The sequence below is a fragment of the Nilaparvata lugens genome, chromosome 1, assembly GCF_014356525.2.
Source record: "Nilaparvata lugens isolate BPH chromosome 1, ASM1435652v1, whole genome shotgun sequence".
In the NCBI taxonomy this organism is placed as follows: Eukaryota; Metazoa; Arthropoda; class Insecta; order Hemiptera; family Delphacidae; genus Nilaparvata; species Nilaparvata lugens.
Genome location: NC_052504.1, coordinates 27,626,659 through 27,889,793, shown reverse-complemented (window position 1 = coordinate 27,889,793; position 263,135 = coordinate 27,626,659). Strand labels below are relative to the sequence as shown.

Below are 263,135 nucleotides of genomic sequence, written 5' to 3'. Positions count from 1 at the left end.
ATTAAAAATGGTGAACCATGGAAAATGTCATGGCTCCGACAATCAACCACCTACCTCTATATTTTGGATTGTGTTCTAGCTTTTGTGTGAGAACCAATCGCGCAGAGGATAATGCTTTCTGTTACCGAGAAGTAAGAAAACTTAGAGCGGTTAGAAAGGGAACAAGGCGAATAAGGGGGATGAATAAAGCGATGAAAACCCCATGAATTATGAATGAATTGGCGGCACTCGCAGCACAATGCTTTGTGACATTTACAAATAGAATTTTATTATTTGATTCACGCACGGCTTTTCTTTTCCTCCATCTCCACAAAAGAACGCTCGACTTTGCTTCTCCGGCGAAACTTTTCAGGAAATAAGCTTGCAGCTACGACGAATAAATTAGAAGCCTGCAGTGATCTTTGCATTCGAAATGTGATCGGTAATGGCAGAGTAGACAGAGTGAGAAGTAAAGATCACGTTTCTCTTCTCCTGATAAAAGTGAATAAGGATATCGAAATTGGTATTCGAAAATTGGCTAAAGATGCAACTGTCTTCGAAGATACAATTCCTTTAAAATTTTATGGGGCTTACTTCCTCTCTCAACGTGCAGGGGAGAAGTAAGCAATGAGGATGAATCATTACAACTGACAGGCACATGATTGACAAGTGAGATGAGAACAACACTTACTCCAGAAAAGTAATTTCCACTTTCGCCTTGCTGCAAGCTCGTAGTTCCTACTATCTACTTCTTTCAAAAACACTCAAAATCAACTCAATTGAATATTTCAATTAACCTGGAGAGGTTAACCATACTCCTGCTATGAACTTCATGGACCATCCCCACTTGGCCTTTGCTCATGCATGAGTAATTCCAATCTACGACCACGTCCATCCAGAGAGTATAGCATGTAATACACTGACTTTACCACAGATTTACTTGAACATTCTAAAAAATCATCATTCATGTGCAGTAATACTGTATTTGTTCCTTAATGTGATTTTTCAACATTTTAGAATTTTTATTGCCAACTTCATAATTTGAATGCAAACGCTGTGAGCAGGGTCGAGGCGTGACTTTTTGTCATCTCCAGGAACAATTCACTTCAAAGATAGGATGGAAGCTGCACCCCTTCCCTCACTAATTGAAAGATAATCATTTTCCATTTTAGATGATTATTTATCGAGCAATATGACATCTAGTATAAGATAGGTTTACTATTTAAAATCTTAGAATTGAAAAGTCTAGAACTTGGCTAAATCTCAAGCTCGGAAACTGGCCTTAATAATTAAAATAAATTAAAAAAATCTGGTGTGGCGCACTCACACAACTTTCCTTGCCGTTATGAAAATTGATCAACTGACGCTAGTGTTCCCGCGCATATCAAATCTACTATTCTAAGATCTGAGACAGCTGGTGACAGGACAATAGCGCTGCAGATACACAAAGTCTGCTATCTCTTCGTAGTGAATGATTTAATAGAATCAACAGTTGCCAACACTTTGCAAATGAATAATCTCACTTTCTCGCATTTCGAGCTTATTTTCAATTCCAGGTGAAAATGTTACTAAACATAAATTGTAGAGATTTTCATGCTGAATCTTTTTGTGTATGTGTGTGTGTGTGTGTGTGTGTGTGTGTGTGTGTGTGTGTGTGTGTGTGTGTGTGTGTGTGTGTGTGTGTGTGTGTGTGTATGAGTGTATGTGCGTCTGTGTACAGGATATCTCCTCTCCCAATTAACGGAATGACTTGAAATTTGGCACTTAAGGTCCTTCCCCTATAAGGATCCGACACGAACAATTTCGATCAAATGCAATTCAAGATGGCGGCTGAAATGGCGAAAATGTTGTCAAAAACAGGGTTTTTCGCGATTTTCTCAAAAACGGCTCCAACGATTTCGATTAAATTTATACCAAAAATAGTAATTGATAAGTGTTTAGCAAGCTGATTCCTCAATAGTTGTCACAGGAACTTCGTCCAGTCAATATAGACATAAAAAGGGGTGTGCTTGCAATTTATATTGTAGTTCTGATTTTTTTAATAGGTTATCTGGTTGAATGGGTTATCTGGTCTTATAGGAATCTGGATACAAGAGAGAAGTCCAGAGCAAATTTCTTCATGCAAAATTTCCTTGTGCTAGATACAGAGTGGCCCAAAAACCTCGTATTTTTCAGTTCATTTTTCAGTTTTCAGGTATTTCTACTAAATACAGTATTCGGACAGAAAAATTTGCTTTCGCCTTTGTTTCAGATTAAAGATTAAATAATTACTGAGTTATAATTTTTCAAAAATTAGTAAAATTGAAAACAAAAATCAATTCTAATGAATTTTGGTTTTTGATGAACCAAATCTTTCGATTGCTACTATTCAGATGTATAATTCAAAGTCCCTCTGGGCATATTTTTGTGCTCTACAATCTATAAAATCAGGTAGAGCACTCTATCTCATAGATTTCCAGGTACACCTGACAACAATGCTCCTTGTATTGTGAACAACACCCAATTTTCAGCTTCAAAAATCATCACCAACCACATTGTCCTCACATTGGTATTTCGCATAATGACATAAGTTCATGAGATTATGTTCTATGAGAATCACCCGTTAGATGCATTTCATTTCAGTATTTCCTAATGAAGAGGCGCGCATAAGGACACCTCAAGGGTCAAAATTTCAAACACTTATCTAATCGGGGCACCTTGAAACGTATAGAAATTTAGAAATTGGGGTGCCTTAATTTTTTTCGGAAAGCAATACTTTCCTTACCTATGGTAATTGGGCAAGGAAAGTAAAAATTGAAATGAAATTAGAATAATTATCAATATAATAACAAATTGCAAACAAAATAATAATTATCGTACAGTTCGCAACACTGGCGCGGAACAGTGGACTCACAGAAAATAGCGATATCTTTGAGCTTTTACTCCACCCATCGTTTACGGTGACAGGGAGAGTGATGATGCAAAAGAATGGTAATGAGAAATGCTACATAGCATTAGTGGAATCGCATGTTTTTGAGAATCACATTGAACAGATGGAACTGATGATGCAGTAGTCTACTTTATTCAAAGTTGGCGCGCTTGCATAAAAATGATTGTCTTTTGGTTTCTTCACCTTTTTTTATATTTATTTTAAATATTAATAATATACGATTATTTATTTTCAATTCAATAATATACACATTACATATCAATTTCTGTCCAGTCATCGTCGAAAGATTGATGACTGGACGCCTCGCCTCTGGCTGTGAGAGTTTAAAATGCTTCTTACCGAAAATTCTCCCAGAGATCGATCAATTTTTAACGTCAGGAAGCTATGATAAAGCTTTACACAGTTTTAAAAGGAATAGGATTCTCAAGCCCTTACAGGTTTATTAGGTGAACTAAGCAAAACTGAAAATTTAAACTTTTTAGATTCATACAATAAGTACTTCATCAAAATGATAGGGAGAGAAAAATAAGGTAACCTAGTGCTATTCCTCTCCAAAATTTAGATAAGGTTACACATAGTCCGAAATAGGTAAATACCTATCATGTTACCTGATCATGCATTCTGCCTCATTTTTAACTGACAATAATTATTACAATCTGATATTCCACTTGAATCCGAAAACAACATACAGAAAGTTTTTCAGCAATTTAAAATTCGATTTTTTTTCTCTGACAAAACCATAATATGGATTATTCATAAGTGAATTATTACATATTTGGTTCAGTATAAAGCTGAAGGTTCAGAGCCCTCCCGAGCAGAGCACTCTGCAGCAGTCGAAGGTTTTACGCCCTTTTGAGGGCGATGTTATCGACCGCAGCCTTAGGCAGTCATTGTCGGCTGGCAAGACAGCTTCACACCTTCGCATCCATTAGTCATCCGCGCAGACCCCAATCCGTCAAAACCAACACTGCATTGTTCTCGTGTCCTGTACACTTTGAAAGATTGATGCTATCCTCAACTTATCGATAACAACAATGGATAGTCTGCGTCAAGGTCAATTCATACTACTTCCCCTTTCAACAAAGTTGCGACATAATGCAATTTACAATCCACTTCCAAGCAGTGCTTGAATGCTGGAGTCATGCCATGCCATCTTCTTATTGAATTCAACTTCTTATCGACGTTGAAGTCTCTGTTTATTTGCTTATTCTTGTTCTCAATGACGTATTGGAAAAAGTCTACCCTTCCTAACTGATAATAGTAAATGGATCGAATGCAAGTCTCATTTGTGGGTTAGGAATCGTTCAGGCCCATTATAGGATTTAAAATGAATGAATGCAGTACCTGCTGAACTGACTACTGGCTACTACATTATCACATTTCTTGTCGATTGAATCTCTGACCTCTTTGATGACAGTATATATATATATATATATATATATATATATATATATATATTATATATATATATATATATATATTCGGTCAAGTTAAGCGATTACATTCTCATATCAAAGTCAGGGTAAAACCAGATTTCATTGAAGAATACTAAAATCATCTTACTCACATCAAACACAAATAATTTTTTCCTATCATGAGTTCTAATGAAAAGATAGTGAGTTTTTCTAAATAAACTATCATGATTACATCTAATGTTACAATAGAAGTTAAATACCAGAAATAGCATGGAAAGTTCATTGAATATGATTGAATAAGCAGTAAGGCTCAAATAGGAAATGAACCTTAGGATCCAGTAGACATCACATCTTGTTGAACGCAGGTCATGTTTTGTGGATCTATAAAATTGTCAGTTCATTTTCACGGTAGTGCTGTGCGGGTGAGAAATCCCGAAATGGTCCAAATCTAAAAGCCTACCCTGGAGAGGAATGATGAAATAATCATCATGAACAAATTAAACACTGCTCTTCACCGCTTTTATTATTTTCTGGCTACCAGAGAAATCTTCTACCTGATTATCCTTTGCGAAGGATGTTGAAATTGTGAATATTTTAATGAATTTCAATACCAATGATACATATAATATGGTAGATGGGATTAGTTCACTGCAATAGTTTTATTAGTTTGAGGAGAAAAAAAAATATCTGCAATGAAGCCCTCTCCAATCGTGAACCTTTTTCATATGAAGTGAACTTTTGTAAAAAGGTCGCAACTGGCTTCCATCCTTGCGAATGTCAGATCAGTGCCCAACAGTGACATTTACTGAGCAACAAGTTCAATATGGAGAGCAGGAAAATATGATAAAATTGATCGTTGACCTTTCATGATTCAAAACGTTTCTGTATGAAACGTTTTCAAACTAATTGGGACTATTTTTTTCATAGATACATTTTTCCACCAGAACCTCTTGGGAGAAGTGTTTTCCCTATAACAAATTAGAGTGGGCAACTCTGAAATAATATTAGGGCAATCTCTAACAATTTCTTTTATCATATTGGTTCATAATGAGTATCAATTGAAAATGACATAACAAAACTGCGCTCTTTAGTTTTTAACATCCACTGTCAATGCAATCTTATCTGTTGCAGTGATCTATATGCTGCAGTGACCGAGCGTAGTGAGGTCTAGTTACGATTTAACTGGACAGGATTTGTTTCCGTCTGTATTTATGTATGTATGTTTGTATGTCTCTATAAGTCTAATGTAACACATTTTCGGCCATTCGCTGCGACAGATTTTCATGAATTTGACATGAATATTCCATCTTGAAATGCGCATGGATGTTTTTTTTTCAATTTTTAATTTGAGGATGATAAGAAAGGAAAAGGAAATGTTCAATACTGTGATATCACTCAATACATAACCTTTTGGTAAACATAGGAGACACGTTTATTTATCAAGATTGAATTCATCAATGAGAATGTGATTCTAGTAAGCTATCTATGTGAAATTCGAATTTTATCTTGATTTCTTCTTGATCTAATTAGCCTAAATTATTTTAAACGTAGGCCAATTATAATTTGAGTGAGGGCAAAAATTTGGAATCATAAATTTTTAATGGAAGAAACTAATTCCATTGGCCGTTTTGGCCAACACCCATTGCTTTCTGACACGACACAACACGTCAGGACATAATGTTTTCTGATTAGCTGATCAAGTTGGCGTATCAACAACAATCATACCTCATAAGTGTGCGAGGTCCACTGTTCACAGAACTACCACAGTATTTTATTGTTTGGGAAGGATTTCCCAGGCTTAGATCCTAAGCTATGACAGTTATAAGTAAGAAGTCTGCTATTGTATAGGTTATTTTCTATTTCAAAATTGATTACAATATTCAAATTATTTTGTCTTCTACTTTTCTACTGTTTCATTTTTCTATAATATAAAGTTTTAAAATTTCGAAAGGAGTCAACTCCTATTATCACTTACAGTTGAAAAGATCATTCGCCCGCTCTCAATCTCATCCATGAATACATGTTTATTGATTGTAGTCCATGAGTAAAATAAAAAGAGACTGATTAATATACAAATTTATCAATAAATTATCGTTTCATATACTTGACTGGCTGACAGTTTTCTTAACAATCCATCAATTCTTGGAAGGGGCTGAATAATGGGAATTTATTAGGCTAGAATATTGGGGAGATGATGTGAAGATGTCGATATCTTATTGATTTTGCTAAGTGCCTCTACCCTTGGTGGAGTAATTCGACTGCGGTGCCTTTAAATAAACTTTGTTCGTTAGCTAACACGGTTCAGGTGGCCTTCTACTAAAAGCCTTCAGTGGCAAACAATGCCGACAATCTATTAGAGAGGTGAGGTACACTACCCTTGGCTTCACTCCAAGCTCCTAGCGCCGCCAATAAGGTGTTGTGTGAACCTCAATCGATACTGTAGAAAAGACCTCAAAACTAGACTTGCTTTTAGACAAATAGAATACAATGAACCCAGTCACGTTGATGCATTTGCAAATCGATTTTGTGTAGTGGTCTACCTTGGAAATTTTAATCAGAAACTCTATACATTGATAGATGGGCTACATCTGTTTCAAACTATCAAAAAGAATACAATCTTAATTGATTCCATTTGAGAAATCTTATTGAGATCTCAGCAATCCTTGTACATGTAGGGAGTTCATGTGCCTATAGTTAGGTCCACGTAATAATGACAGTGGAGAGAGAGAGATAGGGGACAGCGTTGCTGATTCTCCACCTTGCCACTACCTTCTGTAGGGGATAGCTGGTCCCGGTATGCCTGATGTAGTATAAACTGTTCATTCTTGTTCAAAATAATCAATTATGTTCTATTCGACAAGGAAATTTGATTGGGATCAAATATTTTGTTAATTAATTATATTTCTACATTCTAAAAAACGATCTGACAACGTTGCAAGGCTAGAAGAGAATAGCGCTATATCTGCTTTGTCGAGTGATAAACTTGAATAGCACACCAACATAAAATACTGCCATTATAACGTGGACCTCACTATATCAAGAAAAACATCTAATATGAATGAATGTATGCTGTTATGTTGTATCCTCCCATTCTTTCATTTCGTACATCCTAAGATTCTAAGGAATCTCTAATTGAAGTGTTAGATCACCATTCAATGACCATGTGCGGTTGAAGGGTACATCAAAGTATGGAACTTATACTAGGTGGAATGTCTCTTCATGAATCTTCTCTTTTTTCTTGTTTTTCTTCTCTCTCGCATGCCTCCCTCCTCTTGTACACGTTTGCTTCTCTCTTATTCTTTCTCATTCGAAAGACACACTCAATGGTAAATGAACAGAGTTCGTAGCCAATAAATTTATATTAGCGAGAGTAGTCTGCCATGGGAATCCATCTATCTATAGTAAAGGTGTTGGTCTCTAAAACAGGAAACGATCAATTACCAAAATTAATTCAGCGAGTTTGTAATTGCCCATCTGCGTTTTTGTGATGAAAAATATAAATAATACTGTTGTGTGTGTGTGATAATGGAGATTTTCAATATTGTTGTTGACGTGCTCAAATACATCTCATCACTATTATCATGATAACTTTGAAAAATATCAGATGATATTCAGGTTACGAGGCAGATGACAGGCCTGGCAAACAAAAATGTCAATTTGATAAGCCGAGGCTAATAGGAGGAAATTGCAGACTTATAGTGGTACACAGAGGAAAGGAGTACGCTTACTTTACTAGCAAACAAACAGGACGTATATTATTAGTAGCTGAGGATTGGGAGGGAGGGGTAGTTTTCGGTTGACGGATGCTATGAATAGTCGGCGTCGCGGTGCCTCCCCCTTGTCCCACACTCGCTCTCTCTCGCTCTCACCAGCAAATCTGCAGCGTCGTGAAACGATGACGTAGGCAAATAGTGACGTCGTCAATGACGTCATCCAGGAGCGGGAAAATCAATACACCTCGTTGTGGAGCAAGTGCGAGTGAGAGCGTCTCGGTGAGGATTTGGGAAATCTGTGATGAAGCAGAAGGAATGGCCTCGAGGAAAGCTTGCATTTTCCTCTCCGCTTGCTAAAGACAGAACAGGAGCGAGCTGGCTACAGTTACGGCTCAATGAAACAACACTAAAGATTAAAACCGTAATTTCACTTTTCCTCTTCAATATCCTCTCTTCATAAATTTCCAAGTGACATCCGTTCTCTCACAATCTTCATTCAATGAATTTTTCATAAACATCAACAAAGTCAATATTCACACAGATGTGGAATATTCTTGAAGCCGCCGCTCTTGGGTTTACCAGGAACACTTCAAATTTAGTGGCAGCAATTCAATATTTATTTACTTAAGTTAAGATGTCAAAATTTTGCTGCGAAGTGAAGGAATTTTACAAGCTAACAAATATGATTTATTATCGAATACTTTCCTACTTTTATAAAATACAGTAATTTTGATAACAAATAATAGATTTTTTTTGCCAACCAATACAAACACTGGAGTGGAAGATGATGAAGTGAAAAAGACCAAAAATAATAGATTTATATGATAAAGAAAAAAATAGCATAAGTATCTTCTGAAATCTTCTCTTTATAGTTATATTAAGTGAATTCGAATGTTAGGCAGGATGCACACCGGAGAAACGCATTTCGTGAAGCCCTCTTTCATGAAACTTGTTTCATGCAATCCGTTCCACTTGCGCATGCATAAAAAAGAAACGTTCCCTGCTTTATCTTATCAGTCGATTGCAAGCAACTTTCGTTTCACTTTTCCTGAAACTTTTTTCACGAAACGCGTTTCTCCGGTGTGCATCCCGCCTAAGTTGTAGATACTGAGTAGCCTAGCTTAAACGAAGAGGAATAACTAGGTTTTTTAAGAGAATTTCTGCTTCTCAGATGATTGAATTATGTCACTTGGGAAAAATAATTGACCGAGCGAAGTGAGGTCTAAGATTCAAGTCGACGGTTTGGCATTTCTCTTAATGTTTAAATGTTTAAATGTTTAAATGTTTAATTGTTTAAATGTTTAAATGTTTAAATGTTTAAATGTTTAAATGTTTAAATGTTTAAATGTTTAAATGTTTAAATGTTTAAATGTTTAAATGTTTAAATGTTAAATGTTTAATGTTTAAATGTTTAAATGTTTAAATGTTTAAATGTAAATGTTTAAATGTTTAAATGTTTAAATGTTTAATGTTTAAATGTTTAAATGTTTAAATGTTTAAATGTTTAAATGTTTAAATGTTTAAATTTTAAATGTTTAAATGTTTAAATGTTTAATGTTTAAATGTTTAAATGTTTAATGTTTAAATGTTTAAATGTTTAAATGTTTAAATGTTTAAATGTTTAAATGTTTAAATGTTTAAATGTTTAAATGTTTAAATGTTTAAATGTTTAAATGTTTAAATGTTTAAATGTTTAATGTTTAAATGTTTAAGTTTAAATGTTTAAATGTTAAATGTTTAAATGTTTAAATGTTTAAATGTTTAAATGTTTAAATGTTTAAATGTTTAATGTTAAATGTTTAAATGTTAAATGTTAAATGTTTAAATGTTTAAATGTTAAATGTTTAAATGTTTAAATGTTTAAATGTTTAAATGTTTAAATGTTTAAATGTTTAATGTTTAAATGTTTAAATGTTTAAATGTTTAATTGTTTAAATGTTTAAATGTTTAAATGTTTAAATGTAAATGTTTAAATGTTTAAATGTTTAAATGTTAAATGTTTAAATGTTAAATGTTTAATGTTTAAATGTTTAAATGTTTAAATTTTAAATGTTTAAATGTTTAAATGTTTAAATGTTTAAATGTTTAAATGTTTAAATGTTTAAATGTTTAAATGTTTAAATGTTTTAAATGCTTAAATGTTTAAAATGTTTGAATGTTTAAATGTTTAAATTTTAAATGTTTGAATGTTCAAATGTTTAAATGTTCAAATGTTTAAATGTTTAAATGTTTTAATGTTTAAATGCTTAAATGTTTAAATGTTCAAATGTTTAAGAGAAGAGTAGTCTAATTGCAGCGAATTTTGTAGAATATTGGGCGGGGCTTAAAAGAGTCGACCTCGATCTTATTCATTGGTAATTAATATTTAAAATATTAAACAGTGATCATGTTATTTTTGTTTCTGCTTGATGCAATTGAACATTAAATTCCAATTTAAGTTGATTCGGAATTTGATGACTCTGGTAGCCTATCCATGGATCTCTTGCTTATTCTGGAATTTTTGGCATAGCTTGTCGCTTACTTTTCGTTTCACTCATCCAAAAGTGTAAAAGCCAATCCACTGATTCTTTCTTTCATGGAAGTCCATTCATAAATGAGATTTCATTCATAACAGTAAGTATAACTATAATAAATATTAAAGTGGGATCATTTTAATGTGAATTTGCATAAATCTGAAAAGAGTGTATTCAATCACTTTGATTATTGACTACCATTATATGATTTCTCTCTTTGATCTTAGCTTAAAACCGAAAGCTTAGGGATAAAAATTTGGATGTGAACTAACATGTAACTCAATATTTCATTTCTATCTAAATTGACAACTTTAGTAAGTTATTTACTTGTCTATATCTATCAATATCAATAGGCTTGTCTTGTGCCATGCAATGACATCACGAATGGAAATAAGAGCAGCTGATGAAATATTATGTTTTTTTTCGATTTAGTTTTTAAGCTGCGTTTACACCGGAGTTAATAACACAAGTTTTTAACATTTTTGTCATCAACTGATGTTAATTTAAAAAGTTTTATAACATCATGTTGAGTTGCGTTTACACCGGAGTTTATAACATGAGTTATTAATGAAAAGCTGTCAACTTGACTGAGTCGGCAAAAATTATCTTGAAAAAAGTTGATAACTCGTGTTTTCAACAGAAAATTCCTTGTTATTAAAAAGATTTATGTTATCCATCAAGAGTCGGTAACTTTAATAACAGGTTACCATCTTCCCCGCAATCCCCTCGCACAGCATCCCCACCCTACAACTACAGCTGTTCCCTAATAACTACAGCTGCAGACAAAACACGTGACAAAGTTATTTACTTTTGTTGATAACAAAACTAGCAGCGAAAAGAAAATGTTATTAACTCTTTCCTGCATAGGGCTACTTGTAATATAAATATAAAGAAAATAAATAAAAATTAATTTTTATTTATTTTCTTTATCTATATTTAATGTTATTAACTTACGTTGAACACTTTTGTTTTAAACTCTGGTGTAAACGCATTATAATTTATTTATATTAGATCAGATGAAGATCATTATTAATGATCACACACATGTTTCAATTCAAATTTGAAGAAATTTTTTTGCTTTTTATTCCGGCTGTTATATTATATGAACAGTCTCGTTAAATGAAATCATATGGAAGTCAATAATATTGATAACAAGATCTTGTTAATAACAAGGAATATTTTCTGTTAGAAACATGAGTTATTAACTTTTGTCAAGAGAAATTTTTGACGATTCAGTCAAGTTAATAACTTTTTGTTAATAACTCGTGTTATTAACTCCGGTGTAAACGCAGCTTTAGCTGATTTTGAAACATGAATATATCAGGCCCAGTGGTAGCACAAAAGCCTGTTCAATCAGGATTTAAATTTCATGAGAATTAATCAGAGTAGAGTTCTTTTTAATAGAATGCTTCTCTGATTGGTTCGCGTGGTATTCAGTCCGGATTATGAATAACAGACGGTGCAACTGGCTCTCTCAAGGCCATGGCTGCGTACAAACATAGAGCAACATAGGAACCAATACAATAGAAGCTGAAGAAATTAGTCGCATTTTTATCACTTCACAATGAACATCACATTCAACTACCATTATGTTTGAAGAGACCGATTTTTAATTTCTTTTACTATCATCCGGTCACTTTCTGAATATATTCTTCCAGATGTTCCATGAATACTGCATTGTTTTAAAATAAGGTCGCCAAAATTGGTAACTCAACTACAGCTATTATAATCTTTTTCATTTTCTCACACTCTCTTACGTTTTCAACATACTATGGAAAACTTTTTTCTGATCAGCTGATACTTGAGGGACCAATAAAGTCCTTCTCAAGGAACTCCAGCGAATTTTCCCAGAGTTGAGACATGTTCCAAAATAATGTTTTTTGTCGCAAATCCACTATATTCTTGATTTAATCAAAATCGTTAGAGCCATTTTCGAGATCCGTCCGACATACATACATATCCACAAACACACATATCCAAACAGAAATTGCTTTCTTAGTATAATTGACTTCAATGATTATGATTTCATTGAAGGAGAGCTTATTTCACATAATAATAACAACAGCTGATGGCATCAAAAGCAAAAATGTCAAACATGATTGAAATTGAAACAGTAGCGATCATTAAAATTATTATCTTCATGTGATCTAAAGTAACCAGATTATAGTAAGATTCACATCAATTTGTCAGAATTGTTTGAATGGGGAGCATTGGTGCTATTAATGAGGAATACTGACAGTCAACGAACTGTTAAGCATCTTCTCCAATATTTTTATCGAAAGCTACCTTCATCTATTTTCTTTTGTAAAACAATCAATGTTTGAGAATAATTGATTCATGGGGAAGGCGCCTTACTTCTATGGAACATATTTTCACATTGGGAAAAGCAACAACAGCTATTTGACCGTTTTAAAAAATAACCCCTTTCTTTCGCCCAAGTTGAATTTTGGCCGAATTTCTTCATTCTATGCCAACAGATTCCACAACGGACACTTCTGAAGTTTTAAAAATACCCTCCATATAATATCATACTGAGTTATTAAAATTTAATCGAAATTGTTCAAGTAGTTTCCGTGATCTGTCGGATATACAAACAAAATTAGTCTTGATAGAATAGGATCAATTGATAGTAGCAACTTCCGTCACAAAAGTTTGTTTTATGAAAAATAAAAATCATCTACACTCCCAGGAATAGGTCTGATTGAAGCAGCAGTGCCCAATTAATTTCTCGAATAATTAATGTTCTCGATAAATGCATTAATTTCAATCAGTTCTTCAACTTGGTGCCAACCTAATTAAGTCATCTCAACTTAATGCCAACCTGACAAAAATATTAATTTAGTTGCCAGTTAACAACTGTTTCGAAGAGGTACTCTCTCTAGATTATAGTTCCATAGTAACATATGATATGGAAATTTCAATTATAATTATTAAGATATTAGGAGAAGAAGAATATACATACTAAAAGACGAACTTTGAACCCTTAAAAACCACCCTTAGAGTTGGGATAATTATCGCCAAAATATTTCTTAGTGAGCACCTAGGACGTTAAAATTGAATTCCATTTTTCTGAAACTTGGTGAAAAATATTTTCTCATTCATCATGTTTTTCTCTGAAACTTGTAAATCAATAAGGAATCTAAATTCCAATTTTTGTTACAATCCATCCAGTAGTTTCCCAGAAATCGTGATCAGTGAGTGAGTGAGAGAGTCAGTGAGATAATAATTTTATCCAATATTTTTATCGAAAGCTACCTTCATCTATTTTCTTTTGTAAAACAATCAATGTTTGAGAATAATTGATTCATGGGAAAGGCGCCTTACTTCTATGGAACATATTTTCACATTGGGAAAAGCAACAACAGCTATTTGACCGTTTTAAAAAATAACCCCTTTCTTTCGCCCAAGTTGAATTTTGGCCGAATTTCTTCATTCTATGCCAACAGATTCCACAACGGACACTTCTGAAGTTTTAAAAATACCCTCCATATAATATCATACTGAATTATTAAAATTTAATCGAAATTGTTCAAGTAGTTTCCGTGATCTGTCGGATATACAACAAAATTAGTCTTGATAGAATAGGATCAATTGATAGTAGCAACTTCCGTCACAAAAGTTTGTTTTATGAAAAATAAAAATCATCTACACTCCCAGGAATAGGTCTGATTGAAGCAGCAGTGCCCAATTAATTTCTCGAATAATTAATGTTCTCGATAAATGCATTAATTTCAATCAGTTCTTCAACTTGGTGCCAACCTAATTAAGTCATCTCAACTTAATGCCAACCTGACAAAAATATTAATTTAGTTGCCAGTTAACAACTGTTTCGAAGAGGTACTCTCTCTAGATTATAGTTCCATAGTAACATATGATATGGAAATTTCAATTATAATTATTAAGATATTAGGAGAAGAAGAATATACATACTAAAAGACGAACTTTGAACCCTTAAAAACCACCCTTAGAGTTGGGATAATTATCGCCAAAATATTTCTTAGTGAGCACCTAGGACGTTAAAATTGAATTCCATTTTTCTGAAACTTGGTGAAAAATATTTTCTCATTCATCAGGTTTTTCTCTGAAACTTGTAAATCAATAAGGAATCTAAATTCCAATTTTTGTTACAATCCATCCAGTAGTTTCCCAGAAATCGTGATCAGTGAGTGAGTGAGTGAGTCAGTGAGATAATAATTTTATAAGTATAGATTAAATAGGACTTATAACAGCTACTGGGCACCTAGATGTCTTCTGGTTTTCCCGCGCTAATAACGGAAAGCGTTATTTATGATAATATTAAATTTGGTGTAAGCATGATCTGATCAAATAAATAGGTATATCAGTGTGGATGTGCATATGGTTTGGAACGTCGTTCAGTTATAAATGTTATTTATTCTATTGCTAAAATTTTCGTTCATTATTTGTTATTATATTCTTTATTTTTTTATAAGTTTTGGAACTTTGGATTCTCAATTTATTTCATTTTTACTTTTTTCATAAGTCTTGAAATCTTTGTATTTTTCATAAGTCTTAAAATCTTTGTATTTTCCATTTTTTAAATAGGTGGTATTTTTGTTGTTTGTATTATTTATTATTGCATAAGTTGGTATTATTTTTATCATTATTCTCTTTTTTCATTTGTATCTGTACAATTTTTATTGTTAATGAGACATATTTGGGGAAGCCCATTGTCTCCATTGTGAATAAATAAACAAATAAATGAACTATTGATTGCGTGCAATAACGCATGCAATTAATAACTAAAATAACATAGCATTGTCTCTCGAACTTTCTCTGCTTTGAACTCGGGCTGTCCTGTTGACAGTATGTCTTGAAGGAGATTAGCTTTTGATGTTAGCATTTTTGATACACCAACCTTAACAGCCATTAGCCGTTTTCACACCGATATCTCGCCGACGCGACATACAGACAGGATTTACTCTGATGAACAGTATAAGAGGAGGCTGTGGTTTATAACTGTGCGAGGTCTACTGTTCACAGAACTACTAGTTACTGTACTTTTGATTTCACACACTTCAAATTGTGAGACCAAATAATTTGCGTTGAAGGAAACATTCTCCGAATATCAATTTGAGTTTTTTATCAAAGTTTTTCTACATCTTGCTCATAGCCAATAAAAAAATTTCAACATTGATCACCTTAAAAAGAGGTGCATTGCAGATGAGATGCTGTTTGTTGCTCAAGTTGACTATTGAAATTTCAATGAGTAAGGCCAACATTTTCATTACTGCAATGAGTTGGCAAGGTGATTTGTGATGAGTGTTTTAAGGTGCACCAATATTGGATTATACAGCAGAAGAGAAACCACAAATGTAATAATATGTAATAATATGTTTAGTCTGTGAAAAAGAGTTCCACAATTTTCACAAGACTTATGATATCGGTGAGTACATATTATTTTGCCCTTTTTATTATATTTCAATATTGGTATATCTATAATTGAACTGGTTAAGGTTCTGTTACTAGTTAAATACAGCGAGGTCATCTACAGGTTAAATTCGGGGTGACTTTGTCCGGGTATAAACATTGTGATATTATGCAGGATATAATGCGAATAACTTACAATTCAAAATATGATACATATCTGATTAATATTATGTATTCTACCTTATTAAACAAAATATTCACCTTGCTTGACATTAATACGATATAATTATTCATTTTAGCTGATTCTGCAGCTGGAGCCATCATGCCTCGACGCTAAAAAAGATCTTTAGGCAGCAGAAACTGAAATATTTTTCAAAAAATAATTTGTGATTTTTTGAAGTTGATTTTATTTGTTTACAATGCCATTATTTATTTTAAAGGTTGATAGTTAATTGGTTTCACTTTAAAATTAACTTTTTCCATATATTTTTCCAAGTGAGACAAAGTCACCCAACCCCTGGTTGACATTGTCTCTTAATTTCGAAAAATATATCTTTGTTAAAGTGGAGAAGAATATAAACTTTTTATAATGAAAAACACTCTTCAAACATTGCAGAATACAATAAAAAATATTGCAAGAGATTTTGTTGCTACTCAAGTATTGATTGCAAGCGGTTTAAAATCTCAACTCCCCAGAATTAGGACAGTAACCCCGGTTTACCGGTATTTATATCAAATTTCATTCATTTCTAGTATAAAGCTCTGATCGAACTATATTGTTTTATAATACGTAAATTTATGACTTGTGCTTGAATATGAGACAAGAAATCACACAATAAATTGCTGACGACCGATCCAGATTGCATGCTAAAGTTGTGATGCTTCAACCCTCTGTGTTACACGGTTCGTCGAATTAATTTAATATGATCTATTACAGTATCTCAATGGATTCAATGCATCGGCATAATAATGCCTGATCTGTCACCCACTGATCCATCGTAAATCTTTTTAAAATGTATTCGAACATCAAGTGAGAGTTCATGTACCGTACTCTCTCCTAATTTATAAGCTATCGGACAGTACATGAACATAAACGGATATTTTTTTCACTAAAAGCAACTCACACTCATGATTATTCTTCAACATACTTTCCGTGAAGGTTGTAGTATTTTTCATACCAGAAGACCAGCCAGCTAAAATCCTATTCATAAATTGCTGCCGCCAAATGATTGTAAGTGGGCTACGATGTTTTTTTGGAGATCCTTCTTTATATTTGAAAACTCTGCCCTCAAAGTCATGTCTTGCGTTTGGTGGTAAGGTATAAGTTACTAGTGACCAAGTCAAGTTTGTATGGTTAGCAAGTCAGCTTCCTGAGTTGGAGGTTCTAGGCTCGAATCCAAGGGGTTAAGGTAAGTATTAAAGGTCAGTATCAACAGAACCAGAGGATTTATTTTTAAGATAAAGAAAGGAAAAAGAAAAAAGGATTTATTTTTTGTATGTAGTGGGTAGACTGGCCCACCACTGCCAGTCACCCCGCCCAGCCGCCGCCGGTCGCCCGGCCGCTGCCGGTCGGCCGCCGCCGGTTGTCCGGCCGCCACCGTCACCCGGCCACCGGTCCCCCCGCTGGTCGCCTCGCCGGTCGTCCGACCGCCACCAACAGTCAACCTGCTGCGGCTGGCAATTGTCCCGCCAGCTGAGCATGAGCATTCTCAATGACCCTAGCTCCTCCTGCCACATGGACCATGCTCACCAGTATTCAGCATGTCTGTGGCAGGACAGTAGGGTCATCCACTCAGTGGTCAGTCAGTCAGTTCAATTACTGATCAGTCACTGATCAGTCTGATCAGTAACTGATCATATAGGTAAGAAATCACCTTGCTATGCTTTCAACGAAGGCTGTTTCAACGACCCCCACTCCACCTCACCCAGTCATATGACCAATTGCCACCAGTCTTTATCAGCATCCACTTCCTGTTCCAAGTATGTATGACGTCATCTCTCAACTATGCCTATACATCTCAATAATGTTCTCACTGTAGGGCTGAGAGTGAGAGAGTGACAGATAGGTAGTGAGAGAGAAAGAGAGTGAACAGTGAGTGATCAGTGGGTGAGGGAGTGAGACAGTGAGTGAGAGAGAGAGAGTGAGAGTCACACAAAACAATCACTATACAATCCTCATACCAATTGCATAATGTTTTGCAATCAATTATTTACAATTTTCCTTGTTTGATAAGTCATCTCACAATGCCTAATGTAGGCAGTCTGACATCTATAATTAAACTTGAGTGCAAAGTGTAAAGCTGAGTTACACATACCTCTATTGTAGGCATTCTTGTGAGTTGACTAAAAATGTGAAAGTGAGGTTCACATCCACTATTATCTGTTTGCATTGTAACCAATGCTGAGTGCATTACTAAATAAATAATACTTGACTTTCAGAATTGAGTCTCAATTCCATCTTATTGGAAATTTGAATCTTTGGATAGGATAGAATAGGAAACAAAAGATAACACATAAGGTTACAATAATTTTCTTTATTTTTTTTTAATTATTATACAAACATCAAGGCATATCTATGTCAATCAGATACAGAAAATAACTCTTTCCTTATTCCTACGAAATATGTTTCACCACTCTTAATATAACACTTTGTGAGAAACTGATATTATTTTTGTTCGATGGATCCTCAAAAATCTCTACATAATTTATAGGTAGTAAATTGAAGCTGAATGCAGAAATAACATAAGAAATTATTTTATTTCTATGTTGTGGGTCAGTGGGGAGCTTTACTTGTACTCCAGTCAATTGGAGCATTTTGGAAATAATTTCTACTATCATTCAAGAGTGACAAGCTATCTTGAATAGGGTCAAAGATTTTGCTATTGTCTCTATTTGTTAAACTATAGTTATAGATTGTAGCTTCCAAACGTGTAATACCATGCATTTTAGCTGCATCAGAGGTAAAGGATTCCCGTAATCTTGTATCTGGACAGGCAATAAAGTCTATAATATGGTTACCTAACTGCTTATTTACACCAGGGCTTGTGATTTGACATACAAACTTATTATAAATTTTTACCCTCACATTACTATTAACCCAAGTCAAGCAATCAATCCCAACAGTTTTATTGTTATCTACTATCACATTATAGTCTTCTTTATATTCTCCTTGAAAGCAGAAACAATGATTTGTAGTTAGAAAGTCATACATTCCATTCTTGTTGAATATTCCAGCAAAGTCCTGTGTCATGTCCAAGTCTAGTAGATAGAAGTGCTCCTTCCTCAGCTGCTCCAATAATCTCGGTAGTTCTTCTATCAATGTAGCAATTGGGACATCTGCAAGCTCCACTTTGTAAGGTATCCCCACTGGTTCCTCATATTTCTGTTTCACTTCGTTGTAATCATCTTTGCCAAGTACTTGTAGAATCTTTTGAGACATATCACTTCCACTGTCCAATAGGTAAGGTAGCTTTGCTTTGACTCCATGTTTAGCTGACACCATATTAGAGAATTTTCCTCTAAAATATAAGTTGAATGCACCACATATATCCTTTTTTAGAACAAAACGTCTCTTATCCATCTCCTCCTTTGGACGATCAAAGCACAGATTTTCACAAGCATTATATTGTCACAGAAATGTTCTGTAATAGGCACAAGATTTGAGTCATCCTGCACCAACAGTTCTTCTCCAGCAGTGTAATCAATATTTCCATGTCTGTCACAAGGTTGTCATTGCACAGGTTCTCTGTTAGCAGCCACAAACCAAACCGCTCATTGGTAGGCTTGATTTTATAACCACAGAGCGTAGGCCCATTAAACACCTTAGAAGTATCCATGTTTACTGCACCGTTGACATTAACAAACTGAACGAATGCAGATCAATGCTGCGGTATTTATAGTAAGATAGTTGAGGGATGACGTCATACAGACTTGTTGGAACAGGATGCTGATAAAGACTGGTGGGCGTGGCCATTAGTCATTTGACAGGGGAGGTGGAGTGGGGGTCGTTGAAACAGCCTTCGTTGAAAGCATAGCAAGGTGATTTCTTACCTATATGAACAGTGACTGATCAGTTACTGATCAGACTGATCAGTGACTGAACAGTGACTGATCAGTGACTGAACAGTGACTGATCAGTTACTGATCAGACTGATCAGTGACTGTTCAGTCACTGTTCAGTTATTGATCAGTCACTGAACAGTCACTGATCAGTCTGATCAATAACTGAACAGTGACTGATCAGTAACTGAACAGTGACTGATCAGTGACTGAACAGACTGATCAGTGACTGTTCAGTGACTGATCAATAACTGAACAGTGACTGAACAGTGACTGAACAGTGACTGATCAGTGACTGATCAGTGACTGATCAGTAATTGAACTGACTGACTGACCACTGAGTGGATGACCCTACTGTCCTGCCACAGACATGCTGGATACTGGTGAGCATGGTCCATGTGGCAGGAGGAGCTAGGGTCATTGAGAATGCTCATGCTCAGCCGGCGGGACAATTGCCAGCCGCAGCAGGTCGACTGTTGGTGGTGGTCGGACGACCGGTGAGGCGACCGGCGAGGCGACCGGTGGCCGGGCGACCGGTGGCGGCCGGACGACCGGTGGCGGGCAACCGGTGGGGTGACCGGTGGTGGTGGGGTGACCGACGGGGTGACCGACGGGGCGATCGGTGGCAGCCGGGCGACCGGCAGGGGCAACCGGCAGGGCAGTTCAAGATCAGTAGGGAAATTTTTTTTCCCTTTTTTCCCTTTTTTCCCATTATTCCCAATTTTATGTGTTTTTAATTTTTTTTTTTTGACCTTGAGGTTAGGTTTGGTTGGTTTGGATGACCTTGAGGTTTGGTTGGTTTGGATGACCTTGAGGTTAGGTTTGGTTGACCTAGATGACCTTGAGGTTAGGTTTGGTTGACCTAGATGACCTTGAGGGTGGGTGTGGTTGACCTGGATGACCTTGAGGGTGGGTGGGGTTGACCTGGATGACCTTGAGGGTGGGTGTGGTTGACCTGGATGACCTTGAGGGTGGGTGTGGTTGACCTGGATGATCTTGAGGGTGGGTGTGGTTGACCTGGATGACCTTGAGGTTAGGGGTGGTCGACCTGGATGACCTTGAGGTTAGGGTGGTTGACCTGGATGACCTTGAGGGTGGGTGTGGTTGACCTGGATGACCTTGAGGTTAGGGTGGTTGACCTGGATGACCTTGAGGTTAGGGTGGTTGACCTGGATGACCTTGATGTTAGGGTGGTTGACCTGGATGACCTTGAGGTAAATGGGGAGTCTGGGACACTTGTGTCCCAGACTCCCCCTTTTCATCCTACTTATTCTACCTTATTAAACAAAATATTCACCTTGCTTGACATTAATACGATATAATTATTCATTTTAGCTGATTCTGCAGCTGGAGCCATCATGCCTCAACGCTAAAAAAGATCTTTAGGCAGAAGAAACTGAAATATTTTTCAAAAAATAATTTGTGATTTTTTGAAGTTGATTTTATTTGTTTACAATGCCATTATTTATTTTAAAGGTTGATAGTTAATTGGTTTCACTTTAAAATATTTTATCTATTCAAATACCAGCCACAATGTTTTTCATCTGCAATTCAATCTGAACGTTGATCTGGAGTCAGCCATTTTTGATAGCCGCTAGCTGATAATTGTTACAACTTTTGCCGATAATAGCGCAATCGGCAGTGCCTATCAGCGACCGGTGTTTAGTCAAGTCAAGTCAAAAATAAGTTTATTTCCAAATCTTTCTAAGATTATAAATGTTACATACATAGCTTTAAATTGAACAATATACAAATCAAATATTATACAAAACGTGTTCATTATACTATCATACCTAATGATTTACTAACAGTTATAATTATATTATAATTTCAGTTGTAATTTCACATGGAAATGTGCCTACATAGGTGTAAAACCTGTGCGTAGACACGAGTTGCTGTTTTGAGCAAAATATATAATTAATAAGGAGCGAATGATTCAATGTAATTCGGCTAACTTACTACACAAGATAATAATAATCATCAAGAAACTTAATATGATAAAGAAAATTATACAGAGTGGAAAGATGATACAAATTAATTATGCAATGAAAGAAAATGTTCAAAGGTAACATATAATGTACAATTCCAACGGCTATGACTTCAGATTCCCAGCACCGCGATAGTAGACAGAGCAGCAGCACTACAGTGAGTACGGTATTATTAGTAATAGTCAGTCAGTCTATAATTCGATGTAGTCAGTTGAATAGTTGTTTATATTATTAAGGTGTTAACATCTATAATTAGATGTTATGATCGCCTCTGACATGTCTCTTCCCAGATATACCAACCACTCGGAAACCTTTCTCTTGAGTACTGCGCAGCTCTGTATGTTTTTCAAGTGAGGAGGAATATTTCTGTAAAGGATTTGTGATATGTAGGATGAATTCGTGACGGAAAAGGTTCTTACTAGTCTGTCTGTCAATATTCTCGATGTATTTGAACTGCGGGTACCATAATTATGAATGTGATGCACAAAGATGTTTTCTGAATTCTTAAGAGAGTAGATCAATAATGTTTTTAAATAGAGTTGTCTCAAGTTGAATACATTGAATTCATTGAAAAGCGCGTGTGTTGGATATCTACGACCCTTACCAAGAGCTGCTTTGATGATGGAATTCTGGATTACATTGAGTGGTTCCAAAACAGATCTATAACCTCCACCCCAAGCTATTATACCTCCCATAAGCAATGATTGGCAGTATGCAAAGTAACAGAGCCTCAATTCAGCAGGGAATAGAATGTCATGGAGTTGCCTGAAAACAAATATGAATTTCCTTAATTTATTTTTCATGTAATCCACATGAGCAGCCCAGTTCATAGAGCTATTGAAAACGATTCCCAAGTATTTGTGTGAGTCGACTTTTGAAATACTCTCACATTGACAGTCATTTGCATTGAGATTCCCGCAAGCATGCAGCTTTATACTTTCGATGTTGATGCTCAAGTTGGACCTCAAAGCTATGGGTAAGAATTTTGTTTTAGAAACATTCACTGTGAGTGAGTTCTGATCAAACCATTTTTTAACCAGACAAAGATCCCTTGTTGACGATGCAGTAACTTCTTCCCAGTCTGAACCATCAAACAAAATAGCTGCATCATCAGCAAATAAAAACATTTTACCAGTTATATTAATTCTTGACAAATTATTGATATAAATTAGAAATAGAATCGGGCCCAAATTACTTCCCTGCACCACCCCATAGTCTATTGGTAGCGTAGCACTCTCAATATTGTTGATTGTAACAAACTGCTTCCGCTCCCTCAAATAGCTGGAAAACCATTCTAATGCTTTCCCTCTTATGCCAACCTGTTCTAATTTGTGAATTAATTTATGCCTATCCAAGGAGTCAAAAGCTTTAGCCAAATCAATGAAAGCTAATAGACCACGCTTATTGTTATTTATTATACTATTTATATCCTTATTTATATTGAAGAGGGCATCGTTTATATTTCTTTCTTTCCTAAATCCGTACTGAAAATCTGTAAGAATTGAGTTGTCTTCTAAGTAAGAACTAAGTTGTTCTTTAACAACTTTCTCGATAATTTTAGAGAAGACACTTAGGAGCGAAATTGGTCTATAGTTAGATTTGTTGGTTGCATCAGATGACTTATAGAGCGGAATAACTTTAGCTGTTTTAAAATTGGAAGGGAAAATGCCAGAGACAATACTGCAATTCACTATATGTAAGATGGGCTTTGTAAATAATTGAGAATTTTCTTTTACTAGGGAAGCAGGAATTCCATCACACCCAGGTGCAGAGCCACCTCGTAAATCGTTGATATGTCTAAGAATATCATCTTCGTTTACTCTACCAAGAAGAAATGTTGTATCTTCTGCATAATCCCGATCATCTACTACCAATGGTCCACTAGGGGCAATACATTCAGCAAGATTTTGACCAACTGTAGAGAAGTATTGGTTGAACTCATCAGCCACATCCCTTGCAACGCCCTCATTAACTTCTGATGAATTCTTCTTTGTAAATTTTCCAATTGGGAACTTATCTTTTGATATGCTTTTTCCAGCTATTTCGTTCAAGACCCCCCAAAACTTCCGTGGGTTATCTTTACACTCATTTATTTTTTGTCTATAATACTGCTGTTTTTGAAATTTTATTAGACTAGTTAGTCTGTTTCTGTATGCTTTAAAATGATTTTTTAATTCTACATTGTAGGGCTGTTTTTTGACCAATTTACTGAGCTTATCTCTTCTCCTAATACATTTAATCAGACCAGTTGAAATCCAAGGTTTGATTTTATTTAATCTATTACGATGCCTGTGTGGTTTATGAGATCTGTTCAGTATTGATTGTAGGATTCTCTCAAAGTTTAATGCGCTTTCATTGACGTCATTAGTATGTAGAACAGCCTGCCAGTCTTGACTTCTTAGAAGTGATGTGAAGGCAGATCTGTCCAAGTAAGTAGTGTGAGTGGGAGGCAATTCAGGTCCAGCGTCTAGTTCGATTTGTAAGGCAGTACAGTAGTGGTCGGTAATGTGGCTATGGATAACTGCTGCCCGTACTTGGTCGTAATTGGGATGTTTTATAAAGCAGTGGTCAATGCAGGTCATACTGTCAACAGTCACCCGAGTAGGCTTATCAATGCAGCTAACAAATCCACCTTCCGCTAGGATGTTCAAATAACGCTCACCTCTATTGTCTGTATCCAATATATTTATATTTAAATCTCCCACAATTATGTTGGTGGAGTTTTTCGAAAGTGTACTACAGTATTGTTCTAGGCTGTCAAGAAAGGTGTCAATGTCACTATCATGAGTTCTGTATAAAGCAAGTAATTTAAATTGTCTACCGTCACACGTCCAGTCCAACATTTTCATTACTGCAATGAGTTGGCAAGGTGATTTGTGATGAGTGTTTTAAGGTGCACCAATATTGGATTATACAGCAGAAGAGAAACCACAAATGTAATAATATGTAATAATATGTTTAGTCTGTGAAAAAGAGTTCCACAATTTTCACAAGACTTATGATATCGGTGAGTACATATTATTTTGCCCTTTTTATTATATTTCAATATTGGTATATCTATAATTGAACTGGTTAAGGTTCTGTTACTAGTTAAATACAGCGAGGTCATCTACAGGTTAAATTCGGGGTGACTTTGTCCGGGTATAAACATTGTGATATTATGCAGGATATAATGCGAATAACTTACAATTCAAAATATGATACATATCTGATTAATATTATGTATTCTACCTTATTAAACAAAATATTCACCTTGCTTGACATTAATACGATATAATTATTCATTTTAGCTGATTCTGCAGCTGGAGCCATCATGCCTCGACGCTAAAAAAGATCTTTAGGCAGCAGAAACTGAAATATTTTTCAAAAAATAATTTGTGATTTTTTGAAGTTGATTTTATTTGTTTACAATGCCATTATTTATTTTAAAGGTTGATAGTTAATTGGTTTCACTTTAAAATTAACTTTTTTCCATATATTTTTCCAAGTGAGACAAAGTCACCCAACCCCTGGTTGACATTGTCTCTTAATTTCAAAAAATATATCTTTGTTAAAGTGGAGAAGAATATAAACTTTTTATAATGAAAAACACTCTTCAAACATTGCAGAATACAATAAAAAATATTGCAAGAGATTTTGTTGCTACTCAAGTATTGATTGCAAGCGGTTTAAAATCTCAACTCCCCAGAATTAGGACAGTAACCCCGGTTTACCGGTATTTATATCAAATTTCATTCATTTCTAGTATAAAGCTCTGATCGAACTATATTGTTTTATAATACGTAAATTTATGACTTGTGCTTGAATATGAGACAAGAAATCACACAATAAATTGCTGACGACCGATCCAGATTGCATGCTAAAGTTGTGATGCTTCAACCCTCTGTGATACACGGTTCGTCGAATTAATTTAATATGATCTATTACAGTATCTCAATGGATTCAATGCATCGGCATAATAATGCCTGATCTGTCACCCACTGATCCATCGTAAATCTTTTTAAAATGTATTCGAACATCAAGTGAGAGTTCATGTACCGTACTCTCTCCTAATTTATAAGCTATCGGACAGTACATGAACATAAACGGATATTTTTTTCACTAAAAGCAACTCACACTCATGATTATTCTTCAACATACTTTCCGTGAAGGTTGTAGTATTTTTCATACCAGAAGACCAGCCAGCTAAAATCCTATTCATAAATTGCTGCCGCCAAATGATTGTAAGTGGGCTACGATGTTTTTTTTGGAGATCCTTCTTTATATTTGAAAACTCTGCCCTCAAAGTCATGTCTTGCGTTTGGTGGTAAGGTATAAGTTACTAGTGACCAAGTCAAGTTTGTATGGTGGATGATCGAAATTATCCAATTCGATTCGCTGTAGAAGCCGTTTGGTTGCATCAGCACTATGATCACGTCGATTACGGAAGTCCTTTCAACTGACGTCTTTAATTTTTGGACATCATTCATGCATAAACTCATAAGGTTTCTTGCGTCAACTTGAATCATTAGATTCGTTAGATTTATGCTGAACTGTTGCCGTTTGCATGGAAAAATGAGTAATGCTACGCAACTAGCACTTGGCGGTAGACTAAAGTTAGGCGGCCATGTTTCTGGGTCTATAAATCGACAACTTAACGATCTTGCCACACCGATTACAGGGCGTTTGATGGGGACGATGGGCTGTTCAGCTCTTTGGAAATCACCCTATATCGCTTTTCTGTGTCTCATCATATTTATGCGATCGGAGGTTGAAAAAATGACCCACGTAGTAGATGTTATTGGCATCTTCAATAGGTTTCATAACTTATTAGTTTGAGTGCGAATCTACAGATTGTGATTGAATTCTTTGAACTATTGAATTCTTCGACAACGATACGATCGATATGATCTTTTAAAAGGTGAGAAAACGCAGAAAAACGCCGGTTTCGGGCGTATCTTTGGAAATTTTTTCCAAAATCTTACTGTTCCCTTAGCAACTTAACATACAACATACATGCTAAATTTGAACATAGTCCAGTCGATTATTATTTTGTTGATTATGAATGAGTGAGTGAATGAATCAGTGCAATTTCGCTTTTATTATGAAGGACAATACATAAAAATATTTGCCAAGTATTTCCGTACTCCGTTTAAATAGATACCGGTTCCGTAATTGAATGGGTTTCTATTCTTTCAACTGTTTAATGAATGAGATTTAGAGCTGTTCGGTATTTTGCTATTTTCTACAACAACTAGGCCTATTCTCAGCTATTCTACTGCTGGTGAACTGAACTAGGCAACTCCGCCATTCTCTGGAGAAGGATCTCAGTCGTTCTTCGTCATTGTCAGTACGTGCTGCACTCTATGTGTCAAGTTATGAAGCCTTTGTAGTCAACTATTCACATTTCCAAGTACAGTACAGTACAAAATAACTTCTCAAGTCTAAAGTACGCTCATATAAGTTCGCTCATATTTTTCGATTCCATATATTTTGATGAATGCCTTCTGAAACACGACAATACTATGTACCATAAAAGCAAGATAAACTCTTGCATTACAAGTTTAATAGCGTGTTACTGTGTAGTTTAGTGTTGAGAGTTAAATTTCAACAGAGATGAGATATAAAGACTTCCGAAATTTTTTTTGTGAGAAATCAATATTTGTAGCCTATTGCAATTCTCAGAGGTGATCAAAAACCTCATCCCCCTAAAAGAAAAAATTCAGCTGCTAACCCCCGTTGAATTGGAGAATTAAAAAAAAATTTGTGCAGACATAATGTAGTAAAATAAACGGAACAATATTAAACATTATGCATTATTATACATTATTATACATGAAACGTTAGGGGTTATCAATTAATAATTTTTCATCCCTAACCAGATTTAAAAATATCTAAGATTGGATGAAATTTGAAATCATATATACCGGTACCAGATTTCACTCAAATATGTTGAAAAATAGTTTTTATAGAGGGTAATTTTACTAGATATTCCGAAGGAGTTCAATATAGCACTGATCTACAAGTTAAATTTTCCAATATCATATCACTCAACAAAACATAATGAGTATCAAAACTATGCATGTGAAATGTAATTAACAATGTAAATAAAAATGTTAAATGGAATTCAGTGATTGAACTGCTTGAAATAGAAACGCGTAGAATACAAACAGAATGCGTGCTGTACAGCTAAAACAAACGACATCACAACAAAAATCGTATTGAGACCCATACAAGCTCCCAATTCGATTTTTGCCAGTAATGGTCAATTTTTAGCATCAAGTTAAATTTAGATAATTTGATATTATTCCAATTCCACGAAGAGGTATCTTTTACAGATGTGTAGTTTTCCTTTTTTGGCATTCCTGCATCTTGGAAACTAACCATGTTGTTGACTTATCACTTATATACGGCTATCTTTGATGCTATTTTCAGTCCATTCAATATCTGACTACTCTGGTTTATTGTATTTCTATCAGTGGCGCCAGCGAAGTTTACTCAATTGATAAATAATTTTGTATTGGCTTGTTATGCAGGCAGTGTTGCTTGACTCCGTCTGTCAATAAGTCAAGCTGATATCTTCCCAATTAGTTACTTTCTGATTTATTACTCAAATATATCACTGGTCAGCTAATTTCAAAATATTATTATTGTCGAAATTATGACACTTGAAGATGATTTTTCTATTTCAATGTTGAATTGAAAATATCGTGAAATCGTATTCATCTCCATTCACTCATTACACAATCATGATCAAGATTGAGTTCAACTATCGTTTTTTTTCATTTAATCGTACTTGAATGTACGTAATTGGGTCTTAGATATTCAATGATGGTTTATTGTTTATTGTTTTTGAAGGGACGGAATCAAGAATCCAAAGGTTCGAAGAACCCCACACGTCAACCGAATCTTAGTGTGCTCCCAAGTAGTATTTAAGTTAGGAAAACCAATACCTGTGTTCTTTACAAGAACCAGGAGTTTTCACTATACCAACATCCCATTCATCACCCGGTTGCTTGTTACAATCCAGTGTGATATGCTTGGCAGTCTCTTCAGACTGATTAGTCCTCGTGACCAACGTGACTTCCACTTCTGGCTTCTTTGTAGGTCCTTCCGCTGAACGAGGGGTCGCCAAATTGCCTCTAGGGCACCTGGCCACCCTCGACGTAGCCTCTTGACCTACATTTGTGCCTGGAATTTCACCCATCTCTGGTCTCTTGGGTTTTTCTTTTTGCCCCTCTGAAACTGCCCTGATGGGGCAGATCCCTTGGGCTTGAAGGAAAGGCAACTTCTGGAGTTGCCTTGAGGTTTAGTTGTATGCATAGCATTGTACTCATGGTTGGATTCATATAATATCAACGAACAAGTAAAGAAGAATACCAATGATACTCTCACAATAACAATTTTAATCTTAAAAAACTTTCAAAATTCCCGAACTAATTAGACTACCGGCCATTTCAATATGTTCTTTTATGGGATTATATTCTATGTTATTCAAAAGAGCAGCTCATATACACATATACATCAAGGCAGTCACGCTACGCTCGCTTTGTCTGACTAGCTAGGGGGCTCCGCACTTCCGTCTGAATCATTGAGAAATGTGACTAGCATTAGGATCGCTTATCTCGTCTCTATTTTTCATTTGAGCTTGTACTTCCTTTTGTCAAATAATCAATAGAAATCCGAATATTCATCGATTCAATGTGGAGTTAATTTGAATTATGTAACACAAGGTTTCAAAGTGATCTTTCCCGTCAAAATAAATGTGAATATACAGTTATTTCCCACATGATATGATAGTTTTGTATTTAATTCTAGCTCTTTGAAATTTGATACTCACCGTATAGACAATACAAATTATGTAGAGAACTAACAAGATATAGCCTAAATTCCTTAACCTTTCAAGATTTAATTTGCTACTTTGGAAATTTAGGAAAATGCAATGAAAATCTGAAATCAGAAAACGTTGGGAAGCCCTTAAGCTGATTTGTTGCGTAATTTTAAAGTACTTTGAACACAACATTCGTATAGCTCAGCTGTAAATGTGTGTTCTAAATTTGAGCATTTTCTGTCGATTAATTCTTGAAAAGCTAAGAAAACTCAGAAATTACATGAAATTATCTTCAATTTTGGACGTATTTTTGACGTTATTTCAAAACCCTTCTGATCACCCTTCTTCATCATTTGTACACCTCAGCAGAACGACTAGTTACAAAATTGAACATTTTCGGTTAATTCGATTTTTAGAATACTGACAGAAGGCAGAAAAATGCTGAGTAACGCTGAAAACTGCCTATCTTGAGCGTATTCCAGGCATAATTGTGAAGATCTTTCAAGATAAATCTTCTAGACCCTAGTTGAAAATCTGTACAGAATTTGATCATTATCTTGTTTTGAAAAGGCTAAGAGAACGCTTATATCGCAAGGAAAACGCCAAGTTTGGGTATATCTGAAGCGTGATTCCAGAGCTCAGAGCTCTCTCAGCATCGTTGCTGAATCTGTGTACAAAATATGAACTTTTTCTTTCAATTCGTTTTTGAAGAAGGTGAGAAAACGCTGGGAAACGCTTGCAGAAAGCTAGTAACCGCTTATTTTAAGCGTTCCTCTAGCGTGAATTTTAAGTCCTCCTTTCTAGACTCTAGAAAACAAAATTGCTGGACTTTTGCTGAATTTTCTATCAAATTTAAACATTTTCTGTCAATTTTTTTGAAAAAGCTTAGAAAACGCTGAGAAACCGCCTGTTCTGGGTGTTTCTTTGCGAAGTTTTGAAGCTCTCTCAAGACAGAAGATTTTAAGTTCTGTTGATGAGTGACTGCTATTTCACATATACCTATATATTATAAATTCAGATATCGGAGCATAACTTATATCAAAATCTTTCATGACAGGAGTATGTTTTTTTCGATAAGCAGCTTCTCCAATCTGCATAAACTTGAACAAATTCACATACTATTGTTTTTTTGACACTGGTTTCTTACAAATAATGGGATATCATGCTCTGTTAACAACATAAACATCGAACTTTATCAGTACCCGGTACAGTATAGGTACTCGAAAAAAGAATTTCTAGAACTATTGAAATCCAAATACGACAAGAAGGCACGGGTGATATGTTGATTCTTCTATATATGAGTGTGATTTGAAAATGTTTAAATGATACAATAAATTTTTCATATTAAAGTCGACTTGCTAATTGCCGATTTCCTAGTGCAGTGCAGTGAATAAGAGTCCAGTGGACAGTGCTGTGCTGAAATAAGAGTGGAAAGATGAATGAAAATATAATATTGGGATATTCATTCTTCTGAATAAAATGAATACAGAATGTCTGAAATGTCACGCATTTTCTACTCTACTATTATTTTATTTCACGAAAGTAGTTGCATATGGATTCTATTCAAGTCGAAACTCATTCGAAATAAGACGAGTGGAATAGGAACATCTGATACCGACCCACGAGCACCAGACTGATGCCGATGGATTAATAGAGTGAAATCCAAAGTGAAATTAAAATTAGAAAAAAATATATAATTCATGGACGCGAATCTCAACTGTTTGTTGAATTACACTTGGAATAGAGGCCCAAATATATTTATTTATATATCTTGTATTAAGTCGTAATTATGACGAAGAAATTTCACATTCAATATTATTTTACTATCTATTGAAGAAATAAAAGTCGTGTAAAATCCCACTGGTGCATGAACTTCTGGACAATGCAGTTTTTCGATAATCGTGAAGTTTTTTCCAGGTAAAAGTCTTTAGACAAAACAGTAGACTACGGCCGTATATGCACTTATGAGAAGTATAATACAGGTTTCAACTTCAGTAAATTAAAAGAAGGATGGTCTTGCTATTTGCCTTGTAGGGTACACTCAATAATATATTATGGTTATAGAAAAATAGAACTGATTCATAAAATCAGAGTCAAATTCAAAAAATAAAACGTTTTTCTCCATAAATAGTAGCCGTTAAAGGTTTTCCAACAAAAAATTGTTCTGGAATGTCAAAGCGTTGATCAAATTATAAATCGATAGAGATTTTAAATATTTGCGACTGTTTTATGAACGGCATCAATGATTTCATGAACTATAAAAAAAATATTTCGCATGAAAAAGACCTAATTTGGTTTCCAGTTGTAATTTATATTGGCCCTGCCGATATAGCCCAGCACTCAGCACTTAGTCACCGAAGGGCGTTGCCTCAAATGACTAATGGAGTAATTTCCGTCTGCTGGCTGGAGAGTGCTAGTTGCCAGTTCTCCAACTCCATCAACTCATTTCTGGATCAAAACCCATAAACAAAATTCTCTCTTGTCCTACATATCTAAGGGTTTATTTACAGTATACTGAGAATATTTTAACCTGAATTCATATACTGTAATAACAAGAACAGAGTAATAGACCGTATTGAAAGACTAACATTTTCACGATCCAATATACGTATTGATGAATGACGAATTCCACTAGAAAAACATTCAAATAAAATTGTAGGCTACATGATGTGGACTGTGGAGTATGGGTAGTATAATAGATATCATTAGAAAAATGAGCCCTGTAAAGAGTCCTGTCATTATTGTATTTTTACTATTTAGGCTACAATCACTGATCCAACCATTTATGTTTTATACCTAAATATGATGTTTAAGTTCTAACCATTCATGTTTACTTAGTGTATGGCTACAATGTAAAAAACTTTGATAACAAAATTGAGCCATCCAACAATCTAAGTGAAGAATGAGAGAATGGTGAAGAGTTTCTCCATTCTTGTATTTTATAATAATTAATCAGAAACCACAAATAATAATAGTATATTGTTGTTTATCCCATACCTGCTTTAAATTATCATCAGAGTCTTCAAACTCTTGTAAAATTCGTTTTTTTTTGTCATTCAAATGATTGTTTTCAACCCCAGTATTTACTGTTCTACACTATTCACGAGAAGATTGTCACGGGGAAAGCAGAATATCGTCATGAGCTTCCATGTATAGAATCATACTCCAACTCCAACCCACCAGTGACAGTGATAGTATTATTCAAAGTGAACAAAACAAAAATTGAAAAATAAAGTCTACTGTGAGGAACTGCATATCTGAGTATTACTCTCTATATCATTGTTGATCATTACTTGATTGAAAAGTAGTCCATGTCCTACAGTGTTCACTATTCAGCCAAATTCTGTTGTATAGGGATAGGCTAATGTACCTAGAATACATTGTATTCCAGGTACATTGAGATAGGCCCACTAACAACAATCACATTCAGTCATTTGCAAAATAACTAACTCCAATACCAATATCAATAATAATATCATCAGCCTTCTCCTCCAAAAGTCAGTTTTCTTCGTAGACCTACTTTTTTAACCATCATATTATGTCCAATCACAGGAAACATTTAAATCGAATTAAAATTCACTATCCTATTCTATAGATCACAGGTGCCCTTACCCTCATCAAGCAACCTCACTAAATACTTTTCGGAAAAACCTTTCTTGGGATCGCACCCAAGATTTGTTTTTGAATAACCCCACGAGAATTTAAATTTCAATGACAGTATGCGTCTTCCCCCCCTCCTGTGGGCACCCCTGAAACCGGAATACATACTATTTATTGAGAGATTGTATCAAAATGCTATTTATGATGAATTATTTTATCTGATAACCTTATGATGGTACGGCCATGTAGCTCGGATGAGTGTTGAATGAAAGGCAAGGCTTGTTATGAAGGCAAGATCAGTTGGAAGACAAGTCAGGGGACGACCATCACTGAAATGGAATCAGTATGTAGAGAGTATAGCTGCTGGGAAAGGAAAGACAGAGATTAGAGTAAAAAGAATCACACAGGATTGAATAAAGTTTAGAGACTGGTTGAAGGAACCCGACGCTTAACGGCAAAAGGGATATGAAAAAGGAGAAAAACTTATTGAAAAATTGATATTGGATTATGTTCATTGCCTTATTGTCCATTATCACTCCCTGATTCATATCTAACACTCTATCTCATGTTCTCAATACCCATGTTTAAGATTTATATTCGGAAGAATTTTTTGTTATATTAATTATTTTGAGAAACAGTCCAACTGTCTTCATCAACAATTATTATTATTTTGCTCTAATGGACTTCAAAATCGAAATTCCTCATTGGTCTGCTTTTTTGAATTCAATAGAAAAATATTTCATGTTACGACTATCTACTTTTATTCCTGGATATTCTTTTCTGTCTGGGGGGTTGCGCCTCCTCCCATTATTCAGTATTTGGTAGAGATATAAGCCAGAGACAGATAAATAAATAGGAATACAGTATATTATCTTAGACTGTACCTATCCTTTAATCCATGTTATAGCCTACCCGGCCTATTGGGAGATCTAGTCCTGAGAGGCTACTGATATGAATCACGTTTTTTTCGTACATTATTTTCTATTGAGTTTCCTATTTCCATTCCATTCCATCCGAATCATAACAATGTCATTGGTGTGAAATCCTCTGTATCAAGTGAGCTTCCTTTGTACAAGACTGAGTTGGCTGCTATCAGGGGAGAGTAGTGTCTGATAGTGAGCCAGTCGCGTGCCGCCGGCCAACCCAAGGCTTGGTTAGGATGTGCTCTGCTAATCGAAAGTAGCTTGAATTTTGGCGGGTGACGAGATAGTATGGTGGTGGCCATGACACACGTGGTCGACGTAAAACCGCGAGTGATATCGGCCGAAGTGAAACGCAGGAATGTACTCGACGTGACTTCCGTTGGACACTGCTGGGAACCCAGGATTGCAGGTGGGCAATAATAATAATACAGTATTATTAAATTTATGATTGTTCAAGGAATCTGAGAATGGATTTGTATTTGGGTTAGAATCATATAAAACACAAAACATCACCACAGACTTTCCCATATCAATAAAACATTAATATTATGTACCGGTAGGCCTATTCAGAAACCAAGATCAATGAACATTGTCTATAGTATATTATTTTATATTCTATGATAATATGATCGATATACAAATTAGGAGTTGTACATTCCAAGACATGAAACATTTCAATGTAGGCAATCACATTTTCATGCATCGAACAATTGAATTACGGTAGGCTGTATGGAAGGATGTCAATTGAAATGTTAATTCAATTACCCTACAAATATTGTAGTACAATATCAATATTAGTACAATATAGTAGTATATACTACAATAATTATTGTAGTTCCACCTTTATATAAATTAATAAAAACAATATAGAAATCTATCACCTATATATAGTACGCCAGTTACCAGTACCCTAGTATTGCCATGATTAACTTGAGTTTTAGATAAGGTGAAATTGAATAAGTAAGTAAATGATTGTCTAAGTGTTAGCTTCATCATCGGCAGATTGACATGTACATGTAACATCCTGCGATTCACAGTATTGTAAAAAACAATTTCATTAATTGAAGATTACAATTTGATGAATAATAATAATTTTATATCCAAACTACGAATAACTAACTTCATTTTTCTACAATTACTTCTAATTTGAAAGAATCTTCAGACGAGATCCTATCTGCAACACTATTTTGTTATCTATTGTGGAATACCTTGTTTATTGTTTTTGAAGGGACGGATTCAAGGATCCAAAGGTTCAAAAGACCCCACACGTCAACCGAAGCTTATTGTGTTCCCAAGTAGTATGTTAGTTGGGCAATCCAATACCTGTGTTCTTTACAAAAACCAGGAGTTTTCCCTATACCAACATCCCATTCATCACCCGGTTGCTTGTTACAATCCAGTGTGATATGCTTGGCAGTCTTTTCAGACTGATTAGTCCTCGTGACCTACGTGAGGTCCACTCCTGGCCTACTTTGAAGGCCCTACCGCTGAGGAAGGTGTGGCCAAGTTGCCTCTAGGGCGCCCGGCCACCCTTGACTCAGCCTCTTGACCCACATTTGTGCCTGGAGTTTCACCCATCTCTGGTCTCTTGGTTTTCTCTTATTACCCCTCCGAAACTTTGCAGGGTCTCGCCTCTGCCAGAAAGTTGAGGAGTTTTACCTAAATGACCGTCCTCCTTTGAGCAGTGGTGATGTTTGGTCACTCGACTCAAAACTCGTGACCTACGTGAGTTCCACTCCTGGTCTTTATGTAGGTCCTTCGGCTGAGAGAGGAGACGCCAAACTGACTCTAGGGCGCCCGGCCACCCTTGACTCTGCCTCTTGACCCACATTTGTGCCTGGAGTTTCACCCATCTCTGGTCTCTTGGTTTTCTCTTTTTGCCCCTCCGAAACTTCGCATGGTCTCACCTCTGCCAGAAAGTTAAGGAGTTTTGCCTAAATGGCCGTCTTTCTTTGAGCAGTGGTGAGGTTTGGTCACTCGACTCAAAACTCGTGACCTACGTGAGTTCCACTCCTGGTCTTTATGTAGGTCCTTCCGCTGAGAGAGGAGACGCCAAACTGACTCTAGGGCGCCCGGCAACCCTCGACTCAGCCTCTTGACCCTTATTTGTGCCTTGAGTTTCACCCATCTCTGGTCTCTTGGGTTTTTTCCCACCCGAAACTCTGCATGGCCAGAAGCCTCACCTCTCCCAAGAAGTTTTGCCTGGATGGCCGCCCTTCTCTGAGCAGTGGTGAGTTTTGGTTTCTCAACCCACAAACTCGTGACCAACGTGAGTTCCACTCCTGGCTTTTTTGTAGGTCCTTCCGCTGAAGGAGGGGTCGCCAAATTGCCTCTAGGGCACCTGGTCACCCTCGACTTAGCCTCTTGACCTAGATTTATGCCTAGATTAGTCCTCGTGACCTATGTGAGTTCCACTCCTGGCCTACTTTGAAGGTCCTACCGCTGAGTAAGGGGTGGCCAAGTTGCCTCTGGGGCGCCCGGCCACCCTTGACTCAGCTTCTTGACCCACATTTGGGCCTAGAGTTTCACCCATCTCTGGTCTCAATCAATCAATCTGTACTCAATCAATCAATCAGTCTCGTGTGTTTTTCTTTTTGTCCCTCCGAAACTGCCCTAATGGGGCAGATCCCGTGGGTTTGAAGGCAAGGCAACTTCTTGAGTTGCCTTGAGGTTCATTTCAGTCGCCTCCTAACGACAAGCATGGATACTGTGGGTGAATTCTGGTTTTCAACACATTCTTGAGTACGATGATCGACTCAAAGCCCCCCTAACCCACAGGGGGCGTGAACTACATTAGTTCTTGAGCAAAATATTTGTTGCAATTGGAAAATATTTTTAATATTTGGAAATATTTGTTGTAATTGTGGACCACATTATAATATGAAGTAAGGCCAACATATTCTCCATGGGCTGAAGTTAGACCAAACGAACGAATACTTGATCTGAACAAAGAATAAAAATCTGCTTGAAGCCAGTTAAAAAGCTTTAAAGCGATGAGAACTATAACATTTTAGGCTATTTATGCACTTTTGTAGACATAATCTATCATGCTTCTCATATGTCGGGTCGAGTTGTTTCTATGTACTTTATGCTCCAGAATTTGTGTTATAGCTCCATGCTCGCTCGAGAAAAAATTAATCCATGAAATTCTAATAGATAGAAATCACCTCAATTAATTTTTCAACGTCACTTATTGCTACCAATTAATCATTGAACTAATCCATTATTACTCTTCCTCTATTCCCTTACTCATTCCATTAAGTAACTGGATAACAGCTTCTGAGACGATATCAATTAATTAGCAAGCTTTCTTTTTGCATTCGATGGCCATTAATTAATGATGAACTCATTGCTGACGAATAAAATCGTTATTCTCTTTTCATTCTATGCTGCCTCCAAACATCGACTAGTTGTTTTCGACTAGCAGCTAGTTGAGAAACTATCGACATTTTCTAGTATTAGTAATGTAGCTTCATCTACTATCATTTTCCTTTACATCAAGTTTGGCAATATTGTGTCTTCATCCTCTGAATGAACATAGTAGCATCAATAAATTATTGCTGGAATGATAAGAATAGGTTTCAAGGATACTAGGAGTCTAAAGAGTCTTGTAAGAACTGCATTATGTCACATTATGTGTGTGCATTACTGCTCTTTTCAATCCAAACACAATTTGTCCTTCGCCTGGATTGATAACACGATAACATTGCCACTGCACTCAGCACTTCCAATTCAAAGTGCTTTTCCTTGATATCAGACTGTTCTATCCAATTTATTGGTATCTCTTTTTGCAAGCTAACAATCCAGTTGAATTTTCACTTCAACAAATTTTATTTCAAACCCATCTTCATTACTACAGTGCATGAGAATATCTGAAGACCAATTAACAAAGATCGGACGTCGGGCAGAGAAGAGACGCGGGCAAGGCACGGACATGGTGGAAGCGTGGCATATGCAATACCCACGAGACGAGCGAGATATTGTTAATAAAGTGGTATTTAAATATTCTATTCAGGTTGTCCTCTATTCCACTCAAAAGGTTTTTGTCAGTTTTTATTTAAAAGAATTGGCGAGTGACGTGGCGGGGGTTGGAAAGCAACCGCCCGATCCACTTCTCTTTTATGAATAATAATCCATTATTTGTTTACATAGGAGTGTCGCGGAAGAGACAAAAGTCCGCGACACGTCTCAGCCCAACGTTCGTTCTGTGTTAATTGCGCCTAAGGATATTGATCCAAAATATCCTTATACTCGAATTAGTAATATGTATGTACTGAGTAGCGTTATTCTCATTAAAATCTTGAGGAATCCCTTCTGTCACTTCGGTCCAACAATTCCCAATCACTCTCCTTTATAAAACCCTACAATAACTGGAGTACAATTGGAGTATATTCTGTTGATTTTTGGATCATCTGTTGAATAATTTCTTGGATATATAACGAAGACTACTTCAGGTTATTGACCTGAGGAATGACTATTAAAACTTCAACTTCAACCAGAGTAAAATTATATCCTAATCTTGAAAAATGTATAAGATTGATTTATTCTATGCTTGGACATATTACATATTTCTATTATTTATGGATTGAATGTTTTCTTTTGAAGCTCTAAAAAATACAGAGTCGATCGATTGATAGAATTCATAGTCATAATACCTAGACTATCGTTTACTTTTGAAACAGTAAAATTTTCCTCTGGTTTTCATTCTTGTTAACCGACCAATTCCCTGCCCCTGTTCAAACGCTCCTGTATTCTAATCTTATTCGACCAGGACGATCTAGAAAATTATTATAACTCATTATTTATATAAATTTTCAAAATTCATGAAATTGATGTTTACTGAATCTCAAACCTCCATTTCCCGATCTATGTTGCCTCTGAATGTGGAGTTGAATCATAACCCGGCAGCTGCGCACTGAGAAGGAGATGAAGTCTTTCAGTTGGAATTCAAAGTACATAATAACGTTGTTCCGACGGTTCTGTGATGATGACACCACATGTCTGGCATAGAACAAGCCTTCATTCCAGCCGGCAATATAATTCAATTGAAATTTATTCGAGAACAGACATCCACTGTTATGTTGTCCACTAACCAAATTACTCTTGGAATAGTGAGATACACTGGCGAGAGATTCACTCTCTAGTGTCTTCTCTTTTCAATCTAGGAGTGAAGTTGTTTGATTAATTTTGTAGGCAAAAGAAATGAAGGAATTGATCTAATTGAATGACTTTACCGACTCTTACATGACTTACCGATACCGATACCGATGTAATAGATCCGATTATTGATAAAGTACTGTTACTGGTAGAAGAGTTATATTTTTTCTATCTAGACAAATTCATGTTTGGTGAAACTCAAAATATAAGAAATTCCATACAGAAGTCTACAATATAGCATGATCATTGGAAATTCAGCTGTTCCAATTCTGATTACTAGTTCATTGAATTTTGCATAATTAAAATAATATGAATTTTACTTGAATAATAAATGTTTTGTAAGTGTCACTTATTATACTGAAATCGTGGCTGAAAATGGATGTAATATTATTTGAACAGTTTTAAATGTTAATGATCTAAGGAAAACTTTTTACTCGCTTTTAATAGTGAACTGTATAAAAAGCTTTGTATTTCATGATTATATTCACATCTTAGGCATTGGTCGTTACAGTAGAAAATGAATTTAGTTTCGAAAGCATAAGGAATGCATTGAACAATAGCAAAAGTAAATTTGAACTTTTATTGAAACGAAGTGTATACAATGAAATATGGATCTTTCATGCTGGCATAAAAATTCAATGAATATATTGAACGATTCCGAATGACAAAAATCTTGAATACATTTCCCAACGTGTAGTTTTTCAGAATAATATATTTGAGACAATAACCTGATCTACACCAGACACCACGACCACTGACCACAGTAATCTATAAAAGCCAGCAACATGCTGCATACCTGCTCGCCCCAATTAATATGAAACCATTGTACCGAAACTGATAATTCCTTAAGGTTGGACCTGTAACGTTATGCATTATCTACCTCTACGATAAGAGAACATTCTCTTCTTAACCTAGATGCTCATGAGATCAAGAGTACAAACATAAATATTACGTTCTCTCATCCCACTACAAATCAGATTGCATTGCAATGTGTTATTTCGTTACTTAGTTTCATTACAACTTTCAATTCAGCGAGTCATTCAATCTGATCAACGGAGAATGTCTTCATTTGATCCACACATAATCCTAAATTATCGGGTCTGGAGATCCGAGTTGGATATTTTCACTGACTACGATGATAAAGTAAAAGGTGGTAACCAGATTGATTGAGAGAGACATTCAGCAAAAGATCAGGCTCGATTTCAGTTCAGTTCTCTTTTAAATTTGCAATTATTGCTCTTTGTCTCTGTTCAGTGTTGCAGAATGATCATCAGAAACTATGCAACTAACTACTCTCAAACATATTTCAAAATATGAAATGAAGTTTCTTCAATCTAATTTTTTGACCAACAAAATATTATGAGCTATTTACAAGTATTGAATTGTTTCTTACCTACTAACTTAGATTAAATTTAACTTGTATTGAAACATCTTCAAAATTTGAATCAAAATATTAATTTTCAGTATGAATGGAACATGTAAATCGTCGAATTCGACTTTTTCTCAGAACAGGTGAGTTCCTACAATACGAAGATTCGTATCTTCGCCTGTTGAAGTTCTTCGCCTGTTGAAGTTCACTTGTTCAGTAGACAGGTGTCAGTGGGCAATAATAGCATAAGGACAATAATTATCATTCAAAGTAAATACTGTTTGACTTTGAATTTGGCACGAATTCGCCTTCTTTATAAAACAAGCAACTCGCTCCTACAATTAGTGGAGCGTAATTATCAGAGCTGTTTGTTTGCAAACATCTTAATCTCTGTTTCCAAGGAAAGAAGGACGAAGGAGCGACCATTTCCTGTACGAATAGTGATGAGCCGGATTGGAGGAAATTAATGTGTGGAAGGACTATATTTTTCTTGCAATTTTGCAGAATACTTATCATGGGATCGAGACTACAAATAACAAGCGAGTTAGCTAAATAAGCACGAGGTCGTGGATTTTTAGATGAACAAGGCTCTGTCTAGAACAGAGGATACGCAGAACGTCCTTCACCTCTTCGGGGGCGTGTGAGAACTTCCAGTGAACAATACAGAGTTTTCAAGTCAAGTCGATGCCACTGCTATCACAGCAATAATGCAGCCTAATCTGAATCTACTCGACCTAGCACTTCTTATCGCCTACGCCTAACATTATGAGATTGGGATAGTGAAGCAGACACTTTCAAAACGAAACGCCTAATCCATTCATGACCATGATGAGACATATATCACTTCAGACGATATTAATTTGAGTTTTGAACAAACTAAAAATTCGTAATGGATTGATCATAAAGAATTCTAAATAACAAAGATGAGGATCAGTCTCTCAACGAACATACACTTCATAGTGAACTATAGAACACGTATTTAATGCTCTGCTCCTCTATAATTCAGCTCATCTCGTTGGAAGTAGAATATTATCAATATCTTTTTTTGGTTTATTACTGTGTGTGAAAAGTTCTCATTTCATTCAAAGGACTAAAGGAAGTAGCTGTACTACTGTGAGCGTACATGAGAGAAGATTTGAAAGTGACGAGTTCATTGCAATCCTAGCTTCATTTTCACCTAGCTTCTGTAAACCTATAATATAACATATTTCAAAATTATTGTATTATGATGTTATGTTTTATTTCTACTTATCTTTCATGGAGTCACTACATAATACAGTTTATCTTGAGATACTAGTAGCTGGTGTTTGTTTCGATCAAGGTCAATTATTGCAGGTATTATCTATGAACTATTAATATTCACAGTTACTCAGTAATAATTTTCACATAAACATGTAATTCAGCATTAGATCACCGTATCAATGTTGAGAAAATAAATAAAACATAATTTTTTGTGAGTATTAATGTATTCTGAAAAGATATCCTGAAGAATAATTCTTCCTTGAGTCGTTTACTTATTTGATCAGTTTCCGAAAAGTGAATCATCATAATTCATTGACTGGAACAGTATTCAGACCGTCTAATGGACTGTGGTTTCCACAAGGCCCTTTTGATTTGCATCATAGAACCACAAAGCTATTCTATTATTCTGTGGTCCAATAGTGCAGTAATTGAGAAATCACGAGTATGATGTAACGTTGTAACCTTTCTTAAGTTTTTTTGAATTGAGCGTTATGAACAGCGAATGTTTTTTGAGGTAATGAATTCATAACAAGGAATTAAGCTGGAAAATGTTACTATTTCTATCAACTATAATACAAATCAGCTAGTATTAGTATAATTAGTATTATCATGTTTTATATAGTACAATTGAAGCACAAATAATTATAGTTTCTGAATAGTGATTGAAATGTAATAGTCATAACATTGAGATAAGAGAAACGTTTATACATTTAAAAAAAATTGATGTAATTAGTTAATTACAGTTACATTTGATAATTCTCCAACCATAGTAGAATTTAAGAAGACTTATTTTGAGTCATGGAAGATGAACTAGTGTGTTGCCTCATTTGAACAGATGCCCCAAGCAGATCAAGAGAAATATGAGTCACTAATGGCTTTTAATTTTACTCAGTTTCATATTGTCAGGATAAAAATATTAACACTGGCCCTTTTCCAATAATAATTCATTCAGATCATCTCTCATTCTCAGCTGGATTCTAAAAATAATTACAAACGTGTGACTTTATAATGGATTAAATTGTCACTATGTACAAGGATAAATGAAGGTGAATCACGAATTTAGACTCGCTCTTATCTTCTCGTTTCACGTCAATCCATTTCCAAAACTGTGTCCTTGGAAAAATTATTTTTATATATCCTTCCGCTTCCTGTTCAAGAAACACCATGAGGTTCACTGGAATGAATTTAATCATGCAACTGGAAATAGAAATAGTAGGTAATCAATATTTTTCCCTAGTATCATAAGGGAATATATTATACATTATTATTTGCAGTTATGGGTGGACAATGGCAGATTTTTCAGCTAGGGACTAGAGTAATAATAATTATTGGGTGTCAAGAATTCAGTTCACTTATGAATTATTGTACAGTAGTTGAGCACACGCTCTGAAGCCCATACGACGGTGTGGCCTTAATACTTATCTTGGACGCATATTACTTCTCCATTCTTCATCCGTATCCAGCTTATGCCTGAATCCTACACTGTTGTCTACCTTCAGTTTCCTTCTTCAGTATTTCTTCCTCTCTCGGAGATGTCTTGATTGACTGCTTGACGTGGAACTCGTGACCATTACCAGTCCTGATGGCCCTCAAACATTTTCGAATGTCCTAACTTGAACAAATTACAACTCAATCAATTGTTGTTTGTAGGCTTATCGATGTGATCTACTTTGCAATACTTTGGATTCATTGCATTATTGTCTGTACGTGACAGGGAAACTAGTAGAATCGTTTGTTCACTCCCTATATACTATGCATACATGTACTACATATAAGCGTCCATTATCATAATAATGTACGCGTTCATCATATTATTATGCTTTTGAAAAAATCAAGAAATAAAAACGTTTTCTCTGGAGTTAAAATGAATAAAACAGGTTTTCCACTGCAAAATTGATGATAAATAATATCTTGCATGAAATTATAATCTAATATTATAAAATGATGGTATGATTTGACAAAAGTATTTGTGATAGAACAGATTCATATTAAATAAACCTTGTTCAACTTGATTTAATTGTCCACAATCAATTCACTAGTATTTTTGATGAGAAAAAACTCTAGTGAATGTAAATCTCCAATTCTTATTAGAAAAGTGGAAAACTCGAGTGGAAGGCATTTCAAAAAAAAAACAAATGTACAATTTATAGTGTGCAATTTTCGCTGTTAAGTTCAAATCTTTATATGAAAGCATGCACTCAATAAACGTCTCCAATTTGTTGTGAGAGGAACAAATTTATCATATATTCCGATAACTACAGCTCCTTCAAAAACTGTTGAAATTGAGAAAAATGAGCAGATTAAATCTATGATCATCACCATTGTTGAGATAATGCATACTTCTGCAATATCAGTTATTAGTAATGAAAATTTTAAAATTTATGCCATTGTATCCTCCTGTTGATACATTTGTTACACTAATTTGAATAGCGAATGCGTTTTGAACAATGGAGTTCATCGCTGTGACCAAATCACCAATAATAATCAATCAGGTGTAGGCCTACCGTATTCGGAACTTATCCGCGATTCAAGTTAAGTGATTTTTTGCAAACCATGATCGATTGAAAATTTCCTCATGAAAATCGCAGCAAGATGATTACATTAAGGACAGGAAATGTAGCAACAATGTCATTAAACCGACATAGTTTCAATTTTATTGCATTAGTTTTCAATTGGCTATTGGCTATTTGAAAGAATAATTAGAAACCTTATCTTGTTTCCAAGTTATGAGAACCTGAACCGACTGAATTATGACTGATTGCTATTTGATGCGTTTACAGGGCCCTAGAAAGAGGATTAACTTGGGCATTCAAGCATGATCTGTTGCCTTCACACTTATAATAATCAAATCTATCCTGTTGATTTTCACCTCTGCAGAGGTCGATTGTATTATTCAAATGTTATTGCGCTGGTTGTTTACTGTTCAGAGCCTGAGGGATTTAGAATTATCAAAGGCTTCAACGTTTTTAAAAATATCTCTATTTCTTGATAACTTGATGACTCTATCTTTCCAAGTCTATTATTTTATGGATAATATAATTAATTGAATTTAGGAAAACATGGAGGAACAATTGATTTTGAAAATTATCACGATAAAATTTAATTATCATCACATCGAACTAGTGTTATTAGCAAATGAGAATAAATGGAAATTAGTCTCACCACACTCAAAAGTTTATTCCTCACTACACTATTTATTTTCAGAAACCTGTCAATAGGATGAAAATAGAATGAACTAGATTCTCAAATCTAAGGCTTATCTAAGGCTTTTGACACTATCCCACACAAATTACTACTAGATAAGCTGAATAAATCTGGAATTAGAGGGCCCGTAAACAATTTATTTGCAAGCTACTTATCAAATAGAAAACAATATCTAACTTTAAATAGCCGAACTGACATTAAATTCACATCCGATTTTGGACTGCCTCAAGGATCAGTTCTATCACCGATTTTATTTCTAATCTATGTTAATGATATGCTCAACCTAAACCTTGGAAATTGTACTACATTGTCATTTGCTGATGATACAACACTCATTTTTAGTGGGAGTAGCTGGGAGGAAACGTTCAGTTACGCAAACAATAATTTAAAAATAGTTCAGAAATGGCTTAAAAATACATAACCTTTTCACCTAATATTACCGGACAACCACCAATAACTATGAATTTGAATATGAATGCAAACTGTATAAACATGGTAAATGAGGGACAGGAGATAAAAACACTGGAAAGAGTACAAACTATGAAATACTTAGGAATAGTAGTTGACCAGCACCTTAAGTGGAACAAACACATAGAATATTTATGCTCGAAGTTAAAGTATTTGATCCATATCTTCTACAAAATAAATAGAATAAGAAATATAGATATCACTAGGAAAATTTATTTCGCATATGCACATTCATTATTCCAATATATTATAGAGGTGTGGGGTGCTGCTTTCGATTCTCATGTAAAAAAGCTTTCTATCTTACAAAAGCACATGATTAGAGCGGCCCTGGGAAGACCTCGAATTTACTCAAGTAGAGAAATTTTCCTAGAATTAAAGGTTCCAACTCTAAGACAGACTTACATTATAAAAGTGTAATTCTGTACTTGAATAAACATAACCATTTATTTACCACTCACACAACTCCCTACAAAATTCGAACAAATAACACAAATAGATTTAATATACACTTCACAAAACTCACTATATGCAGACATCAACTTCCGTACTATTGTAATTACTTAATCAACAAAATACCAATAGGCTTTGTTTACAGAAATATAACCAAATCATTACTCTCAGATATACAGAGTTGGGTTGATAGGAACATTTTCTTTAGGCTGACTTAGACCTGAAAACTAAGTTTTGTTTCAGTTGGACGACCGTTACCATGTCTCTGATTTTGCTTTTTTGTCATATTCATAATGATCGAATAACTTGGATCTTTATCATCTCTTTTGTTGCCTTTCTCAGTACCGAGAAATCTTTTGTCACCATTTATTTCCATCTAACAATTTCACATCTGCATCTATTGCTGATTTTCTTCCTTTTTATTTTTTCTTCTTTCGTTCGCCTTTTCTTTTAATCTACATGGAAAGTTATAGTTTTCTTTCTCTTCAATATCTTTCTTCTCTGACCTTGCTTACTGATAGGATTTTTCTTTCGTATTATTATTATTATCATCTTTCATATATATAAATAGATATATTATACTTATTATTATTTTATTTTAGGCTACTTCTTGTACTGTTACTCATTCCCCACACACAGATCCGTCTATGTGGGGAAAATATTCACAAATCTGTTTTTAGATATGTTGTCGATGTATCTTGTGCTTTGTATTGTGAATTGAAATTGAATAAATTGAATTGAATAAAAATCAAACTCTTGCATTCTACATGTTACGTTTTTGATATTATTTCAAGTCTATTCATTCATAAATGAATGATACAAGTATTATTCATCCTGGATTTACCCACAATAAATCTAGGAGTCGGTCAAAATATCCTTTTAGCAATAATTTATATCAAAATTATTATTATTTCAAAAACTTGTGATTTGTTCCAACGTTCCAAGGAAATTAATAAGGCTATGCCGTTATGGTACAGGTAACGCATAACAAAAACAAAATTCCTATAGTATCTCACCTACTTTCGAAGCGCAACATTCTTAATTATATGTGCGGCAATTACTTGTTACCGCGTATTATTTAACGGGAATAATGCCGAACCACTTCCACCTTATCAGCACTCCTGTCGCTCTCCATCGTTTTGTCTTCCTCCTCGACTATCTTCGTCTTTTTTGGTTGGCTACCTTCACGGTCAAGAAAGCTGATAAAGAGTGGTAATATTGTCGAGCAATTACAATTGAGTCAAAACATTAATATTCCATGTGTTCTAATTTCCTGTTCAGCACAAACATGGCCTACTTCGAAATGCTTCTCCTAGCTCTAGCCTGTTCATTGACCAAATCCGAAAAAGATTTTTGAAATAACGGTATTCCCATTCGAAATCAGTACTGACTGTTGATGTTTGCATGGACTCATCTCTCATGACAACTGCAAGTAAATTCCTATTCTTCAAGGTCGGTTCCGCTCTTGTTGACGTTACGGTGTGGATATTTTGCATCTTCTCACATTACAATGCTTGTATCCTTCCAACTTATTTTTCTACTATTGTTATTGCTAGATCTGGAATTACTTTCTCTCAGTAGTCTTGAACCAGAATTTTTAGAGTTGATGACAATGCGGCACACTGAGATTAAAGTGAGGACACTATATGAATATTAGTTAGTCATCATATTATATTATGATTTCAATAAGACCATAGGAGTTACATTGCGATTGTGATTATCAACAAAGTATCTTTATCGATCTAGAATTTAAAAACTAGATTAGTGTATTTTGATAAATGATAAGCCTTTTCATTAACGAACAGATCATGTCCTGGAGCATTATAATCATCTCAATCTACAACTGTAATCGTCATGAATCATCGTCAACTGTAATTGAAAAAACAACATTTTTTTTTAATTAAAAAACAAACAATTATGTGATGTATGTGTTTTAGGTGTACAACACAAAATTCAGGAAGCTCGAATACTTGTGCCACATAATGCGCAATAAGGGCAGATACGAGCTATTGCAAAATAACAATGCAAGGCAAAATAGAAGGAAGAAGAGCCTCACGTCGAGGATTTATTTATCTATAAATGAGATGGATATCCTGGCTGGCCAACCTGAGAGCCTGGTTTGGAAAATCATCCTCTTTAATGTTCCGGGGCGCATTTAACAAGGTTATCATAGCCAATATGATCACCAACGTTCAAAACAAACAGACACCCTAAAGATGAATGAAATGTATTTGTAAGTTCTACAACTTCAAAAAAGAAGAAATACATGAACGCTTTCCAAAATCTTACAGGTATCACTCATTCTATACGGTGAAATAAAGTTTCAACTTTCAAGACTGGGGATCGACCAAACGAGCATAAAGCTAAAAATCCAATTCTGGACAATCTGAAGCATAAAATACATAGAAGCAACCCTACATTTGAGAAGCATGGTAAATTATGTCTCCAAAAGCGTATAAATCAAAAGTTAGTTCTCGTGGCTTTAGTTAGAGCTTGTGATGAAGTTGATCATGGTTGTGATGAAGTTGGTTAGTCGATTGGTTGAAGTTGGTCTCGATCCATCATCATTATTCACACTATTCTGTAAAAATTACATCATTATATGTAACATTGTTTCAAGAGTCACCGATTGTAAAGCTTCAATCAGCCGAGACTGGAGACTCGAGTTATAATGAAAGCTGGAAAGTTAACTTGATGCTCCAACAATGAATCAAATTACTGTCTTCAAGATTGGTCTCTCCCACGAAAACTAACAGTAAAAGGTTGTAACAAGTGAAGAAAGGAAATGAAGTTCAAGAACAATAATATATTACACTGTTTCCTATTGAAACATTCTGCTATTCGACGGAAATGATACTTAGCTAGTAGCTCCCTCCTCCCAGTACCCGTAAATAATTATTTCCTCGAATGTTATATTCCAGAAGCGTTTTATTTGAATACGCTTCTATAAGAGCATCTAGCAACCGTTATTCACATTAAAGTTATCCAGGTATGTATTACAAAAAAGATTGCTGCAGAAAATAATGTTATACATGATTATGGTCATGATCATAATCATTACTTTGTAACTGGAATATGAGTATTATTAAATTTCATATCTCTATCACTGCGAATTATTCGATTGGTGTACTCATAGTTAGAACTCAGGTAGCATGCCCACATTATTTGGCATACAGATGCAATTTTCTACTCCACTTCTACAGGATGTATTCATCTCCAATAAAATAATAATGAGTTGAACAGCAGAAGTTGCAACAAAAGGCTGAATGATTCATCATCATCATCAAATATGTTGGGAATGGATTGATTGATTAGAATTTCACTGGAATGCTTGAACAAAAAAATTAAGTGTTCAACTAGAAATGATGCAATCCTCATTAATGATCATTTACCCTTGTATTATCATTTTGAGACTGTGGGGAGTTCAGTCCAAAATTATGTCAAATTTAGCAAATTTTTCAACTGAGGAATCTATAAGTTGACAACCAGACTTCAGCTTAAGAGAAGATCCAAATAATATCAGCTTGAGAAATTTTTGTTGTTACATGAACGTGAACTTTTTGCGCTCTTGAATGCGAGAATTTTAGATTTCGCTTTCAAAGAACTAACAACACTTTTACTCTTTTATTATTCGAAACTGATAAGAAGCTTATTTATCCTAATAAATTTAATATTTCAAACCATTAATATGATGTATACATTTATTTTTTGTAGCTTGAATGTAATACTCTGTAACAAAATAATTCAAATTCGACTTTGGACAAGTTGGTGGACATATTATCAGTATCGGGAGACATCAACCCCGGTTAAATAAATAGACTCCCCAAACATTTAGGTTCACTAGATGTCGAATATCAGCAACTCAATAATAACCAATCTAGGGGAAAATAATAAACGTTATGAGATGAATGCCTAAATGACATCCGCTAGTACATTGCGCTCTCCAAAGTCAAAAACAAATCCAGTTTAGAACAAAGAGTGCATTGGGCTCACAATTCGACGGAAGCTCTTATCATTTCACTCTTATTTTTCCAATTATGATCAGACGGAAAATAAGGAAATGTCAAGTCGCTTCCGTTGTCTTACGAGCTTCCTTCATTATCCTATCCTTCCAAGCTCTCAGGGTGTGCTGATCATAATAATCATTCTATGACAATTAGAATGTGACTATTTGCATGCAAACGCATAATTATTTGCGAAATCGGCGAAAGAACAGAAGCGCTCCTGGATGATGTGCTGAGAAATAACCAATGCTAACGGTGAATGTTATTGTTGTTTTAATGTCGGGTGTAACAGGAATATTTTAAATTGCTGGGCACTGATCAACGAATATTCCCATCGCTTTTCCAACTGTTGTCCACTGAACATTCACTATTTCAAACGTCAAATTATTCATTGCTACTGTCCTTTCCAGAAACATTAGATCAAATGTTAATATGTAAATTTATGTGAATAGGAAATTCGAATTACACATTTTATGAATAAGAAACAAACTCAGAAATGTTCTATTGTTTGCGAATATTTTTATTAAATCGAAGAATAGAAAACGCATTCCATATATTTCTTTGTTCCATGAGTATTGGTCTAGACTCTAGATGAAGCTGTAGAATTAGGTTCGTATGAAAACTTATTACATCTTAGACTCTCAAGATATTTTTTTCAGCTCTTACTCTGAACCAATTTGTAGCGCAGTTCATTGACTAATGATATGAAGTATCTCAACTTCCCGAATCTTAAATCAATTCCGCATTGAACATATTATTTTATTCATATTATTATTCAATATTATTACCAGTTTCGTGGAAAGAATAATTCAATTTATACATTAATTCGTAACCAAACTATACATGTGGAACGTGAAAGAATAAAACTAATTTGAAGTTGGGTACTCTATTTTGTTATATGCAAGGCGGAGTTAACAGAGACTCATCCAAGTGCAATGATTGCCATTATTATGTTTATTATTGTTAGTACAGAGAACAGAGTCCTTGGCATTATTCTTCTTTATAAAAAATATTATCAAAGGATCTATGAGAATAAAACTATTGAGCGAATCGTCTTCACAGAGTGATTCATGTTACTGGATGCAATTCAAGTCAACACCAGTCTGAAACCCTCAATAATCTTGATTGTAGGTCCGGTAATCCATGGAGGATTACGTCATCGAGATAGACCAACGCTGTTTCTGTCTTCAATTCATGCTCATATCCATTGGCGTAACAATTGTTCTACCAGACAACTCGAGATGTATTTCTCACGGATTAAGACTTATATTGATATATTTAATATTTATAATTATTTATTAACAACCTGTGTTGGGATAACTTGATGACTCATTAGTCCCAACACACTCTTAAATAAATCCGAATCAGGAACTTTCATAATTTATTCATTTTTTTAGTGAAGGACGAATCATACAAAATTCTGTAAATATAAATCAAAGCTCAGATCGTGACCTCTTTTTGTAGTACAGCAGTTTTCTTGATCCTTTCCAAGTATTTCTTTTTTTTTTTCAAAATAGGATGGAGATATTTATCTTCCCCTATTTTTTTGTCCTTGAGGTAATGGGCGAAAAATAGGCCCACTGGTAGACTTCCGGTGTTTGGAATGCTGGAACATAAAACAAAAAGGAAGTATTGAAACTAGGAAACTAAAGAGAAAAAGTAAGGAATTTCCATTATAATTCAATAAATTTTCAATTATATGTTTATAAATTTTGATGTTGATGGTAATCTCTTGACATAAAACAGCAATAGCAAAATGGTAACGATTGATTTCCAGCTTTTAGATGATAAAGCAGAATTAAGGAACTATAATCATAAAAATGATCACAGTCCGACAGAGGAAAAGAGGACATGAACCGATAAGTAACCCTTTCCAACATTATTAAAAACCAGGAGAGCTCAAAAGATATTTAACAACGCAAAATCGACTAGTTCTTAAAAATGGGCTAGTAGGCCCATCACTGTTGAAATGCGTACAATCAAGACTAATCATCAAGGGAGGAGGAATTGGTAAACTATCTATTCTATGTTGAGGAGAGTAGGAACAAATGCTTAGGGGATTCGTAAAAAAGATTACATCGTTCAAGACTGAACCAAATCACTTAAGATGACTGACGACTTTTTTGAACAGTGAGATATTGTATCAAAAAGGCCGAAAAATGTACTATTCGGATTCATTATGATCCAGTGTTCTAGTAAATTGTAGCACTATCAGTTCTCAAAGTGGATATGTTAGTGTAGGAGAATGGTCGATGTTTCAAGTATGTTGCCCATAGGTTGGGCTCCATTTCTGATAAAAGATAATATTATGTTCTAATAGTTCATAATAGTTGGCTGTTATCAAGCGCACCCATTTTCACCCACTTCCTTGTAATCAGAAAACAAAACAAAGGTTCTCAGGGTTTCACTTTCAATCTCATCCGCTTTGCTTTTCAACGACTTTCGATAATAACCGATGCAAGATAGCCTGGCTGACGCCAAAACTCTCAGAATAAGAAAGTTATGTTCAATTTGAAGTTATCCATTCTATACTCCAAATAATTCAGTCTATCATCCATCAGTGGTTTTGAAAACGACATTCTTCTGATTCTCATTTAAAATATGCCTAGGAATAATATGTTTACTGCTATAGAATGATCATTACAATATCAATAATAATATAATAAAATTACAATATTGATTATGCATGATAGGGAAAGATAGATAGAACATGATATGAAAGATAGGAAAAGTTCAATCAATTTTTATAATTAATATTATAATGTGTTTGTTTGTTTGTTTGTTTTTAAAGCTTCCCAGAGACTCTAATCAGAGTATAGGAATTGTCAAAAATTTATAATACATACAGTATTACAAAAAAGAAGAAAAAAATCACACAAAGGAACCCTCTCTACACACAAACTCTTCTGTGGTATAGAATACTCCAAGCATCAAAAAACTTTTTAATTCCTTCTCAAAAACATTGACATCTTCACAATTTTTCAAGTGAGTAGGAAGCTTTCTAATAAATTTAAGGCCCATATATGTAGGTTTTTTCTCAAAAAGAGCTGTTCTGTGATACAGTGAAGCATAGTCTCCTCTATTTCTAGTATTGTATCCATGCGAATCAGCATTTCTAGTCATTGTCTTTCTTCTGACATGCATAATCACCTCATAGATATAAATAGAGGGAACGGTTAGTATGCCTAATTCTTTAAAGTGGTTCCTACAGGACTCTAAAGGCATAATACCTTTGATCGCTCTAACAGCTTTTTTTTTGGAGCTTGAACACCCTCTCCAAATTCTGGCACGACCCACCCCACACAATAATGGCATAGCGGATGTGTGACATTATGAGTGAGTGGTAGACTGCCATTGTGAGTTTGGTATCATTCAATCTTCTTATTTGTCGGAGTGCAAAGACTCCAGATGCAATCCTCAAATTGTTTCAATTGGACAATCTAATAGTTTAAACTATAATATTAGTTCAACTTCTGGAGGTGTAATATTAATTTTGCAGTCGGATTTTTTTTCTGTTGAGAAATTGATTAGAATAGAAAATTTGTTGTATTTGATGAGAGGAACTTTATTGGATGAGGACAATTATACTGGAGCATTATTCTTGTGAGAATAAATAAATTGAAACTTTGAATGGTACAAATGAACATACATGTAGTCTTTCACTGTATATCACTCTTATTTGTATTTCAATTTCGAGATATCAAAACTAACTACTTTTACTTTTTCGAGTCCGGACATTCTCAAAATTTTCCAGCCCAGAAGTGGGCTAGGTCTTCCGCAGGTACATTCCCCCTCAAGAGGTCGTCAGCTGTGCAGTGAACAGGGCACTGTGTGAGGTGGTCGATGTCCTGTGCCTCTCCACAGTCGCAGTAGATGTCTTCCTCTGCTATGTAGCCCCACCTCACTAGGTTGGTCTTTACAGGGGCCACTCCGGTTCGTATCCTATTCAGCGCCCTCCAGGATCTCCATGGCAGACTGGTTCCAGTGGTCTCAGGTTCCCAGAGTGGGTAACAGTTTAGAGGTTCTGGCTGTGTGAACCTCATGAAACTTCTCCTGGACTTGAGTCGGCTGCGCGATGGCTCCAGCTGACTGTTTATCATGTGTCTCTCGTCGAAAGTCTGTTTGAACCTCTCCAAGTATTCGTGGTTGGCGAGTCTGATCTTGGAAGTGTTCATTCCTGCAGCCCTGTAGAGTTTGTCGATGGGAGCTGGTTTCATGCAACCAGTTGCAATGCAACATGTCTCATTAAGGGAGTATCAACCTTCTTTGTGTGGACTGATAAAGTCTAAACTCTAAACTACTGAAGATGACATGAGAACATGAGAAAACTACTGGAGAGAACATGTTGAGAGAAAGGAAAACGGAAGAATTCCCAAAGCTGTCATTGCTTACAAGCCAGGAGGGAGGAGAAGTATTGGCAGATCAAGAAAAAGGTGGGAGAATGTTTCAAGGCGGAACAGGTATCAATGCCTACTCCTGTAACAAGACGACGACAAAACTACTGAATTGAGCAGTAAATGATGAAATGTACGTGACACTAATGAATTGAAATATAACTATGATAAATAGAGTTTTCTGAAGAGATGCTGTCACCATCTCCACTATCATTTTGATTATTGTGATTCTGCAATTGTAGGGATTGATGAAACTGTAAAGATAATATATAATGTCAGAGCGCAGAACTAATGGAAAGAGATAAAGGATGTACGCTAGCGGTAATGACGAAAAGATTATATATCTTAGCAAGAGAATGTTGGTTATGAGAGGTGTCTTGTAATTTGACATCGACCTTGTTTGTCAAGATTTATTGTTTATTAAATCACACCGCGTGGATTTGTCCATCGATGCTACTGAAGACGATTAAACATCATGGACATCTTGAACAGTTACGTAATTACCAATGCTTGGAACTAAGAGAAACAAATGAAAGTTATTGGAGAAATGGATTAGGTTTGTAGACGAATGATGCTCATCAATGTTAAATTATCACCATAAAGTTTCAATGTGAACAAAAAAGATGAAATTCTTGAATTCTGAATTGTGATATTGCATGTATACAAATGACATAAAATAGGATTTAAAATGAGTTTTTGAAAATATTTTACCAATATACCAATATATTATATTTTACCAATATAAGTATATATTATACTTACATATATATAAGATTTTTCTCTATAATTTCTTCTACTGTTAACTTCCAAGTAGTATTCAATAAATTTAACCTCTCCTATTGCTACTACTATTAGAGATTTCTAGTTCGCTATTATTTATGCTATATTAATTTACCTAAAATATGTATTCTAGGTACGTTGATGCTATACCGATATATATTATGTTACTTTTTCCAGCAGTGATGGTAATTTTTCCTATAAGTAACTTGTGAGGGTCTGCCCAACATGTAAATATACAGTAATAGCTGAGTTATCTGATTCAATATCCTATGCATTCTACTTTAATGTTGATGTCCAACCCGATCACCTGAAGTATCGTAATAGGTGTTTACTACGTGCAATGTTCAGGTCAATCGTCTATCGACTGGACCGTTTCTTTTATGCTTGAAATATTGCAGTGCAGCCGTCTCTATATAGCTGGAATTAACAAACAGTAATTCAGTTGAGGCCTACCAAACGCGATTGTCCAGTTCAAAACAAATTACTCCCACTTATTGCTATCAACAGCAACATGAAATTTGATAAACCGCACTTCAAATGGTTGGCTCACTTCTCAAGGTGAGAGTGTTTACTGGATCATGACTTTCAAACTGCAGGATACGACCTTCAAGTCCATCGACATATATGGACCAGTGGTGGTCTTATCTGGATTTTGAAAATGTGGGCCAAACCGGAAAGTAGGCCTAATTACTGTGTTGGATTGGAAATGTCAAAATCCAAGTGCAAAAATAGAAAATGGAGTTGACTTTTAAGTTTGCAGTTTGCACCATGCCAATAATTGATCATTATTAACAAATTACTTTGCTAATAATTAGATTATTAACGCTGAAAGGCATTTCAACGTATCAATACCATTTCTTACAGTATCGCACTATATTTTTATTGTTTCAGTCAGAGATAAAATGTAATATGTCAATACGAGATGTAATATGTCATATTATGATATAGCCTACCATAGTACCCTTTTGTTTTTAAAAACTTTTTTACATTAAAACCAACAAGGTACAATGGAATTATTCTCAGCCAACAAATCAAGTAGCTGTAGCCCTAATGAAATACAGTAGCGAATATAATATATAATTTACTTATAGTATAATATATTATAATTGACCGAGCGAAGTGAGGTCTTAGATTCAAGTCTTAGCATTTCTTTTTATATTTATATTTCTTTATGTTCCGCATTTATAGCGAAACGCAGCAATAGATTCTCATGAAATTTGACAGGTATGTTCCTTTTTGAATTTCGCGTCGACGTATACGTACGGTTTATTGAAATTTGGCATTCTAAGGATGATACAAAAGGAAAAGGAGTCACTTTTGAAAGCCATTATTATCGTAAAAATCAGACTTTTACGAATTATTCATCATACGTCAGCTGTCTAGTGGACTATAATTGATACTACCCATTCAAAAACATCGAACATCTTGAAAATGTATCTTCCCATCAACGTTAAGACAGTTTGTCTACTAACTTTGTCTTTCCATAAGCTGAGGCCATGATTATAGTTTGGAGTTATGATAGAAAACATTTTTTTTACTTTTTTCTTTTTTAATCTGATGATTAAAATTGCAACAAATATTATTGAAAAGAAATTGATTTCTAAAATCATGAAAAGTGAGAAATGAAGTTTGTAGGAAATCAGCATTATGGTATGGTAGTTTATTTTGTTAATTCTAACACACCGATTTTTCGCCAACACGACAACAAAGAATGTTCTCTGATGGGTTGATTGGATTGGCGTATCGACGGCAGCCAGACCTGATAACTGCGCTCACACTGACATTCCGGGACGACACGTCACGGTACGATAGGACAGAAAGCTCTATGTTTATTTGGGATTTTTTCTAGACATTTTAAATTGATAAATTATTTATTAATTCTTGAGAAAATATAACAACAGGTCAATGTAACTTACTGAGCGCGAGGTCTACAGTTCACAGAACTACTAGTATAATATAAAATAATTATAATTTTTCCCGTGTTTCGGATGGACACGTTAAGCCGTCGGTCCCGGCTGCCTAGCAAGCAGTCGTTAGGTCATGTCAGAGGCCCTGAAATTGATCAGTTGCGACCTGAAAACTCTGACACCAGACCTGAGCCAGCCAGGTCACTCGATATTATTATAATTTTTATTTCAATGAGATAACTTCTAAGGACATCCAAACTCGTTGGGCAAAATATATTATACCCTATAGTGTCTCTTTTTATATCTCTTATATCTTCTCTCTGATTGAGAGAAGACTAATGATCAGAAAGTAATAATATATAAGAACCATAGCCGTAATTGTAATTTATTAATAATATTTGAGAATAAATAGCAGTAACATTTTATAATATTAACCGATATAATAATAATAATATATTAATAGCTGAAAACCTTTGTATTAATCACACATAAAATAAAATCTTCGTATGGCTTTTGAGAATAATTAAAATTGGATAATGTTATTAAAAAAAAAACATTCTCAAGCCTTATCCAGCTTCTACACAGTTTATTCCATCCTAGCTACTAGGATTTTTTTTTGGGATTTCACAATAATTACTATTGAAACTCGCATTGTGAAGTGACCCTTTTTTCTCATGCATTTTCAATATTAGGTATGTTACCTAAGGATGGGATAACATACCTGAGGTATGTTATCCTCATTAAGGACAGAGTGTTCAACAAACTTGATCTGTAGGTTGGATCGAATGGTCGAAGCACTCTTTAATTTTCGTAAAATATGAAATACGAAAGAAATTCAAATCAATTGACTTCGCTCGATCAATCAATTTATGCTCTGTTATTTATTATAATTCTTCTTGTGGGCCTAATCCTCGCAGAAATCACTATCAGGAAAACAAAGTAAGCATGTAAGTATTGCTTTGAAGAATTATATGATTTGACATAATGTAATTTGTATTCTGAGTTTCTAGAATTATTATTATAGTAATAATGTTTCTTTTGAGCAACTCGAATATTCAACGTCAATAATTTAACTATAATTAAAGTTTGTGAAAAAATGCAGATGATACGTCATCAAGTCCATGAGTTTTATATCTTACGATCAATTTAAGTTTTCAGTGTAGCTGTACAGGAAGCTTTGTTATTGAACAAATATAAAGATAAGGGTTCATTGAATCATGTTTACCGACAACGAATTTACTGAGTCGGAAAAATTTTCCAATGATTTCCACATTCAGCGAAAAATTTATAACAAGAATATCCACTTTTCCGCATTCAACTGGAATATAAAAAGTTGCCTGTGCGTCAAAATCTATTTCAAGATCATTTGGTGCGTAGTTATTTGTCCCACTCTTTCCACATGATTGTATGTAAACTTTGAACATAAGCATCATTCAGACACACGGTATAAGTTTGAATTTTTATTTGAACTTCATGAATATGAAATAGTGTTGTTATTCTATTATGGTATCCATTTTTAATTTTTGAAGTGGAAGCTTTCTCGAGGTTTGTGCAGTACTCTGGTTCGTGAGTGTCAAATGTAGAGCAATGAACCAATTTTGCACCACTGCAATTAAATGTTGTAATGGTGAATCAATTACAAACAGCAAATAATAAAATATTAGCGCTCTACACTGCTGGTAATAGGAATTATAGATTGGCTATCAAACCAAGGCTCTGTTGGAAAGATAAATAAATATTAACGCGGAAACGATGAAACTGAAATATGACAAATTTCACAAATAAGTGGACTGTGTTGTCCGAGTTCTACAACTATTTCGGTAGCAAGGCTATTAATTAGTTGACATACAATTCCGTTATTTTCTCGGCGTTCCGTTTAGAACAGGTATAAACTAAACTTGCGGCCCAAACAAACGATTGTGGCACGAAAGATTATTCGATTGTGTCACGAAAGATTCGCTTACAACTAGACTAATAAGCCGAGTTAATTGCTAGACCGTCAAAACTGCGATACGTGCACGAATCAACCTTCAAAAATACCACTCATCTCTGACGAGTGAGATGAACAGCTTCCAGTGGAGTTATATCTCGTTTACTATTAATTTGAAGTTAATCTTCAATTTTCATAGATAGACAGTTATGTTGAAGAATTAACAGGACATTTAGAAATTCTAAAGTTTTCAAGTTTTGGTCAGATATTCACTATCTAATATCTGAAGATACTGGATATTATTTATTTTAGCTGTAGCCTAATTTTAAAAATATCGGGGCACCGAGCTTTGCTCGTTATTTTAATTTATTTATAAACAGAACACAATTCTTCAAAATGATCTTGTTTATATTCTACAGCTGGCTATACGTCAGCTTATGAATTTCGGAGATGAGATATTTTGATTTTCCACAGACCGAGTGCGTCTCACTCACTTTTTTATTATTCACAGACGACGGAAGTCTCAGCTGTTTTTCCAAGGATGAATTATCCTTTTAATGTCGTTCAGCGAGTTTTCCCAGAGATAAGACCTAGTGCAATCGAATTTTTATATCATAAACCTACTATGTTCCAAATTTCGTGAAAATCGTTAGAGCCGTTTTCGAGATCCGTTGGACATAAATAAATATAAATAGGTAACGAAATGTAAAAATATAAATATAGATAGCCAAATATAGAAATATATACAGAAATTTCTCGCTTAATATAATAGGATATTTTAAATTTTCTCTGCCTTCCTTACTCATAAATAATACTATCTCAAATCCACAAACTCACTGTTCCATTCACTCACCAATCCAATATATCAATTTAATTACGATTAGCTCTAAGTCTACAATACCTAAGATGAGTATCATCCATCTAGAATAAATAAGGTTTATGTATGTTGAACATAATCTATCCAGTTCTTAATCGATTGGAAAAAGAGTACCTAGCCTATAAAAGTGAAAGAGATCAAAAACTACATAATTATAAAGTTTGGTGTAATTTCATATTCTACTGTAAAGGATCAATGAAATGTTACTGAGTGGACTTTGAAAATAGCAAACAATAGTATGGTGGAGAGATCGGTTCGATTATCTTGCCCATTAATAGACACCCCATTATTCAAATACTGTACTATATTTGCCCATCATTCAATTATTCTGACTAGTTTTCACAACAAGCTATCAATTTTCACACTATTTTCGACACAGCATACTTATCTACATGTTTACATTCGCCAAAGTAAACTTCCTTGAGTTCGATTTTGCTTTCAAGTCTAGCCTCTTCATGTTGGCTTCCACCAGCTTCCTACTTTTGTTTATCAAACAAAAACACAAAGATTACCCATATTTTTCTCTTGAATGAATTACTTCTCAAATAAGAACTTTAAATATTCAAAACGAGTGATAAAAGACGCAAATAAGCAAATATCATAACAAGTTATCAGAATGTTACACTCTATTCACTCTGGTTACCATATCTGGTTATCATTCAAAATTAATCTCTCTCTGTTAAAAGAAATGGCTATTCATTATTTATCTTCAAATATGGAATACAAGTATTTTATCCTTGCAATTTAACTTACTTTCTTCTGATAAGAGATATATCTTTTGAAACGAAGATGAGGATTTAAATCCTCCTAGGAAGTACAATTTAAATCCTTTCATTTTAAACATTTGATCAACTCGTTGGCTGAAGAAAGCAACTGTCACAAAATTATACTGTACGAAGATCAATGCTCTTTTACTGTTCTTTCTACTATCAGAGACAAAGCATACAAAGCGTAATCATAAGCTTATACATTATTCTTTGTCCATGATTCTATGTCCTTTATTCCTATGAATTCTTATGCATGTTATATTTCAACTGCAATTGAAATTTCAACAAAGAGCCTTAGCTAAAGTTTGTATTTGTATTTTCTTTTTGAAGTCTTCTCATTCGTTGTATTGATTGATAATACTTGTGACTGAAACTGTAGCACCAACTATGTATATCATTTGTGATTATGAGGTGCTTTCAAGAATGTCGGACTCCAGAATCCAAAGGTTCTTTCTTATCCACTGATGATTGTATTATCTTTCCCAACAATCTTCTGACGACCCGAAAAAGCTGTCGCAATTTTCTTGATTATAACATCCGTCATACCAGCGAGAACAAATCAGAGTATGCGGAGAATTGTTGACATATGAAGACAAGGAAATTGTGGTATTTCAGTAGCTATGAAGAAATAACTTGAATTTGTGTTCACACAAATAGTAATTGAAGCAGCAAAACAACGGCAGTAGCATAGGGCATCATATCTGGGCTCAGTAATGACTGGAAGATGAGATGAGTGTAATGAACACGGGCATTCTTCCTTTCACTTTCGGCTTTGGAGAAATAACGCAGCCTAATATTTTAAGGATGATTGCGTAAGTATTTGGAATACCATTAGAGTTCATGTCATAAGTTGCAACACGTCGTTGATTACTCACAACATTCGAGCCTCTTTTTTCATACATTCCCAACTGATTGTCTAAATTGATTACGGTACTGGTTGACTTTTTACCAACCGATTCTTTCATGAAATTGTTCAGTGATGATAGAGAAGAGAGGATTTGGGGTTGGATCAATGATATTGAAAGTAAACCAAACTGAAAATCATATTTACTTCGACCACATTATAACTGCATTCATAGGGTTGACAACAAATTTTCAAGTAAATTTTTAAATTCTACTCACGCACACGCGGACTGCAGAATTTAAAAATCAAAATGTCAATAAAGTAATTTTCTGTTTAATAAGTTCAACTATAGAAAAAATATACCGTTAATCCTCTTATTGCATTATTTATCCCTGGTTCAACTCAACTCTGATTCATATTTAATCTAAAGCCTTTTTGACTTCTCTTTAAATCCATTTTGAGTTTGTTAGTCTGTACATCCCTAGAATCAAATCGATATTAAACAATATTCTAGTGTCTTTAAAGAAGTAGAGGTTTGAAGTTCTCAGTTTTTTGTAAGCTCAGGATTTTTGTAAGCTTATATTAGTTTGTACCTTTGAGCTCACATTAGTTAGTTTTTCATCTTATTCTCAAGATTTGCTTAACGAAACCATCCCGCAAGCTACTTTATCATCATCATACTTCGAGTTCAAATGGTATCAGATTGTCACATGAAGGCTATTCAAGGAATGCTTATTGTTGACTGTAGCCAGTCTAGCTGGGAACCGAATCGATTTGAAAATTCTCTTTGACATTTGGAGTAAAGAGGCTACTGGGAGAGCAAGCTGAGAGCTGAATGGTGTTGAGCTGAATTGGGACGCAAAGCGGGTCATCTTCTTCTAGTTAGGTCGGTTATTCGGCAACAACAAATTTAGTTAGCGGATGTTGTAGAATTAGCAAATAGTTGTTCGCCAAGTAAACGAGCGCAACCTTTGCAGATCTGTTGTAGTGAGATTCACTTCAAATTGTCACATTTCCTTACGAATAACATCAGTGCTTCTCATTCTACCAATGCTGCCAGTTTAAAGTGAATCTCACTACAGCTGTCAACCACCTCTGACGCCTCTCTTCCTCTCAATCTTCAGTCAGCAGTCACCACACAACATCTAGCAAATTTGTTTTACAGATTGCTGCAAACTTCACATTCAGTAGAACGCGTGTATAGTTGATATATATTAACCTTCTCTCAGCCTAGTCTGTAAACAAACTTACGTAATTAATGTTGACTTACCGATCACCTTTACGGGAAATGTTGCAACAGACCAATCATCAGTTTCCTGTCAAAAGAATTTTTTTTAGTTGCACGCTATGCAACTGAAAGACTTGTTGAAGGATGTAGAATAATTTGTTCGTACAAGAGGGGAATTTTCCTTTATGAGGTTGTATCAAGAATCAAGAATTTTATTATCCATAAAACAACATTACAAAAATTTAAGCAATAGGCTTCGTCAATAATAAGTAAAATATCACAAGTTGGACTATAGAAACGAACAAATTTACACATACACATTGAGATATTCCAGGTACTCATTTACAGAATAGAAAGCTTCAGACTTGAGCCATTTATCAACAGCAATACAAAACGTTTTAAATGGTAACTGCTTAACATTATCTGGTAGTAAATTAAACATGCGAATTTGTAGGTACTTATGACTTTTTAGAGTTTTAGTCAATCTAACTGTAGGTCTAGTTATATCATCCCTATGTCTAGTGTAATGTGAATGTATAGAAATATTTTTATTAAAATTAGACAGATTTTTCTTTACGGAGATTAAATTATAATATATATATATATATATAATATATATATATATATATATATATATATATATATATATATATATACAGACAAGGTAAGGTCATAATTTTGTGTTCAACAAAAATTCCTCTACAAGATTCATTGTATTTCATACCAAAAAAACTCTAAGTGCTTTCTTTTGCCATATAAATGCTTTTTAAGCTGAAGATGAGTTGCCCCACAGTTTTACTCCTAGTATCTAAGTTATCATATTAATGTTATTGCATTGCCTCATGAAGGCTATTGTCACAGAATAAGGAAACCAGTTCTCTATCAATCAATCAATCAATCAATCAATTTATTTAGCCTGGCGATACAGTAGTACATAAGGCTAAGTCACAAAATATTTTATAAAATTACGATACATAATAAAATCATAATTAGGTCGAAATACATAATAAAATCATAATTAGGTCAAAATACATAATAAAAAATCCTTAAAATGAATAAAGACAACAATATCAATTACAGTAATAGCATTCAATAGTTCACCCATAATAGGGCTACGTTATAATTAACTATTTCATTTAATAGTTGACATTAATCATTTAATCTACCTACCACTGTCCTGAATTCCTCTAAAGAGTAGAATGGATTTTCTATGAGCCATTTTCTTAAATGTCTGAGGAATACAGGCAGGGGAAGGGTACGGAAGGAGGCTGGTAAAAGGTTGAAAAATTTTATCCCCACTATTGGAAAACTCGAAAGAGATTTGCTGAGTCTGCACCTAGGTACATGCAGATCTCCACTGGCCCTAGTCGGATAATTGTGAATATCACTGGCAACCGTCAGTACATTTTCCCTCAATTTTATCTCTTTCAAGCACTGATACAGAAATTCATTGAAAACTGTTAATATTGAATTTTCCTTGAATAGAGGTTTACAATGATCTAGGTATTGCTTATTGCTTATTATCTGCATTGCTTATCATTCTGACTGCTTTCTTCTGTAAAACTAATATTTTTTTACACCTGAGGAATGGCCCCATAACCTGATACCATAAGACAGGATTGAATGGAAAAAAGCATAATAAGCTTGTTCAACATAATTATCAGGCAACTCACATTTTAGTCTCCTCAATAGAAATATATTTCTGCTTAGCTTAGAGCAAATCATTTCAACATGATGTTCCCATAATAGTTTAGAATCCAGCATGAAACCCAGTAGTCTAACTGGGTTGTCTGTCCCGCTAGCATTGTTTAATGAAAATGTGATTTCCTGTGTTTTAGTTTCATTTAAAACAAGTTTGTTAATAGAGAACCATTTTTTAGCTTTATTGTAATGATCAAGAACTGAGTTTCTTGCAAGGTCTACTGTGGAACTGGATGCATAAATAGTGGTATCGTCGGCAAACATCAAAGCCCTACCAGATAAACAATAGAACAGATCGTTTATTGAAACAATGAAAAGTGAAGGCCCCAAAACTGAACCCTGTGGAACTCCCCTTCTAACAGGCAGTGGAGGAGAGTCAACACCATTCCAGCTCACTATCTGTTGTCTATCTGCCAAATAGGATTCAGTCAACCTGAGCGCATCATCTTTAAGACCATAATACTTTAACTTCAAGAGGAGAATATCATGTGGAATGCACTCAAATGCACGCGATAAGTCACATAGTAAGGCGCAGGTAGATTCCCTGGTTTCAAAACGATTTAAAATATGCTGGACAAGGGATTCAACAGCCAACACCGTTGACTTATTTTTCCTGAAACCAAACTGAGCTGATACCAAATGATGATGCTTTTCAAGGTAGTTGTACAATTGGTGAAATAAAATGTACTCGAATATTTTGGCAATCATAGGAATGATAGAAATGGGCCTATAGCTAGAAGTATTATTTCGTACACCCTTTTTGAAAATTGGTACTGTTCTAGAGACTTTCAGCTGGTCAGGAAAAATGCCTTCTGATATGCATGTATTAAACAAGAATGCCAGCAAGGGAGCGAGAATCGGCATTATTTGTTTCATAAAATTAGGTGTCATTCCATATATATCTCTTGTGTTACCTTTTTTCAAATTTTTGGTTGCATCTATTACATCCTGATCACTTACTGGACTCCAACTAAATGAAGAGACAACACGAGGCAACAGAGTATGGTTTATAGGAGTATCATCTAAATTCAATTGTATTTCATTAACAAGTTTTTCCACTGATTTAACAAAGAAATTGTTGAATTCGTCAGCTGATGCAAAAGAATCATCTTTCATTTCTGAGGGAGATCTATGCTAATTTATTAGACTCCATGCAGCTTTGCTTGGGTTAGATGATTCAATAATAAACTCGGCATTGGCATTTAGTTTGGCAATTTTTATTTTTGAGCGATATTCGCGCCTAAGGTTACGCAACAGGCTCATCAAGTTGGGATTGATCTTGGCCAAGTCACTTACAATCATTATAAAATCTCAGAGTCTGGCCATCTCGGGACTGTACCAGTCAACTTTTGGTCTGCCAGGTCTACCTAATTTCATTGGAGCTCTACTATATTTTATGTTCACATTTTTTGACTTGAGTGGGAAAAAAGAGTTGAATAATTCATTAAACTTTAAAAAGAAAATATTAAACATTTCCTTGCCTGGTAATTCTCTTACAATATTAAACCATACCCCAATGTTGGACTGCAATGCAGCACCAAATAATATAGTAGTCTACTCAGTGCTATTGTGGATATATTGTGTAAAATCAGATATATGAAACAGAACAACTCTCGAAATTGGCAAATCCAGCCAAAAAGTGTGCTAATATGATTATGAAAAAAGACTAAGACTAATCTTTTTTGAAAAAAGACTTCAATGTCTGTCCCCAAAACTCACAAAAATCCAAGTTAATCTTGCTGTATTTTGTAAAAATGAAAGAATAATACTTTTTATATATTTTTAGAACCTTAAAAGCTGCTGAAACATTTTTCAGAGAGAATGAAAATCTGTTCCGTATGAAATGCTCAATGACAATACATCATGTGATTAAGAATGATGCTACAAAAATGGCGTCAATAAAGATAATAGAAAGCTTGCAAAATCAAATACTTCAGATCAACACACAGTGAACTGTTTGAAGATAAAACTATATTATGCGAGACAGAATTTAGTAGGATACTACTAAATCTCGGAAATACTACGCGCTAAATACTATTTATATCGGGGAAATCAGAAGTTAATGAAGAATACTATCAACTTGCTAATATTATAATTATTCAAAAATCAAGCTTGAAAAGAGCTTCACGCGTAGGCCTACTTTGATGGAGTGTATAATGCACTATGATACAGAACGCACTTTGATATTTATTGAATTATGTCCCTGTTTAATTATGTTTTGAATTATGTCTCTGTTCTATCTTATGTTAAGTCTCTGTTGGGTTATTACAACATTTAGGCTACATAACGCATAGCAGGTTATTACTTCGATCTTTAAAGGTTGATTATTATATGCTATAAATTTAATATAATTTGTAGTCTACGTTTACTGTGGGTCATTGTTCAAATATCATATAACATTAATCGTTTTGTGGAGAACTTGAATGTCTTTTAAATTTTGTCCATTTGACACTCTTCCATGAGTGGAAGTGCAATCCAAGTATATGAATGCACCATCTCCACTCATCAGAACGTCGAGAATTTCGAAAGCTTCTAATGAGTGTCAGTGTCCATCGACGCTTGTTCCGGACGGACATATCTGATAAATGTTGGAGTGGATGGCGCCAATTTTGATGTCGAGTCATTTCCTGAATGAGACTTAATAAGCTGCTATGATGCTTTCTCGAGTGTGATATATGGCTAGTTTATTGGAGACAATATCAGCTGTCGTGAGATTGGGTAAAGAGTCATTCCACACACTTCACAGTGAAGGATTGTCAAGTGAGTGGGTGTGGACAATGTGAGTGGAAGATAAAATGAGAATTATCCCATGGCATAGCCTCTATCTTGAATTATTGATCCCGACGCCTGCCACTGTATAGTCACTGTGGTCATGATTGTTAGTAATCAGACCACGAAAAATAATATCACCACATCAAATACTGCTCCACTACAGAGCATGAATGCATCACTTTTCTTCTACTCTACTTTTGATGGAATGGCCTATTTAATAACATTGCTGTGCGTTGTAGTCTATCAAAAACTCGAGTCTTCTCAACAAACGAGGCATGTGTTTTTAGAACTTAACATTATTCCAAAATAATTATATAGGAGCTCAACAAGAACTATGCATCATATTCTTGTATTTGGTTGAAGATCTGATATTTTCCTATATAATTTTTGTTTTTTCTACTACAGTAGTTCTTTTAAATGATGTATGATTTAATTTCTCATCGATAAAAAAAGTTTTATTGACATTTCTTGATACATCATGAAACACCATTCGACTGCATTCCGTAATTATCCAGCTTCTATGATAATTTGTTAAGTTTTACTGCGTTTGAAAAATGTTTTGCATTGTTTCATTGCATAATATAGTAACTTATTGAATGACACATGACAGGAAAATATTCTCAAAGTAGGCCTACACTCAATCAATTCCAGTGTTGAAGGTCGATGAGTAGAAGTTGAGTTGGCTACAACACAATAAAAATCATCTTCAAACTCAATTGAAATGCTAGACTTGTAGGCCTAGGTGTGAATTTATTAAGCTATTGTCTGTCCCTTGAGGATTGAGCGACGCGTAGATTAGTCCAATAAAAACATGGTAAACATGAATTGTCATCTAACGTTAGGGAAAAAATCCAGCACCTGTGTGCTCACATTTTTTTATTCATCCAATAATAGAATTTAAATGAATCCTTGATGAATTTTCAACGTTGTAGTGTCTTCTGCGAAACTGCGATCATGATCAAGATATTCTCTTTCCGTACTGACTTGTCATTCACATTCTTCAATAGACTCATACAATCTATGTCTCTTCATTGTTGATGGTGTTTCCTTCTCGTTTTCCTCCTTTTATCCTCAATCTCGTTTAAAAACTTTTATTTGACGAATTCAATATTTTTCCTGCCTCCAACATCGTCAGTTAAGGAAAACACATTTTAACCTTGTGACATTGTAAGCACTACATGTAACATGTACAACACGTAAAGTGACATGAACTTAACACTTCGAGCAATTTCAATTATTGATTCTTTATTGTAAAAATAGACTAGTATTTTTAATCTAGAATATCAGCTCAAAGCTGCTAGTTAAGAAGCCTTTAATTCTGTTTATTCATTCATTCATTGAATTTCAATGCCTAACAGCCATGATCCAGAAGCGTATTGGGGCTGTGTAAATAGTTGGTCTACAATGAATAATACGGCAGAGCCACCAAGAAAATATGGAAACACAAAAAGTGAGTTCATTCGTGAATAGTAATGTCAATTTTCATTTAAGATATCAAGACTTTCAAATTATCATTTAGAGTAGAATTTCATTTTCCTCACTGATATCACAAAAAAGCAAGTAAAGTCTCACAAACAATCTCAAAAATAAGAGAAGCATCAAATCTTGAGTAATGACCTTCGGAGGCAACTGCAAATACTCGAATTTGCATAACAATATCTGAAATCGATTATTCGTGATCAGTCAATACTCATTATTTATTATTGTATCTTCATCCAGCCAGCACGAAATATTCATTGCGTCTGGAGTGCTGTCAGTGTCAGTAGCAGAAGAGATGCACGACACTCGATACCCTGTCAAGGATCCACCATTCCACTTTCATCCAGTTCAATGATCGTTGAAGCTCTTCCATGTCAGAGAACTCGCACCTCAACAAAATTGCAAAATTAATTCTGAAGGTCGATAATTATTTTGACTATTTATGAAGGATAAACAGAGATTTTTTATTTATTTTGTTACACATCCGTTTGAGACCCACACATCCATTCTGAGGAAAAGTTCATTATTGATCCAACATCATGTCACTATAAATATATTTTCTAGAACTGAAATCCGTCCTGAATGTTTCAACGGTTCGTTCTAACTTAATTGACATACTGCAATATCAGAAGCCTTGATTGTTCCATCTTTCAGTAATTCAACCAAGTGGAAAAGTCTATTGGTGTAGTTTGCTTGTACAAACTTAATTCATGTCATTTTAACAATTTTTCAATTACTGAGAGCTGTTTACAGGTCAATCCGTATTGAAACCCCACCCCCTCCTTCCAACTAACTCTGAAACAAGTCTTGAGGTTTCAAAGAAATTATTGTGTCGTTGAAGGGTAAACTCAAGACTGTACTTACTAGCTATGTACTATTCTTGGGGTGAACTCACCTTGTATTTCCTGATCATTACCAGGCACAGGATTATCATTCACTTCGTACATCGAATACAACATAAGAGCAAAGTCTATTCCGTGGTAACAACTTCATTCATAGCTCTTTTGCCTGTGTATGATGTACTAATGATCAATTGGCTAATGATCAGCTCTGCTTCCATTGAATGTAATAATACTTTCCTCATTAATAGGCATATCAAGAAAAGGTTTTATTGATCATGACAACCAAGATAAATAATAGCTTAAGCTATATTATCTTAATGAGTTGTATTCTTGAGAAATACTTGGGATATTTTAGCTGCGCCTACTTTAGTAGAATTAATTAGTTTTTAGTGAATGGGATTAATAAACTCGGAGTTAATAAATATCGAAAGGGACTAGCAAACTTCAATCGACCGGATGAATAGACTGAATGAATCAAGTGTTGTTATCGATAAATTTAAGTTCAAGATTTGATTCATGCTTTCATCATGAAAACAAACATACCAACTGTTTGTTCCATAGCAAGTAATAATTATTGTGTGGACATCTTATCATAGCAGGATTCTCAAAAATTAAGACCTTCTTTGCAAGTAGGCTATATCACTGAACAGGGAATACTCGATTTTATAAGAATAGAAAATGAGAATGAGATTGCAAATGCCAATCATCTAAAAATTATATGTTTTATGTTCATAAAATACAATCGAATGAATAATGATATTAAATGGATGTAGAAAGCAAAAGCTCTCACTTTCTTTTTTGATTTTTTCACAAGTATTTATCTTTTCGTTTGGCTTCGTCGTTCGCGTCGCGTTGCTATCTTGGCAGTTTTCTTTCAATTATAATTCATTTTCTCAAAAGGAACGGTTTATAAGCATCTGAAGCTATTAGCATCGTGTCGTGCGTACAGCAAGCACACCTCCATGGAAAGGAGATCTGCAGCCAATTAAAGTGATGAGTGATCGAATGTATGGGATGAAGGTCAAGTTGATACAATAGCTTAATGATTAGTGAAGCCCATTGGCGGTGGACTCTCCCTTTATTATCGACATCGCATCCGTGAGGAAAGATATTTTTTCGGGCTATATTGAGCCCGGTTAATCTTGAATTAACCTGGACTACCTGCCGGATTAACACGGGTGTCTTCTCTTTTCCGATCAGCAAATAGGCTGAAAGAGAGTTGGTGGAGCTTCTCTTTAAACATTCCAGCGAGTGCCGGACGTCCCATTGTTGGCGTAACAAAGGCGGCCGCTTGACCCTATTGCGGCACAAGTCTTGTTTATTTTCATTGAATGATCACCAATAAATATATGTCACTCGGTCGCCGCGACGCACCCATTGTTTCAATAGCAAGCGAAACACTCTCATTACTTTCGGTTGTTTGTGGAACCTCGGGCGTCCAACAACAGTATGAGAGAATCCTCAATCCGGATAGAAAATATAGTCATTGTCCTGCAAGTTCTTGCTTGTAATGATGGCATTATACTTCGAAACCCAGATTAGTGAAACCTGTGAAGCAAGATCGATGTGCAACAATTAAATTAAACATGAATTCAACAATGTTTATTTCTTTATGATTGTTGAATTTTGTACCTTTCGTGCAAGAAGTGACCAATGATTACTGGAAATAATAGCTTTGACGGTGGGACTTGTCCTCAAGACAAATGGGATAAAATTGAGTCAAAGAAATAGGCCTACTATAAACCAGAAATAGCAGGGTATTCCATTGCTGAAAGCTGGAATGTTAGACACATCTATACTCAATTCAAATATCCATCTAAATCTCACCTCAGCAACATTTCAAATCCAGATTCATTTATCAATTCTCAATTCTGGAGATCACCTTCGCAAACTGCAGCTTGTGGACAAGTCAAATGCTTTTTTATAATATTATGAGTAAAATATCATTTATTGTGAATTGTGCGTTGAGTACTGCAACTTTGTAACTTTGGGGAACACAAAGTCTTCGTTTCATTGAAAAGTGAAATGTAATCATTCATCAATTTCTATAGTTTCAACTTGTCCAAGTAACCAAGTGATTATTTTGTACTCAGTGAAGCAGTAGCATGATATTCTCATTGAAAATAGTAGTTTTACTGTGGTAATTGATAAGTTAGTTGACTCTCGATTGAAATTATAGTTCAGCTCCTAGCCGAACTCACGAATGTCGTGTTCAATATGAAATCACTTTCTTTCTTATTCGCAGGAATCATGGCACACGCAACATAGACAACAGTCTCTTTAATGATGGCATGTGCTGCTAATTAAATAATAATTGAAGAGATCGCTCGCTTTCATTTGTTCTGATTTCAAATACAGTATCTCCTCAACCGGCATGCTCTCGTAGAGCTATCTATTGCACTGCTGGTGCTTGTGGTTAACAAGCATTTGTGAAACTCTTTTCGTCGTTCTAATTAGAGACTCACAGGAGCAGAGTCGTCTATCTAAGCTACCGACAAATTGTAGCGGCAAAACAACATAGAGCTGATCAGTATATGTTTCATATTAACTGAAAATGCACAATTTTATTGCTATTTCACGCTATCTTCGAAACTGACAGTCATAATTCCAACTGAGACCATGTAACACTCCATTGGATAAGGGTAATGATATTGATCAGAAGGTGGTCTTCTCAGGCCTGTAAAATGATATTTTCTTACAATACCTGTCCTCAATTCAAAATTTATACTGTTTGAGTGAAATAGTTTTTGTACCAAGATGACGATTTGCAGTCTAGAGTAAATGTGAAAAATATGAAATATTTACTCACTGACTGGAGCATGTTGAGAATCAGTGACTGTTGATAATGAATCCCATGAAATTCGAATGCATGCTCACGTCAGTGAGTATATTGCATACTTTTCACAATTATTCTAGTCTGCAAGTCGTCATTTAAGAATAATAAAAACTTGATGAGACATAGCAGTTCGTGATGGATCAAGGAATTCAAGAAGTATATAATTCAACCGTATTGCATATTCCAATTTATACGTGATTGTCAACTTTATTTTGAACTTGGAATGAGAATTACTATTGTTGAAATTCCTTCGATGATCGCAAATTTGAATTATTTTTGCATTTATTATTCAATTTAAATAATATACTGATACCTATTTTCTTCTAGTAGAAACTCTTTCCTGTTCAATAGGTAAATACAAGATAGTACTCAACAAACTCAAGTTTTATAGTTCACTAAACCCTATAAATGCCGAAATGCAAGGATAGAATTTATTGTTGAATTGAATTGTTCATCCAGTTTGAAGATGACTCAACAAGTTCACCTGATACATCTTCGTGAGCATCTGTCCTAGATTTATAACTCACAAGTCATTATTCGCACTAAAAACATTGAATGAGACAATACAAACAATTTTCACTGTTTCTCCCATCGATGACAATGCAGACGAGCTTCGATCGTCAGTTGAGAAAATAGCCACTCCACATCTTCAGTCTCTACAATACTGAATATTTTGAGGAGACATTTAAATCACTTATACAGTAAGTTCTATCAAACTTCAGGTCTTCAGGTGATAGACCCAACTGCGTTCATCACTAGATAATATTCCAAGAATAGGAAGTTGTTTAGAAGCTAGTCGAAAGAAATATTCAGAAGAGAAGTTGAAAGATGCAAGGATTTACATTATTTTTAAAACATTGGCTATTTATTATTTCCAATTAAATTACAATTTCCAGTGTGAATTGAATGGATCCGAGAATATAATAGTCTTAGCAATGCAGTCAAGCATTTGCACGCTCGTCTCTGACATGTGACATAACCTCTATTTTCGCGAGGCCATTCTCTGAAGCGTGTCACCAGACCACAGTGAAGGAAAATGTTGTTTTCCATGTAATGCACAACAGAGAATCAATTCAATAGACATTGTAATAGCTCTCTATAGGTATAATCAAAGTATGTAGGTCTTGTGAATTAGACAGTATGTGTGTGGGACCACATGAGTCTTTTGTGACAGGAAAATTGGGGAGAGAATGTTATCGGCTACGAAGAAAATATCCAATATCTAGAATTTAGTTATCATTCTCATTCTATATTATGTAACGCCATTGGTCATTCAATGAGTTTATCAAAATCGTATGTTGCACAGAAGCAGGAATGTGGAGGTTCTCTCTAAGAGAGGGTTTCATCAAAATCATCAGTAGGGAGAAATCTTTCAATTCATAAATTACAGTCATTCATCGATTACTAATTATTATTTATTCACCCTTGCTGGGTGAGACGCCATATGAAACATATTATTGAATTTTTCATAAATTAGACGCGCACGCGCAAACTTGCAAAACATTGGCAAAACACTGTTTTGTCCAATGAAAATAACAATGCCATAAGCTATGAAAAAATATTCAGTGTTTGGTCCAGTTAAAAAATGTACATTCACATAAATACTTGATAATTATGGTCTACTCTGTTCTGTATGATAAAAAGGCATCCAAATTCAATTCTTTACAAATAAATTCGCAACTTCACACATACCTTTTTACCATTACAACATATACCTAGATATTGAAATATTGATATAAAATGTAATTTGAAGACCCCGAGAAGAAAACGATGCACTTTGTGCAATGGTGATATTTCATGCATTTGTTGATATTGTATGACAAAAATATGACAAGCATTTCTAATGTAAAGTGTTTTTTTCAGAGATAGGAAAATTTATCAAATTATTGTTTGTCAAATTGATGACAATACCATACCCCATTCGATTACCAACAATCATGTATTCTAAACTCTTGTTTGGAAAATTTGAGTAATTTTCAGTTTGTACTGTATCAAGAAGATATTTACACAATCATGTAACTGATATTCTGTAATTTTATCCTTAAAATATACCAACAATGATAATCATCGACATGTATTGTATTTCATTAGAATAACAATTAATTCGCAATTTATCTTGAAATTTGCGAACTCGCTAGCAAACTTGTAATAGCACATTTTTATTTTTACACTAATTGTGAACAATAATAGGTTTCTATCCACAATTATAAAATACAATTTATAATTTAATTAAAATACAGTAGACGATTGGAATTCTATCACACAATTTACTATACACTCAATTTCCATAATGGAATGTTGAAGACCTGAGTGTCCGCTGCGACCTAATCTTGGAAGGTGACCCAGAGATCAAGAAGCAACGAGTCGATCTCGTCCAGCGTCTAGAACGGAGCAGGCGAAAGCACTTTCTCCCACACTGTGCTTGTCGGCGCGTAACCGTCTGCCGTGTCGTATCATGCGAGCACCTAGCCTTTTCTATAAGGACTTCAATACAAGAGTAGTCTATGTAAGCGAATTACTGATACGTGTACACCCACCCACAATAGGCTTCCCGTTTTTGTAAGGCGACTTCTATCACGCAGCAGGAAGAAAGGCTGGCTGTTGTCATAGTGGAGAATTTGCATCAGGGCTTCCTAGGCTAACTTGAACATTGTCATTGCTCTTCTGTCTCTATTGCCACTTAACTATCAAGTTACACTCATTGCATTGTCTTTGCAACGGTGCACTTCCCCCTTTTGCTATGGACTTACTACCAAGCACCGGTTTAAAATGCGTTCCAAGCCCTGCTGAGTCGGGTGACACCAAAACTATAATACATGAAATTCTAGCTGCAATGCATGGAAAGTTGAGTGCAGAGAGCTTTGATCGTGCCCTTTTTGAATGAACATCTCAAAACAGAAAATTGATGACAGTAGATTTAGATATGGATATAATAACAGTAGATAATCGATTAAAATAGTTACTGTCTCAGAAAAATAAAAATATCCCAATACTTTACAAAAAACAAAGTTCAAATTAATTTTCTCCATGTGCGATCCAATTAACTTCTTTATTACACTGAACCTTCAAGTTATTCATCTTGGAAGATTAAGAAAAGGTAAAATTTATGAAAGAGGAAATACTCTCCAAACTCTTGGGTGATGATCGTTTGAAATTCTTGGCACCTTCAAAGAAGATCACCTATTCATCATATTATTGAATCGTGAAATGAAAAATAATCATGGATATATTATACATTTGAGCAAAATTATTAAATTCTCCATTCACGGAAAAAGTTTTTTCTTTTAAAGTATATTTACTAGAAATATTGGATGAAATTGATGGAAAGATAATATCCTTCTTATAAGATGAAATATTTAATAGTTACTGACTCAGCAACTGAATAAAATTGGAGGACAGAAACATTACATTCCACTAATCATTCATTCTGAGTAGGACAGAATGACCACTTTCTCCCTTCTGTCTTGAGGCACTATTATCATTGATTTGAGAGAATTTCATAGTTATTCATAACAATAGTATCAGGAAGTTTTCTCGAAACAACAAGTTAGTGACTACGAATTGGAAATACAGTACATCAACAGTATTATTTATCTTTAATAGTTTTTGACAAATCAAATTTATTTCTTGATATGAAATGAGTCAGTCACTCATTTCCAAGTCAACCTGAATATTCGTTTTAGAAAAACATCTATAAAAAACAATGAATCGATGAACAATCATTTTTTCATTCTTCTGAACTTCTACGTTTTAATAGTTTCTTTTACAATAAGAGTTTGAACTGAAGTCTATCTATTTTATCTACAGTAGAAGTTACAAAGAATCTCAACACAATCAAAACAGTGTGATACTGCCCGCACTACCCACATTCCGTAGATATCATTCATAAGCTAGAACTCAATCTCTTCAGCTTTAATCATAGATGTTTCACTTTGGATTTAATGATGACTAATAGATTGGTGAAACTATTTTTAAGCAGTGTGATGAAATCGAATACCTGTCGCTAACGTAACAACTCCTTAAATGGCATTGCCTACTGCCTAGCTGCCTACTATATTGTATTTTGGTTGTTTCCATAGCTCTTCTAATTGATCACATGTTCATAGTAGCCTCCAAGTATAATCCACTGCTGTAATATTAGCCTACCGTATAAGATTGGAGTTTCATTTTTTCCATAAATTATGTTATTGGATGACAACTTCAATGAACTGTTCTTGTGTTTTGCAGGCGAATTGGACTTGGTGGGAGAGACTACAAGCGAACCGCACTATGTGGAAGTGCGAGATGGGAACTTATTGCTGTACCCAGGGGTTGACGCCATGGCGGCACCTGTTTGGAGGCTGCCCCTGCGAAGGTTGAACCTGCAACCCGCCGCGTCGGGACGGCTTCGAGCATTTTGTCTCTCTAGGCGCGGTGATCAAGCTCCTCTGGCCACATTCCAGGTATAGGATGAATGTTTAATCAGAGATGAACGAATATCCCATCTTAGTACTTATAGCACTATTATACTATCTTAGTACTTGTTATTTATAATATCCTAGTACTTCTCTTGTCTCTGGTTAATCCTCTCTCAAGAAGTAGAATCAGTATTCAATTTAACCGGGAGGTTTGTGGGTCCCGTGAATCTGTGAATTATAAATAAATATTCAAAATTATAGTATATGTTGGATTTATCAAATGAGCTCTCAAATGGATAATTTTCATGTACCGTAAATAATTCTCTCCACAAAAAGCATATGAAATTAAACTTTATAATCTTGATATTCAACTCAATGGAGGGTATTTTCAATGTGCTTCTATTCAATATGCAGACTGCATATGTGTTCAGAATGCAGACAAAAAATTTTAAATTGTTAGGCTATACCCTCAGAAACTGTTTCCGATGAAGAATGCATTTGAGAATGAACTGGCTGAGAAAGATTATCAATAAGGAGAAAATTGTCATAGAATAAAATTTAAAAATATAATGTAATGTTATTAAACGTAATTCCAAATTGCTATAAACTACAATGAAAACTTACCTACACTATATTTTATTTATGTATTTTTATATTTAGGGTTTATATTTCTTTTATTAAGTTTATAATAGAGACATTTGAATGAATACAATATTTTTCTTCTATGAGGAATAATTATATTAATTTCATGTTAGGAAAACTTTCTCTTAGTTGTAATGCTTCAATAAGTTTCAACAAATAATATGTTTTCTTCATTGAACTCTGATCTGCATCCTGTATTTTTTCAAAAATTTGAGAAACTAATTTTTAATCGAACAATGCTGAAAAACTTGGAGAATAAAATAAAATTATTATTCTATCAAGTGAAAGAAATAAATGCTTGCAAAAAAATTTTGCATCGACCGGGAATCGAACCCGGGCCGCCCGCGTGGCAGGCGAGCATTCTACCACTGAACCATCGATGCATCTTATGTATTGACCAAGAACTGTTGTTGATTAAATACTATTACTTCCTTGTAGACACTTGAAAAACAAGCACGAAAATTTGAATTGAAATATCATTGCTGCATCTAATACAAGGTTTCAGGTAACAGATAATAATTATTGAAAGTATTATTAATTATTAACAGATAATTATTGAAAGTATTACTGAGAGCTACATTGTAGCCAATTCATATAAGCTAAGTTATATAATATTAGTTAGTTAATATGGTAGGTACCGTACTGTACTTCTTGAACTTCATTATTTTTAGAAATTGAAAAATAAGCAATCTACTATTTTTGAAAGAATGTGAAAGTTCAATGAAAGTTCACACTTCACATTTATGTAGGAATAATTTTTTCCAAACACATCATGAGGAGGGAAACGAGGTAGGCTATGAGTTCATAAAAACACTTCAATAAGATATTCACCATCCAAAAAGCATTATTCGGGCAAACCTAAACGATTTCCAAAAGTGACAGTATTTTTAATGAATTAAATGTATTGACGGTTGAGCAGCTGTATATAAAGAATTTATTTATTTACATTAATAAACATAGAGAACTTTTCAACCTCCGTTTATAGCCTTATCGGCTCCGTCCCTCAACCATTACCTTCAAACCACACAATGCAGTTCTATTCATTGGTAGAAGACAGTTTAATTATATAGTGCAGAAGCTTATAAATGTGATATCTGATCTTTTTATAACAGATAATTTGAATGGAAGACTTCTGAGAGAAATAGATTTATGGATTGCTTCTTCACATCCTTAGGATGAGTGATTTCTATAATTTTGTAAACTAGGATATAAGTTTACAATCATTCAAGAATGTCTGCTTTTTTATTTTATTTTTATTTTCTCATCTCGTATTTTCTTACTTTTTTTTACTTTCCTTCTTTGTAAATTTCTTCAAATTGAGATGTTAATAGGAATCCACCAATTTTATTTATTTTAGAAGATAAACCCGCGCTCAGGTTTTCAACCTTTTCAGGAACTTTCCGTACCGTATTTAATAATAATAATACTATTTCACTTTTAACTTATTTTGTCAATTGTATTTATGTAATTATAGACATTCATGTATGCATTGCATGAAGGAAAAATTAACTATTGATTGATTGATAGAAAACAAACAATATTCAAAATGAATAGGGTACCAGACTTTATAGTTATTCACTACTGATAAATAATTTAATTATGATAGTTCCTATCTTCCTATCACCATTCTAATGGCTTTAGAGCTATATTCCCTAAAATTAATACAGGTATTTTATGTACGGTAAGGAATTCAATTAAGTAACTCAATACAAATAAATCACAAATGCATCTCTGAAAAATTCTACCTATCTTTATAGGCTACCGTAAATAAGTTAGAATACATTAGTCCAGTCACTATACCGTACATTGGTGCATGTATTATATTGTGGTTATAATTTTCTAATGTATAATTTGGATACTGAGAGAAGTCGAAAACCAATTTCTTCATACAAAATTTCCTTGTGCTAGATACAGGAGTGGCCCAAAAACCTCTTATTTTCGGTCCATTTTCCAACTTTCAGCTATTTCCGCCAAATCCAGTAATCGGACAGAAAAATTTGCTCTTGCTTTTTTTTAGATTATAAAATTCTGAATAAAATGCGATCATCCGGAACTGTCTATCTCTAATTTATTAGTATGGAGTTATGATTTTTCAAATATGAGTAAAATTTAAAGAAAAAACAACTGATGAATTTTAGTTCTTGATCAACAATATCTTCCGATTGTTACCATTCAAGGTGCATTTTCGTTTATGAGTAAATTATTTCCGCAGTCGACGACGGCAAGAATTGTTGACATTCATATTGTCCAAATTTCAAGTGTGTAAAACAGCTGATCAAATAACTTCCATTATTTGTGTTTATTATTCAAGAAAAAACATTTCTAATAATATCAACATTTTTCATCTGAAACTTTCAAAAAGTATAAACTCAAGATCCCCCTTTAAATCATAATTGAACATAGTCTTTTAGGCTATTTAGACAAATTGAGATCTACCCAATGTGAGATCATCACCCTGTTGTGGTCGACGACGGCATTTAGGCCTACGCACAAACGAAAACCCACCTTCAGATAAATAATTCAAAATATCTCTGGTCGTAATTTTGTGCTATACAATCTGAGACCAGTTAGAGCGCTCTATCTCATATAGATTTCCAGGTACACCTGACAACAATAATGCTCCTTGCATTGTGAAAAACACCTAAATTTTAGCTTCAACTAAATTTTCCTCACAGTGATATTTCGCACGATGATATAAGTTCATGAGATTATGTTCTCTGAGAATCACCCGTTAGATGCACTCTTCAATTCAGTATTTCCTATTTCCTAGTGGAGAGGCGCGCATAAAGACACCTCAAGGATCAAAATTTCAATCACTAATACCTTTTGACACAATGCTTGGATATCATCATACTACACTTAATTCTTCTCGTCTCGTCAAGGCGGTTCAAAATCATAATTTGTAATAGAATACTAAACGTATAAAAAAATACTAAAATGAAAAAAATATAAAAATTTTCATAAATAATTAATCAACCATTAAATTACCATAGCCTACGGTATTTTTTCGCATGCCATTTCGTATTTTTTTAACAGTTTATTAATGGATATTAGTCTACTTACCGTATGTTTCTCATATTATGCATAGGCCTATCGCAAAATTATTGGTTCTTAATAATAAAATCATTAAATTCATTGCTCGAGATTAAAGTTGAAAAATTCTACAGAATGTAATTAATTTTTGATAGATTAAATTTTATATAGTGACCATATACTTATAACTATTTACCCCCGCTTAATTCACTTAAAGTTCTTAGAGTATAATTCATTAAAAAACAAAAACATATACCCTATAATTATTATGTAACAGAGAAATTTAGGAAATTCATTTTTAATTTCTTCATCTGTGTGAAATCGTATAATATGATGATACAAGAATTACGCTACGGTAATGTGAAAATGTGCAGTACAACACACTGCAATCTTCAGTATGTAGGCTACAATAACAAGTATTAACTACACTACAACTTTCAGAATACCATATTAACTCAATTCATTCTATTACGTTCGACTTTATTATACAGCTTCAATTTCGCAAGTTCATTCTCTATTTTTGAATAGAATCTGTTAATAAAAATTATGTGTTGAGTTGGTAAATTTTGTTAATCATAGTAAAAACTTTTATTCCTGAAATAATTTGATAAATATAGAATTTAGTAATAGGTAAAAATGCCATTCTCATTCTATTCTGAAAGGCTCAATATGGCTTCTAAAACAAATGACTTATAAAAATATCAAGCAGGATGACAAAACCAACCGGATGAGATAAGACTTCAGACACTCTAAATTGCAAATTGTGATAAAAATACCACATACCCTGACTCTATAATTAAATTACTGTGGTACTCGTTTTCATGATTATTTTTCCATAAAGATAGTTATTGTGACTTATTTCTAAAGCGCAAATTCAGTTGATAAAATGCACTATAGTACAAGAAAGTTCAAATTTGTCAACAAAAACTCTATTACTATAATAACGATATGCCTTTTTTGTAAATCTTTTTGTATTCTTAAGAATTCAATTTCTTATCCTGGAAAGCTTTTCGAAAGTTATGATTTCAGTATATTTTTATTACGTTTTGTAAACAAGTTTCGATTTGAATAGGTGATAGGATCCAAATAGATACATTTTTCAAAACCCCAACTTAATCTGTAATAATTTCTATTATGTAGAATAGCTTTATTTTTTCTTAAAATCTGTGTGTAATGGGATCGGGATGTGTACAGGATTTGAAGGCATTTTTGTATTATGATATTCTATTTTAAAATGCAAAGTAGCTGAAAGTACAAAATTCAAATGCTAATGCTACAACGATTCTCAACTTACAAATTTAAAAATTAATAACAAAGTACCAACTCACTATTCACCCGTATCTAAATATAGCCTACTAATTGAAATTCCAATGTTTCTATCCTAATTCAATCATGGCCGGTAGATATTATAAGGATTTAAATGATAATCTTCACGTATTTCATTATATAATTATAAAAAAATGTACAATTCTTTTGACGTTTTTTTCTGTTGAATATTTAGGGTATTTTTAATTTGTGGAGTGTCTCTACAAGTGGTCTATCATTACATCATTAGCAAGGTGGCTCGTTCAAACTGACATTAAGTGATGAATCTAGTGCAGTTATATATTATGCACTGATAGGATTAGAAATTCCTGTATCAATCGAATTTCGTGTAGTCCGACCGGCAGCAGTGAGGGGCCTCGGCGTGACGGAAATGATCGTGCTATGTATGGGGGACTCGGTCAATTTTGCCAGTCGATCGCGCCTTCGTTCAACCATTTTATTTACTTAATGGATCCGTCTCGGTCGCTCTGTCATTTGAATAGTAAAATACGGCCTTAATAAAGCTTGGTCATTGCCTGCTAGTAGGCTACTACTGTTTTAAAGGCGACCTTCAACTTTGAATACCCTTTCACACTGTTGAACCAAATAATTATCATAGATCTCCTTTTCAAAAGTAGGAAAATTAAGTTTCACGCGAATCTAGGTGAGGAAATCTGATGATCATTGAATGTTGAAAGCTCTTGGGAGAGATCATTTGAATCGAATTATTAACGCGGATTCAAGGGCTCTATTTGATTGAAACAATCATTATGAGAGCTTGACTCCTGTTGATTACTCGCTAGGTACTGCTAGTGTTCTGTTGAAACTGAAGAGCATGTTGAACTAATTATTTTTTAGTTATTTCTGATTGTAGTGAGAGAAACCCCTATGCTACGAAGCTAATCCGATTGCACTAAGATAATTGGAAGATAAAAAAAATATTGCAACAAGCTGTAATATTGGATTATATTAATATTATATATTTAATATATATGATCTGGTGATTGATAAATTATTATGAAACATGATTCTCTTGTGATTTCCTGTTGTTTTCCAATCCAGCTCATTCCATAGGCTAATCTACCTATAGGAGGCTACCTAAACACATATAAAAAGAATCATGAATTGAAATAATTATATTATAATTGTACCTATATATAAAATTATAAACATGATTCTCTTGTGGTTTCCTCTTGTTTTTCACTCCTGTTCATTTCATAATCTAGCTGTAGGAGGCTACCTAAAAACATATAAAATAGAATCATATTGAAATTATCTTCTCATCTCATATTATTTTTTTAGATCAGACTGGACTATCAAATCAATTTAATAAGAGTATGAGCTATCATGGAATACTGAATTTAATTATTTGATTTTACAATAATTTATTATTGTTGAGCTATCCCATCTTCTTTGATGATAGTATAAAACTTTTCTCATCATACTAAATTATACCGATCCAAAATATATTACCAAGCAAATAATATTTGTATATGCAATACTTCTAATTAAGAAGTAATTCCACTATAGAATGATGCTTTTATCAATGATAATATTACAAGTGATGGAAAAGCCACCATAATTTGGAATCACTTTTTTCAAGGGAACCAACTGTTGAAACTTGGTGAGAACACCCATCATAGGTGAGAATCATAAGAGCAGTGTTCAAATAAGAAACTGCCATCCAGTCAAAACTTGAAGCCACTAATTTGGATATTAAAATTTGTTGCCAGGTGGGCAGTGACTACGAGTACGAGCGATGGGTGAAGATACTGGTGGTTGAACTGATGCGTCAGACGCCTCTGGACGCGGTGCGATTCCTGGACATTCTAGGCATCACGGCCACGTTGCCAAGTCTCTCTCCCAGCAGTTCACCTCTTCCTCTGCGCAGAACGCACAGCGCAGACAGCGTCCATCTTGACTCGTCAAGGCGCCAAGTGTGGGCCGCCGCGTCACCATGCACCTCCATCAAGGAAGAAGATGTCGCCGATCAAAAACATTCACAGTACATTGAGTGTAACAATAATAATGATACAAGTAGGAATTTGTGGTGGACAGATCAGTGTAAGAAAAATGTTAGTTGTGATGAGAGTATGAGGACAGTTGAAGACCAAAGAAGTGTAGATGAAACAGATAGTTGTGAGTCGCCTCAACCTCGTCTGTCTCCTCCCCTACCAGACGTGGTGAGAGACCTGCCGCCCTGTGAGAGACGTTCGCGAGCGCGCACCAGGGCGGCCTCCCTGCGGGGACCAGCGAACCCCCGCGGAGCAAGCGCTGAGCCTCTCAGTTGGGCCGGACAAGAGGCAGTGGCGAGGCTGATGGCTCGCTGCCAACAGGCCGACCACTACGTTCCCGTCAAAGACAAGAAGCTGCTGTTCGAGTCGCTGTGCCGAAAACGGCTCGTGTGCAGCTCGGACAACATTGACACGTTCTCCGCGCCGTGCGGCGTGCCTCTCGGCGTGCAACCGCGCGCTCACTCGCTGCACGACTTGAGTCGCTGTCACAGCGCGCTGCCCGTCAAGCAGCTGTGCAGGTATTTTGAGCGCGACTTCGGCAGCAAAGCCCGCCAAACTTCCAGCGCCGCCGATCACAGACTACCCAAAGCCAAGCAGCTTCTTCAGAACTGCCAAGAGACAGTTCTTTCGAGATTTCAGCGATCGAGGTAGGCTATGTCAGTTGGTATTAATGAAGCTCTTGATTTAAGTTTGTGTATGTGATTTTATTTGTTTGAAATCAAAATTAGGCCTGATTTAAGAGTTTAAAGAAGTAGGCCTACGATCAAATTTGAATGATAAATTTTTCGATCATGATTTTTAAGTTCGTGATATGCCAAAAGAAAAACATCGATGGGGCATGATGCATATCAGATCCCCTCTCTGTTAATGTGGTGAGGAGGAAAACATGAACCACATCATTACGGAGTGTTCATTGTCAAGATTCTAGGGAGGGCTACAGAAATAATTGCATGTAGCAGATGACGTGGCTCAAAAACGTGAAAATACATGTATAAATTGTTTAATTGTTTTTATCCCTCTCTTTTATTTTTTTCTGCCACTGTTTATCCATACGACATATTTAGTTTGTTATATACGAATCATAATCTAATAAGATAAAGAATATAATGATTTATATTTATGAATTTCGCACTTTACTTTGTTAGTAATATTCATTTAATATATTATATATCTATATTTGTTTATATATTGCAGCCTAGTAAATTAGAATTTATTTTTTCTAATATCCCTCGAATAGCTAATAGCCAGAGGGATTAAAATATATGCAAACTGTTTTTATTGAAATTATATTTTGAAATAAATAAATTGAGATTGAAAAAATACCGTACTTAAAATAAGTGAATTGTATAAGATATTTGAAAATTATTACTCAATTCCAATGAGAACTTGAGAACTATTACGGTACCAAATAAAAGTATCGGATATAGAGAATAAACAATTTTTCAAACATCTAATGTGAGCTCATTGGTTATTAAGTTGAAACATGATTGCTTGATGAGTAATAATTAAATAATTTGAATAGGTAACTTATAATTTTATTGTCTTTAATCAGTCGATAAGGTAAGGGTCTGTTAGTACCGTTGCCTGAAATTGATCAACTTCACGTTATTCATTCATCTATATAATACTAGTAGGTAACCCGTGCTTCGCAAGGGTCTATTTGAAAACTATGCAAAATGAAAACTTGACGTAATAAAAAATTCGAAATTTGAAAATAGGCCTATAACCATCCTCGGTTAATGAAGAATCTTTATGCAAAATTTCAAATCAATCAGTCCAGTAGTTCAGACGTGATGATGCGTCAAACATAATTTTCCTACATCAGCACGTACGTGTGGGAGCCAGCTCTTTCCATTATTATAGCAAAGATGATGGATAGATGGATGATTTATCAGTATCTTTCAATGAGAATAACTTTTGAACTGTTTGAGAAATCGGTGCGGTTTTGATGCGACAGAAAATCATTTATTTTTATTCGAATAGGATCCCCAATCATACCTATCATCTATCCCTTTTAAAAGAAATGTTCAGCTGCTTCTATACAATAACTGGAAGCATGACAAATTGAAAACTTGACGTAATGAAATCTTGAAGAACTGAAAATAGGCATATAATCATCCTTGGTTGATTAAGAATCTATATGCAAAATTTCAAATTAATTAGTTGAGTATTTCAGACGTGATGATGCGTCAAACATAATTCCCTATCCCTTACGTTTATAAGCCAGTTCTTTCCTTTATTATAGTATAGAAAACTGAAGAAGACCACAGAGAAGAGGATCAGTGAAGAATGTTCTCCTACTTTGTGAGAAGACATAATACTTGAAAAACTCACAGAATCATATTGACTTTTTCAATACATCAATAAATTTTAGTATCGATTAGATCATCCTCAATTTGAATCAGGCAGCCTTTTGTTTTCCCAATTCCAAGCAAAATACCTAAAATACTTGTTTCACTGCGAATTTGTGTCTGATAGTACATTATAAACTGAAGAATATAAATTATTACTTATTTTATTGTGATCTATTCATGTTTTTCTTATGAAATTCAATGATAGGCCTACAGCATGAAGACTATGTCCATTTCATTTGTACTGGTGGCAAAATTTTACATTAAAAATAATTATTTGATAAAATCCAAGTTCAATTGTAATGAAAACAAATTCCATCAAAAAATAATTGATAATAATACGTTTCGAGGGAGAAAATTAAGAACAAAAAAATTGGGAAGAATCGGGATTCGGACCGAGGAACCATCGCTCCGAAAGCGAGCGTTTTACCATTACGCTACACGGCCTTTCGAAAATGTTGTCTTGTAACAGCATTATAACCTCCTCATAAAAAACACACTTCTGGGCTACAACAATGTAGACTATGGAACTTCATGTACGGTAGGGTAGCATAGATGAAATTTAAAGATTAATTCTGAAAAATCTAGAAGGAAAATTGAAATTTGGGCTTCCAGGTGCACGAGATTGATATTTTTAGAATCTATTCTATGTGCAAAATTGGGAGATCCAAATCATTCCCGTTTTTCCGGTATGCAATCCACAAGTTGACATGTTCTGATGCGAACAAAGTTGATATGTTTTGATGCAAATAAACGAACACACCAACAAACACAACCCTACTCTCTCTTATTACTTAGAAGAGAGAGTAGAGTTGTGTTTGTTCGTGTGTTCGTTTGTTTGCATCAAAACATATCAACTTGTGGATTGCATAGGCTACCGGGAAAACGGGAATGATTTAGATCTCCCAATTTTGCACATAGAATAGATTCTAAAAATATCAATCTCGTGCACCTGGAAGCCCAAATTTCAATTTTCCTCCTAGATTTTTCAGAATAAATGATCAAATTTCATTAATGGTACATACGATTTCATAGAAAAATAAAAAAATCACCAAATCATATGGTCAAAATTAAAAAAGGAACATCTGTTTCTGTTATTGCTTTCTACCTGATACCACTTAACCTCAATAATATTGTTTTCATAATTGATAGATATTTTTAATAATAATGATAAGATTTTCATTATAAATAGGCTATGATAATAGTATTGTTTTGATAAATAATAAATATTTTCATTTTCACAAACTCTGTATAATAATTATGGTGAATGTGAAACAGCTGCATCAAAGAAATTATCTCAAAAACATAGTTTAGAAACTTCGTTTTCCTGATGCAATGTTTAGGCCTACAAGTGGCATGGATTATTAATTTTTCAGCTAGAACAATTTTTTGAGACAAACTGCTAAATAAACGTCTACAGTTTCATCAATGTTGTATCGGCAATATGAAAACGCATGCAGTTTATATGTCCTTGAATAAAGGTGTTGATATTTACATACAGTAATTATACTCATCCATTTTTTTTTTAAATTAAAATTCCAAAATTATTCGAGCCCTGATAGAATGACTGACTCACTGTACAGTCAGTCGAAAATTTTAATATTGGAATGAGGGGTATTTTGGCAAGCCGAGCAAAAAAATAAGGTCATATGCACCTTTTCATTATATTTTTAGATGAAAAATGAGTTTTGTGGGTTGTCAAAACTCCCTCTGGAAGGGAAACTACTCAACTTATTCTATCTTTTAGTAAAATAACAAATGATCATCCATCCATCTATCATCTTCCATCTATCTTCTATCTATATATATAAAAGCGAAATGTCACTCACTCACTCACTGACTGACTCACTCACTCGCAGAACTAAAAATCTACCGGACCAAAAACGTTCAAATTTGGTAGGTATGTTCAGTTGGCCCTTTAGAGGCGCACTAAGAAATTTTTTGGCAATATTTTAACTCTAAGGGTGGTTTTTAAGGGTTTAAAGTTCGTCTTTTAGCATGTATATTCTTCTTATTCTCTTAATTATAATTGAAAAATGTCCATACCATATGTTAATATAGAACTATAATCTAGAGAGAGTACCTCATCGAAACAGTTGTTAACTGGTAACTAAATTAATACTTTTGTCAGGTTGGCATTAAGTTGAGTTGACTTTGTTAGGTTGGCACAAAGTTGAAGATTGAAATGCATTTATCGCGGAAAAATTGATTGGGCACTGCTACTTCAATCAGAGCTATTCCTGGGAATATTATATTACTAGCCGTCAGGCTCGCTTTGCTCGCCATATCCGTTTAGCCAGACGTTTAGTCTGGACCCCCGACTGGATCGCCCTAACATATATGATCGTCCTATAAATGAAAAATGCAGGCGAGCGAAGCGAGCCTGCTGATTTCATTCTTGGACGATCCAGTCGGGGGTCCAGGGGGCGGAGCTCCCTGGCTAGACGGATATGGTGAGCGAAGCGAGCCTGACGGCTAGTACTATATAAAGGAAAGAACTGGATTATAAACGTATACAGGTGTAGAGTATAGGAAGATTATGTTTGATGCATCATCACGTCTGAACTACTGGACTGATTAACTTTAAATTTTGCATATAAATTCTTGCTTAACCGAGGATGGTTATAGACCTATTTTACATTCTTCAAGATTTGATTACATGAAGTTTTCTGTTTGTCATGCTTCCAGTTGTTGTATGGAAGCAGCAGGACATTTCTCTTAAAAGTGAAATTAGAAGATGGGTATGATTGGGGATCCTTTTCGAATGATAAAAACAGATTTTCCGTCGCACCCAAATTTTTTCCGCCATTTTGAATCTAACTTCTTTTTTTAATTGAAGGTGGTCATGATACAGGTGATACATGATTCGGATACAGGATTTCCAGAGAAAAGGTATGGTGAAAACCGCACATCGATATCTCAAACCTTTCAAAATTTATTCTCATTCATTTCCTTTATTATAGTACAGAAGGAAACTATTAATAAAGGAAAGAACTGGCTTAAACACGTATACACGTGTAAAGGATAGGAACATTACGGTACCGTATGTTTGACGCATCATCACGTTTGAACTACTGGACTGATTTACTTGAAATGCTGCATATAAATTCTTAATCAACCGAGGATTCTAATAGGCATATTTTCAATTCTTCTAGATTTCATTACGTCAAGTTTTAAAATAGACCCTTGCGAAGCACGGGTTACCTGCTAGTCAAATTATAAAAATAGCCGTCCAAAATTTAGGCTATTAATTTTTTATAGTTTTTATATGACAAAATTATTATCATTTTATTAATAATGAATAATTGAGGAAATTAATTAGGAAGTTCGATTTCTTTTAATTTTTAATAATGAAGGCACCTGTAACGATATTTCTGATGTGTTTCAAGTTATAAACAATCTATGTTGAAGTATGAAGTACCCTACAGCCATTAAAGTAGGTAGAGAATTCCATATACAGTAATAGATTCATAACCCAATTACAATAATCTATTTAAATTGTAGTACCTACTCTACAGAATATAGCAGGAGAAAGTGCAATAGCCATCTTCTTTAGAAGTGATTTTCTTGTGGAATATGGTAGCAAGAAAAGTGAAATTCAAGTAAAATAGGAAGTACAAGAGATTAATAATTTTAATACTGTCTAATCAATCCAGTTCTATATTATTTTCATTGTCAATTCCAATTATTGAATGAATTGTGCTAAAGGCATAAACCCAAGTAGGAACTAAATACTTGTATTCTGTGTGTCAAAGTTGAGGGTTTGATGATAAGATTTTGAAGTCTTCACGTAATGGAGGGTAATTTCATTTAATCTCAAACCATGAAGACTAATATGTGGTTTTAATTTCAGCTGCTGGTAGTTGTTTATGCACTTCTAAATGTCCAAGTCCATACACAGACAGAAGAGTCTCTTTCATCAATTTAGGCTCCATTTGACTTGGTCATGGCTAATTGACTGCATGTAACTGTCATTTGTATTGACAATTTATTGCTTATTAGCATTCACATGTAAGGTGTGACATATCAACGCCGCATACCGACGATAGTATTAATGACATTCCTTACATTAGGAGCAAAATTCATTAATGACACCATCCATGGGTACAATCGTCAGTTTGAACTAGATGGATCCGTTTCATTTCCTCCTCAAATAAATCACTGTTTTGACGAAACGTCAACAGACTGAAGGTCATTCGACACTAGTTCCATCTTGCTGCTACCGCGCCATTTCATAAACATCATTAACAAAGAATAACAGCCAATACTGATAACCGGACTATATTGGCATCTCTTACCGAGATGGTAACATATAACGCTTACAAAAGCAGGAGGCGTTATAGAGTAAGCTAAGGCATCCTAGTAAATGGATATATACCTACCTAATCATAGTTGCAGTCATAAAGAGAGAGTGAAACATAGAGGCCTGGTTGCACAAAAGCCGGTTAAATTTTAACAGTGATTAACTCCACGAGAACCAATTAGACAGGGCGTTTTTGAAAAGACGGCTTCCCTGATTGGTTCTCGTGGAATTAATCACGGTTAAAATTTAACCGGCTTTTGTGCAACAAGCACAGAGAAAGATACCTGATTATTTGTCTATGGTTTAGTTTACTTTCCTTTTTTCCACAATTTGTCTTGTATCAAGCCTCTTTCCTCTTTCATTTTTATCAGTTTCACTCAATATTGAATTGTACCGGATATGTTTTTCGTTTATTGTGTGCACCTTTTGTCTGTGCTTGAAACTGAAATAAAAAGGATGATTGTTTGTTGTAGAAGTGATGAAACTCAGGCAAGCATTGAACATAGATTGGCGGATGAAGAGAACTTTCGTGATCGTAGCAGCGAAGAAACTGAAAAGCGGCAGCTTCAGCTTAATAATTTAGCAGTGAACCGGTTTGGAGTGACGTCGATGGCGACCCCCAAGCGACACCACAGCGATGTTCGCTGACCACCAATCACAATCGCCTTTTTGGCTACTATTTTACACCAAAGCATACCTTAATTCAAAACTATTTATTATTACACCATGGTTGGCGATAGGGCAGCCCTGAAAATATTACAAAAATTCCAATTTAGGACACTTGCATGGTTTATTTAGAAGGTTACATGAAACTTCACAAATATTAGTTTTCTTATCAATATTAAGGGTAAAACCTATTTGAATGGGGGCATGGAACGGTCAAGAGAAACCATACAAACGTGAGACCCTTCGGCATGTAAGGGTGAGGGCACATATGCAACGTTTTCGTTCAACTTATTTGGTGAGGAATAGAGCAGAAGTGCAGAAGCGTTTCCTATCTACCTGGCACAAGTTCAACCTGTCATTATTCTTTTTTGTTGGGTGAGTGCAAAAACATGAATTATCAAAGTATTTGTCCCATTCAGGTTATTTGAGAATAAAAATAGGATATGAACATTGAATTTCGAAGTGGAAAAAAATCAAATTTCTTAAGATTTAGTAAAACAAGTAGTCAAGTAGAATTGATAGCATTTTTAATTTCTCACATCTCATGTTCTAAATGTTTTGTGTCGAAAAGGTTTGCCCCATCATTATTCTATGCTCTCAAACTTTGTCCAGATGTATTGTCTACTAGGGGTAGAACCGTGGTAATGAGGTAAACAAAATAGAACTATCAATTCAATTCAATTTCCTTCAAAATTCAACAGTTATAAAGCTTGTTGCAGTATTTACCTTGATCTAGTATAAATAACTTCTATCAACACTAACAAAAACAACTAAGGTACAAGTAGTGAAAATAAAACAACTGACATAAGGCATAAGTGAAAATCACTTGAACACGTCGACACAGGTTGAGGCAGATAGGAAACGCTTGTCGCTTGTGTTCTATTCCTCACCCGAAAAGTTGCTAATGTGTCCGCCCGCGCCCTTCACCTGCCGAAAAGTCCATTCAGATAGGGTCCATCCTATCCTATTGATAATCCAAGATCGATCCTAATCCACTTTCCAGCTATTAGCAAAAAAATGACAGATGTTCTCAAACAACCTTATAATTATTGGTACTTCAAGCTTATTCATTTTTCATAGAAAATTGAAACAATCTATCATATATTTAGAGTAGTAGACGTTTCATAGCATGGAATGAATTGTAATTTTAGAGTCTGACCTCATATTCAAAATACTTGAAAATGTTTAATTGTTTGCTAGATCATTGAGTAAAATGTAGGCCTATTGCTCAGAGGTGCCCGGGCTTCTCTATCATCAAACATTGTACATTGTACTAGAACTGTACCTTTTTCAACAACTTACGATAGATTTTATAAAATTGCTATACATTTAAATGGCATTAAATTTCTTAAAAAACAGTCTATTAGTTTTATTGACTTTCCTGGCTTACCTTCTGATGTATATAGGTTAAAGAATATCGTCCAATACTTCTACCTGGAATACTGTCCAAGCTGATAAAAGGTAGCATGTGTCTGCTAAGAGCAGTAAGTTTGACAATAGAAAACAGAATCTTAGATAAGTGTAATCTCTTTGGTTCAATAAATGTATTTTTCCTCAACTGATTATTAGTTTATCGGTTATTTATTCACTGAACTCAGCGAAGACTCAAATGCTCTATTCTATTTCATGACATTATGTATCAGGTTAGAGTTCAGAAATCATAATGAATTGTCCTATAGATTTATAAAGTATTTTATTATCAACCTTTCAACAATATACAAAAAATAGCATAAAAATCTCATTACATATTCATAAAACTTTATTGTTTGTGAACCTATTATGATAGGATCTAATAAAAAATGATACTTCAATAAAATAATAAAGCTGTGATAGTTCTCCCATGAACATCAATCTTCAGCAAAACCTTCCCATTTATTTTCCTCTTTAGAGTATTCTGTAAAACATTTATAAATCAAAAAAATTGCGCTAGCCTGTTATACTTATATTATTTATATATAATTCATCATTTATTTACAAAAGCTACATAATCACAAAGAATGGGTATTGATGAAGCTATTTCATAGCCCTTACATAAAAATTAAATTTTCATGGAAAAGGCAAGTAGACGTTTTTTAATAAACAAAATACATCAACATTAACAACAGAATAATATATCAACCCTGTGGTTTGTAAACAATGATAACATTTCCAATCGATGTGTAAATTCATTAAACAATAATACTGTAAAAAGAAGAATCTAAAATATGAGTTTACTTTTTTTGAAATAAATTATTCGCATTCGCATGTCTCCCTGCCATACGTAATAATGAAACAAAAATTGCAATCAAAGTGAAAAATCAACTCTTTAAAAAGGATTCCATTTTCAATTTAATAATTATTATTTCCAATAAAATCGTATTATTCAACTTTATAGAGTATATGTACATTTATGCTATCAAACCACCATAAAATAGTACAATATGAAGGAATGATAAATCATGAAAATATGATCAAATTTGTTTATATTCATAGGAATTCTAGTAACAGTTGGGGATTTTAATGAGTTAAATGGAGTTATTAAATAACTATTATTTTTACACTCATAACAATGAATCTAATCTAGGATTTTCGAACTATACACATTAATAGATGTGTGCATTGTATTAATATGAATAACACCTTAAGAATATAATTACTTACTTCTTCTAAGTACATTGTAAAATATTCCTTGTCATTCTGGCAGTTTCATAAGGAGATAATTTAGCTTACGAGTGTTGGTCAATTACATGAGATACATCAGTAAAAGTTTATACTGTAGTTAAGATCCTAAAAGTGTGTAAAAACATAATCAGAGAATTCAAAATTATGTTACACAAATATTTAAACTAGCAGGGGTTTCCCTCGATTGAACAGAAGAAATTATACAACATTGATGTTTCGTGAACCATTATGGCTCAAATAAATAATATAAAAAACAACAATTAATTGTAAAGTGAATTCAAAGTATACTTTTCAATTTAATGTGGTAGAATTGAAAATTTACTTCCAAGAAGTTTGTAGTTCAAGTGAGCATATTATGGATTTAATTTTTCTATATAATAATAAAGAAATTAGAGATATTTTATTAGATTTGAAAACAATATCTGAGCAATATTAGATATTTTGAGAAAACATAAATTAAACTCAACTCCTAAGGGATAGACAAGAGATTGAAATTGAACCCACTTGATCAAGGATGAATTACTCCGAAGAGGAGGATGAACTTGCACTTATTAGAACATAAAATTATATAAATTGTAAAACTGTAACTTAACTAAATTAGAAATTATCACATGCGTAGAATTATGTCTAGTTTGTGGAGAGTTGTGAGCACATGTTAGTTGTGGATGTGCAAAGAGGTGGCGTGGACCTGGACAGAGCTGGAACAGTTGAGAGAGCGTAACGGTGCAATCGATTTTTCTGCATCTCTGGCACTAACGAACGAATTTCTCTCCAATACTTTCTCCCAACTGACATTTCATGTCATCTTCCAGCCTCTACGTTTCACTAAAACATAAAAATTAGGTTATAATTCAATAATTTTAGCATTGGAAAGTTCTAAAACAAAATAATGTAGCTAATAATAAGTTCACATTCAGGTACAGTATCATAATTCAGGTGAATTTCTTATTTTGGTTGTCACGTTCCTTCTATGAAAATGAAATGAATAGTATTTTACTATACATCTTTCTAATTCAATCTCTATTTAATCAATACCAACTAATTCAAATAATACAGAGTGCTTTTTAGTCTTGTTACCCAGTTTTTAATAAATTCATTAAACTGAAATTAATTTGTAATGAAAATGTATAGTTGTTATATACAACAGAAATGTAAATAAAAATATACATTTCAGTACCCTTTTAAATTATTTTGTCACTCCATGTTTCGGCTACTAATACCATTTTTAAAAGAAATGTAATATTTTATTACCAATTCCTTAGTTACTAAAGATTATTAAAGAAAATGCTCAAAATATCCACCCACTGAAGTTACACACGCTTTGACTCTTTTCACCATAGCATTCATGTTCTATGATAAGAGAAATTCTATTCATAAAACGACTGGATTCCACACAGAATGTTACACGACTCAAGGATAATCAACTCGCACTGCGGTGTGTAGGGCCGGCCACCAACTTCATGCGACAAACCAACCTTTAAACTAAAACAAACTTTTAAAATATGGAAACAAGACTAAACAATCACTCTGTAGTTCATTGTTGATTAGAGAAAATAACATTTATCATGGTATAATTCTCCTCAACATAACAAATCTAAAAGAAAATGTACCTGAGAAAATAGGTACGTATTTATGTGGGTGGATTGATTTTGAAAGTAGTGAAAAACCATTTTATTACGAGATTTATTTTTGTAACAAATTATGCTAAATGTTAATAATTTGATATGATACAGATGGATGTTCAATATTAATTTGAAATGAATTATTCCAACACAAGGGGACAAATAATTATACTTTTTTCAGTCACTAGTTTTGAAGCGATGGCTGCTATTAAGAAGGTGGACTAATCTGATTTAAGAGGAGATTACAGTGTTTATCCTTATTTCGTAAATTGGAATCAATAGTAATTTCACTAGAAAATAGAAAATTTGTCCCATTTTAGTAACTTGAGAGTATCCAAATCAAATTACTTTGAAAAATGTAACCTATAGAAAGTTTCCAAATGGGTGATGCACAACCTCAAGTATCTACTCATTGCTGTCATTGCAAGTCACATGACGCACTGGCGATGAACGAGTCGGCAGGGCAGGAAGCTCTCCCCGGTTGACTGATTATTAGCTGATTCCCGAAAGCCAACCCAAACAGCTGGAAATCAGCCAACCGGGGAGAGCTTCCTGCCCTGCCGATTCGTCTGCCACCAGTGCAAAAACGCTTGATGTGGCTTGGTCCTAAGAGAGGACCAGCTGCACCCTAACTTCACTCTTCTGGGCAAAACAAAAAGGAAGCTTATACTTTGAGCGATGGATTATGAACTAGAACTATTCTCAATCAAACAGAAAATCAACGTTCTCTTGATTCTCCCTTTAGGAGCTTGACACCAAATCCTCTGGCAGACACTTCGAAATTGCTTATCATAGGCCTACACCTCTCAGCATGAAGCAAAATCAAAATAACTCCAAAATCACTTCCTGGTGGTTCGGGGCCCACCTAAACGGTAGATCCATACTTATTTCATCGCCAACATTCATCCCAAAGCTTAAGCACAAGCCTAGAGCGCATTTACTTTTCAAAATTATACAAAATATCAACTGCAAATTCGCCGATGAAGAATAAATAGAAGAGGTAAACTCAATTGAAGTGTACTTGCAAAGGTAATCAGACTGTACTTTTCAGTTTAATTGGTTGATGAAGGCGACACAGATGTAAAAATATTGACTTTACTATTGAGTTACGGATTGATAATTTGACATCATGTGGAACCGTGGGCAGAACTCCTACGGGGAGTCCGTTCCCACATATTCAGGAAATAGCCTATCCTGAATTTGTAGGTTTCTTGGTTTTCTCCTATTTATGAAAAGTTTTAGGTTAGGTTACATATTTCCTATTATAGTGTATTCTATTATGTTCTACCACAGAATTACAGTAGTTTTCTCTGGTTCTACTCAAACAGGGTTGGTGAAAATTATGGAAACAGTTTAATATACCTTTAAACTACAAGGATAATTTGACAGTAGGTAACATTAGGATCTTATTTGATTGCAAAACTATTTTTCTATCGCATCAAAATTTTGGTCCGCCATCTTGGAACCGACGTTTTGAATCCAACATTTTTTTAAATGGGGGAAGGTCAAGAATAACAAGAGAAAATAAATAACTAAAACCGCATATTGATATCTCAAACGGTTTTAATGTTATTCACATTTGAACATACTAATAAATTATACAAAAATGAAATAAATGAATACATAGAAAATCAAAACTATCGAATTTCATTTAGTAACATTTACTCACATATTTAACACTTTGAACAGGAAAATATGATCTGTCAGATTTTCTATTAACTAATTTATTTTATTTTTGTATGATTTATTAATATCTTTCAATGTGAATAGCTTTGAAACGGTTTGAGATATGGATATGCTTTTTTGCCATTTATTTTCTCTTGAAACTCTGTATTGATCATGTATTTACCTTCCCATTACAAAAAAATTAAGTTAGATACAAAATGGCGGTTCCGAGGTGACGGACTAAAATTTTGAAGCGACAGAAGAGTAGTTTTTTAATTCGAATAGGATTCTCAATGACACACAGTCTCAAAAATTATCCTTGTAGGAGAAATACTAAGCTGTTTCCATAATTCTCAACCCTTGATATACTAATACTAGAGAATACTTTGTGCAAAGCTTTGAAGCAAATCGGACAATGATGAGACTACCTGATCCCTAGCTGTCGAGTTGTTCAGTGTGCTCGAGCGAGTCGAGCGTGTCGTTGGAGCTGGAATGCGTGAGGTCGCTCAACTCGTCGAGGTGCTTCTGTCGCTTCCTCACGTTCCAGTGCAGACACTCGGCCAGCGAGTCGAACCAGTCGGAGATCTGGTCCTGCGAGCAGATTGACGGCACCGGGTAGATCGATGTCGTCACTCTCAAACTGCAACCCCAAACACAACCATTCTTAATAGAGAACTTACAACAGAACACAATAGTGAATAGAGAGAATCAACTGAATATTGGAAAGCCTATTATGGCTTGAAAGACTTATTAAAGAAAACATTCTTTATCACACGGAATAGTTTCTGCTTAGATCCATGAATAAATGCAAAAATAAAGGACCCAAATGTAATTTGAAATCCTCTCTAGTACTCTAACTTGACTAGGTGAATTGCAATCAAGGAATACGTGAATACAAGCACTACCTCCGTAAACAAAGCCGTAGTGCATTCGTGTGACGTCAGCAGATGTAGGGCTCCTACACCCATAAAAATTCGTTGATTTCGTCTATTGGTGTAGGAGCCCTACCTGTGCTGACGTCACACGAATGCACTACGGCTCTGTTTACGGAGGAAGTGATACAAGGTGGGACAGTAAAAATGCACTATTTCAGGTATTAAAAGAGTATTTACAGAATTCGAGTAATATATTACAACAAATCGTAAGAACAAAAATGAAAATTTTTGTTTTGTATGGAAAAATTGTTACTTTTCGAATATTACTCCAGTAAGGTGTTGATCATCATTTTGCACACATTGCTAAGTCTCACACTGAAATTCCCACTAACACGTAGACAATATTTTCGGTATTGGGCTGTTCGAAATGCTCAAGAAATTTTATGAAAGGCCACTCCATTCTGCCAAAGTGCCTGTCTGGTTTGCGATGTATTCGAATGGAATAATTGGTTCATATTTCTTTGAAGATGACAACATCAGCTCGCTATGTTCAAATGCTGAACAACTTCCTCATTCCGGAACTTCGACGATTTCATGTGAGTGAGAAGAAGCAGCTAGCCATATGGCCAGCGTATCAATTGACCTAATGAGAAATCTTTTTCCGAACCACGTGATCAGTAGGAATGGGGGGGGATAGTCAGTGCCCATCTAAGCTCCTTATTTTCATTGGTGATAAGTCAAAGGTTCTTGAGACTCGTCCAGCAGCAATATAGGACTTGGAAATGCGGATAAAACAAGAAATTCGTGCAATACACCAGAGAAGTTACGGCGTGTTAGTGAGACTTTCAGTGTGAGACTTGAACAATGTGTGCAAAATGATTTTCGCCGTCTTACTGGAGTAATATTCCAAAAATAACAATTATTCTGTAAAAACCCAAAATTTCCATTTCTGATCTTACGATTTGTTGGAATATATGACTTGTATGTTCTTTGAATTCTATTTTAATACCTGAAATAGTGCAGTTTGACGGCCCCACCTTCTTCAAGTGAGTGGATTGAAAATGATAATTACTACAGTTCCTAGTATTTTTGTTGAATTGAAGTCAACATGTTAGATATTCACTGTGGTTAAACTATTTCGGACTTTCATTTATCTATCGATTTCACTAATCATCATTAACAACTAGTTTCATAAAGTTGTAGTGATCAGAGTATGCAAATAGCTGCAAATACATCGGAGTATATACCAAGCTGCAAATAGCTTCTAGTCTAAAAACTCACAAAGTATGTATAAAACCAAGTCGATTACATTATTGAGAATCATTAGTGATTACACATAGTTCATTCAATTTTGTCTCTGACATTCAAGAAATGTGATTCTGTAATAATTGCAGAGTTAATCTTTTTTACAAGAAAATATATGTTCTTGGAATATGAAGAATTAGTTTCACTAAATATTGTAGAAACAGCAGTAACATTTTACAAGATCCACCAAAATCCAGTGTTGATTTATTCTAAAAAAATGATCTTATAATTTTTATATAAGAAGAACAAGTACTTCAAGGCACTCAAATTATAGTAAGAATTACACAATTAATACCTTAATAGAAATGTTTACAAGCATTAGTTTTTTCAGAAAATGTAAGTATGAAATGCACAAGAATCAATGATCCTTTTAAAAATATTAAGTAGACAAATTAAAAAAGATATTTAAATAAGATTAGATTAGCATATTTCAGTAAAATTCATATTCCCAACTGGTTTACTTGACCATTTTACCAGGAGATACAAACATTTGTTTGTAATGTACAAGTTCCATGTATGAGATAGCATGTGATATAACACAGAATATGATGACAAGCATTGGTACACTAGAAGTACAGGAATTTTCTTGTTAGTGTGAGTAAAATGTTCAGAATTCATGCTGACATGCTTGAAAATTTGATAATTATTTGCATGGAGTTAGTAAAGAATCGTCAAGATTTTCTTTCTGAATTGATAAGCATGATCAAAAATTAAAGCATTCATCAATGTAAAAATTCAATCAAAACTTCTGCAATACCAAGTATGTATTGTGTTGAATTGAAGCAATCAATGTTATTTGATAATGAATGTTTTTATAGGAAGGAAGTCAGCCATTTTCTCAATTTCTTTTAATGCATGCAAATACACCTGCAATTTTAAGGATATTGAATGGAATGATAGAATTAAAATGCATGATATGTACGAACTAAACCAAAACACCAACAAACTACGAGGCGAATGAAATGTTGTCTGGTTGACAGTGAAAGTATGAGAGAGAAAGAGGTAGGTTGTTTCTAATCTGGGATTATTGAATTGAGATAAACTACAACTTCAATTTACGAATCGGTTGTGAGATTTTGAATAGGATATTAGGCAATGAGACATTTTAAAATACATTATGATAATGAGATAATTACAGCAATTAGGCATTTTTGGAAATTCTGTAGACATATACACCAGACTGTGGGGCTGATGAAGGTCTAAGCTTCACAGTAACTAGATTTCTTCAAAGGTCTAATCTATGTACCTTCAAAATCAAATCATGTACAAATAAGTACAGTGGGCAAATTCAAATTTTCAATTCCTAGAAATAAAAAATAAAACAATTCTGTCTTGAATGTTCAAGATTACACAGGCAGCTTTATGGCTTATGGGTGATCGCCGGTTGCTATAATATTCCATAATCCGATCTATTGTTACTCCAAGTGGTTTGAAGCCGCTAGGTTTCGATATGAATCCCACTGAATGAAAATATAATTCTTCCTTGCTTGAATAGAAGACTACAGCATGATGATAGCCGTAGATAGGACATTTTCTCTAGTTTTAAAATCACGGTTTACATAAATACTGGTTCAGTGTCGTGAAACAACCTGTTATTCATAAATAATTTTGAAATAAAAGAGAAATATCATACTTAACTGCTCTAAAATCTTAGCATATACTCCATCATTATTGAAGGTCTGCACTTGATATTAAAGGAACCTAAGGAGCACAAGGTATACAAGCTAACGAGGTATTTAGAAAATCGCAAATGGAAATCACAAGATCAGACAGCAATGTGAGAGTGTAACCAGAACTGACGCAATAAAAATTTATACTACTGAAAAAAGTGGAACAACAAAGGTAATTACTGTAAAAAAATTGATTAGTAGGATTGAAAGTAAAGAGAGCAACAAGAATAAAGCAAACCTCGGCCGAGATTCTAATAATAAAGTTGAATGAAGCTATTTTTCCACATTTGCCAGGCCCAGGCCCATTTGAAAAAACACAGAAAGTTGTTTGTAAGCCAACTTGCACAACAGAGAAATGTTGTTTTTAGCAATGGCGTGAGGAGTGAGAGTGAGCAGCACCAACCTATCGCCTACTCGCAGTTCTTGCTGGTTGCGCCCATCAAAGGAGACCCAAGCGGTTTGACGGGCATCCGAGTTCAACATAACCTGTAACATTACCACCCGGTCAAATCGGTTGCCTTTTGTCTCTATCGCTCTCTGACACAAGGCCAAGTTTTCTAATTGAATCATCCGTGCGGTAGGGTGGAGCCTATAAGTACGGGAATGGGAATTTTGGGTGATTTTGAGGGATGCCTGGTAAGATTTGTTTAATACGAGAGACCACATTTCCTCCACACATGTGTGAATATATCTTCAAACTAATATTAACTCATATATGATCTCGCTTGTTTCTCAGTCTCGAACCCCAAAGATGCTTGCTTTTCAAACTGGAGTTGGGTACCCATGACGGATCAGATTAGAACTTTTACTACTGTATTTCCAGTTACAGTTTTGTGTTTGGAAGAGTATTTGAGATGAACGCATAATTTGAGCTCAAATTTTGATACTAATTAAGGTTTTTTTATAGAATATTTTTATACATTATAGAGGGTATTTAAACTGTTGTCATTTTTTAATATTAGGTGCAACCGTTGAATACCAATAATTATAAATATTTTCCTACTTCAACACATATCACGAAGACGAGGATTAGACAGATTTTTTCTTCAGTTGTGAATTTAAAAAATGTTTGAGTGGATTCGAACAAGTTTCATTATATATTTGTGACAACAATCTTTATTGAAATATTTGTGCCAACAATTTTTATTTGGCATTGGAATCTCTTCAAGAACTATATTCATTTCAAATTTATCATCCCCTTAACCACAAATTGTCCAGTTTTAATTGAGAGAGCTAGCTTTTTTAAAGGGAAAATTCAAAGTCAACAAACTTTTACTACCTCATCTCTCTTACTCTCTCATAATTTCACGCAAAATATTCAGAATCACAATAATGAGCATACCATAAGTTAATGGTAATTACAAGAAAGTGGATTATGGAAACCGATTTTTCAAATAACAATAAGCAATGATATGATAATATGAAAATCAAAATTTCAAATGAGTTTTTCAAACGCATACATTACGGGAATAATTTGTCACTAAATTATGAAAGTTAGATGTAAGATGCTTCCTAAAATGTAGAAAAAATGTCAAATGAACGACTTCGAAAAAGCGGCGAATGGCGTAATGGGATTGAAGCAGGTGACAAACATAACGATAACCATGCTGATTTGTACAGAGCGGTGATTGGTTGGTGTTGGGCGGATGGTGGGTGGCGAGCAGACAGACCTACCTATCACCATGGAACAGTTCTTGGCGATTTCGTCCATCGAACGAGACCCACGCAGTATTTCGACTGTCAGGTGATACTGATATCTATAAAAAATCACAACTCACCTGAAATATTAACAAGTTAACAACTTTCTTTGCTTACATAATCAATGCGCCACAGACAGATTATCATTTCGAATCGCTTGAGGAAAGTAAACCTACAGTTCATAAACGAGTATAAGTAGTATTCAATTATTCAATATGAAATAAATTAAATGAATACTATAATAAGTACTACTGCAATGTTGTTCTACACAGTTACTGTAAATGATTCATCATTCAAGAATTATTATATCTTCCAATACCGCTAATCAATACTAGGCTAAACAATGGAATTATTGACTTTCACAGTTGAACAAATATTCAACATTTTTAGACACTGAGAAACAATAGATTGATAAAAACTGTTTTAAAAAACTATAAAAATCATGACTATAAAGTAATATTGTTAGCAGATCAATTTCAATTGGATTAGTGATTATCAATAATTATTATGAATCCCAAGCATTTCGGATATGACACACAAAATGTATTCAATTATTATCCATGTGACAACGATTTTACAGTAAAATCGACGAAGAATTATTAGCTAATTTTTTAGCTAATTATTGAAAATTAGCTGTAAGAAAAGCTATAACAATGAAATTGGCCATAACACTGACTTGGAGAAAAGCGTGGCTGAGTCTGAAATTACTTTCGAAAGTCAGAGATTTCTGACTGGCAGCAGAGGAAGAAATTATATTCTTACTCATTTTGTCTCAGAAGCAAACTAATCTAGATGGCAGATTAATCTAAAATAATTAGAAATACTGAATTTTTTATAAGATCTAAATTATTCTGAATAAATTCCATAGATTTCAACTGATTTACCTGTTATTTCACTATTGAATGAAGTATGTTTATTAAAAATTAGAAAAACACAAACCAAACACGAATTTGGTTTTGCTTACTTTGAGCTCGACGCCAGCCGGCACCACGATGGGCCTGAAGGAGAGCGAGTGCGGACAGATGGGCGTGACCATGATGGCTGGCACACTCGGGTGGATCATCGACGCACCGGCTGCCACCGCATATGCTGTGCTCCCTGTCGGCGTCGACACTATCAAACCTGTCACACAACACCCAACAATCACTACTAATACATTACACAATGTGCACTCCATAAATAAGGTTAGGTACATTGGAAGTGGAAATATGCACTCCATAAATGAGCTTAGGTGCATGAAAAGTAGAAAGATAAGGGCATGAGATGAAATTATTGAAATCTCATCAGACGAAAACTTGAAGTCTGAATGAAAAGAGAGTATGGACCAAATAAAGCAGTTGTTCAATACTGTACAGTCTACGAGCATTCTGGTTTTACATTGTACGAAGTGCGCCAGAAAAGTTTCTTATTTGAAAGGTCAATAAAAACAAAAGTACTTTAGTTATTGTTTTAAGCCACCTGTGGGTTGGGGGAGCATTGAGTCGATCATCGTACTCAAGAATGTGTTGAAAACCAGAATTCACCCACAGTATCCATGCTTGTCGTAGGAGGCGACTAAAATGGACCTCAAGGCAACTCCAGAAGTTGCCTTGCCTTCAAACCCACGGGATCTGCCCCATCAGGGAGGTTTCGGAGGGGCAAAAAGAAAAACCCAAGAGACCAGAGATGAGTGAAACTCTAGGCACAAATGTGGGTCAAGAGGCTGAGTCAAGAGTGGCCGGGCGCCCTAGAGGCAGCTTGGCCGTCCCTTCCTGAGCTTTCTGACCTACAAAGAAGGCCAGAAGTGGAACTCATGTAGGTCACGAAGACTAATCAGTCTGAAGAGACTGCCAAGCATATCACACTGGATTGCGACAAGGATTGCTACCAGTTGATGAATGAAATGTTACTATAGGGAAAAACTCCTGGTTCTTGTAAAGGACATAGGTATTGGTTTGCCTAACTAGCTTACTACTTGGGAACACAATAAGCTTCGGTTGACGTGTGGGGTTCTTTGGATCCTTGAATCCGTCCCTTCAAAAACAATATTGTTTTAATATTTTTTTATATGAGAATACAATATCGCTATTTTTTTTCATGCAGTCTAGTAAATGACATCAGATCAATGGCGACTCCCATTGCGCATACACTGATGACGTCAATTTTTGAAATTTTATCCACTCGTGGCAGTAGCCTATATCAATCAGTATGTTGACAATGGCGTCGCAGATGTTGTTCTTGAGGTGTGCTATGGTCCGTGGTTGATCGACATATACCAGGGATTTCAAATAACCCCATAGAAAAAATCGCATTGAGGAAACGCATGTGAGCCTCGTCACTGAAAAAAATTTCCGCGAGTACAGGCAGGTTGTCAATCAGCATATCACATGCATTTTGACGGGCAGCAAAATCAGAACCGAATTACAGCCAGGAACGAGTCTGTGAGGAGGAATTTCAAATCGAGCGGGGAAGGCACATTGCGTGGCAACAACAAGTGATCGAACATTAGAAAAGAAGCTCTCAAGTGCGAAAGCCCGCTGCTCTCTAGACCAGAGCATGATGGCTACTTACTTGAGAGAGGATGAACTTGGGAACTCCCCCCTCTAGATGCGCCTCCTCCTGCCCCTCTACACGACCAATTCAGCGCGCGGGATGTTTTTTAAATAAGTAAGTTTCTCTGGCGCACCTTGTACTTATGCTTTTTGATACAATCAGTACCGTACAAAAATATTAAACCTTGAACACTTGATAGATAGATGAATTTGTTGGTAAGAAAGTGGATACCATTGATTATGGACTCAATAGTGAGTTGTAAGAGAGGAGGCCAGGGCTCGTTTTGGGCTGTAGCGCCATCGAAAAAGAAGAAGTGTGTTGTAAGATTTCAGAGATATTAATGATTACGAAATATGACAGATTGTGTAGTTCCAATGTATGGAATAAACTTTGTAAGTGGTAAAATTCACAAATACAGAAAATGCCAATGATATTAATATTTCATGTCCATAGACCTATTTATTTATTTATAATTTTTACAAAGAAGCAGTGAGAGAAGAAATAAGGATACTCCTTGTAATATTTCTCACCCAAATTTAGAAAATATTTTAAAACTGAAATTATTTAGAACAATGATCGATAAGAAAATGTGTCTCTTGAGAGACTGAAATATTTTAGTCGAATTTATTTTGTTGCCTTACGGGAATCTTCAAAGAGATTCCTAGACAGCTTTGTTACAGAATTGATGATTGCAACTCTTCATATATAAAATAACTGAATCAAAATGTGTATGATCTTCTTTCTTTCCAGATCTATCTATTGTTCACTCAATGCAAATAAATTTCAGTAATCAAAATGAAAGTAGATCTCAACAAACGCAAATATCCACGGAAAACAAGTAATAGAATGAGCCCCACACTCACAATCTCTATAAATACAGAGTGAGGCGAAGCCGATTGACGAGTTTGGAAGGGTTTTAAGTAATGAGCCGTTCAACTTGAAAAAAATTCTTTAATGGGTTTAATTCAGTTTGAAATATAGTTTCTAATGATAACTTTTTTGAAATTATATCAGTTGAATGGCGGCCATAAGCAGCAATATACTAATGTAGCGTATTTTCGAAGTTTTAAAACGCATTTTGGCACACTGTGATTGGTAAGGCTCTTCTGTGATTCGCTCCTTTAGTTCTCCCAAGGTGTATGGGCGATCTTTGAAAACTTTATTTTTGAGGTAACGCCATAGAAAAAATCTCATTTGCTTAAATTGGGTGAGCGTGCCGGCCACCTCAAGTCCACCCTTAGTGAGATAAGCCGCCCTGGGAACATTTGTCTCAACACATTCATTGAAATGCGCCCTGTGTGGACTGCAGCTTCATCCTGCTAAACCATATTTCTCCCAAGTCATGTTCCTCAGCAAGTTCTTCCAATTTGGGGCGCAGAAACGTTTGTAGCATTGTCACATAACGCTGGGAGGTGACATTGGGAGGTGATGTTACCATTCTCAAAGAACTATGGCCAGCACGCTCACCCGATTCAAGCATATTTTTTCTATGAGATTAACTAAAAAAGTTTTTAAAGATCACTCACACACCTTGGAAGAACTAAAGGAGTGAATCAGAGAAGAGCCTCACTAATCACAGTGTACAAAAATGCGTTTTAAAACTTCAAAAATACGCTACATCAGTGCTTATGTCCACCATTCAACTGATATAATTTTTAAATAATTAACAATAAAAACTATATTTCAAACTGAATTGAACCCATTAAAGAATTTTTTCCAAGTTGAATGGTTCATTACTTATAACCCTTCCAAACTCGTCAATCGGCTCTGCCCCACCCTGTACCTCCATCTGTGTATGATGTTTACATATTTCAGACTACCAGCGAACAGAATATTTCATTCTTAGGAATCTATTCAAGGTTAATACGTATGAATAACAAACAGGAGCAAAACCTCAAAAGTTTTAAGCACTAGTTTACAAAGCGTACTATGATAGACCACAGAATTCTGTGGTCTATCAATCAATCTTCAATCTCAAGTTTTGAGTCACATTTATTATCCTTACAAAATTGAGACTACTTTTCTTCAATCCTGTTCTTAAGACTCAAGCAAGATGACAGAGTTGAATGTCCAATCCAACCCACAGAACTTGGAAACGTGGGGTTTCAAATATTTCGCGAAATATCTCAATAAATACCATAGTTTGAAATTGCACTGACCATCTCCTTGTACAGATGTGATGTGCTTTCCATCCAGATAGAGATCGATGTTGGAGAGGTAGGGCGAGGGCCCCCTATCGATGACCACTTCGTTCAGAACGAGCAGATTCGTTGGCTTCGTGTTTTTCGTTACTTCCTCGTTCTTCCTCATGATGATGCATCGGAGCCTGCTGCGTAGTGTCAGTGCTGCGTGGCCTAGAATCATACAATATAAATCATGATTGGAACAAATATATTGCAATGAATGGAACTGTAGAAAGGAAAATATTGATCAGAGAATACACACTGGTCATTTATGGTGCAAAGCCCCCTGTGAGTTGGGGGAGCTTTGAGTCAATCATCGTACTCAAGAATGTGTTGAAAGCCAGAATTCACCCACAGTATCCTGCTTGTCGTAGGAGGCGACTAAAATGGACCTCAAGGCAACTCCAGAAGTTGCCTTGCCTTCAAACCCACGGGATCTGCCCCATCAGAGCAGTTTCGGAGGGGCAAAAAGAAAAACCCAAGAGACCAGAGATGGGTGAAACTCCAGGCACAAATGTAGGTCAAGAGGCTAAGTCGAAGGTGGCCAGGTGCCAATTTGGCGACCCCTACTTCAGCGGAAGAACCTATAAAAAAGCCAGGAGTGAGACTCACGTTGGTCACGAGTTTGTGGTTGGAGAGACCAAAACTCACCACTGCTCAGAGAAGGGCGGCCATTCAGGCAAAATTTCTTGGGAGAGTTGAGGCTTCTGACCCTTCAGAGTTTCGGAGGGGCAAAAAGAAAAACTCAAGAGACTAGAGATGGGTGAAACTCCAGGCACAAATGTGGGACAAGAGGCTGAGTCGAGGGTGGCCAGGCGCCGGGCGCCCTAGAGGCAGTTTGGCGTCCCCTCTCTCAGCGGAAGGACCTACATAAAGACCACGTAGGTCACGAGATTTGGGTGGAGTGACCAAACCTCACCACTGCTCAAAGAAGGACGGCCATTTAGGCAAAACTTCTTGGGAGAGGTGAGGCTTCTGACCCTGCAGAGTTTTGGAGGGATAAAAACAAAAACCCAAGAGACCAGAGATGGGTGTAACTCCAGGCACAAAAAATGTTGGTCAATAGGCTGAGTCGAGGGTGGCCGGGCGCCCTAGACGCAACTTGGCCAACCCTTCCTCAGCGGTAGGACCTTTAAAGTAGGCCAGGAGTGGAACTCACGTAGGTCTCGAGGACTAATCAGTCTGAAGAGACTGCCAAGCATATCACACTGGATTGCAACAAGCAACCGGGTGATGAATGGGATGTTAGTATAGGGAAAACTCCTGGTTCTTGTAAAGAACACAGGTATTGGTTTACCTAATAAACAAAAGACTTGTTGCAATGTTCACCATACACAGTTATCTACTTAGTCTTGGACCTCAATTACATTAGCTAACTTATACAGGGACCGGCATATTAATCTGACGATTTTGTAGTAATTGTCATTGACACCACTGTCATTGAAAAGGCGGAAATGTTGTACATCGAGGGGTCCATTCTTGCCATTTCAGTAGCCAGTATGTCGTGGTCAAGTGAACATCAAGCGTTTGTGATTGAAGCTTATTTTAAAAATAATGACTCAGTTATTTTAACACATCGTTCATTTCGCAGACTTTCAATAATTTAAATCGACACGCGCCTGTTCCCAGTGGGAATACGATCTTGTTGTGGGTAAAGAATTTTAGGAACACGACGTCTGCTTTAAAAACGAAACCAACAGGACGAAAAAGGACTTTGAGAACGCCTGAAAACATTAACGCGGTAAGAGTAGCTGTTACACGACGTTCAGCAGAGAAACATACTGTTGCGCTAGCCATTTCTGATCGAAGTGTACGACGAATTCTTCATTTCGACCTGAAATTCCATCCGCATAAGATAATGTTAGTGAAACAACTTAATGCAAATGATTGGGCACATCGCAAAGCCGCTTGAGAGATCATTCTCGAAAACGTCCACCAGGATGACGTTATTCTTTCAAGTGACGAGGAACATTTTCATTCGTCGGGATTTGTAAATAAACAAAATCAACGTTATGGGGCAGTCAATAATCCACAGAACTGAAGGAAGTCATCCAACGAGAAATCGAAGCAATTCTACAAGTGATGATTGAGCGAGCAATTGCAAAATTTAGAATTAGGTTGAGTGTGTGAAAAGTAACGGAAATCATTTGGATAACATAATCTTCAAATAAAAAACATTTTGAGTAATCTATGTGATTCACTGTAAATTGCACAATTTGATCTTTGAATTGATATATTACAAGTTTTAATTGTACGAAACACACTTTAATTATTATCCCTAAAAAATCGTCAGGTTTTAATGCCGGACCCGATATTAGCAATTAAAAATAAGCTTACATGAATATCATATTCCCATGAGAGTCTAAATTACATACATCATCTTGATTATAGTTGAGGATAAATTACATTTCTACACAGTCTTATAGAAAAACTACAAAGATACCCCTGAATCGATTATCCCTTTATTATGCAATTGTAATAATTTCCAATAGAGAACTGCACAATAAAGTAATTTACATAGTTATGGGTTAGTAAACAAGAATAATCAATATAGGTGAGCATAAAAAATGTAATTATAACTGAAAATGATTTACCTTCAAGTACATTTGTAACTTGCTCTTGAAAGTTCTCGAACTCGAAGGGTGTTAGGAAACCCAATGAGCCCAGGTGGAACGCCATGACGGGTGGCACGGATTGCTGAAATTAACAACAACCAATTAATTATGGGTTATAATTATAACTACATTTCATTAGCACTACTTGACTTTTTCGGCCATTATCAAGTGCCCAAAATTATTAAATTAATATTATATAAATTATTAAATATAATAATATATAATGATATTAAAATTAATTATATTGTGTTATTTGGAAATACTAATACAAATCATTTTTATAAGCCCCATGTTTAAATGCCTCATTACACCTGCATATAATATAGTGAGTATAAATGCCAATAATATGTAGCGGCTCTAGATAGTTGATCGCGCATATATAAGGGCTAGTCTTCCAGACAAACTTCTAACCTCCTTTGTCTATCTAGTTAAAAATTGAAGTAATGTATTTTGGGTTATGCTTTTGATTTGAGGTTATGGTTGTTTTGTTGCTCATTTGGAGTTATTCAGGTTTAGTTGTTTCGAAGGGTTTATCACAGAAACACATAGAATATACAGTTTTGTAAAAGGTTTTTTCGACTACATGTATGCAAGTGTACAACCAGTCCACATAAGATAAGTAGTCACTATACAGTCATCATCTAATTAAAATCTCAATTGACTACATATTTCAACTCCATTATAAGGAATTTGCAGGTGTAGTTCAAGAGACACTAATATTTTGAGGATCAAGCACTTTCAGATGCAAAAGCTGTAGTCTACTTTTCAATCAAGCATATGAGAAACAATATTGATGAAATTTTATGCAATGCTATGCTGTAGAGTTTCAATGAAAATTCTCTCAAGTAATCGAGATAATGAATAATGTTTACCTGGAATAACAGACTTGCGTAGAGTAGTGTACCATCTCCTCCGAGGCAAATTATGAAATCGATTTTATCAGTTAAATCATCTTTGCCATCTCGGAAGGTCATGAGTTTATCTTTGACTCCAGTGAACTCGGAATTGGTCAGGAGAAGAGAGTCGTCCATTACAGACTGCTCTACAAACACCACCATACGCTTCTCCTGCAAACAAAACAATACATGACCAGATGCGAATAATTCTAAGTCAAGTTTGATAAAAAAATTAAGGAACTGAACCAAAAGAGCACTATGAAAATATCAGTATTTCTTTTGAAAATATACTTATTTCAACTTTCAACATTCAACATACAGCATATAATAATTATCAATAACTAATCTTGAACCATCTCACTAGTCTTCACGCTTATGACTTTGAAACCTCCTCAGTTCAATATTAGCAAGCATCCTCGTCCTAACACACAGAATCCGCTGGATCAAAATCATAACATATTATGTGATAATTGGCAATCTTTTCCTGTCAATTACACAAGAGTCGAACACATTGAATGAATGACATTCACATTCAGATAAAAAACCGAACGTTTGAAACATTCGAGTTTGTTTGGATGATTCATAGCCTACATCAAATTCAATTTCCATTTCCTTTTTCTCAGTCAGTGAAAATCTCTTATCTATTGTTGATTTATTCAATATATCTTTCACCAGATTATGAACGCTGTTCATTAAATTAACTGAAAATTTCCTTTCATAAAGAGCGTAATTTTGAGATAAGAATCTATTGTTTATCAATAAATAGAAAATATAATGTTATAGGAAAAATGAACATAAACACATGAAAGGGTGATTTGTATCCATAAATTGACAGTTTCAAACAATGTGATTCAAATCCTACTTTTCGAAGAATTTGGAAAGTATAATGTACCACTATAATGCGAAGTTATGCATGTTGTAAGCCTCCCATTACACCTGCATATTTTTTATAAGGTTAGTGAAATATTTATTCCGTTAAGTTATCGATCAAGATATGCGGAATTGCATATAAATATAAGAATATCATTATATGAAAAAACCTCATACGAAATTCAACTTGACGCCTTTTCCTGATAAACCTTCAAAACAATTGCAATTTATATTTTAATTTGATTGATAGTTTGTTATTTATGAGTTGTTTGGATAAAATCAATGGAATAGTTTATATGAGGATTAACATACCCTCTAATCCTTCAATTTCCACCACATATAGATACATATTATCTTGATTGAAAAGCTAGCCACAGATATGTGCGATCTTAAGAGCTGACTCATTATTGGAAACCTTAAAATATGCTGTTCTAATTGATCCCTTACACACGCATAGTTGAGAGATGATGTGGGCATCATTCTCATCCACAAAAAGAAAAAATCGTGAGCCTACTGAAAAAATACTGTATAATATGAAGAAGGGTTGCTTTGCCAAAGTAAAAACTTAGATTCAAGACAGAGCAGTAAAATTGTACCGAAATATACTAATAAGATTTCAACGTGGATAACGAAGATATTACATCGTGGATAACTTATTATTGTAATGAAAGATGATGTGTGCAGCTTACCTCTATCAACCATCGCACCAGTTGGACGAACGGCGACAGAACGGACACATCTCGCACCTTTTTGATGACCAGCACTGTGAGTGGAGGCTTGTACCATGTCAGCCTTTGGCTTGCGGGGTCTTGAATTGTCCTGTAATGTTCAAACACCATTTTAATCTTCGATGATAAACCAATCTAAACACAAAAACAAACAACATGAGACTTGAGAGATCGATTCCTAACACATTCCACTCGAGAGGTACTGATACAACTGAAATGTAAACAACAAACTTGTCATACTATATATCAGGTTAAGTGTCTCGAAACTGAAGCGTCGATGCACTGGAAACTCCGAGTCTGCTGGCTGATTAGTATGCAGCTATTCATTATAATTCGTTTCCCAAGACCGCTGCCGACAATTTCCATTACAATGGATGAAGAAGAACGATGATTAACAATTACTAACGACACATGAACAAGCTGTCTGTTTAGAGGATGATGTGCACTTTCCGTTGTGAGTTATGTTCATAGCTCATCTTCCCCAATCGTTTATTAAAACTCATTCATTATTTTTTGCTTCCTTTCGCCGGCTTATAATTCAATTCCAGGGCACATGGAAAACCCAATATCAACATTACTATTAACATTTAACATTATAAGCAGGAAATTCCTTTAATAATGGAAATGATTGTGTTAAGGTACTACGTTTTCGTAGCTGCGACTACAACACGACCGACGACTGCCAGAAGTCAAATTAGGTAGTAGCTTTTTGAAACAATGATCAGAAAAAAATGTACAAAAAAATAGAAACCATTTAGAACCAAATAATATTAAAAAGTTATTGTGATAATGTGAAGTATTAATATTCAGTTTATAAGAACGAGTAGGTTCGATTTCCGGTTGCAAATAGTTGCTATTTTCAAACTAAGACACCTATCTATACTGCTATGCAAGCGTAATGGAAATGGAAAATAGGCTACTTGAATACTAAATTCAAAATTATATACTTGTATCATTATATTATTTATAATTATCACACTCCATAATCAAATGAATAAATGTATGAATGTACAATTTTATTTTATTTATCATTATGAAGTTCTTTCTGTAATATTATACATAAGGTAAATTATGTAAACAAACAATTATTTTTTGTCATAATTTTTGTATTGATGTGCAAAATAAATAAATTTTTAATTGAATTTTTGAATATCTTTAGAACGTTTCAAAGCGGTTTTCATTGTAATGTATATGGGAAATAAATTAAATATTTTTATACAGAAAAATGCAATCGCTATCAATCACATCATCAGAAATTCGTACAATAAGTTTACTCTCTAATGTTTCAGGTAACCTCCATGTCTACTAGTAGGATTGAAGTGTAGACATGGAGTGACAAAATATAATCCTTCAAGTGGGATCGCAAAGCTGAAATTTCTGATAGCCAATGGATCAAAAAATGTAAATACCTCTGATAATATGCATTCAACTCAAACAAGTAGAGACAGCAATTACAGTACGTCTAACAAATCATGAATGATCATTATTATTATTAGCACCACAATGTTTATAGTTCCAACAAATTGGTAATAAACAATTACAGTCACAGGTTTGCTTTCTTCAATTATTACAACACCATTCAACAGGGTGGCGCGGGGGAGCGAGAAATATTTAATGTATAAAACTAATGGAATGGCATGTATTCATTATGCCATTTATTTTCCTACGGTCAGAATGTCGAAAAGTACCTCTTCGATTTTAGAAATGGTATTGGAAAGACGTGTTCACATTAGACGTGCACGGCTAATAGGTGGATTGAAAACAGGAAATTTTGAAATTCCTTTTCCGCGAATAAATTCATAAAACTATGGAATCACGAACAAAACAGCACGTATTTATAATTTCGTGATCATAATAATCAGAATTACAAAACTGTCTTACAAAACTCATCTTTCATGAGAAAGATGTCTCATTCGACGTTTGCAGCCTGATTTATGGAAACTGTGCACTGTGCACCTTACTCCAGATATCTCCTTATACATTCATGATACGTTCATATACGTTCATGACGTCAATGTGGTAATGCCGCCAAAATATCAATAGTGCGGCAGTTTCTAGATATTTTTTATGAAATGCTCTCATCTTTATTGCACGTTTCAAACCGGTCCAATGGCCCTTGATTACAAACTGGCTATGTGTTCACTTGAATTGTGCGAAATTTCTAATCCATTGACTCCCAGCTGCAAACTGTAATATTTGAAATTTCTCGTTCCTCTGCGTCACTCTGTATTAGCGTGGTGACCAATTATTATTACACTATAAGACCTATAAAATTGAAATAAAAAATAGCATCAATAACCCTTTTCACATTTTATTGATGCAATACACAAAAATGTATTAGTTGGTAATGTATTAGTAAAGTACACCGGTAAAATATAAAAAAAGCACTTGATGCTATTCTATTCCAATAAAAGTGGTATCCCGAGAGCAAATTGAATATTTAGTACAAATTCTATAGAATGACTGAACTATCCATAGAATTAACTTTCAATTAATTAAATATTGAAGGATATTAAAGTTAAATGGAGCTGTAGTAATATTATTTTTATGTCATCAGTTCAATGTATTATATCAGTTCATTCTACATAGTTATCAATATATAGTAGTTATAGTAATAGTGATTATATTTTTCAACTTTATGACAAAATTGAATCATTTCAAAGTGAAAAATCCATTAGGATTGACCAAAATTGATGAGTTTTAGAAATTTCGACAAAAAATGCTCACTTCGGAAAAATTCTAACAGAAAAAAATAAATTCAAGTAACCATGTCTTTATTTGTATTAAAAGACAGATTTAATTTATTGTAGTTGTATTATGAGATGTATCGAAATGTACAAACGCATAGGTTATCAAACGTCTCATATGCAGAGCAAATAATATAGAGTTAATGAAAAAGACAATAGAACATTGCAATAAACAAGTAACAGAGTTGTTAAAGTAACGTAATACTTTTCTTATGATGAAAAAAATCTTGATACTTTTACTGTATTGTCATAAAGTAATGTTACGTTTTTTCTAATAATGCTCGAAGAGCTTGTTGGACAAGGATCAAATTGGTTACTAAATACCTGATTTTTGAAGAATTAGCAGCTTCCTTCTTATGGGAGAGCTCACAAATTCACAGAATTGAATTTGTGAGCTTTCCCTTAAACTCAATTATATTTTTGTCCACACTGAAGAGCAAAAACTCATTGGAAATCAGCACTTTACACTGAAGTATTTGACGTTATAATATTATCAAAATATATATTTATATAATTCAACTTATAAGACAAAATTTGATTACTTACATGACCATTGCAGAATTTTTCATTATACGCCCACAGGGGCCAAACTGCTGAATGGGACTAGGTGCATTGAGAGACCTTGTTCTCCTGTAAAAACAAAAATTTAATTACTATCAATTTTACCAATCAAGTGAAGAATTACTGACAATAACTCAGGATAGAAGCAATTAACCAACAGAAAAAAAGAAACATCAGTTACAAAATAAACTTTAATCAATATAAGGTCTAGATGACCTACACAAAAAAATATTTCCTAAACAAACCGTATTTCTCATGTAACTAGACCATCATTTCTTTAGATTGAATAAATAATCAAGTTGGGACAGACACAAATCTTCACAAATCAATGATACTGCACTCTTGCCAGGTCTACGAACAGATTAAGGGCGATAAATTCTGACTCGACAACAGTGCAAGACGGTAATGCGCCTACAAGAAAATTGAGGGGGACCTTGCGCCAAATCGGACACTTCCCATAAATATTTAATTGAATTGGTGGTGCTGGAAAATCAACTGCCGTCTCAACAAAAACTATCTCGCAAATATTGAGTCTAATAAGTTTTAATAAAATGTAAGCAAAAACACAGTTTGGCAATTGATGTTTTTTTTAATATTAAGTATTTATTTCTGCCTTGAATAAATTCAATACATTAAGTCTACATTCTTTCAAGTGAAAATTATTATGAAGCATAAATTACTAGCCTCATTATTAAAAAAAATCTACAAATAATCACCAATAATATTCTTCACAATGATAAATCTTAGTATAGCCAATTAGAAAGAAACCGTTCACTTATTATAAACTATAAACTTAAATATTACGGCCATATCTTATAAAATAGTGTTAGCTTAATCAATCTAGCAAAGATCCAAGCCAAGCTTTCAGATTAATAAGATATTGTTACATAATGTACAGGCTTAAAATATTAAATAGCCTACATGACTTATATAACAAAGAGTTACTTATAACCAGTTCCTTTAACCTATTAAATGAAATGAGGGTATAATTCGGTTAGTATGGTTGATAGTAGCAAATCATAAGCAAAGTTACATTCATAGTCTCTAATCAAAATCCTATATTATTACCATAAATCACACATAACATTTAAAACTTACAACGCTGGCTTCTTTTTCTTTGCATTACCATGGGCTCTCAACATTGCTCAAAATTATATAAAGAACTCAATTACGTACATTGATTCAAAGAATAGAGCTTTTTGAATGTAAAACAATATAATTTATTAAGATTTGCAATAAACTATTGATTTATCATAAATCTCTGAATCATAACCTAGCCATAAAGTAATACAATACTGACGGTTCACAAGATGCCTCTCCCATAGGCTAAACTTTGGAAAATCGACTAGGATAATATAATATCAGAACTATTGTAATGTATTCATTGTAATATGGATAGTAAACAGTGTAATTTGCTAAAACTAGAATAATAAACAATCGACTACCGTACAAAAGTAGCAGACGGCCGATTTGATAGAAAGTGTGGTTAGGTTATCTTCAAGATAACTCTTGATCAGCTGATTTGAAGGAGATGCCGATCATGGTAGCCAACTTTAATGAGAACAAAGAAATGAACCGGACCAACGTTGGTTGTTGGATGATATAAATTTATAATACGTCTATTAGAGAGTACTAGTTATACATTTCATAATATTATTATCTGTTGAATAACTATAAATAACGAAAGATATGAGAAAAGCCAAATGTTAAGTGATGTTTTGTTCAACAGCCTGGGAGCCCGGGAAAATCAAATGCAAGGCAAGTTTAAATTTTAATAAATCGTTACTATTAAAATCTGAAACCTTAAAAATATGTCAACAGTTCAAAGTTTGCAAAAACCACCAAAGAGATTTTTAGTATTTTTTCAATAAGTGAAAAATATGATATAATATAGATAAATGAGACATTAGGTATTAGTCTTTGATAAGAAGAAGGGGATTGCAACTAATTTATTCTTTCTAATAGAATGATATGCAGTATGCAGTAGTTTTTTGTTTTATTAATAGCTAACATGAGATTCCATAACACAACAGAAGAGGCTATATTCAGGAGTGCCCACCCCTCAAACCAATAAACGCACCCAACCCCCCTAAATTAAAAAAACCCTGTTTTCTTCCCCCCCCCACTAACAATTTCAAGGACGTAGTCTGCGTCCAACCCCCTCCTTGTGGGTCCCCATGCTATATTTTTGAACAATGGTCAGATATTATATAGGTTATTCTTGGACAGCTTTGCATACAGAGCAAAGGTCATGAGGTTTTTAATGTGTATCATTCACCATTCGGATCACTCTATATTATCTCTATCATTCCATATTCATATTGCCTTTGACAACAGGAGATGTTTACAAGCAGGAAACAAATCATAAATCTCAGATCTAACAAAAGTGAATAGCGTGGGCGTGCAAGTTGGAAAGGAAAGGTTGACATTGTGCGGCGGCGAGGAGCAGGAGCTTCCATATCAAGGAAGAGCACGATAAAAGTTCTGTACACAGGAGACTGTGTGTATCCACAAGGCATCTCAAGGTAAACGTCAAGGTGATGGCCTCAATAGGCGGTGCTGTGAATGCGACATTTCAAAGTGAAAGTGACAAAGCGATGAGTTCAACTGATAGCATTGGTCTGGTCGCTGTCTTGGACTCGCGAATGGTCAGCGGAGCGAAAGGGCGCACACCACACTATTCAGCAGGAGTAAGCAGTCACTAGTACACTAGTAATCAGTCTATTTGCACCTAGTTCAAACAAAACACATTAAATTCATTGACAGACATGTTCAGTGGAAGGTCAAGTACTCAACGACTGTGGCAATGAGAAGATCTGAAGGCAATAAAGAAATTATTTATTCAGTATAGCACATAATGCAGGTCATTTTGCTAAATAATAACTCATAGATCCTCTGATGCTTTGGTAAGGTATAATTTAAATATATAATTGAAAATATTTATCTACAATCAGATTCGTTTAACATCTCTGTAGATATGTATGATGTACTTTGGTGAATAAATAAAATAACTGAATATGAGTAGTTTTGAATCGTTTTTCGAAACTTGAATAAGTTTTTCAATAATTGATATTTGCAGGAAAAAATTCTCAATTACCAATACCGTGAGAAATAATATTTATTCTAAAAATTCCATTTATTTATCTGTTAACTAAAGTAATCTGTTTGGAAAGTTTCAACTTTTTTCGCTCATATCTCCAAAAGTATTAACAAACATTTTTTCTCCTGGAAATCATTTAAATTTTAATAAATCGATACTATTAAAATCTGAAACCTTTAAAATATGTCAACAGTTCAAAGTTTGCAAAAACCTTACGCACAGCCTTAATTCATGCCAGCTCGAGTAGTGAGTAGTGCAATATTTAATGCAATGTTTTATTGTGGAAGTTTTGTTTTTGAACTAAGATAAGAAGGCATTCTTTTGATAAGAAGGCATTTGAATAGAGATTGAAAAGCTAAAGAAAACCCCGTTCAATGGAATTGGAAAGAAAAATTAATTTTTGTGAAGGCCTCAACTCAACCAAAGCATGAATAATTCAAGACAATAGAAAGCTTGATAATGAATGAGCCACATCATTAATGGTTCTCGTTCGCGTTCATCATACCCTTTCAATCATTTAATGTTTTAAATTTTATTAATGTTGAAAATATTCCAATTGAATAGAATTTCATGTATATTAAACTTTCACACATACGCATTTGTTCAATATAAAATTTTGTGTGAATAAAATTTCTTCAATGGATCCAAGCTGTAACAAATAGATTTGAATCTTCAGTTTAATATTTGATACGATTTCAAGTAATTCAGTGGACTTGAAATGAATTGTTCAAGTTTATTCTATTAAGGAATAATGAAACATGAACACTACATAAATTTAAAGCATTGAAAAATTAACTAACATTAAGAGTTCCGATCTATCCATTTCAATCTCTTCGAATAATTTCCTCAAAAGTCAAAGCTTTTGGAGACGTTGTTTGAAGTATTTCCAAATATTAAATAATGTTCAAAGACTAAAGAATATTAGCAATATTAATATTGGTCTGAGTGTAATTATAATAATATTCCAATGTCATTATGTACTTAATAGGGATTGTCACTGGCAATGGACAATGAAATCTTCAAGAATAATAATTCAATCATGATGCATGATTTAAAATGATGACTGATTCTCTAAGAACCTTGAGCTGATTAACAGAGAACTGGAGATCTGATTGTTCGTAATTTACTTAGCCTATATATAAAATATGTGATGAAATTGTTCAGATCTACTATTTACCTAAATATAAGCAAGAGTTCACTATTGTTCTCATTGGACAGAGAGCATTAATTAGAAAAGAAACACTGAACTATAAATATTAGTAAAAGACTTCTCCAAACCAAATATTCGATCACTCTAACAACTCTGGTGGCAATTTCAGGAAGTGTAGTTGAAGAATAATTTTAAGTTTTTATGGATGTTATCATTATCAAGAGTTAGGAATACACAAACTCATGAGCATTACTTTCAAATTTGTGGGATTCGAAACGAATTAATTGAGAATAGTCTATTTTAGAGCTGATAAAAGTAGGGCATCGTTCGAATTTTCAGACAAGGCTATCATATTAAGAAATTGATGATTCGGCATGAAGGAGAGAATTGTTAAGTGGATAAATAGAACAAAATAATATATTTTTTCTCATATCCCTCTTCATTTCCCCTTCAACACAAAGAATACAACTCTACTGGATCAGAAAAGTGGGATGATGAAGGTTGGAGGATAATATTTGTCAATTATTTAGTTTTCAAAACTATCATCCAGAAGTCCTGGATGAGGTTTAATTGTTCGGCAGCTACATGAGATATTCGATACAGCCTCATTTCAAATTAGGTTTCTAGATCAAAGTATATATTATAGTATATTTATTGTCCATTGATTTTTTGGAAGTTGAATCTCTATTTTCATAGATTTTTAGAAGATGGCCGTATATTAAAACAGTGCTATAGTAGAATTGACAAACTCAACCACGTTGATTTGAAATTTTGAAAATATGACATGCTGAGTTGTGTGATCAATCAAATTTGATTATTCGAGTTCTGCATATTTCCTATTCAACACTTGTATGGTATTATATTGCATTAATTGCTCGTGTTTTACAAGCTTTCAACCGATTCAAAATAGCTTCAGCATTATTTCATTCCACTTGAGAGTGTATAAAATTACTGGGAAGCACACAAAAAGATTGCACAACCTAGGATGTACAGTAAAAATTTGCAAGATAAATATGCAAATCGACATTATATGAAGATGTTGTACAGAAGAAATAAAATCATAAAAACTGCATGCACAGTTTCCAGATTGGAGAGAGATCCCATTTTTATCCACATATTGATAAACACGAAAGATTCTTCCGCATATGAGTGCTCAAATTGTGAACCAGCTTTGAATATCGATGGAGTTTAAGAGAGTAATTTATTTGATGAAAAACGATTTGACCGACCGGTATCTGAGGTCCTGTTCATCAACAAGGCTGTGGCACCTCCAGAGCGGTGGGTTGTTGTTGCCTTCATGCTGCATTGTGATGCTGTAACTTCCACCACGTCCGGGTCTCCACAGCTGATTCAGCTGATCAACTAACACTGCAACTGATGACCACCTCTGGCGCTCCAAACACCTACTGTGACACTGTCTGAGAGCGCCACAGATGACACACACAAACCAGAGACTTGATACGCCATCACCCACCACTTGATACGCAAGAAGAATAATTACGACGACGTCTCCTTTCACTTTCCTACAACGAAGACGACCTATCTGTTTACGTTCTCACCTAGCGCTGGCTGCCAAGGACATGCCCTAAAGCGGATCATGCCAACTGTAATATTTCACAGATTGAAATCTGAAGAGACATTCTATAGTGAGATTCGCAACAAACTGTCAGCATTGTTTGAATGAAAAATGTTGCAGTTATTGACAAAGAATGCTGTTCAAAGTGAATATTACAGTATAAAGTGTGAATTTACTATGAATTTATTATTCGTTTCCGGAGTGATTTCTATGCAGTGAGAATCAGTGTCCAGGAAATAGAAATAATGAGAGTTAAAAAAATTGGTGAAGTGCATAAGGACAGGGATTAGCTTATAAAATATGAGAAAATGAGAGGTATTTGCTTAAACTTACATTAGCAAGAAGATGGAGATGGGGCAATTGGACATTTGCGACCAGCTCGAAAAAATGACACTACTTGGTACCAACTGTGCTGTTTCTATCTGCAAGGTAGCCGTATAGTCGGGCCTTCCGACACCTTCCTCCCTAATCCCTGATCCTAGCAGAAGAATGACTGACGCTATGCAATTATTTCTATCCAAGATGAGATCTAAACGAATATGAAACATTCACTGATATTTCAAGATGTAAGAGCTGAAAATTTGAATTGCTATCATAAGAAGGATGACTACAATTGAGAATTTTTAGCAAAATCTCACATGAATAATATTTCTATTGTATAGAAAAATCACGACTGAAGGATAGCTTCCGAAAAATCTTCTGATCGGATAGAATAGATGATTAGATGCTGTTTAATTCCCTAGCTTTCGAAAGTAGCATTGATTAGAGTGTGAATAATATCAGTATACCCTGGATTGGAATCATAATTTAGAATTCCTCGGTATATAAATTAATTGCTTGTATTATACCAAGAGTATTGTATCTATTCTTTGTAACAGGAGTTTCCTCTTCATAAATACATTTTCAAAGAGCGTTCTTCAGACATTATCGCAGAAAAGAGAACAGTTTATTTACTCCGTGACATTATAAAGGAGAAAACCAGATACTCATTATCTCAGCACACTGCATGCTGCATCTTCAGTGGTTTGTGATTGGGAAGATCAAGTTGATCCATTTGCTTATTTGCATAATCATTTTCGCGGTATTTTTTAAAAAGATATAATTCTCTCGTTCATGCATGAGAGAATGATGAAAAGTTCAAGCATCAAGAAGATGGATGAGTGCTGATACTCTTGTAGCAGACAAATAGCTTTCAGAAATAGGGAGAATGATCACACAAAATAAGATTAAATCTATTCATGAAGTTTGAAATGGACGAATACGTTTTCAAATATACCACCCTAAAACTGCGAATGCCAATAAAGTTTTGCAGTATGCATCATCCCTGTCCATTCCTCTTTCCAGTCAGAGATTTTTCAATTTGTTGATAATAATTACAAATTAAATTTCACTTTTTTTATCAAGTCATCTACATTCTACATCGTCTGATGATGCAACATTTTTAGGAATAAGTCAATCAATGTCAATAGCGTGTGAATTGCTGGCTAAGAACTGATGCCACATGCCGAGGTTCTCAGGTCGCACCTGATCAATTTTCAGGACCTCTGACATTACCTAGCGACATTTCTTAGGCAGCTGGGACCCATGATAAACGTTCAACTGGAGATAATCTTTTGCTAAACACTTTTATAACTGATTTGATAGAATACAATAGAGCAATGAAATTGGGAATCAGTGAATAATAATGAGTAGTATCAAATTCAGAAGACAATATTAAGATAGAATCCATCCAAACAAGTTTAACGAACTTGGAGTTAACATACTAAGCTCTTCACGAATACGATAATTATTATTTATCCATGCTTCATTTATTCTGTATTTCAGACTTTCAAGTTTAAATCGAATGTGTAATACTCGAAAAATGTCGAGAGTCATCTTGCAAAAGCATTGAAGAGCTTGCACTGAGCAATGAGCAAGCGAGTGCGTGCGACCGGTAACCTTGTGTTGTCGGCTTTATCCTTATTATTTTACCTGTCGCGCCTGAATTATAAGAGACAGAAGCGCCGTGAGATTGCGATCTCTTTCTGAGAGAGATCACTTGCTTCCGTATAATCCCCTCCATCATCATATAACCTGCAGCAAGGCCATCACTACTCACCTTAAGTATATACAGTACATTATACTCTTAGCTGTACTATGTGCATTTCTTTATCTAAATTGACTGGCTTTTGAGTAAACAGAAAAGAGGGCTAAATGAATGACCTACTTTTATAGACTGACATGACAAACGAAACGCAACAGAAGTTATACTTCTTTTTAGACATTCTTCAAACCCATGAAGAATTTACAGACTCCCACAGACTTTTAAAAATTGATATAAAATGTAGGGTGTTCATGTTTTTGGGACATTTTTAGAGGATGATATCATCGGTTTCAGGAAATCCTATAAATTCAAGTTGAGAAGGTAGATTACATGAATATTCCTTGATCATTTCTAGGTATTTGGTAAACTGTGGTTAGCTTATGCTAAGAAGTATTACTTTGAAATTGATTATTCATTCGACATTTATTACTTTGAAATTTATTATTCATTCGACATTTTCTAGGAGAAACATTATTCCATAATGTTTGTGGTTCTGAATTAACTTACTGAGAATTGGAGAATTATGATACGTTGCAGAAGTCAAGGATTAATCGAATTCCTTTTACATGTGACACGGGCTGGTTGGTGTTTGGGGATGTGCTATTATAACTTGCAACCTTGCCATACCTAACAACAAATTGACAGACTTTCCATTACATTTTGGAGAATTATTTTCCATTATATTTTGATTGAATGACGTTTTTGGAACATCATCTCGGCTCAAGATGTAGGCCTACATGATTTGTTAAACTTATAACAGCTAGTTCAAGATATTAGAGTCACTATAACAAAAAGAATGTTTCAGATATTCGTATTAAATTGTCTCCAGTTTATTACAAAAATAAAGTAGTATAGTGAACTCATTACTGCACATCATATAATCAGTATCTACATGTAGTAATTGGGTGAGGGACAATTCAAATACTGAGCGTTTCCTTGGTCCTCGAGACAGAATGCAAAATATAACATCAAAAAGATGAAGAATGATGGCAAAATGCAATGGCCTCATATTTCATTGTTGTGGATGACCTAGTTTGAGGCGCCACCTGAACCCGATACGTACTTTCAAACATCCAATTTGTTTACTGCAGACTTTCAATAAACGGTGCGAGCTCTCACATGGAACACTTTGTTCCCCATTATCACGGTTCCCATAAAAAATTCCTAAGGAGAAGGCCAGAAGGTCAAAGGGCTCTTGGATAAAAGAACGTTTAGCACGTAATAAGAAATAAATGCGAATGAAAGAAATATTATTTGCTGCTAAGGGTGATTATTAGTAACGAGAAATACTGTCGTTTTCAATCAAATATTAAAAACCCTTCATTCTGCAAATTTTTCAATTTTCAATAAAGTAAATACCACCATTTCCCAAAATCAATATAATTTCTCCCGAGATCTAAACATTCTTTTCTTATTAAATCGCTTAAAAATAATCGATATTAATCTGATAATGAGTTGAGAAAAATGAATTGCACTAGAAAACCGCGATAAAGTCAGACTTTTGATGAAAAATTGTAATGTATCAATTTGAATTTCAGTTTTTAGGACTTCACCGCGGTCAATAGACTGCGGAATTGTCAAATAGCACTCTAGAGATGAATAGGCTACATAGTTTTATCTATATGATAAGATACTGGAAATTAAAAATAATTATCAAGTTCCTCACCAACATATGGAACCAATTTTTGATGGCAATAGAGCTCGCAACTGATGGAAACTGTATGAAATACTCTTCGCTTGTAACAGGAAAAAGCACAGACCTGAGCGAGCTCTGGCCGAAATGGCAGTGCAGCACCGCCGTGCACTAAGTACTGATAACTAGCGAAGGCGAGCAATTCGAAGTAGCACTAGGCTAACGCCGGCGCACTTATAACACTGGACACTGACGACCAAACATCAAACAGTCACTGACACCACAATCAAGTGCGACTCAAATACGAATCGATCTCCAATACTGGAAGAAAATGTGCCACAACACCTCCACCGTGGTTATCTGTTGATTAATTAATCAATGTGTTAAGAATACAACACAGAGGAAAACCTCCCTTTGCTGGATTCGCTCACATTTTTTGGTGGCCGAATCATAGACTACTTATTGTTTCTTGGGAAAGCGACTGTTCAAAACGACTGTCTTTTTTTCTTGAGAAAGCGACAAATGAAAATCACTCAATCAATTAAGAGCGAATGCAGTTTGATTATTGTAACCAATTTTGTGAAATAAGGATACAATATTGAAAAAGAACTATAAACAATTGGAGCACAGTTTGCAATATATTTATCGGACTCATGTAGGAGTCGCTTATTAAAATGTTGGAAGGCTTAAAAATCTGTAACATTGGACTTTATTTGAATACTTATGTGTAATTCGTCTTCACTTCATGTGTAATTGTATTTAAACATTAACGAATCGATCAATTTTCAAATTGGAGTTATTCTAATTGGCATGGTACTTTTCATGCACTTTCATAGTACTCACAAAAATCTTCCTCCATAATGTAAATTAATACATCAGTAATCTATGAAGGGACTGATTGAATAAAACTAGAATAAATAGGGCATGATAGTGACACATAAAAAGATCCATAAGTTTCAAAAAGAGTGAATGCAATCGTCAATTTATACTTTTATATTAAGGGGAAAATACTGTAATGACGAAGTACAACACAAAATAATATTATTTTTCCCATTTCATCTCATTACATCTTGATAAAATTACATCACAATTTCATTACTTTTCAGGTTGACTTGTGAATCATACTATTTATCATTAGATGCCTTCATTAGTACCTTATGCATTAATCATTATGCTTGAGATGTTTCAAACCTGTATAATCATAATGTAAAACAAATAAAATGTAACTGGTTGTATTATTATTTTCAGTGGGGATATAATCATTAGTGAGATGAGCGTGCAATTATTAAAACATACAACATGTGCACGAAATTGCCTTCTCTAATGAAATGGGAAAAGAGAGATGGATGCTACGGTATATCATTAGTAAAATGATTGTTGGTTGTAATGTTGATAAAATGATACTTCATGCAACTATGTAACCTTGACAATGAACAATGTCAAGGGCAGAAAGTTATCGATCCAATTACTCTAACAATCTTACTAGTAACAAACCCTATTATTTCAGAAGCTGACCAAAATTACACCTTGTGTACATAATATAAGTGTAACGAGTTGAGTTAGGAATTCAATTTCAACTTTCTGTTAATAGATGTTTAATTAACTTGATAGTTTTATTTTCCACTACATTGATTTCGCAATATTTCTAGAATATATACTATGATGAATATGATTTTCATTCGTTGAAAAATGATGATAGAGTACTTCTCGATAAACAGCAGCAGTTCACAAGTATTGCCTTCTTTTCTAGATCGGCAACACACTCATCAGAAGTGTATTGCGAATTGCCACAAACGTGAACGAAGGCGCTATGTTAGCTTTCTAAATGAAGTACTGTACTATTATGCCTTGGTTTAGTCGAGTTATGAGTTGGTCAGTTCGACGTGGTGCAATGGAACTTATTGCTCTTATCGTTTTACACTTCATTCACATGGAATTCATGTCTATTTGAACTGTTTTTAAATGCCTATCATACATTATGATAGAGACAATATTGTATAATCAATATTTATTGATTTATCATTGTATAATCAGTCAATGTTCAAGATAAATGATTTTTTTTGTTCTAGATGCTTGAAACACAAAAAAATGTCAATTTTCTAGATTAGACGAGAAAATACAAAGTTCCGAATCATCACCTGACTTAAAACGTTTTCTTCTCCACATTTTGTTACAGTATCAACAATTTGAATATATGTCCACACAAATACGTATTCACAAAAATAAAATAACACTCACTATAATATTCAAGTTGAGGCAATGCTATTTTATGACACAACACTCATGTTTGGTTTCACCAAGCTCGGTCAAGACATTGGAACATGGTCAAGCAAGCTTCATAATTATTATTGTGCACTGGAATTATTGATAGGAACTATCACCACAAAAATCATAAGTTCCAGTACACTCGTTATAAACCGAACGTGATTTTACCATGTTCAAATGTCTTGACCGAGTTTGGTGAGAACCGTCATCAATTTATTGTGCAATATTGTTTTCAGTTTGTCAAAATTATTTGAAAATAACATCTTTGCTTCCAATTCAACTAATGTTGACAGTTTGAAGTGAAACTTATTCTCATTGCAGTAAATTTAGAGTAACCTAATTGTAATGAAACGATTGCTTACGGCCATGTTCCGCAACGTCGGAGTCGAACTGGTGGAGGGGGAGGGGAGCAGTCGGCGTCCGAGGATGACTCATTCCAGCAGAAGACGCCGCTGTCGTCGTCCTCACACCACCCGTCTAAACATTCACACACCAACACTCACCACTCATCTCTCACTCCTCGTAACCTCCACTATCTTGCTGACAGATAAATAAATATGATAGCATGGCTAATAAAGGGGCCTACCCTATTGTTGATTTCGTTAATCTCGATCGATATGCGAAGTGATTGATGTTTTATTGGCCAGATTTTTCAAGAAACATTATGAACCATATCGATGAACATTACTGGTTGGTTACTTGACTGAAGTGACACATAAAAAGTGTAGAAAATTATAATATGATTTGATATTTAAACTGTTTCCATTAAAAGCAGAGATACATCAGATCTACACCTCTCTTTGGGAAATGAGTTTTTGGAGACCTTTGTGAACCACTATGTACTCCATTTATGCTTCCAATCTAGTACTTGATATAATACTGCAGCTACTACTTGATAGCACAGCAGCCACATACCTTTCAAATGCCGACTTCAACAAAATCAATTCGAAATTCTCAAGCAATTGTAATGAAATTCCATTAGAATTCTCATTTATCAATCTAATATTATGATGAGAAATCACCAGTAGGCCTACTGAAGTAGGCCGAATCATTGACATGTGATTTGACAATGCACATTTCACATCCGCATAATTGGAGAACAATGATCGAATGAAGTCGGACAATTAATTAATCTTGTTTCTACATTAAGCTTGTATATGGAATCAGTTACAGGGTCAGGTCTATTTCCTTAATGCAAAATACTATTGTAGTCATTGATCTCAACAAGTTAACCTCATATCATGACTTGATTAATAGATTTAGGCTAGCCATAATTCAGCGTTATTGAGAAGAGATGGAATTAAATGAAAATATCCTTTATAAGGTAAAGAGTTAAGAAAAATAGAATAAAAGAAAATTGGAAGTTTGAAGACAGTTTTCTCAAAGTTTCTTTAATTTGCCGTACTCTTACAATCAAACGGAAATAAGATTTGTTGAATGTTCATTTGAATGAACGGATGAATAATCTGTGGGAGGATGAACGATGATCTATGCTTTTCTTCAAAGATAAACCTCTTGAAAGAATCTTTCCAAATTTTTCATCTGGCTGTGGATGAAGATATCGAGTTTTAGCAGTCTATTCAGAATATTGGTCACTTTATAAATTAAGAATCTGTCAGCAGGATAGTGAATTCACGATGTGGTAGATTCAACTTCAGTCCGATAATCAAGACATTCAGTGGTTGTAAACAAACCCTATCTTGAACTTCTTTGGGAAAGATATTTCACGTTCATTTTGACTATTTGGATGCTTTCTCACTGTAACTTTAATGGAAATTTTGGAAAGTGGATAGTTTTCAGTTGTTTTGTCAGGTTTTGCCATTAAAACGTTTTAAATTTATAACATCACGCAAGAATGATCCTCAAGTAAACTTGATCAATAAGTACAGTTGATTACTGCAAGTATAAAATTAAGTAAACAACTGAAAAAATAAGTAGCCTGGGTACTAATGAGAGTGCTGAGAAAGTGAGGAAGCACTTCAAGTGTTCTAGTGGTCATGCAAGTACTTATTGCCACTGTTTGACATTTGAAAAACTCATTAATCATTTCAAATCAGCTCAACAGTAGATTTAACATTGCTTTTGAAAGGGAAATTCAGGTGCCATTCAACTGAGTCTTCAGGCTCTGATGAAATTCAAATGTACCAATGCATCAACAGCATAAACTTGAAAATGATCTCAAATTACTTCATTTTTCAATAGCTGTTTTTTTCTCAAATTGTACATTTCGAATAGTATCTTTTAAAAAATTAAATTTCCTGAAATTGAAATTCGAACTATATTCTATCTAGAATATATGGCCAATATCTAAATTATGGCCATAATATCTTCCATCATCAATATTTCAGTCTTAATGCGGAGTAAATTTTTTTTTTAATAATTCATCCTCTCAAAATTTTTAAATATAGTGATGAATTTTACAATTTCTGTCAAATTACTTCAAACCATTCAGTCCAGCCCAAGTATAAATTCATTGATTCATTCCAGCCCAATCTATTTGAAGTCAATCTAATCCTACGAGGAAATAGAAGGAATAAGAGCTCCAAATTGTCGTCTTTCACTTCAAACTCCCGCATTTATAAAAGCTATGAAAATAGGCTATTTATTAGCAACCAAAATAAAAAAACGCACCTAAATTTGAAATCCCAACTGGAAAGATAAAGAGTGTAACAATTTACACAAGGGCTGGATCAAAACACAGGGTTTGTTTACAAACATTCTCTTGAGAGGCTTGACGAAAGAACTGATGGATGATTGAAGTGAGAGGGAGGGAGCACTCACCTCTGCGTCGCCAACGTGACTGTCTCAGGCGACCGCCCTCACTGCACATCGCGCACTATTATTTCAATCACTTTAACACAGTAGCACACAGTATGCAAATATCGTGACCAAACTAGGAAGCGCCGCAAAATGTAGCCTGAGGTCAGTACACTCCAATTAGCGGGATAGTATTCGCGAAACAGCCGAATCGCGTGCAGCCGCAGCAAAAGAGGCCGAGAGAAAACGCGCGCGGATGTGTGTGTGTGCGTGAGTCACATTCACATTGATTTGCGCGTTCGCCAACGCCGCGACGGCGATCTGCTCTCTCACTCTGTCACTCGGCAGTGGCGTCTGGCGTCCCAGCAATGACTGACGCGCCACTCAAATCTCAAACACAGTCCGGCCACTCTACAAGTTTCCCACTCCACTCGTGTTTACCTGCTGGCTGTGTAACGTCCCCCATTCACACGTTCTTGACATACGATACACCAGTGTACAGTAGTTATGTAGACAGTACATTGTACAAATAGTACAGAGTACATCATCGTTGGTGAGCTACCCTGAACAGCAATATTGTGTCATAATAATAATAATGAGTAGTATCTATTGATAAGGTGATTATCCAAGAGAAATTCAAGATCACGGTATGTTGTAGGAGATTCAATTTATTTCAAATAGAACTGTATTTATTTCCTCTTACAATGGTTTGATGCTCAGCGAAGAAAAATTAATGGAATTAAATCCTCGAAATTTCCAAGTAAAATTAGCCAAACACTGTATCTTGTAGCTATAAATGATTGAGTTTTTATTGTTTAATGCAGCTAGGAACTAAACAGTTCTGAAATATATTCTGTTACTAAATGTAGCAATTTGGATTATCATCATTTGCTAATGGGTAAAGAGCTTACATATGATTCATCCTGAAAAACTACCCTAGTTCATGCTATCGAGTCTTAAATCCTGTTTCTGAAATCCTGGGTCAACCTCGAACCAATGAGATCCAACACAATGAGAGATCCTACTACTTATTATGGTGGAATATTTTTTAAATTATAGTATTCTGGTAAAAGTGACTTTGAATGATTGATCAGTGAGTTGAAATATGTATTGACGCAAGTTGGACCAACATCCTATTGCTCCCCTCCCTTGATCGCCCGGCCCGGCTAGGCCAGAAGACTTCATCCAATGCGAGACAGTTCAACTACCAATCGGCATTCAACACAAGTTGTTGGTATTCCGTAATGCGTGTCCCAACGAAATGGAATCGACCGATTTCTCAACCAATTCACTAACAGGTGCAATTCATGGCCTCGATTACAGAACAACGCAAGAAGCAACAGCATGCTCGTACTGCAACGGCTAATACCACTAAGTTTTCTGTTCATTCGCTGTCAGTCATTCTCATGGGTGGAATCAATTTACTAATTACTGTGCTTTCTCATTATTTATAGTAGAGTAGAGAAAAAACGTGAAGGCGTATCATCAAACTGTATGATAGAGTAATATTGTGAAGCCAAGTTATATCTAAACTTCAATAACTAAGATACATCAAATTGTAAAAATCAACCTGGATTTCGGATCTATCAAGAAAATAATCCTGAACTATCAGATTGAGATTAGAAGGATAAGATGTTTAGTAAAGCTTGTTTTGTATCTTAGAACAGGAGTGTTCGAATACATCCTATTCAACAGGTCGAATCTGGGGGTCAAATGTTTATATTTTCATGATAAAGATTGAAAAAAAGAAAAAGAACAAATTTAGAAACCAAAATATCCGTTTTGAGAGGGAAAAAATGTTCCCCTCAATTTAAATGTAACTTTTACGTACTATCCGTACTCTTGAGAAAGGCTGGAATAAAAAGAGTTCAGTATATCCTATTATATTAAGCGAGCAATTTCTGTATATCTGTTTATATTTTTATAAGTGGTTATTTTTATATCTTGTTATTTATGTTCTACGGATCTCGAAAACGACTCTAACGAATTTCACGAAATTTGGAACATAGTAGGTTTATGGTATAAAATCCGATTGGACTAAGTCTCATCCTTGGGAAAACTGGCTGAACTACATTAAAAGGATAATTCATCCTTGGCTGAAACAGCTGAGACTTTCGTCGTCTGTGGATGGTAAAAAGTGAGCGAGTGATTCTGTGGAAAATCAAAATATCGCATCCTCAAAATTCATAAGCTGACGTATAGCCAGCTGTAAAATATGAACAAGATCATTTGAGAGAATTGTGTTCTGTCATGGCTTACTCTATGGCTTTACTCTAGTGGGCTATGGTTCTGTTTATCAATAAATAAATAACGAGCAAAGCTCGGTGGCCCGATATTTGCTTATAAAAACGATAGTAAATGGAAGGTTTCGGCTGCTAACAAATGCTAATGACTAAGTACATCAGCCATAATTAGCCATGGCACAAAACACCAAGTATCTATTCTGGAAGGAAACTCTGGTTTCCGTTGTTTGAATCAGCTGACCTCGATGCAGTGCAAAAAGCGCAACTACTATCAAGGCCTGGATATGCATCCAAAGTGGCACAGACTTCTATATAAGTATTGTTAAAAAGCATTGTTTTCACTGAATGAGCAACACGCTTGCATGCTCGATGCCATCAGAAACATTAATTTTGCATTACTGACATCATCCTCTATAAATGCTAACTTAGAGAGCAATGCCATATTACTACACTACGATATTATAAACAATTTTCATCAACGATTGCAATTGTTATTAAAATTAATTATTAACAGTGAAATTGTGAGATCAACATCATGATTTTAATATATTTGTGATAGAGCTCGATTCAGTCTGGGACTTGAGTGAAATTAATGAAAATCTGATAAGCAAGTCATGGTAACCAACCAATTTTTCAATGAAATAATTAATTTTAAATCGAGTTAGCCGACATTCTTCATCATTATGAATTAGGTTTTTGCAATTTTGCGAATCCCAAAACTTCAACTGATGCAAGGAATGTTTCTCGTGGGGAAATTATAATTTTTCCCTCCAAAGTCGAATGCAGACCAAACGAAACATTCTAAATTGTGATTTATAATGGAGCAGTTTATAGAGGAATTCTGTGTCAGCTCAAGTTTGTCCTCAAACAAGAATCTTCATTATTACAAAAGAGATAACAAAAATCCTTATTATTGGACAAACAAATATACAGATAAGCTCTGAATAAGTCTAAACAAAAATTTCTTTACTTCATAATCTAATTCTTATTCATTGGATCTACAAGATGATTATTTCAAATCTTCTTTGTACAAAATGGAACCAAAAAGAGTAATAACAAGATCATAAGTCGATCCTGACTCCATTTACTACAACTAAAAATGAACAAGATTTTCTCATGCTTGAAACTTTTTCAGTTTGTCAGTAGAAGGGCCTAGACTACTTGAATACCTACTGTAATTCTCTAAAAATTAGATTTGGGTTAATTCGACGAAGAAATAGATGACCAGCAACAGGTCGGAACGATCGTCACTATACAAAAGTAAGTGCATTTTCACTTCAAAAGTTTTTTAAAATTCAAGTTTGAAGAAATAGAGTTTCTCGTAGTTTCATCCAAGGTGAAAACAATTTTCTAAAGTTATCGTGAGTGACGCAGAGCATAAAGTAGAGTAAGTTACACGATAGAGAATCGAATGATGTTACCAATTGATTCAATTACTTTTCAATTTAACGCGAAACGAAAGCATCATACCATGAAAAAGGCTAGACAAAATCGAAAAACAAATCTATGTATTTCCAATGTGTACTGATCAAATTGAATTGATAAATAAATTACTAACTGCAAAAGAACATAGAACATGATCTTTTATATGATATAACTTCTCAATACTTATATTCGTAATAAATTAAGTTTCATGATGTTTATGATGAACAAACACATCTGATGGAAATGATGGAATCTGTGGCAAGTTTTATCAAGCTCGGTGAAGTCATTTTCATGATCAAATCGAGTACGGTTTACAACGAGTGCACTAAAACATATCATAACATAATTTCATAAACATAATTTCTACGGCGATAGATAATAATCCAGTGCACACTTGTAAAAAGTACCCGGCTTGACCATGTTTAAATTAAATGTCTTGACCGAGCTTGGTGGAACCAGGCATTAAAGTCGAGGAATTTCATATTGTACTTCATACGTGCATTTTACCCTATAATATGAAATCATCAAATAATTCATACTACCTATTGTCAAATTCTCGCTCATAACGATGCACAAAATGTAAAAGGGTTGGTTAGGAATTTGAATTTTGAAAATATATTATTCAGTATTTTAGTGGCTTTAGCGAATTAAAAAAGCTCACCCAGAAGACGTAGTCACTCATTCACAAATGAAGAGTTCATTTACCTGCAACAAAACATATAAAAAATTAATACAATATTGCAGATATTAATACTTGATGGAAGAGGAAAGAGATGTGAGGCAGCAACATGGAAAACGAGTCTCCGTCAGTTAAATATTTGAAAGATTTTCATGAACTACATTATATTTATTAGTATAACCGAGAAACGTCTATCATGTACATTTAATTAGGTTTAGTTTTATAATGTGAAGAGTAAAATATAAGATCAGTTTCCCAGAATCGCAATTGAATTTGGTATCATTCGAGCACTATTTGTATAGACGTCTTTCCTTTTTCCATCACCTTCAATATTTCTTTACATTGTACAAATGATTATCCGAATAATTATCAATGAAATAATAATAATCGTGATAAGTAACAGAGCAAAGCCTACAAAAAAGATTGCACCGCCCGGGAATCGAACCCGAGTCGCAAGAATGGGAATCTTGCATGATACCACTACACCAGCGGTGCCCTTGAATCGATTAGAGATAAGTCCGGGATATAAATGGTGCTTAAAACCAAGTACCCTTGCAATTGAGCATAACAGCCCCTTCAGCTCAGCTCGCCATGCGAGACCACCCTACACCCTACTTTGGATTGTAGGACTACAATACACGCTCCAGTGTAGGCAGGGCTACGATCTAATGATTTGAATAAGATTCCACAGTTGCATTACACATTATAGCATTGAGCATGTTATTGTAAAAATATTAGTGTACATTATTAGTGAACATAATAGACGATATTGCTTGGAAATATTTCAATAGACACGGTGCAGACCTTTTTTTGACGAGGATGTTGCCCACATTAGCTTTAGGCTTGTGCGTGGGTAATAAGGCGTATTATGATGAGATGAATGGACCTCCATTTTTAGGTGGGTTTCGAACCACCGGCAAGCGATTTTACAACTCATGAATCATATTCAGAGGAGTTGGCTCAAGCGATCACCCTTCCAATTTTTTCCAAGGCGCATGATTCTCAACATATCTAAGCGATAGCTTATCAGCGCGACCACTTAGTCAAACTGATCCTATAAAACTTTACTTTTATTATTTGAATCAAACATGAAAAATGCTAACTTCACCAATAGTTCTCAGGCTTATATTATTATTTTTCCTGTTTGCAATATACAGAGTGGGTGAAAATTCCGAGAACAGCTCAATATCTCATACACAAAGGTACCTAATTTTACGGTGGGTGTGATTGGGGATCCTACTCAAATTGGAAAAACTACTTTACAATGACTTTAAACATCTGGTCCGCCATCTTGGATCCGCCATATTGAATGCAACTTCATTTTTTTTATTAGGGAGGTGGTCGTGCAATGCATGATTTCGATAAGGAATTTCAAGAGAAAATGGATGGAGAAAACCGCATATCGATATCTCAAACCGTTTCGAAGATATTCACATTATTAATCAATACCACTCATGTATTTCATTTCTGATTTGCATGGTACTGAATATATAATGTGAATATCTTCTGAACGGTTTGAGATATCGATATGCGGTGTTCGCCATTCATTTTTCCTTGAAATTCCGTATCGAAATCATGTATCGCATGACCACCTTCCTATTTAAAAAAATAAAGTTGCATTGAAAATGGCGGATCCAAGATGGCGGACCAAATTTTTAAAGTCATAGTAAAGTAGTATTTTCAATTCGAGTAACATCCCCAATCACACCCACCTTGGAATCACTTCTTTTTATGAGATACTAAGCCGTTCTCAGACTTTTTTCTCTCTTTTCTGCTTTGAATAGTATTGATTAATAATGTGAATATCTTCGAAACGGTTTGAGATATCGATATGCGGTTTTCGCCATTCATTTTCTCTTGAAATTCCCTATCGAAATCATGTATTGCACGACCACCTTCCTATTTAAAAAAATGAAGTTGCTTTCAATATGGCGGACCGGATTTTCAAAGTCATTGTAAAGTAGTTTTTTCAATTTGAGTAGGATCCCCAATCACACCCCCCGTAAAATTACCTTTTTGTATGAGATGTTAAGCCGTTCTCGGACTTTTCACCCACCCTGTATAATTTATAAGAATACGATTGAGAAGTTACCAATTATATGTAAGATTTGATGAAGTTAGTATGTCTAGGAACCGTATTGCAATATAAAAACCCGGTAACAAAATTTTGTTCACATCATTTTCAAGATATTGAGGGATAGTCGAGTAGAATTCAAATTTCCTACAGTTCATTTCAATGGATAATGTAGAGCAATGAATTTTCATAGACATGAATTTGAGTCTTCTGTACAACCAAAAATAAATTAGAATTGTACTGAAAAATTTCAATAATTGCTTCTATGTTCCTGAAAAATAGAGACTTGTACTGATGAAAAATGGATATGAATCATAATACAGTAGTCTTGAGTTTGAATTTGAAGAGCACTCGTAAGTTCATTTACGGTAGGGTTCACGTAAAAAGCACTCGCAAGTGAAACTAATAAAGCTCTAAAGATCGAAATATTTCCTCCATAATATAAAATTTTCAACTTGATTACGGTATCAAATTAATGTATCATTTATATAATGCAGGGATACCAAGGATAACTACAACAATTAATTTTCATTGAAGTGTCTGAAGCTTGAAAACACTAGCACACTTGCGAGTTAGAGGATTCATGAATAATTTGTCGGATATTGTTTTAGTAAGTGAACACTAAATCATGAATGATTACTGCTTCCAATCAATCTATCGATTCTCGAATAGAGAATAATTTTTCGACCTAGTTGAACATTAACAAAGCGAGGTCGACTGAGACAGCCTTGAACTTATTTTTATACAAAGTGTAAGTTGAAACAATTCTTCTCTGTACTTGAAATTCGAGATGAAAATGTTATTGTTTCACTATAAATAGATATCAGAAATTAGTATTTTGTTCGACGCATTAATAAAGTTATCATGACTTTGAATTGGAGAGTTTCATGTAGCGAGTACAATAGCAGAGGTAGGGAAAGGTCTATCGAACTGATAACCAAGTTTACTCTTACATAATAGGTTTATCAGTATTCCTCAACTTTATCAATAATTCACAATGCTCGAGAGAATGGAAAACTATTCAATATGTTCTATTCGTTTCATTATTCTACTCTCTACAGTTTATTACATTGAAATTAATAATCATATTTCACAACAAGACTCCAAAAATTCTATATTAGAATTTATTTCAGACTACACGATTGCAGACTGATAGCATCACTTTGTAAAGATTTCTCGCAATTTATTTAAAAAAAGGAGTGTTGTAATTAAATTTCTCACGAGGTCGTTTCAAACTACAAGAAATGGGAGATCCTCAAATTTTATGAATAAAAAAAAAGTTGAATATAGACTACAAAATTTAGAAAATACAAATAGTTTTAACATAGAATGATTCACGTTCTTGGATTAGATTATTGAATCTTGGACAAGTTTGAATATGAGAAATTGGAGATTAGGTAACAGTTTCAATATTAAACACATTACAATATTCTGCTGAATTGCAGTAACTATATAACCAGCTATATGGTTATACAGTAGCCTATAGTTAATGTAGGCTGAATATCCTATTTGAAAAAAGTTGCATTATTAAGTGAATTAATTCATTTGAATAAGCTTCATATCATGATTTTTCAGTTATACTACCTGAATACAGTACTATATTATATCATATACCACATAATAATACTATACCGAATAAGACGAACACAGTATTATAAAATATTAAAAGGAATGAGTTCACAAAATTCAAATCAAGAGGTGAGTCTAGCGTTATTCATTTTCAAGATAGAGCTGGGTTTTAAGCTAGAAGTTGGTTTGTTGCCTAGCAACTACAGTAATAACATGGACCAATCAGAACAATAATTCTATTACTTATTGGTACTTGACTCAGTTACTATATTATCAAAGTTTGTTTGGAATCTTTATGGCGCATTTGTATCACGTGATCGTGCTAGCCAATCAAAAACGTGACAGTCAATGGCCATATTGTGTTTATATAGTAACTGTAGTACTTGGTTCTAGGCAGCCAAACAGAACTTGGCTAAGACCAATGTACCTAGAATACCTGTATTCTAGGATCCTTATCTAAGACTAATTAGACCTGCATTATTTTAGAACCCTCGACTACTGAGGAAAAAACGAGCTTCCTCCTTTTTATATACCTCGACCAAGTGATCATAGATGGATATATATTACGTCTGGTTGGCCTCAACGGCGTCAGACAAGTCAAAGTGCTAGCAAAAGCGCAAGACACCAATAATCTTCGAAAATTCAGCCGGAAAGAAGAACCCTTCATGCAGATTGGTTGTATTATTTATCCCATGCAATCTGAGAAAATATATGAAATGATGAACCTGGTTAGAGAGCGACGCGTGTGCCAGGACCATGTGCGCAGAGAGCGGCTGAATAGGTTTGGTTTGGTGACGCTGGTGCGACCGTCGCGCAGTGGAGCGGCGACTGCATGGTGTGTCACAGCAGCGACGCACGAGCAACATGCACGAAGACCCCGCTGACCCATGCTACACCATTTGACAACATCTCACAACACTATCAACTATCCACTATCATTTCACATCACTTCCACAGTTATCAGTAATGACACTTATAATTTTATTCTATTATTAGACTCGGAGAAGAAAACTTGCTAAACTGTTTCAACCAGAAACAAATTGAGAAAAACTACGACAAAAGAATATATCTGTGGCACCAGTTGACTATATTTCGCAGTTTGAATAACATTGGAAGATCAAAAGTTGGTTTTCATAATGAATAAGATAAAAATTTCGAAGTAGGAATTTTTACGAAAATAATTTAATCACACTTGAAAGATCTATTTAGAACCTAGATCTTAGTTGCGGGTCGTCGAACGATTGGTGAATGTGTAGTATTTTTAAAAGCCTAATAAGAAGCTTCACTGTTTTCTAAAAATGTGTATTCTTAATATTTTGTTTGCGTATAATTCTGCATCAAATTACAGGAAAATTGGAAATATTATCAATAGAATTGATTCAATCTAGGAACAATCACCAATACTAGTTTCTCATGATGGGGTTTTCTGTGTTGGTCATAGTTTAGAAGCAAGTATAGTAGTAGTATTCTTATGTTACAAATCACTGACTCAAGTCACCAACGTTTTTATCATTTTATCGTTTGTAATCTCTGTGTAGATATAATAAACGCAGGACGTAACGCTGTTGATACGCTCCGTTTGATGCAAATAGCGACAAAACAGACAAAGCATGTCACTCACTTTGAAGTTCCTCAAATTTTTTTTCATCTACCCTAAATTCACATATCAAAGATTACTAACACGCTTCTCCATTCACACGTGAGCCGGCATGAGAGAGCATGCAACAACACAAATACTGCGTAGAGCACTGTCCTACAAAATTCATTGGACTTCAAAATGAATGAATATTATAAAGCTGACGACACGAGTTCAAATGGAGCATTTACCGTGCGTTAATCTACTGATGAGAAGTCAGTCAGAGACCAGTGAAATCACTCCCCTCCTCTTCTGTTTCACCACTCACCCATGCCTAGGCCTGATAACGCAATCTTCACCAGTCACAAAGTCCACCCCACACATGCGTCGTGATAGGCTCAATTACTATTGACAGTCTTGCAAGTGAATTGAGCATAATAGAAGAGTGGTTGTAGTGGTCTTTATTGAATGCGTTTCTGCCTGAATAGGATAATATTGATTTGTATATAATACGTATTCTTGAACTGTTAGAATATCAGAATTCCCTAGGTATTAAGTAAGGGAGGACGATAAAATGTCTTACTGAAAGAGCCAGATAAATAAGGAAATGGAGGAATAGAGCCCTTAAAATTCGAGAGTGACAAATATATCGATGAAAAATTACTTGAAAATCTTATTCATTTTAATTTAATAAAATTAGTTACAAATGAGAATATTCTAGAATGAATGTTCCAATACTGTAATTCAGTTCGGAACTAGTATTTGTTTTATGCAATAACTTTCTACCAAAAAGAATATTCCAAATAAGATGACGAAGTTTGGATAAGATATAATAATGCAACATCCAGCAGTGGAAGGAGGATAAATCTAGTCTCTTTCATCAGATGCAACATGCAAAAGATGACTCGGTCACTATTAAATCAATAAATAAATAGCCAACTGTGAAAATAGGTGTAAAAATTAGTATTTTTCGAAAAAAATGTTGATCCATGAACTCCGAATTCAATTTGTTTAGATGGAAAAATAAGTTTTTGACGCAACAATTCTTGACCTACTCACAGTGGATATGTAGGTCAAGAATTGTACACAACAAATAAGCACATTTTATGCTAATTGCTGCAGCAAAGCAACTAGATAATCATCGTCAGGTAATTTCCTGTAAATGACTTGGAAATTCATGATGCAAGGTGATAGTCACTGACATGCTATGCATTTTTCAAGAATTATTGATTATTTTGAACAAAATATACAGCAGGTATATTTTTGAAGATGACAAAAATTTGGTACCAAGTTTTTGTCATTTCGAAAACCTTGAGTGAAGGTGAATTTATAATTAATATTATAATAATAATAATAATAGATTATTAATTACTATTATTACTTTAATAATTTATAATTTATAATAATTATCATTTTCAATTTTGTTACAAGACACAAGAATCTGATGTCATTAGAGTGTACTCTTCCTTTATTGTGACGATACACAATTGTTAGGAGAAACAATGCTTCATAAAAATAACATAATTGATCTATTCCATCATAGAAAAATAACTGGAGTATTTCAATGGCCTCGATTGTTTTCCGCATGTGAAAAGAAAATCATGCAATATTATATAAACTACGTTAAAACTAAACAGGATCTATTAGCACAAGTTCTGTAAATTGGAGCGATTGCGTAATATCTGCAAAAAAGGAAGAATACTATTGTTAAAGTTTTAGCAGAATATCACAATGAATGAGCTGCTTTTCTTGTATTGAAAAAATGTTCACAGAATTTCTACAATGAAGGGTAGGCTACTTCATACAAGATTGTTAATGACTGAATCGAGGAGGAAAATCATAAGAAAAGGGGAAAGGTAACTTGAGGTCATATGCAAAATAATAACCAGGAAATGATTTAGATTACAGTATTGCATTCTGAAATAAGATCATGCATCGTCAAGTGGTAGAACTCATCAGGAATCGAAAGAAAAACGAAGTGAAAAAACTGGTTAAATTTGGATTGGAGATGCAGAGTGGGACGTGAGTGAGTTCCAGTGAGTCACTTTATAATTGCACTTCTTTCAAAGGAAGAAGCTCCATTAGTCAAGAAACCTGTAATTGATTTGCAAGTAGAATTGAGTGCCTTGAGTGGAATTGGAAATAAGAAAGGTGACAGACAGTTGAAGATTTCATTATAAATTTTCGTTTTTTTTCTTGTTGGTTTAAATTCCTTAAATCCCTGTAGCAATCTTCTGTAAACATCCATGCCATCACTCCCTCGTCTCTCTCATCTCACCATTTGCCTTCGTGTTCATTTTTAGTGAATGAATAAATTTCCTATTGCAATTCCAACATATTTGACTATTATTTTGATCTTGCTAAATATTTGAATTTTTTCAAGTTGATTTTCAAGGTAGAGAGAAGTTTTAGTTGAGTAGAGAGGAGAATGCAGGGTATATAGGATTCCAAAAAATATATCATAGGTATTCCACATAACAATATAGAATTAATATGCTCCGGTATCATAAAATGTATACCGTATCTAATATTTGATCTTTTTGACGAATAACATTTTATGAATAAATCAGAATTAAAGAAATAACGATATCATTACAAAGCAAAATCAATAATAATACCACGTATCTATAGAATTTTAATTTAAATTAGAAGTTGGATGATCATTTTTGTTTAGTGATACTGAGAGTTTTCAGCTTGGGAACCAGTTGAAATTGACTTGAGTATGAACGAGTAATGTACCAAATTGCGACACCATGTGAAAATTGTTTTGTAACTATTATGATTATTGTATAGATATTATTATATTTTTTTTTTTTATTCACAATACAAACAGTTGAGGGTCCTGCCAAACCCAAAGGTTTTTCGGCGGGTGCCCAGTTACAGGGAAAAAATGAGTTACAAAAGATAAATAAACTTAGACAAAATAAATATTACACTTCAAAGATTTTAAGTAAAAAATGAAAGAAAACTAATGCAAAATGAAAAAAATATGGATATTCAATATACAATATGGATATGGTTAATTAATTATTGAATATGACTATTAATAAATAAATTGTCAACTATTTGAAAAATTAATCAGATTATCCTACGTTTATGATATATTTATAATATGATTTTTGTTACAGTTGAAAAATGAAATTTAACTGAATCAGAGTTTTTTGGGTGGAATGGAAGACAGAAGCAAATAGTTAATTTTCCAATATAAACGCTTAAACCTGTATAGCACTGACCAGTTTCGTTTGAAACCGGTTGGATAAGGCGTTAACCCATGTTTAAAGTGTTAGGTAACACACTAAGAAGGCTCTTACACGCGTAGAGTTAGGCTTCATCCATACTAATCTCACATTTATACAAGGCTGGAATAGTTTTTTCAAAAACAAACTATCAAACTTTGAGATAAAGCGTTCGTCATGTTTACCATTTTATCAATATTTGAAAAAAATGTGAACCTTGATCGCATACTGAAAAGCTTTTTCTATAAATTGGTATTGTATAAATCAATGCTCGGTCTTTGAGGAAAATCAACAATATCAAGTGAGGAAAAATAATAATCTCCCACCTTGGAAGGATTTCAAAAACCATCATGGGAATATCACATTTCTACATGTACAAAAGATGTCTGCTTCAAATTCCTTCCAATGAATGAATAATATGGATATTATTAATACTTATTCAAATATCTATCAATTAATTAGGTCAATATTATTGGGTTATCAATAAACATTTGTTTATTTTTTCCAAAAAAATTGGACACTGAAAAAAGTGGTAATTTCTCACTTATTCTCACTACATACATCTCTTTATCACAATATCTTTAATTAAATAAAAATAGCAAGAGATCAATAATGTTCAAGTATGAGAGATAAAATGAGAACCAAAGAATTATTTCAAGTTTGAAATTTCTACTCTACTTCATTGTTGAATATTAAATTACCACAACACTATATTTCCAAATTGATAAATAGTTTCTATACTCTACTATTTAGAGTTTGGAGAGCCAAGATGATGCAACTTTTAGACATGCAACATGTACAGACTATCAGATACTTTGAATAGTAATTAAGTTAAGCCCAAAATAGAAGAAAAAATGAGAGAAGAAATTTTGAAACTGTATATAATTGTTATATAATATTTCACTATTGGATTGTGGAATGAGATTAGTAGTTTCTAATTACCTAAGAATTAAATAACAGAACATCACCAAACAAACTCATTTTTTGTTCTTATAGAAGAAATCATATTTGAACAAATAAATAGTTAAAAATAGGATTACCGTATAAGTAGTACGCAATGCTTTTTGATCCACTTGAGCATTGGTCTCTATTGATAATTATATAAGCTTATAGTGAACGTTTGAAAACATTTATCAACGATCAAAATAGAACAAATGCGAGAAAAACTTATATGAACTTTAAAACTGTCCTTGTTCTATAAGCTTAAATAACTTACCATACTTCTACATTTTGCATTATACAAGAGTTTGAAGAAACTTCTAGATTTAAATTCTAATTCTCAATAGATTATATTATTCCAACATAATCACAAACAATGATGAATTGACTAGCATCGTTAAGCCATGTTTAGGCCTACACCAGAGTTGTCAACAAAATGTTGTACACAAACAGTTTTCTTCAAAAAATTTGTAAATTTTCTCTGTAGAATACAAGTAAAATGATATTGTGTTTTTTTAAAGAAATTGGCAAAAAATTATGGAAATTTGTTGAAATCTCAGTTGACAAAACTGTGGTGTAAACGTTGCTTTATCATCATGATCGTCATCATTCATTATTGACAATGAATTTTTCAACTGCACGGTTACATAAATCGAATTTCCAAAAAAGAAATAATTTCCATGATAGGATGCATGATTCTAGATGATGAAATCAATCCAGACTCGTTTTGATAAGGAATATGAAAAAGGCTTTTCATTCAGATGACAGTTTATTTGAATGTAGTTTGGACACACTTCCATGATGAACTCTCGTGATAACGAAATTCACGTTAAGAATCGGTAGATATAAACATTATTCAGGAGTTGAATGATAAATAATTTATTTTGTTCCATATTCTGATATGTTTACGGCAGTTCAACCGCTAGATTAATTCCTGTCTATTCGGACTCACAGATAGGGAAATAAGGTACATTACTCAATCATAAATGGGGTACAGTTAACGGGAATTGGATTAACGAATTGCATAAAAAATAAAAATAAAAGAACAACATATTGATGTGTTGTATTATATTATGTGTGGCTTTATGTTAAAGGCTGGATGGAAAATAAGTACCTCTTTATCTTGCAACAACATCATTAGCCATTAAAACAGCTAATAAAATATTGAGCAAAACGAATTTTATTGTTAAATTTTAAACTGGCGTTTGGTTATACATCAATCCTACCATCAATCAACATTATTATTTCAATCAATATACGTGTTTTTTCTATATTCAATACACTGCAAATTTATTTATCGTCATCATCAACATCATTATAATCATCAACATGTTCAAGCGACATTACTTGAATCACATTCACACACAACAGTTAAGCCCGCCCCGCACACACACATCGATTTCTGCCCATACGATATTTTGCCGTTATTAAATTCCATCAGATTAAACGGAACTTGACTTGAAAGTTCTTGTGAAGTGAAATATATAATTATTAAGCAATTAGTATTTTTATTTTGGCAGGAATTGACTGTATATATAAATTTATACTTTCAATTCACTGTTGAAAATAGTATTGCTTCAAATGTTATTGTCTTTTTATCAGAAAAAAAATTTATTGAGTAATGACTATGAGTAGCCTAATATTTGCATATTTATGGTGTCTGAATTATGGTTCATTGACGGCACCACAATTTCAACATGACAGAGTTAACTAACAATAGCGTCATACCGCACCTTCAAAACTACAACCGAACAGGTGTATGATTAGCAGACAGAACCGAATCCATTCATCAGCATGGAAAACATTCCTAACGGCATGAACCTCCACTTTCACCTTGATCAAGCAGCTATCAGCTAGTTAGCTCCATTGAATTACGTATGCAGACATCATGTTCTAACCAGGGAAGCAGAGCACAAAATAGAATAAAAAATATTTCAGTTTTTTGGAATCATCCAAGTCAGTTTGAAGTTTCTAAGAATACCGTATTTAGAAGAAGCCAACAGTTAATGATTGGAAATGAATGTAAACCTAATGCATTGCCTTTCTGCTGAAGGTAAGCATGATTATTGATATTGGAATGAAAGCTAGATGAAATTCTTATGTTTTTACAATATTAAACTATAATCAATAATTGTTACATCTGCTTTCGACATTACCATATTTTTCATTACATTTATGTATTTTGTATTCATGTACCATCTATCTAATTATATTCATCAATATTTTGATTATTGTAATCAAATATCATAATAGAAAATAATATATCACATTTTGAGTATTTACAATATATGGCTAGAAGACAAGAATATCTTTTTACATCACAAATGAGCGACAAAGAACGTTTTAAATATTTTATAGATTGGACTGAAAGAATAGCATTTGGAATAATATATTTTAATTTGTAATAATTGAAAAATAATAGATATTGAAAGCTCTTGCACTACTCTTATCATTTTTTCATATAATTGATATTAAGGGCTATCAAAAAAGTTTTACTCTCATGTTATTTTCTTATGAGTATCACATCAAAGTCGAATCAAGGACATTTCATGATACTTGCCAAAGATTACAAAACATCTACAACTATTGAAGAAATATTTCAATTGATTGATCTATTGTAGCTCATACAAAAGCTTAAGGCTTTTGGAGGTTGAAGTTCATATTTTATCAGAAAAGCTGATTGGAAGATAGCCTTTGTTTATCAAAACAATTTTTTAATAAGTTTTTTATCATTGTAAATCATAGGTAGGTAGTTTAGTTCGATTTTTTCTACAAAATTGTCAGAAAATGGATTAATTAAATTTACTAGTTTCAATTTTTTGTAAATCAGCAATGTTGATACCAATTTCTTCAAAAATATCTAAAATGATAAAATTTCAATAGTGTTGAATGCAATTAGTCAACTAAAGGAATAAACATTTGTAAATAAAACCCACGTTTACAAAGAATTTGGCTACATGTCGTACAATAATACATTCTTTATCATTTTACATATCATTAGACATTCAAACTTTTTGGGATGAATGATAAGATGTCAGAAACGCTATACTGCAGGATTAATTGATAGATTGGATTAAATTCTATATCTCTATTTATTCAAACAGATACACTGAATGATTCGGTTGCATCATTTGTAATGAGTAGCAATTTATTTCTACAGGAGAATGCCCATAGGGATGATTATTACCATAGCTATAACGTTCCATTAATAACTATTCAAGTGTATCAGCCTGATTATGACGAATAAGTGACTTATCCCCCTTATGAGGTTGACAGGTTGAGGGTTATTTATTTATTGCATTTATTGACAATCACAAATCTTTATAGTATAGAACAATATGATTGGGAGAAGACAACAGGCATAGCCCAAAACTGTCTTCCTCACAAACTTTGACAAATAGAAGTTCATGAATAGAAGAATGAAGACTGTCAAATTTTAACTCTGTTAAGACTAGAATAAAGAATACTTCATAATGGAATTTACTTTGAAGTATCCTTCAGACCCCTGAATAAAGTGAACTCAAATTTCAAAAACCTATTAAGTTCGTAGGTTCGAACTCTATTCTAGAGTATGACGACATACCATAAGGAAAGCATGCCCTCTAGAGACCATCGACGCTCGAGGTGCTCCTCAAGGCAGATTCCGCTCTCAGGTGAAGACGACATGACGACACACGTGTGCTCCTCGAGTCACTCACACTCGCACGCGAACACTCGCGAGCGCGACGCACGGAGACAGCGGGCAGCGACTCAAACTGGCAACAACTGAAAACTGAACTCGGCGGCCGCAAGAGAAAGCCAAGTCATAATCACCGTCATCATCATCATCCGACGTTGCGGCTTTCACAAAGCAATCCCTTCTCAGCACCCCCCTCCTCCCACTCTTCATCTTATCACACTGCCTCCTCGATGGTGTTCGTAGCTTCGACGGTCACAGAAATGATGTTCTGGCAACATGCGATGATATCAAGCGCTAATGTTGAAGAGTACGTTGAGAACTATGGACATGATATCTTGCTGGATTGTAAAAAGGAATGTTGGAGGTGTCAAGGATGGACGCAAGGTTATTGAACCAAGACTCGAAATGATAGGCATACTTGTATATTTCGATTCTTGGATTCAGGTGAAATACTGGTTAGTGGTAGAAATGCAGGACGCCATCCCATCAACAGCGAACAAAAGTTCCTCAAAATGTGACATGCATTTGCATTACCATTCAATAACTTGTTTTTGATAAGAAATAATTTGAAATAATTTTTCAGTTCCCTGGGATATTTGAATATTTGGTAAGGTAGAATAGTCTCTATAATCTTATTGAGAAGCAGTTTGTTATAGAATAAGTTTTTCAATTACTGATTTTATAATGGAATTAAATTTCAACTCAACAGATACAATATTCTATTGTTGCTGTTGACACTTGATCTCTTAGTGTTTCATGGAAATGATTGTATTAGGAGGCATATAATAATAATTTTAGAAGTGTAGAGAACATTTCCTAGACTCAAATACTGATTAAACTATTTCAGTTCAAAACTTGACTAAAGCATTATGTTTCCAAAGACGACAACAACGGATTAATATATCGCTTATATATTATTTATACAAGTTATGTCATTGAGAAATCGACCATGTGATGTAAATGTGAATGATTGACGGAGATCCATTATTTAGGCAACATTAATTCTTTATAATATTTATGGCCAGTGCCGTTCAACTGTAGGATATTCTATCTGAAGCAACAAGAATTAACACCTACAATAAAATAATACAACTAAATAACTAAATACATATGTTTATTGCTTCGGATAATGCCAAAGTTGTATCTCCAACAGTAGGTGGAAAGCATATTTGAAATGTTGACTAGGACGATGTGAAATACTAAGACAAAGGCCTATAAACTGGAACCGAATTAAGGTATCATACGAGTCCGTAGTATGAAGAACGATAGAAATGCCGTTGGCACACATGTGTGTTGTGCAGGAAGCCATTCAGCCCCTGCGGAAACTTTCTCAATGAATTATGCAGATTGTACAGGTGGCTCAACTCACAAATCTCTGACTTCCATAGATTACGAACTTAGAAGTTTTTTTCAATGGATTCAACAACCTACTGTTTTGGAACTGGTTTACTTGTATTAGAAGTAATTTCAATAATTGAATAGTGACAGGAATATTTCTAAATGAAATAAATTATATAAATAAAATACAGGTCTAAAAACAAAATATATATAAACTTGTAAAAATTTCATTTAGTTTTGAGTTTGATGAACTATCACGAGAAAACAATTTATTGGCACGATAAAAGCCACGAAACGTAACTATTTCCAAGGAATATTATGATAATATGGTTTGAGTAATAATTTCAACAATACTGCTGAATTTAATTTATTATTGGAATTATTAAAACAAATTTGAGTCTCTTGAAAAATATGTTAAAGCAAGAAATCACAGAGTTATTATTTTTAAGAGAAATCAAAGTATTTGCTATGGCTTTATTGTGCGTAGTTCAGTAACGAAATTTTCTATTAGTTGACGTCATACACGGCTTAAAAACGAACAATAGTATATTCTTTTCATTCGTTTTATTGTTATCAATCAGATTGGCGGCATGAAACAATAGAGAAGTTCATTCAATAAACGGAGCAAAAAACTTGTGAATTTAATTCATAGTGAAAATCTCAGTTCAACGTCAACCTCACTGGCCTTGACATTGCACAAAACGCTCGCCATTCGGCATTAGATATGCAGTGTTTCAAATTGCAAATATAAATAGTAAAATAGACAGATAAATTATTTCGTTATAGGCAACGGAGTCTTCAGAATAACTACAAACTATGCAAAGATGGAGTACATAATTAATTATGAAAACTCATTTGATTTGTGAATTTTGGTTGTAGAATATAATATAATATCTCGTTTCATTTTTATCGATTGTCAGTTCTTCCTTATACAATAAATAAATATTATTATAATACAATTAGTATTGTAAATTAAATTTATTCCACAATAATGATTAATTATGAATTAAATATTATCAGATTAGTCTTCTTCAAGTGATGTCTAGGAAACTTGGAAAATTATAATATCTATAGACCCATGCTATAACAATACATTATACATTACTGGGGTATAGTTTATCAAAGGCAAAAATCTCAAGGTTGAATCAGTTTCCTGAGAAGACTCAATACAAGAGCTGTACAATTCAGCAAGGAATGAAGAGGAAACATGTGAAGAGCATTGAGTGCATGTAGTATAAATATAATTTTGTTTGTTTTCGTGCTAGTTTTGAATGTAGATCTTTTTTATAGGTTTTTGAACACAATTTGAGTTACGAATTCAATCCAACATTACAAGTTACATTTAATCCAACTACAGTAACTATATTACCCACAGTATGGCCATTGGAATTTTTTTCCCGCCGCCGCCATGAAGATTCCAAATATTTGAATTTTACAATGGAGCTTATTTATGGGATTATAAGTAAAATCGCTTGCTTTTACTTATTAAAGTATATTTTTGTGATTATTAACTTCGATATAATTTCTTTCATGTTTTTTCTATATTCTCAATATAGTTTTGGAACTTGAAATAGTAAATCGTAGATAATAGCGAGTAAAAATGAAAGATAGGTAACGTAACCTGAAAGCTGAATTTCCAAAAAAATACCATAAAACTTTTGAAATGTGTCATGATATTGTAATACATTTTGTTCCATTGACAAATAATAAAGTTCTCATATCTATTTCTAGAAGCATGGTGGAATTCTCATCACAATAGATTCCATTTAAATAGTTTGTTTCATTCAGCCAATAAGTCTGACGAAAATATTGTAAAGCACAACATTGAATATAAACTCTGGAAGAGCCAATTATTCTAGCCATAGTACTACTTGATGAATTTAATAAACATGTAAGAAATTGAAAAATATTAACCATTATTGTTTATATTAAGTGATATTTCTAATCTTAACCACTGCTCGTGGTAATGCAACTCGAAAATCATATCAATAGCTATTGTATCAACATGTTATGGGTAGGGTACTCAGTACTGAAGAGAATCAATCAGGGAAGTCAAGACTTCTTTAATCAGCACTTAATCATGGTTGAATATTTTATAAAATGTTATATTCAATTGAGCCACAAAAATTATTTTGAAATTGGATTATTTGAAGTTCGATCCAATAAATGGGATGAGGAAATACACAAAATTGAAATTTATCTTTCTACATATTTATATAGACCACTGGTTCCCAATAAGTTGTCCGCGAAAGCTCCAGAAGTGATCCGCGAGGAGTCCGAGGGCAGGAATATTGATGTTTTAAGCTTTATTAGTGTTTTTTTAAAGTTATCTTTTTTGTCTATATTAAAGTATAATCAATTTCTCTTCGAAAATGATACATCAAACTCATCTTAAGTTCATATGTTTCCAATCAGTATAAGTCATAAGTTCCAAATGTCTAATGCTATAAGATGCTATAGGACTTAAAAGTCTAATGCTAATAGTGTGTGTCTAATGCTAAAATGTGTCTAATGCTATAGGACTTGAAAGTTTGTTTGGAATCTTAATGGCGGATTTGTACCATGTGACCGAGCTAACCAATCAGAAGCGTGACAGTCAATGGCCATACTGTGGGTAATATAGTTACTGTAAATCCAACTAGTGCGATGCACAGCGGCATGATAATTCTTTCGTATGGAAATTGACAAAATGGATGAACATTTAGTAACACAGGAGAATTTGAAATCTCGCCGAGTAAAAAAATCAAGGTTGATACTCACAGATATTTGATAATACAAGCGCCATTTAGTTGAGACGACGGCAGAGAGGTGGAAACCCTGAGCTGAGCAAGACACTGAACGCGCACATCTAATCGAAAAGAACATCCAACCAGCAACAGACGTACGCAATCATAATTTGTGCGCCGGGTAAGACGACTTGCCTGGCCCTGGGACCTGGGTCAACATTCCTTGTCCAATAGCTTCTTTTCCTCATCATCGTCGTCGTCATCAACATCATCAAAAACAACTAAGACACTAAAACACAATCTTCTCTGATATCAGGACCATCAATTCATTCATTTTCTTTTTTCAACTTGTAAACTTTCAACTTGTTGTCTTGGAGCTTATACAGTCTCCTTTGAAAATATTGCATTCGATATTTCCGAGCTGAAGCTAGCCTGTTAGCCATCGACCTTGAACTGGTATGTCTGCCATGTCATTATCACACTTTTACTACGTTCAGGCAACCATATTGTGTAATTCAGGAAAAATCACATGTATCAACCGGTGTAAAGGGAAGCTCTGTAGTCGAAATGAATGAAGATCAACAATAACTCTATTGATGTATTGTCATCGAGAAAAGTATTTATAAGAGTGTAGGGGTGAATTGAATACAAAGTGCTGGTTATTTCTTCATTTATCAATCAAGGCAATTAAATAGAAACTGAAAAAATACAAAAGCTCCAAAAGAAAAAAGTTTAAAAATGCTCATTCTCTAAAAATAGTTGGCAGAAAACTTATCCCATTACTTCAAGTAACCAATCATCAATACTATAAATAAATCGAAGCTATATCAATCAAAACAATCGTTGAAAAGCAAACTCATTCAAAATTGACAATGAATTACTGTAATTTGAATAAAAATTTGGGTCTAGATTTTACCAAACCATTTAAATTTATTCTGGTAATCCTATACTATTAAACGAGCAATTTCTGTTTATCCTACACTATTAAACAAGCAACTTCTGTTTATATGCTTAGATGTTTAGATGTTTATATGTTTGTATTTCACCGGATCTCGAAAACGGCTCTAACGATACTCACGAAATTCAGAACATAGTAGGCTTATAATATAAAGATACGATTGTACTAGGTCTCATCCCTGGGAAAGCTCGCTGAAGGACATTAAAAGGATAATTATTATTGATCCTTGGAAAAGCAGCTGATAATAATTATTTCGTTGTCTGTTGGTGATGGAAGTGAGTGAGCGAGTTCATGTGTGTGGGACTGTGTCAAAATTATGACTCAGCTGTTGTACTTTTGTAATCATTCAATCAGGTACTTAGTGCCGGTTGCAAAAAAGCCGGGTTATTTTCAATCCTGATTAATTCCACTACATTCATCTTTTTGAAATGGTCTTCTCTGATTTGGTTCACGTGAAGCTAATCAGGATTAAAATTTAACTGGCTTTTGTGCAACTGGACCTTTGTGAGGGAAATGTTGCATTCCTCTGGGAATTAATCTCAATTTACTGTGATTGGATAGAACATTTCTGTATGAATGTAATTATAATTTCTTCTTTCGTAATAAATGTTTTATGCTTTTGTACTCCAGAGCGAAGCTCGGTCCCCGATATTATGTTTAGATGCTTTTATGTTTACATATATATCTGTATGTGACCGGATCTCGAAAACGGCTCTAACGATTCTCACGAAATCTGGTAGAAAGTATGTTTATGATATGAAGATTCGATTGCACTAGGTCTCAACCCTGAGATAACTCGCTGAAGGACATTAAAAGGATAAATACGTCCTTGGAAAAACAGCTGGAAATTTTGTCGTCTGTCGACACCGTAATGGAAGAGAGTGAACGAGTGCATGTGTGGGATCATCCAGCTGATCTCACGAGAAGAAAAATTCAGCAAGAGAAAATTATTTTAGTTTATTTCTCTTTTTTTTAGAAAACATGTTTACTTCAGAAAGTTCAAAATAGTAACTAGATGCTGTTAGTGTAGAATAGTACAATATTAACAAATATCTTAGCAAACATAGTACATAATTCTAAATCGAATCCATAGTATATCTATTTGTAATATTGATGATGTGTTTGTTTTTTGAAGTGTGAATAAATTGTTATTTTAATGAGTGATAGTAGCTTAACCTAGATTTTGTTTTGGACTATAGTATAAATTTAAAAAGGGACAGTTTTGGGCGTAAGCCTGTTGTGCCTCCTCATATAACTGTGAAAATAATTGAACAACTGAGAACATGAATAAATAAATATAAACTATAAATTCAATCTTTGGTTACAAATTTTCTATGCTTTTACACTCCAGAGCAAAGCTCGATCCCCCAATATTGATAATTTATGAGTAAGTAAGATAAGCAAGTCAGTGAATACATGCAAAAACCAAACTCTAAAGTTATGACATGAATATATTCAATAGAAATATATTACATTCTAGAGCTAAAGAGCTTTTTCAGAATCTTAGTCATCAAGAGCATTATTTATTTTCCATGATCTTGAAAATTTGCAAGAAATCCAGTTGTCGTAGTATTAATGCAAACCCCTTTTCCAAGAACAGGAAAATTAAGTGGCAAATTTCGTATATCGAATGCAGCATGTCTCCTGTGACCGCCCCTGATTTGTGTCAAGTTCTCGTATCATCATTGAGATTTGTATCCTGACCTGACTCGTTTTAGTTGCTTCAAAGACGTCATTCCCACAGGTTGTGGCAGTTTTCCGCATTACAAACTTGCAAGTATTCAAAACAGCTGAGTTTGTGACGTAGTAGAGATTGATTACAACGGTCAATCAAGAACTCCTTTTGAAAAAGAATGCAGCCCCTGACATTGAACTGTTGAACAATATGCATCAACACTTATTTCTAATTGGAATTATTTTAATTGAATAGAGTTTAATAGTTATTTGTATATCTAGAGTGAAAAATACCGCTTTTTCTCCCAGAGGAGAAACATTGATAACAATTATTTATCAGAGGGTGAAAAAGCATTTTTCACTCGTGATGTACACAAAATTTTTCCTCCAACTACATTTTTATAAAGACTGCAAATAAAATAGCTTAAAAAACGTTCGTGACTAGTAACAATGTGTTACGACATAACCTAAGAAGTGAACAGCTGGCTTGTAATCACAGTTCACCGCCGACAGCGCTATGCGCTATCTGTCGGCAAAAGTTGTAACAACTCATAACTACAACTATGATGAAGTTCCAGTTTCAAATTTGATTAGTTTATGGGAGATATTCGTTGGCTAATATTTAGAATAACATGATTAAAGATTTTTCATGTGATCTTTTCAATAGTTGTGAACCAAAGTTGTTTTCACAGAGAAAGATACGGTATTCAGGGATAGTTCACAAAAATATTTGAATTTATTATACTTGTGAGTTATAATAATAATACTTTTTGTGTAGTTGAGAAGTTGATATTGTGGTAATTATTCATATTGAATGAAAAATACTAAGAAATTGTCAAAAAACCACTGAGTTTATCAGAGATTGACAATGGTGTAGTAACCGAAACCGGTCTTTCTAATAATCAATAATTCAGTGTTTTTTTGACAATTTCTTAGTCTTTTTCATTCAATAATAATAATTTATATTCTAGGTGTGACATGACATGCACTATTGGATATATAATTATTTGGTCAATTGATTTTCCAATGAAATCTTAAATAGGAAAGAAATATCAATTTTAAACTCTGTGTTTTTTCAATCAAAACGTTTAGACATGGATCTTTTAACAGAAAAATGAAAGACTTTCAAGTCTAATAAATTTTAAAAGCATGAGAAACAGAAAGATAGCTTTTTCTTTGAAAAATTTACATTTCCAACTAATCGTGAATAGCCCTGGTAAGACAGTTCACAATAATTGTTCAGCTACGTGCAATTCTGGCTTACAACGCCACATTACTTTATCCTATTCTATTAAACGAGCAATTTCTGTTTATATGTTAGTATTTTACCGGATCTAGAAACGGCTCTAACGATTCTCACCAAATTCAGAACATAGTAGGTTTATAATATGAAAATTCGATTGCACTAGGTCTCATCCCTGGGAAAACTCGCTGAAGGACGTTAAAAGGATAATTATTATTCATCCTTGGAAAAGCAGCTGATAATATATTTCGTCGTCCGTTGGTGATGGGAGTGAGTGAGCGAGTTCATGTGTGTGGGACTTTGTCAAAATTATGACTCAGCTGTTGAATTTTTGTAATCATTCAATCAGGTACTTAGTGCTGGTTGAAAAAAGCCGGGTTATTTTTAATCCTAATCAATTCCAGTAGTACCATCTTTTTGAAATGATCTTCTCTGATTTGGTTCACGTGAAATTATTCATGATTGAAATTTAACCGTATTTTGTGCAACCGGGCCTTTGTGAGAGAAATTTTCGCATTCCTCTGGGAATTAAACTCAATTCATTGTGATTAGATAGAACATTTATGAATGAACTATGCATATTATTATAATTTCTTATAATAAATTAATCGTAATAAATTTTTTTATGCTTTTGTACTCCAGAGCGAAGCTCTGTCCCAGATATTTTGTATAAAAAGCTTAACCTTTTTAAGATCATATGCACCATCTACGTTCAACGCTAAACCACGTTTACTTGTTGATATGGTTGCATTCATCATAATGTGTTCCATTCGGGGTTAAATCGAACAGCTGACATTCCTCCGTTTAAACGGAGTATCTGCATACGGGTCTTAAGATATTATTTCATCTCGTCAAACTTTCAGGAAAGGGAAGGTGAGAAGATAAACAGACTTATAAAGATATTAGATTTGATAGAAATTGACACTTATTTTCGTGTTTAATCAGTAACCTCAAAATATTATTATCAAATTTGGAAGCGCTAAAATTGCGATCACTGAACTCCTTCAGCCTGCACGTCTCAAGATAACAGCTCTAAATGATTATTATAATTATGCATAAGATAATACACACATTTTCTGTGCTATCGCTAAAATAATTCTGAATTTCCTACCAATGTTGGAGAAATATTATGATGTTATTTATTTATTTATAAATTATAATTATGTGGTTTAGGAAGACAGAATATAGATATCAATCACACATTGAATATTTTCCTAGCACTGATACCTAGTAATTATATTAACAAATATTCTATTTTTTTGATCACAATTTCCAGGTGGAGTAGATGAATTTTCAAAATACAATAATTATTATTGCATGATACTTGACATTATTCCACTAGGCCTATTCATATTTTTTTTTTAATGCTGTACAGTAAGTTGAAAACTATCAACATTTTAGAGAATTGTGACAATATTAACAGGAATCTCAAAAAACTAGATAAGACACTTGAATGAAATTTTATAACAAAATAACTATTCACAGTGAACTATTCATTATTCAACTCTCCATTATGAAATTGAAAATTGGATTCACACTAGAAGAGTTTTTTTAGCAATTAGCAGAATTCAAGCTGCAGAAATGAGGTTTCTGAGGAGTGTGTTTGGTTGCACCAGGACGGACAGAATCACAAATTAGGAAATACAAAGAGTTTCATCTGTTACCCCTCTACATCATAGGATAATAATAAATGGAGTAAACTGGTGTAACCATTTTAGAAGAAAGCCTTCCGGAAGAATTTCTCTAGAGGCTTAATATTATAAACCTACAGGGGAAAATACGTGGGGAGGCCGAGGAAGAAATTGGTAGGTACTGGGACAGGTTACTCACTAAATCCATTCCCTGAAGTGTAGATGATGAAGTTAAAAATGTTCAGCATGTCAGAGATATGTATTGTCAAATTCTAAATAAATTATACTGGAAATTATGATGAATCGTCATGATATAGAAAGATAAGTTGTAATCTCAAGTCTATTCGAAGGTGTTTCATTACATTTCAAATTTCATATTACAGTAAAAACTGTGAGGAGGTTCTTTGAGTGAAAGAGCATTCAGTAGAAAAAATAGGGTCTCACGTACTCTCTTTCTCAGCAATAAATGCAGATAAAACTCACTTGTATCAAGTTTTATAATTTTAAATTATTCACAAATATTCTGTTATTTCTTTTCAATTTCTATCACGATTAATGAGAGGATATCAATATGAGGGATATTTTAAGGATTATTTGCTCTAATAATTCAGTAGGAACTAGAGAAAACTTAAGATTGTTCTATTCTATGGTAGGAACTCTTCAACTTCCTAACACATGAAACCATCATACCTTGACGATATTGTACTTTGCACTACAAAAGAAGTTCACAGCGTATTCATTCACTCAATGTAATGCATCAACGCAAGTCCATTTGAGCTTCTAAGGTCTGAATATTACAACAAAACACGCTAAAAATCTTCAAAGATAATGAGACAGATGACAATACTGACAAGGCCAAACTATAAGCTATTCTAAAACCAGGAGTCAAGAACTCTAAATGCAATTTTTCCATCCACAAAGTGCTAATCATCGCCAAATTACGTTTGCGACACAAATGCCTTGAGAGCAGAAGCATTAACCTCTAAAAACGTGAACAAAATCGGTAGATGAAATTAGAATGTTCTTAAAATTTAAAAGGAACATGAAAGAATGAAGAAGCTCCACATTACTGTTCATAATCATGAAAGGCTCATTATTTTCAATAACAAAAGTGATTGAATAACCTGATCTCATATAATTGGAGTGGCTTTAGAATTGCCTTTCCAATTACAGTTTAATTGTATTTCTAGACAAGTTCCTTTTTTGAATGGTTAAATTGGTGATACGCAATCAGAAGTATGTAGATTACATGGGCCGTCTTGCTTTGCTGAATTGACAGATATGGATTGCAATTTCTAACGCAATGATTACAATATTACAAGGTTGGTGTTATTTCATTATTATTATTGTCCATAGACAATAGATACTAAATTTGAAATACTAATATTTTTGGACAGAAAGTTTTGATGTGGAGTGAAAAGTGAAAATGACAACCTGATTTCGAACTGATATTAATCTAAATTTGGAAGAGGAATATTAAAGGGATCGCCTGTTTTCTTCTCTTTCAATTTGATTTTAATTAAATTTTCTTCCTGGAGACTGTGCCTGGCCTTTTAAAAGATAATTTTGAAGAAAATTTTTAGAATTTTAAAAGTAGGCCGACACATCTAGAAAATACCTGAGTCTATACCGTACTTAATTCATGCAGGTGAACGGGCTCAAGAATACTTCAATTAATCTTGCCATGCCTGATTTAATAGGTTTCTACTATAAACTAACACTACACTTTGAAATAATTGAAAAATACAAACAACTTCAATAAACAATGGCAACAAAAATCGGACAAAGGAAACAACAATTCCATGTTACTTTGACATTCTTCATCTGATTTGGGGGCGCATTACCATCCCTCGTTTGGATAGAAATACGTCACAAAACCAAACAATATCAGTCATAAAATAACAATTTAATTTAAATGCAAAAACTCGAGAAAGAAAACCCCGTTGAACCCAATTTTCGTCGATAATAACCCATTTCATAAATTTCAAATCCCCACTTTTGATTGACATTCTTGAATGAACCTTTTGTTTCACTACACTGCACTTTCGTTGGTCTGTACGTTGCTTTATCGTCGAGGTTATGGTACCTTGTTTTTGGCGGTGAACTTTTACCGGTTGAATTTGGCTTGATGGTGACGTCATCTTACGTTCCAAGACCTGTCATCTGAACGGGTGTCTTGAAGCGTTGTTTCATAAGGTTGCGGAACCAAAGGGGTGGTACATGAAGTTGGTTTGGTGTCACACATGAACCTCTTAGCGGTTATTTGAAGGAACAATTATTCGTACATGATGAAGAAACACAATTAAACTTTTCAGGACATGGCACTACTAGAAAATTTAAACTTTAATGAAAATAAAACTAGCTCCTACATTAACTAATGATATAAACTTACCCAAAAAGGGCGAAACAAAATGACTACATCTTCACTCTCGTAGTGCTCCTAGCAAAATGTCCTCCGAAACTTAATCTGGTCTCTCGGCTGGGGAATTGCCCCACTACTGTATTTAGAAACAGGTCTCCTATTGGGCGAAGGGAATCAATTTGACCAATCGTCGCGTGGCTTCTAGAGCCTTAGGACCAAATAGTAACTGCAAAATCATTATCTTGTTAAAATTTTAATATATTGCTGTTTTACTCCTTATCGCACTCTATGTCGCGACAGGAAGGCTATGTTTGAGAAATAATTCCATAATCTACATTCCTCGACGACTCGGAGCCACAATTTTTAAATATCTATCCTGGGAAACTCGAAGTCATGGCTGTTCATAATAGAGAGAGAAAATAATTTATTTCGCTAACCCACTTACAATAATGGCTCTAGCCTTTGCGTTTTGAATTTACTTTTATAACTTGGGAAAAGGCCTGAATTAAAAACAGTGCTCGGCACAAGACTCTTGACAGAGTATAGAAAATCGTCAAGAAGGGCTATTTGTCCAAAAAATAAAAGAATACAAATAAACATATATACATCACATCCTACAATGTACTTTACAAAATTTAACCCTACCAAAAGCTTCATTCTCAATCCCTAAATTCTTGAATACTAAGGTATTCCCCTTTTGCTAGATATTTTTTCAATAGCTTATTGAAAATATCCTTATTCTCATTTTCTCTCAAAGCTGACGGCAGTTTACTCATTAATTTAATACCCATATAAGAAGGCTCTTTCTCATACTGAGCTGTCCTGTGGTATTGTGTAGAAAATTTACTCTTATTTCTTGTGTCATAATTATGTATATCATAGTTTCTTATAAACTTTTCATCTCTTATATACATAATCACTTCGAAAATATACAGAGGAGGCACTGTTAGTAATCCTAGATCTTTAAAATACTCTCTAATGGCTCAAGACCTTTTATTGCTCTCACAGTTCTCTTTTGAATTCAAAAAAATCTATCTAAATTTTGGAGACTGGAGCCGCCCCATACCAATATTGCATACCGAATATGCGACATTATGATGTACATGTCGAGAGAGTTTTTCCAGTACTTAATCTTGAAATCTGCCTGAGTGCAAATAAAATAAATATCATTTTAAAGATAACTATTTTGTACATATGGATAAGTATATATCGGTATTTTTGTAAAGCAGGAATTTTATAAAGTTTGAGAGGCGCCCACCCTTCCAATCCTAAGGACGCAATCCCCCTGAAATTTAAAAAATGCAGCTCCTACCCCCCTAAAAATCTCGTCAGTAGTCAACACTGTGACCTCCCCCTGTGGTCACCTCCCCCTGTCATCAACTTCTCACAACTTCTACAGGAAACAAAAAATGGACGCCATTTTAATGATGCAATTTTCAGTAAATAACCAATTTGACTACAAGTCTTTCCTCTCTGATTATGAAAATGGTATTATTAGAGGTAGGCTACCCAATAAAAGGAACAAATGAGTTTCGTTAAAAATATATAACAGATATTCCATATATACATATAACAGATGTTACATATATAAATATGTAACAGATATTCCAAATCCTTCATACTTCATTGCCCAACGCTGTACATATAGGAAATTAATGATAAATTGCATTTATTCAAATAATGAAGTTGATTTAATTTGAATTTTCGTTTAATATAATCAAATCAAATCAAATCATTTTTTATTTTGACAAAAAACACAACTCAGTGAAATAAAGATATAAACTTCTTTACAGATATAAACTTACAGTTACTTCCTGTTAAAATAAAAATATTACTTGCTAAATTATTCTCAATTTGTATGCAAGTAGGAGGTCAGTGAAAAAAAGTTTTTAATGCTACGCTACATTCACACACACACTCACACATCTTTCTCTTCCAAGTTGATATGTGCGAAAAAGGTAAAAGAAGTATTATAATAGAATGGGAATCAGATAATTACAGAAAAATAACTCTCAATAGTTTCAGGCAGACATCCAGTAAGCCATTTTGATATTTGTTTTTTCAAAAGTACTTTGTTCTCAATATTTCTTATATAATCAGGTAGATAGTTGGAAAATTTTGGCCCCAAAAAGACAAAGGATTTCTGAAGAAAAGTGTTATACACCCTGGGGTGTCTAGCTAAATTTTCTACTACTCTTCTAGTTCTGTATACATTATCATTCTCGAACATTTGCCGACTTCGATTGCCTGATAACATGTAAAAGGATGTTAAGACTTTGAAAACATATTTATAGCGCAATGGCAAACAATTGAAAAATTGAAAGATAGGTAAAGAGTGTTCGATCCTTTAATAATAATTATTCTTATACATATTATTTACACAGAAATTCAGTGTACAGCAGTTGAGCACCACATCATGCAATAGCATGTGAAAACTCATAATTTCTGCATGAAATGACTGTGTAATGTATGATAAGCATTATAAGATTCTAAAATCAATTGAACCGGTAAGGATTTATCTCGTCACATCCGCATTTCTTCATGATTAATCAAGTTGCAGTATTCTAGTTACTATTCAGTATTTGAAGTATATACTAGTTCTCATTCGACTCTACCTCATGTAGACTGATATGGAGTTCCACAAACAAGCATTCGTAGACCTAAAAAGCTAAAACCCAAATACAGATAGCCGTTGGAGGCCAGTAATGACTGGATGCAACTAAACGGAGGACTTTCCATGTACACGCAAACACCCATGAGTTTGTCCTATAGAAGGCTAATCAATCAACAAGGAAGAGAAATCTATAAGCCTATCCTTCGTAGAATACATCCACCAAACTAAATTAGTTATAAAAATAGTCAGTCCAGATGATAATGGAAATTAAATTAATTATTGCGAATACTGTTTTAATATTCACTTGATAGCTATATTTGGACTGCTGTATAAATTAGAATTGGAACCGTTTTTGGCGTAAGCCTGAGGTACTCTTCTGAAAGTTGTGTAATTCTGAATGATTAAATAGATAAATAGTTGTGGTTTTTATAGGAACTATTATTTTCAGCGTTTGAACGATAAAAGACTTTTTGTGCTTTACTTTCAAAATGTTTTTTTCAGTCACCTCCCAGAAACTTATCAAGATCACTTGAACAATGCCAAAACTTATTAGTTTGCTTTTAATTGATTAATATTTACTACTGTACTGAAAGTTATCCTTTTCATAGTTGCATTTTCAAATAGAAAACTCACTTATAATATTGTATTCTTCCCATTTTTTTCAAAAGAGCTACGATAGATTTAATGATATTATTTATTTGTAGTAGGCTTATCATAATCATACATTCAGAATGAAAATCATGTTCCACTATTTTACATACTATCCCTAAGAATGACTTGTTTGGATCTTGAATTTAAAAGGAAGATGCAGTGCAAGTTGAAGTGTCTATAAATACAGTGTATGAGTTAACAATACAGAAGTGATTAAGTACTTACGATTGTTAGTGATAGCTCGCCATAGCTTTGAGAACCTAAAACTGGTTTAATGTAGACTGCTACCGATTGGGAGTCATATTGAGTATTTATAATTACCTGAAACAGTAAAATAATAAATTAGATTCGAATTCATACTATTACTATCTCTCGACAAGAACTTGACAATTTTTGTCGGCATAACCGAAATTTTCAGAATTTTCTTGTTACTTGGCAATTTTCTACATTTTTATCCTAAAATAATTGAACCAAACATAGTTATTAATGTATCAGAGGAGAGTCTCAAGGAGATACTCAACTGAAATTTGAAAAATGCCCTTCTTATCCTATTTTTTAAGGAATCTCAGTTTGTGTTGTAATAAGACATTACGTTTTATTAATGGGTGATGAATTATCCCAGTAATTAGATCTAATCTTATTATTTGGATTTCACTCTCATTGAAGGATATCCAAACAATGAAGATATGATTATTACATTTATGTGCTACTTGAAAATTTTACAGTTTTCACATAATCGAATAAGTAAGATATTGTAAAATAGTTAAAACAAAGTAAAAAAAAATACATCGAACAAAGAAACTTTTGTCCCGTATTGTAAATCAATTTTACATTCATGCAAACAGTTTTGAATCTTCCAAAAACTCACATCAGGGCTTCTTAATTTTTTATTTGTAAAACCTTAGTATACCTTAAAACTTGTGTACCTTAGTACCCTTTTGAGAACGTTTGTTCCAAGTTCCAAGGGAACAAGTTCCAAGTTCTCAAAAGGGTACTATGGTGTTAGTTTTGAATTTATATAAAATATAAACAATTTACAACAACTTTCTATGAATAAGTAGCTATTTTCATACGTATATTCACAAGGAAACATACAAATACAACGAACTTAATTTTGAAAATGAGACTTGATCAAATAAACCTAATCATAAAAAATTAGAAACATGTAAATTGTTTAGAATAATAATCATTCATATGAAAAAAATTCAGGGTTTGGTGAGTGATTAATGTAACATCTTTACAGGTTATTGTGAAAATAGTATTCAGATTTCTTGAATTTTCCAGGATTAGGCTATTAAACACTTCCTTAAGCACTTTGTCCACTAATTACTGATTCTTTGATCGTCCCACTAAGATTAGAGCATGCAGTATTTATATTTACAGAATGTTATATGTGTCATAAAACGATGTTACCTCCAATGCATCATTTTAATCCCAGACAATCGTACAAAATAATAAAAGTTATAATGTAAAAGATGCACGAATATCCTAAAATATTCACAAATCAATTATTATTAGTATTGATGGGTGTTAGCAAATTGATTAATATTTCTGATTATGATGATTCCGAGTAAGTTTCTTTACAGTCGATGATTGGTTTATTAATCGATATCAACATGATCTCGTTTGACCAACTTGAATGAGATCTGAAATCACTTCAATTTTCACAGATATTCTCAAATCTTCAAAGACAAGGAAGTAGTTTTAAATGTATGTATGTGGGCCACATATCTCATCTAAAATGGATTAAATCTTGAGCTGATGATTGACTGCCAAAAATGAGTAGGAATTTCAAGTGAGAATTGAGTGGAGAAATAATTCAATCAGCACCATGTCGACGAATATTGATGTTGCCTTTACTCCTATATCAATTTCTACATTTGAACAATCACAACTGACTCTTAAAGGCCAATAATTGACATAGGTGTAGGTGTTGATGTAATCATAAGGTACGAGTAGTTGAAGCTATCCAATCAGGCCGCAAGTGACACGATACACCAGAAACGAGGCCATTGTTCGAGACTGAGCTCCACCTCACAAAATCACCTCTTATCCAAAATGCTTCCTGTAAGACAGACAGTGGCACTCTAGGTCGTTCAGTCACCATTGTTTTATGACTCACTGATGTTCCTCAATCCCTTCTACTACAGTTTTTACACTTTTATAAGTTAATAAGTTTTATAAGTCTCATATGATGTAATTTAAGTTTGAATTGTTTCAATTATCTTGATTCTTATATCGTTACAAGTTGCAAATCTTATTTTCTGATTTGAACTTCAATTACCAATAATCCCTGTTTAAAAGTTTCACATTCTTATATTGCTACAAGTTAAATTTATTTAACACATTCCACATTCAAATATTTAAAAAAGCGTTGACAAAGATCGTTGATCCACTTTTTAAAAGAGTTGATTTCCCCTTATAGGGAATTGGAAATTAATCTTAATAGGGAATCGAAACTTATGAGTCCAATTGGACTATCATAATAATATATTCTATAAAAGATGACCTATTTCTCCATCAACGATTTTTTATAAAATATTTGAGATACTGTGATGAAATCCTTAATCCACTCTCAGAGAATATGAAAATAGGCGACATAGTTGCCAACTTGAAATAATAACAAATGGTTTTAAGCTATATCAACAGCTAACCATGTCAGTAAAAAAAATAATTATACTTATATAAAAGCCTAAGCATGATATAAAAAATGGAACAATTATAAATATGGACAATATAGATATTATACAAAGTAAATGAATAAATTTCCAATTTTCATTGGGTTTACCACGGCCATCGTTTTAACCAACGTTTTGTGAAATTTCAATGCTATGTGATTTTGTAGAAGATCCTAACTTGGATCTATTTTGGAAAGAATGATTTGAGAAAAATTGGTGATATCAGGTATTAAACTTTTCATGAGACCATGAAACAGTTGAATAGCTTTTGAAAACGAATAAAGGTAGTAATATACAAACTAATAATAATAGCATAAATGAAAATTCAATTAAGTTCTCCAATGTAAAAAATTCACATCCACTAATATAGCACTAGAAATAATATTAGCCTATTGTTTTTTGAGATGTTAACTATAATATTTTTCACAAGCTAAGCTTATCATAGACATAGGTATTGGAGGAACACAAACATATCTGTGTTTTTTTATTTAAGGCTTTGTTATTAATCCAATTTCTTGATATAGAGTTTTAGATGAAAGCAATATGTTTCATATTTGCAGTAAAAATTAAATTACTGAAGTTTTCTGAACATGATATACGGTAAACAGTTCAATAAGATACATCTTTCAATATTGTTCAGTTGCAGATGGTACAAAAGTAGCTCGATGCAGAAAATTCAAAATAAATGCATTATAGTGAGGTCTAAGTTAGGCTATAATGGCAGTATTTGATTATATTATAAATGGTGTTGTTTTCCTTGTCTATCATTCGACAAAGCAGATAGCGCTATCCTTTCTTTCCCCATAACATTTCAAAATCGTTTTAAACAATGCAGAAATATAATGAATTGGCAAAATATTTATTTGATCTCAATTATAAATATGTATTAATTAATCACTAGAAAAAACGGTATATGTTCTTGATGAATGAAATATAATTGATTATTTGAAACTTGAATAATAATAGGCCTACATCAGAAATACCAGTATCACCTATCTTCTTAAGAAGGCAATGACAAGGCAGAAAATCGGCAACGCAGTTCAATCTTTCTCCACTGCCATTATAACGTGGACATCACTATAAATGTAGCTATAGTGAGGTCCACGTTATAATGGCAGTAGATAAAGATAGAAGAATAGCGATACCGATTCTCTGCATTAATTAATTATATTTCTACACTGTCAAAAACATAATTGGCATCGTTGTGGACCTAGAAAAGGATAGTACCACCGGCTTTGTCGAATGATAAACTAGGACAGCAAAATCAAAGTTGAACAAATACTGTCATTATAACGTGGACCGCTCTATATATAACTCTATTCAATTGTTTTTCTGTTTGGAACAGAACTGCCATCTAGCAACGACTAAGCAAATTAAACTTCTCATGCCTACAATCACTGAAGTAAGTCGTTACAAGCAAGCGCAGCCTAGGAGAGAAATCAGAAACTACTAGCAGAAATGGAAGTTCCTGCAAAGGAAAGCTTGAAGCGCGCGCTTCGGTTTTTATATTTGTACTTTTCTTCTATTATAATTCTCTCAGTAGAACAACCGTAATAATAGTATTTGATTTGATACAGGTAGTATTGTTATAATCACGATACCAAAATAAATGCCTGTAAAATAAATAACTTTCACTTCAACTACAAAGAAACATTTACATAATTCACAATTCATCTAATCTCAATTCATTAAATTTACGATTTATGAACAATTATATTTGTGAAAATTCACTTCATTCACTTGACTCCAGATAATTTCATTATGAAAAATTCTACAATACAATGAATTGTTATAGGTGGGTGAAATAATAAAACAATCAAATAATAAAGTTATCACATAGTCATCATGCCATGTTATAGACCACATGCATTATGTGAAATGAACAATCTTCTTTACTTTTTGATGCCCTCATTTTACTTACAATCCACAATACGAACAACAATTAAAACATTCACATCAGATGATAACCAACATAATGTAACATAACATACATGAGAATAAATTTGACACAATTAACCTACGTGTAGTTAATTACTACAAGCAACTGTTAGATACCTAATGGTTGAGTAGTATTGCTGTTTTATAATACTCCTAGTTCCTTGTGCAATACTAATATAAGTTATAATTGTATAACAAAACAAACACAGTAATAATACACAGTACTTTTATTATAATAATAGAATACCCAGTTACATGCTAACAAAATATTGGAATAATTCTAGCAAAGTTATCATTGTCAAATTAGAGTTGCTAAACCAAAACTGTGCAGGTAGAGAGTGACATGATTGTGTATCCGATGTTATCTACAGAGCTTCAGTTTCAAATCTGTTGTGTGTTCTTTGACTTCAAATAATTTGGTGAGAATATTGAAATAGGTGTTTCAAAACCAACTGTAGGCCTAAATATTTAGACAAAGTAAGTTGAGTAATGGTTATTGAATACTTCATCTTGGGATGGTTTAGAGTATGTTTATACTAAAGATAAAGAAAACGGCACATGGAGAATGGTTCGGGTTCTATGATAAAAATCATATTATTTAGGATCATTTTCACTGCTTAGAATTTTAGTAGACCCATTAATAGTTTTTATTAAATGATTGGATGTAATGCAACATAAATAGTGATATAACGAATGTTTTAAACAAAGAATATTTATAACATTCATATTACTCTTATTGGTGGGGAGTCCTTGACGGAAGTCCATCTTGCCTGAATATATGATAATTTAGTATATCAATGAACATCACGACTGTTATATATCAGCCAGGACCGACACAATTTGAAAAGTAATATTGATTTTTGATATAGGATTTGAATAGCAATAAAATAATGCTATGTTCCACTAACACGACATTCGTCATTGAAATTATTCAAAGAGACAACTGTCTGTTCACACATAAAGTGATCCTGATGTCTCGGGTGCACACAGGGGATTGCAGACTGCGCCCTTGAAATTCTTGGAGGGAGGACTCAAAATCAAAACTTGAGGAGTTCCCAAATAAGGTCAGCAGTGTTTAAAATGATTATTGACATTTTTCGGATTTCCAATTCAAGGAGGGTAGCATCTAATTTTTTCAAATTTCAGGGGAGGGTGCGGCCTTGATCTAAGGGGGAGCACCCCTGCTGCAATTGTTGTGTTTTGAAATGTAGGTTGACTAATTCAAATTAGATAAGTAGGCTGTATTATAATGGATTAATATGTACATTGAATAATGATCGGACAGAAGATTCATAATATCCAAGTTAGATAATTGGAAGACGAAAGCATTTCTTTTTGTTTTACTATGATAGAACAGATGAATAATAATTCAACGTTAGAGCTTTATTTTACTAATTATCATTTCTAGCTCATAACTTAACAGAAAAGGTCAATATGAATATAATGTTGAGGGTAGGAAAAAAGTATGAACTTTAATTTGGTAATAGACTATTGTGTTTCATCATACCATTAAATACAGAAGCCCTGTAATGAGTGCTAACAATTAACGTATAACGAGATTTCGCAACAAAAATTGCGAAATTGGAAATTTGGGGATGTCTAAAAGATGGGGAAATAGATTTGAAATAATGTTTCTAATTCATTATTTCTAATCATACTATTTTGAAAACTTGGGTGGTATGAATGGTTCGATGCAATTTCATTGATCAATTCAACAATTGAGTTCTCAATCAATGAACTGGTGAAGTAGCTTTAACTAATATGTTTGATAGTGGTGAGTGCGGTCTAAGTCATTTCACGAATGCTCTAATAATAGAGTTAACGAACTTATAAGGGTGCATTAAACTTTCTATGGACCTATAAGTTTTGAAGAATCGGCTATTTACAGGTGTGAGAAAAAAGGAGAACATTATATAATTAGACATTTACTACTATATCAAGGCTACAGTGACAAAACATTGCATACAAACATTACATCCATACTATTATTTACAAGTGAAAATGCCTGTGCTTCAAATGTCTTTATTGAATCACTACTGCACACTACTGTTGATTGAAATAATTGTTATAAATTAACAAAATAAAGCTGATTGTGCAATATCAAAAAATATTTCACTACTGGTGATCATAACTATAACTATTGCAAGTGGAGAATTTAAATGGAAAGTGCATGAATTAAACAAAAGAACACATAACAGAAATGTATTTGGAAATCTACTGCAGACAAACGAACACACAAACACCAACTTTTTGTACCTTCTCAGACAGGCTTCATAGTGGGTTTCCTTAAATCCTTCTTCGTGTGATGCCACCAGTAAACTAGAAAACATAACAAATCAGATCAATTTAAGTTCTATATGTATGGAGTTTCAAATATGTAGCTCGTTTACTTTTATTGACGTCGCCAATAGCCTACGTTATCTGAATGAGAATGCTGATACAAATTTTCTCACTCTAACAGTCAGTCATGTAACCAAAGACAATAGGAACTGTACCATACATTTGTTTGATTGAATTTATTTATATGCCAGTATAATTTCACATGGAGGCAGAAACGTTCCAACTGAAGGTGTGTAAAACGATACTTTCATTTCTACCTCCACCTCAAATATAATCCTTCCTCACAAAATTTGTGTCTCGTTATATAACTAATATTACATACTGATAACGTTTTCAAGCAACTTTCAAACAATATAATAGAAGAACAAATTTCTCATTAAATATCCGCAATACAACCCAGAAATATGACAAAATATTATAAGAAATTTTATTCATTTAATTTCTGATTGGATAAAACTCATCAATATAACAATATTGAAGTTGGCTATATGGGAATGCCACAGCGGGGTTTGATATAAGCATACTCCGTCCCTTATTGTTATTTATCTAATCAATCAATATCACTTCAACTTATTTAAATTACTTCTGCCTACTCCTCCTCCAAACTTCTCTCCCCGGTATTATAAAGTTCGTAGAATTTCAAGATCCAAATGGAAATAGCATTTCCAAGAACACACAGGTATCAAACGTATACATTTCAATAGAGTAAACGCACCAATTTAGTGCTTCCATCATATAAAGATCCTTTTCGCGTTTTTATATAAGACTTACTTATACCATACTCAATGCTGGTACTCAAAATAGGAGATCAAAATAGTATTTAATTTCTTATGTCAGATTACAAATACAAATAAACCTTTGACCAATAAAATTTGATAAGCTTTTATTTGTAAAATCTCCAAGAAAATTACATTTCTGAAATACTTTCAATTTCAATGAAATAAAATCCACATGAATATCTGATTGAAAATACTTTCAATTTCTTAATTGATTATTATAATTTATTACAATTTTACAACATCCACAATATGCATATGCAATATTATTTAAACTGAACAAAATTTTAGATACCGGTACACAAATTACTGATGTGTTGTTACGAGTGCATATCATGAATGATTGGAAATCATTAAATAAGGCAGTGAGGAAATAACAAGCTGAACCCAGTTCCTCTCCCGAATTTCAAAATATAGGTCACCCTAGAAAATTATCACTAAAATTTCAGTTCAAAGAACAAAACTATAAACATTGTACTCAGAATTTAGAATTGGAAGTTTGAATAATTGCAAAAATGAAAAAAAATCTGTTAATAATGAATAAAAACTTTTTTAACATTGTATTAATCTATAAACGTTGAGCCTGAAAGGCATGAAATAGATCATTGAAATCTTTTTCAAGAGTACTCTTTGAACTCCAAAGAACTTATTGTATTATAAATTGTAAGACACAAGGACCACCGTCCCTGTTGTGATAATGGATGTATGGATGGGAAAAGCAGTTCAATGAGTTTTCAATTTAATATCTTAGTTTGACGTTGAATAAGATGAAAAATTCCGGAATCTAGTTAGTCTGAATAAGACAAAGTGCGCAGAGGAGGGGGTGCAGCAATGCAGCAGCAGCAGCAGCCCATAGGTCAAGGATCGGGCGAGCGAAATGGGTTATTGCCGTACTTTCATTAGCACCGCCATGCTCTATTCGGCAACTATCCAGGTTGTGAGCCAAGTCCAGCTCCAGCTCCAGAGAGATACAAGGATCAAGGACAATCATGAGCCAGACAAGGAGAGTGTTGGGACTTGGGAGTTGGCTCAGCTTACTTCCAGCAGAGAGAAAAGGAGAGAGTGAAAGGACATTCGTTTGTCTCTGCTTCCAGCAAAGACTGCCGAACAACTAAATATTGCCAGCAGGTGTCAAGACGGGCAATGACAAACTGCTCAATTAGGCAGACGCCCGCCCGTCCAACTTACCACACTAATTATTCATAGCTGTGATTTTTTATTGCGTAACTATATTTCAAACTTGTCAAGTACCGTACTGTTCCACAGCACCTCACACCTTAAATTTTATAATTTAAAGTGTCGTGCATCTGAAAATTGAACTTTGTAGAGTGAAAAGAAGAATGGAATTCTCATTTGAAAATTACTTTTTCAAATTGGAGTCAATGAACTCAAAGCACAGAGTTGTTACTTATGTCTAGTTAAATGGAGCCCGTTACATTTAGAAATCACCAATTTCTACTTTTGGTAAATTAGTTGGCAGCAAGTTTTTGAGTACAGCAGGAATCATAAACAAAATAAGTTACACTGAACATTCTTGACTTAATTAGGCAATAATTTTGTGAGAGATTTTGTTTTCAAAATAGCCAGGTGCCAAGTGTGTTACTGAAATGATGGAGAATTAAATATTTAAACTCGACTTTCTTTTTTTATTCACATTCAAAATTTATATTCTTCTGATAATTTTATGATAGGCGACTTGATGTAATCCAATTATAAAGAGCCATAATGAATATTTTTCATATATTATATCGGTAATCAACACCTCCTCCTCAAGTTTATTCACTTTATTATTGTTTATTGGTTTGAAAAAATCATAAAAATAAAAATTTGATTCATGACAAGTAGGAGATGTCGGATGACAAACTTTCAATTATTATTCATCAAAAGACTTCTTTATAATAGAAATAGGCTACAACGTACAATGGATGAAAAGATCAATTATTTGTTGAGTTTGCATTTAATGTACGACTGCACAGAGGTTAGGTTTATACTAAGAAGAAAAAATCAACAAATAGGCTAGTATTTATAACCAAGTGTAATCAATTCTAGTTTAAAGGCAAATTATCTTCAGGATATAGCAGACACAAATGAATCGTCTTGTAGAACCGGTTCATTTGATAATGACATTGCAAAACTCGAACCGATTGTACAGGAATTGAAAATAGCAGCCTTACATCATTTAAAATACACAGCTTTCAGTTCTGTAAACGTTATAATTTGCAAGTTGGAATTTGGTAATGATAATTGTATGCTGTAAGAGCTCAGTCCAAAACTAGAAAATTTCAGAGAAATGCAAGACACAGTTCTAGTATAGCCTAATATAACTTTTACCCATTCAAGATTTTGATGCAGTAGAACCGTCAGTTACAAAGAGAGCTTTTGCATCTACAGTATTCAGGATACTGTAGATGCAACACTTCTTTGTAACTGACTGTTCTACTGCATCAAAGATCAAACTCTTGCATGGGTTTTCAACAACCGCTTAGTGATTCTTATGGAAATGTATTGTTCTTGTGATGGATGTTATTGTGAAAATACATATTGTATAAGGCCTATTCAAAGATCCATTTTTGATATTTCATAATAAATTACATCTAGGGGACAACCGTTCCAGTATTCAAAACTGAGTCAAATCAACCCTGTTAGACAAGTTTATTCTATGCTTCAAATCATAAATATTGATATATTCAATATTGATTGAATAACTTACTCACTAAATTTGATTCATCCTGCATTTTGCATTTATATGATAATTATTAATATATTTCACAAAAAGTGTTTTTTATATCTCACTACTTGGTGACTGGTGAAAAATCCAACCTCTCATAGGTCTATCTGTTCATTTTATCTGTAGCTATTCACGTAAGTCACTAGAGCAAGCACTATATTTTTAAAACCAGTATTTTTATTTCAGCTAGACTAGAATTATTATTGTTACTGAAAGCATATACTTCATAAATACAGAACAATATGTATGGGCTTTAAAGATATACATTTGCCTCTGTATTACAAGGTATAGCATATCAGATACCGTACAACAGAAAAATTGCAAAATCATGAGAATAGAATAGCATAATCAAAGAACTAAGTATTGAGTGACTGAACACTTATTTATTTATTAAAACCAGTTATGGTCTTAAAGACTCGATTTATTATTCATATTTATTCATTGAAACCAGTTAAGCCCTATTCTTGTGACTGAGCAGTGAGCAGGCGGCGCATATTTAGTCAATGTTGAATGTGATCAGCGTACTGTATTTGAGAAAGGCCTCGTGTCTGCAATGCAAAAGGATTATAAGCGTAGAGCAAGAGAAAGGACAAAGACAAACGCAAATCGCTTGAAACGTGGAACGCTGCGGTATGAGGCTGTGATAATTAATTCGCGCAACTATAATGCTGCAACATTAGCACAATCTGTCAGCGACTTAGTAGTGATAAATCGTGATTTATCCGACTGTGTTAACGTATCGGGCTTGATAAGCTAGGTCTTAATGGTGGGCGACATAATAATAATTCTCTACCTCGCTATGACATTCGATTGTCAACAATATTGATACTGTTAGCTCCTTTGCTCAATTCTCGCATTGTCTCTACTTTCTCTACAAGTAGGACTACAAGGTTCATGTATAAGAGTTCACACACTTCTATTGTCTCAGTCCAAGGTACTGGAAGATATTTTTCCTCAATCATATCCATCGAATTTGATTTGGACTGCAATAATAATTGGATGAATAATATAAAGTATAATAAAACAGTGAGCTACAAGTTTTGATTGAAGCATCTTTGGTGCTTAGTCATTTTACAAAACCCCAATGATTCAATTTTATTATTATTTAAATTAATAGTATCATTATGAATTTTAAAAATTTAATCAGCTTTATGCGATGTTATAATGTCATTATTGAATCTGAATCCAGTTTTTCAACTTGAGCGTTTGATTTGCGTTAGTCTTTGTCTTTTACAAGATAACACAAAAATGTATGAATATAAGATATTGTAATAAGTTTATGTAGAAATAATTTGATTTGGTGTCTCTTGAATTTTCCAATAAGAAATTTAATTCGAGTGTCATTGAGTTTTTAGCCAACAACACATAAGTGGAACCTTTCTGATATGGTATTTTGATATTTTTATGCAAAAAGTAACTTAATATTATTTTATAATGATGGTGATGCATTTTATTTAATTGATTTTTTTCAACAGATCAGTTTATATTTTTCAAGTAACATTGAACCAGGCAAAACCAAGCCAGTTGAAGAATGCAGGCCATTGCAGGAGGGATGGAGGGTAGCAGAGGTTACAGAGAACGGCTAGCTGTGACCTGAAACGTATGAACAAACCAACTAATCCACTGCAAGTCTGCAAGCTTCCCGACTACTCTATTAGTCATTCTGTCTCTCTCGCGGTCTACGTGTATCTACCCACTAGTACATCTCTCTTGTTATGTGCCCTTTAAATTGGTCCCGTATTTTCATGTCAAATCAGAGCGCAGTGGGTAGGAGTGGGAGGAGTAGAAGCAGAGCCTAGGGCCAGACGCTACAAGTACGTAGGTACTTGGAATAAGTAGTCGTGTGATGTCTAGCGGTGTAGTGGCTGCGGCTGCGGCTGCGGCATCATGCATCAGACATCAGGGTCCTAGAACTGGATTCAGGTGTTTGGTGCCCCCCCTCCCCATCAAATAATCTCCCCGAGGCCTCCGAACGAGTTCATTCAACCGGCTGTTTGTCTTTTCGCGTGTACTGCAAATCTGAATATTCTGGGGGGTTCCTTTGTGCCCAAATACATTATCAAGTAAATTTGATACTGAATACCCACATACATAATACTTAAGGCTAAATGTTTGAATAGAGACTTGAAGTTCCCTTGCATTCGATTCACTTCCACATATGATTGAAAGATGAGTTTTGGTATTCTCTTAACTAATATTAATTCAGATTTTTTGTAAGTATTCTTAATCTTATTTCATGTCTATATGTATATATGACATATACCTTGCTTTCAAATGACACTCTCTGTAAACTCTAGTAAATCTTCTTTTCTTGCCTTTGGATAGAAACAAATATGTCAATTTACAGTATTTAATTGATAAATTTACCATCATGGAAAGCAATTTGTTTTGGATTGGCTTTAGCTGTTTACAAATAATACATAATGTTGATCTACTCCCCATTCTTAATTTACTCGTAGCATTAGAATTTCAAGTTACTTTTTTGAGTTTAAGAGGTGCCGTACATAATCTTATTTCTCAGTTACACTAAGAATCTCAACCTAAATAAGTATGACTCATTAATTTGATTCAAAATAGATATCTATTCAATTAATTCTCATTTCAATCATTCCAATAACTTGGAAAGCTAGTTCATTTCTAGAATTTTACAGTAGAGAATTGGCAAACATGAGAGAATGAAAGGTTTAAGATGATATACTTCATTTATTTACTTACTAATAATTACATACCGCATTAATTTATTTAGATACTTCATTGTATTTTGTACTTATATTGAATTTTGAATTAGTAGGCTACTCAGTGCAATTATTTAAACAGTTGTTGAGTAACTTTTCTATTAATCATGGAGGCTACATTGAACTGAGAGTATGTAGCCAGATATCAGCCTTTTTCCGGTTCCAGGAAGTTTCTGAGGAAGTCAAAAGCACCAAATGGGGCAAATTATCCTGCTTCCTTTTTGTCAAATGGAATGTCAGAAGGAACGCATCAATTGCAAGTTCACAGCATGAGAGAAGATGAGAGGCCAGGCAGCTCAGAAGCCTGTATGCGCCCACTGGCTCTCAAACCACTTTTCCACAGCATCCATTTCATTCGGAGCAAGCCACAAGAATTTCCTAACCAAAACTATATCACTGATTGGTTTTTGTTTACCGGCATCAAGGTCAATGCCCTCAGTTCGGCAAACTCGATCTACAAATTACATTCATCTAGATACAAAGTAGATAATTGAATTATTTTCCAAATTAATGCGACACAAAATTTGTGTACTGTGATAAATCAGTCGGAAAGATAGCTATCACAGATTTAAGCCTATGTTTATTAGCCTTAAGTTTTTCAAGTATGTGCTATCAACCGCTGCTGGAAGAGTTATGGGTTCGAATCCCTCTAGCGCCTGGTTGTTTGCTCATGTCCTCTTGGGAAAAACTTATTGAAGGCGAACTTGGAAAAAAAACTTTTCCCAAGAACTTGTTCTAGTTTATAGTATTTGAATTCACTAAAATTGATTTAGTTTATCTCTGTTTGAACTGAGAATAACAATAGAAGCATACTGCCTGTTTTCTCTATAAAGTTCAATGAATTGTATTGAGTGAAAGTGTATTGAATGAATATTAAGTATCAACGAATTAATTTTGTGAATCTTATTCCCTTGGATGCATCATTCCAACTTCATTTCCTATCAATGAAAACAGAGAAAACATCGTGTCATACGTGGCAGAAAGCTACTTGAATTTGAATGTTCAAACACAGATATTGAAATTATCTATAACAAGTATGATTAAGCTGTGTTTACACCAAAGTTATTAACAAAATTTTAATAACTTAATCCTTATAGATTCTATTAGATTGAACATAACTTATCATACACATGATGATCATATGTGTTAGTCAAGTTTCGTTCAGTCTAATAGAATCTATTTGGATTAAGTTATCAACATTTTGTTAATAACTTTGGTGTAAACGCGGCTTAAAGCTAACGATGCATTCACTAAAAAGATTACAAACAAAATTGTCTTGAAAATTTATTTTTGATAAAGTACAGTATAAAGTATGAAGACGTGACCAAATGTAAAAACAAATGTCCAACTTATTTGTGTTCACAAGACACGAAATATTTCAAAAATATTGTCAATTCTCAATCAAAGGAACATCATTAACACGTTCTCATATTAATAAATACGAGTACATATTCCCATTAGTATAGAAACATTTTTTTATTTTGTTTTAATTCTTTCTAAAAATTAATGTCCAAGTTATCAGTAAAACGTACAAAGAATTTCAAATAACTTTCTGTATGTCTCTTTAAAAAAATAAATAATGTTATTTTGTGAATTTTATGTTTAAAACAAATGACTAATTCGTCTGATTTCAATATCATTCTATAATATTATGTACTGAAATGAATATTAAATTAATAATATAGCCTACTTATGTTCACTTCGAAGTAAGCTATACGTCTTACAATGTTAATATCATTCTGTCATTAGAGCAAACTTAAAATTTTCGTATATCATGATTTTCGATATGGGCTATTTATTGTCAATAATTACATTATGTTTATTATTATAAATTAATAATTATTAAATTATTTTATTTGCTAATTCAATAAGTCATTCATTCTTGGAGTCAAATATAGTCAGTAAAGAAATATTATATAAAAATAAAGTTAATCTTGAAGACAAGAAGTAAAATATAATAATTTATTTCTCACTTCATTCGATTACAAAACCAGTACATCCAGATCAAAAAGGATGATTATTTTGATGAAGGAAGTCGATCCTACTTAGCGAGAATTTAATTACATGGAAATTTATTATTGAGATTGCAGATATCTCAGACTGAATTAGTTGTGTTCGGAATAAGTTTCAAGTTCGAAACAAAAAAAATCGTTTAAACTTAAAAGCAATCAGTGATAAAGCTGAGTGCGTCATATCATTGCCAATGATCAATGTGAATGCATTGTTTATACAGGTTCTCTTCCCACAATTTATTTGCAACTGATTCGGTTAATTTCTCACGAAAAACAATAATCTGATAAACAATCTTCCCTTCACAGAAGAACATGGTCAAGAGCCAAGCAAAGTGAATCTGATTACTTGGTTTGAAAATACTAATCAGAGTTTAATTTATGCTGGAAGTTTACTCCCTGGATTTCGAGGGTGCTCAAGGACTCTTGCATGAGTCTCATTACATAATAACCCAAGAACTTAAAAAAAAACAGAACAATTTGCTTGATTTAAAAGCATGTCTTAGCAGACGACTTGGATTCTGAAATTGTAACTTAATCATCAATTTTAAAAACTGAAATGGTTTTTATTTTTATATTCGGTTATATTATTTTATATATGGTTTTATAGTTTGATATTCACATGTCATCGAATATATAGGTACTTAAAAATTAAATTTTGTTTATTTGCATTGTTCAATATGAGACCTATAACACAGATCATCAGCGAAAGCACCCGAAAAAATATCAATATCTAAATACTTTAATTCTACTGCTATCAATAGGTATCAATAGGTCGCAACCGACTCCACAGAAAAAGTAACTGTAACAGTACTAGTACCGTAGGTCCATAGCAGGATTTAAATTTCACTCACTTTAAGTACAATGCTCTTATTAAACAGATCTCTTTCATTTGGACACTTGATAATGGGATGAACACTCAAAACTTTGAACAGTCTTAAAAGAAAATAAAAGGATTCCAGTGATTCAATTCCTATATAATAAAACCATTAAGTAGCCCAGTCAAAATAAATGATAAATATGCTATAATTCAAAGTATTTAATTTTCTCTTATTATTTTCTCTATATACTTTTTATCCTGTATACTAATTTCCATGACGTTAAGAAGTGAAGATATAGTATAATTGGCACCAACAAATCATCTCTATGCAACAACAGGCCAATGTTGATGTGCATTGCAAGATTGCATCACTAGGTACTACAAAATGTATCACTCGGTGCTATTCCAAAGCCGATTTTGAAATGAATTATATTACTGCAATACGTTTTAATATATTTTCCCAACTAATATGCTTAGAACAGAGCATAGAAGTCTCCAATTTTCTTCTCCTTAATGATATCGAATTAAAGTAAAAATTGTAATACCCTTGTCCTTGAGAAGAAGAATCCTGAGATTGAGCATCAACTCCTTTTTTAAGAGCATCATCTCTTCTCACACTGGATGGGCGGAATTAATCTGATGCAAGCAATTGTACAACTCCACCTTACCATAACGTTGTTACTTCTCTAATTCACAATTTGTATCCGGTGATTACGCCTCAAATATTCACAACAGACACTTATTTCTAACAACAGCGTCTTCCCACCTTAGGAGATTATATATATAGCACTTGGAACGGCAGTTGGAGTGCAAAAGCACTGACAAAAGCATTTATTTGAAGGATCTTTTGAATAGGAATGTAGGTGGGCGCTGGCCCTGGCTGACACATTTGTCCAAGATAATGCGAGTTTGTTAGTTAACGAGACAAGCTCACACAACTTGCAAGTTCCAACCCTTACTCATTTGAATACGTTTTGTAGACGTTTGTCTCTCTGCATTACCGTGCTCTGAACTTAAATTCATAGTATACTTTCCACTTCCAGTGTTCAATACCATTATCACTCCAATTCTAAAAACATTTTCAACTGTATTTCATGAAATTGTCTTTTATTAATAATTATTAATATTATGTCTATTGATACTATGCTATACATTCATTGATATTAATGCCAGTGAACTGAATGAAGTGTTCCAATTTTTTGTTTAATCCTATAGATTCTCTCACAATCATTGAATTTATTTTGTGACTGAGTAAATAAATGGAATAGATAATTATTTTACAATTCCAGAAATTATATTTGAAACATAACAGTAATCTTTGAAAAAATCAAATTCGAAAACACGAGCATTTCTCTAATGGAATTCCGCGGGTACTATTTGAAGCCAAAAGGAGATACTACATAAGAGAGCGTCTGTGTTATGATCAAACTTTTACTATGGGACTCAAAATTTTACTATAGGACCACACTACGATGATACAAAGTAGATGTAGCTTCATTAAACATTTCTTTGATGAACCGGGCCCTTCATGTTTGTAAATACTCCAATCCAATGAGTGTGAAAACAGATCTGAGATCATATCTTGAGCATCCTATCCAGTAATCTATTAGCGGTGGTCACTGCGGAAGAGCAATATGTAGTTGGGATATTTAATTGGATGAAAATGTTGCAATGCGTCACGACACAGTGATTCTTGTAGACTTGATGGCGCTGAAAGGTCAAGAGTGTCTGCCAAAACCGGTTAAATATCATCTTTCTGGATCGGCCGCTGAGGAACCCGATGAACTCTGTTGAGAGCAGAGCACAGCGGCCACCGGCCAACCATCAGCCATGAGTCTTGCACTAATTTCACACAACTCTACAGACCACATTGCTAGTCCTGTGCGATCAAAGCAGCACTTGCAATACATTTCAATTTCTACCAAATTGTAGAAGGGTTCATCAATATCAAGCCACACATTATAATAAATGCGACTATACCTAGACGTAATTGTAGATAAGCGTTAAACGTAGATGGGGCATATATTATGACTCTTGGACAAATAATAGATTCTCAAAATTTTGAAAAAAATCAATGTTCAAGAACAATGGTTCATTAAAAGAATAGAAAATTGAGTGAACGAAAAAGGCCGGCTATGCCGCATGCACCAGACCGACGTTCTGACAAATATTGTAAAGAGAGAAATTGGAAAAAACCTTTGGATATCGGAACAAGTTCCAGAAATTGAAGCCATGAAATGATGAATAACCCAATCAAAATAAGTTTCATGCATCCAATTCATATGAACTCTTTTGATAAGAATAATCGATATTACACGCTCCACGACTATTTCAGCGAGTTCACAAAACCAAAGTGTGCTACTCACTGGAACAACAAATAATCATGGTTTTGTTCCCTCTATGTTGGCAATATATTATCATCCCTCAACTGCTTACTTAGTCACAGACTTACATAGACAACATCAGATCGAAGATAAATTATAGTTATGTTGTAACTGAAAAATATATATTTTCATCAACAGCAGAGGGGAGATCAAGAATGATACCTACCTGAATGATAAATGAATTGATACGAAATTATTAGAAAATGACGATTTAATAATCAGATAATATATAAAAAAATAAAATTGATAATACACTGCACATTTCTCACAAACTACTAAGTTTAACAGAAGATAAGTATTTAGTTTTTTCGACTCATGAACAAACCGAGTGAAAGCATTGCATATTGTTCCAGTACTTGTGAAAATCATATCAATAAACAAATAATGATCATTTATATTATGTTGCTGAATAAAAACACGACTGAAAGACAAGTTTCTGACTCTATCAATAATTATTGTAATACCTACAAAAAATCTGACATAATCGCGTATTTGGTGCTGAGTGACGTGGCACTACTGGGCACTACATAACATAGAGCCATATGCATCTGGCAAATCGGTTGTCCTGCTCAAAACGTAAAGTGAGATTCACGTCGAACTGTCAGTATCGGTTGAATGGTAGCTGAGATGTTATTTATGAGGAATGCCGACAGTAGGCCTATAGAGTGAATGTCAGCACAGACGCCGTTGGAGCACTTTCAAAGACTACTCAAAACCAGTGACTCAGCACTCAGCACAATCATCCTCACTTGATGTTTTCCACCAATATTTATTGATGTCTACCAGTTGACAAATGCATTTTTCAACACAAAGTAATAATATTTTCAAGATAATGGTTTTCTAGAGACTTGATAGAAGTCCAAGGAGTAAAACAGTACACTGTATTAGTAGAAAAAATACGGCGATACAATATTAATTTAAGGTGATAGTTTTCTAAGGTGATAGAAAGAATACTCGATACTGTAATACACTAGCAAAATTGATAATAAATGTGTCAATGTTTGGGATTGATAAAAGTTATTTAATGAAGCTTTCCTCAAAAGATTCTTCTAATTCATTGTATCAGAGTAAGAAACTTTTCTAACAGTTCCCAGCTCATTATTTATTATCTCTCTTTCAATTTTCCATTATAAATACTGAAATATTAATTAATATTATTTATCCATACAAAATTTATTTGTACACAATATTCATGATTAGAGTTAAAATTTAGTCTCACTTTCCATTACACTTGACCTTGGGCATTTTCATAATAGCCTACTGTACAATCAAATTTTGAAAGATCTGTAAATATAGCGTTTGAAAATTAATTGATAATTATTGATTGTTATGATTTTCATTGAAGAAGACATCATAAAAAATAAGTTACTCATGTGAAAATTATTGTTTTAAAGGATAAATACCAGCAACAGATTGCAAATTCGATGAAACCATAAATTAAATTCGGTGAAGACCGGAATTGGCTGTAACTTTACAGAGTGGTTCCATCAAACTGCTGACCTCCTTGCTCCAAGCTCTACTTTCGTCAACCTGATGGAATTTTGTCCCTTTTGTACCTTTCGATAACAATTCTCAACAACATCATCATCATCATCATCCAATGAACTTTGCACATACTTTGTTCACAAGTCACGTTCTTATAACGATTAAAGAGTGCAAAACAGCTTAATAGGACGTCTTAGAGAATTTTGAAGCCTTCTCTTGAAAAAACGAATCTTTTAAAAGTCGTCTCTTCAAGGCTTTCATTGTAAGATGAGCTAAGACATGTATAAAATGTATCGATAGCTATGAATTATTATGGCCAGTCTAGTGTCCTTATGATAGCAAAGGAGTAGGTTTTCGTTTAAACCGGTGTTCACGGCTAATATCTACAGTAAGAGCCATGTTATATTGCTGATATTATCATTGTATTATTTTTGAATCATACAGGAGAAAGTTTGCCTGCATTTGATGTGAAACGTGTTCTCTGAGGCAAGACAAGTGATGGATGCTCGGTACTAGCAATGCAAGAATAACCTCTTGAGGCAAACTTCACTAATTAAAGTATGTAATGCACTTGAGAATCACTTCTTGTTAGTTTGCAACCACTAAATACCATAAGTTCTAGGGCTAATGTGAACATAATCTAGAAGGGGAAATAACTTTTCTACTTCTAGTTTGAAGTAAACACTGTAGAAAATGATATAATCTTAGTTTTTAACTAATTACTCTATTGTTAAAAGTTATCACATGAATAATTGTTAGATATCATCAGTGAATGAACAGAGAATTCATGGAATCAGTTTACTTAATGCATCCGCTTTTCTAAACCTGAGTAATAAAAACATTGAAATTATTCACTTTTGGTAATTGCTCGATTTTTCACCAGGAAAGGATGCTGTCCATTTGAATGTATCAACTCTGAATGTTCCCACTTTGAAAAAGTTTACAAACCAAGTTGAATAGCTGTAGGAAAAGTGCAGACGCCGGACATGGGCAGGGCAAGTTGCGGACCCCGAAGAATGCGCTGCTCGCTTGTCCGTAATTGTCCGTTTTCCGGGAACGGTCACGGTTGCCCGGCCCGGTGTGTGTGCGTGCGTGCGTGTGAGCCGCATGTCCATGTAGTTGCTTGTTGCGTTTTCGATAATCTCCACTGAGACCGTGACATGCGGCAATTATTTGGAAACGTGCGTTGCGATCTGCAAGATGATCGGATCGTGTGATAGTGGCTCTTGCCCCAAGTCCCAACAGCCTCCTTCCAGCACATTCCCACGCTTCATTACACTTCTCATCACTTTTCCGACATCTCCCTCTAAAACTATCGACTCCTCCTCAATACATATTCATTCATTCATTTCTCCATAATCAGCTGCTTCCTTACTTTACTCATTCTCAAATGTGTTAAAATTTATAATATTGTATAAAACACTTTTGTAATGTAATTTTTTGGTAAGATTAATGTGCATGGTTATTTGATTTTTTTGTTCTTGATAACACCTACATGAGTTATATAATTTTAGATGAGGTGAAATGATGAACGATGCGCTTGGCGTAATTCGAAGCCACAACTGTTCTGGCAGCTTCGATCGAGACTTGATAAGGCACATTATCCAACTGAGAACTGAGCTACCACCACAGTCATCAATATCATTTCAAACCATAAAAATTAATTAGAAAAGAAAAAAGTTTCAAGAAGAAAGCCTGTTGTTCCTATGAATACATAGGTTTTAACAGATTCATTATCGAATAAGAATTTCATAATACAAAAGAACTTCCAATAGAGCTTGGAATAAATATTGAAGTTGATAATTGAAAAACAAGTTCATAAATTTAATCAAGCAAATCAATAATTTTGAAATTATCATGAATATTCGGCAATGAGAGAGGTGAACTATATCAGCGACGATATATGTAACTAGACGGAATGTGACTCATATTCTGGGTAATTATGAAAAGCACCTAATTTATGGTTTTAGAATAAACATCAATGGTTTTAGTACCTCAAAGAGATGATTGATAATTAATCAATCAGTAATTGACAGTATGATAGCATATAAATTGACGAATTAACAGCATCTTAACACAAGTTTAGTGCAGCCACTGTATTGAAAAAAAAGAAATAAAGTTGAATTACTTCAAACAAGAATCTGCTCGATAACCATTCATTACTGTCCGCTTTTTACGTTCCATCTTCGATCGAAGCACCGGTTCAAACACAAAAACACATAAATCAAGTTCATCTTCTGCTCTGTTATTCAGCTTCTTAGGAACGGTTCGTAATTTTAAGGTTGAAAGCTTCATAAATTTCACTCCAATAAACAGCTAAATTCGATAATAATGCCGAATGATCAATTTGCATGGTAAATTTGACATTCGCTTTCTATAAATCACTGCCTCTATTCCTTTCAGTGCTTTTACAGACATATTGCTAGATACTAGCCATCTAGAACTTGGAAGGGATTGAATTTTCAAAACAGCTAAGAATGTATAGTTTAAGTTGAATGATTTATGAGATAATATAAGAGTATTTTTTAAAGTAGTTTTGAAAACAGAAAAACCCTCCAAGATATTATTTACCGTATACCGTACGTATCTGTTCAATAGTATACTTTAGTAATATCACAAAACAATAAACTTATAGAATCAGTTGGTACCGTAGTTAACGATATCTTTTTGTTACATAGTATTGCTCAAGGTTCAACAAAGTGCGAATAGCGGACTCCGCTGACACTTTCATCTTCCGCTTTATACTATCAGATCAAATTAGGAAAATGTATTATCAGATCATGGAAAAATATATTTTCTTGACGAATAAAATATAGTTGCCTATTATTAACTTATAATATAATACTATATCAACGAATAAGATATATACCGGGATGACTTGCTATCAAATAGCATGACTTGAATTATTGATTATTGATTGAATCATGCTACCTAACTAATATCGAAGGCGGTGGGGATATGAAACTTGACAGCTCTGTCGTCCTATCATTTCCACTATAACTTAGCACTTATAACGTGAGTCTCACTATAGCTATTAGGTGATCATTAATAAACATATAAGATGCTACAGACGAAGAAAACTTGTGTTTATCAGTTGACGAAGGCAAAGTAGAAACCGGCAAGCGGCATTGATCTTGAAATTACAGCTACTTCCACCTGAACAGTATCCTTACAGCTCCGATGTTGGAGAAATGTGACAAGAACAGCTAAGGAGCTGAGCTGGTAGCTGAGCGGGCATCGGTTACAAAACTCAACCAGTTCACTAAAAGGCGATTCACTTCAATCTGTCAGCTTTGATTGAATGGAAACATTAATGTTATTTATAAGGAGGCCTGACAGTTTAAAATGAATCTCACTATAGATACAGTACAGGCCTACAACAAATTGGATTTTGGGCTCGATCTTCCTGGTTGTGGGTTTCCTTCACCAACCAACTTCGCATCTCAGAGCATCTTCATTCTTCTACCATGAAAAAATTGCTCAACTTATCAAACTCATTAATTGAAGACTTTCACAATTTTAAATGTTTCATGTCGCATCTACATGTTGGCCCAATCACACTGCGCCAGCGACTAGACCAACATGTGGGCAACGCCAAAAAATGATACATTATTGTGGCGAACAACACATAACAAATTATTCATCATTCATTTATATAATCCATTTTCCTCATTTGATCTCCAAAAAATCACTTTTATCATGTATTATGCTTTGAGATATTGTATACGGTATATGCTATATTTATTATGATGCATAGAATCGAAAATATTTTGTTAGTTTTCCTGCGCTCAGGCTTATGCCTTAGCAGGTTTTTTCCTAATTTCTGTAAAATGTTCTGTTTCTTTTTGGTTTTCTTCAATTATAATAGCCTTACTTCATGTAGTGGTAAGTTAATTTCCAAAAAGTGTTTGTGAAATTTCTTTGTTTGTTATGGTGAAAATAAAATACATAAAAAATTCAGGCATCAGACATGAAATCTCACATTAACCATTTCTCATCGTTCTTGTTCATTAAAACTTGATTTCTTCCTCTTAATTTTATTTTTTTAAATCAATACCGTATCTATTTCATTGAAAGTTATGATGATGATTCCAGTCGTTGAAAGCACAGAATATTATAATTGTACTCTGCAATTTACAAAGAAATCTCCTTCACCAAAAAAGCAGTTGGTTGTTGAGCCCATCGGCCAACTCACCTGAAGTTCTGCTGTTTCTCTTGCAGTTTTGCAATCACAGTCTTTCGCGGTGTTTTGGGGCTGTCATGCAGGTCCATTTCTACAATGGCTTTTGCAAGATGCAAGTCTTCTTCATTCATCTTCAACTGCAGTGATTAACGTAACTGGAAAAAGTTTTTTATTCAAATTAATTATAATATACTTGTAATATTGGAGAACAATGCTAGCAATAATAATCTGCAGTAGGCTACCTATAGCAGAAAACATAACCTTAGTGGAATGTATTACTGTACTTGAATGAAGCAACCAAATCTTAATTTTTGGTATTGTGAGAAATATGATTATAATGATTATTATACGATAATTATATAATTATTATAATATTATATACCTCTCGCCTTGATAGAAAGGCAAGAATTTAACCAATCCAAAGTGTTAAAAGGGAATTTGAATAACTTTTCTATACAAAGATTATTAGCTAGCCCGGGAATCGAACCCGGTACCTCATAATTGCTGGTCAGGCATGCTTTAATCAAAAACACCAAACCATGATAAAATGATTATAAACCTACATCCCATTCTCTTTGACCAAACTGACAATCTCTGAATAGTAGCGATCATTTTATAGGTACAAGCTATAGCGGCCAGCCAGTCTACAGATGGAAATTAATGAGAAATTGCACTTGTTCAAACTCTAATAGATAAATAATAAAGTATTATTAAACGAAAATCCTGGCAATTGGGAGGTACCTTGATAGATTCCTGGGCTGGCAAAGTGGCAAATCATTTTTTAATTGCTGAATTTCCTTCTAACCATTCACCCTGTGGTTGATATTTTCAGTGGCAGGAGTCTAATTCGAAGTGGTGCGATAGCACCATTATTAATTCTCACTAACTGGTCTGTTATTCACACGTAGCCTATATCAAATTTTTGAAACAATTGAATAACAAATATACGAGGGCTATCAGAAAGTAGAAAAAACCAAGTACAGAAAAAAGATTTATTATATACATTTGAAAGAGGAACTAAAATACTATTTTTAGACATAATCGCCAAACAAATTTAGACATTTGTCATATCGGTGAACTAGCTTTGAAATTCCCGTGTCGTAGAGTTCCGCCGCCTGTGACGCCAGCCAGTCAGTCACGCCCGCGCGGAGATCTGCGTCGTCATCGAAGCGCTGTGTTGCAAGCCAAGTCTTCATCTTCGGGAATAAGTGGAAATCACTAGGTGCCAGGTCCGGACTGTAGGGTGGATGAGGGAAAATCTACCAATTTTTTCATTGACATTTGCAACCAGCTCATCACTCACAATGCTCGGTCTGCCACTCTTCTCTTCGTCATGAACATTACTTCGTCCATTTTTAAATCTAATGCACCATTGGCGAACTCCACCTTCACTGATAACGTTGTTTCCGTAAACTTCACAAACTTGCAGATAAATTTCAATCGGTTTATGGTTTTTTGCTAACAAAAACCTTATAACTGAACGCACCTCACAACTGGCGGGATTTTCGATTGCAGCGAACATTTCAAAAGGCTATTGAGACGATACGAGCAGCGCGGCCGACCTCTCTCTAGGACACCTGGATGCCGACTGACCTGCGGAACGCCCAGACACCAAAATGGCCGCACTCGCCCCATCCACCGCTACATATAAAAACGTAATCTACTTTCTGAATAGCCCTCGTATAATATAAATCAGCACCTAGCTTAAAGTGCGGCTAACATTATTTTGAGTGAAATCAGATTTGATTTGGCCCAATATAATGTCAACAGTGACTGCCTTTAGTTTTGCAAAATATATTCTATTCCTGAGAGCAAATTACGTTATTAATTTGTTGGCATAACATTCAAATTTAACACAAAGGTAAATGTTTAATATTATAATGAATTTAATGGATTGATTGAATAACTGTTACTTTCATATCTATACACTTCCTGTTGATCCTTCAGTCTAATTTGAACGATAGTTTTTACTTTTATGAGATGGGCCTTATAGTGTTTTTATCCAACTGAATTCAAAATTTCCAGCTTATAGGCCTATATATTTTTGAACAAAAATTAAACTTTAACGTTCAACAGTAAAAACATAACCTATTTTTCAAAAATGTATTCATTATCAAAATTTGGGGATAGGATAGTTTTGGGCCAAGCCTGTTGTTTTTATCCAATCATATTCATATGATCTTTAATAGCCTACATAACAAATAAATTAATTAAATAATTGAGGTTGTGCACCACGCTTTTAAAAATGTTTCGCTGGTAGAATTCAAATTTAAATAGGTTGTAACTTTATCTTTTAGCTTAGATTGTCAGTACGTTCTAACTAGTAAATCTTGCGTCGCCCCGTCATGTCAAAAACTTTTAGATACTGTATAAGCACAAAGCTCAACTTAACAGGTTACTCAATAAACATGACTATAACAGATATATTTATAAATTATCATTTGAAAATCAAACAAAAAGCTGTTTAACTTTTATGAGTTGATATTAAATGTTAGCTTTTATTTGACTGTCCATGAATAAATCGTTTGCATGAAAATTTGTTATCTTATTAATTATCATTTTGGTATAAGATTGATAAGCTCCCTTCTTTTCTTCAACAAATTTGAATTATATTTTTCAACATTGTCAATCTTAAATTTCTGGATTAACTACTTACCTTCATATCAAATTTAATATTATTAAATCAAACATTACAAGCAAAGAAAATTCAAATAAATAAACAACTAACATGTACTAAGAAAAATAAACTAGCTGATTGAGTATCATTTTACTTTTTTTAAATCAAAACTCTTATAACAAAAAACTAGGAAAAACTGTTTATAATAATTTGAAGGTTATAGATTGTACTGTAAATGACTCCAAATTTTCAGCTTTTATGAATAAGTGAATAGGTCATAATCCTTAGAATATATTATGTAAATATGGCATTATATTTTTAAACCTATTAATTTCTGAACATTAACTTACTGTATAAAAATGGTAAAAACCAACACAAACACTAACACCTGACACCGAAAACACACCGTAGCAGACTACAAACAACAGAAAAATTTGCCGTGTTTTGTCTTCAGCTGAGAAAGAACATGTTTGCCAACTGAAAGTAGAAAATAGGAGTAATTGAATTTTCAATTTAGATGTTTTTATTAAAATTAATTATAATTCTCCAAATATTTAATATTTCCGAATATTATTGATTCTTACTAATATTAGTGAGAAGCAAAAGTGTCGTGTATCATCACAAAGGGTTTACAACAAAAGCGCGCCAACTGGCAGGATTCAAATAAACTAACTGAAGTGTGAATTCCTCTTTTATTATGACTGTGATTTTGAAAATAGAAAAGCTATGTGAGTAAATTTCAATTACTGAAATCCGTGATAAATTCTATCCTCTTCCCAAACTAAAATAAAAGATACCTATAAATTATTTTTCCATAACGTATGCTGGAAGAATATTACTAAAATAAATTTAACGAAACTGAAAACTTACGGTATGAAAATAATAACAATTATGATAATAACAAAGAGGTGGACTCATTGGTTTAAAAGCCTTTCTCATAATATTAAATTAAAAATTATAAAGAGCTTTCCACTACAGAGGTTAAGCTGAATAAAAAAAGGAACTATTTAAACCTTTGATAGAGCATTTTAATAAAAGCTCGATAATTGAATTCAAATCCTATAAAAAATTATTGAATAATCTCATTACCAACACTAATATCCTTATTCTAGAAATGAAATTGATGAATGTGACAAAGATGCAAAAAAATGGACTTACATTAATAAGCTGCTAAATAATGGATGAAATGAGAGTAGGAAACAACTGAATGAGTGTTTTGTGAATATGCGTAGGGCTTATGCTGATAAAATAACAAAATATAAAACTGATTATTGATTTGATTGTAAAAAAAATAATTCGTCGAAACTGGTAAAGTCATTCTTTTTTAAATATTGTTTAATTCTTTAGAAGATGAACTAAAAATTAATTGTCTAAAAAACATATGGTACCTACTAGTCCAAGCATTGATGGATTTGATAGTAAGATTTTGCAAAAATAGCTTCTTCTATATAGTTGGCTTCTTGGCTGTTAACTTTCATAATGAATAAATATGCTTTGGAAGAGGATTTTTTTTAACTTCATTCAAGATTGCCAAGAAATAAGATTAAACCATTCTTCAAATCAAGTGATAGGAAAGCTTGCAGAAAATTATAGACCAATAATAAAGTTTATTGAGTTCACTCACTCAAATAATGAGAATTCAATATAAAAAACAAATTATTGAATTTTTGAACAAACAGAAGATTGGGTTTAAGAGTAAAAATAGTACAAATGGAACTCTGAACAAATTCTTAACCGAGATGGTGGATCATTTTTGAACAAAGGAAAAGTACTATAGCTATCTTTCTGCCTGGACCTATCAAAAGCTTAATATGACACTGATTCTCACGAGTCTCTCAATTGGATAAATTAGAGTAGGCTGGAATAAGAGGATTACCACTGAAATTATTTAAGTGCTACATTTCAAATAGATCTCTCAATAGATTCTAACTATCATTAATTCGCAGTAAGTGAGATCAGTGGCGCACTCAGAAAATAATTATGGGACTGGGGTCCCTGGGCCAACCAATGGAGAACTTTCTTAAAATTCCTTAGAAACACCAGTATTTTACGGCATTTTGAGATTATCTAAGCTCTTTGAATGCAAATTTTGAGTAGGAACTGTAGGAGTGAATGATAAAGCCAAGCACATAAAATAAGATTTTAGGTTTTATTTCGGCAATATCTTTTATATCAGCTGTCTTACAACACAATATTGAATCTTCTTCGGGTCTTCTTCAGTATGGATAATACACTGTCTGTGTCAACTGGAATTTCCCTGTGGGTATTGAGTTTAGCTAAGCCATTTACCCTACTCTCAGTCATTGTGTTTCTTAAGTATGACTTGATTCTCCGAAGAGTGGATAAGGACCGCTACTGCTGTGCTGGTTGATAAGGGTATAGTGATGAAAATCTTGAGTAGGATATGGATGTTTGGAAAGATTGTTTTATCACAAATATTTAGGAAATCAATTGCATTGACGTGGTGTGCCTTGTTTTGTTGGAGAGAAGCTTGCCAAACTTCCATTTCTGCCATCAACACGTTAAAGTTGTTGTTTTCCAAATCTTCTTCATAATTGAATCTCAATCAACTTCAAAAACCCCTCTTTCATCTCTTTACTTTCTTGACTATTCTTTGGATAAGTATGTAGCAAGCAGTGAAACGCTTTCAAAATGTTTTTGTGCTTTGAGAGACTTTCTTCAATGCAGGAAATAAAACTTTCAATCCAGGGGATGAATACGTTAATTCTATAAAATTGTTCTGTGCTTTCGGCTGAGACATTGCTTCTGTGTGTCTGCCTCCCAACAATCCTTGGAATACTAATTGTAGTTTCATTCAATTCGGCAATTTTCTGTGCCTTTTGAAACATCACTGAAAATTCTTCATCAACTTTTTCTCTTAGTGACTTCAGACTCTGAAGTTCATAGTCAGCATATACTTCAAAGCAGCCCAAAGATCCGCATCACTTGACTGTAGCTTTTGACACAATATCAAAGTGTAGCTGAGTAGCTTTTCAGCTGATAATAGAGCTACAATTTACTCTGACTGACATATATAGCTGTCAAAAGGACATTGGCCCCTGAAGATGTGTCCTTATCATCCCAACACTTGATTTCTTCTAAGGATGAAATGATAGGGTTGTACAGCTCTTTCATGACAAGAACAGCATCATGCCTTTGAATCCAACTGGTTGGGTATTGACGGATTTAAAAATGGAATGTAATTTTTTTCTTTTTTCTTGAGGAGGGGGGATACAGCCCCTTTAGCCCCCCCGTGGGTGCGCACATGAGTGAAATGCCTCTTTCATGCTATGGCCCTTCTCAAGGCACTGTCTTATCGCCTATTTTCTATCTGTTATACCGTATGTGAATGAATTACTAAGATTAGAGTTGAATGGAGGGGAAGTAAAATCATTTGCAGATGGCACAGTGTTGGGATTAAATATGGAATGAGACCTATGAGAGAGAGAGAGAGGAGTTTCCAAACTAAAAATATAGCTGGATTTCAACTCTCTTGGTTTGAATATTGAAAAGACAAAGTATATTTCTCTCTCAAGAAGTATTGCTGGAAGATAAGATAACTGTGAATTTAAACTACACCTCAATTGTAAAATTCTTTACAATAATCTAGTTGCATGAACTGCCAAAAATAGAAACTGCCACATCAAAAAACTAGGATTCATCAATAATGATGAAGGATTTAAATGGTGAAGACATTGATTATTTGTGAGGCCGTTCAAAGTTTGTATCCTATAACTTCTATAAATTTCGGTCCATACTTCAGATACCAACATTGAGAATGATTTACTTTGCAATTGCACATTCCTTACTGAAAAGTGAATTAGTGGTTTAGGGGAGCATTCAACTCTCAATCTATTAACTCTACTGTATTTGAAATGCAAAAAATATTATTAAAATAATACTAAATAGACCATAATAATATCCTTCTATTCAAGCCTCTAATTAAATTTATTGAAGTAATGACAATCTGTCAGCTGTTTATTATAAAAAACGTTTTTTAATACGTTAACAAAAAATATTTAAAAAATCTGGTGTGGCGCACTGGGCGCACTCACACAACTTTCCTTGCCGTTATGAAAATCGATCACCTGACGCTAGTGTACCCGCGCATCTCAAGTCTACTATTCTAAGATCTGAGCCAGCTGGTGACAGGACAATAACGCTTGAGACACACGAGATCTGTTATCTCTTCATAGTGAATAGAATCAACAGTTTGCAATTGAATAATCACATTTTCTAGAATTTCGAGTTTTTTTTCAACTTTAGGTGGAAATGTTACTGAACATTGATTGTAGTGATTTTCATGCTCACTCTTTTCCACTTGAAATTTTTTGTTTTAATTGTATCTGAAGCCTGATAATTGGGAATATAAAATGAAACTTTGCATAGATGGGGCGGAGCTCCTGAAATTCTTACAGATATGGGACTTGTGGCAGTTGATAGAGCTTATCAATGACTATTCTAGGTTTAAAATTGATCAAAATCGTTGGAGCCTGAACTCTTTCCACCGTCGGTCTTTGTTTAGAGTGGGTTTCGAACTCCCTCACTCTATACGGTATTTTGCCCGGCGCCAATCAATTACTATGAATTGATAAAATTAAACTAATAAAATTGAATTGATTTGAATTGATAAAATTAATTACTTTACTGTAACTTCACTCACTGAACTAATAATAGTATTGAAGAAAAAGATAAAGATAGATAGATCAGGGTCGTGTGTAAGGGAATGTACGAAGTGAAAGGCAAAACAAAGGTTAATTATGAATTTATTATTGAACTTTAAATTTATATGAATTTATAAAAAATTGATCAAAAATATAGTAATGATTAGATATAAATACAAGATGATTAAGTTTTCGAAAATACAACAGTTCAAGTTTAATTTTAAACAACAAAATTTAACAAACAGTTCTTATTACTTTTATCAGGTTACTTGAACAATAAGATATAAAATCAAAGTATTGAACAACTCTAGTAAAAAATATGATTATAGTCAAAAATAAGAGAATTGATAAAGTTTGAAGAATGAATATGATTAGGGGAGCCTTGCTTTAAGAAACTATTATTTGTGCTTAGAAGAAAATTTCAACTGTAAGCTTCAAGAAGTTAATTAAAACTGTATCTACAGATTTGTATTTAGAAGAGCTAAATAATTAAATTTGCTGTTTACTTTGATGCTATGTAATTTGATATAGTTATTTGGGCTTTTTAGGGTGGGGTGGTGTGGATTTGAAATGAGAAAAATTGAAAATTCTAAATACAATCTTTACCTGGCTCAGTCAATTCCCTATAGGATAATTGAAGTCTGAAACCAAAAACTCACTCCTACACTGAACACTGTCCAAAATCCAAGAGACTCACAGCAACTAACAGCAACTCAACTGCCACTAACTGCCACTAACTGCCACTAACTGCCACTAACTTTCAAGGCATGGTCTGCCTGTTTATATACTAGAACCACGATTTTCCACCCCTCATCACCCTTCGCCCTCTAGCTCCGCCTACACTCAAACTCTTCAGCTAATATTCTGCTTACAAATTGAATTCAAATATCAATTTAAATTTACTATAATGTTTATTATGTTATATCATTTTAAACTATGGCTCCCCTTCATTATTAAAACAAATGATATCATACATTTTACCAATATTTAAACTCTAAAGTTTGGATACTGACAATTGAATGCATTGATTTGATTAATACATTAATCAATCTTATAAATCTAATATGGCAAATACTTTAAAAATAAATACTTGAAATGAACAGAATACAATGTCATACAGTACATCATTACAATTGAGTTGAATAAATCAAATTAATGAGATACCAATTAATTACTAATCAATTGATTAAGCAGGTTTCTTATACTCATGGTCAACATGTTTTAATCAAATATACCTAATTTATTCTATTTACAAATTTGTCCTTGGCCTATGAATTCGGATTCAACTAACTTAATTAGCTTATAATAATTATTAAATTATAATTTATTGTACAACATTATTTGTTGAATACTTTATACATGTAGCCTAATCTACTTCATGACCTAATTTATAAATACATCTACTCATATATCATGTTTATCGTTTTATGTGATCACCATTCAAATAACTGATCATCAAATAATTGCTTCAATAATATCCATGTGCTGACCACGTGGTAAAATTGTAGCATATGCTGACCACGTGGTTACATTTAAAATTACATATCTATATTTACTTCTCTCCTAACTATATATCTATATCGCTATTCACAATCTTCATTCACCTGCCATCAACTTATGCTATAGATATATACAAGGGTTGACACAAAGCACAGTGGGCCATGTGGTTTCTATAGTAACGTGTCTGTGACTGACATTTGAATACTGTTACGTTTCTAGGAAAGAATGATTTTGTCTCAAACTATTTTGAAAAGAATAATGACCCCAGCGTCTGTCTAGCTAGGCTATTCAAATGGATTCTCAATAGTTTCGAGAAACGGTTCTTTTTATTATTCTAGCTCTTCGAGCGTTCATATTCTTAAATACAATATGTTCAGAGCACGTGTTGCAACAAATAACATATATCTACAATTTTTAAATTTTAGGAGAGCACATGATCGCCATTTGTGGCTCAAGTCGTTTTCGAGAAAATCGCTAAAAATCGTGTTTTTGACAACATTTTTGCCAATTCAGCCGCCATCTTGAATCACATTTGATCGAAATTATTCGTGTCGGATCCTTATAGTGTAAGGACTTTAAGTTCCAAATGTCAAGTCATTCCGTTAATTGGGAGATGAGATATCGTGTACACAGACGCACATACACACACACATGCCGACCAATACCCAAAAACCATTTTTTTTTTGGACTCAGGGGACCTTGAAACATATAGAAATTTAGAAATTGGGGTACCTTAATTTTTTCGGAAAGCAATACTTTTCTTACCTATGGTAATAGGGCAATGAAAGTAAAAATACATTATATAATGAGTATCAACGAACCATCTGATACAATATAAAAAATATACATGTTATGACTCAGATCTGACAAATATTCTTAAGCAGCTCACTTTTTGACCGAGCGAAATGAGGTCTAAGATTCAAGTCGACGGTTTGGCATTTCTCTTAATGTTTAAATGTTTATATGTTGCGCATTTACGGCGAAACGCGGTAATTGATTTTCATGAAATTTGACAGGTATGTTCCTTTTTAAATTGCGCGTCGACGTATATACAAGGTTTTTGGAAATTTTGCATTTCAAGGATAATATAAAAGGAAAAAGGAGCCTCCTTCATACACCAATATTAGAGTAAAAATCAGACTATTGAATTATTAATTATAAATTAGCTGACAAGTGATTACACAGATGTGTGGGGAAGCCAGTCTATTGCTGTATTTCCATAAGGTCTATAGTTTCAATCAGGTACTTGTGGATGAGAATACTGCGTGAGGTCTACTGTTCACAGAACTAGTAGTTATGTTGCGCCAAGAATAATTGATAAATTCTCTACAGATCTCAGATATCATTGGAATTCCATAAACCAAAACTGTCCCAAATAGTATATAAAAGATTGCATTTGCCGGAATTTTATTTCAATTTGAATATTTTGTAATTTTTCCCTTGGTTCGTAAAGGAATAACGATTCTCACTTACTATATTTATCATTTAATTGGTGGGTTCGAATATGGGATCGAAGAGGAGGAAGAGGAGGAAGAAGTGGAGGAGTGGGGAAAGGATGATGATGATGATGAGGAGGAGGAGTAGTAGTAGTAGTAGGGAAAAATAATTTAATACAAATAGAAGTAATCAAAAAATACGTAGATTCAGGATTATTTTTGATTTTGAATTGGTGAATGGTTATAGTAGATGGAACAAACGTATTCACAAAGTTTTTTCCCATGTATTTATTATTCATCGACAGTGAAACAAAAATGATGTGAGGTAACAAAATGATGCTATTTCGGTGGGCACTCTTTATCAGGCGATAAACGATAAATAATGCTGGAAAATCATCAAACAATCAAGTTAATGAAAACCAGATTATACTGTGATTGCTTATCAGTACGCATTCTGTTCAATAAGTCATGGATCGTATTTTCTTTATTGCAAAGAAAAATGAAATGATCGATCTTGAAAACTGAAACAGAAAGAATATAGTTTATTGCGATTATGCTCAGAATCGACTACGGTAACACTACCTGAAAATTAATTCAAATTGAAATTTAACTTATACATAATGAATGATGTTTTTCAAAATTCAAGGAAATATTTTATTTTAATTGTTGATGTTTAAAGATATACAAAACTAAAATATTTTTCTCATTACTATACAAAACTGCAACAGCTCAAACTATGGCAAATGCTTGTTGATAGGACCACCTCTAAAATTTAAATTTTTATAACTTTACATTCTTATGACCGGTATCATTGTTATAAGTATATTTCCTTCAACTAAGAATAAACTTTCTAAAACCATGACATGGTTATGGTCTGCGGTATTCAATTTTAATATAAAATCATAATATTATTCTAAAATTATTATTAAATCATAATATTATTCATAAAATTATTATTTTTTTGAATATTATAGTTTTATTCAAAACTGCATCATTTATATTACAGAGTGTTTACAAATGAATATTGCAGTAAACTCTTTATAGAATTTGCTACATTACTGCAGGAGACTTATTGAAAATGATATTATGTTGAGTGAAAAAGCAACTCAAACAGTCTTATCATGAACATCAAGTCTTATCAATAAGCTGCTTTACACCCAATCTCAGCCAGTTTAACCAATTCTAGTGGATTGCACCAAAAATATTGCACTCACATGCGCATTGCTGGTGCCAACAAGCAAAACTGTTTTAGTTGATTCTTCACTTGACATACCATTTTCAACGTCCAGTGTAATGTAACAAATATTATGAAGGGTTGAAACCTCGATATTCATTTGTTAACATTGAATAATAAACATAGATTATTTCATATCAGTACCTATCCAATGCAGGTAAAAATTCTCCTATTCACAACAGTCAACAGTAACATTTTATTTGTGAATTTGGAACTAAATTTGATTATCATCATTACATGGAAGTTCAAGAAAACTTTGGAAGAAATCATCATTCAGCATAATTTATTATAATCACTCACAGAGACAAAGCTTTCATTAGTGAAAGTGAATGTAGGACTCTTGTAGGGGGCGAAGAGCACAGGCGAATGAGAGCGCCACAATATCAATCTTAAGCAAGAGTGCACCTCTTTGCTCACAGTACTATCTCCATCTTCGAAGCTCTTCCAAAAAGCTGCTTCTGCTAATTTCTCACTCTGCGAAAAAATATCAAATCGAATTATTGGTCACATGATATTAAAACTGTAATTCTATAGGGAAATCAAAATCACTTCCCAATGAAGGAAGCATTTATCCAGTTCTATTTATTTTATAAGTTCGAATACAGTAAGTCAAACTACGAGGTTGGTAAAAATTATTATGAAGACAGCTTAATTTTTCTTTACAAGGTTAGTTTCACAGTAGGTTTCATTGGCGATCTAGGTTTAATCTCTAGATCTAATTTTTATGCAGGAGCGATATAACAGAGTAGGTTAAGAATAAGTGAACATTTAATTTTAATACAGGGCGGCACTAATTCATAGCAAACATCAAAGCTACTAATTAAAAAAACAATTTGAGATACGTTACTAATTTCAGTTCTTACAATAACATTATCAATCTCTAGTAAACGTTATGTGTCTAAAGAGTTTACTCAAGATTGATAATGGTGTAGCAACCGAATATGTATCTCAAATTATTTTAATAAATTATTGGTTTTGACAATATGAATTCAGTTTTCATTTAATATGGATATCTACCACAACAGCACAGGAAGGGAGGGGGTCAATTCGTCGAGTACTCAGTTCATCAAATACTGGTTATTCTGAACATTTTTTGAGATACCGTACTGAAACAAACAAGAAGTTGACCCGTTCAGTTCGGTAAATTTCACGGCATCAAGTATTCGTTGGGGATACATAGGCTGATACAAAGTCAGCTACACTAAAATTAGGCACTATAAAGTTAGGGATTAGTGAGAGACTCAGAGTGGGTTAGGGAGAAATTATTAGTTAATGTTAGAGGTTGCAGAAAGGATAAGGATTAGGTTTTTGCTTTTGAATGGCAATATTCTGGTATTATTGATATTCTTTTGATAGTTTCAGAAATTAGAATAAAATACCGTATATGAAACTGTATCCACTGAACTTTCAAGCAGCACGAACTGAGAACTTGACGTACCGTACCCTACTGAAGTTATATACGAGGGCTGACCCTTGATCCCTTGATCAACTGAGATGTTGATAAAGTGAATGACACCCACAGAAAGGTAAGCCAAGGTTTTTGTATTTTCTAAAGAGTCATATGTAGCTTTGACTTCCATCAATTCATTTATCACGCGTTATTATTAATGTCATCCTTTATGACAAGAAAATATCGATGTGGGCATCATCTACAAAAAAAGGTTACAGTATCAATATTGAAGTCTAAAATGTCCAATCCAATCAATGTTATCACGATTGATGAGTGCTATAGGTATTCATTTTTTGGTAACATACTCACCTTGAGATATAGTTGGCTTCCAAAAAAGCACAAGAAGAAAAGTGTTATCATTGAAGTCACACCAAAATAGCCCATGGAAATCTTTTCGACAAGATTCAACTCCTTATCCTGAAAAATATTCCATATAGAGCTCAACTATATCTACATAATTATAAATCTATAGTTGAGATGTTTTATTATTGAATTAATTAGAGACTGTGTACATAATATAGATTATTATTTTTGAAGTTCAAGACTGTTATTGTAAGACTCAACTCACACTACCTCGACTCTAATCGTACGACTCCAGACGAGGATACTCCAGTCTTTTGACCTTACGACTTGTTTGCTCATTATCACTACTTGAGTTCCATGCTACTCAATTTTCTAATCTTACTTCATTAAAAATATAAGATCTAATTCGTCATTACTTAGCATGTAAAAAATTTTATAATCCTATTATATTAAGCGAGCAATTTATTTATATTTTTATATCTGGTTATCTGCTATTTATGTTCAAGGGATCTCGAAAACGGCTCTAACGATTTTCACGAAATTTGGAACATAGTGGGTTTATGATATAAAAATTCGATTGCACTAGGTCTCATCCTTGGGAAAACTCGCTGAACAACATTAAAAGGATAATTCATCCTTGGCTGAAATAGCTGAGACTTTCGTCATCTGTGGTTAGTAAAAAGTAAACGAGTGGAAAATCAAAATATCGCATCCCCGAAATTCATAAGCTGACGTATAGCCAGCTGTAAAATATAAACAAAAAATATAAATCATTTTAGAGAATTGTGTTCTGTTTATCAATAAATAAAAATTACGAGCGAAGCTCGGTGCCCCGATATTAATTATTATGAATATATTGTCTCATCTAAAATTACAAAACATCACTTTGATCAAACACAACCTCACTTTCATTAAAAATGCATGGTAGGCCTACACTATGCAACTCAAGTCGAGGCTCGACCAACATGTCGAGTCGACGCTCGACTCAGTCTCACCGTCACGAGGTCGCGGAGACTAGAGTCGACTGGTCTGAGTGTCACCATTTGAAAACACATGCTACGTCGAGAAGAGACTAGAGTCGCAGTCTCTACTGGACTTGAGTCGCGTAAGTGAGTTGAGCCTGAATCTAAATAAAAAATAAATAATAATAAAGTAATGTCCTAACACACATTATTAATAATAAATTATAATTATGTACTTTCTGCAGTTCATACGGTACTTGAATAATATTAATAAGATTGATCTGGAGATTTGATCAACGGAATTAACATTCAACTACAGTATATTCTGTTCCCAAGACTAGAACTTAAATATGTAACGGGAGATAATCAATTTCAAAAAGCACCTTTGTAAGTTTCTATTATTATCACATGACTCTTTCAAGAAAGAATCTTAATTAATTCACATTTATTGTTCCTTAAAAGTAATGAGTAATTCTCTAAATGAGTAATGTATGGACAAAATTGGCTAAATTCTAGAACGGAAAATTACACTATTATGAATATTGATAGATATAAATCAACTTTCGATTTGCAAGTGATCAATCATAATTGTAATAATATCATATTAACAAAATTAATATTCAATCATTATTAATGACCACTTATTGGTTTGAATAGAAATATTTAAAAGATAGACATAAATAATGTACAAATTAATAAAAACAATATAAAAACTTTTAGTACTACAAGAGCATTATTCTTATTGTAGCTGATTGATAATATACTTTCTTAATGATAAACTTTATTATGAACCGACTTGGAAAGTTGTTAAGTGAGCAATTCTATGAAGTTTGAGTATTTTGCTATGTACGATAACTTACTAGTATTACTTGAATTTCTATGCAGTAAAACTTCATATTGAACTCATTTCTCTTTTTCATTGCATGTATAATATAGCACACAAAACTCTTTAGTAGAAGCCTTATCCTCATGATTTTCATAAAATATTTTCACAACAACAATTCAGCTCTGAATCGGTTTAATATCATACCCAAAAATTATTAACAAGTATTATTATTATTATTTTTTTTTTTGATAGAGCAAACAATACAATAGTCGGAAAAGAAAAAACAGGCTATTGCCCAAAACATTTTCTATTTCCTAATGTTGTCTCAAATCGCTCAAATATTATGTTTAATAGTAATATCAATGTATTAGAATAATATTCTTCAATTCAATTCGATTTATTTGCATTTTATAAAAATGATACAAATACATTTTTTTCTGCAGTGTAAATGGTACTTAAAGCATGAATATGAAACAATATAAACAACATAATGTGATAAAATTTAAAAACTAATTATTTTAATGTCATTGCTAGCATAGACAATTAGTCTGTTCGCTAGCAGTAGTTATTGCATCAATAACTACTTTCAACTAATTACAATAATTGCAATTGATGCAATTGTGTCTATTGCATTAATCCAGTTCCCTATAGTTTGTGTAAAATAAGTTGAGACTTGGCCCTCCATCCGTGGAAACTACATTGTTGCCAAATCGTGTAAAATTGCAACTTTCTAAAATTTCCAATTCAACTTCAGAATTGGATGTAGAGTATCATCCCCGATACCCTAATAAAGCTTCAGGGTTGAAGGATTAAAAGGAAATTTAAATTTTATGATAAAATTGGAAACATCGCGTAGATTTGTTTTTCTTTTGAATATCACTACTCTCAGAATCATGGGGCGTTGTAATGCGTAATAATTTTATATCAATTCAAAGAGGAGAGTGTCTCCTTTCTATTGGTGTCATTTTTTCCGACTTATAGTTATTTTTCAATTAACGATTATGTTCGTCAATGTCGAGACATTTCGAGCAGAAAACATGAAATTTTCGACATGCTAGAAACTTTTTTATTTCAAAAGATTCTCAGAAATAATTGAAATTATTTTTCCAATTGTCAAACGTACTCGGAAGAGCGTATTTTGGCCTCTCAGGAGCTTCGAAGTCAAGGATAGTGGCTGAATGGTGTTTCACCATATGCTATCAATAGCTAGGATCAACAAAAACAAAATACAGAACGATTGAAAAAATCTGGTGTGGCGCACTTACACAACTTTCCTTGCCGTTATGAAAATTGATCACCTGACGCTAGTTTTCCCGCGCACCTCAAGTCTACTATTCAAAGATTTGAGACAGCTGGTGATAGGATAATAACGCTGGAGACACACGAGGTCTGCTATCTCTTCGTAGTGAATGATTTAATAGAACCAACACTTGCCAACAGTTTGCATTTTAATAATCACATTTTCTCGAATTTGAAGCTTATTTCCAATTTTAGGTGAAAATGTTACTGGACATTAATTGCAGAAATGTTCATGCTCTATCTTTTCCACTTAGAATTTTTTGTTTGAATTTTATCTGATAATTGAGAATCTAAAATCAAACTTCGCATAGATGGGGCGAAGTTCCTGAAATTTTTACAGATATAGGACTTGTTGCAGATGATAGAGCTTATCAATGAATATTTCAGGTATGAATTTGATCAAAATCGTTGGAGCCGTTTTTGAGAAAAACGCGAAAAAACCTGTTTTTGACAACATTTTCGCCATTTTAGCCGCCATCTTGGATTGCATTTGATCGAAATTGTTCGTGTCAGATCCTTATAGTGTAAGGACCTTACGTTCCAAATTTCAAGTCATTCAGGTAACTGGGAGATGAGATATCGTGTACACAGACGCACATACACACACACACACACACACACACACACACACACACACACACACACACACCACACACACCATACACATACACATACACACAAACACATACAGACCAATACCCAAAAACCACTTTTTTGGACTCAGGGGACCTTGAAAAGTATAGAAATTTAGAAATTGGGGTACCTTAATTTTTTTCGGGAAGCAATACTTTCCGTACCTATGGTAATAGGGCAAGGAAAGTAAAATTAAGCAACTGCAAGCCACATGATTATAAATAGTGAAAATGACAACATCGCCTCGAATAATCTAAGCAGTGTTTCATTACAGCCTTTCTAGAGGCAATCAGCTGCTTGCGTTTGAAATAATTCAGTCAAATATCTTGTAAATTGCCAGCCTTCAGCATACAATTTGGTACTGTAAACAATGCATACCATGCAGCCGCTCTCCTAACTTAAAAAATCTGGTGTGGCGCACTCTCACAACTTTCCTTGCCGTTATGAAAATTGATCACCTGACGCTAGTGTGCACGCGCATCTCAAGTCTACTTAAATTATTAATGTTTATAATATAAACAAAGATCTGAGCCAGCTGGTGACAGGACAATAACGCTGGAGACATACGAGGTCTGCTATCTCTTCATAGAGAATCAATTAATAGAATCAACAGTAGCCAACAGCTGTTTGCAATTGAAATAATAACATTTTCTAGAATTTCGAGCTTATTTTCAATTTTAGGTCAAAATGTTACTGATCATTAATTGTAGAGATTTTCATGCTTAATCTTTTCCACGCAAATTTTTTTGTTTAAATCTAATCTGAAGCCTGATAATTGAGAATCTAAAATCGAATTTTAAAATTACTTTCCTTGCCCTACTACCATAGGTAAGGAAAGTATTGCTTTCCAAAAAAAATTAAGATACCCTAATATTTCAAGTTTCCTATACGTTTCAAGGTCCCCTGAGTCCAAAAAACATGATTTTTGGGTGTTTACTATTTTGAAGTTGGGTATTCTATTTTGTTATGTGCAAGGCGGAATTAACAGAGACTCATCCAAGTGCAATGATTGCCATTATTATGTTTATTATTGTTAGTACAGAGAACAGAGTCCTTGGCATTATTCTTCTTTATAAAAAATATTATCAAAGGATCTATGAGAATAAAACTATTGAGCGAATCGTCTTCACTGAGTGATTCATGTAACTGGATGCAATTCAAGTCAACACCAGTCTGAAAGCCTCAATAATCTTGATTGTAGGTCCGGAGGATTACGTCATCGAGATAGACCAACGCTGTTTCTGTCTTCAATTCATGCTCATATCCATTGGCGTAACAATTGTTCTACCAGACAACTCGAGATGTATTTCTCACGGATTAAGACTTATATTGATATATTTAATATTTATAATTATTTATTAACAACCTGTGTTGGGATAACTTGATGACTCATTAGTCCCAACACACTCTTAAATAAATCCGAATCAGGAACTTTCATAATTTATTCATTTTTTTAGTGAAGGACGAATCATACAAAATGCTGTAAATATAAATCAAAGCTCAGATCGTGACCTCCTTTTGTTAGTACAGCAGTTTTCTTGATCCTTTTCAAGTATTTCTTTTTACTTTCCTTGCCCTATTACCATAGGTAAGGAAAGTATTGCTTTTCAAGAAAAAATAAGGTACACTAATTTTAAGTTTTCTATACGTTTTAAGGTCCCCTGAGTCCAAAAACATGATTTTTGAGTGTTTACTATTTTGAAGTTGGGTATTCTATTTTGTTATGTGCAAGGCGGAATTAACAGAGACTCATCCAAGTGCAATGATTGCCATTATTATGTTTATTATTGTTAGTACAGAGAACAGAGTCCTTGGCATTATTCTTCTTTATAAAAAATATTATCAAAGGATCTATGAGAATAAAACTATTGAGCGAATCGTCTTCACTGAGTGATTCATGTAACTGGATGCAATTCAAGTCAACACCAGTCTGAAAGCCTCAATAATCTTGATTGTAGGTCCGGAGGATTACGTCATCGAGATAGACCAACGCTGTTTCTGTCTTCAATTCATGCTCATATCCATTGGCGTAACAATTGTTCTACCAGACAACTCGAGATGTATTTCTCACGGATTAAGACTTATATTGATATATTTAATATTTATAATTATTTATTAACAACCTGTGTTGGGATAACTTGATGACTCATTAGTCCCAACACACTCTTAAATAAATCCGAATCAGGAACTTTCATAATTTATTCATTTTTTTAGTGAAGGACGAATCATACAAAATGCTGTAAATATAAATCAAAGCTCAGATCGTGACCTCCTTTTGTTAGTACAGCAGTTTTCTTGATCCTATTACCATAGGTAAGGAAAGTATTGCTTTTCAAGAAAAAATAAGGTACACTAATTTTAAGTTTTCTATACGTTTTAAGGTCCCCTGAGTCCAAAAACATGATTTTTGAGTAATGGTCTGTGTGTGTGTATGTGTGTATGTCTGTGAACATGATAACTCCATTCCTAATTAACCGATTGACTTGGAATAATTAAACTTAAGGTCCTTATACCATGAGGATCCGACAATGAGAAATTCAATTCAAGATGGAGGAAATAATGGTGGATAATTACTAAAAAACCATGTTTTTCACGATTTTCTCTAAAACGGCTCTAACGATTTTCTTCAAATTTATACCATGGATAGCTAATTATAAGCCCTATCAACTGACATGAGTCTCATTTCTGAGAAAATTGCAGGAGCTCCGTAATATTCTTGAGAAAAATGGCAGATAATTACTAAAAACCCATGTTTTTCACGGTTTTCTTGAAAACTGCTCTAACGATTTTCTTCAAATTCATATCATAGATAGCTATTTATAAGCCCTATCTACTGACATGAAACTCATTTCTGGGAAAATTGCAGGAGCTCCGTAATATTCTTGAGAAAAATGGAGGATAGTTGCTAAAAGCCATGTTTTTCACGATTTTCTCAAAAATGACTTGACCAATTTATTTCAAATTCATACCCTCTATACTTATTTATCAGCTCTATCAAATGGCATGAGTATTTTTCCTGGGAAACTAATGGGGTACACCCCATCCTTGAGAAATGGACTTTGTAAACTCCTTCTCGTGCATGAGGTAGGTAGGTAGAGCAGTTTATAAAAAGAACACATAGTCAAGATATTTCATCTGTAGAACAGCTGTTTCGACGACTTTCAAAAAATCATCGAATTTCACAATTTACACAAAGGAAAAAGTACTCTGAAAACAATTATATATACACATTAAGTAGTCTAATCGTACAAGTAGTTTCAAATATGTTGCCGCCAATTGTCATTATGAATGTTATTCCCCTAAATTATTCTTGTTCAAGAATTAGGCTTACAGTTCAATGAGCAAGGAAAGTTGTGTGAGTGTTACCACATCAGATTTTAACTGTATGTTGAACCCTGCGTTTTAGTCTGAGTATTGACTCTGTCTTGTTTGAATTTGCTAACTTGTTGCTTAGTTGTCTAAATTAAAGCAATTTTTGTGCATTTTTCAAATGCAGTTTCAATTTCTTGTCGAAAAAGCTACTGTATTTGGGAATTGTACGACCATTGACCTTTTTGCAGCTTTGGCTTTTCCACTGCAAGTTATGTTCAACGCTCGTGGAGGGGGAATAATTTTCAGTGAAAGGGCCACAGTTCGAATTGAGACGTAACCGGGAAAGCATCATGTAACGGCGGTGTGCGAGCCTCAGTCTCCTGAATGGGTCTGTTACCCATCCAGAGGGACAAATTAAAACGTTTTTGGTAATCAGTAATTTTGATTTAGTAAAAGTCCGAATTAGATAGAATTAGTAGATGTAAAATTAAGAGGTCAATTGTGTGTGGGAATTTAAGTAGAGTGTAGTGAGTTTCATTACGTCTGAGTTTATTGAGTTTTGGATTAAGTGTTCTCAAAAGTAAAGTTTAAATATTGTTGAAATGGTGAGTGCCAAACTATTGTTTTTATTTAGCTCGGAATTTAGTACATAGAATGACCGAGGCCCGAATTTAGTTGCAGCAAGTTAGCAGGTTCCCAAAATGTATAGATTGAAATTGAATTACCTTCTTTTTCTGAATCAGTTACTGAGAAGCTCTGTTGGAAAATTTGACATGATTTCTATTGCTTCGTTTGATTCGTTAATGAGTTCAATAAACCTGAGGTTGAATTTTAAAAGTATTTTTCATTGAAGTTCCTGGCTCGTAGTTACTATAGTTGCTAGAATAGGTTACAATGATGACAATATGTGCATTTGAATGAACGAATCCACTAAGAGCTCCCAACCAATCAAGGATTCAAATACTGGTAGATAATTTGATAGCAGTAAACTTTAGCAAATAGAAAAGAAGAAACAACCCCCCTCCGTTTACATTGGTGGCCAGCGGTGGTATAATCTGCAAGAATGACTATCGAACCACATGTATTCTTATATAATTCATATTTTGGAAGATTAACTCAATAGAGACAAATATATGTCACCGGTTGCAGAAATGATGTCAGGTGTGGTGTAGGGTTAAAAATACCTCCATCGGTTACACTACCCTTATTAACAGAACTGTGGGGTCAAAAATTGTCTTCCCAACTTTTCCCTCTATAACCTTCCCTTGACTGGACTAAAGTCTCAACTTGTTTTACACAAACTATAGTACATTTTCCAGCACAGTTTACCATTGTTATTGCATAGACAGTCAGCGCTGAAAGTGATGTTATGTTGACCAAGTAGAATGCCAGAAAAGGTGAGAGAACTCTTATCAAATCTTCAGTTAATCTGAAACCAGATTCCCCAATAAATTAATTTATAGACTATAATAAAAAATTCCAAACTTGAAATAACATTACATCGATAGAGAAGTGGAAGAATGATAGTGGTTTTGCATTCCATGTTCCATCACAGTCAAGCCACAATAAAATAATGTCACCAAAATATAAGTCTCACAAGATATCTCATTGTGAGATAAAGCCTATCTCACAATATAAAGGGGAAAATCGTGTAGGAATATTCTTCAAAACCGAATTACTCTTACATTGATTACGATGAACAAAAACGTTTAAGGGTATCAAACAAAATTTAAAATATATTATAATGACAGATTTTTCGTGTTTTTACTGTAATACCTATGTCTATAGGCTACCACAATCTGCACTAACTCTGTCTTTCCAGATAATACGTTATTATTTCACTTTTTTATAATGTAGGCTTATTTATGTTATTTTTGTACAAGTAATGTACCTTGTAGGATTAACGAGAATGAGCAGAGGCATTAACTATATGGTATTGTTCAGGTGTGGTGTGACGTTCCTATGTGTAATACGGGCAATGAGACGCGCACAACATGGAAAAAATACATTTTTAGAAAACATTCATTAGCCTGAACATGATCATTATAGAAATATGATAAGTTGTTATTATAACAATGAAAAATGTTACCGTAGCTCACAAATGGACAATAAAACTGCAAAAAAGAAATCGAAATTACATTTTGGAAATTACAGTTGAAAAGTCAGCAGAGATCAAAAAAATTATTGAAACGGTATCTAGGAGAAAATATACTAGTAGTTCTGTGAACAGTAGACCTCACGCAGTATTCTCATCCACAAGTACCTGATTGAAACTACAGACCTTATGGAAATACAGCAATAATAGACTGGCTTCTCCACACATCTGTGTAATCACTTGTCAGCTGATTTATGATGAAAAATTATAGTCTGATTTTTACTCTAATATTGGCGTTTGAAGGAGGCTCCTTTTTCCTTTTATATTATCCTTGAAATGAAAAATTTCCAAAAACCTTGTATATACGACGACGCGCAATTAAAAAAGGAACATACCTGTCAAATTTCATGAAAATCTATTACCGCGTTTCGCCGTAAATGCGCAACATATACACATTTCATTAAAAGAAATACCAAACCGTCGACTTGAATCTTAGAACTCACTTCGCTCGGTCAATAAAACAGGCAGATGATAAAGTCATTACCCAGTTTTTCTTGACACATACTAACGCTCTGTACACAGTACAGGTACATCACTATACGGTTCATCAAATTCAGGAATTTGAACAATACCATGGATATTTATAAATTATCTGAAATGTTATCAATATCTTAGAGAGAGTTGATTTGAAAGAAAACCCTGTAAGTGGAGAAATTTTCTATGTCAATTATATATTATTTGAGCTTTCTTGAGTGATGAAATATCTCCTACTCCTTACCTCAATAGTTTTTGATGTATTTGGATCCATAATTTTAATTTATCTTTAGCTTTTGGCAATGCGACTCCCTGGCTATGATTGAATAGGTTTCCGAAGTGAGAAGAATTGAGTTGCTCATCAACATTGTTGTTATCGAGTTGGAATACTTGCATGAGGGTTGCTTCGAGATGATTGAAATAGGTGCGAATGTGAGCCATCAAACTGAGGACAAACCACTCGACTGACGCCTTTCTTGTGATTCCCAGCTGAATGCTCATCATACTGACCACAACCTGAGCTGCCTCAGCTATTTGCGAGTGATCAATAGATCCCGATTCATTCTCCTCTTCACCACTGATTTTAATCATTTTCACAATTGTAACAGCATAGAATATGAAAGGACAAAGAGACATTGAGAGAGGAATGATTGAGGTACATTTTGAAAGTAAAGCATTCTCAGTTATTATATTTGTCCTAAACGTATGACCCTTATCAAGGGGATCTGAAATGCAAGCTTCGGTCAATTCATCAATTTTAGAAAGAATGTTTTCAAAGCTTTTTGTGCAAAATGAATAGTAGAAAGACACAGCAAAGCCAAACAATGTACAGTAAGCTGCATCAATATCTACTAGAATACTGTGAATTCTGGTTTGATAGAAAATTCCATATATCATGAAACAAAAGACCGAAACTTGATAGACATCTAAGGCAAAAACAAAAGCCTTGAAAGAAGCTCCTTGACGCTTGGGTCCAGGAACTAGAAGTCCCAGGATGCAACTATTTCTAACATTTGCCTTGTGCAGGTTGAAAAAGTTGAAAGTCTCCATAAAATATATGATATTCCTTTGTTTCAGAGGAAGGGAACAATTCAAGCATTAAAAGTCTCCATCTTGATTATTTCTGAAAAAAAAATGTACAAAATCATTCATTTATTAAGAAATTTTAATATTATTGAACAGCTCAAGTCGAGATAGCAATGACAAATATTAATATTATACAAATTTCAATAAATTACTACGGAATCTAGGTGTTTTTAAAGAAATCCCTATTCTAATGAAATGAAACTTTATGAAAATTAAAAATACTTTCAAGAACTGAGGTGTAATAATGATAATTCACTCTCGAAACAAAATATTTGTCTCAATTTTTTTTCATAATGTATTTTTATTCGGTTTGAGGCAGTGGCGTAACGTTTCCAAACCGGGCCCCCCCGCAAAAAAAATTCCGGGCCCCTCTTCTAAAATCGTACCACCTTTCTCCAGCCCCCTTCTCCCTTAATCCCAGGCATTGAACTCTAATGTGAACGTACATCTTTCATGAGTGAATGGGCTTTAGTACACTCAACAATAAATTTTCCACTTTTCGACCAAATTTGACTTATGATGCATGATTGTGGACCGCCTTGACGAGCCGAGACGAATGAAGTGTAGTACGTTGAAAACTGAGCATTGTGTCAGAAGTTATAAGTGTTTGAAATTTTGATCCTTGAGGTGTCTTTAAGCGCGCCTCTCCACTAGGAAATACTGAAATGAAGTGCATCTAACGGGTGATTCTCATAGAAAATAATCTCATGAACTCATGTTATTGTGCGAAATATCAATGTGAAGACTATGTAGTTGGTGATGATGGCTGAAGCTGAAAATTAGGTATTTTTCACAATACAAGGAGCATTGTTGTCAGGTGTACCTGGAAATCTATATGAGATAGAGCGCTCTACCTGATCTCAGATTGTAGAGCACAAAAATACGCCCAGAGGGATTTTGAATTATACATCTAAATGGGATGTATAAGATATGTAATGAGAGGTGTGCGACGGAGCATTGTCGTGATGGAGGATCCACGAATCGGTAATCCCCGGACGGACTCGATGAACCCGGGCGGTTAGTCGACGGAGCACCTCTCTGTAGTACTGGTCGTTAACAGTTTGGCCGGGCATAAACTCTTTGACAGCATAGAGGTTGCCGACTTCCAGGCAGCGTTCAGGGATTTGAAAATCCGGTATCAGCGTGTTATCGACTCCAATAGGGACTACTTTGAAGATTTCTAATGGAAAATTGTACATATTTTGCCCATAAAAAATTTTCTGAGGCCAGTCCGGTTACTTATTATACAGACCCTTTATGTTCAGGAATTCAATTGGAAAATAATTTCTTTCCACCAATGCTTAAAGATAGTAAATAAAGATAACGATCTACTTTAGAACCATTCTGACAATCTTTGTTTGAATCAGAGAGAAAATAAGTAAATCTTATCTATAAATTAAGTGGTTTGAATAGTCTCAGTCTGGATTGTCTCACCGGATGTATGAATTTTAATGATTATTGTAAACAAACAACATTCCTAATTTTTCAATAAGCTCACAATTATACCAGCACACAATTATTGAAGCTCTGTCAATGTAAATATAATTATTATTATTAGGAGTAGATTCGAACAATAATTGTTTTTCTTTCTTGCCTTATTAATTATTTTCTACTTGTATTCTCTTGATATTAATTTATAACCAGACTGATGACATTGCTCTATTGCATATTTCTTCTTACACAATGAATGAAACCTATCATTTTCCACAATAAATCTTCTGCTTTTTTATCAAAAGTTACTTCCATGATTATTTAATTTTTCTTTTTAAAGTATGCAATATATAATTATCATTTCGACCCCTACTCCGGGTCCCCTAGAGAGAGTAATTTTATTTTTTCAGAAAACCTATATTAGCCTACATATTATCCGGGCCCTAGCCCGGGCCCCCTGGGGACCCGCCCCCCCCCGCGCCGTGGGGGCAGCGGGGGTTTACGTTACGCCACTGTCCAGAGGGCATTAGATAAGGATTATTCAAGTAAAAATAGTATAAGGGTTTCATAATATATTCAAGTAATCTCATAATATTTTTATATTTTATCTATGACAATTAATGAATTGCATTATATATCAATCATGTATGAAAGAAACTCACCTCCAATTATCAAATGATAGTAATCAAACAGAGCTTTGGAGATTCCAACTATTAATGGATACTCTTTTCTCATCAAGTTTTTGTTTAAAATCATTTGTAGAATAAAAAAAAGAAGAGAGTGGCACTGCTTATATATTTATTATGAATCCTAAATCTGGCTACACTAATGGATAAAAGTATATAGCAATCAAATAAATCATTATAGTAATTATAATATCGAGTGACCTGTGACCTGGCTGGTTTAGGTCTGGTCTCAGAGTTTTCAGGTCGCAACTGATCCATTTCAGAGCCTCTGACATGATCAAACGACTGCTTTTTAGGCAGCCGGGGCCAACGGCTTAACGTGTCCATCGAAACACGGGAGTGGCTCATGAAAAATATCTTGCTCGGGCCGAGATTTAGACCCGAGCCTCTGAATTATAAAGCCAACATCTAATACACTCGACCACGACAACTTAAAATTATTATTATATAACAGTCACAAGGGAAAAGTAAAATTTAAGTTAGTAATATTTTAGAAAACTTACCTTGAAAAGCTCGTAATTGAGGGTGAATATATTGGGAAGTTAATTGAGATGTGAACTTATGTGAATCTCATGTGTTCTGTGAAACAAAGCTTCAATATAGTAGTAAACATAAAAGAGATAAGTTAGTGTAGCTAATATAAAAACATAATTTATTGAGTGTGGTTCTTTTCACATTATTATGACTTGGATGATGAAAGAGCTGATGATGAACTCTTTTGTTGAATCCGAGAGACAAATGATAAACTGACTCGACGACGTTTTGATGCAGAGATCGATGCAAAAATAGAAGCTCAAATCAGAGCGAAAATAGTCGGTGAATTGAGGAGCACAGATTTGGCTTTGATTGCTGCAAAGTAGCCGAAACAATAATATTTCATCAATCACCAAGATCATTAATGTTGCAAATATAGAAGCAAATCTGAGAATCTGGACAGCGTTTCAAGGTGATTACAAGGAGGCTATAATTACTGAAGTTTTTTGTAAGAGCTCTGAAGAAGGAGATCAGGACATGACAACCATGATAATTAGTGTCAGGGTGGTGGGTGTAACTATTTCAGTAAAAATATAGGAGACAAACTATTCTCTCGAAGGTGATAGAGTAGGTGTGAGGGTGATAGGGATAACTATTTCAGTAAAAAAGATAGGAAAAAACTTTTCTCTTGAAGAGACTTATTAGTAGTCCTAAGTAGGCCTACACTATGTAAGTGCCTGTACTGTATAGCCTACTCTTAAAGGGATCAGGGAACAATGGTTATAATTTTTTAAAGTTGTTCCAAACAGAGCGAAAATTCTATTCAATAGCAGGAGGCCCATAGATTGATTGAGCAGATGAGGTAATTGATTACAACTCGGAGATATGCTAGCTCTAGCTGGTTATGGATTCAATTCTCAACTTTCTATCACCATGTTTGTATCACCCACCTCATTGCCTACGAAGCCCTAAGAGATTAGGTCCTTATGTAGGCCAACACCTAAAAGTAAGTGACACTATCTTCTATTCAAATAAAATGTATCATCAAATCAACTATAGTGAGGTCCACGTTATAAAGTTGGTGGATAAGATAGGGCAACAGCGTTGCCGATTCACTGCATTACCACTGCCTTCCATAGTAGATAGCATCCTCAGTTCCTGTTAATAATCAACTATATTTTATCTGTCAAGAAAGTATTTTTCAATTATTCAATAATTAATTTTCATAATCGAGATAGAATATTTTGGTAATTATAATATCGAGTGACCTGTGACCTGGCTGGTTTAGGTCTGGTCTCAGAGTTTTCAGGTCGCAACTGATCCATTTCAGAGCCTCTGACATGATCAAACGACTGCTTTTTAGGCAGCCGGGGCCAACGGCTTAACGTGTCCATCGAAACACGGGAGTGGCTCATGAAAAATATCTTGCTCGGGCCGAGATTTAGACCCGAGCCTCTGAATTATAAAGCCAACATCTAATACACTCGACCACGACAACTTAAAATTATTATTATATAACAGTCACAAGGGAAAAGTAAAATTTAAGTTAGTAATATTTTAGAAAACTTACCTTGAAAAGCTCGTAATTGAGGGTGAATATATTGGGAAGTTAATTGAGATGTGAACTTATGTGAATCTCATGTGTTCTGTGAAACAAAGCTTCAATATAGTAGTAAACATAAAAGAGATAAGTTAGTGTAGCTAATATAAAAACATAATTTATTGAGTGTGGTTCTTTTCACATTATTATGACTTGGATGATGAAAGAGCTGATGATGAACTCTTTTGTTGAATCCGAGAGACAAATGATAAACTGACTCGACGACGTTTTGATGCAGAGATCGATGCAAAAATAGAAGCTCAAATCAGAGCGAAAATAGTCGGTGAATTGAGGAGCACAGATTTGGCTTTGATTGCTGCAAAGTAGCCGAAACAATAATATTTCATCAATCACCAAGATCATTAATGTTGCAAATATAGAAGCAAATCTGAGAATCTGGACAGCGTTTCAAGGTGATTACAAGGAGGCTATAATTACTGAAGTTTTTTGTAAGAGCTCTGAAGAAGGAGATCAGGACATGACAACCATGATAATTAGTGTCAGGGTGGTGGGTGTAACTATTTCAGTAAAAATATAGGAGACAAACTATTCTCTCGAAGGTGATAGAGTAGGTGTGAGGGTGATAGGGATAACTATTTCAGTAAAAAAGATAGGAAAAAACTTTTCTCTTGAAGAGACTTATTAGTAGTCCTAAGTAGGCCTACACTATGTAAGTGCCTGTACTGTATAGCCTACTCTTAAAGGGATCAGGGAACAATGGTTATAATTTTTTAAAGTTGTTCCAAACAGAGCGAAAATTCTATTCAATAGCAGGAGGCCCATAGATTGATTGAGCAGATGAGGTAATTGATTACAAATCGGAGATATGCTAGCTCTAGCTGGTATGGATTCAGTTCTCAACTTTCTATCACCATGTTTGTATCACCCACCTCATTGCCTACGAAGCCCTAAGAGATTAGGTCCTTATGTAGGCCAACACCTAAAAGTAAGTGACACTATCTTCTATTCAAATAAAATGTATCATCAAATCAACTATAGTGAGGTCCACGTTATAAAGTTGGTGGATAAGATAGGGCAACAGCGTTGCCGATTCACTGCATTACCACTGCCTTCCATAGTAGATAGCATCCTCAGTTCCTGTTAATAATCAACTATATTTTATCTGTCAAGAAAGTATTTTTCAATTATTCAATAATTAATTTTCATAATCGAGATAGAATATTTTGGTAATTAATTATATTTCTACATGGTCCAGAAACAATCAGCAACGTATCAGTACACCCGATATTTTCAATTATCCAATAATTCATTTATACGCTAGGCTACTGATTTACTGTTCATATTAAAAAGTAAACTAAAGCCAATTAACTATATGCTTTTTCACGGATATGAACTCTATTGATACTAAGTTGATCAGAGACCTATAGTCGTTATTACTACACTTAGCTCAGGTCCTTGTGTCCTACCTTTAGGTATAGCCTAAAGCGTTTTATTACTGTTCATAAAACAATAGTGGGCGGTTTTACCAAGCTCGGTCAAGAATTTTGAACATGGTCAAGCCGGAAACGATTTACAAGTGTGCACTGCAATTATCGATAGTATCGCATAATAATCATAATAGGTTTCAGTGCACTTGTAAACCGTACCTAATTTGACCATGTTAACCAAATGTCTTGACCGAGCTTTGTAAAACCGGGACATCATAATATTGTAGGTCTATTAATGTGAATCTCTTCTACGGTAGGGTCTCAATTATTGACACTCAATCACCACTGTTTTGAGGAGCACTGGATGATTCAATTTCATGACAGAAGCTAGCAAAATGGGCTCAGTGCACTTAATTTTCCTTAACAAAGTCTTACTTTGTATTAAAACCATTTCAATACTTGAGGTGTCCAGTATCCCAAGCTATTGCGCCCTGGCGATGTAACATAGCTCCGTTTGCTCTGCTATGCTGCTCAGGAAAAATAAGTATTAAACCCATATATTGACAAAAAATAATAATTGACCGAACGTAGTGAGGTCTATGTTTCAACTCGGATTTTATTTTGTCTGTATGAGTATATGTATGTAACGCAATTACGGCCAAACGCGTTGATAGAATTCGATGAGATTTGGCAGGAATATTCCTTTTTCAACTGCGCGTCGATGTATACACAAGGTTTTTTTTGTAATTTTGCATTTTAAGGATAATAAATGAAAAGAAAAGGAATTCCTCCATACTCCGATATCACTATATATATATATATATATATATATATATATATATATATATATATATATATATATATATATAAAATCTACTCTGAAGATAGGATTAATCAGACTATAGAATAATTCATAATCAATCAGCTGACAAGTGGATTACACAGATGTCTGGAGAAGCCGTGCGTCTATTTCTATAAGGTTTATAGTTTCAATCAAATACCTTGAAGAGATATGCATCTTCAAGGTCTTAGGTTGCAATATTTTGTTTTGTAGTCATGGTATTGCGTGCCCATCAGTATCAATATTCTCACTTTTGAAAAAAAAACTAATTAAATAGTTGATAAAAAATAATGAAATGAACTAAATAATGCTGAAGAAATTATAGTATTTTTGATTGTAAAAAAATAATTTTCATCCGAGGGAAAGATTATCACGGAACTGGATGAATTATATCATATAGAATTCAAACGTGGACTGAGTTTGTTAACATTTAAAACAGTTGACATCAGTTATTTGTGGATGAGAAAACTGCGTGAGGTCTACTGTTTACAGAACGACTAGTATATTAATGTAGGAGTTGAAAATTCAAAATGTTTTATCTTTTTCCAACTATGCAGATTAAGTAGGTATTTAAATGAAATAATAATATTGTAGCGAAGAGGAATTAAAAGAATTCTTTGAAAGAATATACGGTAGGTCTTCTATGTAGCAAGTTGGAAAAATTTCTAACTGCTGCCGACACGCAAATTTTTTTTTACCAATAGCAGTACTCGCCTACTAGTATAAATTCTTCTGCTCTTGTATTTAGTTTTAGTTTATCAGAGATTGACAATGGTATAATAACCGAAACTGGTCTTTCTACGTATCAATAAATCTGTGGTTTTTAACAATTTCTTAGTCTTTTTCATTCAATAATAAATTAAATTCATAATGAATAAAAAGACTAAGAAATTGTCAAAAACTACAGATTTTATTGATAGTTAGAAAGACCGGTTTTGGTTGTTACACCATTGTCAATCTCTGATAAACTGCATCCATTGTTTATCAGAGATTGACAATGGGGTAACAACCGAAACCGGTCTTTCTAACTATCAATAAAATCTGTAGTTTTTGACAATTTCTAAGTCTTTTTATTTATTATGAATAATTACCACAATTTCAACTTCTCAACTACACAAAAAGTTAAATTCATAAGCTAAATCAAGGCAGCTACATCAAGGCCCGTCACCTGCCTTCGTTCACAAGAGAAACCTTCTTGCAGGATATTTGAAAGCAAATGTCAATTCAATTTATTGCCCAAAATTGAATGATTACTCATTTATTAAAAATATGACTGGATTACAAAATTTTAATCAAATATGTAAGAATACACATTCAATATAATATTCAATATTACTGTTAATATGCCAGTAACAGTAATATTGAATATTATATTTAATATGTATTCCAGCAAGAAAATGTTATCTTGCTCGCTGATGAGAGTTTTGTAAAATAGTATATTTCACACCTAGAGCAGAAAATGATATTTTTCCGGCTCAAAATAGGTTTTCAAGTCCGAGGCCGTAGGCCGAGGACTAGTAAAGATTGAGAGCCGGAAAAACATTTTTGCCTGTGGTGCGAACGCTATTTTTCGCCACACACAAAAATAAACAATATATATATGAGAATAGTTGTTTAATAAGCACTTCCGAAAGCAGAAGTGGAAGGTGATAGCTCTAGCAAATCTGAGGTAATCTGAATATCAGGAAATTGTCCAAGTATTTTTATTTTTTATTCTGATTTGTCTAAATAACCTAAAAGATGATGTTCAATTATGTGGAAGGTTGAGTTTATACTTTTTTATTCTTTCAAATGACAATAAGATGATATTATTATAAATGTTTTAATTATTGAATAATGAACACAAATAATGAAAAGTTTTTTAATCAGCATTTTTTTGATCACCTTTCTTAGTTCCATGTTAGCGGCTGGAAAGAAACCTGTTCTGACGTCAGACGAGAGTCAGTCGTCAGCAAACAATGTCTTTCAGATCTATGTAGGGACTGGAAAACAGCTGCTTTCTGTGCAGTGTGGCGAAAAAAATTAAACATGAGGTGGACAAAAGTAGACACACAAATAATAGAATAGAATATCTTTATTAGCCTCAACTATTTGATAAAGGCCAGTCAAAACAATACAAAATGCACAATATAAACAAGGTTTATACAACACAACAATAAACAACCAAAGTACATTGAACTACATTCCTATAATTTATCATACTTTTCATACTATATTATAAAATTAAGTATTCAAATTAAAATGTACGGAACAGGAAACACTTGTTTGATCATCACTTCTGAACTACTGTACTGAGATTAACTGGAAATTGTACATATAGATTCTGTATTTACCGAGGATGGATAATAATAAGCTTATCTTCATTATTATCAACTAATTAATTCTAATTTTAATAATTGAAACAAATTAATTCAAATTGTGATACAAAATTATGTAAAGATGAAAGCCCGAACATGTAGTGAGTACATCAAGAGGGAGCCGTCTTAGATGGTATATAAATAGAATAGAAAAAATCTGGTGTGGTGCACTCACACAACTTCCCTTGCCGTTATGAAAATTGATCACCTGACGCTAGTGTTAGCGCGCATCTCAAGTCTACTTATAAACAAAGATCTGAGCCAGCTGGTGACAGGACAATAACGCTAGAGAAATACGAGGTCTGCTATCTCTTCATAGTGAATCATTTAATAGAATCAACAGTTTGCAATTAGATAATCACATTTTCTCGAATTTCGAGCTATTTTCAATGTTAGGTGAAAATGTTACTGAACATTAATTGTAGAGATTTTTATGCTCAATCTTTTCCACTCATTTTTTTTTTTTTTTGTTTAAATTGTATCTGAAGCCTGATAACTGGGAATCTAAAATCAAACTTTGCATAGATGGGGTGGAGCTCCTGAAATTTTTACAAATACGGGACTTGTGGCAGTTGATAGAGCTTATCAATGACTATTTTAGGTATTTTAATTTGATCAAAATCGTTGGAGCCGTTTTTTGAGAAAATCGCAAAAACCCCTGTTTTTGACAACATTTTCTCCATTTTAGCAGCCATCTTGAATTGCATTTGATCGAAATTGTTCGTGTCGGATCCTTATATTGTAAGGACATTAAGTTCCAAATTTCAAGTCATTCCGTTAATTGGGAGATGAGATATCGTGTACACAGACGCACAGACTTGGCTGCTTGACAAGGTACCATATACAAAACATGTAAATTCAAATATAAATATACATATATCAGTGAACTTTATTTTTACTCAACAGTTTATTACACTGTTTAATTTACTTACAGAATTTACTCAACAGTTAAAATTATCATGATATTAACTAATTAATTGTTGGCTCAGCTCTCAAAAATCTCAAAAGTGTTATAATGTATAGTCAACCTGAACTTACATAAAAAATAGAACAGCATGAATTACAACAATACAATACATTAATAGATGAATTACATTTCATCTAAAGTGTAAATTATTCAACCAAATCTTTAAATTTCTTTTCAACAGGCTCATATTAACAAAACCATCAAAATTATTGGGTAAACAATTGAAAGTTTTTGGTACAATGTAGATTAAGGTGTTTCTGGCTAAATTATTCGATGTAAATGGTACAACATACCTCTCATTCCTTAAATCATATCGATTAACATGACTAAATATTTTTTGCTGAAGTTATTTTCTAAAATCAAAGTAAACAGAAATATACCATTTATATTCAAAACCTTGCATCTATTTGGAAGGTGCTCATATGAAATATCCCCTTAGAATTGCTGACCAAACATAAAATCTTCCTCTGTTCTGGAGATATTCTTCTAAGATAGTGAACATTGCAAGCAAACCTCCAACCTTGCAATCCATATCTCATAACAGACTCTCGCAAGGCTATATACATCATTATCTTCACTTTATTGGGTATTAAATCCTTAATATCATACATTTTGAGTCAATTACAAACATTTTTTATATGAATATCCCAACGAAAATGACTGTCAACTGTTACTACTAAATACTTATAATTTATACAATTCGATATGAACTGACAATCTCTTGTACATATGAAAATTCCTTGCTCCTGCAGTTGGAAACATTCACAGCAATGTTGCTTAATTTTGGGTTCCCTAAGTCTTTTCATGTAGGATGAGGTTATATGTAGCACCTTGGTTTTGATAACATTTATATTTAAACAATTATTATGAAACCATCTAGCTAGAGTATAGGTATCATGTTGTAACCGGGTTTCGGCCACATCTAATGATTTATGAGAGGAAATCAACAAAATATCATCTGCAAACATAAACATCTTAAAGTGAATCAAATATCTAGGTAAGTCATTTGTGTAAAGTAGAAACAGCAAAGGTCCCAGGACTGATTCTTGAGGCACTCCCACATTTGAAGTCCTCTCTTGACTTAGATAGTTCCCAATTTTAACAACAAAAATTTCCTATTCTCCAGATAACTTTCAAATAACCCGAGTACAGGTCCTCTTATACCAACACTAGATAGCTTTTGTAATAAAATTTAATGATCTAAAGTGTCGAAAGCCTTTGAAAAATCTATAAAAAGACAAATAATAAAATAAAAGTAATAATAATTATAATTATTCTTTTTTGTATTTTCAATTGTCTATTTGTATTCTGCCTTGCGGAGCAAGTTACACCACTACCTCTATAGACAAAGCCATAGTGCATTCTGGTGATGTCAGGACGGGTAGAGCTACTCACCACCTCCTACACCAATAAAAACACTAACTCACATTTTTCAGCTGAACTATATCAGCTAATGTTTTTATTGGTGGTGAGTAGCCCTACCTGTCTGTGCTGACGCCACCAGAATGCACTATGGCTTTGTTTACGGAGGTAGAGGTTACACCTGCTTGAACTATAATTTATTTGTTTCAAAATCCCTAAAATATTTTTCTCTCTTTCCATAAAAAATTATTTGATAGAGTAAAAGGGATTATTTACAAGAAATAAACATGGACGCTCAGGCTACTTTTAATACAGATGAGGTGAATATACAAAATTAAATCAGGAACTTATTTAATGCGTTTCTTCACAAAAAAAGGTTTCCAAGCGCATTCCAGGAAAATGAGCATTTCCATGGAAAATATACTGGTGCATGAATTCATTCATTGGTTTCAATGTATATTTCAAAAAAATACATTTTTCATCTGGTACAATAACACACAAATAAACGATTGAATGGTATTTTACAAAGTAAAGCTTGTACTAATAAAATAACGTTATGTTATTATACATATGACAAATGATTATTGAAGCTGGATACATGGTACATGGTATGTACACAATAACATAAATGCATAAACATGAACATTACATAAACATGAACATAAACATTATTATATTAATAATCTAATTGATAAATCATTAATGAAATTAACAACTTACATAGGCCTACTGGGCAGAGAGTGATGAGTAGCCTAATTCTAATAAACAAAACTTTCACAAGACTGTATGCATTACTTCATTGAATTGAACCTCACATATCTATTAAATTATTAGGATTCAAAATCACTCTTACTAATAAATTCTTAACTCAGTTTGAGAAGTTCAACATGATTTTCTTTTCTTTATACTTTATTATTCTGAATCGTACTTAGTTTCGATCATACAGAGTGGGTGAAAAGTCCAAGAACGACTTAACATCTCATACAGAGAAAAATTAATCAAGCAGAAAAATTAATCTTGCACCCGATGCCCTTAATGACTACTTCATCAGTATATCAAGTCTAAAAAATCGAGATCAGCTATCTTTTTCTGCGACAACATTTACTGACCTTTTAAATAATTTCAAATTTTCAGAGACGTTTGATCGTACTAGAGTGGGGCTATCTTGGAGAATGGTGGAAGTGGAAACTGTGAGATTGATTGTAAGCCGTTTAAGCTCCTCGCGAAGTGAAGACTGTTTTGGTCTGTCTAATTTTATAATTAAAAATATAATTGATTCCATGTTGGTACCTCTGACTCTAATAATAAATTTTGTTTTAATAACAGGACAGTTTCCTGATTGCTTGAAGCTGTCCTTGATCAATCCAATTTTCAAAAAAGGGGATCGAGACCTGCCCGAAAACTACAGGCCAATAGCGATTGTACCAATAATAAGTAAAATCATTGAAACCTGTATTTTCCAACAAATGTATGAGTACATGACAGTCAACTCTATTTTACATGAAAACCAATTTGGGTTCAGACCTAATTGCTCAACCACTATGGCATTAGAGATAAGGAATTAAAATTGATCAGAAGTTACCTTAGTGACAGAACACAAATAGTTCGACTGAATAGGCAAAATAATAAATGTTCAGAACCAAAAAAAGTATTGGCAGGTGTTCCACAAGGATCAGTCCTTGGACCCTTTCTATTCTTAGCTTTTGTGAATGATTTTAGTGTTAATGTTCCATGTTTATCTGTTCTCTATGCTGATGACACTACCATACTTGATTCTAATACTAGTGTAGAGGCTGTACTTGATAGGCTTGACTCCTCGGTTGAACGCTGCAGGGAGTGGTATGCTGCTAATTGTTTGACTCTCAATGAGAGTAAAACAGAAAACATTCTATTCACGCTTAGAAATAATTTAAGCAGGGAGCACCAGGAGTACCTGAAGCCGATTAAACTGCTGGGTTTTGTCCTAGACAGTAAATTGAGTTGGAGTAGCCACATAGAGTATCTGTGTAAGAAACTGTCCAGAGTTATGTACCTACTAAGAAAACTGAAATGTTGTGTCAGTAGGGAGGTACTTATTCTGACTTACTATGGTTTGTTTCATTCCCATCTCAATTATGGGTTCCGTCTTTGGGGTAACTCAAGTCAGGCCCGGCCCCAGGGGTGGGCGGACCGGGCGGCCGCACAGGGCGGCCGGTTTTGGGGGCGGCAAATTTAAAGGAACGGAAAATTTAAAAATACAAATAAATAATAAATTCATAATTTCAAATGTGAATGGTAAAATTATATAAGAAGTTTTTCAACCTCGAGCTAATGAAGACTTTTCTAAGATCAACAATGCCCCAGGAACGTCTGAGTGGTCTAGCGAACATAAAATATTTCATTCCCCAGATCTTGAAGAATTGGTGAAGGAATTGCAAAGGTCAGACGAGTTCTACTTAATTAAACAGGTGTGTTAAACAAACTTGTAGAAATTGTAGTTCTAATTACTTAGCAAGTTAAGTAGGCCTAATACTATGTTGCAGTGTACGTGTTAAGGCTGTGCAAAGGCTAAAAATAAACTTTCTTGTACTGGTGATATTTTTCAAAGTTTCTCGATTTGTACCGGTATATATCAAAATGAAAAAGTTTTCTTAGGAAAACATTCTCTTCCAATCATTACTTTTTGAGATATGAACGCCTAAAGTTTAAATTTTTGGGACAGGACATTTCAAATTCGGTAAGAGATAAATTCTTCATGGTATTGTTGATTGAATAAAACAAGAAAATGTTGAAACATTTTCTGAAAATATCAATTTTTGAAAAAGTTATTCAATTTACAAAAAAAACTCAACACTATTTTTGGTCATTTTTAGTAAATTGAAAAACTTTCTCAAAAATTGATATTTTCAGAAAATTTTTGTTTTATTAAATCAAAAATACCATGAAGAATTTATCCTTTGAATTTTATGGATTCATCTCGTACCGAATTTGAAATGATCTGTCCCAAAATTTTAAACTTTAGGCGCTCATGTCTCAGAAAGTAATGATTGAAAAAAGAAAACTTTTTCATTTTAATCCTTAAGCGATCCTTGATCGTTTCCTCGCGCGCCTCTCCAATAGAAAATACTGAAATGAAGTGCAACTAACGGTTGATTCTCATAGAACATGATCTCATGAGCTTATATCATTGTGCGAAATATCACTGTGAGGACAATATAGATGGTGATGATGGTTGACGCTAAAAATGCCCAGAGGGATTTTGAATTTTACATCTAGATTGTAATCGGGATATATTGTTGATCAAATACTAAATATGATCAAAATTGATTTTTTTCCTTAAAATATCACTCATATTTGAAAAATCATAGCTCAGTACTCATTGGAGATAGAGAGTTCCGAATGATCTCATTTCATTCAGAATTTTATGATCTTAAAAAAGGCAAGAGCAAATTTTTCTGTCCGATCACTGATTTTGCCGGAAATAGCTGAAAACTGGAAAATGAACCTAAAATACGAACTTTTTGGGCCACTCTGTATTAGCACAAGGGAATTTTACATGAAGAATTTGGTTCTGAACCTCTCTCATGTATCCAAATAAAATATTAAAAAATCAGAACTACGATATAAATTGCAAGCAAACCCCCATTTTTATGTCTATATTGACTGGACTTTACTGTTCCCCAATATTTATACTTGTCAAATATTTGTTTAAATGTCAATAACTAGTGTTAAACATAATTTTTTAGAGTTTACTGAGACTGTGGTGTCGCATCACAGCGGAGACACAATAGTAACGCTGGTTACACACTGGGCGGTTTCTGCCGCGGCGGCGAGACTGCCGTCGCAACCTAGAAAAAAAGTCATGCTTACACATACAGCGGAAAAAATACCGCCAAACATCGAGCGGCAAAATATGATCAGTATGATCGTATGATCAGTAGCCAAAATAATTGTTGTAGTTCTTCATCGCAAATGTGTTGTGACTTCACTGTTTCATGAGTGTTCAGTTAATATTGTATTTTGCACATTTTCCAAAAGTATATATTATTAAGTGTTTAACTTGAAATGGAAAGGCAACAACTTTTACCACGTTTGTTGTGCCGTCAAAGGAAAAGAAGACAGCAGAGAAATCGCCTTGCTTGGATTCATTGAAATGAACGTTTTTATTAAATCGACAGCGATATACAACATATTACAGTTTTTTTCTTGTATTCCAGAGTTTCAAAATCCCCCCTAATCTCCATACACACTTCCTTCCACGCATTCCTTGTTGCATCTCGATCCTTAAATATGTCGAGGGTTTTGTCCCACAAAACTGGCCTCTGTTCTACAAATGATATTAACAACTATTAACTTACTCATTTTCTCACACTCGTCAACCACAAACACTTAAAACAATAAATAAATGTTATAAACAACTTACAAACTTTACAACAAGACACAAATTAAAAGGCTGATTTTCAAAGACCTCTGACTTGGAGCAACTGGGAAAGACGACTGATCAGCGGCGACGGTAGACAACCGCCAAATGTGTTAACGCCCATTTGGTCACGTACGCCACTGCGTAGACAAGAGCAGCAAAACACCGCCAGCCGCAGTGGCAGTGGACGGCTGCACAGCTTCCGCCAACAGCAATATAGCCGCGCGGCGTTTCTGCCGCCCAGTGTGTAAGCTTCCATTCAAGTTCATAGACTACTGCTCGAACGGCGGCGACGGCGAAATTACCGCCCCGGCAGAAACCGCCCAATGTGTAACCGGCGTTAGGCGATCGCTCAAGGAGGGGTGGAACCCGGGATTAACAATTAAAGACGGGATACTTGCGGGGGGGCGGCAGTTGCCGATCTCGCCCAGGGCGGCAAAGTCCCTAGGGCCGTGCCTGACTCAAGTGATATGAAGAAGGCATTTATTTGGCAAAAAAAAGCAATTCGCTGCATTGTTGGTCTAAGGAGTGTTGAAAGCTGTAAAAATAGTTTTATCGAGCTTGGAATCATGACTCTCCTCCCTTCAATGTACATTTATTGTAACCTGGTCCTTGTTAAAAAAAACCTAACTCTATCAACAAGACATATAGCCATCAGCATGAACATAGAACTAGAAATAGGAATAACCTAATTACCCCATACATCAGACTGCAAAAAACATTCAAAAGCTATATGTATCAACAATACTTATTATTCAATAAATTACCGACAAGAATAAAAAATTTACCACAAAAAAGTTCATATCTACAGTAGCACAATGGCTCAAAAACAGGCTTTTTATACAATTGACAAATACCTAAGTCATAACGTGAGCATCTGACTGTTTTATATTATATTTGTATATGTATATCGTGGGTGTACTGCAAAAAGTGACCAAGTCAAAAATTTCAAAAAATGAGTTAAAGTGACGAAGTATCAGAAAAGCATGCCTAGAAGCATTAAAAAAATGACCAAGTCCATCAAATTATTCCTAAAAGGTTATTTTTTAGTAGGTACTTTTATAAATGACCAACTAAATTATGAATATTTTTGTACAAGTAAATATGCCTATATCTATTTAGTCAGTTCTCAATATAGTTTATAATGGACAGTACTACAGGCAGAAATGCCCAAGATAAGTTTGTCAGTTTCATCAGCTGATAATGCCAACATATATTTAGGCAATTCTTGTACAAGTAAATATGTCTATATCTATTTAGTAAGTTTTTAATATAGTTCATGATGGACAGTACTACAGGCAAAAATGCCCAAGATTATTTAGTCAGTTACATCTTATAATGTCAACTACATTCAGGCTATTCTTATACAAGAAAAAATGTATATGTATATTTAGTCAGTTTTTAATATAGTTTGTGATGGACAGTACTACAGGCAGAAATGCCCAAGATCAGTTAGTCAGTTTCATCTGATAATTTAGTTTCGCGCCAACATGACCAATATGACTTGGACACTTTTCCCTGTTTATCATCAGCTGAATTCAGAGTTTCAGACCAGTCTTCAGTCGCCTAGACGCCTACTTGTTTGTGCCTTGAACGTACGTAGTTAGACATGTTCTTTGTGGAATTAATAATAAACGGAATATGCTAATTATTTACTATAACAATTTTACTGTATTGTATTGTTTTAAAAATGAGCAAAAGGATTGATCTGCTTATAAAATTGAGTGATAAAGGTAAGTCAAAATTAATTATCTTGTGTAAATCTATTATTTTAAGGTTATGTTTTACACATGTAGTTGTTGTTTTATTAGCGTTGTGTTCTGATTGTTTTCCATTTTAAATGAATCATTATGGTATACAAATGAATGAATCAATCGATTAAATTCCACGCCCTTCTAATGTTTTAACAGGTTTTCAAAAATACACATCAATCTTCTTTCAGAACATTGACAATCGCCGGTTAATTTATTCTGAAGTCGGTTTTCATGATAGGCTAAAAACTTTCTTTTAGGCTTCTTGTAGATCTTAGTAACTTATACGAAATGGAAAAGAAGCTTGAAAATAGCCTACTGGTTTCATTGAATAATTATTTATATTTTATTCCAGGTTTAGTTTTGAAAACAACTAATGAATTCCAAATTGAAGCTGCACTCAATGAGTTACAGTACTAGAGAAAAATGAAACCGACATTGCTCAAGAGAATATTATGGCAACTGAAACAAGTTTGGCTGGTAAGTAGAAATACAATAATAATTATTATTCAAGTTCAATGTGAAAACATTGATCTATTTATAGGGTATTAGCTTGCCATGACTCTGTCACTGATTAGGGTCAGGAGGGGTAATTATGACCAGGGGGTAATTGTGACCAGCGCCATTTTGAGCTATTTGGTGTTTGATAAAATTTGGTTTTGAGGTTAAATGTTAACCTCATAATGTGTTTTTGATTTTAGTGCATCTGTGTGACTGATTAGAAGGCTTTTCCATAACAATTTCAATTTGAGAGTAGAAGGCTACAGAAATTTTTGTTGAACGGATTTGTCCATCTTGTAAATAAAGTTTTGTGACAAGAAATAAAAAAATTCCAGATGAGCTCATTCATGTTTAAAAGTAAGTTAAGGATGTTTGAATTATTGTTTCAAAGTTCTAACTCAATCTAATATTTCTGAGTAAATTTAAATTTGTGGTCATAATTACCCCATCATTTTATAAAAAGTGGGGTAATTATGACCACAAAAAAGGGGTAATTATGACCACATTTGAAAACTTATTAAAAGTATAAAAAGTGCTGTAATGCTCAAGATATGTTGTTTTTCTTTTCATTACAGATAAATAATGCCTAGAACATATAAGAAGAAGAAGGCCGCTCCTTCTTACACTCTGGAAGATCTTCAAGAAGCTGTGAGGATGGTGAAGGAGAAGAAGATGAGCCAGAGGGAGGCGGCAAAGAAGTATGAAATTCCGAAATCTGTCATACAGCTGAGGATCAGTGGGAAAGTGAGCTTGGATCATCAAGGTGGTGGGCGACGAAGAACACTGACTGATGAAGAAGAAAATACAATAGTAGACTGTCTTATTGCAAGAGCAGAATTTGGTTACCCATGTGATCGCATGGAACTTATGCAACTTGTAGGCGAATACATCAAGGCCAATGACATAAAAAACGTTTTTAAAGACAATACACCAGGTGAAGACTGGTACCTTGGGTTCATGAAACGACATAGCCGACTATCATTAAAAAAAGCCGAACACCTTCAGGCTGTAAGAAAAAGTAACACTACCCCTGATATTGTCTATGATTTTTATGAAAAGCTAGACCAGATATACACCGAAAAGGAACTACTTACTCCAGACAAAGCCTCTTTCATCTTCAATGCAGACGAATCAGGATTCAAGAGTGATCCCTCTCGGTTTCGTGGAATTGGCGAAAAAGGAAAATCACTTTGTCGAGTTTCTGGAGGATCTGGTAGAGAGTCGACTACTGTGCTGGCATGTGCATCTGCTGATGGATCTGTGATGCCCCCCATGGTCTTATTCAAAGGTGCAACAACTGTACAACCGCGTTGGGTTTCAGATAAAGCATATCCTGGAACATCGTATGCTGTATCAGCTAGTGGTTGGATGGAAGGACCAGTTTTCTTCAATTGGTTCACAACTGCTTTCATCCCATATGTCAACAAAATTCGTATCGAAAAAAATCTACCAGATCAAGAAGTTGTTTTGATTTTTGACGGACATAATAGCCACATCACTCTCAATTTGGTCAAGGAAGCTGCAGCAAACAAAATCACCCTTATTAGATTACCGAGCCATCTAACTGACAAACTCCAACCATTAGACAAGTGTGTTTTTGGGCCTGTGAAATCTCATTGGGAAAAGATACTGGTTGATAATGGCAAATCTAAAATGGGACAGAGCCATCAGAGACTTTTAAAGAAAGAGTTTGTGGAGCTACTAGGTGAGGTATGGCGTATTTCAATGACCCCAGCAAACATCAAATCTGGGTTTATAAGTACTGGAATATTTCCTTTGAATAAAAAAATGTTTCCTGAGAACCAATTCAATCCAGTGGACTTACAAACCTATAAAAAGAAAAAAAAAGAAGAGTTGAAGAAAAATGAACAGAAAGAAGCAGAAACAGAGGAAACTGACAAAAAAAGGAAAGAAGAAGCTAATAAAAATAATGAAGGAAGTAAGAAGAAAGAAGATACAGATAAAAGCCAGAACTTCTCTCAAGCTTCCACATCAAAAGTTGATTCTCCAATGATGGACATAGGAGACCTTAGCCCTTCTTATCAAGACGAAACAATTGTCCTTGAGCTACAAGAAACAGGAACAGAAGTGTTACAAGACGAAACAACTGTCCTTGAGCTACGAGAAACAGGAACAGAAGTGTTACAAGACGAAACAACTGTCCTTGAGCTACGAGAAACAGGAACAGAAGTGTTACCATCACCAAAATCAACGCCAGGATCATCAAAATCAGTTGTAGAGATATTTGCAGAAACTATAAGGAATTCTAAACATAAACAATTACCTCAAACTCCAACAAAAAAGATCGTTAAAACCAGAATAAAACCTGATAGATATGGCGAAGTTCTAACATCGAAGGAAGTAATTGAAAGACTTCAAAAGGCAGAATCAGAGAAGCAAATGAAAGAAAAAATAAAAAAAGAAAAACAAGAAAAGAGAAACATCAAGGTCAATGAAGCAAGCAAAAGGAAAAAATCAACAAAAGAGACAAAACCAAGTAAAATAACCAAACGAAATTTGAAATTTGAATCTTCAGATTCAGATACATCTGATGTAGAGATTACTGATAAAGAAATGTTTCACTACATTGAAAGTCCATTGCCACTTGAAGAGCCAGACGAGGTTGAATATGAACAAGTCTCAAACGAAAACCTGAAGCCTGGAAAGCATATTTTAGTAAATGTGTTGGGTGGGTATAGGAAAACTGTAAACTATAAATATGTGTGCTGCATACAATCAGTATTAGGCCTAGAAGAAGAGGATGACTTCGATGATGATGATTCAGAAACCAAGATAAAAGTGATGGGGCTGAGAAGAGTGGATGAACACGCCACAACATTTTTCCCAGATGAATTAGACATTTTTGTAATATCAAAAACTCAAATTTTGGGGGTTTTGCCAGACCCGAAAATAACTGAAAAAGATAGGAAGTTGATGTTTGTTTTCCCAGGATCCGTTGCTGTTTTTGAAAAAGCATAGACTTTGAAAATGTTTCTGATCAAAAGACTATTTTTTTATTAAAAAGAAGCAAAGAAGTATTTTTAATAAAGTTTTTGAATTTAATATGTTGAATGATGACGTGACACAAGATAATTTGAAACCCGGAACAGACTTTACTGGTGAGTGTAATAGTGTTTGGTGTAAAAAATTTTTCATCTATGAATAAAACCAGCCACTGCATTGTAAGGTAATGCTGCAGGGCAGCATACAGGTAAACTGCTCGTATTATAATTATATTATTTTTTCTAAATTTCAGATACAGAAAATTCTTTACAAATGGAAAATGAAATCGAAATGTTACTCACTGGAGGGAATGAACCTGTGAAAAATGATGTGGAAAAAGGACCTAGATTCAATGATGAAATAACACAAGATAATTTGGAAACCGCACCAGATTTTTCCAGTTAGTGTAATAATCATTAGTGTAAAAATAATTTAGAAACCGGAGCAGACTTAGACCTAACTGGTAAGTTTAATTGTGGTTTGTCTGAAAATGTCAAACCAAAAATAATATTGAGAAACGAAAAATACTATCATTAAGCTCTATCATTAATACTATCATTAAACAATGAAAAGGCTACTGACTAATTGACATTCTTTGTTGTTGAATAAAAGTTTGGTGCAAGAAGAATAAAATTTAATTAATGCAATAAGAATGGAATTATTATGGCATAGCATGGAAGGCTGTGTGCAAGGAGTCAGTTACTTAAATTCTAATATCAACTTTTGTCTTATAATAATTATTTGGATCTAATTTTAAATAATAGTAAGTGTAGAAAGAAGTATTAACTATTATACAATGATCAAGTAGGCATATACTATTGTATCCATAATTATTAGTAACTCAGACTTTATGTCAAATCGTTTACCATTTTCGAAATAAGTATTCCAACATTCAAGTTCAATTTTGCTATTCTTTTTCAATTTGAATCAATAAGGTTAGTCTATAATTTATCACTAACTTCACTTTTTTGAAAAACAGTTTAGTGCATAACTAATAAAGAGAAATATACCATCTGGATGACAAATAATACAAGGGACTTTTACAATATTTATGACAGGATTTCAAGGAATAGATCTATTAGTTTTAATGGAGTTTATATTTTTATATTGCTTTTTTTTACAGACACGTCATCATTATTTAATAAGGAAGAAGGCATGACAGATGCACAAAGTCTACCACTCGAAACTTCAAATCATGACAGCAGTGATTATGAACCAACTGGGTCCGCGGAATGTAGTTCTTCTGATGAAGATAATTTTAGAAGTGGAAGAAAGTTGACAAGGTGGAAATCGTCAAACAAAGAGGAGTGGAAGAGAAACAAAGATAAACTGAAAAGGAAATCAGGTAAAGAATATAGAACGAAAACAGGATTGAAAGCTGGAAAATCACCAAAAGATGTCGATTGCAATTCATGCAGATGGAATTGCTCTGCAATGTTTGATAGTGATACAGTAAGAGAATTTGCTCAACCTTCTGGAAACTAGACTATTGTCGCCAAAAAGATTTCATAATCAATTTAGTTACTAACTCATCAACTAAGACTAAGAGAGTATGTACAGAATCAGGAAAAGGTAAGACGAATAGTAGAATATATCATTTTAATAATGATGAAGGAAATAAGGTACGTGTTTGCAAAACATTTTTCTTGAGAACTCTTAGTATAAGTCATGGTCCAGTTGAAAAAGCATTGGCAGGTGTTGACAGCACAGGAGAATTTGCTGAAAGAGATAAGCGTGGAAGAAAAGAACCTGTGAATAAGACAGAAGCAGCTTTAATAAAGAGAGTGAAAGACCACATTGAGAGCTTCCCAACTGTTGAGTCCCACTATTGTCGAAGCTCAACTAAAAGACAATACTTGGACTGTAATTTATCGATAAGAAAAATGTATGAATTGTACCTGGAAGAGGCCAAATTGAAAGAGAAAGCCACAGACGTAAAGGAACAAGTTGTATCAGAAATCACCTACAGAAGAGTTTTTGGCCAGAACTACAATTTGTCATTTTTTAAACCTAAAAAGGATCAATGCATAATTTGTGAAAACATGAAAAAAACAAATAGAACAGATGAAATGGTGATCGAGTTTGAGCAACATGATAAAAGGAAAGAAGAAGCATATGAGGCGAAAAAAAAAGATCAATTGTGAGCAAAAAATGACGAAAATTTTATTTGTGCTACATTCGATATGCAAAGTGTTTTACAGCTGCCGTATTCAGCTGCATCTCAAATGTATTATTGTAGGAAAGTTTGTATTTATAACTTTACTCTTTATGAGTCTGCACCATCACAAAAAGGGTTCTGTTTTTTTGGTCTGAGCTCAACGGTCAACGAGGGAGCTGTGAAATTGGGACTGCCCTCCTGAACTGGATTTCACAAATTCCAAAGAATGTTAATGAAATTGCACTGTATTCGGACACATGTAGCGGTCAAAACCGTAATCAGTACGTGGCTGCACTTTTTTTATATGTTGTGCAAAAGACACACCTTGAAGTTGTCGACCATAAGTTTATGGAAAAGGGGCACTCCTACATGGAGTGTGATTCTATGCACAGTTCTATTGAAACCGCAAAACGACATGTTTCTGTTTTCTGTATGAGAGACTGGGTAAACATTTTTCTCACTGCACGCTCCTGCAGAGGAAAAAATAAAAAAAGTGGGAGCTACATCGCAAAAGAACTTGAATTCTCGGATTTCATCAATTTCAAATGTGTTGCTTCAAAGATGATAAGGAACAGATCTGTAGATGCTTCAGGTGAAAAAGTGAATTGGCTGAAGATCAAAGCCTTAAGATACGAGAAGAAAAATCCAGGTATAATAAAATTCAAATACAGTCATGAGGACAAAGAGTTCAGTGTCATAAAAGCCTATGGCCGTGGTCGACCCTCAGTTATCAATGACCTACCAAAACTTTACAAAAAAATGTTATCAATATCTGAGGCAAAGAAGAAAGACCTTGTTAGACTCTGTTCAACAAACGTGATTCCTCAAGAGTATCACAATTGGTACAAGTCACTCCCAAGTGACTCAAAGAGCAAAGATTGTGTTCCTGAGCCAGGCATTAATTGTTCTGACAATTCAGATGCAGAGAGTGAATAGTTTCAAAAAAGTGTTTTAAAATAGTATTGGGGAAGTGAGGTAGTATAAAGCGTGGTCATACGACAAGCAAGTACTTGCATGCACGTCGCTTGCACCTGGTTTGATTCAATGTTAAATTTTGATTCCTCAATGTACTCAAGTACAATGAGCAAGTACTTGATGAAAAGAAAAAGGATCTTTTTAGATAGTACCACCATTTCATCTGTTCTATCTCTTTTTTTTATGTTCTGACAAATTATGTATTGATCCTTTTTGGGTTTAAAGAAGGACAATGGTTTAAAATGAGTAAATAATGAGCAAGCAAAATTTAACATTGAATCAAACTCTGTGCAAGCGACTTGTATGCAAGGACTTGCTTGTCTTATGACCATGGCCTCAAAATTTCAATGAATTCTTACTCAAGAGGAATTACGTTTTCTGAGCAAAGACTACAAAAAGATCCTTCTTATTTTTATAATAATTATGAACAAAATCAAGGGAACCGTGTTTTGATGATTATTTGAATTGATAATTAATTAATTTTTATTCATAATTAATTATTATTATTACTTATCTTTACAAATTATTTTTGTAACATTATATTTTGTGACAATATTATATTAATTAAAAAGATTTATAACAAAAAGTACCTATTCATTTTATTCAATATAATAAGTCAATTACCTAATTCTTCTAATTAAGTAGAAGTGACCAAGTCACTGTATTATAAGAATAGCATTGATGACCAAGTCAGAAAAACCAGGTTTAATACATTTTTTTCTAAAACTTTGTGAATTTTCATCATAAGTCTCAAAGAATATAAGAGTCTATGCTATTGGAAATGGTAAGAAAATAGATTATCGATGGAAAAATTTAAATTCTATTTTTACACCGGGTATGAAACTTCAAATGCGATTTGTGAGAAAGTGCATTTTTTGACTTGGTCACTTTTTGCAGTACACCCACGATATATGTATACATATGTGTACATGTTTAATGTTATGTATATATGTGTTAGCGGTATGATATATTGTTAGTATATGCAATGCTATGTTTTATCTCCACATGACGTTTGTTTATAACATTTGTAATGTTTGATGACAAGAATAAAGATTATTATTGATTATTGATTAAACAAAGATAATTTGATGGTAGGTGTGATTGGGGATCCTACTCAAATTGAAAAAAACTACTTTACAATGACTTTAAAAATCAGCCATCTTCGATCAACCATATTGAATGCAACTTCATTTTTTTTAATGGGAAGGTGGTCATGTGTTACATGATTTCGATAGGGAATTTCAAGAAAAAATGAATGGCGGAGACCGCATATCAATATCTCAAACCGTTTTGAAGATATTCACATTATTAATCAATACTATTCAAAGCAGAAAAGAGAGAAAAAAGTCTGAGAACGGCTTAGTATCTCATAAAAAGAAGTGATTCCAAAGTGGGTGTGATTGGGGATGTTATTTGGATTGAAAATACTACTTTAATATGACTTTAAAAATCTGGTCCGCCATCTTGGATCTGCCATTTTTAATGCAACTTCATTTTTTTTTAATAGGAAGGTTGTCATGCAATACATTATTTTGATACGGAATTTCAAGAAAAAATGAATGGCGAAAACCGTATATCGATATCGCAAACCGTTCAGAAGATATTCACATTATATCAATCAGTACCATGCAAATCAGAAATGAAATACATGAGTGAGTGGTATTGATTAATAATGTGAATAGCTTCTAAACGGTTTGAGATATCGATGTGCGGTTTTTCGCAATTCATTTTTTTTTTTTTTGAAATTCTGTATCAAAATCATGTATTGCATGATGACCTTCCTATTTAAAAAAATAAAGTTGCATTAAAAATGGCGGATCCAAGATGGCGGACCAGATTCTTAAGGTCATTGTAAAGTAGTTTTTTCAATTTGAGTAGGATCCCCAATCACACCCACCATCAAATTACCTTTGTGTATGATATATTAAGCCATTCTCAGACTTTTCCCCCATTCTGTATAATTATTGTTGATGAAGAATATATTATATTTTTACAGGTTGAAGATGTGAACTGGAAGTAATTGGTGTTGATGAGGGGCAACATCAGGAAACATATGAATTTGTCATCTGTCATTCTCTTTAAAATGGAGTGTACTAAATAGGTTTGTACTATTTTAGAAGATAATGAGCGGAGAGGCTACTAGAGCTGCGTACACATACTCGTGCTTCCAACCCGCACCGAGCACGCTCCTCCCTCGTACCGCCCATGTACCACCATCGCACAGCAATCGCTCCGCCTCCGCTCTCTACTCGCACCGATCATGAACGTTACGGAAGATGTTAGATCTTCTCGCGTTCCCCGGTCGAACCATTGTTGCTCGCCGGTCGATCATCAATCGCTCTGCTGGAGTGACGTTCGGTCTTGGAGCGGAATGAAAGTCTGTACACACCTTAAGATTGACATTGCAACAAAAACCTCAGTCCAACCTAGGAAATAAGCTGCCTACATCCATGGAAATGTTTTTAGAGGCTGCAGTCAAGTTTAAATAGCTTGAATGATGTAGGAATACCAATAAACTGATGTACTGGTAGATGAGGATATTACAGAGTATAGTATGGATGTGAAGTGCAAATGATGTAATTTTACCAACAATAAATGAACCAGCAAATCAGGAAATTGAATTGAATTAATTTGACTGCAACTGAAGAAAATAATATTATATTAGAAGCTGCAGAGTCTAATATGGATGCAAACTTAGATAATACAATGTTACCAATAATAAATGTACCAGCAGATGAGGAAATAGAATTTACCACATCTACGGTTCCTGCTGATATGAATAAATATTTCTCTAATTCATCTTCATTTTATTTAATACCAAACTTTGAAAATAGAATTGATGGAGAGTATAGACCAAATCAAGGTGTCCACAATGCCGATAATTTTGAAAATAATATTGATAAAGAGTTTAGACCAAATCAAAATGAGTGCAGATAATTTCAAAAATAATATTGATGGAGAGTATAGACCAAATCAGACTGATGACAATGTAGATGACTAATCACCCAACGAATAAAGCAATAAACAGCAAAAAAGTCATCAGGTGGACCAGGATGCTTGGAAAATAAAGAAGAATGCAGCAGCAGCTAGGACGTTAGGGTGAGGATACAGTGGAAAAAGAAAAGAGGATGATGGTGCATATGATTATAACATATGGAAGGAAGCTGGGAAAATGGAAGGGTAATGCAATTGTAATAGGGAAGAAAACAGAAGACGCTGTTTGTAAATTTTTGAACCAGAAGATCAGTAGGCCTACCAATAGAGCTCGAGACTGGAAGAAAGACACTATAAGCAGAAGAAAACATTCTTGTATCATCTGAAAAAGGCTGGTACTACAGTTTGAGTTTGTAAGACTATTATCCTGCATACTTCAGCCATAGGTGAATGGACAATGAAGATAACTCAACAGACAATGATAGCTCCATCAGTTACAAGGATCCATTTGAATCTGCTCCTAAAAAACTAAAAAATCAAAGGAAGTTGAATCGCTGGAAGAATTATGGTCAGGATTGCCAAAGGCAGAATCTCATTACTACCGCAAGAGGATATTAAAATTATACCTAGAACCCAACTGGCAATCAAAAATGAATGTGTACTCATTTTATAAAGATGACTGGTTTGAATGTGGAAATTAAGGTCCATTGTCATAGTGTAAGTTTTTACAGGTATTTTATGATTACAATCTTTCCATTTACCAACCCCAAAAAGATGCCTGTGATAGTTGTTTGTCTTTTAAGAGGGGAAATTAAAGTAGGAACAACTATGAACTACATTTATTCTTAGGAAAGATGAGGCAAGAATGCAAAAGGAATTTGGATAAAACTGATCAAACTTGTTCAAGATTTACAATGGATCTACAGTAGTAGTAGGTAATTGCAGATTCTAAGCACCAATCACAGAACAAATTGACGGAGCAAATGATCCTATTTTCTGGTCAATGTAGTATGAGACAATATGTGAAAAACAAGCCCCGCCCTGTTGGCCTCAATAACTTTGTGATCACCACATCATATGGACTGGTCTTGAACTTTGTAATTTATCAGGGTGCTAACACTTCATTGATTCATAAAGAGTTGGGCTAAGGACCCTTGGTCATCATGACACTGGTTCAAACACTCACTCCAGGCAGTTTTTTGTTATTCATCAAATATTTTACTAAATTGCCCTTACTAGAAAAGTTGTCAGAGGATTGTTTTGAGGGAATTGGCACAATAGTTACAAATCGCTTGCAAGAGTTATCTTGCAAATGGCAGTGAAGCTTGATAGGGGGGAAAGTATTGAGTATAAAAGACTACATATGTAAGAGTATGATAAACTTGTTATGGTTAAATGGCAAGATAATAGTAGGGTAACTCTTGCTTCCACTTGCTTTGGAATTTTGCCAGCTGAAAAAATCAAACAATGGTCCAAAGTGAACAAGGCATTTGTTAAAGTGTCATGTCCATCAATTGAGAAGAGATACAATCAATGTATCAGTGGGTTGATCCTGCTGATGGAGAACTATCAAAATTGGCACAAAACAGAGAAATGGACACTGAAATACATTCTTCATTTCATTGATTTGAGTGTAGTTAATAGTTGGTTAACACTCTTACCGAAACCCCGGTCTGACAGGCCCAAGGGAATTTTTGTTAACCTATATTGGCAACACTGCTTAACGGACACGCCCCATCCCCTAATACCTTCCTTCCATCTTCTCCACTACTCGGTGACATATTGTTTGTTCAGTTCCGTTCAGTGTCTTGACCTTGACGGGTGAATTGTCAAAAACGTGCCGGTCTGAGAAGCCCAGGGTTTCGGTTAACGTTGTTTGGAGTACGGTCTTACAAGCCCAGGGTTTCGGTTAACGTTTGGCGTGGTCTCAGAGGCCCAGGGTTTCATCTTACTATAAACAGTGTTTCAGTTATAGTTTTATGTTATATGTGTTGTGTATTGTGTTATATAGGAAGAGTGTACAGAGAAAATGGATAGCCTAAACAGATGACGTCGAAAACATCAAATTTTGAATCCGAGAGATGCTGATTTCAGCGACCATATTCGTGATCTTCTTTGGGATAACTATAGCGATAGTGATGGCAGTGTTGTAGATGACTCCGATGCAGACCCAGACTTCATAATACAGCAAGAACGGTCAGAATTGAGCTCAGAAGAGGAAGAAGAAGATTCAAATTTACTAAATGTCGAAAACATTATTGAGCACATTGTAGCAAACTGTATTCCTGAAGATGACGTTGATGAAGATGAAATTTACTATGTTGAGCGGATGAAAAAGAGTGAGAAAAGCTGTCCTAATGCCTGGATAAATCGTCCACCACCAACTAACATAAGAACACCAGCTAGAAATATTGTAAGAACTCTACCAGGAATACAAGGAAGGGCAAGGCTTCTGGGTGATGCGCCTACTAAAAGAGAAGTATGGGAGCTACTTTTTGATGAAAATATTATAAACATAATTGTTACAAATACAAATACAAAACTGGAAAGAGTAAGGTCAAGGTTACAAGAGCAAACAAAGAAAAACAACTACAGAAACACAGACAAAGAAGAAATAGAGGCTCTAATCAGTTTGTTAATTATTTCATCTATCCTGAAATCCAATGATGTGAAGATAACGTCACTATTCAAGAAAGACTACTTTAGCCGTCCGATTTACTCTGCTACAATGTCTGAGAAAAGATTTGAAATTCTTCTCATGTGCCTTAGATTTGATGATATCGAAACAAGAAATGAGAGAAAAGTAAATGATAAGGCTGCTCCGATCTCCGAAATATTTCAGAGATTCGTGACAAACAGCAAGAGTGTATATTCAGTGTCAACTGATGTAACTATTGACGAGATGCTTGTCCCTTTTCGTGGACGATGTGGGTTTAGAGTATTTATGCCAAAGAAGCCAAGAAAATATGGCATAAAAATAATGTGCTTATGTGATGCAAAAACATCATACCTCCTAAATGCCTACATCTACACAGGAAAGGGCAGTGATTCAGTAGGTCTTACAGAAGCAGAAAAGAAATTAAGTATACCAACTCAGTCAGTCATAAGATTATGCAAACCTATAATCTCTACTAACAGGAATGTAACAGCAGACAATTGGTTCAGCTCAGTGGGAGTTGTAGATGAGCTGTTGCAAAGAAAGCTGACCTATGTTGGGACCTTGAAGAAGGACAAGAAGGCAATCCCAGAGGAATTCCTTCAAAATCCCAATCGCCCTGTTAACTCATCCCTGTATGGGTTCAGAGACAAAACGACTCTAGTCAGCTTTGTTCCAAAGCAAAACAAATCAGTTATACTGTAAACTCTAAGGTTCAACTTTAAGAAATTTATATTGATTTTAAATTGGTAATCAATAATTTTGATGTAAAGTGGACTGTATTGAATAGAAAAGAAACAAGTGATATCTCTACAGAAACAAGTACATGCAATGAATATATAAAAGAACAACTCACCGAAAATCTGCAGAGTACCTAATGTAATATTTATATTATTAAGCTTACAACTCCCAGGTAAGGTATTCAGGTGTCCCCGAGGTAGGAGATGAATCAAGGATGGTGAAAAGGCAAGCTTAATTGTCATCTACTGTTGGTAAATTCGGCTTCCATCATATAACGTTGCACATATATTTCTGACGAGATATTTACAATGTCTTTAAAGACTATAGATCGGTGAACTTTCCAATCGAAAAATAATAGTTTAAAACTTTCAACTAAAGGGAATTTGGCAAACACTCTTCCAAACGTAGGTTTATGGTGTACGATTTAACATTAACGAAAAAATAATAATTTGAAGAACGATTTTCTTCTGGGAATGATCAACGAAAATTACCAATTCCCGACTCGAGGCAAGCTATTTCAAAGCGAGACTGGACTGAAAAAGACAGCCTACCGGCTAGTGAGCGCGACGCACTCAAGTGAAAGAAATACGAACTGAACGAGGAGCGCGCGTCCAATTCAAAAACGAAAAATGAAAACTAGAGCTGGCTCCAACATCCCCCCCCGGCTGAAAAGCTATTTTCAGACAAGGCTAGAGAACAAAGAAACGAAAAAAAAAACAATGAATAAACGACGAAAGAAATAAAAATAAAACAAAACGAGAATAAAACAAAAATGCAAAAGGAAAATTATTGAGTAGGCAACGGATACAACTTTGTAGCCGGCCTTTTGAAGCGACCATTGGCGCACCGCACCATAGCCACTCGAACGACACCGTCAGCACCGGGAAATACTTCCTCAATCACCCCCATAGGCCATTTCAACGGTGCGACATTTGGTTGATCCACTAGGACGATTGTACCAACCGTGAGAGGGGTGGAATCCTTACACCATTTCACACGGGTTTGTAATTCATGTAAGTATTCTTTGCGCCAACGACTCCAGAAAGACTGAACCATTTGATTGACTAATTCAAACCGATCCAAGCGATTCATTGGACGATCTTCCACATTTAACATAGGAAGGTACTTAAGAGGTGTCAAAGTGAGAAAATGAGCCGGTGTGAGGGCGAGGGGTTCACTCGGATCCGCGCTCATTTGACATAACGGGCGTGAGTTAAGTACAGCCTCAATTTGAACTAAGACAGTGTTCAATTCTTCGTAAGTCAACAACTGGTTACCAATAACTCGAAACAGGTGTGACTTTACTGATTTTATATTCGCCTCCCAAAGACCGCCGAAGTGAGGTGAACCTGGCGGGATAAAATTCCACTCAATGCTATGATCAGCAAGTTCATTCTGGAGCAGGTTTTGATATTCCTTGGAGTTCAGCATCCGTGACAATTTTATTAGCTCATCATAGGCGCCGACGAAGTTGGTACCATTATCGGAATACATGACCTTACAAGGACCTCATCGAGCAAGGAAACGGCGAAAAGCTGATAAGAACATTTGGGTCGATAAGTCCGAAACTAATTCAATGTGAACGGCTTTAGTTGCCATACAGACAAAAAGACAAATGTACGATTTAAATATGAAAGGATTCCGACGCCTGGCCATGGTGATTCGAAGGGGTCCACCATAATCAACTCCACATTGGACGAATGGTTTAGATGACAGAGTTCTACAGGCTGGCAGATTGCCCATTTTCGGCGGTGTAAGAGTGGGACGATAGTGAAAACACTTGTTACATTTTCGTACATGACTCCTTATAAGGACACGGGCTGATAAAATCCAATATTTTTGTCTCAAAATAGATGCCAATAAATGAGGTCCAGCGTGACAGTGCTTTTCATGAAAATAATCAATCAAAAGCGTGACCAATGGATCATTTTTCGGTAATATAATCGGATGACAGCTGTCATAATTCAACTCAGAATTTTGTAAACGTCCACCCACACGAATAATATCATGATCAAGAAAGGGTGACAGTTGTTGAAGATGAGAAGTACATTCTTTCCCAGCTTTCAATTCCAGTAATTCTTTCGAAAAATGAATTTTTTGTACAACTTTACACAAATGTTTTTCCGCCAAATCGAAATCTAATTCATGAGGTTTAGGCAATAGACGAAGTACTTTCAATATTAACACCATGATACGCAATAGACGTTGGTAGTTGGAACAACGAGCAATTAAAAGATGAATCGAATTAATAGATGAATTTTCCGACTGTACTACAGTGACAATTGAGTGAACCTTGACCTCAGGTAGACACTCTATAGGTTCCAGATCGACCTTGACGGGCCAATCACTCTCTTCTAACATTAGCCAAGAGGGGCCAGACCACCACAAATCATGATTAATTATTTCAGAAGGGGATAAACCTCTCGAAATGGGATCAGCTGGGTTTGAATTTCCTGCCACATGTAACCAGTCGTTGATAGGACAGTCTTGAATTTTCGTAACTCGATTAGCGACGAAAGATTGCCATCTGGATGGACAGCCCCTGATCCAATGTAAGACAACAGTAGAATCCGATAATGCAACAACGCGAGTCACGTGACAACGAAGGCTCAAAACAGAGACAACAACCTGTATTAATTCAGCGAGCAAGAGCGCCGCGCATAATTCAAGCCTAGGTATGGATAAAGTCTTAGATGGCGCGACCTTTGATTTAGCGCACAACAATGTGATAGTTGCAGGTTGCATATCCATTTGAGATTTTATGTAGATCACACCACCATAACCTAAAGTCGATGCATCACAGAAACCAATGACAGTAATTTTCGAATCATTCATCACTCCTAAATGACGTGGTATGAAGAGATTGGACAATAAAGGGAACTCCTTCTGACATGTCTCCCATTGAAGCGCAATAGAGGGAGGTACTGAATCGTCCCAATCAAGACCAGCATTCCATAATTGTTTAATTAAACATTTAAGAAACAAAGTTAGGGGTGACAAGAGTCCCAAAGGATCGAAAATGCGTGCTACTACCGATAAAATGTGACGTTTGGTAGGAACAGACTGATTAGGATTCACTGAAAAACAAAACGAATCACTACCAGGTTGCCATTTCAAACCTAGGACAGCCAACAAATTTCCCATCTCGAAATCTTTAGACAAGGCCGATTTTCCATCCTCCGAGAAATCACTCATCAATTCAGGTGAATTGGAACTCCATTTAGTAAGTTCGAATCCGCCTCTCTCGAACAATTCTTTAGCCTGACTACAAAGACGATTTGCTTCACCTAAAGAAGACACACTTGTCACCAAATCATCCATAAACATGTCACTCGGAATACGAGCTTTAGCCTCAGGGAAATTTTCACCTTCTTCTTGAACAAGTTGATGGACAGTTCTGAGAGCTAGAAACGGTGACTCACTCAGACCAAATACGACAGTTTTTAATTCAAAAATTTGTATGGGATCATTGGACGAAAATCTCCATAACAAACGCTGAAATTTGCGACACGATTCATCGACAAGAATCTGTCTATACATCTGCTTTATATCAGCAGTTACAGCGATAGAAAATAACCGAAAATTGACTAACAGAACGAAAATATCCGTTTGCAACTTGGGGCCGATATGAAGTATATCATTCAATGATACTCCAGTAGTAGTTTTCGCGCCTGCGTCAAAGACAATACGCAAAGGCGTTGATTGACTCTGAGTTTTGATTACAGCATGATGAGGTATAAAATAACTACTTTTATCACTCTGATTTTTTATCAGTTCCATGTGTCCTTGTTTGAGATAATCCAAGAGGACATCGTGATACACTAAACGCATGTTTGGATCACGTGCCAGTCGTTTCTCCAAACTGATGAGTCGACGTTCTGACATAGCATAAGAATCACCAAGACAATCAGGGGATTTTGAAAACGATAATGAGACAACGAATCTACCCTAATTTTCACGACGAACGGACGATGCAAAATCCTTCTCGCATTCCAACTCATCAGCAGTGAGTTGTTTTCCTACATCTGGAACGCTTTCCACTTCCCAAAATTTTCGAACTAACTTATCCAACGGTGATGTTAGACAAGTCATCAAACACGTTGAATTTTCTGAAGATTGAGTTAAAATAGGGGCTCTACCCATCAAAATATAACCGAAAACACTTTCCAAGGCCATCAAATAATTCGATTCAATTTCCACACGACCATTTCGGAAAATATGGGGCACTAATTCAGCTCCTATAATAGCATCAATTTCGCTGGGAATGTGATAACTTTCATCAGCAAGTCGAAGACCAAACAAATTTGATAATTTAGAATTATCAATTTTACTAGTGGGAAGCTGTTCCATGATTTTTTCGACAACTAATGGTTCAATGGAAAATTTAACACTAGAATCGAGTCGAGATTGAAGCATGACAAAAGTACGACCAAAAACTGATTGCGAATTTCCGCCAAAACCATTCACAATTAATTGGAAAGGAGAAATCGATAGTTGCAATTTACGACAAAGTTTACGAGTAATGAAATGACTTTGACTAGCTGAATCAACTAAAACTCTTATTTTGTGCAATCTACCTCTCTTATCAGGTACCTCGACTTGAGCAGTTGATAGTAGAACACTATACGGTGCCGACTTCGAATCGATAGAACAACAGGTAATAGTATTATTTTCTACCTTTTTCGCATCCGAATTTGATGATGAATTTGAAGCATTTCCGAAATGTAAAAGCGAATTATGCTTCTGACTACATTCCTCGCAGTTGGAAGAAGTACAATCTTTACTACGATGGGCTGGCGAGAAACATTTCAAACAGCAACCCTTCTCCTTAACAAAACGAAAACGGTCCCAAGGTGATAACTGACGAAAAAGACAACAATTGATCAATTTATGATTTGTCATCGAACATTTCAGACATTCTGATATTTTTACCGGTGATTTGGTCACTTGCGAATTCGATTGAACAACCAACACTTTGGATTTTGGTATTGGTTTCACTACTGGCTTGCATTGTTTAGACGATTCGTCATGCGGTAACGATTTAATCTGCCTTTCGATGAATGAAACAAAATCAGTATATGTGGGATCATCCTTAGTATGAACTGAAGCTTCAAATGCCTTTCGAGAAACAGGATCTAAAATTTTCAACGCTTGGAACAGAAATATTGCATCAGATACATCTTCACCTCGTAGGCGTTTTAAAGCAGTAATTGAACCACAGAACTGATCGACTATAGAAACTAAACCTGCACGAGACTCAGATTTTAGACAATTGAATTCGAAAATTTGTTTCAAGTACACATTTGAGAGTGAGCGGGGGTCATTGAACCGCTTAATTAATGCATCCCAAATAATTTCATAATTATTAGCAATAGGTGGTAGATGACGTGAAATATTAGCCGCTTCTCCAGATAGTTTGGACACCAGATATTGGACCTTTTGTTGATTTGGAATCGATTTGTTGTCATGAATCATGCATTTAAACATTTCGTAGAATACCGCCCATTTTGATTGATCTCTGTCGAACACAGGAATTTCAATTTTCGGTAAAATATTAGACGAATCCTTATTGGAAGATACAGGTTGAGCCGGGGTAGAAACACTAGGTACAACCTGACTGCGTTTTTTCAATTCACTAGCAATTGCTTCCATATGTTCGAACATTTCCATATGTGAACTACTAAATTTGGGTACAAATTCCGGGTCTTTTTCCATTTCAAGCTCCTGTATTTCCATTTCAACAGCTTCATAATCCTGAACAGTTTTAAGAGTGGAACTATAGAGAATTAGAAATTGTTTAGCACTAGCTTCTTCTTTTAAAGCCTTTTTCGACAAATCGAAAGTACGTTGAATACGATAGAAATATTGCTCAAGTTTAGCTCGTTTGAGCTTTAACTTCTTTTCACTCATGATTGGATATTGGAAAGGACTTAATGATTTTCATTTACTAATTTTCGAATAAAATTACGAATGCAACAATGAACGATTTTCATTGATGATTCAAGCAAGCAAAATGATAATGTTAGTACAAATTGAACAGAGAAAGCTCAATAGACGAAGCAAGCTAAGCGATAACGTTATCAGCATTGCAAAGTAACGGTTCCGATCGGACAATAGAGATAAGAGTGAACCAACTTGATCGGCTCAATTCATAATGTACAAACAGGTTTGAACCCTAGCATGCACAAACGATTTACAATAAAATTGGATAAGTGCTTGCCAAATATTTGAATAAAAAATAGCCAATAAAAATCTGGCCTGGTGGACCAGTGTAAACTCTAAGGTTCAACTTTAAGAAATTTATATTGATTTTAAATTGGTAATCAATAATTTTGATGTAAAGTGGACTGTATTGAATAGAAAAGAAACAAGTGATATCTCTACAGAAACAAGTACATGCAATGAATATATAAAAGAACAACTCACCGAAAATCTGCAGAGTACCTAATGTAATATTTATATTATTAGCTTACAACTCCCAGGTAAGGTATTCAGGTGTCCCCGAGGTAGGAGATGAATCAAGGATGGTGAAAAGGCAAGCTTAATTGTCATCTACTGTTGGTAAATTCGGCTTCCATCATATAACGTTGCACATATATTTCTGACGAGATATTTACAATGTCTTTAAAGACTATAGATCGGTGAACTTTCCAATCGAAAAATAATAGTTTAAAACTTTCAACTAAAGGGAATTTGGCAAACACTCTTCCAAACGTAGGTTTACGGTGTACGATTTAACATTAACGAAAAAATAATAATTTGAAGAACGATTTTCTTCTGGGAATGATCGACGAAAATTACCAATTCCCGACTCGAGGCAAGCTATTTCAAAGCGAGACTGGACTGAAAAAGACAGCCTACCGGCTAGTGAGCGCGACGCACTCAAGTGAAAGAAATACGAACTGAACGAGGAGCGCGCGTCCAATTCAAAAACGAAAAATGAAAACTAGAGCTGGCTCCAACATATACTTATATCATCCATGCATCATACCATCGAAACCAACGCAGACAAGAAAAAGCCTGAAATTATTTGTTATTACAATGCTACTAAATGTGGGGTAGACTTAATAGACATGAAGTGCGCCATATTCTCATCGAGTCGTCGAACCAGGCGTTGGCCTCTTGCCTTATTTTACAGGCTACTAAACATCGGCACAGTGAATGCCTTCATTTTGTTCATGTGCTATCGTCGCTCTCCTGTCATGACACGATTTGATTTCATCAAGTCTTTGGGCTATGAACTTTTGGTCCCACATCTCCAAAAAAGACTTTCAATTCCAAGCCTTCCAACTGAGCTAAGGGAGACAATCAAGAAGACATTAGGTGAAAACCTTCCAGTGGCAGAAAATGTGGAAAGTGATAATGAAGCTGGACCAAGTGACCGACTCGAAATTAGAAAAACGTGCTCTACCTGCCCATCCGCAAAGAGAAGGAAGACAGCATACAAGTGTATTGACTGCAAGAAACCTATCTGTCTCGAATGCTCCAGGAAAGTGTGCATAACCTGCGCCAAAAAAGCAGTTGCCTGAATACATAAGACTGAACAACTGTGACATCCTCTTTGTTTGTAAGATCTTATGTTTGGTTTTTATTGAACATTATTTTATTACAAGTCCATTTAGGCACAGTAGTATATTTTCATTTCAATATTTAGCTCCACCATTTAAATTTTTTGAAAATTTTACACATTTATCTTTTATGACCAAGCAATTTATAACAAATCCAATTAGGAAGACTATTACACTTTACTTTCAATATTTAGTTCTGCCATTTTTTATTATTTTTATTTTACACATAAAACTTTTTATTGCCTGGCAATTGTCTACCGTTTTCCATATGTTATTTCTAGTATCTTTTAAGATTGGGTTAGGCTATTAATTTTATTCTACCCATGTTTATTGCATTTATTACACAAAATTATTCAATTTAAGTTCAAAGTAAAAACAGATTTTGTTTATACAAGCAAGGATTCAAGTATTAGTTTTTTATTTTACAATAAAAATGCACATAATATAGGAAACAAATTGAATTATATATAGATGAAAGCCACACTCAAATGAACTTTCTACATAGTCACCATTCAAATTAAGTCATTTTTAACAGTGATGTATGAGCTGTTTCAAAAATGTTTCATTTTATTTTTCAAAGTTCAGTCTTTATAGCATAAATATACATGTCAAATTTCAGATCAATACAACATTTCGTTTCCCAAGTGAAAAAGCAAAATGGCAGCAATGTGGATAACTGCTGAGTTTTGGACACTTCAAATACAACATTTGTAGTCTGCTATTATCCAGGAACAATACCCTAAAATGTTCAAAACTACTTCTAAAACACCCTGTATACAGATGAAAGCCACACTCAAATAATACTTTTCTACATAGCCACCATTCAAATAAAGGCATTTTCAACAGGGATGTGTGAGCTTGGAAATTCCTTTCCATCTGAAAATTTTGCTGCCTGTGCCTTCAACAAATTTGTTACTTCTTCTTGCAGCTGTGCATCATAATCAAAACACTGCATAGCCAGCCTAAACTCCATGAAATTTGTGGAAAACTCAAAAAGTTCCATTATTTTGACCTTTCAATTTTCACAGACTTAAGCATTGACTTTTTTTGACAAGTTTGGCAGTCACTATGCTGGGTCTCCCACTTCCATCTTTGTTGTGAACATTCGTGATGGTTTAGTGTCAAAGAAACATATCTACAAAAATGCCAATTTTGAGTTAGGGGTGCCATCTTATTGCACGAATCAAGTTTTACTTAGTGTCAAAAGATAGAAAGTCAATTCAGTATGGTTTTGGAGATATCAAAATCCATATATATCACTTTTTTACATTTCGTTAAGTGTCAAATAATTGTATTTCATTATAAGATACTCTTACACTAAATCTGATAGTCATTTTGGTAGTGTCAAATAAACGTATGTCAATTAAGGCAATCTGATACTAAACCGATATACTGAAATATACTGTCAAAAAACCGTATGTCACATTATGGTCATCTGACTCCAAGTTCAGCTGCCTCACATCCGACATAAGTTGTTCTAGATGGCATTGCTTTCCAGAAGTTACTAGTGACAAAATATAATTTGTTACTATTTTAAGGTTATTATTTAATATCCTCACACGTGATTTCCATGCATGAAAATTGTGTAATGTACCTCTTGAATTGAATTGAAAAAAGTAATTCTAGTAATATTGTAAAAATAATTTATTGTAGATCACAAATTTAGATTTCATTTTACTTTTGAATGTTTTTGCCAAGTCATCATGAGCAATTTCAGCTGTGGACATCAAATGCTGCTGAAACTGGGTATAACGTGAGTCTTCAAAAAATCAGTAGCCTATTTATTTATTTATTGATTTATTAATGATGAATATAATCACTGAATGTCATTGAATGATTGGAAAGAAAAGATAGGCTTTGAAGCCCTTTTCAAAAAATAAGGTTTTATGCCTTGTTATTGCTCGCAAACACGGATATTTTAATACTGTACCAGATTGATAAACTAGGAGTTTTGAATTCACAATGTAAATTCATGAAATATCATTAGACACATTATATAATTTTGTTTTAAACTATGTATCATAATAAGTTACATAAATGGAATAATGTTATTCATTTTTCAGGTTAGATTCTGATGATGGCATAGGCCTACCAACTGATTGTGACAGCTTAAGAAGTATTGCCTTGGAAGAATGTGAAAGTGAATCTCTTGATAATCCAAAGGTGTCTACTGTCTCAAACACTTATATAGGTGAGTAATTAATAACTTAATTTACTCATATTTTAATCAATAATATCACTGAATTTTTTGCAGCAATTCAAGCTTAAATTTGAATTGACAGATGAGTCGGAAGAGAGCTTCAATTTTTATTCATGTTATCTCTCTGTTCTATGTATGTTATTTCTGTTCTATCTCACTGTATCTCTCTGTTCTATCTCACTTATTCTTCCCAAGTGATGGTAATTTGGCTCAAACATTTCAAAGTATAATTATATTAAAATTTCATACCCTTCAAATTCCATCATTCTACAACAGTACTAAGTTGATTTTACATGTTACAGATCACAAAGTACGCCTAGATGATAACTTGATTGATGACATCCAACCATTAGACTCCAGTGTGTCATTTACAGCATTGTCAGAGTCAGAGCGTCAGAGCTAAATACTTGTATAGGTGAGTATTGAGCAAGAAAATAATATCAATCAGTTCATTCAAATAACAAAACAAATTTAATAATCAACATTTTGGCCTCATTTTTTGCAGCAAACTTATTTAAAATGAAAAACTATCTGGAAATTCAGTGGTTGTAGAAGTTTGAAGCCTATTCAAGCAGATATTAATTGATGTTTTTTATTTCTGAATAGTACGGTATTTTACATTTTCATTATGGAGGTTCTTTAGTATTTGTTTTTGTATTATGGAAGAAGAGTACATTTTTTATTTATCTATTCATAATAGGAGTTAATTGAAATCTATTTCACTCTCTTCAAAGTTTTACAAACCAACAGCTATAATATAGAATGTATTTCTCTTGTTACAGATTACATAGTTTGCCAAGATGAAAAATTGATTGATGATCCCCCACCTCTAGGCTCCTGTCTGTCATCTAAAGCGTTTTCAGAGACAGAGCTGAATACTCCAAGAGGTGAGTGGTGAAATAATATTATTAAGTTTATATAAATAAAAGACAGCCATAATCAACTGTATCTCCTTATTGTTTACAGCAAGATAAGTAAGAATCAGAAATGACAATAATGTCAGAAAACAGTTTTTTGTTAGTAATAATTTCAACTATTTATCCAAGGGCTCTTTAGAATGAATAGCTCATTATCATCTTACAATCAAGCAACATTATAATAATGGAGTTGATTGGAATGAATAAGTATCAGAGAAGGAACTTTAACTTTCATTGTTTGAGGTACAGTATCAAATGCATATAATTCATTGCATTATTCTTCATAGCCTACTCTTCAAAGCTTTATCAACCAATTATGATATAAAATTGATTTCTCTTGTTACAGATCATGAAATATACCAAGTTGAGGACTTGACAGATGACCCTCCACCTCCAGGCTCCAGTGTGTCAGATGAAGATTGTGCTGATGACCCTGAAAAAATCCTGATTTCGACAACAACCTTGATGTATCATTCTCTTCAGACTCCTCAGGGACAAAAGAGGTCAGAGATCATGGGAAAAAATGACATGAATAACAGTTGAATATTGGATAGTTCCTTGAACTTGCTGATTTCAGAAATTGGATAATTCCTTGAACATGCTGATTTTTTTTTAGAAAAAAACAGGCTCTCAGAAAATTGGCAAAGGAATGGATCGGTACACAGACTTTTGAGAAACTCTGAGAATAGCCAAGGAGAGAAAATAGTTACTCAGAAAACATCTTTTCTCAAAATTTGAACATTGTATAATGAGTAAAGCTACCTCTTCAGTCCTTGTGTCCAGCCGGCTGGACACTTTTCAAGAATTTTTATAGACAAAACTATACATCCGACCAGCTTGAATCCGTTTGTACAGCTGGCTGTACATGTCGTCTGCCGAGGGAAAAAATATGGGAATTTTTCTGTTTGCACATTCTGCATCACTGCTCATGTGATGATGCGAACATCTTTTCTGAATGCTAACAATTGACATTCCCCAAGAATAAAGGTAATTATTCAATTATTTTAATTAATTTCAAAGCATTAATCATTAATATGGATTTATTAATGTTTCTACAGAGTTCCAACACTTATTTAAAAAAATATTATTGATTCTAAGTTAATTTAAATACAGAGTCCAGTCCACTGGACAAACGGTCTGGGCCTAGACAAATGTAAACATAACCTCATTTCTTACTTTCGATTTGCTTTCTCTTCACTTTATTACTTTATCATTTATTTTATAATATTGTATTAGAGTTTATTAATTTTCCTTTTATTTATCTATTATATAATAGTTATATCAAATTTTAGGCAAGTGTGAGAATGCAAAGACTGAAATAAATGTAAATAAAGTAGCTGAAAGTGAATGTCTAATTTTTGTCTTCAATTTTTTTAATTTATTTCAATTAATTTAATTGAATTTCAGATTGATTATTGTTTTTCAGCTTTATATCAACATTACAAAATTCAAAATTAATTTTATATCTGTGTTATCTTCCTCAGATGGTGCGGAAACTTTGGCAGAAATCAAAATTTGAACTTAACCTAATTGTTTGGACTATTTTTAATATGTGAAAATCCAGGAACTGAAGAAGTTTTGGGCAATTTCCTGTTTTTTTCTTTCCTAATTATAGTATGTGTATCACCTTGAATAAATAAATAAATAAATAAATAACACTTTTTAATTTTTCAGAAATGGCCAATTTATCAGATGAAGAAATTATCCAATTCCTAGAAAACAGCGACTTCGACACTCCAGATGATTCTGATGCTGATCCAAATTGGAATTTGGAAAGTGTTGTGGAAAGAATTGGAGGACAATTAGAAGAAACAGCTGAGGTAAGCATATTTGCAGTTTTGATTGAACATAATCAATAAATATTAATATATTTGTGTTTGATGTGAAATTGGGTCTTCCATACACTGCTACTAAAATGCTCTTCTTATTCTGCTTGTGCAGGAGGATGGAGGCACTGCTGATGCTGTTCAACCTGATCCTGATCCTGGGCCAAGCAGGGGTCAGCAGAAAGGGAACAGACAGGGGGCAGATAAGAGGAATTTAAAATGGAAGATTATGGATTTCGCCCCAGATGTTTTTACAGTTGCTGACAATCAGTGGGATGGTTGGGATATCGAAAATAGGGAACATTTTACTCCTTTGGGCTATTTTGAGGAGTATTTTAGTGATGATTTTTGGGAATTGGCTGCAGAACAAACAAGCATTAGAGCTCTGCAAAGTAATGAAAGTAAGGCTTTAAAGGCAACACCTGAAGAAATAAAAAAACTAACTGGTGCTCACATTATGATGGGGGTTTTAGGCATCCCAAGACTAAGACTATATTATTTCAAATTGAAAATGCCATCTGTCACTGTCATTTCACGTGACAGATTCTTCAAGCTGAGGAATTTCCTGCATTTTGTCGATAATTTAGGTGTAGCAAATAGACAATCCAAACTTTGGAAAGTAGGGCCGATTTTGGAAAGGGTATTGACAAGATGCAGGAAATTTCCCTATTTCAAAGACTTGTCAGTTGATGAGCAGATGATACCATTTCATGGAACCACTGCTCTGAAACAGTATTGTGATGAATCTTTCAAATAGATCTCATGAGAAGAGAGAAAATCGTGATTACCTTTTAAAATGAAAGAATTTGCTAAAGGAATAGTTAGCGACCAAGCGATAAAGCTTACTTATCAGTAACTGTATATTAGATAAGAGTACCGTTCTGTACCGAATATTTTCTAGAAAATTATTCAATAAAATTATAATTATTCTGCAAATAAAGCACGAATTATTTATGAATTGCTCATTGATTTTGAGGTTACACTTTGTTTACTATCGATCAGATGTTTTTAAAACAGTTCAAACACAGCTGACTGATTCAAAGTATTGTCAAATGTCATGCCGGTTTTCATGCAAGATATAATATCATTCCTAAAAATTATAAAACTATCAATAAAGGGCCAAGAATTTCGAATAAAAAATAAAATGTATGTATTATCATTGAAATTATTTATTATTTAAGAAATTATATTATATGTCAGGTCTTATTGTAACTAACTAGGTCATAGCATGAACAGTATATTATTGATAAAACGGCAGAAATTAATTATAACAGTCTCAAACCTAATAAAAAATTGTATAAGAATATTAATTTATTAATGATTAATTCAACTGAACCACATGGTAATTAAATCTCTTTGGCAAGCCTCAGCCAATCATAGTGCATAGAAATAGCACCAAAAAGGTGATCGTTTGAAAGCAACACATGTTAATCTACTATCAGACAACAAACCTGCCTTATCATATACGCTAGCACATGTACATTGTATGAGAGGAACTATGTCTATGAGATTAAGCAGTTTTAAGAATTACATAAATTGAATTATTATTGTAATTAAAGGAATTATATTCTACTGCCTGCCACTGACGTCACGTCTACGTCACAATCGTTCTACCAATGGCAAATTTTCATGCAAATTATTACATCGAGATTCTCAGAAGAAAGGTCTAGCCAAGAAGCTTAGAGAAAAAGACAGCACTTCCCTTTTGAAATCCTCACCGTTCAGATCTCTTTATAGTTACCAAGACCTATTTGTAAAATATTCTTGTTCGATTTTATATGTTTTATTTGTGAGCCAATATTTTAGGCCAATATATCTGTTATTTGTAAATTTATTTCCATCAATCGATAAATTTAAAAGTTTAAAGTTAAATCATCCCTTAATTAATTTGGTGAAGGAAATATTAAATTAAAAATTCCCCACGTGCTGAAACCGAAGCCTGGACCCGCTGCCGATCAAACGATTTTTGATCTAAAGAAGAAAACCACGACCGCCAAGGAATTTCACGTGAGTTATAAGTTTAAAGGGGCCCCAATCTACGCTTCAAAAATATTTCAGTGCAGAAAAACATAAAATTTTCTTCGTTAAATTATTGGCCACGCCGACAAGCGCTTTTAGTTATTAAGAGCCTAGAATTTATTCATATAGAATTTCTAAGAACTTGTAGTTGATTAACTATCCTCCGCTGCCAGAACCACGACCCCGAGCATTTTAAAAATATTTTTTATAATTCATTTTTCACTATTTTTTCAAAACTGTTAAACTTTATCAATTGTAAAATTCTGTCGAATCACGCATGGTATCATGCAAGCACAAGAACATTTTAACTCTTTTGTCAATGCTAAATTATTATCAATCTGTAAATCAAATTCTGAATCTGCACTGTACGATCATATATTTTATTATAATATATTCCAGTTTTGTTAATTCGTTTTCTGAGTTCGATTATTTCTTAAGCCTGTCAATTATTGTGTCTGATACGTTCTATATCATCAAGAACCGATCGAATACGATCATTGAAATAATTGAATTAAGCTGGATATTGGAACAGGTCTAAGTGGATGTAGCGAGTGGGGTCAGATCGAGATATTTATTCTTTGTCCTTACCTGCTCATATATCAGCTTTTATCTGTTACCAACCTCGACTTAGGAGCGAATACATCAATTGTACAGCAGATGCAGCCAGAGATCATATAAATTCCTACAATAGAGCTTGAAACCCGACAAGACTCTGTTCTCGAAGTATATTCTGAACGATATTTGGTCCAAATACCGTATTTTAATCCTTCAGAACTTATTAGAGACGCAGTCCCGTAAATTATCTACATCGGGATTTTTGCTCGACCTGTATGATTTTGTATGCTCATTCTTCACAGGTAATAATTTTAAGGTATCCGTATTCAGTGTTTAGCGTCCGCTACACTACTTATAAAAATTTCATCATTATACAATCTGTCATTAGAAGAATCAAGGGTGAGCGAGCGTTTAGGCCTCCCGCGATTCCGACAATTGTATTGAATCTTGTAGTGAGTCAATCAGTCTGGTGTACACTCAGCGTCCACACACGCCATTGCAAAATTTATAGCCTCTACACCATTGATTCAGTACAAGATTCACTCTACATGTGTGAAGCCATTAAAAAATGCACCACATGATTTGCCGGCCCAACGTGTGGCATTTGGATACAGCACTACATGATTTGGCAAATCTCTCTACATATGTGAGGCGAGTAAAAAATACAGCTTCACAGTATGTAAAAGGGAAACCTAATCCTGTTGGGCTGAGAAATTATATTTTAGCCTCTCCAGACAGGCTACTGCATAACTTTTTTATTTATGAGGGAGCCAATACATGGCCAGATGAACGGTCAAACAGTAGCTTAGGTGTGGGAGGATCTGCAGTTGAAAAATTAATACTTGATGTACCTCGAGGACACATTATCTACACAGATAGATTTTTCTCATCATTGAATCTATCTGAATTCCTACTCGTTGAAAGGGGGATACTACATGTAGGTACAATTATGGGGAATAGGCTTCCACAAAGTGTGAAATCAAAGCTATCAACTGATGGCAATCTCTTGAAAAAAGAAAGAGGGAGCCATGAGGTGTTAGTAAGAGAAGATGAAAAAATTGCAGTTGTCAAATGGGTTGATAACAAAGGGGTACTAATGACATCCACTTGCACTGGTTCACAACCAGTGCATACTGTAAAACGGTATGAAAAAGCAAAGAAGGAATATGTTCATATTCCAAGACCGTGAATTGTAGCATCCTACCTACAATAAATCAATGGGAGGGGTTGATTTATTGGACCACTATATTGCTTACTATAGGATCAATATGAGAACAAAGAAGTGGCCAGTTAGAGTATATTTTCATTTCATTGATGTGGCAATAGCTAATTCTTGGATTACCTACAACAGAGATCAAGCTAAACTTGGTGTACCTAGAAAAAGAAGAATGGACTTGCTTGATTTCAAAGTTTATATAGGTGAAAGTTTAAGTGCAAGTGGATCTGGCCAAGGTGGGCGTGCTACCAGGTCGAATGTAAATGCAGTCGATGGAGATGGAGATGATGAGCCAGGACCATCAGCCCCTAAAAAAAGTAGACCAGTTCCACACCCTACAAAAGACAAGGAAAACTGGCAGTGTGCACTTGCCAATATGTGCAGTCATGGACAGAAATAAGTTTCAGAGGTGTAGGAATACTGAATGCAGTAAGAAAACTAGATTTAAGTGTACAAAATGCAACCTATTTTTATGTATTGCTCCAGAGAGAAATTGCTTTTTTCAGTATCACCAGTGAATTAGAGTAAAATATATTTGTCTCATTTTGTTGCCTTTCTAAAGTCTTTTTGTAATTGTTTCATTTTTTTCAATTAGGTTAATATTTCTAATGTATTTTTCATGTATTTACTTTTTTGACTTATCTTTTAACAGAACAATTGTTAACTTTGTCGATATTATTTACCTGTGCATTAGTGCATATTAATAATTATTTTTGTTTCATTTTGTAATAATTTTTGGAAAATATGTAAATAGAATGTTAATAAATGATTTGTTAGATAATATTACAAAAGTATTATTGAAATTCATTCCATAATCAATGACTTGGATGATAAAAACTATGCATTTTCAATAATTCTTTTAACAAATAACTTATTCATAGTCTCCACATATGAAGTCAATTATTACCAGGGTAAGTCCTCATGACCAGCCGGCTGGACGCCCATTTTTGGGGGTATAGAGGGTGAGAAAATTTTGATAAAAAAATTTTCTATTATTCTAGGACCAGTATAGCAGGATGAAACAATGGAAAATGCTAGATCACTTAAATTAAGAATTTTGGACTGAGGAGGTATGAGCTTATTTAGGAATGAGCATCTGTTACAAGCAAACAATGGAGTTTCAATTGAGTTGAAAAGCCTTGAAAATATTATTTTTTATCAAAAGTATGGTAACATTCATTTCAATTATTGTTGTGTTGATGCCTTTAATGAAACGATTGTATTTCGTGGATTTGATAGACCTGCATGTTCTTTTCTGTTCCAGTTTCCGAATGCTGCAACTGAACATGGAAATTTAACTGCTGATCCAGTCTCACCAATACCAGAAATAGGAGATGAAGTAGAGGAATGTGGTAGGGGACGAAAGACCAGGAATAGAATCCCAAACAAGAATAATTAGAAGCGAAATACATTGAAAAGGAAGATAAGGACAGGAGAGGAACATAAATGTATTAGTGGAAGAGAAGACCACACAAAAGAAAAGTACCAGTGCATTTGATGAAATGGAGATTACAGCAAAAGTAAGGTAACTTAATAGTTTACAGAATTTAATTATCAGCGAGTATAGTAAATTACCTATTATTTCCCTCTATAAAAAGAAGTGAAGTTTTTTATGGTCCATATCCTTGTATCTACCAAACCACCGGCTATTTTTTGATAAATAAAAATAACAATTGAAAAAACGAATAAGCCAACACATACATTATAATATAAAAAACACATATTTGAATAATGATAGCCTACTTGGAATAGACATTCACATTCAAAGTTTTATTCAAAGTTTTAAAATTTTATAACTAAAATTTAATTCAATGAGAATTAATACATCAGACCTATAAACTTTTCTTTTTTTGTAAAGGAAATCTAAAGGAGAAGAAAAATCTGGGCCATCAATATCTTCTTCCACCTTAGAGTCAAATCTAAAAAACAGCGTCCTTGATGGCACCTCTGATTTTGCTACAATTGTGCCACCAATCCCCTCAATTGGTCTATAACCAGCTTTGAACCATGAGATTGATACCACCTCAATGCGAAATAGTGGAGTTTCTTACGTGGAGAGTAACGTCTCTGATACTTTACTAACAAGGTATGTCATCATCTCAACTTACAACTAATTTCATATATACGAATATGGTGTTCTCTATACTTCCTAACAAGTAGAATGTATTTTGGTCACTGGTCCACTTTTTTCTATATTCTATTGTTTTTTTCAACTGTTATATAAAGCTTTGTTGGATCAACCCACAATATTACTCATTGAGAAATATGATTTTGGACTAGTATTGTCTTGCAAGAGAAGATTCACAATAAGATCAATTTTATTAGAAGTTGAATGATTCAGCTAGGTTGTGTTGAAGGCGTTTGTAGATGCTAAACAAGAACGAGAATAATTTTTCATAGTTAATATTTGATACTTTTAGTGAGATAAATATTTTTTCAAGCTAGTATTTCGAATCTAAAAAAAACAAATATAGCCTACAATATGAAAATAGCAATAATGACTCGATTACCTGATTAATATTTATTTGAAATTTTAGTACAGTATAAATAAATTCCACACTAGTTAATAAGACTAACATTACTAGTTCATTCATGCAATAGGCGCCTCAGGTTGGCGATTCTATCAAGCTCCAAGAAAAACTAACATATTAGCAAGAGTCAGAGAGGGATAGTAAGATTTTTTCCTTTCAATTACAAAGAATAGACACAATAGACATTCCAAACCTGAAGAGACTTTCTGCACACCGTTCTACAACAGAAAATATTACAATGAAGTGAGAAAGAGTGTGACAGGGATAGGGGAGAAAGCATGAAACTATCATTCGCCAAACGCGTTTCTCTCTCACAGCTGTATAGCTTCTCCAAACTTAGGGGTTGGAAGAGAGAGAAAGCGAATGTCAGAGAGAGTGCGAGTTAGGTTTTGTTTGGATTTGGAGTATTGCTTGTCGTGTTGTTTTATCTGCTGTGTCAATGGCTATAATTATAATACAGTATACAGTTATATATGTGTGTCAATATGGAGTATAGTGTTATACAGTATATATATATATATATATATTATATATATATATATATAATATATATATATATATATATTATATATATATATATATATATATATATATATAAACATCATATAGAATTACTATCTTCAGCTCAATTGGTAAGGGAGAAAGAATACATATACAAGATATTCACAGGCATACGATTATCATTTCTGAGAAAGATTATCGACATACTGTGATATATAAACCTACTCTTCATCGCTATAAACTTCAGAGAGAGGGGTTCATTCCAATACTAAAACTAAGTCTAATTCCAAGTTGACATTTTTTGTAAAATGATATTGGCCTAATTACTATAGATCTAGAATTTGTCAAAGAGTCTCTATGCTCTCCTAGTTCTCTTCACGCACACAAAAGCAGACATAGGCGGAGAAACATTATTATGTCTGCTTACTTTGGCATGCCGACGTTGATATTCTCCCCGTCTGTCTGCTGCTATGTGCGTGCGCCAATAAAATAAAAAATCTCAATCATTTTTCAACATGTTTCGATAATTAATCACCCCCATTTAATTACAGATATGATGAGTATCCAGATCTAATAGTTGAGCCGGATGGAAGACCACCCAAAGACGATTTTAATATTATTTCTGGCCGATTTATTGTGGACGGCAAACATCTTGTGCAAGAATTAAGATCTTTGGACTACCATAGATACAAGTGTGAAAAAGTGATAATGGTTATATGACACTGGTGTCTTCAACTTCAAAATCATTAGAATGGACAATGAAGTTCGTTGTATGGACAGCTCCACGAACCAGCTGCCATAAATGCGTTTCAAGAAATGGAAGAAATTCAAGTTCAGCCCTGCGGTTTGTTTGTTTACAAAGAACATGACTTCTTGGCGGCTTCACCTGACGGACTGGTCGGAGGTGATAATCTGATTGAGGTGAAATGTCCGAAGTCTGCTGAAAACCTCACTATCAGCGAAGCCGTGATCAAAGTGGAATCATTCTGCTTGGAAAAACTACGTTGTGGAAACGTCCGTCTCAAGAAAAACCACAATTATTATTACCAGGTAAATTCATAGGTGATTTTTGATATATCTAACCCACAATAACGGAAACTTTCAAAACCGTCATGAAATAAATGTGAGATGAGAAAAATAATTTTATTTAATACAGAAAAAACTTAAAAACTTGCCTCTTAGGGATCAATATCGGGGCACCGAGCTTCGCTCTGGAGTACAAAAGCATATAAGCATAAACGCATAGTTTATCATATTCATATGTGATAAGTGAGTGTTATTTTGTTATTCAATTTGTTTTGTAAATAATCTAAGTTAGAACGTTTATGTTTTCAAATATTTGAACTGAAAATTTGACCTGAATTCAAGTGTATGGATCATAACCTACTTTTTGGAATATTTATAGTGTATAAATCAAAATTCGGGGAAGAAACCGTTTTGGGCTATGCCTGTTAGTCCTTCCCCAATCATTTTGAAGAATTGAGTTCTGTTTATCAATAAATAAATAACAAGCGACGCTCGGTGCCCCGATATTTTGTTAATCAATATTGCAAGATAATACTTCTCATGGGATAAACTGATTGATTGCAATATTTCAACAGCTGAACATAATTCTGTCTCACTCCTACACAGGCACTCCCATATTCAGTTATTGACAGAGGGCTAAATTATCAGCTGTTTTACCAAGGATGAATAACTATTATCCTAGTTTGTCTACGTTCAATCATAGAGAAATAATAGCGTAAATTATGCTATTGTTTCTCTCTGGTTTAATTCATTGAATTGACATTTGAAAGTGACAGTATTTTTCGAAAAATGTTGAGCAAGCCTAAATAACAAGATACAATAAGGTACTGGCTGATTCATTAAAAAAATTAGTAGCCCTTCATGATACCATAGGATGATAAATAGTTTCATACGTTCACATTTACCTAACAATGTGGAGTGGCCGTAATCGAGTGGATCAGATGCTGGCTTCATGATTCAGAGGCCCGGGTTCAAATCCCGGCCCGGGCAAGATATTTATCTCGGGCCACTCCCGTCTTTCGGATGGACACGTTAAGCCGTCGGTCCTGGCTGCCTAAAAAGCAGTCGTTAGGTCATGTCAGAGGCCCTGAAATTGATCAGTTGCGACCTGAAAACTCTGACATCAGACCTGAGCCAGCCAGGTCACTCGATAATATTATTATTATTATTATACCTAACAATGTGTGGATTTTCTAAGTTGGGCTGTTTCTTGATTTTTCAGGTGCAAGGGCAACTACATGTAGCTGAGAAAAAAATCTGTTATTTTGTGGTATGGACAAAAATAGATATCCATATTGAAAAGATCGAGAGGGATGACAGGTTTTGGACCGAGAAGATGGAGAAAAAATTAATTTATTTCTACCATCACGCCATGTTGCCAGAGATACTGGATCCTCGAACTTGTCGAAGTATGGCAATCAGGGAGCCATCAATCC

General features: G+C 34.1%; 5 protein-coding genes, 2 long non-coding RNA genes and 2 other non-coding genes across 30 annotated transcripts; 4 read left to right on the top strand and 5 right to left on the bottom strand.

The window, feature by feature from the left end:
* The first annotated feature begins 34,489 nt into the window (after positions 1 to 34,489).
* LOC111050629 lies at positions 34,490 to 92,638 on the top strand. The gene is made up of 4 exons (XM_022336978.2): positions 34,490 to 34,726; positions 76,796 to 77,010; positions 83,679 to 84,607; positions 91,088 to 92,638. Exons 1-4 carry the CDS (start codon positions 34,606 to 34,608, stop codon positions 91,260 to 91,262), a joined length of 1,440 nt encoding a protein of 479 aa, XP_022192670.2. The 5' UTR covers positions 34,490 to 34,605; the 3' UTR covers positions 91,263 to 92,638.
* Trnag-gcc lies at positions 77,920 to 77,990 on the bottom strand. Its single transcript has one exon. It is a non-coding gene; the product is annotated as a tRNA-Gly (tRNA).
* A 318-nt stretch (positions 92,639 to 92,956) lies between the features above and the next one.
* LOC111050628 (NAD kinase) lies at positions 92,957 to 190,259 on the bottom strand. 21 transcript variants are annotated; one of them, XM_022336976.2, is made up of 12 exons: positions 190,133 to 190,259; positions 187,178 to 187,320; positions 169,962 to 170,024; positions 115,894 to 115,977; positions 112,562 to 112,691; positions 110,979 to 111,173; positions 110,086 to 110,188; positions 107,468 to 107,662; positions 103,741 to 103,898; positions 102,753 to 102,835; positions 97,657 to 97,868; positions 92,957 to 94,766 (listed from the first exon to the last, which is right to left on the bottom strand). In XM_022336976.2, exons 2-11 carry the CDS (start codon positions 187,294 to 187,296, stop codon positions 97,664 to 97,666), a joined length of 1,335 nt encoding a protein of 444 aa, XP_022192668.2. In that variant the 5' UTR covers positions 187,297 to 187,320; positions 190,133 to 190,259; the 3' UTR covers positions 92,957 to 94,766; positions 97,657 to 97,663. The 21 variants fall into 21 exon arrangements, with proteins under 21 accessions (XP_022192668.2, XP_039280205.1, XP_039280225.1 ...); XM_039424271.1 differs by lacking the exon at positions 102,753 to 102,835 and adding an exon at positions 101,482 to 101,564 and having other exon boundaries at positions 190,133 to 190,198; XM_039424291.1 differs by lacking the exon at positions 169,962 to 170,024 and having other exon boundaries at positions 190,133 to 190,213.
* Positions 101,733 to 102,745, bottom strand: LOC120350548. Its single transcript, XR_005570868.1, has 2 exons — positions 102,283 to 102,745; positions 101,733 to 102,077 (listed from the first exon to the last, which is right to left on the bottom strand). It is a non-coding gene; the product is annotated as an uncharacterized LOC120350548 (long non-coding RNA).
* Trnag-ccc lies at positions 135,244 to 135,314 on the bottom strand. Its single transcript has one exon. It is a non-coding gene; the product is annotated as a tRNA-Gly (tRNA).
* A 7,382-nt stretch (positions 190,260 to 197,641) lies between the features above and the next one.
* On the bottom strand, positions 197,642 to 214,498 carry LOC111059401. 2 transcript variants are annotated; one of them, XM_022347054.2, is made up of 6 exons: positions 213,737 to 214,446; positions 210,275 to 211,153; positions 208,731 to 208,830; positions 200,376 to 200,483; positions 198,917 to 199,090; positions 197,642 to 197,903 (listed from the first exon to the last, which is right to left on the bottom strand). In XM_022347054.2, the coding sequence occupies exons 2-6, from the start codon at positions 211,078 to 211,080 to the stop codon at positions 197,841 to 197,843; spliced, it is 1,251 nt and encodes a 416-aa protein (XP_022202746.2). In that variant the 5' UTR covers positions 211,081 to 211,153; positions 213,737 to 214,446; the 3' UTR covers positions 197,642 to 197,840. The 2 variants fall into 2 exon arrangements, with proteins under 2 accessions (XP_022202746.2, XP_039279881.1); XM_039423947.1 differs by having other exon boundaries at positions 197,666 to 197,767; positions 213,737 to 214,498.
* Positions 214,499 to 229,455: 14,957 nt separating this feature from the next.
* LOC120349591 lies at positions 229,456 to 231,852 on the top strand. Its single transcript, XM_039420019.1, has 2 exons — positions 229,456 to 230,578; positions 231,776 to 231,852. Exons 1-2 carry the CDS (start codon positions 229,456 to 229,458, stop codon positions 231,850 to 231,852), a joined length of 1,200 nt encoding a protein of 399 aa, XP_039275953.1.
* LOC120349556 lies at positions 231,851 to 233,361 on the top strand. The gene is made up of 3 exons (XM_039419936.1): positions 231,851 to 231,992; positions 232,130 to 232,276; positions 233,000 to 233,361. Exons 1-3 carry the CDS (start codon positions 231,938 to 231,940, stop codon positions 233,359 to 233,361), a joined length of 564 nt encoding a protein of 187 aa, XP_039275870.1. The 5' UTR covers positions 231,851 to 231,937.
* Positions 233,362 to 259,036: 25,675 nt separating this feature from the next.
* Positions 259,037 to 261,348, top strand: LOC120350521. Its single transcript, XR_005570833.1, has 3 exons — positions 259,037 to 259,166; positions 259,500 to 259,727; positions 261,225 to 261,348. It is a non-coding gene; the product is annotated as an uncharacterized LOC120350521 (long non-coding RNA).
* Positions 261,349 to 263,135: the final 1,787 nt, after the last annotated feature.

Coding starts and splice junctions, on each gene's coding strand:
- LOC111050629 (XM_022336978.2), top strand. CDS start 34,606: ATGGTGGTGGCCATGACACACGTGGTCGACGTAAAACCGCGAGTGATA. Junction 34,727..76,795: donor CTGGGAACCCAGGATTGCAG/GTGGGCAATAAT, acceptor TGTGTTTTGCAG/GCGAATTGGACTTGGTGGGA. Junction 84,608..91,087: donor TCGAGATTTCAGCGATCGAG/GTAGGCTATGTC, acceptor TGTTTGTTGTAG/AAGTGATGAAACTCAGGCAA.
- LOC111050628 (XM_022336976.2), bottom strand. CDS start 187,296: ATGAATGAAGAAGACTTGCATCTTGCAAAAGCCATTGTAGAAATGGAC. Junction 110,189..110,978: donor ACGCAAGTCTGTTATTCCAG/GTAAACATTATT, acceptor TGTTAATTTCAG/CAATCCGTGCCACCCGTCAT. Junction 107,663..110,085: donor AGTTACAAATGTACTTGAAG/GTAAATCATTTT, acceptor GTATGATTCTAG/GCCACGCAGCACTGACACTA.
- LOC111059401 (XM_022347054.2), bottom strand. CDS start 211,080: ATGGAGACTTTCAACTTTTTCAACCTGCACAAGGCAAATGTTAGAAAT. Junction 199,091..200,375: donor GAAGCCAACTATATCTCAAG/GTGAGTATGTTA, acceptor ATTTTTTCGCAG/AGTGAGAAATTAGCAGAAGC. Junction 197,904..198,916: donor CTAATGAAAGCTTTGTCTCT/GTGAGTGATTAT, acceptor TTTCTGTTTCAG/TTTTCAAGATCGATCATTTC.
- LOC120349591 (XM_039420019.1), top strand. CDS start 229,456: ATGCCTAGAACATATAAGAAGAAGAAGGCCGCTCCTTCTTACACTCTG. Junction 230,579..231,775: donor AGAGTTTGTGGAGCTACTAG/GTGAGGTATGGC, acceptor GGGTTTTGCCAG/ACCCGAAAATAACTGAAAAA.
- LOC120349556 (XM_039419936.1), top strand. CDS start 231,938: ATGTTGAATGATGACGTGACACAAGATAATTTGAAACCCGGAACAGAC. Junction 231,993..232,129: donor ACCCGGAACAGACTTTACTG/GTGAGTGTAATA, acceptor TCTAAATTTCAG/ATACAGAAAATTCTTTACAA. Junction 232,277..232,999: donor AACCGCACCAGATTTTTCCA/GTTAGTGTAATA, acceptor TTTTTTTTACAG/ACACGTCATCATTATTTAAT.